At 36.6% G+C, this 288,358-nt stretch overlaps 3 protein-coding genes, 1 long non-coding RNA gene and 2 pseudogenes across 6 annotated transcripts; 3 read left to right on the plus strand and 3 right to left on the minus strand.

Moving 5' to 3' along the window:
• The first annotated feature begins 761 nt into the window (after positions 1-761).
• On the plus strand, positions 762-5,769 carry TFF2 (trefoil factor 2). Of its 2 annotated transcripts, none has more exons than XM_072614881.1 (4): positions 762-1,203; positions 1,943-2,092; positions 2,914-3,060; positions 5,288-5,769. In XM_072614881.1, the coding sequence occupies exons 1-4, from the start codon at positions 1,125-1,127 to the stop codon at positions 5,299-5,301; spliced, it is 390 nt and encodes a 129-aa protein (XP_072470982.1). In that variant the 5' UTR covers positions 762-1,124; the 3' UTR covers positions 5,302-5,769. The 2 variants fall into 2 exon arrangements, with proteins under 2 accessions (XP_072470982.1, XP_072470983.1); XM_072614882.1 differs by lacking the exon at positions 762-1,203 and adding an exon at positions 1,420-1,513.
• A 19,127-nt stretch (positions 5,770-24,896) lies between these two features.
• On the minus strand, positions 24,897-25,884 carry LOC140508000 (aldo-keto reductase family 1 member B1 pseudogene; annotated as a pseudogene).
• Positions 25,885-61,098: 35,214 nt separating this feature from the next.
• On the plus strand, positions 61,099-64,852 carry TFF3 (trefoil factor 3). Its single transcript, XM_072614883.1, has 3 exons — positions 61,099-61,267; positions 62,093-62,239; positions 64,646-64,852. The coding sequence occupies exons 1-3, from the start codon at positions 61,186-61,188 to the stop codon at positions 64,657-64,659; spliced, it is 243 nt and encodes an 80-aa protein (XP_072470984.1). The 5' UTR covers positions 61,099-61,185; the 3' UTR covers positions 64,660-64,852.
• Positions 64,853-106,895: 42,043 nt separating this feature from the next.
• ABCG1 (ATP binding cassette subfamily G member 1) lies at positions 106,896-215,009 on the minus strand. Of its 2 annotated transcripts, XM_072614884.1 has the most exons (15): positions 214,770-215,009; positions 206,810-207,053; positions 169,920-170,037; positions 155,851-155,983; positions 153,254-153,304; positions 146,107-146,252; positions 142,541-142,664; positions 141,880-141,994; positions 135,789-135,937; positions 135,493-135,594; positions 128,030-128,198; positions 125,405-125,505; positions 124,845-125,003; positions 110,873-110,991; positions 106,896-108,045 (listed from the first exon to the last, which is right to left on the minus strand). In XM_072614884.1, exons 1-15 carry the CDS (start codon positions 214,809-214,811, stop codon positions 107,817-107,819), a joined length of 2,001 nt encoding a protein of 666 aa, XP_072470985.1. In that variant the 5' UTR covers positions 214,812-215,009; the 3' UTR covers positions 106,896-107,816. The 2 variants fall into 2 exon arrangements, with proteins under 2 accessions (XP_072470985.1, XP_072470986.1); XM_072614885.1 differs by lacking the exons at positions 106,896-108,045; positions 110,873-110,991 and adding an exon at positions 112,889-113,000.
• Positions 167,568-168,434, minus strand: LOC140507029 (ELMO domain-containing protein 3 pseudogene; annotated as a pseudogene).
• LOC140507030 (uncharacterized) lies at positions 214,788-217,681 on the plus strand. The gene is made up of 2 exons (XR_011968185.1): positions 214,788-214,875; positions 216,909-217,681. It is a non-coding gene; the product is annotated as an uncharacterized lncRNA (long non-coding RNA).
• The last annotated feature ends 70,677 nt before the right edge of the window (positions 217,682-288,358 follow it).

Genomic DNA, 288,358 nt, shown 5'->3' on the forward strand with positions numbered 1-288,358 from the left:
ACAATGGATCTACAGAACAGATCAAGAAGAGAAAACATAAGAGTAGTTGGACTACCTGAAAGTTCTGATAAAAAATATCTTTATACAATAATACAAGAAATAATGAAAGAAAATTGTCCTGAAGCATTAAGACAGGAGGGGAAAGTAGAAATAGAAAAAAAAAATCTTGCATTCATGACCTGGAGGAGATCCTATTGGGAAAACTCACAGAAATATTATTGTTAAATTCTGAAATATTGTATAATGATCTTCTATGAATAACTTAGTTGTTGTCAGTAATACAATGATCCAAGACAATCCTGTAGGATTTAAGATACAAGGTGCTGTCCATCTCCAGAGAAGGAACTTGTAGAACCTGAATGCAAATCAAAGATACCTTTTCTTTATTTTTTGTCCATATTTTCTTTCACAAAATGACTTACAGAGAAATGTGTCTTGCATGACTGCATCTATAACCTATGTCAAATTGCTTGCCTTCTCACTGGGAGGGAGGGGAATGAGGGAGAGAATTTGGAACTGAAAATTAAAAAAAAAAGAATGTTAAAATTGTTTTTAAGTATAATTTGGAAAAAATAAAATATTAAATAAGTTTTTTAAAAAAATGGCTGGCCTTTTCTATTCTCCCCAGCTTGTCTTTTTTAATAAGTGATTTCTCCCCCTACCCCCTTTCAAATTCTATCATTAATGTTTAACTTTTCTTGGCTAGAATCAAACAGCAACCTACACTATGCTTTGAATGTGTGTGTACACAGCACATTTTCTGCCTCTGGATGCTATCTTAATTCTGTTATGTTTTCATTATGCTTGTTTTCTGTTAACTAATTTATGTGCTGCTTAGATGATTGATTGGTGACTTATCACCCTAAATAGGAAATTTCACTTTTACCAAAACTCTTTGATCATAGTTTCTTATTGCCATGTCTTGTTAGACATGCCTATCTGAATTTTATTCTCAAACAAAGAAATTTTAGGTTTAGTGGAGTAGGGCAAAGAAATGAGATTATCTGAGCTTCCTGAGCAAACACAAGTGAGATTATGTATATATTTAAAAAAAAATATGTGCAATAAATTCACAGTCACAGGACCCACTTTCTCCTTTGGTGTGTGAAGACGAAGCACCTAAAATGGAATCTCAAGGTCCTTGGTTCCTGGTGATTCTCTTTATCCTAGGCCTGTGCACTGCGGCTGGAGGGGAAAAGCCATGTAAGTAGAAAGTTGAGTTTATCAAAGATTAACATAGGGCCCAGTACATAGTAACTGTTTAATAAATGCTTGTTAGCTGACTGACCGAAGGTTGGGTTAATATATTTTAATGAGTCCTTTTTAATGGTGCTATTAGTTTGTGTGACCCTCCTGTTTCTCTTTAAAGAGAATGGGAAAATGAACATTAAGAAGTTAACTTAAACTGCCTTGATGCAAAATATCCTGATATGGCTACCTAGCTTCTAGAAGATGTGCTTCTCATGACTCATTCTCATGTAGCTTCTAGCCTCATGTTCTATGATGATTCCAGGTGGGAGGTGATAAAGAAGACCCTAAATAAACTTCTGGTTGACTTGAGTTAGTCCCTCATTCCCTTTCTTCATCTTAATTAAACATTAAAAAAATTTAAATAGCATACAAGGAAGTACAAATAAAGTTGGATCGTGGGGCATCTCAGGACCTTACTGAAGGCAGGCAGTGTCCACTCATTGGACCAGTATAATAGGCAAATCAAGACAAAAATTATAAACAAAAACCCAACAGCCTATGACTATTATGTCAGGATTATGAGTTGCTATAGCAAACATAATAACTCCTAGAGCAATGGATTTTATCTACAAATTTAGTAAGATTTATCAAGATATCAGTCAACCTGCAAATGAAAGTTAGAATTTAATTGTTTCTTATCTATGCAAAAATAGTTCAAAAAGCTGAGGCTAAACTTAATCGTTTCATGCAGCTGCATGCCAGTGTTCAAGACTGGATCCAAAGAACAGAAAGAACTGTGGTTTCCCAGGAATTTCTAGTGAAGAATGTTTTGCTTCTGGATGTTGTTTCGATTCTCAGGTCCCTGAAGTTCCCTGGTGTTACACTCCTCTGCCAAAGGAAGGTAATATAGCGGAGGGAAGTATGACCATCTGTCTTTCTTTTTTTTTTTTTTCTCATTTTTATACTCTTATAGATCTTCACAAAAGAGAATTATGTACTACAGCTAATATCAGATAATTTTGGTTCACTTAATTACGGGTGTGTTTGCCTAATAAGCTACTGCAGTTTGCCCCTTTAAAAAATCTCAAAGTTACTTATTCAACTCTATGAATTCTGAAAACCTCTAAAGGTTAATGTTATCAGGTTACCCAGTATTACTGTTATATAACTTGGCTTTGCTGAATTGAATTCTTAATAATTTTGAAAAATTAGAACTTAGTATTCTTAAAATGTTTTATGATGAAAGCTTATTATTAGTTTATTAATATTATATGTAATATATATTATATGAACAAATGAAATTTATGCCAGTTGTGCATATGGATATTTATGCTTAATGATTATAGTTAGAAGTACTTGCAATTCAGTCATATTCATAGGTCCTCAGTTATAGTCTAAGAGGGAATATAACTATCTATCTATCCTATAAGATATCTGTCCTGGCAATGAAAATCTCTTTATGGATGCCTAACCCAGCTTCAGTTTTCCTCTAGGAATAAGAAAATATGCTTTTTGTCAGGTGGTAACAATAGCCTTCAGAAAGATAAAAATATATTGGAGACAAATTACAATTTGCACAATGTTTTGAAATAAAAGATGGTACTTTAACTATAATGACCTGTTCCCAATTGTATAAGGATCCCAGAAAGGTATGGAATAAAAAGTAAAAGATTCCTAATCTAATTAAGTTTCTTGATCATTCCTTTAATCAAATTTGCAAAGAATCTGAAGAGTGTGTCATGGAAGTAAAAGCAAGAGTCAATTGTGGGTATCCAGGAATTTCCTCGGAGACTTGCAAAGCACGTTCATGCTGCTTTGATGACAAGATCCCTGAAGTACCCTGGTGCTTCAATCCTCTTCCTGTCAAAGGTAAGATATGTATGTATTTATGTATAGAAGCATTTGTGTATAGCTATATCCATCAAGCAAACCTAAAAAAACCTCAGAATTTTAACAAAATGACTTGACTAGATAGGTTGGGGCTGGTGAAGGGTGAAAACAGTGTTGTACTGATACTAATGTCTTCAGTTATACTGAGTATTTGCCTGTTTTCTTATTCATTCATTTCTGTGTTCTTTTTAAAGTCTATGTAAATAGATGCCTGTGGTCAAATTCTGTGAATATTCTTGATGGCTACAAATCATTGTCCTTTGAAGGTTGAGTTGAGTTTTTTTGAAAAACCGAAAAGTCATCCTGAGCCTAGTATCATATAAAGTGGGTGATTTACCTGGGTAATACAATTTACAGAATCCAAAATGAAGCACAGTTAAAGTAAGATAATAAGGACTCATTATAAGACAAAGAACCCAGCTTTGTGTGTGAGTGGCTCATAAGGTATCTCTGCATATAACTCTCAAAGGAAATTCCAAACATCTACTCATCAATGGCAACATCGTTGGAATGAGTATTAGGATGACTTCGCAAAGAGAATTCTTAAAGGAAACCACACATATAGTTAAGATGCAGTGTCAGCTTAAATTTTTGTCCTATTTTATGAGTCCATATTTCAAGTATAAATTATTTATAAATATCAGCATATCATCCAATGCTATTTTCAATGAAATGAATTCTACCTTATGGGCGTTTGACTTACATAACAGTAGGAGGGATGTTTTGATCTTGTCTAATACAAATTACCCTAAATGACCCTGGATATGTGTTTATCATGCTCTGTAGCTTCACTCTTCCAACTCCCACAGGCATATTGGATCCCTAGAGGGTAGCTGATATACATACGCATACATACATACATACACACACATATATATATACATACACACATGCACACGCACACGCACACGCACACACACACACACACACACACACACACACACACACATATATATATATATCATGCTATATTCACCCCCAAATTTCCTTTGTAAGGAAAGGAGTTTGCATATGATCCTATACCCTCCTCAATGTGAATGTTTCTGCCATAAATGCAGATTGTAATCTATCTGATCTTCTGTGAATTGTTCATATCCTCCCATCACTCCTCCATAGGGATGCCACTCAATATTCTAAGGATCTTCTCTTAGATACCTTGGCACATTATGTGTGCCAGTGGAGCATGTATGCTGTCCATCAAATATTCCTTTCTCTCAGTACATGACTCCGCCTCTTGTTCAGTTCTGGGACCAGAGCATTATACATTTGAAGTGTCTGTCCAAGATCGATGTATCGATGGACTAACTCTAAAAATAGTCCACCCAGCTACATATTATATTGTGGACTTTTGGTTTTTCCTGTAATGGATAGAACACTGGACCTAGCAAAAGAAAGACTCAAATTCAAGTCTAGCCTCAGATACTTATTAGCTGTGTGACCTTAGGCAAAACACTTAACTTCAATCTGCCTCATTTCCCTCAACTATCAAATGGGGATAATAAGAGTACATATCTCCCAGGGTTGTTGTGAGGATTAAGTGAAATATTTTTAAACCACTTAGCATGGTACCTGGCACATAGTAGGCACTTAATAAAAACTAGTTGATATTTTAATAGTCAGCATTATCATAATTATTGACTTAGTTAAGCATAACTACTCCCTGTATTATAAAGATATTTCTTTAATAATTTAATAACTTAGTGAAGTGTAGGCATAGTTTTAGATGTGAAGTAATGAAACTGTGTCTGTTGCCCTCTCCTGGATTAATGTTTCCTTCAGTAAATGTTTCTTCTTTGACATAAATTGAAGCGTGTCTATTTCAAATTACTCTCCATCTTACTTTTTACACTCAGAAGCAGCTATTTACTTTTTAAAACAACTTTTTTTGAGGGGTGGAGGGAGGGACTGTGACTATATGGCATTGCAATAGCTACATTCCAGAAATTCTTTAGATGATCCATCTATGGCTAAATTCCGCCTGTGAAATGTATGTCACTAGGCAACTGGTCAGTGAAAGTGAACCCTCCAGATAAAATTTTGATCTAAAATTCTGCTTTATTGCATATAAGAATAATTATAGTCTTCAAAAAGGGGAACTACTTAGAATATTTAAATGGCAATCATATGCCACCTGTGCTCATAGTTTATTATCCTTGATTTATATCTGGCTTTTACTAACCATTTTACTATTCTTTTTAATTTTCAGAATGCCATTATTAAAACTTTTGGCTCCAGAAAATGAATTTTTCTCATTAGATATTCAGAGAAAAGAAGAAAACCAAGCATGTACTCATCTTCCTAAATTTTGCTTTCAGTAATCATAACTTTTGTTATGTACAGATTAGAGATTTTGCCTTTTTATTCTTTTAAATGGTTGAGTACATAACTTCTTCAAATAAAAGGTTTACTTAATATGGTTGACTTCTCTGATTTTAATATTTTTTTTGCAAATTTCTATAATTTCTCTACCCATTCTATTATTTCTCCTCTTACTAGTTAATGGTTGTATGCTTTTAAAAACAGAGCATTTCTCGTTTAATTTTTGTGAGGCTGATATTCTTAGAATATAAGTTCTTCCAGTAAAGCTCTTCACTACAGAAGATACTGTTTCTGAGATGATTAATACAAAATAATATGAAATCTACATGTATTAAATTTGTATATCTAGTAATTGTAATAAATTTGATTCAAGAGTCAGATGAATGAAGATAATTTTTCATAACATCTAATTACTTTCCCCAAAATATTATAGACAATACGCTTTTTAAATAATGTAAGACATTATCAATAAACTATTGTGATGTAACTAAATCATTCAGACTAATTAAGACAGATTAAATGGTATTTGGCTTTACTGTGGCAGTGTGGAATAGTGACTAGAGATTAAATTTATGAGTCAAGAAGTCTAGCCACGCTGGAAATGAATAAAGGGGTGGCCAATTTGTGGCTGCATCATACATAGCAAGAGACATCCTAGGTTCTAGGCTACATATTGGGTAAGGAACAGGAAAAAAATAACGGCAATTGAATGCTGATGTTGGAACAAGGTTCTAGATTTAGTCTTCAGGACAGTCTAAAGTCTGTAGATAAATGAGTAGGAAAGGGAACAGGGAAAGGGAGGAAGTACGGAGGGGAGTTCAGGAGGTAGGGACACCCACTGTTCTATTGTTCTGAATTTGAAGAGCCTTCTGTCTAGCTGACAAGAGTCTTGGTCAGCCATTGTGTACTCAGGTTCGAACAAGGGAAAAGCCTAGAGCTGGGTTACTCAGATACACACTATAGTCAAGAACTTGGAAAGTTCAGACCAGGAGAGCAGTGATCGTTCTCAGCCCTAAATCAGACAGCTTTGGGCAAATGGAAATTTTGCAATGTGGAACTTTCAGGTCATGTGACCAACAAGTTGGAAGACAAGACTTTTTGTCTGATCCTCATAACCTCTCTAATCTCTACAAAACAGAAAGCACAAGAGGTAAAGTGATTTCAGCTTCCTTCATGGTTTAGGGCACTAAGAAATCTAATAAAGTAACAATGTGATGAACTACCAGTAAAGAATGCTAATCTCTAACCCCTAACGTGTTCACTCAGCACCAACCTTAGGCAGAGCTACACAAACTGAACCAGATTTGCAAGAGCATTCATTCCTACCTGCCTGCCTCCTCCCAGTGCCCTGGAAAACCAAAAGACAGAAAGAACTTTGTCTGTTCTATGGTGCAATACAACTCAGCCAGAAAAGTGAGAAAGAGTGAGGACTGGGAAAGGGCACAAGTATGCAGTTGTACAACATTCCACTAAGCTTAAAAGGAGCCCAGAATACCTATGGGGCCAAATCTATCCCCTACTCATTTAGGCCAGTGAAATGTGAATTGCCCAGAGTTGAAAGAAGATTAGGAGAGCTTCCAGGCACAGCCCCCAGAGAAATCCAAAATAAAAAGGTACAAGTCAAAAAATGACCAATAAAAAACACTACCAAAGTTATCAGGAGAGAGAAAAATTAAAGACATTTGGCACAAGTAGATGAGCAAGGAGGATATTAGTAACAGTGGGGAACATGGACTCCAGACCAAGTGAAAATCCAGACATCTATGAATAAATATTGCAAAATAAAGGAAAATGAACCAACACCTGATAAGGCAGAGGAACCTATGGGTTTCCAGGAGAATGTGGAACAGTGGCAAGATGTTCTTGAATCATTTAAAAAAGAATTAAATATTATGAAAGCAGAAGTTATGGCCTACACAACAATAACAAATGGCAGAAAATATTTCCTTTCCAAGCTGGAGATTCTCACCAAGAAAACAAAAGAGAAAATTACTAATTAAGTATGTAAAAAAACAAACAACCCAGAAGTGAAGGATAACCTAGAAGAAGAGAAGTAAAAAGCAATATTCTTTTAGAAGGATAATTTCCATACAAGCAAAGTACATTGATCTCAGAGAAAAGATGCACAGAGACAAAATTAGGATTATAACTTTCCCATAAAAAACCTAAGTCAAAAAAGCTGAACACCATAATTCAAGAAACAATGCAGGAAAATTGTCCAGAACTTCAGAATATAAGCGGTTTTAAAAAACAAATCTAAAGCTCATCTCCAGAAAAAATAACCTTATGCTACAAACTCACAGGAAACTAGTGGTTAAATCTAACAGTTCTACTGACAAAAAGACAAATTCTGGAATTGATCTGAGAAAGCAATTTAAAAATAAAGAAAAAGAAATCCAAATAGCAAAAGACTGTTCTGCATTCACCAGAAATGACAAAGGGGAATGGAATAATGTGTTGCAAAGAGCAAAATAGCTCAAGATGAAACCCAAGGTAAGATACCTGCAAATCTGAGCTTAACCATTATTGCAAAAAAAAAAAATATATATTCAATTAAAAATGAATTCTAATTCATAGAATAAAAATCAGGACAAAACAAATTATTCCTTTTCAAATGCCCCAGAAACAGAAATAGGAAAGATAAACAAATACAGAAATCGAAGAGAACAATAATGAAGTAGCAGCATAATTAAAATATCTCTTTATAAAAGTACACAGGGAGACAAAGGTAAAAGCAGAAAGCTAACAAAGTGTGATGGTGAAGTAACAGAGAGAAAATATCTTGGACCAAATATCACAACACCTTGAAGGTAGGTTTTACTTGGTGGGATTTAATCATAGAAGGCGAGTACATATTAAAGTGGAGACAGAAAGAATCGGATAGAAAGTATAATTAAGTTAAAGGTTAACAATGAAGGAAAAAATTCCTGTAGCCTTTGAGAAAGAAGAAACTTTAATGGAAAGTGATTGAGAAGAAAAGGAAAGGAGAAATCTTGTTTCATTTGTGAGAGAGGTAAAATTGATCAACATTCCATGGAGGAAAAGAGATATTCTTTGAAGGGAGATGAAGAATTTATGAACTTCTGGGATTTAGTACTTAGACAGAAAATCCATCCTACCTCTGGAGAATAGCAATCAGAGGTCCTGGGGCAACTGATATGCAAAAGAGTGGGAGGACATGGACACAGGGAGGAAATTTTATGGTAAATGGGGAAAAAGAAAACCATGACCATGGGAATGAGAGTTAATAATGACCTGAACACGTAGGGAGACAAGAAAGGTGCTATAATGGAGCAATATTTTCTCTTATATATGTAAGAATTGTTATTTCTACAAGAGAGATATAACAGCAAAGGGAAGGTCAGGAGGCAAGATTTATAAGGATGTTGTCTTACAAAGAAACTATTTTCAAGAGGAAACTCAAAGTAGGGACCTTAATAGTTTTAAGTCCATGGGAAATACAGGCTAGAGAAGAACTAATTAAGTAAAGGTCCAGGAATCAAAGAATACAAATGTAGAACAGATAGAAAGAGAAGATAAAAAAAAAAGGAAGGAAAAAATATTTTTAGAAAAAAATGCAGAAAATAATTTTTCAAATTAAAGAAAAAACAATGTGAAGTGAAGATGAGGAGGATTTTACTTGATTATGTAACTGAGAAGGAAAAGAGTAACACTAAATTAGGTCAAAAAGAAGGAATATAAAAGTAATAAGTTAACAAAACTAAAACTAAGGAAAGGAGTGAGAAATTGGTGAGGGGAGGATGATGTAAGGAAGCTAAAAATAAATGAGGTTATAAAACAGTATGTTCACAGAGGAAGAAGGAAAAATTCCCAATTTGGAAAAAATAATTTGAGAAAGCAGAGGAAAATATAACCCAATTCTTATTATTTAGAATTTCAACGGAATAAACGATCAAAATAAAGAACGAAAAAGGCGACAATTTGAATTTTAAAATCTCACAGTGTTTTACTCATAAGAAACACACCTAAAAAACGCACACATAGAATTAAAATGAGGGACTAGAAGAAGACATTTACTATGCATTTAGGTGAATCTAAAAATAAAAGTTGGAATCATGTTATATGAAAGAGCCAAAATATTCACAATATAAAAAGAAAAAGTGCATAGCGTCAAAAGGAATCCTAGAACCAAACCAATATCAGCATCAAGTGTGTATGTTTCAAATGCCATAACTCTTAAGTTTATAAAGAAAAATTTGACTTAAATACAAGAGCACAAAGACGGCAATACAATAATAGACAATGTACATTAATGTACCTTTCTCAACTTTGGACAAATCCAATACAAAGATAAACAAATGGAAAAATAGTAAAGATCAAATTGCTGGAGAAACTAAAACTAAAAGACTTATGACTTCTTTTTTAGGATGAAAATTTCAAAAAATAAACATTTCAGGAACACATAAATATTTTTTTTTCAAAATTTGGCAGTTTATTAAGCCTTAGAGATACTGCAAATAACTGTTACAGTACAAATAGAAAATACATCCATTACACATTATAAAGCAATAAAGCAATCAAGTCAGGGAGTACATACAAAAGACAGACCAAAATGAAGACCTAACAATAAAATTTCAAATGTTGCTGCTCAATCCTAGAAGGGCTAAAAGAACAAATCATAAAAGCAATGATTAATTGAACAAAAATCATATTGAATAATTAACATGCCACAATGTCTGCTAACCGTAATAATAATAATAGCAATAGCTAACAATCTTCAGAGGAAAAAAGCTTATCTTTATAAACATATATTAACAAACTAGAAAAAGTATCAATGAACTAAATATTACTTAAAATTGGAAAGCTTATACATCATTATATGCCTATTAAAAATCTTACACAAAATTACAAAAAAATTATGTGACGAAGTTTTTTGAAAATCATATGCATAAGAACAAACTCCAAGAGGCAACAAATAATAGAAAGGAATATCCTGTTCCAAATAAGAACATTAATAAAGAATTTGGGAATCAAGCTACCAAAGCACATAAAATGTCTCTAAATTTAACTTCAAATAAAGAAAAAGCTGAATACCTTGAGGAATTTTCAGTGCTTTTGAATACAGTAAATAATAATACAGTAAAAATTATAATATTAGCATAGTTAACAATTTTAATGCTATATCAGTCAAATAATCAAATACTCTCCAGAAGTCATTTTAAAAAACACAATTCATTTGGAAAAAGAAAAGATTCAGCTTATCAAGAGAAATAATGAAAAGAGGTAGGGATGAAATAGGAATAGCACTTCCAGATCTAAAACCATGCTATGAAGCAGCAGTCATCAGAACTATTTTGAACAGACTAAATCAGCGAGAAACAAAATAATGGAACTCAATAACCCAAATGGTGGATAAACCAGAAAATGTAAATTACCTGAGAAGGGATTCCCTATGTGATAAAAATTTCTGAGAAAGCTGAAAAGCAGTCACACAGAAAGTAGGTTTAGAACAATCCTTTATGCTGCATTCCATAGTACATTCTAAATGGATCAGTGACCTTAATAGCAAAAATTATACTATTTTTAAAAACTGAAAAGAATTATACACCTCTTGCAACCATGGTAGGAGATTAATTCTTAACCAAACAAAGGATAAATGAAATTGCAGAAGATAAAATGAATAATTTTGATTACATGAAACTGAAAAGCTTCTGCACAAACAAAATTAATGTACCTAAGAAAGAAAATGGTTGAACAGGAAAAGAGGATCTTTATTTAATCGTTCTCTGATAAGGCTTTGGTATTTAATACATACAAGCAACACACATACACATGCCATTTTCCAAAACATTAAGTTGTCAAAGAATATGAATATTTCTCAAAAGAAGAATCACAAATGGCTAAAATCCATATTAAAGAATGCTTCAAATCACTATGAGAAATGCCAATTAAAACAATGCTGAGATTTCAACTTGCACCCTGAAAATTGTTGAAGATGCCAAAAGAAGAGAATAGCCAAAGTTAAAGGATCTGTAGATAGGTAGGCATACTAGGGCATTTTTGTTGGAACTATGAATCAGTTCTACAATATTGTATTTAATTTCAGGAAAACAGTTTCATTGATGCACTTGATGGATCTGTGAATTGGCACATTAGAAAGATGGCTAGAACTATGCCCTTAAACTAACTACATTGTATAATCCCTTTCACTAACAAAATAACTTCTAGACACCTATCCTTAAAGAGATCAGAAAAGAGGACACAGACCCATATTGCCAAAAATGCTTACAGTAGCTTTTTAAAAAAATCCATATAAGCAACATTTTTTAATAGCAGTAAAAATCTGAAAACTTAGGGCTTGCTTATCCATGGGGTAAATGATTGAACAAATAGAATATTAACATGCTGTAAGGAAGGATAAAAAGGATATTTTCAGAGAAACCTGAAAAGACTTGGATGAATTAACATGGAGCGAAGTGAATAAAACCAGAAGAACAATTCATACATCAAAATTTTAAAAGACAAGCTATAAAAAACTTAAGAATTCTTCTTGGTACAATGACCAACATGATTCTAGAAGACTGATGATAAAGTATACTGCTTATTTCCTGAGTGAGAAGTGATGGATTTAGTGTACAGTTACTTTTTCTGGAGAAGGCCAAGGTAAGAATGTTTTTGTCTTCCTATGTATATTTGTTAAAAAAAGGGTTTTATTTACCTTTTAATAGTGAGTTGTTGGGGCCAACTAAAAGAGAAAAATACTTTTTTTTAAGTGAAAAAAATTCATTTCAAATAGTGCTGTGGGCAGTTGTTATAGAAAATGCTTTGCATTAAACCCCACAGTAAGCTCAGTATCTAAAATCCCAGATTAATGGTTACTATAGTTGATGGCTAATTGCTCTGTAAACTAGTTACATTAACTCCATTTCATGCCCACAGAATGCATCCCAAACTTGGTCAGCAGTTTTGTACATACGTTTCATTGACCATAAAGGGTTTGGAGAAGTTGTTAGTCAATTTGCATTGCTATGAGAAAATATCTTATTTCCTACTATTATTCCACATAACTCTAGAAACATCTGTGATAGCGATTAAGTAAGAGAAACAAATTAAAAGCACATACACTGACAAAAGAAGACAATGATATCAATCAAAATATTTTTGATGAAATAAAGATAACTTAAATAACTAAGATATACTAAGTAACTGTATAATATTTTGAAGAAATGACAAAAACAAATAATTTAAATAAATAATTAAAAGAACTAGAATAGCCATTACTAATTGTTGGACTAAAGTAATACTACAATATTTCAATCTGAATTAATTTACAGAGTTATTGCTATACTAATTATAGTACCAAGAGGGTATTTTATAGAGTAAAGAAAATAGCAGGTAAATTTATTTAGAGGAACAACAAGTTTAGTATCTCAGGGAAAAATTACCAAAAAATTAGGAATAAAGGAAGAATATTGCCAGATCAGCAAAATTTTGTTACTAGTTTGTTTTTAAATCTAGAATTTAGATCAGTAGAATGAATTTTCCTCTTGAATACTCATTACATTTATAAAAAAACTTTGATTCTTTTCTTGTTTCATGTCTTCCAGTAATTTTCATTTAACTTATATTCCAGGGATGTGTGTGTGTATTTTGGTTTTGCTCATAAACTATTGTGCTTGTGTCTTAGACCTATCTGTCACCATAATAGGTGTTTATATTTGGATTTTTTTTGCCTGCTTGCAACCTAGTTAGTGACATCAAACTTTGTCTTATGGTGAGGCTCTCTACTCTTCTGGGGAGGAAGTCTAGACTGTGCTTGCATATTCTTATCTCTTGCTGATGCTTTCTTGGGGGTATTGAGTGTTTTTGTTATTTCAGGATCTCAGGGACTATTTATGCTTGAGGCCAGCAAGCTTTTAATGGATTTAATCCAGGTCATTTTTTGCCAACCTGAGCATTATAAGTTCCTAACCAGGGTTTGGGCTTGAACAACTTAATTGTGAGGTTGCCGCAGGTTGGAGATATAGTATATTGCTCTTGTACTCTAGTCACCATTGACAAAGTATGAAATTTCACAAGTAGTGAGTGATAAAATTGTAGCCTGCTCTTAGGTCTGGGATCCATTCCCTGGTTATTCTAAAGATTTCAGAGTGGGCTATAATATGGATCAGCGACCTGGCTATGCTCCCAGGGTCAAAACCACACAGCTTCTACTTGCTTCTGTACTTGTTCCTTGCTCAGTCGATAGTGTAAGCTCTATGAATTCTCTTTGCCCTGGACATCCATATTTAGGTGCAGACTCACTCCTCATTCTGCACTGGATCTATAATGTAGTACTAGGCAGTAAGCAGCAGAGCTGCTAATTGACACTAGTTCCAGTTCCTTACATGGGATTCTCTCTTTCTATCTGGGACCTCTTCTTGCTCTGATTTACAGTGGTTGACAATCTTTGCATTATGTGGTATGCCCCTTGTTACAACTTGCCCACAATTTCTGCCAACCATTCTGTCTATTTCCCTATGTCAAAGTAGGCTGGAAAAATGATTTGTGATTTTTATTGGATTTTCCAGGCAGGATTCAGCATGGCACATTTAAAAAGCCTTTATTATAAGATTTTTTTGGAGAGACCAGGGTTGTACTTCTTTCTATTGCTCAACCTTGGCTGCTCTCTAATGTGTCTTTGGCATATTCTAATTTGTATAATTTGATATCTGTTTGCTATTTGCCTGGCTAAAACAAATAAAAAACCAAACCAACCAACCTCACCACTCAATATTTATGATGATCTTTTAGGTAACTTTTGTAATGAAAAGGAGGTAAGCCAGCAGGTACAAGTTTGGAGTATGCTCCTCCATTAAGAGATAATAAGCAATAAAGCTGCTTTGACCTAAAAATTATGCTCAGCTTTGACAGTGTGCCCAGCAGATACATGTAAGTCTAATCTGATCTCCCCCCCCCCTCTCTCTGTCTCTCTCTCTTTCTCTCTCTGTCTCTCTCTCTGTCTCTGTCTCTCTGTCTCTGTCTCTGTCTCTGTCTCTCTCTCTCTCTCTCTCTGTCTCTGTGTCCCTCTCTCTGTCTCTGTCTCTCTCTCTGTCTGTCTGTCTCTCTCTGTCTCTGTCTCTGTCTCTCTCTCTCTCTCTCACACACACACACACACAGAAGCAGACAAACTCTTGACCTCTTCTCCTTGAATGTGATTCATCAGTGTTTGCCCTCCATTTCAGTATCAAGTAATGTTACTTCAACTTTGATTTTCTCCAGTTATCATGATGATGGAATTTTGAACCATAAGACAGAGGAATCAGTACATTGTCTAAGGAAAGTTATAAGGAACAAGTAATTGAATATTTTCTAGCACACTATCACAGTGAAGAAAGAATAGTACTGTTCACTTTTCACTTTACAACAGTGAGAATGTGTTGCTTTTTAAACAATAAATTGTTATTTCATCATATTGTAGGCAAAAATGTTAATTAATCTGACCATGGGAAAAGTACAGTTACTGTTGTTACTGTCTCTGGCTTACTATTGGTTCACCCACTTCCTTATGCCGGAAGTATCGTCGACCTCAAATGATAAAGATAAACAAGAGCAGCTCTTCCTGTCTTCTTGGGTGGGGATTTTACTTTCCTTTCTTTATGTGCTTTCAGCTTTTCTACAAGGAGATCTAAGACACCACATTCTAGCGTTCTTATATGTGACATCAACAAATTAGATCTTTAAAATATTTACAACTCCTTCCCTTGAGAGCAAAAGGTCTTTAAGGACAGGAATTTTTCAGTTTTGTCTTTATATCCTCAGCACTTGCAGCGCCTGACATGTGTTATGTGCTTTATAAATATTTCTTTATGAATTGAATGCACATATAGGGAAAAATAAAAAAATAATAAACACTTAATATATGAACAATAATGTATCAGGTATTGGGGATACAAATAGAAAAATAAAAGTTTCTTCTTTCAAGGAGCTCACATTCTAATAGGGAGACCACCCATAGGAAATGTTTTATGGAAATAACTCACAGTCCTTAGCATGCAGTGATAAAGAAGATGGTAATGCTTCTGCTTCAGTGTCTTTTTCACTAATAAAAATCACATTGGTTTCTGATATTGATTCATTGGACAATGCCAAGAATTTTGGTCGTAATAATGTTCTTTTTTGGGTCTTCATAACTGACTTCAATGCCTGAAAGAGCAGTTGTTAGGCTACATCTCTACAGGGTTGTGTCTCAGGATATCGGAGTATAATAGACTGAATGCATTGCTGTACTCAAGGTTCTTAGGTTCAAGGATTTCCCATAAATCCTGATTGGTGCTACAGGCTGGTGAAGTGGGTTGGGCTGCAAGAGTGGCGCTTGACTGGTGTTTGGGAATGGCATTTTAAATATTGCATGTGGATTGATTGAAATGACCGAGGAAACAAAAGTTTGAGCTCCTGGGCATATTTATTTATTCACAATTGCACAACAAATTGGAACCAGATAGGTATGTCAGCTAGGCATTGGATCTCAAATGCAGAGTGAGATAGATTTTTACGCAATAAAAGAAAACAATTAACAGGATGTAAAGCAGGATTCAAGATTAGGCAATCTGATTTCTTACTGGAGGAAAGAGTGGGAGTTTTCTTTTTTCTTTCTTTTTTTAAAATTTATTTATTTAACTTTTAACATTCATTTACACAAAATTTTGGGTTCCAAATTTTCTCCCCCCTTGTCCCCTCCCCCCACCCCAAAACACTGAGCATTCCAATTGCCCCCATCACCAATCTGCTCTCTCCTCTATCATCCCTAAGAGTGGGAGTTTTCTGAGTTGGGGAGAGGAGGAGGGAATAAGTGAGTGCTGAGAGTTGGGAAGGGAGTGAGAGAGAAGGTAAACATTTTCAGATGTGAAACAGGATGTCACTCAAGTCCTGCAGTTAGCAAGAAGGTAGAATTTATAGGAAAATGAAGTTTAGGTCTGAAAATGGAGTCAGTTTTATAATATGAAATCATTTTGGTTCCCACAATTGCCACACCTTTCAAGGGGTTTGGAGAGCTGAAGAATCTAGTCTCTAATGTGCTACACTTATCTGAGTTATGGCCATTTCTTCATAAGATCCACCTTACCCATCCCTGGGAAGAGAGTTTTATTTCCCAGTTTCCTCCTTCAGAGAAGGCATGCTCAGTGAAATCAGGTTAAATCTTTATTTTTAGATTAGTGGAGACTTGTAATAAGGATTCCTTATGTGATGACTGTTGGCATTTTGTTAGCTGTTGGCTCTGTTATGTGTGCAGGTGCGTGCTGAATGGGAGAGAGGGATTGTATTTGAATGTCAGTGATTATCCCTTAGGATGGTGATCTGGAAGTTTGGGGACATGACTATAGTTCTATGCATAGAGCTTTCTTTCCTATTTAAAAAAATAGCTTTCAATAAATGAGATAAAGTACATGTATGTGTTTGTGCATGTGTTTGTATGAATGCATACACACATATGTATACATATATACACATATGTATACATATATGTATTGTGTGTGTGGTTAATTAAAGAAATTGTTTTGTATTTCTTTCTGTTTTTGCTGTTCATGGTTCATTTGTCAGTATCATATTTGTATCATAAAAGAAATTTGATAGGATGCCTTCTTTGTCTATTTTTCTAAATAGTTTATATAGCATTGCAGTTAATAGTCCTTTAAATGGTTGGTAGAATACACTTGTGAATCCATCTGGCTCTGGGGATTTTTTCTTAGGTAGCTCATTGATAGTTTGTTCAATTTCGTTTTCTAAGATGGGGTTATTTGGCATTCTATTTCCTCTTCAGTTAATCCTGGCAGTTTATATTTTTGTAAATATTCATCCATTTCACTTAGATCGTAGATTTACTGATATTTAATTGGACAAAATAATTTCTAAAAATTCCTTTAATTTCCTCTTCATTGGTGGTGAAATCACCTTTTTTGATACTGATAATTAGCTTTTTTCTTTCTTTTTAAAAAATCAAGATGGTGGAGTAGAAAAACACACATACAGCAGGGTCTCCCCACACAGCCCATAAAATACCTGTAGAGAGGAACTCTCAAAAAATTGTGGAGCAGCGGAAGTGGAGAACAACAGAGTGGAGGAGATTTCCAGCCCTGGGTGACCTGAAAGGCCCACAGGAAACGTCTGTTGCACCAGACATGGAGTGGAGCCCAGCCCAGCCTTGGCTGCACAGGGTAGCTTGTGAACAGCCCTTGGGGGTGGAATCTCCAGTTGCAGAATCCCTACTCCCAGCAGCAGCAGGTTTGCAGATCCCTCAACCTATAGGTGCCAAAGGTCAGTGATGGGATTTTTTCAGCTGGCCAGGAAGGGAGAAGGGTCTTCCATAGCTCCAGCCTTAGGCAGCTGCCGCAGAGGCCACATAGGCAGGCAGCCACATTTGCAGGCACAGTCTCTGGACCATTATTACAGCATAAAAACCCCTGGGGGCATTGAAGAGCTGAGTCTTGCCTCGGCCCTGTGTGGAGACCCTGGGGGAGTTGATTTTTGTCTCACATTGAATGGCAGCCCTACCCATCCAGCTTATCTGAAAATCAGCCCCCACTGCTGACTTGGCAGAACTAGAGGCCAGGTGGCTGTGGAGAGGCAAATGCTAAGATTCTGGGCACAAAAAACCCTCTCTGCATCCAGACCAGTACATGCGTGATTGTGCCACCAATCTTACAGATTCCCAGAGTATACCCTACTTTTAACAAAGGACCCAAAAGTCAAGTAACTGGTTGGGAAAATGCCCAAAAAAGGGAAAAGAAATAAGACTATAGAAGGTTACTTTCTTGGTAAACAGATATCCTCTCCCATCTTCATTTTTTTTTTATATTTATTTATTTATTTAACTTTTAACATTAATTTTCACAAAATTTTGGGTTCCAAATTTTCTCCCCTTTTGTCCCCTCCCCCACCCCAAAACACCAAGCATTCTAATTGCCCCTATCACCAATCTGCTCTCTCTTCTATCATCCCTCTCTGCCCTTGTCTCCATCTTCTCTTTTGTCTTGTAGGGCCAGATAACTTTCTATACCCCTTTACCTGTATTTCTTATTTCCTAGTGGCAAGAACAGTACTCGACAGTTGTTCCTAAAACTTTGAGTTTCAACTTCTTTTCCTCCCTCCCTCCCCACCCCTTCTCTTTGGAAGGCAAGCAATTCAATACAGACCAAATCTGTGTAGTTTTGCAAATGACTTCCATAATAGTCATGCTGTATAAGACTAACTATATTTCCCTCCATCCTATCCTGTCCCCCATTACTTCTATTCTCTCTTTTGATCCTGTCTCTCCCCATGAGTGTCGACCTCAAATTGCTCCCTCCTCCCCATGTCCTCCCTTCCATCATCCCCCCCACCCTGCTTATCCCCTTATCCCCCACTTTCCTGTATTGTAAGATAGGTTTTCATACCAAAATGAGTGTGCATTTTATTCCTTCCTTTAGTGGAATGTAATGAGGGTAAACTTCATGTTTTTCTCTCACCTCCCCTCTTTATCCCTCCACTAATAAGTCTTTTGCTTGCCTCTTTTATGAGAGATAATTTGCCCCATTCCATTTCTCCCTTTCTCCTCCCAATATATTTCTCTCTCACTGCTTGATTTCACTTTTTTAAGATATGATCCCATCCTCTTCAATTCACTCTATGCACTCTGTCTCTATGTGTGTGTGCGTGTGTGTGCATGTGTGTGTGTGTAATCCCACCCAGTACCCAGATACTGAAAAGTCTCAAGAGTTACAAATATTGTCTTTCCATGTAGGAATGTAAATAGTTCAACTTTAGTAAGTCCCTTATGACTTCTCTTTGCTACTTATCTTTTCATGCTTCTCTTCATTCTTGTGTTTGAAAGTCAAATTTTCTTTTCAGCTCTGGTCTTTTCATCAAGAATGCTTGAAAGTCCTCTATTTCATTGAATGACCATTTTTCCCCCTGAAGTATTATACTCAGTTTTTCTGGGTAGGTGATTCTTGGTTTTAGTCCTAGTTCCTTTGACTTCTGGAATATCCTATTCCAGACCCTTCGATCCCTTAATGTAGAAGCTGCTAGATCTTGTGTTATCCTGATTGTATTTCCACAGTACTTGAATTGTTTCTTTCTAGCTGCTTGCAATATTTTCTCCTTGGCCTGGGAACTCTGGAATTTGGCCACAATGTTCCTAGGAGTTTTTCTTTTTGGATCTCTTTCAGGAGGTGATCTGTGGATTCCTTGAATACTTATTTTTGCCCTCTGGTTCTAGAATCTCAGGGCAGTTTTCCTTGATAATTTCATGAAAGATGATGTCTAGGCTCTTTTTTTGATCATGGCTTTCAGGTAGTCCCATAATTTTTAAATTGTCTCTCCTGGATCTATTTTGCAGGTCAGTTGTTTTTCCAATGAGATATTTCACATTAGCTTCCATTTTTTCATTCTTTTGGTTTTGTTTTGTGATTTCTTGGCTTCTCATAAAGCCATTAGCCTCCATCTGTTCCATTCTAATTTTGAAAGAACTATTTTCTTCAGTGAGCTTTTGAACCTCCTTTTCCATTTGGCTAATTCTGCTTCTGAAAGCATTCTTCTCCTCATTGGTTTTTTGAACCTCTTTTGCCAGTTGAGTTAGCCTATTTTTGAAGGTGTTATTTTCTTCAGCATTTTTTGGGGTCTCCTTTAGCAGGGTGTTTACTTGTTTTTCATGCTTTGCTTGAATGTCTCTCATTTCTCTTCCCAGTTTTTCCTTCACCTCTCTAAGTTGATTTTCAAAATCCTTTTTGAGCTCTTCCATGGCCTGAGCCCATTGAGTGGGCTGGGATACAGAAGCCTTGACTTCTGTGTCTTTCCCTGATGGTATGCATTGTTCTTCCTCATCAGAAGGGAAGGGAGGAAATACCTGTTCACCAAGAAAGTAACCATCTATAGTCTTATTTTTTTTCCCTTTTCTGGGCATTTTCCCAGCCAGTGACTTGACTTCTGAATATTCTCTTCATACCCACTTGGCCTCCAAATCCACCCAGCCAGCACTTGGGGTCTGAGATTCAAATGCTGCTTCCCAGCCTCAAGGCTTTGGCAGGGTCGGGGTTGCTATTCAGTGTGAGATTAAGTTCAGGTGCTCAGGTGGGGGCAGGGCCACCTCATGGGGCTCAGTTCTCTCAGGGGGTTTATGCAGAGACCTTCAACAATGGATCCCAGCTCCTGCATGCTTGGGTTTGCTCCCACCTCTGCTGCTGCCTCCCGAGGGGGCCTGAGTTATGAGGGCACCCCACTCCCCTTTCAGCAAACTGAGAAGACCCTCTCACCAATGTTTGGCTCCTGTGGGTGGAGGGACCTGTGCAGCCACTGGAGATTCTGTCCCTGAAGCCTGCTGGGATCTGCTCCTCTTGGTGCTGCACGGCCAAGGCAGGGCTGGGCTTGGCTCTGGGTCCGCAGCGCAAAGGACCTTTTGTGAGAGGTTTTCAAGTCCCTCTGGAACAGAAATCTCCTCTAATCTGTTGTTCTGTGGCTTCTGCTGCTCCAGAATTTGTTGGGAGTTCTTTTTTACAGATATTTTATGGGCTGTGGGTTCGTAGCTAGTGTATGTGTGTCTTTCTACTCTGCCATCTTGGCTCCGCCAGGATCATTTCTTGAATGAAAAATGGTCAATGAATGTGAATATGACATTTTCAGAAGGAAAAAAACAATAGTTAGAAATAATTATATGAAAAAACCACTAATAGTTTTTTTAAAAATGCAAATTAAGAGAACTCTTAGGTACCACTTCATGCCCAACAGATTGGCTAAGATGATAGAAAAGGAAAATGGTAAATTCTGAAAGGGATGTGGGAAAATTGGTGCATTAATGCACTGTTGGTGGAGCTACAAACTAGTCTAAGCATTCTAGAAAGCAACTTGGAAAAATGCTGCAAAAATCCATAAAATTGTGCATACCCTTTGAACCAGCAATACTGTTACTATGTGTGTACCCCACAGAGATCAAAAATAAAAGAAAGAAAAAAAATCCATATGCACAAAAATATTTATAGAAACTTTTTTGTGGTGGTAAAAATCAGAAACTGAGGAGATGTCCATCAGTTGGGAGTGGCTGAACAAGTTATGGCCTATTAATGTGATGAAGTACTCTGGTACTGTAAGAAATTATGAAGGAGATGATTTCAGAAAAACCTGGGATGTCATACAAACTGATATAAAGTGAAATGAGTAGAACCAGGAGAACAGCATATGCATTTTAACAGAACATTGCAAAATCACTCCCAGACTATTTATCTTATTAGACTCCGTCTTTGATCCCTGATGATTATGGGTTCTTAGGGAATAAGTATATCATCTTCCGTAATAGACTGCAAATGCTTCATTCTTTGTCCATCCCATGTTATTCTTGGCTCATATTTATTTTGCCTTGTTTCTCTTGATTCCTGTGTTTGAATCTCACAATAATTTAAGCGTTCTGGCCTCAGAAATGCTTGAAAGTCTTGTATTTATTTACTTAATTTATTACGGAAGAAGGTACAGAGTGCATATATTAGGGATTAGTTTCTCTGTTGGTGATTCATCACATTATTATCTCATTAGACCTCTTGATGTCTTGGCCTGTTGCAGTATGCACAAAATTATTGTTTTGAGAGTTTAACAGAACGGGAGAAAATGTCTAGCACTCCATCTCATTAGTCATGTTAAAAGATTATTTGTTAATATTTTAAAATCTGCATGGCTGTTTTTTTTTTTTTCAGTGAAGCACCCCAGAGGTCTATAATGAGCAGCTAGGATATCTTTTATTGTTTCTTTATTATTGACATCTGTTCTCTATCAGTCATGTTTGTTTGGTTGATTCTAGTCCAAAGATCATTCTATATTCTATAAGTAGATAGAACAGAAGCAAAACAAGAATATTGTCTCTCCTACATCATAGCATGTACTCTGGAGTAGAGGTCCTGCCCCTATTCCCCCTTAATAGAACTCAAACCCTTCTTTTTCTGGTATTCATTTTTTCTTTGATTTATCAAGACATATAAAGGAATTATATAAATACAACCACAAAACACTCATTAGAGAAAGTAAGGGCAGATCTAAATAACAGGAAATTATTAATTTTTTATGGCCAGGCCATGCCAATATAATAAAAACTATAATGCTATCTAAACTATTTTACTTATTCAGTGGCATGCCAATCAAATTGCCAGTTGATTACAGAGATGAAAAATAATAAATATCATTAAGAAGAACAAAAAGTCAAGAATGCCAAGAAAAGTAATAAAAAAAATGAGAAAGGCTGGGGCCTACTAGTACTAGATCTCAAAGCATACCAAAAAGGAGTAAATCATTAAAACTAGTTGGTAGTATTTTAAAAATCAGTAGAAGAAATTAACTATCCAATATGCAGAAGCAAACAAAAATAACAAATGAACATAAGGATCTCAATAAATAGGATAAGGACTCACTATTTGACAAAAGCTTCTGAGAATGGAGCAGGAGTTTGGCAACACTTAGGTTTAAATAAATATCTTCTGCCAATATTAGCTCCAAATGAATGCATGATATATATATATATATATATATATATATATATATATATATATATATATATATATATACACACAGACAGATAGCTATATACATATATATATATATATACACACACATATACATATAGATAGATAGATAGATAGATAGATAGATAGATAGATAGATGGATAGATAGATAGATGGATAGGTAGATAGCTGTTGTTCTGTCATTTCAATGTCTGATTCTTTGTGATCCCATTTGAGGTTTTCTTGACAAAGACAGGATGACATTTTCTTCTCTAGCTGATTTTGAAGATGAAGAATTGAAGCAAACATGATGTAATGGTAATTTAAATGGGAAGATTTTTCCCTTTCATTAACAGGCCCATGTGACCTGCCTGGGTCACATGGAAGTCTGAGTCACATGGAGCCGGTGGTGGGAGGAGCTTGCTGAATAGGTGGAACAGAAAGAGGTGGAGCTAGAGCAGAGCTGAGAGGAAATTTGGTCATGAGAACAGTCAGAGCTAGGAAGGATGCAGGCTGCTGGCTAGTGTTAGAGAAAGAAATTGTTTGTGATTTTGATTTTTTAATTTTTTGTTTAAGCTTGTGATTTATTTAATAGACTTGGTTTGTGGGAAGCCTGTCAGAGAGAAGTCTTGGGGATGTTGTCCTCTGCATTGTTATTATATATAGAATTTTGTTACTATGTTGGATTTGGCTTTCTGGTGTCTGAAGAAATGTTTTGGTTCTGTCTTGTATGTGGAGAGTGTTGTATTTTGTGATTCAGAATTGTGCTGGGATATTCATGGCTGCTGTAAGTGCTGTGAATATCACATTGGTGCTACACTTGGTTAAGTGACATGTCCAGGGTCACATAGTGAGTCAGTGTTTGAGATCAGATTTGAACTCATCTTGACTTCAGGTCTGATCTCTCTCTACTATGCTGCCTAACTACTCCACAGAGAGATTACAGAAGATAAAATAGAAAATTTTTGTTGTATAAAATCTAAACATTTTTGCATCAACAAATCAATCAGCTAAGATCAGAAGGGAAAGTTAACTTAAAAGTCTTTGTAGTAAGTAATATAGTGTGTCTTAAAAGTTTTTGTGCAGTTTTCAAGCTTTAATAGCTTAAGGAACTGATTCAAACTGTGGAAGAATCATTTTTCCTAATGGATATAATTGATTGAAAGATAATAAGCAAGTAATTGTTAAAGGAAAAAATCTAAATAATTAACAGTCAAGTGAAAAAAAAGATCCAAATTACTAATAATTAGAGAAATGTAAATTTAAAAAACACTAATATTTCATCTCACACCCACCATGTAGTCAAAATGACATTTGTTACAGTTATTGCAGCAAAATGGGTGAAAAATGCACTGTTCATAGAGCTGTGAATTAGTACAACCATTCTACACAACAATTGTAGGAGTATACTAATATCAAAGAACGAAAGAAAAGACCTATATGTACAAAAATATTTATAGCAGTTTTTTGTTATAGAAAAGAAATGAAAATTTAGAGTGTACCTATTAATTGGAGCATAACTGAACAAATATATTATTATATACTAACATAATGGGATATTATTGCACAGTAAGAAATGTCAGGAAGAATAAATAGTTTTAGAAAATGCTAGTAAAATTAGTATGATGCAAATTTGAACTGAATCAAATTGAAGTGAGCTGAACCAGGAGAAAATTTTATATAATTACAGCAACATAGCAAAGAAAAACAACTTTAAAAAACTTCAGAAATGTGATCAGTGAAATGACCAATCATAAATTATTTATTTATTTTTAACATGAAAGTTTTTTTTTTTTAATTTAAAGCAAGAAGGTAGGGTTTCTAATTTCAGGCAGATAAAATCTACTTGTTACTAAAAGAAAGAAAACCATTTGCTGGTGGAATAATTCTTGCTTGTAGGGTCCACATGGGGAAAGGCTGGGCTAGGTAGGAAATAGAGTCCAGAAAATCAGGAGTTACTAAATTAAGCTGAGATCTGATGGCAATATTCAGTGGTTGACTCAGATATTGGAAGCAGAGGACAGGTAGAGTTGGAAGCATCAGGTGACCATCATCAGGACACTGGGCAGCACTAGCCAGAACTTCAAAACCAGGCATTGGAAGGGATAATCTTTAGGAGAAGCAGGATTGGCCAAGGTGCAAGCTCTCCAGTTGCGGTTGAGGTTGAGTATAGTAGATATTTTCTCATCAGTCAACTCAAAATAAAACATCTGAAAGTTCTCTGCAATCCATGATGGGGTGATCGACTTAGGGATCACAATCACTTTTTTTCTGGATATGGAATCTGATCAGAACCTGCAATGTAGTTTTTTGGAGCTTTGTTGCAATGGCTTGGATCCTGGGGTCATTCAAGAGAGAAAGGTCCTCTGGATTGACTCAGGGCCGATCTGGAGAACCAAGGGGACTGAAGGGGGCCATCACAATGCCCTTGGACTGACAATATTCGATCAACTTCTCCTGGGTGAGATATGGGTGGCACTCAATCTGATTAACGGCAGGCTCATACTTCAGTCCTGGTTTGGTCAAGAGCTTCTCATTCTGGTCGTGGTTAAAGTTGGAGATTCTAATGACTTTCACCAGTCCTGCATCCACCAACTCTTCCATGGCTGTTCATGTATCCAAAAAGCTTGCATTACTGGGAATTACATTGCCTTCATCATCCAATGGGAACAAATCCTTTCCAGCCTTAAATTCTTTAGGCTAATGAATAAGGTAGAGATCCAAGTAATCCAGCTTCAGAGTTTTTTGGCAGGCTAACTTGACCAAGCTTTTCTCATGGTATGTGCACCAAAGCTTGCTGACAATGAAGAGGTCTTCCCGTTTGACAACATTCACCTTGATTTTCTCTTGGATGACCTCACCAACTTCATTCTCATTCTGGTAGATGTGGGCACAGTCAATGTGGAGGTATCAAACCTCAATTGGAGCCTTAACTGCATCAGCCACTATGCCTAGAGGGGACTTCCAAGTGCCCAGGCCCGGGATGGACATCTTCACCTGGTTCCTCAGCAGAAGGAAGGTAGCCATGAGGCCCTGGCCTTGGAGGAGACGGTCACTACCACACACGTAGGCTGGCCCTCACAACCCAACCCCACCAACCAATCATAATTTTTTAAAAAAATGATGAAATATTCTATCCAACTCCTGAGAGAAATAATTATCTCAAAATTACCTAATTTGTTTCCAGGCACAACCAAGGTAAGCATTTGTTTTGCTTGATTATAAATATTTGTTTCAAAAGCTTTCTTTCTATTTTTTTTTTTAATTTAGGTATGTAGGTTTAGGAGAAAGATAATATTGCTGAAGAAAAAAGGGGTTTTAGAGTATTTAAAAATGCACAGAAATAAACATAGAAGAGAGATCAGAAGGAAACCGATGAGGAACTGAAAATAACATATAGAATTTATATTAAAAACAAAATAAAATTATGTAATAGAGATTTTTGATTTCCTATATCATAATCTGTTTTTTTTTTTTACATTGAGAAATCCATTTATTTTATTTGGTGTTTGTTAAATTTTAAGAAAATCTAATATATGTGTGTATACATACATACATACATACATATATAAAAGGTCATAGATTTTCAAGGGCATTGTTTTTGGAAATGAAGGTCTGATTACTCCTTGTATTATGAAGATGGAAAGTTACTACATGAAAGAAAATTGGAAAGTCTTCTGTCTGGGACCTGTCCTGAGAATGTCATCACATGAAGAGCAAAGCATTCTTATTCAATTCTTTCCATACTTCCCAATACTAATCCTATGTCTTGAGGGCACTACCATTTTACTGATTACATTTAATTTCCTCTTTCACAACTCAGATTGATTTAGCTCCTTGATCCAATAACCTCATGCTCACTTATCAGAACCCAATTCTAGGTCTGTCTCTTGCCTAAAAGTTTCTATGATAAAGTGATGTGATAGGCACAATCACATAATGTGAAACCATCGTTGTATTTCCCTCAAGGCATATATATTTCGAAATATCGTGTGTTGTCTATTCATCTTCTACATTTGTAATCAACCTGCTTTTATTCATTTTTGGTTTGAGATATTTACGTCATTTGTTATTATGTAATGTGTTTCCTCAAGGATTTTCTTCTTAAGAATAGGAAATATCTCAATTTCTTTTATAACTTTACATTATGTATGACTCTCTGCTTTGTACTACTGGACTCTTAATAAATGTTGACTGACTGAATTCTTTGTTCAGTAATGTTTTTATTATCCACTCATGTGTGTTCAATAAATATTAGCTGGCAATTTGGACAAGCTTCTTAAAACTTCTGAGGTATGATATCATAGAAGCAATTTATGTGTGGGGTTATAAATTACAAAATTAGAAATGTGGCTATATGACCTCTTGTCATCTAGTATGTGCAACAAGGTGATTATAAATATTCCTTTGGAAATCTTTGTAATCAGAAAAAACTTCGTGGAGTTCCTTATGAGGAAACAGTCTTTGCAATTTCATGTGATTGTTCATGATAGAAGTAACTACTTTATTTAGGATTTGTTTTCTCTGATTAACTAACCATTTAACAAGTTAAAGATTTTACTGCAATAATAAAGCATCCTTTGAAATACTGGCCAACTTAGAGAAAGTAGAGGAAAAGCATCAGTGATGATGCAACACATTGTAAAAAATGTTCACACAGGATACAAAGAGTACTCTGTACTTCAATTCAACAGTTATTAAGCACATACTATGGGCAAAGCATTATTGAAAAAGAGATTACAAGTAATATAGTTCCTGGTCTCAAGAAAGTTAACATCTAGTGGGGGGTAGAGGTGGAACAGATAAGATTTGTACTTGTGAACTAATGAATAAAATACAAGTAGAATGTGATAAGGGTAAAGGAAAATGAGATAAAGTGCCACGGAAAATTTGTGAAGGTAGAACGAAATCTTGTGTATGTAGATCAAGTGAGAAAAATGATTCAATAATACAATTCAACAAACATTTCCCAACTTCTTACTGCATGGAAAGCATTGTGGCAGACACCAGTATACAATCTAGAAGAGGAAATAACATATGTTACATAACTAACCAGGGCAGCAGGATGGTGCAGTGGATAGTGTGTCACTCCTGGAGTCAGGAAGAGAGTTTAAATCCAGTCTCAGTCACTTACTAGCTGTATGAGACTGGACAAGTAACTTAACCCTGCTTGCCTTCCTCATCTATAAGTGAGCTGGAGAGGAAAATGGCTAAACTACTCTAGTGTCTTTGTCAAGAAAATCACAAGTAGGGTCATGAGAAGAGTCAAACACAACTGAGACTACTAAACAGTAACAATAATACAACCAGCTGCAATACAGTAGTTGTAGTGTGTGATAGTAGTAGATAGATGTAGTGTGATAAATGCACAAGTGATACAAACAATGCTTTCTGTGGTCTGAGGAATGAAAGATCATTTTGACTGAAAGGAGTTAAAGCAGATTTCATAGAGGACATGGCATTTGATTTGGATGAAGAATAAATAGGATTTTAATTAAGCAACAAGCATGCATTGAGGACTTACTTAGCTTGTTTAGTTTATAAACTAGGTGCTTTTTTAGATGCTGGGGATACAAACATGAAAATTAAAGTCTTTTTCCTCAAAGAGTTTATATTCCATCAGCTTGCACATGCAAGTATAAGCATAGATATATACATACATATAGACTAATACAAAAGAATTTCATTGCAAGGAGTTGGGGGAGGTGCCAGCCACAGAGAGGATCAAGAAAGGCCTCACGTAGAATCTGGCACTTGAATTGGGCTCTGAAGGAAACTAGGGATTTTAAGAAAAAGTGGTGAGCTCCAATTTTGGGAAACATGCAAATTCATGGAAATAGAAGGTAAATGTCAAAGAACATTGTTATTGGAAGTAAAAGCTTAATTATTCCTTGTATATTATAGAGAAAACATTATATGGTGATTACAAGAAGGTCAGTTTGATAAGACCATAGAGAAAAGAAGGGAATGTGGGTTGGTACTAGATTGTGAATAGTTTTAAGTGCAAAATGGAAGTAGTTGTATTTTATTTTAGAGGCCATAGGGAATCATTAGCTCTTCTTGAACAGGATGTGATCAAACAGAGCCTTAGGCACATCATTTTAGCAATTGTGTAATGTATAGATAGGATAAGGAAAGTAGTAGTAGAATGTAGTAGAATGATCATTTAGACATCTATTGAAATACTTGAGGCAAGAAGAAATAATGGCCAAAACTAGAGTGGTGGCCACATGAATAAAAAGGAGGGAATTAATGCAAGAGATGTTATAGAATTAGTATTTATAAGGTTTGAAAACTCATTGCATATTATTGAGTTGGAAAGATAGGAGTAGTTGAATGGTTGGATGATCTAGAAAAGAAGACAGAGCAGGGAGGAGCCAAGATGGCAGAGTAGAAAGATACACAGATGCTTAGTTCCTACCCCACAACCCATAAAATACCTGTAAAGAAGAACTCTCAACAAATTCTAGAGCAGCAGAAGCCACAGAACAATGGAGTGGAGGAGAATTCTTCCCAGAGAGACCTGAGAAACCAATGGGAAAGGTCTGGTGCACACTGGAGGTGGAGCAGAGCCCAGCCCTGCCCTGACCATGCAGCACCAAGAGGAGCTGATCAAAGCAGGCTTCAGGGACAGAATCTCCAGCAGCAGCTCAGGTCCCTCAACCCACAGGTGCCAAAGGTCAGTGAGAGGGTCTTTTTGGCTGGCCAAGAGGGGAGCAGGGTGTCCCCATAACTCAGGCCTCCTCGGGAGGCAGTAGCAGAGGCAGCAGTGCACAAGAGATCCCAAAGCAGGCAGTGGCCTGTGCCCATTATTGAAGGTCTCTGTGTAAACCCCCTGAGGGAACTAAGCCCTATGTGGCTGCCCTGCCCCCACCTGAGCAACTGAACTTAATCTCACACTGAATAGCAGCCCCACCCCCACTGACAGCTTTTAAGGCTTGGGAGCAGCATTTGAATCTTAGCCCCCAAGCACTGGCTGGCCTGAATGGGAGATGAGGTGGTTGTGGAGAGGAAACTCAGAAGTCAAGTAACTGGCTGGGAAAATGCCCAGAAAAGGGGAAAAAAATAAGACCATAGAAGGTTACTTTCTTGGGGAACAGGAGTCCCCCCCATCCTTTTGGATGAGAAAGAACAAGGCATACTGTCAGAGGAAGTCAAGGCCTCTGCCTCCAAAGGGGACTTAAACTTGGCTCAGGCAATAGAAGACCTTAAAAAACAAGTTAGCAGCTTACTAAAGGAGAACCAAAAAAATGCTGAGGAAAATAACAGCTTTAAAAAGAGGATAACTCAATTGGAAAAAGAGGGCCAAAAAGCCAACGAGGAGAAGGAGGTTTTAAAAAGCAGAATTAGCCAAATGGAGGAGAAGGTTCAAAAGCTCGCTGAACAAAATAATTTGTTGAAAGAGAGAATTGAGTCCAGGGAAATGAATGACTATGAGATAAACCAAGAAGTTAGCAAACAAAACCAAAAATTTGAAAAAATAGAACATAAGATGAAACAACTCATTGGAAAAACAATTGACCTGGAAAATAGATCCAGGAGAAATAATTTAAAAATTATTGGACTACCTGAAAACCATGATCAGAAAAAGAGCCTAGACATGATCTTCCATGAAATTATCAAGGAAAACTGCCCTGATGTTATAGAATCAGAGGGCAAAATGGATATTGAAAGAATTCATCGATCACCTCCTGAAAGAAACCCCAACAGAGAAACTCCTACGAATACTGGGGTCAAATTTCAGAGTTTGCAGATCAAGAAGAAAATGCTGCAAGCAGCTAGAAAGAAACAATCTGAGTACTGTGGAAATACAATCAGGATAACACAGGATCTGGCAGCTTCAATATTAAGGGAACGAAGGGCTTGGAGTGGGATCTTTCAGAAGTTAAAGGAACTGGGATTGAAAACAAGAATCACCTACCTAGCAAATCTGAATATAATACTTCAAGGGAAAAAATGATCATTCAGTGATATAGGTGACTTTCAAGATTTCATGTTGAGGAAAAGACCAGATCTGTATTTAAAAATTTGACTTCCCAAGACTAGAATCAAGAGAAGCATGAAAAAGTTAACAGAAATGAAAAACCATAAAAGACTCTCTAAAGCTGAACTGTTTACATTACTGTATGGAAAGAAAATATTTTTAACTCTTGAATCTTTTCTCAGTATTTGGGTAGTTGGAGAGATTGTACATACACACACACAAACACACATACACATAGATAGATAGAGAGTACAGGGTGTGTTACATCAGAAGAGATGATATACACACACACACACACACACAATAAAATAAAATAAAAATTAAGGAGTGAAGGAGGAAAATTCTGGGAAGAGAAAGGGAGAAATGGGATGGGGCAGGCTGTTACTCATAAAAGAGATAAGAAAAATCTTATTCAATGGAGGAGATAAGGGAGAAGGGGAGAGAGGGGAAAAATAAAGCTACTCTCCCCACGTGTGGCTGAAGCAGGGAATAACATGCTCACTAAATTTGATATGAAAATTTATATACACCACAGGAAAGTAGGAGAAGAGGCGACAAGTGGAGCAAAGGGAATGTTAGAAGGGAGGGCAAATGGGAGAAGGGAGTCACAAGAAATAAACAATTTTGAGAAGGGGCAAGGTCAATTATGGGGGGGGGAAATAAGGGAGGATAGGGTAGGTCAGAGGGCAATATAATTAGTATTACACAACATAATTACTATGGAAGTCTTTCGCAAAACAACACATATTTAGTCTGTATTGAATTGCTTCCATCTCAGTGGGGCTGGGGAGGGAAGGGGGGAGGGAGAGAAGTTGGAATTCAAAGTAGTAGAAACAAATGTTGAGAATTTTTACTGCACATAATTGGGAAATAAGAACTACAGTGATAGGGGTATGGAAATTTATCTTGCCCTGCAAGAAAAGAGAGAAGATGGGGATAGGAGAGGGGTGGTGTGTGATGGAGGGGAGGGTACATGGAGGGAAGGAGTAATCAGAATGCAAGATATTAGAAAGTGGGGGGAGGGGGATGATAGGGAGAAAAATTGGACATGTTACAAAGTGAGGTGAAAGCAATTAGTATTAAAACAATAGACTGAATTAATTACTGAGAATAAATCAATGACATCTTTAGTTTGGAGAGAAGAATTTCAGTCTAAATTTCCTAGAGGAAGGTAACCTTAGGTAAAATTTGGCATTGACGGAAAAGTCAGGGTTTTAATGGTAAATTTGATTTTATGATTGCCATTTAATCAGGAACTAGAACATGTATAGAAAGATATGTGAGCCTGTTAAGACTTGCCTCAAAAGATGTTCCTTAGCCAAAGTGAAACTAGAATCATATTTGAAACCTGGTTGACTGTTCTTCTGAGTGTAACTCCAGGTATGGGTAGCAAGAAAGGCAACCTGAGCCTCCAATCCATGATGTCAGTAAGCTGATGAGATGTTGGTATGAACTGCATAGGTGATCTCAAGGGAAGGGTGGGAGAGCGGCTGTTCAGCATGGGCTGAGGTGGGATTCTCCTGACTCAATTTCCCCACAGACACCTGGCAGACTCTAAGCCTGACTGAATGCAAGTGGATAATCTAATCCTGCCTGGAATTGACATGAAGCTGGGGAGATATTGTATCCCTGCAAAGTCCTTACTATTGGTGGCAACTTCCTATAGTCAAAAGGTTTGTAAGCTTAATACCAGATCTATTCAATTATAGATTATGGGTAGGGGAACATCCGAGGTTGTCTAAAATTAAGCTATTAGGTTTAGGACTTTAGACCAACAACAATAAGTTAGGGTCCTTTAGTTCTTAGTAATACTGTGGAGACAATTAGGTCAAGAGCTTGTGAAGTTAGCAACATAAATATTATCTGTGTCTCAGTTGGTTAATGTTTAAAAAAAAATTCTTTTGTGGTCCATATTGTAAATGCTTTAAAAAGATGTATCACCTGACCAAAAGTTTGTATTGCTTTATCTGTTATAAACTGTGTTAAAAATAAATTTAAAAAAAGAAAGAGTGGTAAAGCAATTCAGAGGAGAACCAAGAAATATCAGTGACAAAATCCAAGAGGAGAATTTATCTAAGAGAGAGTGATTCATTAGTGTCAAAGACTGAAGAGAATCAATGACAAGGGCTCAGAAAAGATCACCAGATTTGATAGTTAAATTTCATTAGAGATTGGAAGGAGAACATTTCATGCATAGGGAATAACAAAACTGGAGAGTATGGAACTTGTAGGAAGGATGACAAGAAATTCAGTTTGGCTAGAGCATCAAAATACATGTTAGGTAGGAAATGTTGTGAGATAAGGCTAACTTGCTGAGAAGTTTATATATATAAAATATGTATTTTTTGTAAGTCCAACCACCATTCCAATGACAATCAAATGTTTCTAACTTTATTATTGGCCAGCTTTATTGTTGTTTTCTTATTATGGACCAAACCTTTCATTCCATCAATGAAGAGAACTCTCGATATGGAAAGTCCTCCCATTCAGACAGACTGACAACTCATCTGTGATTTAGAGTCTCAGAGAGTTTTTTGGAGGCACTGAAATGTTAAGTGACATGCCCATGACACTTAGTATGTGCAAGAGTCAGGGATTGAATTCAGTTCATCTTGACTCAAAGGCTATGTTTCTATATGTCATGGTCCTGGCTTACTTTTCATGGCTGAATAAAGCTTGAGTGCCAGTTCAAGACAGTTGATGATTTTATTGTAATAATAATAAAAAAATTCTTACAGCCACAGGAGTTCAACAGGATGATTTTGCTTTTACTGGTTAATTGTTAGCTCCTGGAAGGCAAGGATCATGCTCTAAATTCCTCTGGCATTCCTCTCACCTTCACTCAACCTGATACAAAGAGTGAGTTCAAAAAATTGAAGGCTAATTTAGAAATCTATGACTCAAATTATAGTATAACTTTAAAGTTGATTTTTCTTGGAGATATAACATGATAAAATGGAAAAAGTTAGGGAAGAGATCCAGGTTTTAGCTTCCATTCTGCCACCTACTAAGCTATCTTGTTTAGTTCTCATAACCTCTTTACATTTAGCTACCTTACTGACAAAATGACAGGGTTGGGCTAGATGATTTTCAAGACTCCTTTCAACTCTAATGTTCTGTAAGACTCAATGGCATCGTAATGTAGTTTGAATTTCATTTTATTTTTTAATTATTTATTTCAATTACCAAACATTTATTTTTCTCCTCATCCCCACTCTCACTTGAAAAAGAAAATGAAAATTATGCAATTGATATGCTTAGTCAAACAGAGCAAATTCTCATATGGCGAAGTCCCCAAATGTCTCCTTCATTCTCCATATTTAGTCCTTCATGTTTCCGTTACCCTTAGGGATAATATTTTTGATCCATCCTCTGTAATTGTGGTTGATCATTACATTGATCAGAATTCCCCAAACTTTTAAAGTTATTCAGTCTTACCCTATTGTTGTTACAGTAGACACTGTCCTGCTTTGACTCACTTTACTCTGCAACAATACATGTTCAATACAAGTGTTCCCAAGTTTCTCTGAAAGTATCTCTATCTTTCTTATAGTACCACAAAATTCCATTACATTCACACAACATATTTTGTTCAGGCAATTACCAATTTATGGGTAGCATTTTGGTTTCAAATTCTTTAACGCTGTAATAAGAGCTGCTTTTAATATTTTTGTACATAAGGGACCTTTTCCTCTTTTACATCTTTATCAAATTTTGAGAGTTCCTTTTATTTAACCTTTTCAGTTATCTAAACTGTGTACTCTTATGAATTCCTAGAGTTGACTATTTTAAGAGCATGGATACAGGAACATGCTATTTTTTGTAAACAGATTTAAAGCATTGATGAAAAATATCAAAGACAGAAAAACATCTTTTATTCCATCAGTAAAAGCCTGAAATAATTCTCCATTAATTTTGGTGAAATAACTTACTCTTAATAAAAAAGAATTAATTATTAAGGAGACAGAGTACAAAAACACTTTAGCTCTATGTATTAAATTTGTCGTGCTTTTGAGAAAGCAATGTTGTTAAGACAAAACAGAGTAAAAACATTTTAAATTTTTTGATGGATCTTATTCATCTTTTAAAATAATTCACTTCTCCCCAGATTACAGATTTCTTCAGAGCATACCATGTCCCACATTACTCAGGAACAGAAACAGAAATTCACATTCAAATGTAACTTTTAAGATCTATATTTTAATGTAGCTAGTAAGTTGAGCTTTTACTGAAGATGCTAGATAACATTCTAAATCTGATGAGCAACCAAGAATGAATTAAGGAAAAGAATGGGTCTTCTGACTCTGAAGTTAGAACTCCAGTTGCTAAAGTCATCTGATCGCTTAAAGTTTCCCATCACAAACCATGATCAGCAATTCAGTCACATGAACTACTGCAAGGAAAAGTTCCAAATGTGAGTACATATATAGAGAATGTAATGATGTTTACACCAAGTGAAATTTAATTTTTATAGCGCATATGACATTGTGGGTGTTGACCTGAAAGCTTGTTAAAGAAAAGGCAACAGGCTAAATGCATACATTTTATGATTTAATTAATTAATTGATCAATTCCCTATTAAAGAAAACAGTAACATAATGCATTATGGAGCCGATACAAAGAATTGGGCAGCCTTAAATATGTTTTAGGACAAAGAAGTGTTCTGTGTCCTTCAGATTTATGATCTCCATAAGTGATTAACTGGACCATTAGAAAGGAATTTCTTAATTGCATAGGGTGTAAACACAATAAGATAACAGAGTTTGACAAAGTTTCACATAGAAATTACGACCCAAGATGTCTGTGTTTTCTTTACCATTAACATGCCATAACGTAGTATATGCCTACAAATATTAAGATATGGAAAATGTCCCATTATTCAAGATAGTGTCTTAGGTTAAAGGTCTCTTAAGGAATGTTAAGTCAGCCCTGGCTGGCTTTTGTTGACATAGGAAGAGGCATTCTCTGAGTTTGCTTCAGAGAGAACAAAGAGATTATTACAAAATTTTATATTAAACATTATCATGGGCAAACACTATAATTAATTAATGAATACTTAATCATTAACTACATTGCAAAAGTGACTTTTTCTAGAGATTGGAAGATGCAAATGGTACCACAGGCAATGAAATACATAGTGGATAAGAATTTTGCTCTTAAAACTGTAATTACCCCTCCCTCCAATTCCTCGTTTACATACCATCTCCTAAAAAAAAAAAGATCTTTTTTACTCACCTCAGAATACAATAATGCTGATGTTTGAACTGCTCAATTTAAATTTAAATTTCTAGAAAAACATTTAGGATGCATGTCTTGGGACAGTCCTATATCCTTAGGCTATTCTTGTGTATCCCTATAGTTCAGGAGAATTTGGATGAACAACAGTAGTACTATATAAAACTTCATTATTACTCCTAAAGAAGTAAATATGGTAAAATGAATAGTCTCAGTGCATGACCCCCATTACTCCCAGCTAAAGGTGGCACACAGTGGGGTAGCTTCCAGATAGGGAACCATACACAATTGTTTGCAAGTACTAGATAAAGATTCAGAGGTCCTATGGCATAAACTTAGATGGGGTTTTAGACAGAGAGCCAATCTGCACCAATAGGAGACTGCCCTGTCATCCATAGAGGAAAATAATAATATAGTCAGTGATATGAAAGTATTTTTAAGGACAGCTAAGTGATATAATGGAAAGAGCATGGGGCCTGGAGTCAGGAAGACCTGAGTATTAATTTGACCTCAGCCACTTACTAGATATGTGACCCTGGGCAAGCCACTTAACCGATATCTGCCTCAGTTTCCTCAACTATAAAATGAGGATAATAATAGTATCCACCACAAAGAGTTTTCATGAGAATCAAATGAAATAATTATAAAGCATTTAGTACAGTGCCTGGTACATCCTAGGCACCTCACATATTAGGTGCTTAATAAATGCTTATTCCCTGCTTCCTCTTCTAAATTGACTTATAAAGATTGAGGAATGAGAGGCAGACATTGGGAAATTAACTCTTTAGCATTCAACAAGAGACAGGTAGAGTGGGGACAGTGGGGACCAGTTTCTGGGTTTGTCAAAACAGTTTTCACAGGCTCACAGTCCATCCCCTAATCTCAGTGCTCTTCATTTGAATCAAAATCTCTCCCATCCAGGGCATATATAAAGCAGATGATTAAAGAATTAGTGAGCTGGTGCTGATTGCAGCGAAGCACACAGCAAGCTATCAGGGTTATGACGGTGTCCATCATGTAGAGGACCAGGATTTGGAGGGAACTTCAGAGCTACCTATTAGGTTCCTAGAGTCAGGTGATGGTTTCGTCTTTTGCTGAAGTTAATCACGTGCTATGGCTTGAGTCAGGAAGGGGAAGGAGTTTAGGTGAGGGCCTAGCATTCTCCTCCCCATTAGCCTATACTTTTTCTACTGAGTCTGGTCACTTTCTTTTTCTGCCAGCCTATGGGTGGACTATCCTGTGGACAAAATCCACAATGTCCAACTAGGTCCTTCTCCATTATATTAGCTGAACTTCATTAGTTTCCACTAAGTTTCTCCCCCTACTTCACACTACTTTTGTAATCATAGACCCCCAACCCAGCCCCCAGTGTCATGAAAGAGGTTTCTACATAACCTACTTGTCAAGATTTAGTTAGCTGTAACTAAATTGTCCCTCAGAGGATCTTCATGAGGGGTCCCCTTTTTACATAGCAATAGAGTTGGCAAGAATTCAATTAGTCCTTACTTCCTTGGTTTATTCTTGGGTGAGATGGAGGCCTTTCTTGTGGGCCCAGTTCTGCATAACGTGTTTATTTCTATGGTCATTGTGGGCACTAGTATGAGACTGCACTGTCATTAGATAGTCATGTAGTTGATAACAGTGAAATGGGGGCATATCCTAAATTGGTTAATAAGGACTGAGGAATAAGGGGCAGGGATATAGGAAACTTACTCTTAGCTGTGCCACTTAGCAAGGAGGCTCTGGGGAGACAGGGTCATGCCCCGTTTCGGGGTTGATTAGATTTGCCATACATCCATCTGGGGACTCTGGGACCATACCAGTCAGCTTCACAGACCAATTGAGACCCATAAAGTGTATCACTATATCAGTAGTAAGACTAAATAAAATGTATATGCTATTCACATTTTACAAAATGTTTCCCTCAAAACAGTCCTGTGATGCGACGTAACGCAAGCATGTTTTATTTGGTCGATTCTTTTTCCCACTCACTGTGGTGTCTATTCTAAACCTCTTTATTCTTCAAGCCTACCATGTAAACCCTTCTCCCATCCTTTCAACTGAGGACTTCATCTCAGACTTTACCAAAAAGATTGGGGCCATTTCTTCTAAACTCATTCCTTTTCTTCTTTTCTCCATTTCGGAATCTCTTGACATCATCCTGTACTATTTTCATTCTTCAGTTCTCTTCTACCTTCTTCTCCACCTCCACCTCTTTCTTCTTTTCTGCCTCTTTCTCTTCCTCCTAGTCCTGAAATAACTAGTATTTATACGTCATTTTAAGGTGTGCGAAGTGATTTACTTATTTTATTATTAAGTTTTTATTCTCACAACAGTCTTGGAGACAGTTAAGTCCCTTGGCCAGAGTAACATATTTAATAAGTATCTTAGGCTGAATTTGAAATCAGGTCTTTATGACTACAGGTCCAGTGCTCTATCCACTGTGCCACCAAGCCACTTCTTATTTTAGTCAATGATAATAAAGTGTCTTTCTCTTACAAGGACAACTCCTGCTACGTGAATCCATGATGCCATCTCCTTTCATATTCTGCAACAGATTTCCCACATATAAAATGTGATATCAAATCTTGTCATTTCTACCTCTATAATATATTTTGCACATATGTCCCTTTCCCCCCACACATACATAGACATTGTTCTAAACAAGTACTCTTTTCCTTTTCTTAGGTAACTCCTAAATATTCTCACTGCCTCAAATCTCTCTCTATCCTAATCCGTCTTTCACACAGCCACCAAAGGGGTTTTCCGAAATCACATCTCTGACAACACTCCCCTTCTCCATTATCTTGACTGGTTTCCTATTGCCATAAGCTTTTCTGTCATTTAAAGCTATTCACTATATGATTCCACTCTACCATTCTACCTTTATTATACATTATAGCTCTCCAGGTACCCTATGGCCTTTTCTCCTGTTCCCACACATGACACTCTGTCTGTTGTTTACATGGTTTTTCATTTCATTTCCTGGAATTCACTCCCGATTCCTGCTCTTGGAGTCACTGGTTTACTTTAGTTATTGTTTAGTTATTTTTCAGTCACTTCCAACTCTTCCTTCATGACCCCATTTGGGCTTTTCTTGGCAAAGATACTGGAGTGGTTTGCCATTTCCTTGTCTAGCACATTTTACTCATCTTTGTACATGAAACTTTCTCTACAATCCATCTCTCAACCCCACCCTACCCACTTTTGCAGTTCCCTTCTCCATGTTGCAATGCACCTGTTTTGTATGTGTGTTACATATACATATTTATATGATATCTATTTTGTATGTTCATCATACATACATGTGATATATATGTATATATGAATATATATTGTCTCTCATGTTAGAATGTAATTGTTTTGAAGGCAGGGACTGTTTTTCTGTTGCCCTTGTATCCTAGAATACATTACCTAGTATAGTGCCTGGCACAAAGAAAGTATTTAATAAATATTTACTGATTGATCAGTAAGGAAACTGAGATTCACAGAGAGCAAGTGATTGCCCAGGATCCTACAGTTGATATCAGAACCCTGATTTTTAATGAGTAGTGCAAATTCGTATTCCTATTTTATAGATGAGATTATGGAAGCCTAGAGAATTGAACTGCCTTGTTCATGACCTCATAGCAAGTAAGTGTCAGAATCAGGATTTGAACCAGATCATCTGATTCCAAGTATAAACCCAGAAATGGAAAGACCTGTGCTTTAGTCTTGGCTCTGTCATTTAATGCCTATAAGATATTGAACAAATCATTTAATTTGTCTGGCTCTCAAGCACCTTACTTACAAAAGTAGGTTAATAATAATGGCCCTTCACTGCCCTATAGAGTTTTTTCTAAATATAAAATGGGATGATAAATGGGAAAGTGCTTTGTGGTGCTGTAAAAATATGAGATGGATTTAGAATGTCAGTTAGAAGTCATCTAGTCCATACTATACTTCTTTTGTTGTTTGTGAAGTGTGTGTGTGTGTGTGTGTGTGTGTGTGTGTGTGTGTGCGTGCGTGTTTTGCCCATCTAGGTTATGTGTACATGGATATATGAGTTTGTCTATATGCAGCTTAGAGGGAGGTATGGATAAATATCTCTGAAATATCATGCACCTCTCTCCAAGGGAGATTTGGGTTCTTGATTGGAGAGAAGCAGAAGAAAAGGGTCACAAAGGTAACCCCTCTGCTCTCCTCAGAGGGTATACCAGTCTAGAATTCTGTCTATACCTCTCATCAAACATCTCTGATTCAAGGAAATGATTTATTATTCGTTTCAGGCTGTTCTTCTGGTTGCTGTTCCTTAAGGGGGAAGTATTGAAAATTATGTGGACTCAGTGACCCATAGTTTCCAGTTTTACTTGTAAATAAGTGTGGGGAAGACTCTGTTGAAGGTGTCCCCCAATCTGTAGTTTTTGTATTACTTGTATACCTTACTACCATCATGTAACTCCTATCTGTTAGCCCTCACATAACAGCAGTTGGGGGAGGATGGCCCTCTCATTTTGTCAACTTAGAGCTATCCAAATTGTCTTTGTCTCATTATGAAAATTGTTAATAAAAACTGGTTCCATCTTGAATCTCTCTGATCTCCAGGGATCTGCCCTTCAATGTGTTACTTCCTTGATGTATTTTTAAATAAACTCCTTTTTTGTTCGCTTTATCCCAAGTTTTGCCCAAGTTAATCAGGGTCAAAGCCTGAACAAAGAATTTTTCTTTTAACAGGGGTCCTCCAAACTTATATCCAAAAGGCTTAACTCCCTTCCCTCCCTGCCATTATAAAAAAATGAATGACAAATCAATTCATTTATACAAGCAGATAGCAAACAAAAATCAGAGAAATTACTCAAATTAGATTATGTCAGATAATACACAAAGTGAATGAACTTTCCCTCTAGCTCAACAGACAGAAAGAGAGGGAGAGTCCCCTAGTTTCACCCAAATGGAGAAATTCACCAAACTATCTGGGAAGAAAATCTGGCAATTGTGGAATCACCAGTTCTACAAATCTTGAATCCTAGGTTCCCCAGGAGATTGATTGTAGAGAATTAGAGCTCTATTTAAAAGAAATTATCTGTTGTTTGTTTAACTCAGAGAAAAAGCCTTGCTCCCTTTTCTGTGGTTCAGATTCTACAGGCTCACAAAGAGATCACATTTAAACTTCATAGGGCTCTTGTTAAGAAAAATAGATTTATAACGTGTTTAAATTCCCCAAAAGATAAACTCCCTATTTATGCATATATAAGATCCATATTTATTCCATAAATTCCACTTAAAATGTTTTAGCACCAACTTAGACATATATATTTTTTAAATTTTGATGATAGTGGGGAGATGATTGCTTGGGAGATAATGTGGTATAAGTCAAGTATTCTACCTCTGACCCAAGATGTCCCAGAGATGAGAAATTTACTTTCATTGCTCTAGGTAATCCTTTAAGACTACTAGTTAACAGAGATTTTTGAAGTCTTTCCCCCAAAATGATTTCTTTCCTTATTAACTAGATTATTTAAACATGCATTGATATAATTGCTGGATTGGAATGGGGGGTGTATTGTTACACTAAAAAACAAAACAATTCAAAGGGACTCTAGATGACCTGACTTTTCTATGATTATTGTACATAGAGTGAAAGACCATGTTATGTGTGCCTGATTTATAACATGAAATCTCTCCTCATGACATTTCTTCCATCACCTTACTCTAGCTTTCCCTAGTGTCTGAGGAAGAAGAGACAATATAATAATATCTAGATATTTACCTTTTTGACTTTGAAGTTCAAGGATTTTTTGAATACGGAAAAGTGTAATGTTCTAAAATCCCCCCCAAGCTCCTAAAATAATGTTAACTTAATTTTCTTTAGAGTGGTCTTTCCCAATATGCTTTTGTTAGCCCCTAAATTGTTGAAATCATACCTAGAATATTGGAGTTTCTTTGACAGCTACTAAGAAGGAATCTAGCTCATGGCATAGGAACATCTAGTATTGTAGCCCACAGGAAGTCTTCTGCTCATTTTCATTCGTTGATGAAGTATTCGAAATGACTGGATCCTGAATTCCTTGTAACCCGGAGCCTCACACTACTAAGAACGTTTGAAGTTCATTTGCTTTCTTCAAAACCTCTCTATTGCATGGAACCTAAAGAAGGGAGAACTAGAGGAAGGGAAAGATGAAAACGGGCACAAGGGGAGGGAAAGGAAGCAAAAATTTCAGTTCAACTCAATTCACTGTACATTCATTAAGTGTTCCATTACATGCGGAATATTGTATTAAGTCCTAGTTAAGTTACAATGGCTTAATCCTTCACAAAGTTTATAGAGTAATAAAAGGACATCACATTTTTTTTTCAAAATAACTGTAATATAAATTAATGATGAGTAATGAAAGGTATAAAGTGCTATATAAGGTCTAAGGGATCATCAAAGAACCCATGTAAGAGGTAGCATTTGAGTTGGGATTTATAGGACAGATAGAAATTCAACAAGCAAAAAGAAGGGAACATATTTCAGTCATAGAGAACAATGTGACCAAACTTATGGAGCTGGGAAAGTGCAGGGCATATTCTGACACTAGTAAATAGCTGTCCACCTGGAGCATAAAGTACTAGAGAGAAAACAATAAGAAATGATATCAAATAAGTGGAATGGCACCAATTTGTAGAGGGCTTTAAATTCCAAACTAAGGGAGTTGAAATTAATAGGCAATGGAGAGTCATTGGAGGGATGACATCATTAGCTTCTGTGACATGAAGAAAATTAAGATGGGAAGAGAACAGGAGTGGGAAAATGTTTGGTTTAGAAGTTAATAGAAGTTAAAGGAAACACAGTTAAATACTCCCCCCAAAATACTGCTAAGCAGTTGAATAGTTGATCTTTCTGATGGTTGAAGGTATATTTTCCGTAAGACTGAAAATTTGGAGCTCTATTTTTCTAGGCTTTCACTTGCTACCGCCATTGGATTCCTTGTTATAGTGGTGATGAATTAAATAGTATGCTGGTTTCATTGGCCCACAGAGGTCAACTGATATCTTGCAGGTGGGCAGAAAAGAGAAATTGGTTAACATTTTTCATAGAATTTTCAATGACACCAAGAGCTGAAAAGCATGAATTCACATGGTCTGATTACAAAACAATGAGACTGTGCATATAAATCACTGTCATTGCTTTATGTTCATACTTTATACATGATTAAATTCAACAAATCTTTATTGAATTAAGAAGCATTTAAGTGCTTACTATATAGAAAGCACTGTGCTAAGGCCTTGGAATAAAATTAGAAAAGCAAGAGAGACTCTGCTTTCAAGGAGTCCATATTCTAATGGGGGAGACATCACATAAGGCATGTTTTTAGCTGCAAGTCAGATGAAGTGTCTTAATAATTCTTAGGATGCACTAGCAAAAAACAGATGGTAATGTATATTCTTTAATGCAATTTCCATTGATAAATAATATTCTTTCTTTTAAAAAAAATTCAGAACCATTTGGAAATGTCAAGTAATTTGATGTCAAGAACTTTCTTTTTCTAGGTCTTAAGTAGCTGCCGAGGTGAGAGCTACTCTCATTGCAAAAGCCATGTTGTTAGGCCATGTTTGCACAAAGTTTGTCTCCCTAGACAATGACTGCAAGCAACCTGGCTTAAAAGCAGAGGATCACGTTGCTAATCATGCGTCTCTTGGTCTTGGAGTCCTGGGCTATCTCCACCAGTTTGAGAGGAAGTACCATTCAAGGTGGTGATGGTGGTCTGCCTAATCTAGCATATAACATCTTCCATATCTTTTTTAGGGCACTCAGTCTAGTTTGCCTGATTGTATGCAGGTAACAATTTGTTGGCAGTTGTTATTGGTGGTGATGGGGTTGGGCATCTATTATGAACAAAACACTGTAGTAGGCACTGGAATGGACAGCAAGCTGAATGAGACATCAGTTATTCCTGCACTAAAGGGGATTATAATCCAACAATGAAGATAAATATGTACCTATTAGAACAATAATCATTAATATAACCAGACAGAATTTCTTTTATAACTTTAAACAGTTTTTTCTAATAGTATTGTTATACTTAAGAGTCATTAGTTCACTCTCTTAATTTCACAAATGAGGAATAGTTATTTTAAATAACTTTCTTAAAGTCACACAACTAACAGAACTAGAATTTGAACCCAGGGAAAATCTAATACTCTTTTCACTGTCTCATGCTGTCTTCTATTTATTATCTAGTTTAGGACCTTGACTATGGGCAGTGTATGAGAAAAAAAAGTGTTAATTCTGTCTTACAAGATGAGGAAACTGAGGTTCAGAGAGAGTAAGTGACTTAGATAGCCAAGGTCATAGACCTAGTAAATAATAGTGAAGGAATTCAGATACAGATCCTCTGATTCTAAAGCTAGTGTTCATTTTCTACACTATAATAATGCAATATTATTAGTGTAATAAGAGAAATCTTTAGGCTTTATGTGTGTTTAGGGTGGTCTGGAAAGATTTCATGAAATAGATAGCATTTGAGATTTGCTTTGTCAATAAGCAGAGAACTGGAAGAGAACATTCTGGATAGAGGGAATTTCAGGTTGAGTCAGGTAGAGACAGTATAAGGAACACCATGGAGGCAGAAAAGCATGAAACAGAATCACAGAACCACAGAAATTTAGAGTTAAAAGGGTATCAGTGACTGCCTAGTTTTACCCATGTCCAAAAGAAATTCCAACTCTATGTCCTAGAATGATCAATTATCCAGCTTGGTTAAAACAATGGGAAATAAACATGGAATGGTAAATTTGGGATGAGTTATAGAGATTTCATATATCTGTCTTCCCCCAAAAAGAGCAAAAATGTCAGAAAACAAGATTCTCATTGCACCAGGTAGGGATTTGGGCTCATGATTTCATTCATGAACCAAAAATACAAAGAAGAAAATGGTTCTTGTGGAAAAAAACAACACATCATCTTTATCTTTTATGATCCTGTTCCTTAAATTATCTGGTTGAGATAATTCATAAGCTCTATGTACAGGATAGCATGAAGATGTTTGGTTGCCTGATAAACTAAACCAGTTTGAGTTTAAACATGAGGCTTCTCTGAAGGGGAGTGAAAAGGGTTGGTTGATACACTGCAGTTGCACCTGGCAAAGTTATTTTATAGTAATCTATAAAGCCATTTGTATTCCTTTCAAGATCCTGGTTTCAGGGTGATAACTGAACAGACATAAAGTTTTATTGCTTTAATAGCATATAAACCTGATACTATATTCTACACATCCAATGCCTCTGATATATATATATATATATATGTGTGTGTATATATATATGGAGGTGATACTTTTTGATGTGGCATAGCAAAGGGGCTACAGAATTCACTTCATTGCCAGGATGAAGTGTTCAATCTCACCTCTGAAGCAGATTGGCTGTGACCCTAAGCATATCACTTAACTAGTCAGTGCCCAATAGTGTCAAATAAAAATGGATGCATATTAACAGAAAAATTACACATTAATATTATCTGTATGATATATTATTTTATTCATTTAAAAACTTTTCGTAATTATATTTTATTCTGATTCTGGTCACACTGAAGACCTTTACTGGCTTCAAGTTTGACAGCTCTGCATCTAGTCAACTCTTTACTATTACAAGGTACAGAGAAGATTTTGACATGAATTAATAGAATTTCTTCATCAGAGAATATTCCTTTACCAGTGATATGACAGATCTAGTCTCTATTTCTTACTGTTGATGCAACAAATATTGATGGGAAAAACCATATAAATTCTATCTGGAACAAACACATTTATTCTCATATTTAAATATGCAGCCTAAACAGTTTCTAAGTTTCAGTTTCACCCTACCAACTGCCTGATGGACATTTCCATGTGGACATCCTTTTAGGATTTTGAATTCAAAATTTTCATGATAGAACTTAAGTATTTCCTCTCTAAATCCAACACTCCTTTAAACTTCCCCATTTCTTTTGGTGGTAGTGTCATCCTTCCAATTACCTAGGTTTGCAACATTGTGTCGTCTTTTACTCTTCCCACTATTTCAGTCCCATATTCAGTCATCAGCCAAATATTATCACTGTACCTCTATGGCATCTCTAACATCTCTCATTTTCTTTGTGCTCACAGAGAGCGTTGTTGTCACCTTTTGTTTTAACTATTGCATTACATTCTGAATTGATCTCTCAACTTTCAGGATCTCCTGTCTCCAGACTCTTCACAGATGCCAAATTGATATTTCTTTTTTTTCTTCTAAAATTAATTTGCTTAAAACTTAAATACTAAAACTTGAATACACAATGAGAAAAAAAAAGATGTATTGCAGACTTAAATACTAACATTTAAATACACAATAAGGAAAGAAAAAATAGCATTGCCATGGGTACAGAAGAAGGTGAGAGACAGCAATAAATTTCCACATCAAGAAAGCCTATATAATAAATACTACACATTGTGTTGAGAGATGTTTTCTTTGATTCCTCATAAATTTTCTTTTGCTCTTTGCTTAGCACTTTTTACTTTGTTCTTTTTTACCCCTTTCTTTCCCCACCCCTTCTCCAAGAAGGCTACGATTAAGCATGGATACATACATACATACATACATACATACGTACATACGTATACACACACATGTAATGGCAATTTAAATGGGAAGATCTTTCCCATTCATTAATAGGCCCATGTGATATGCTTCAGTCACATGGATGCCTAAGTCACACGAATTTGAGTTACATGGAGCCTGTGGTGGGAGGAGTTTGCTGAAGAGGTAGAACAGAAAGGGTGGAACAGGAAGAGGTAGAGCTAGAGCAGAGTTGAGAGAAAATTTGTTCAGAGTAGTCAGAACTGAAGATGCAGGTAAGCAGGCAGCTGGCTAGTGAGAGTAAAAAAGCTTGTTTATGGTTGTGTTTAAGGGAGCCTGCTTGTGATTTGTTTAATGGATCTGGTTTGTGGGAAGTCTAGCGGCAGGAAAGTTTGGGAATGGTGTTGTTCTTTGCATTGTTATTGCGGATAGATTTTTGTTACCATGACAGATTTGGCTTTCTGGAGTCTGAATAAATATTTTGGTTCTGTCTTCCATGGGGAGAGTCTGTTGTATTTTGTGATTCAGAATTGTGCTGGGATATTCATGGTTGTTGTAGGCACTTTGAATATCGCATTGGTGCTACAATACACAAAACACAGAAACATATAACACATCTACATATATATATATTTGCACATACATGTACTTAGATATCTATAATCAGACTCATATATAGATATATACATTCATATACATCTATATAATACTGCACTATACTTGTTTGTTCTCTGTTTCAGCTTCCTTCATAAGTCCAAGTCCTTTCATATTTATCTAAGTCCACCAACTCATCATTTCCTATGCCTCAACAGTATTTCAACCTTATACTATCTAGCTGTTTTAAATAGTCTGAAACAATATTGATTAATATGACCCAGATACAGTGTAGTTTCTCTATTTTTCTCTTTTGATTAAATCTGTTTTAGCTTTAACTTTGTCTGAGATCGTGATTATTACCCCTGCTTTTTCCCTAATAAATTATATTCCTGACTTTTTATTTTATGTTTGTGTGTGTCTCATTTCCTCCTGACTCCTCTGCTTCTACCTATTACCTTGCTCTCCTATTACCCTCTATCCAAAGATCCCTCCCTTATTCTCTCCCTCACCTTTTCCCCTTACCCACTTTATCCCATTCCCATTAATCTAGACACACTTCTATATCTTCCTTTATCCTATTCTCTCATCCTTTTATTTCTTTTATAAATTTAGACTTTTATTCCCTTCTGAATGTATATTTTGTTCTCCCAGACCTAATGTGAGTAGAGTTCCTCTAAAAATCCTCCTTTTATTCTCTACTCCCTCTATACCCCCTTAGCCTTTTATTTCTTTCTGAATTTAGAAGTCTTTTATACCCTTCTAGACATATGTGCATCGTTCCCTTTTTAACCCATTCCCAATGAGAACAGAGTTCCAGAACTACCAGTCCTCCTCCTCCATCTAACTTCTCTCTGTCAGTTTTTTCCTCTTGCACCTCATTTGTATAAGATAATTCCTCTTTTTAACTTTTCCTAAATAGTTTTACTTTTTAGAATCACATCATACTCAGGTCAACCCCAATCTTTCTTTCAAACTTCCCAATTACTGATGACAATCTTAGACATACATTTTACATTTCCTCATATAAAAGGTAAACTGTCTGTCCTTATTGAGTCCCTTGTATTTTGTCTTTGATGTATACCTTACATTACTCCTGGATATTGTATGTCAAATTTTCTATTAAGTTCAGGTTTTTTTGCAACAAAATCCTGAAAGCCTCATAATTCTTTTTTTTCCCATTCAGGATTATGCTTAGCTTTGATGGGCATAATATTTTCACCCACAACACCAGTTCTTTTGCTCTTTGTTATAAAGTGTTCCAAGGCCTGAGGTCTTTTAGTGTCACCACTGCTAGGTCTTGTGTGATTCTGTTTGTGACTCTATCACATTTGCTCATAATATTTTCTCCTTCAGATGGGGGTTTCAGAATTTGATTATGTTCATCCTCATATGATCTGTTTCAGATGGTGATCAGTGAATTTTTTCTATTTCTACGTCCCCTCTTTGTTCTAACATTTTAGGATAATTTTCTTTAATTATTTCTTGTATTTTTGAATCAAGATTTTTTTTTGGTCATAGTTTTCAGGTAGTTCAATTATTCTTGTGTTTGTTTTCTTCTTGATCTATTTTCCAGGTCAGTTGCTTCTATTATGAAATGTTTCACATTCTCTTCTATTTTTTCATTCTTTATATTTCATTTTATTATTTCTTCATGTCCTATAACTTTGCTTGCTTCCTCTTGCCCAATTCTAATTTTCAAGGAGTTGTTTTCTTCCTTAAAATTCTAGATCTCTTTTTCCAGTTGGTTGACTTTCTTTTCATAATCTTATTTTTTCTGGATTATTCTTATTTTTTTAAATTCCTCAATCTCTCTCACTTGATTTTTTAAGTTTTTCAAAAAATTCTTTTATGAAGTCTTTGAGCAGGTGACCATTTCACTTTACTCCTTGGGATAAAAGAAGCTTTTTTTGCTTCAGTATCTTCCTCCATAGAGGAACTTGTTCTTCTCTATTCCCATAGTACCTTTCTATATTTGAGTTCTTTGTCCTTTGACTCATCAATTTAAAAAATTTGTAGCAGCTTATTATTGTAATCATCTCTAGTCCTGGGGCATGGGTGTCTCTGGCCTCAGATCCTTCTTCAGTTCTCTCTTCTGGCCTGAAACCAAAACCAAGAACTCCACCCTTCTGTAAGTGCCCACAGCTAGCAGCATCCCTCTCCCATCGTTTCTGCACTCATTGGGGTATGCTGGTTCCTTCTCACTATGGGCCACATCTTGGGAGCACAGCTGGGCCTGGTATTGCTTATCAGCAAAGGTTCCTTCAATCTTCCCCTGCTCAGAGGACCAACTCACCACACTGTTAAAGAGAAGAAAATTCCTGTGGCTAGGGCCAAGGCTACTTCCCAAGCCAGCTAGCCCCAAGCTTGACTCTTCCTGTTTCAGCAGAACTAGACCAGAGGATTTTAGATCTGACAGGGACCAAACCTCAGTTCTTCAGATCTCTGTTTTTCGTCCTAGGAGGACCACTGTTCTGTCCCAATTCTTGTTTATTTTTATCCCTCTACTTCACCCTGAAGTACTATTTAATCCTGTTTGTTCATGAAATCTGGAGTGCTTAGAATTTTCTGATCTACTCTACCATCTTTCCAGAATCCTCTCCACAATTGGTATTTCTAAAATACAAATCTGGCCATATCCCTATCTGACTCAAACATCTCTGATATTATCTATTGACTTTTGGAATAAATACAATATACTTAGCCTTACCTTTAAAACCTTCTACAATCTGGTCCTGTTTTATGATTGTGATTCATAAGCTATGTTCTAATCAAATTGGCCTTTAGGTTGCTCCTGATATCTCACATTTTGTATCTTATTCTGCCTTTCTCCAAGTGGTCCTCCAGGCTTAGAATGTACTTCCTTCTCATTTCTGACTCAGAGCATCTCTAAGTTGCCCTTTAATGAACAGTTTATGGCCTACACAAGACCTGTATTTATTTCTTCTGCTCCCTAGTCATTAGCACTCTCTATTTAAATTAATTCCTATTATTTTGTGTTTCTTTACTTTGTACATGTTATATTCTTCCAGAAGATTGTCAGCTTCTTGAGGGTAGAGAATATTTTATTTTCGTCTTTGTATTCCCAGAACATATCAAAGTCCCTTGTACATATTAGATAATTAATATTTGTTGAATTAATGAAGATGGAGATAGTAAGATCATAATTGTTGCTGACTTCAATGTGCTTCTTTATGACAGACAAATTTTGCACAAGCTCTGCTCTTGACTCTCAATACTTTTCATTTGGGCTATTACAGTAATCTCCTAATTGGTGGCTCTGTTCCCACTTTCATTCCTTTACAACCTTGCTATTTCCTGCTGTCAAGGTGATGTTCTTAAAGTATGAGAATGTGTTTTTAATCATCTAACTGTCACTCTTCTATTCGAAAATATTTAGTAGCTTCCTATTGCCTCTAGAATAAAACATAATACTCATTGTGGCACTTCAAGTCCATCAAAAAGAAATTCCATCTTCCTTTCTGGTCTGAATTCTTAATATCCTTCATGTGCTCTTTATTCCAGTCAAGTCAGATAAGCATGCAAATGACAGAGAAATGTTCAAATAGATTTCTCAAATTTAAGAAGTGCTTTCTCATGCAAAGAAAAGAGATTTATATGACAAAACTAATTGTCCCAGTTGATATCTTTGATATGTTTTTTGGGGAAAGGTAGAAAACTGCTGCTTCCTATGCAAAATGTTCCATCCCCTACAACCATGCTTTTCATATATGGTTCCCTATGTTTGGAACATATTGCTTCCTCTTCTTCTTTTACCTTTCTCAATCTGACCATTTGTTAGGACTCTCACTTGAAATTACTTTGTACGTCTTTATCTATATTTTGTATTTGCTTATGCTTTTGCATTCTGTTCCCACCCCTACTCTCATCTTCCACCTGTGGAATGTAAATTATTTCAGGGTCAATATTGTTTCAATATGTTGTCTTTGTATCCTAAACATCTGGCACATTGCTTTCCACATTGTAGGCACTTAATAAATGTTTGTTGGATTGAAGGAATTGACTTGAATATGCTAAAAAAAAAAATTTCCTATATAATCTCATTTTTCTTGTTCCTTCATGGAAAGAATAAGTCCAGATCACTTAACAGACATGCCAATTGAAGCATGACAGGTTTAAGTGATTTGTCAAAGATTCTAAGTCAATCAGCGGTATGACAGACTGGCATTCCCTTGGTACAAACACTTCTCTGAGTTGTACTTAAGCAATTTAAGCAGCATCCTTGTTTCTTCCACTAAACTCTTGGCTAATATGTTTTTAAAAATGGTAGGCATTCTGCCAACTCATTGTATATTGCTTTGCCAAGGAAAACTATATATTTTTATGTTCTTATCATCTGCAAAGGTTTTGGAAGCCGTTTAGCAGCTGGGATGTAGTCACTGTTTTACAGAAACTTATTGCTGGGTATGGCAGCAACCTTGCAACAGCTGAAAAACATAGCTGCTGATTGGCAGAGAATTGTTCTAACCCAGATTAGCAGATAATTTATAGTTTTCTACTATCTATATCCATAAAATCTTCCATTGGCATGATTGATTAGGAAGTGACTATATTAAGAATGAAAAACAGCATGGTATATTAATATTAACTGTCATATATATCCTGAAAATACGCCTATTTCTCTGTTGGATGGATAATTTATGCATCAATTACTGTATAATTGATATTGACAGATACAGTTACTCTAGTGTGGAATCAATAGCCTGTGACTGGTTAGTGCCAGCTTTATATGGTAGTATGTGCATGTTCTCCCCACTCTCCACCCCCCAAGCCATAGGGACAATCACTTTCTAGGATAATTTACATAGCTAAAGTGATGTCTTAGATGCATTGAAAAGAAATCTAAAACTCATCCTCCACATAATGATCACATTCCCTCCCATTCCCATTGCTCTATCAGTCAGTACTTCTCTTTCACATAGCTTCAACCCCTCTCTTCATTAGCTCCTTCCATTCACCCAATAAACAAACTGTCTACTCTGTCTTTAAAAAGTAAATGAATAAATCTTTTCTTTTATAACTGTGCTTCTACCTCAAAACTATCAATCTCTTTTGCCTTTTATTGACAGCCAAACTCTGAAAGAATTCATATTTGCTTCTTCCACTTCTATATGATCTGTTTACTACTGAACTCTAGTAATCTGGCTGTTACCACAACTCTCCTAAGTCATCAATGATCTTATCACCAAAAATAGTGGTTCCTCCCCACTAAAAAAAATATCCTTCTTTGCCTTTGGCAGCATCTGATATGATCTTTCTTTTTTGAAGACAACTTCAGTACGAAATTTTAAATTTAGAATTTGGTAGTTATAAATAATTATATAAATTTAGTCAATTAACAATCAAATCCATGTCTAAGCTACTGCACACTTACATTGAAACATGGACTTTAAAAATGTTTAGGGTCTTCTTTACTATAAGGAAATAACTAATGATACTAAATTATCTTGTATATTTAACATCAGAAATTAACCATCATATTACTGATTTTATTAACTTTTATGACACAATTATAATTGAACATTGCAACAGAAACAACAGCAAATAGTGAGTATATTAAGACAATTGTATTCTACTCATTTACTATTGCATACAACAGCCAGAATTACAATGAGGAATAATCACTCGCCCTAAGAGGTTTAATATTGAATATCACCGCTGAAATGATACTTTGTTGCAATGATGTCTATTTTTCTTGAGATGGATGAGAATTTTCTACCTGATCCATATCTTTTATCTCTTCTGTTTCTTTTCTTTTAAGTGATAATTTTTCCAACAATGATGAAAGAAAACTATTCTCTGAGTATTTCCCTTAAATTCAATTATTAAACTACCTTTCTCATATGGTCTACTATAAATTGGCATGTCTTCAATCAAAACACATTTTATTTACGTTTGACAATCTAACCTGGGTGAGAGAAGATTGCTACAGATCTATTTTCAAGAACTGATACTGCTTTCTGAAAGCCATCCAGTGCTTCAAGCAACTAGGTGTCCATACACAGTAAAAGTCCCCTATCTCAGGGGCAGCTAGATGGTGCAGTGGATAGAACATTGGCCCTGGAATCAGGAGGATCTGAGTTCAGATCTGATACTTATTAGCTATGTGACCCTGGGCAAGTTATTTAACCCTGATTGCCTTTCACACACACACAAAAGTCCCTCATCTCATTGCGTAAATAAAGCATTGTCTTCATCCAAAATAATTATATCTTCAGGCTCTAATCCTGTCCCTTAAGAGAAGAATAATGTTAAATTCTTTTGCATATTGAACATTAGAAACTTTGATCATCATTTATTATGTGCCTACTACGTACCAGACATTATGCCAAGTGCTGAGAATACAAAAAGAGGCAAAAAAGCATCCCTACCCTCCAGTAACTCACAATCTAATAGGAAAGATAATAAGCAAATAAATATGCACAAACAAGTTATATATATGATAAACAGGAAATCATTAGAAGAGGGAAAACACTAGAATTAAATGAGGTTGAGAAAGGCTTCCTGTAGTAAAAGAGAAATTAACTTGGGACTTAAAGGATATCAGAGAAGCTGGAAGGCAAAAATGAGGCATAAATTCCAGGCTTGGGGACTGCCAAAGAAAATGCCCAGAGTCATAAGATGGAGCATCTTATTCATGGATCAGCAAGGAGATAAGTATCACTGGATTAAAGAGTAGATGACAAGAAGTAAGGTGCAAGAAGGCTAGAGATGTGGGGGTGAGTGGGGTGAGGGTTGGTTGTGAAGAACTTTTTTTTAATATAATCCTGGAGGAAGGTTACAGGGAACCACTTGAATCTATTGAATCACAGAGTGACCTGGTCAGATCTACACTTTAGGAAAATCACTTTGGTGGCTGAATGGAGGATAGATTGAAGAGGAAAAGACCTGAGGCAGGCAATATGCCTGCACTAGAATGGTAGTAGTGTCAGAGAAGAGAACATCTTTATTTGAAAGATGTTGCAAAGGTGGAAAAAATAGTATCTTAAAAATATAAACTGGAGAACACCCTCATTAAATCTCTTTTCTTTTGCATCAGGAAGCACTTCATAAACTTGAGAAATCTATATGAATATTTCTTCTTTATTTTGATGATTGAGTTTTATTTCAAGACAAGTGTCTTATATATACACAAATGTGGGTATTTGTCATAAATGAACACAGGATTATGCTGGTAAACATTTTACAGCATGGTTGGGAGAGGGAGGAGATTGTAAGTACATTTACTCTCAAGTTTAATATGAATTATTAACACTTAAGAGGTGGTAAACTGTAGGGGAGAGAGTGGAAGAAAGGAAAGGATGAGTTCTTCACATAGGCTTCTTGCCTACAAACCTAATCGTTCCTCCCATGTCTTCTTTACTGGCTCTTCCTCTATTTCCAGTCCCTTAAACACAAATTTCTTCAAGCTTTTGTTCTAAGGTCTTTTCTCCTCTCTTCTATCATTTTTATTTCCCATATAAACTATTCAATAGCCTCTGAATTGCTATTATAATCTGTTTGCCTTCCAAGTCAACCCCCATACTACTATCTGATATGATGACCATGTTATTTCTCTATATTTTGTTTTAGGATTACAACCAGAGTGTTTCTAAGAGGAAAGATAGTAGGAAAGATTATCTTTTAGGGCAATCTTTAAAATAACTATCTGGTGATTTGTTGCAAAGATTCATGTGACGGGAAAATAAATCTATGAGGACTTCTTTTCTTCCTTCTGTGTTATTAAGACAGATCAGTAATGACCATATGTAATAGTAATTTCAACGGGAACATCTTTCCCATTCATTAATAGGCCCATGTGACCTACCTGGATCATATGGAAGCCTGAGTCACATGAATCTGAGTCACATGGAGCCTGTGGTGGGAGGCATTTGCCAAACGAATGAAAGAGGAAGAGGTGGAGTGGGAGCAGAGCTGAGAGGAAATTGGTCAGAGCCTAGTCAGAGCTAGGAAGAATGCAGGCAAACAGGCAACTGGCTAGTGTGAGTGAAAGAGCATGTTTGTGACTTTGTTTAAGGGAGTTGGTTTGTGGGACTCCTAGCAGGGGGAAAGCTTGGGGCTGGTGTTGTTCTCTACATGGTTATTATGTATAGATTTTTGTTTCTATGATGGATTTGGCTTTCTGGTATCTAAATAAAGGTTTTGGTTCTGTCTTCCATGTGGAGAATCTGTTGTGTTTTGTGATTCGGAATTGTGCCAAGATATTCATGACCACTGTAGCTGTTGTGAATATCGCATTGGCACTACACCACAATGATAGGTTTACTTTTCTGTCATTTAGTGCCCATCTTTCTCTTGCCAGTGGAGGATAAGTTCATAGAATTTAGAGCTAAAAGAAATCTATTCCAGCACTCTTATTTTATAAAAGAAAAAAAAAACAGGCCTATGAAGGTTTAGTGACTTGCCCCATGTTACTTGTCCTGGGTAAGTAAATAAATCAGAATTCAAACCCAGGTCCTCTGATTCTAAATCCAGTGCACTTTCCATTACTTTGTTAAAGGTTGGGACAGGGATGATGGAATGAAATGGTCCCAAAGGTGTTTCTCTTAACATTTCAAAAATGTGCTATTATAATTTTGGTGTGTATTATCTATTCCTTTTTCCCAAGACCAGGGCAAATAGCTTGATAAGAAAGTGGGAATTGATTATTTTAAAATATCTGAACTTGCCCATTAAGTTAATTTAACTAACCAATGTTTTCATAAGAGATATGTGCATTTCAATTTTTTTAAGATCAAATTATCAAATGCTATTGACTACTGCTCCATTTCCTTTGGGGAATACAAAGGAATTTGACACGAGGACCCTATCTATCTCAATGATTTCTATACTCTTATAAGAGTAAATCATTGTGTAAACAACAATACTCACAATAACATTGTAAGCAACAATGGCTTAAAAGCTCAAACTTTCTATTCAACAACATGGAACACCAGAATATCAGACCTAGAATGGTATGAGGAGAATGCATGGTGAGGAACACCAATAGCTCTGCTATGTTCCTGAATAAGTTACAGGTGGCAGATAACTTATCTAATTCAAGCCATTTATTTTATACTTGTGTCAGAGGCACCCTCCTCACATTCAAAAAAAAAATGACACACTTTGAGAAACTTCACTTCTTTGGCTTATTGCTCTCACCTAGATCTGAATGATTCAGTATCTGACATCAAGGGTAATCTCTGCCTTTCCCTGAAAATCACACTGACTGATAAAGCAGAACAATTCTATTACACTTGAATGGATACAGGGCACATATTTGAGCCCCAGGAAAGGACATATGAATATCTGCATACAAATAAAGAACTGATAAATAGATGCATGCATTGGATGGTTTTATATATATATATATATGTATGCATATATATGTGTGTATGTATATATGCATATGTATGTATATATACACATATACATATTTGTGTTTTGTAGTAGCCATATCCAGGGTGGGGGGGAGGGAAGAAAAAAAGGAAAAAAATTGCATGAAAACTTTATTATATATTTAAATGGAATAGAAAGTAATACGTAATAGATTTGTAGTTTCATGTGCAATCATCCTTTTTTGTATTGTTATGGAGATGCTTGTTTTATTCCACAAATTAAAAATAAAATAAGTAAAAATATGAAAGAGAAAGCAACAGTACTCATTAGTGGGGGACTCTTCCCTTAGAGATGTGTTTTATCTTCCTGCTTATCCTGGGTAAGGCTCTATAGGCAGGCTGGCTGGGTTTACTCTTTCACAATGGAGTTTCTTTTCATAGCTCTTTTGTATGAATGAGCAACACTCCTCACATCAAACCACTCTCAACAGGTGTCCTCATTTGCTGCTCCCTGTCATCTGTTTCTTTGCTTCCTGTGCCCTCTTTTTCTCCCAGCAGATGGTATCTGTAGCATTTGTTTCTCTATTTTCTTCTCAGTATGGCTTGGAAAGGACCTGAGAAGACATCTGGTCCAACTCCATTATTTTAATAGGTGAGAAAACTAAGGTTGAAAGAGGTTAAATGACTTTTCCAAGATCATCCATGTTTCCAAGGTCATTCATCTCATACAAACGAGATTCTCTGATATCAAATGTAGTACTTTCCACAGTTTCGTGATGCCTTTTTGCTCCCTGCAACTATTCACAATTCACCATTTTGCTATTCTTTTCAGGTTTTAACACAATTTATTTTATTTCCCAGGCAAACAACTTTTAATAACTGGTCTATCAAGAAAGAGCACCTTGGTGAGAGAGAAACAGTGAAGCTTACTCTCCTCACTTTTGGCTTGAGGGAATTACATGCACATTCAATTTGATACGAAAATCTATCTTACACTATAGCAAAGTGGGGGAAAAGGGGATAAGTGAGGTGGGAGGGATGATAGAAGACAGAACAAATGGGAGGAGGGAGTAATTAGAAGTAAACACTTGGGGAGGGACAAGGTCAAAAGAGAGAATAGAATAAATGGGGGGCAGGATAGGATGGAGGGAAATATAGTCTTTTACAACATGACTATTATGGAAGTCTTTTGCATAACTACATATGTATAGCCTATATTGAATTGCTTGTCTTCTCAGTGGGGATGAGTGGGGAGGGAAGAAGGAAGAGAAGTTGGAACTCAAAGATTTAGGAACGAATGTTGAGAATTGTTTTTGCATGCAACTGGGAAATAAGAAATACAGGTAATGGGGTATAGAAATCTATCTTGTAAATCTATCTTGTCCTACAAGAAAAGAGAGAAGATTGGGATATGGGAAGGGAGGGGTGTGACAGAAGGGAGGGCAAATTGGGCTAAGGGGTAATCAGAATGCACTCTGTCTTGGGGTGGGTAGAGAGAAGAGATGGGGAGAAAATTTGGAACTCAAAATTTTGTGGAAATAAATGTTGAAAACTAAAAATTAATTAATTAATTAAAAAAGTCAAATAAAAAAGAAAGAGCTCCTTGGGTATGATTCTGTCTCAAAATCACATCTCCAAAACACAGTGCCCATATTGCTTGAAAGCCTTTGTTTGCTTACTGGTCCACTTAGCCCCAGACCTCATATAAGTTTCAGAGGCTGCTGGAAGAAACTGCTGCCTCTTGTGCCTTGCAGTAGTTCTTTTCTTTTCAATTCAAAGAACAATAGATTTCAAGCTAGATTCCACAATGGCTCCTCATGTCTTGCTCCTATTTGAATCTTTTCTTCCTCTTGTTAGCAGGATTTTTACTGAGTCAGTCTCTAACCTCACTCTCTAAGAATAATGCTTGCATTGCAGTGGATAAAGCACCAGTGCAGGAGTCAGGAGGACCTGAGTTCAAATCTCACCTCAGACACTTGACACTCACTAGCTGTGTGACCTTGGGCAAGTCACTTAACCCCAACTGTCTCATCCTGGGTCATCTCCAGTCATTCTGATGAATATCTGGTCACTGGATTCAGATAGCTCTGGAGGAGAAGTGAGGCTGGTGACCTGCACAGCCCTCCCTCACTCAAAACAAAGTCAAGTGCAAGTCATACCACTATTTCTCTGATGGCATGGTCTTCTTCGGCAATGAAGGAAGAACACACAATGCTTGAAGCAGGCCAGTAATCAAGTAATTTCATTAATCAATTTCAGAGTGAGGGAGTGTTCTCTTAGCTGAGGTAAAAGCACAGGCTATATACTTAAATTCCAACTGAGGAAGGAGTGTTGTGCAGAGGTGGATTACAAACAATCATTTAGTGACTTCCCATGAGAAACCTGTAAGTCTCACAATGCAATAATTCTGGAGTCAAACCTTTTGGGGTTGTGACTACCTCCCCTAAAGTACAGAACCAGAGTTCTGTGATGGGAATAGGTTCTACAATCTTTGATTTGCTTCACTTAGGGTCCAATGACTGTGAGAGTTATCAGAGTTTTGATTTATCAGATTAAACTGCATTTTCAGCTCTTACTCCTAAGCCAAAGAGACAGCTCTTGAGAAAATCAAATTATTAGTATATTCATCACCCATATCATATTGATTAATATGAAAACTATAAATTCCTTTCTCACCCTATATACATGGATAATGTATCACCTGCTTAAGTTAGTGCTTCCCTACTGGCTCTAGTTGGCTAGGGGCACACTATACACTCCATGATTTTACCTCTACTTACATTTCCTCTGGGTAACTCGTAGGGTTATTCAATTAGCTATAGGGATACTTACCAAAACAGTTAGGCAAAATAGGAGGGAGTCATGGAGCTCACTTCTTTTGGAGAAAGATCACAATACCCTCTAAACAAAGGTGTGAAATTTGAGGTCTGGAGAATTGATGTTATCTAGTGACATATCAGGAACTAGTTCTCCTGTCTCCTGTCTCCCAATCCAAGTTGCGTTTGTCCTGTGTTTTTGAAGAGAACCATGACATCAGGGAAATGATGACATGAGTTGCAGTTGACTGATTTGAGTGAGAGAGGGCTGAGCAAGGTCACCAGCCTCTCTTTCTCCTCCAGAGCCATCTGGGACCAGTGGTCGGATATTCATCAGGATGACTAGAGAAGGTCCAGGATACAATGGGAGACCCTGGCCCTTTCAGGTTAAGTCCTTTTCAGGTACTTACTTAGAGTGAGGTAACACCCATTAGTGAATAGGCTTCTTTAAGAAGTGAGTCAAGGGATGGCTCCTTTAATTAGAAAAAAGGGAAAAAAAATCAAAGTTGGAGGGGAAGACCCTCAGGGTTGCTGTTCCAAAGAGAAACAGTTACCATTGACATTCTCTCTAAGCCAAGAGATCCCCAAAATGAGTGGAGCTTGGGCAGGGACCTATAGTGGTCCAATCTGTGGCTTCAGAGTGAACTGGGTTTAAGGTTTTGTGAAAGAAGAAAGAAAGAAAAAAAGAAAAAAAGAAAAAAAGGAAGGGAGGAAGGAAAGAAGAAAAGAAAACTAGCCAGTAAACCCCAAGTTAACTGGGCAGCTTCTGACCATCAAAATTTACCTTCCTTTGGAGAAGAGAAGGAGAGGGAGAGAATGAGCTGAGTTACCCAGCTAGCCACTACTCTGCTCTACAACACTGTCTCAAACAAAGTAATTTTTATTGTCATTCAGAGAATACTCTACCCAGTTCAGAAGTCATAGAAATAATGGGTACTGTATTTGATACTTGTACTAGACAGAATATTTGACAGGAAATATAAGGGGAAGGTATACTGAGTATTACAAATTAAAAATTTTCCAATCAGAGCAGAAATGTGAAAGAAATTCCAACTAACTAGCATTCCACATTTATTAGGAAAAAAATTCACCTGCTCCCTATTGATGCAAACCCTTATCCTGTCTTCCCAGTTATCACATACTCACTCAATATCAAATAACAGCAGGAGGTACCAGTTACTCAGTATTGTATCCTCCACTCGATCACCTTAATGGAATTTTGGATCCAGAAGACTATTAAAATCAACGTACAAATAATGATCCAATATCTAATAAAATACTTCTAGGATCACAATTTTGACTCATAAAAAGCATCTCTAAAATTATTGTGACTTAATACCATGAGTCATTTTCTCCTTTCTACTTGATACTGTAAATGACCTAAATGGATTTCCTCAAGGTAATAATTAACTTACTGAACAATTCATCAAATAGTAGCCTCTTTCAACATTACAGAATATTCACCAAAACTTTATTTTTACTACTTGTTCTTTTCTTTTTTTGCTCTTCTGTCATTTTTCAGTTGTGTCCAACTCTTTATGACCCCATTTGGGGTCTCTTGGCAAAGATACTGGAATGGTTTGCCATTTCCTTCTTCAGCTCATTTAGTACAATGTATTCTTACTGAAAATAATAGCTTTGGATGTCTTTTCAGATTCACAGAGGTGGAGCTAGAACACACAGAAGAAAACCCCACCAAGATAAACATCCTGATATATTGTGTAAATCCAAGAGTATAAATGAGGCTCTTATGTGATTTTTATTCATATTTCTGAAGATTTCAGGCTTTAGAAATCTGCAGATTGCAATGGATCTCAAAGGTCTCTACTTCGTGGCATTTATCCTGATGTTAGGGTTCTCCAGTACACTTGGTGGATTTGTTGGCTTATGTGAGTATATTCTCTCATTTTCTTGCAGTACACTGAGGACAGGAATAGAATTGGGAGGAATTACAAGGAACAAAGCAGCTAGGAAACCAAAACAGGGAAGTTAATCAGGAAGGTGCCATGCTATTTTTTTTAAGTACAACAAGAAAATTAAGGTGGTTCTTAATTTCAAAAGTTGGCTAGGAAAAAGAGGATCTAAAAGACAATCATTTTTAAATGACAAACTTTTCTTCTGAAAAAACTTTCCATCAGTGAAATCAGGGAAAATGATATTAACAAATAATGTATCAATCATTTTAGCATATTATTAGTGAAAGAAGCTTGGAGACTGAATATTTAGATGATGAGAAGATGTGCATAGTCAAAAAATGTGAAATAATAAAGGAATGACTAAAAATGTCTCAGCAAAACACATCAGTGTAAAGTTTCATTTGTTAAGCCTGTGAAAAAGCAACTCAGATTGTTATAGGTTGCTGGGCAGATTAATATCCAAAACAGCATTTTAATATTCTTTAATGCATTGTATGAGAAAAACAAGAGGATAAATAACAGCTCTGTCTAAAAACTTTTAAGATTATTCTATGGCACACTTTTGATACTTGACTTATAAACACTCATTATCGTTAAGGATTTATTTTGTTTCTCTTTAGCCATTTACATTGAAAGAAGATAGTTAAAACAAGCTAGTCTTCTTTTTTAAAGTCTGTTTGATGAAAGAAATGTGTCATCATAATTTGAAGTTAGAATGGTGTTGGATACAAATTTCCCAAAGAAAAAGAAAATACTTTCCAAGAAATTTAACTTAATTTTTTTTTTTGTTTGAATCAGCTCCTGATCAATGTGCTGTCCCAGCCAAAGAAAGAGTAGACTGTGGCTACCCTGAAGTCACTGCAGAACAATGCATTAACAGAGGGTGTTGCTTTGATTCCAGCATCCCTCAAGTACCCTGGTGCTTCAAACCTCTCCAAACAGAAGGTAACTGTTAATGGGAAAATCATTTCTTAAACATTTATCAGATTGGAACCATTATGTTAAGTGCTGAGAATACAAATTTAAAAATCTAGAGAGACCTTGACTTGAAGAAACTCACACTTCAATTAGCAGAGAAAAGCACACAAGGAAGTTTAGCTTCATGGGAGATGATAAGGCCAGGAAGTGCTTAGGACTCAGTAAGCAAAGTGGCAGGGCAGATAATAAAGCGTCATAGACCATGGAGGATAAAAAGAGGCCAAACATTCCCTGACCAATGACTATTGGGACTGTGGTAGTTTATGGATTGAAGTGGACTGGGGATGGGAAGTAGGGCCATCATCAACTTGGTCTAGTGTCCTAAGGATAGGAGAGGGGGCATTATCTATTTAAGTCCCAGTGTGAAAGTATGGATTCTTGGATTTGGAAGGGAAATCAGAGGACTCATTCCTGAGCAAGAATCTATCCTACAGTATTCTTAACAAGTAGTCTTCAAGCCTTCATTTGAAAACCTCCATAAATTGAGGATACACTATAACCTGAGGCATCCCATTTCAATTTTGGGGCCCTCTAATTGGAACATCCTCCTAACTGAGACCCAGACATCAGGGCACTTGAGATGAAGTGTCATACTCTTTCATTAGCTTGATTATATCCCTTATGTTTCATCCTAGGAAGTTTTAGATTAAGCAATGATCTTCCTTTCCTTTTGATAAGTACTTTGTGCTTTAAAAAAAACCTAAGTGACAGGTAGATAGAATATTGCCTTCTTGGATGCTCTGAATTAAAAACAAAAGATTCAGAGATTTCTAAACATGAGCAATACCTTTGTGATCATGTAGACCAATGTTCCCATTTTACAGATATGACAAACTAAAGTTTAAAAAAGTTAAATGACTCATCCAAGGTCAGTCAACCACAGGTAGTGACAAAGTCAGGAATTTATATTTAGATTCTATTTGTACAGTGCTCGTTTCACTGGTAAGTTTTGGAATATCTCACCTCTATTAATCAGATCCCTACTTAATTTCCCTATTATAAAATTGATCTTGAGAAGGGCTTTGATATATATTTAAATGAATACTACAGTTCAACATTTCTTTCTGTAAAAATAAAAATAGCATACATTAACATACTACTTTGTACTTGGGGCAGCTAGGTGGTGCAGTAGATGTTTGACACTCACTAGCTGTGTGACCTTGGGCAAGTCACTTAACCCCAGTTGCCTCATCCTGGGTCATCTCCAGTCATCATGATGAATATCTGGTCATTGGATTCAGATGGCTCTGGAGGAGAAGTGAGGCTGGTGACCTCCCTCACTCAAAACAAAGTCAAGTACAAGTCATGTCATTATTTCTCTGAAGGCATGGTCTTCTTCAGCAATGAAGGATGAACACACTTTATGCTTACAAAATATGACTACATATCTTACTTGAGGCTTGTAACAACTTTGGAAAATAGATCTACAAGTATTACTATTCCATTCTACAGGAAACTGAAGCTCAGAGAAGTTAAGAAATTTGACTAAAAGTTAACTACCTAGTAACTGCTAAATCAGAGATTAAAACTCCACAGCTCTTGGCACTGCACAATATTATCTTTCATAACCTAAAGTGGGTTAGTCATTTTCTCAAGTTGTCCAAACCCTCAGCAAGCTATTGTCATTCCTAGTAATTACTGTACAGAAGAGGTACCTTGGGAATTAGTATATGATAGGGCTCCTTGTAAATATAACCTTATTCTTTCTGGTTCAGCCAAAGGTACTAGGCCATGTTGTCCTGATTTCTAACCAGATGTTGATAGATTACATCATTATTTGGTAGGTCAGGCAAATGACCAACTTTTAACGAATTAATACTCAATTTTTTATCTGTCCCCAACTCTTTCCTATCAAAGTTTCCATTACAGCTAATTCTTGTCTCTTCCAGTCTAAGTAGGGGAACATGATTGGTGGCTAACCAAGCTGTCAAATCAGCAAAGCCTAATGATAAAGGGTAGAACAAAGAATAATTGGAGGAATTGGGGGACAGTCTCTATTTCATTTCTAAGCCCTTCTTGAAGAACCCCTTTGTCTTTTATTCAGTGGACACACTCACGTTTCAGGTCCTAGTCCCATATCTCATCTAAGATTCATCATCCTCATTGTCACCAGCCATATGCCATCTGCTGCCTTGCTTAGTTCTCTTATCTTGCTAAATGAGTGTTCTTAAGATTTCAAAATGGGTTTTATTCCAAGGTAGCAAATGTTATATTTCTCAAATAACATTTGCAGACCAAAAAAAGAAAATTACTACTGTGCTTATCATTAAATATGACTGAAAGTTTGTTTTGGTTCCTGACAAGCTTGAAACCTGGTAAGAAGATAGTGATAACACCACTAATTTTACTTATTCATTTTTTTTTAATTTTTAGAATGCAGATTTTAATGGGAAGATGTCTTCTCCTGGATATCATCAGACAAACCAGTAATCAAGTCTTTGTACTTTGTACATGCTCTCAGATGATTAATGCATTTTCTAATCTAATATCAGATTTTTGATCCAGAGAACTTTAAAAGATCCACATCAAATTTGTGAAGAGTATGTCTTAAAAAATTAAAATGACATGCTTAACATGAAACGAATACAGACAATTATTTATTACTTATAGGACTCCTTTCTTAAAAAGCAACTTCAGTCTTTTACTCAGATTTTCAAAAAGAAGTTGTGGGGATTGTGCAATTGTATTTTTGAATAGACTATTACCACTGAAGGTTGATGGCAAAGACCCAATCTACCTGGTTTTTTCCTTTCTTTTTGGCTCCACTAATTCTTGCTTTCATGTCTGACTGGGCATTTAATATGGACTTTAACCTAGTGAGTGGACTAAAATCCTTTTTGGAGGCATAAAAGAATATAAAAAATAAGCAAATCATAATAATGACATAGGCAGCTATATATCAAAATATTCTGAAGAGAAACCTTTCACATCCATATACTTCACCCGTATGGTTAAGAAAATAGTCATTGACTTAAGAGAACCATTTACAGTAAGTAAGGCTATTAAGAAAGTACATCTAATGCTTTAGTTTTCAAAATGATTAATGACAATATATGTATGCACATATGTATCTTCTTATACAGTATGTATTTTTATATTCATATCTAAAAATATAATATTCAGACAATATCTTATATGTATTATACATAGGGGAGGACAAAAAGAATGGAATGTTCTCCTGAACTAGTAACCTGACTTCATTTTTTCAAAGTTAAGTATCTTTGGAATATTTTTAGATGTCCCTTATAGTGAAAAAATATATAACTACAATTGAATGAATAAGCAGATATTATGTTGTATGTTTATGAAGTCTGAGTAATTTCTTAGGTTTACCCACTTTCCAGCTCCTAAATTTTTATCATTATTATTAGAAATTATTATAATTCAGAGAAATAAAAATATATTATTAAATTATTTTAATTTCAGATATTATTCTTGCTAAGTATTGCTTTTAACAATAAAAAATAAGATTCTAATGTAAAATTCATACTAAATGTATCTCACTTAAATGTGTTTATACACTACTCATAAGAAAAGCTGATATATGTGTATGTTACAAAGTCTTTTATCACTTTTGAATTTTATGACATAAACCTACAATTATGAGGTAAACAATTTTAATTATATCTCAATAAAACTGAACTCATCCTCCATTCCATGAGTTGGGAACCTATGGCAAAACAGGGCAGTGTCAGCCAGGTTGAAATACAGTGAGGATTTTCTGTGCTTTAAGGTTGTTTTGGTGACTGTGAAAGCCTAGGAAGAAGCCTACAAGTTGAGCTCTGGTGACACTACTGCTTGGGTTAGCATTCCGGTTGCTGTGATTCAGTCAAAGGAATGGATCATAGTGTTTCAAGGGGGCATCTATCTGACGCCTTACAGCTCACAGGGCTCACTTTGTCCACCCCTTTACACGTACTCCTACCTTTATCACTTTTCTAGTCATCTAGAGAGCTGCCTGAGGCCCTGGGGCAACTCATGTGGTCAATAATAACTCACCTGAACCAATTCCTCGGTGATAAACATATTTCAACCTCATTATACTCACCCTATGGCAATGATTCTGAAGCCCTCATTGTTTGCCATCCTCCACTGACTGCTGCTTTCTTATTCCTATTCCCTTCACCCCAACCTCCCACCCTAAAACTGCCAAATTCTTCCAACTATGCCCTCTGGAATCCCTGCTCCCTAGGTAACAAACCGGATTTCATTTTAGACCTTCTCTTTTCTCACTCCCTCCATTTTCTTGAACTCATTAAGTCCTGGCTGTCTCCTGATGACACATTCTCTCTTACTAACCTTTCCAGTGTTGGCTGCACTTTCTCTCAGACCCCTCCTCCTCCCCCCTTCCCCCAATGTACTGGTCTTAGTTGGAGAGGTGACATTCCTTGTTTTCCAATATCAGTTCCAGGCTCTCCTTCTACCATTAGTAGATAACTTCTTCTCCTTTGAGTTTCATTTAATCCATATTTATCACCTAATCAAGGTTCGGCTAGTTGTTGTTTACAGACCTCCAGGACACTTTCAATAAGTTTAGTGTCTGCCTTTCTCTCTTCCCCAATTCCCACTCTCTAGCAAAATAGTGTCAAACTCAAGGAGAAACCCTCAACTATATGTAAGGATTCTTGCTGTCTCCATATTGACTAAGTTTTAAAATGTGATGTTGTCAATGCCTTATTGCATTTTTTATTTGTTTTGTTAAATGTCTCCCAATTTCAGGACCCACTTGAGAATGTTGTAAGCCAAGTGTGTGTTTGATACCTTTGCTCTAGAGGACTTCAATATAAATATTGATTTCCCTCAGATACTCTGATTTCCCATTTCTTCAACTTACTCAGTAATTTACTCCTTTACCCCAGAACTGCTGGATGTAGAGGGATACCCTTGATTTGCCCATAAATGTTTCATATCCATCTTTGTAAATTCTAAAATTCCTTCATCTAATGATAAACTGTTGTCATTCCACCTTTCCTTCTGCCTTGCAACTCCAAACCCTGTTCTTCATCTTCATTGTGACTTCCAATTCCTCCACTCATTCGTTCTTTCCCAGGCTCTATCATGGCTACATTCTCCTCTCTTCCCCATCTTGACCCCTTGATGAACCAGTTCCACTCTACAACTATCTTCTTTGGTCTAGTTTCTTGGCTTTTCATACACAAACCTTAATTTAAATTATGCCCATCTGATACCTTCATTCATACTCACACGTTGCTGAAGGAAGCTGTAGAAAATTAGGAAACTTATGTTCACTGGGTCCACTACAAATTTATGTTACATAACCATAATTAAGTCCTCAATATGGCAAAGAAATTTCTTTATGCGTCCATAATCAATTCATTATCTCATTCGTTATAACTCCCTTTCTGGACTTTTTCATCCTTCTTCAAACTTCCCATAGTTCCCCTTAACCTAACCCTTCCCATTGAGAACTTTGTCTCATACTATACAGAAAAAAATGAGGTCATTCACCATAAGCTCCTTCTTTTTGTCTCTTCTTGTTATCATACTCAGATGGCTTTTGCCATTATCTTCTCCTTCACCCCTATTTCCCATGAAGAGGTGGCTTTTCTCCTCTACAAACTCATTGACATGTACAAATGATGTTATTCCATTCCATCTTCTCCTATACCTTTACTCCTCTATTATCCTCACTCTCACACTAATCTTCAATCACTCCCTGTCTACTAGCTATTTCCCCACTGCCTACAAAGATGCCCATTTTTTTTAAAATTATTTTTTAATGTTTAACAATCACTGCCATACAATTGAGATTTTATCCCCCCCACATCTATCCCCCACTACCCCCCTCCCTCCCCATGACTGTATACAATTCTGAATAGGTTCTACATATACTTTCCTATTGAGTATATATTCACTATAGTCATGCTATGTAGTCAGACTAAAATAAATGAAAGAAATCATATAACAAATCAAAACATGATACACAAACACATACACATACACAAACATGATCTGCTACATTTTGCGAATGACTTCCATATTTCTTTCTCTGAGTGTGGAAGGCATTTTGCCTTGAGAACCACCATTGGGATTTTTTTTTTTTATAAGAAGTTCTTGCGTTATTACAAAATTCCAAGTCTACCAGAAAAAACTCTTGCACACTGTGGTTGTTGCTGTGCACAAAGTTCTCCTGGTTCTGCTTCTTTCACTCAGCATCAGGTCATATAAGTCCTTCCAGGCCTCTCTGAAGTCTTCTTGTTCATCATTTCTTATGGCACAGTAGTACTCCATTACATTCATATACCATAATTGATTCAGCCATTCCCCAATTGATGGACATCCCCTTGACTTCCAGTTTTTGGCAACTACATAGAGTGCTGCTATAAATATTTTTGTACATGTGGGACCCTTTCCCATTTTTATGATCTCTTGGGGATACAGTCCTAGTAGCGATATTGCTGGGTCATAGGGTATGCACATTTTTGTAGCCCTTTGGGCATAGTTCCAAATTGCTCTCCAGAATGGTTGGATGCGCTCGCAGCTCCACCAACAATGAATTAGTGTTCCAACTCTCCCACATCCTCTCCAGCATTTATCATTTTCTTGTTCTGTCATGTTTGCCAATCTTATAGGTGTGATGTGGTACCTCAGAGTTGTTTTGATTTGCATCTCTCTAATCAATAGTGATTTAGAGCATTTTTTCATATGATTATAGATATCTTTAATTTCTTCCTCTGAAAATTGCCTGTTTATATCCTTTGACCATTTATCAATTGGGGAATGACTTGTATGATTATACATTTGAGTCAGTTCTCTATATATTCTAGAAATGAGGCCTTTATCCCCGAGCTTAGTTGTAAAAATTCTTTCCCAATTTACTACATCCCTCCGGATTTTGGTTGCATTGGGTTTGGTTGTGCAAAAACTTCTCAGTTTAATGTAATCAAAGTTATCCATTTTGCATTTCATAATGCTTTCTATCTCTCCTTTAGTAAAGAATTCTTCCCTTCTCCATAGATCTGATAAATACACTATTCCTTGCTTCTCCAGTTTATTCATGGTATCAATCTTTATACCTAAATCATGTACCCATTTGGACTTTATTCTTGTGTATGGTGTCAGGTATGGGTCTACGCCCAATTTCCACCACACTGTTATCCAGTTTTCCCAGCAATTTTTGTCAAACAATGAGTTCTTATCCCAGAAGCTGGGGTCCTTGGGTTTATCAAACAGAAGGTTGCTATATTCCTTGCCTACTGCCTCTTGAGTGCCAAGTCTATTCCACTTGTATACCTCTCTGATTCTTAGCCAATACCAAGTGGTTTTGATAATTGCTGCTTTATAGTACAATTTGAGGTCTGGTAGTGCTAGGCCACCTTCCCAAGCATTTCTTTTCATTAGTCCCTTTGATATTCTGGACCTTTTGTTTTTCCAAATGAATTTTGATATTATTTTATCCAGCTCTAGAAAATAATTGTCTGGTAGTTTAATTGGTATGGCACTAAATAAGTATATTAATTTAGGTAGAATTGTCATTTTTATTATATTAGCACGGCCTACCCATGAGCAACTAATGTTTTTCCACTTACTTAAATCTGACTTTATTTGTGCAAAAAGTGTCTTGTAATTGTGTTCATATAATCCCTGGGTTTGTTTTGGCAGGTAGACTCCTAAGTATTTTATACTGTCTACCCTAGCTTTAAATGGGATTTCTCTTTCTATCTCTTGCTGTTGGACTTTGTTGCTAATATATAGGAACGCAGAAGATTTGTGTGGGTTTATTTTGTAACCTGCAACTTTGCCAAAGTTGTTTATTAATTCAAATAATTTTTTACTTGAATCTCTGGGATTCTCTAGGTAAATCATCATATCATCCGCAAAGAGTGATAACTTAGTTTCTTCTTTGGCTATTCTTATTCCTTGAATATCTTTATCTTGTCTAATTGCTACAGCTAACATTTCTAGTACCATATTGAATAATAGTGGTGATAATGGACATCCTTGTTTCACCCCTGATCTTATTGGGAATGCATTTAGCTTATCCCCATTGCATATAATGCTTGCTGAGGGTTTTAGATAGGTACTGCTTATTATTTTATGGAAAGTTCCCTTTATTCCTACGTTCTCCAGTGTTTTTAGTAGGAATGGGTGTTGTATTTTGTCAAAAGCTTTTTCTGCATCTATTGAGATAATCATGTGGTTTTTGTTAGCTTTGTTGTTGATGTGATCGATAATGCTAATAGTTTTCCTAACATTGAACCAGCCCTGTAATCCTGGTATGAATCCTACCTGATCATAATGTATTAATCTTGTGATAAGATGCTGTATTCGTTTTGCTAAAATCTTATTTAAAATTTTTGCATCTATATTCATTAGGGAAATTGGTCTATTATTTTCTTTCTCTGTTTTGTCTCTTCCTGGTTTGGGTATCAAAACCATATTTGTATCATAGAAAGAATTTGGGAGGACTCCTTCTTCCCCAATTTTCAAAAATAGTCTATATAGTATTGGAATTAACTGTTCTTTAAATGTTTGATAGAATTCACTTGTGAATCCATCTGGCCCTGGAGATTTTTTCCTAGGAAGTTCATTGATGGCTTGTTCAATTTCTTTTTCTGAGATGGGGTTGTTTAAGTATTCAACTTCCTCTTCTGTTAATCTGGGCAATTTGTATTTTTTAAAATATTCATCCATCTCATTTAGATTATCGAATTTGTGGGCATAAAGTTGGGCAAAGTAGTTTCTAATTATTGTTTTAATTTCCTCCTCATTGGAGGTGAGTTCACTCCTTTCATTTTTAATATTAGTAATTTGATTTTTTTCTTTCTTTTTTTTAATCAGATTGACCAAAGGTTTATCAATTTTATTAGTTTTTTCATAAAACCAACTATTGGTTTTATTTATTAATTCAATAGTTTTCTTAATTTCAATTTTATTAATCTCTCCTTTGGTTTTCAGTACTTCTAATTTGATATTTACTTGGGGATTTTCAATTTGTTCTTTTTCTAGCTTTTTCAACTGCAAGCCTAAGTCATTGATCTCCTGTTTCTCTATTTTATTTATGTAGGCATTCAAAGATATAAAACTTCCCCTAATAACTGCTTTTGCAGTATCCCATAAGATTTGGTATGTTGTCTCACTATTGTCATTCTCTCGAATGAAATTGTTGATTGTTTCTATGATTTCTTCTTTAATCCAACCCTTCTTTAGAATTAGATTATTTAGTTTCCAATTGATTTTTGGTTTCTCTTTCCATGGCCTTTTATTACATGTAATTTTTAATGCATTATGATCTGAAAAGGATGCATTGATTATCTCTACCTTTCTGCACTGGATTGTGAGATTTTTATGTCCTAGTACATGGTCAATTTTTGTAAATGTTTCATGTACCGCTGAGAAAAAGGTATATTCCTTTCTATTCCCATTTAATTTTCTCCAAAGATCTATCATATCTACCTTATCCAGAGTTTTATTTACCTCCTTAACCTCTTTCTTGTTTATTTTGAGGTTAGATTTATCGAGTTCAGAGAGGGGGAGGTTGAGGTCCCCCACTAGTATAGTTTTGCTATCAATTTCTTCCTTCAACTCCCCCAACCTCTTCTCTAAGAATTTGGATGCTATACCACTTGGAGCATACATGTTTAGTAATGATATTGCTTCATTGTCTATGGTGCCTTTTAGCAGGATATAGTTTCCATCCTTATCCCTTTTGATTAGATCTATTTCTGCTTTTGCTTTGTCTGAGATTAGGATTGCTACTCCTACCTTTCTTACATGAGCTGAAGCACAATATATTCTGCTCCATCCTTTGACCTTTATCCTATGTGTATCCCCCCGTTTCAAATGTGTTTCTTGTAAGCAGCATATTGTTGGATTATGGCTTTTAATCCATTCTGCTATCTGTCTCCGTTTTATGGGAGAGTTCATTCCATTCACATTCACAGTTATGATTACAATCTGTGTATTTCCCTCCATCCTCTTTCCCACCATTTGTGCTTTTAGCTCTCCCGTCTCCCTTCCCCTCCTCAATAGTATTCACTTTTCTCCCCCTCCTCCTGCAGCCTTCCCCTCCTTCTTTTAGCCCCCCCTCCCTTTTACTCCCCTTTGCTCTTATTGCTTCTTCCCTCCCTTTTAGCCACCCTCCCCTTTCTTCCCCCTTCCCCTCCTACTACCTGTAGAGCTAGTTAGGATTATCTACTTAAGATTATTGTTCCCTCCTTTAAACAAATCAGATGAGAGTACCTCTCAAACAATGCTCATCTTCCTCCCCTCCTTCCCTGTACTATAGTTTTGTACTTCTTCCTGTGATGTAATTTGCCATTTTCTGCTTCCTCCTTTTCACACCTCCTATTACAATCCCTTCTCATACTTAAATCATATTTTTGACATGACATCATTTACTTTATACCCGTTCCCTCTACATATATCCCTTTTATCATAATAGCTGCACAGTTCTCAAGATTAACAGGTATCATCTTCCCTTATAGGGAGGTAAACAGTTTGCCCTAATTGAGTAGCAAGTTTTTGTTTTTGCTTTTCCCCCCCTGTTTACCTTTTTATGATTCTCTGGAGACCTGCATTTGAAGATCAAATTGTCTATTGAGTTCTGGTGTTTTGGTCAGGAAGCTCTGGAAATCCCTTATTTCGTTGAATGACTTTCTCCTTGCCTGAAATGTTATGCTGAACTTTGCTGGGTAGTTGATCCTTGGTTGAAGTCCCAACTCCTTTGCCTTACGGAATATTGGGTTCCAATTCTTTCGATCTTTTAATGTAGAAGCTGCAAGGTCCTGTGTGATCCTGACTGTGTGTCCTTGATATTTGAATTGTTTCTTTCTGGCTGCTTGTAGTATCTTCTCCTTCACTTGATAGCTCTGGAATTTGGCAACGATATTTCTTGGGGTTTTGAGTTTGGGATCCCTTTTGGGAGGAGAACAGTGGATTCTTTCGATGACTATTTTGCCCTCTGAGTCTAGTACTTCTGGGCAGTTTTCCTTGATGATTTCCTGGAAGATATTGTCCAGACTCTTTTCTGCATCATGGGTTTCTGGCAGGCCAATAATTCTTAAATTTTCTCTCCTGGATCTATTTTCCAGGTCAGTTGTTTTTCCAATTAAATATTTTACATTTTCTTCTATCTTTTCATTCTTTAGATTTTGTTTTACTGATTCTTGTTGCCTCATTGAGTCATTAGTTTCTACTTGCCCAATTCTAATCTTCATAGTATTGTTTTCTTCAGTTAACTTTTGCATCTCCTTTTCCATCTGACCAATTTTTCCCTTTAAGGAGCTATTTTCTCCATTTAATTTTTGTACTTCTTTTTCCATTCGACCAATTTTCCCAGTTAGGTTTTGTGTTTCCTTTTCCATTTGATCAATTTTCCCAATTAGGTTTTGGGTTTCCTTTTCCGTTTGATTAACTCTTCCTTTTAGGGAATTATTCTCTCTAGTTAATTTTTGAACTTCCTTTTCCATTTGTTCAATTTTCCTTTTCAGAGTGATGTTCTCATCAGTGAATTCTTTTTTTATAATTTTAAAATCATTGGCCAGTTTTTCTTTTATTTCTTTCTTCAGCTGTTCCAGGTAATCTAGTTGTGCTTGCGAGAAATTCATAGTCCCTTCTGAAGTTTCAGATGGAAGTACAGTCTCAGCTCTGACCTCTTTGGTGTTTGTGTTTTGGTCCTTATCCCCATAGAAAGATTCTATGGTTTTTTCACTTTTTGTCTGCTTTTTCTGATTCATGATGTTGGCTGAGTGTTGTAGCTTCTGGTTCTTTCAGTCAGAAGGTACAGATCTTTGTGTTGAGCTGATGTGTGTAGAGGCTAAAAGCAGGTTTTTGTTTTTTGTTTCCCAGATCAACCCTGGGGTTAGCTTGTTAGGTGTGTGGGAGGGGTGGTCTGGTCACAGGAGATCTCCTCAGCTGACCTGAGGCAAAGGCAAGGTCAGGGGATGATGATCCCAGCTTCCCTATTGTCTTCCCTTTTCCCCTGAAGGGCTGGGGCATGCCTAGATGCTAATGCATGTTCCCACCCCTCCTGGGGCTTGTCTCCCGGTGCTGAGGCTTGCCTGGGTCTCAGTGCGAATTTTCTCTGCCCTGGGTCCTCTGTCCTTCCAGATCGCCTCCGCCACAGTAGAAAGAATCCCCCTTTGCTATTTTCCTAGCCTCTGGTGTTATGAGACTACTTGCCCCCTTCTGCTGTTCCTGCTGATCCGAGATTTTTCTGGGGAAGTATTTTATGGTTCTTTCACCGTCATCAGGGGGGAGGAGAGAGCATTTACTAATCACTCCTCCATCCTGGCTCCCGGAAGTTCAAGTAGGTGACTTACCAAAGTTTAGTCTTCAGGCTGAAGGTTTCAAGGGCTGCTGCGCTGATATCTGGCGCTCAGCGGCTCTTACCGGCTCGGTTTGGCTTGTCTCCTGCTCCGCTGGTTTTGCCCACCACTCTCGGGCTTCTCAGGTCCCTTCTGCCCTGCTGTGCTGACCACGCTGCCCTGTGCGCTGGGGGCTTACCCCCGCGGGAACAGATCCTTCCCGTGGACCTTTGAGTCTAACCTGGGCTCCGAATCTGTCAAAGTCTGTCACCCACTGGATTCTGCACCTCCAAAGTTTGGTCAGATTCTCCTTTCAGAGATACCCAGAGAAGTTTGTCCAGGAGCTTAGGTGAGTCATTGCTTTCACTCCGCCATCCTGGCTCCGCCCCCGATCAAAGATGCCCATTTTTCCCCCATCCTTAAAAAAGTCACTTGGGGGGAGGGGGGGCTGAGCCAAGATGGCGGAGTAGAAAGACGCACATACACATAGCTCCGAACCCACAGCCCATAGAATATCTGTAAAAAAGAACTCCCGGCGAATTCTGGAGAAGCAGAGGCCACAGAATGTTGGAGCAGAGGATATTTCTGTTCCAGAGAGTCCTGTAAACCTCTCACAAAAGGTCCATCACGCTGTGGACGCAGAGCCAAGCCCAGCCCTGCGTTGGCCATGGCACAGAGAGGAGCAGATCCGAGCAGGCTTCAGGGACGGGATCTCCAGTGGCCGCGTGGGTCCCTCCACCCACAGGTGACAGGGGTCAGTGAGAGGGTCTCTTTGGCAGGTCAAGAAGGGAGTGGGGTGCCCTCATAACTCAGGCTCCCTTGGGAGGCAACAGCGGAGGCGGGAGCAGACCAGGGCTCCCCAAGCACACAGGAGCTGGGATCCCCTGTTGAAGGTCTGTGCATAAACCCCCTGAGGGAACTGAGCCTGTGAGGTGGCCCTGCCCCCACCTGAGCACCTGAACTTGATCTCACATTGAATAGCAGCCCTGCCCCCGCCCAAAGCTCTGAGGCTGGGAAGCAGCATTTGAATCTCAGACCCCAAGCTGGCTGGGAGGATCTGGAGGTGAAGTGGGTGTGAAGAGAATATCCAGAAGTCAAGTCACTGGCGAGGAAAATGGACAGAAAAGGGAAAAGAAATAACACTATAGAAGGTTACTTTCTTGGTGAACAGGCATTTCCTCCCTTCCTTTCTGATGAGGAAGAACAATGCTTACCATCAGAGAAAGACACAGAAGTCAAGGCTTCTGTATCCCAGCCCACTCAATGGGCTCAGGCCATGGAAGAGCTCAAAAAGAATTTTGAAAATCAAGTTAGAGAGGTGGAGGAAAAGCTGGGAAGAGAAATGAGAGACATGAAGGTAAAGCATGAACAGCAGGTCAGCACCCTGCTAAAGGAGACCCAAAAAAATGCTGAAGAAAATAACACCTTGAAAAATAGGCTAACTCAATTGGCAAAAGAAGTTCAAAAAGCCAATGAGGAGAAGAATGCTTTCAAAAGCAGAATTAGCCAAATGGAAAAGGAGGTTCAAAAGCTCACTGAAGAAAAGAGTTCTTTCAAAATTAGAATGGAACAGATGGAGGGTAATGACTTTATGAGAAACCAAGAAATCACAAAACAAAACCAAAAGAATGAAAAAATGGAAGATAATGTGAAATATCTCATTGGAAAAACAACTGACCTGGAAAATAGATCCAGGAGAGATAATTTAAAAATTATGGGCCTACCTGAAAGCCATGATCAAAAAAAGAGCCTAGACATCATCTTTCATGAAATTATCAAGGAAAACTGCCCTGAGATTCTAAAACCAGAGGGCAAAATAAATATTCAAGGAATCCACAGAACACCGCCTGAAAGAGATCCAAAAAGAGAAACTCCTAGGAACATTGTGGCCAAACTCCAGAGTTCCCAGGTCAAGGAGAAAATATTGCAAGCAGCTAGAAAGAAACAATTCAAGTATTGTGGAAATACAATCAGGATAACACAAGATCTAGCAGCTTCTATATTAAGAGATCGAAGGGCATGGAATAGGATATTCCAGAAGTCAAAGGAACTAGGACTAAAAACAAGAATCACCTACCCAGCAAAACTGAGTATAATACTTCAGGGGGAAAAATGGTCATTCAGTGAAATAGAGGACTTTCAAGCATTCTTGATGAAAAGACCAGAGCTGAAAAGAAAATTTGACTTTCAAACACAAGAATGAAAAGAAGCATGAAAAGGTGAACAGCAAAGAGAAGTCATAAGGGACTTACTAAAGTTGAACTGTTTACATTCCTACATGGAAAGACAATATTTGTAACTCTTGAAACTTTTCAGTATCTGGGTACTGCGTGGGATTACACACACACACATGCACACGCACACGCACACACACATAGAGACAGAGTGCATAGAGTGAATTGAAGAGGATGGGATCATATCTTAAAAAAGTGAAATCAAGCAGTGAGAGAGAAATATATTGGGAGGAGAAAGGGAGAAATGGAATGGGGCAAATTATCTCTCATAAAAGAGGCAAGCAAAAGACTTATTAGTGGAGAGATAAAGAGGGAAGGTGAGAGAAAAACATGAAGTTTACCCTCATCACATTCCACTAAAGGAAGGAATAAAATTCACAGTCATTTTGGTATGAAAACCTATCTTACAATACAGGAAAGTGGGGGGAGAAGGGGATAAGCAGGGTGGGGGGGGGTGATGGAAAGGAGGGCATGGGGAGGAGGGAGTAATTTGAGGTTGACACTCATGGGGAGGGACAGGATCAAAAGAGAGAATAGAAGTAATGGGGGACAGGTTAGGTTGGAGGAAAATATAGTTAGTCTTATACAACACGACTATTATGGAAGTCATTTGCAAAACTACACAGATTTGGCCTATATTGAATTGCTTGCCTTCCAAAGTGAAGGGATGGGGAGGGAGGGAGGAAAAGAAGTTGGAACTCAAAGTTTTAGGAACAACTGTAGAGTACTGTTCTTGCCACTAGGAAATAAGAAATATAGGTAAAGGGGTATAGAAAGTTATCTGGCCCTACAGGACAAAAGAGAAGATGGAGACAAGGGCAGAGAGGGATGATAGAAGAGAGAGCAGATTGGTGATAGGGGCAATTAGAATGCTCAGTATTTGGAGGGGGGAGGGGACAAAAGGGGAGAAAATTTGGAACCCAAAATTTTGTTAAAATGAATGTTAAAAGTTAAATTAAAAAAAAAAGTCACTTGATCCTTTCATTGCTGGTAGTTACCATCTATTCTCTCTCCTTCTTTCTGAGACTAAACTCCTTAAGAGGACCACAATAGCCTCTACTTCTTTTTCTCTCACTTGCTTCTTAACTTTTTGCAAACTGGCTTCTGTCTGCATCATTCAACTCACTAAATTACTAATGATCTCTTAATTGCCAAATTTAATGGCCTTTCTACTCAGTCTTCATCCTTCTTGACCTCTCTGCAGCTTTTGACACTGTTGGACACCTTCTTCTGCTTGAGACTCTCTTCCCTCTAAGTTTTCATGACTGATCTTTCTTGGTTTTCCCCCTAACTCTCTTCCCTTTTTCTCTCTCCTTTACTAGATCTTCATTCACATCATTTTGGGTTTCCCTTGAGGCTGTGTCCAAGTCCTTCTCTCTTCTTCCTCTATACTGATTAACTATGCTATGTCTCAAGCTCACATGGTTTCAATTCTCATCTTAATAGATGACTTTCAGATCTGTTTAGCTAGGCTTAACCTGTCTCCCACCCTCCAATTTTCTATTTGAGGCTGGTGACTTTGCACAGCTCACCCTCACTTAAATCCAATTCACTTGCATGCCATAGCAACACCTCTATGATGTGATGGTCTTCTTCGAGAATGAAGGACAAACAACCACCACAACAACAAACCATCTGCCTATTAGACATTTCAAACTGGATGTCCCATAAGAATCTTAAGTTAAAGGTGTCTAAAATTGAATTCATAATCTTTCCCACTAAACCCTTTCTTTAACTTCTGTTATTTTCATGCTACCACTACCTTCCCAGTCGTCCAGACTCAGAACCTAGGTGTCATCTTTAACTCTTCTCTCTCTCTCACCTCTCATATCGAATCAATTGTCAAGTCCTATTATTACTACTTTCACTATATCTTCCCTACACACCTCTTTCTCTCTTTTGACACTGAAACCGCCCTAGTGCAGGCTCTCATAAGCCCATGCTTCTTCCATCCACTATTTCAGTGGACTATTGGTTGGTCTCCTTGCCCTAAATCTCTTCCCACTGCAATCCATCCTCTTCTTGTTGTCAAACTGGTCTTCCTAAAGCATGTCAGACCATATTCCAATTTTTCACCATTCAGTAAAATACAATATTACCTGCAAAATCAATTATAATCTTTTTATCTTTTAAAATTCTTTATAACCTGGCCCCTTCCTATCTCTCCAATCTTATTATACCTTGGTCCCTTCCACATACTCTACAATCAACTGATACTTCCTTTCTATTCCTCTTATTTGACATGAAGAAAGAGCTTAAGCAATGCTAGTTGATCAGTTGACTAAATGGTGTGCCAAAGGGTTATAGGCTGGCCTGGTTGAAACTGCTATCATGCTTTTTCTGAGATGATAGGGACCTTAACTCTCCCTTTACCAAAAAAAAAAAAAATCTGTGTTTTGCATGCATTTAATTCTATTCGAATGTATTTTCTTCATCTCAAAATCTCTTCATATCCTTATCTTTCCCCCTAAACTCTCTCCTCTTCCTAACTTTACTGTAGAGAGAAATGTCATCATTCTAGTCCCTCAGGTTCATCCCTTAGGCATCATCTTTTACTTCTCAATATTTCCCACTTCCCCATATCCAATTTTTTTTGCCAAACCCCATCTATTTCACTTATGAAACATCTTGTTAATATACCTCCCTCATCCTCTGACACTACCATCACTTTACCATCTTACACCTGTACTATTCCAATTGCTGGCTTGGTTGCTGCTGCTTCAATTCTCTCCCAATCTATTCTCTATGAAATTTCTAAAATTATTTTCCTAAAGCACAGGCTCAACCAAATGAGCCCTACTCAATTAACTCCAGCTGGTTTCCTATCCTCAGAACCAAATACAAAATACTCTGTTGACTTTCAAAGCCATTCATAATCTAACCCCATCCTACCTTTCAAGTCTTTTTGCACCTTACTTCTTGCCATGTCCTCTTAGCTCCAATGACCTTCTTGCTGATCTACGAACAGGACACTCTGTCTCTTAGATCTGTGTATTTTCTCTGACTATTCTTCATATCTGAAATTCTCTCCTTACTTATATGCACCTACTTACTTTTCTGTCTTCTTTCAAGCCTCAGCTAAAATCCTATCTGCTACAGGAAGTCTTTCCCAATCTTTCTTAATTCTAGTGCCTTCCCTCTTTTATTTACTTCCCATTTATTCTATAAATAGTTTGTTCATATGTATTTGTTTGATTGTTGTCTTGCCCATTAGATTGTGAACTCCTTGAAGGCAGGGACTATATTTTGCCTCTTTTTGTATCCCTAGCATTTAGCATAGTCCCAGGCACTTAATAACTATTTATTGTCTAACTGACTAACAGATGGACCCGAATGCAATGAAATGATAATGACCAAATTTTCCCTGAAGAATAAATATAGGGAACCATCTTCATCCCTCCTTTGAGGAGGTATGGGACTATGGATATGAAACATTCCAGATAATGCTAGATCATTTGATGTCTTGGCAATGCTTTGTCATAAGGGAAGAGAGGAAGATGACATCTGGCAATGTATGTGATAAGAAAAGAAAAGACATGAATAAAATGGACCTTAAAAAGAGTCAGATGAAAAATGTTAGTTACAGCAATATCAAGTGCCTACTCTATGCCAGGAGCTATGTGAAGCACTGTAAGGGTCCTCCAAAGAAAAATAAATAATAATTCCTACTCTCAAAAATCTACAAAATTTTACATGTTGCCCTCTTTCCAGAGACTTTTTTTCCTTCAGTGACCTGAAAGGAGATTAGCATCACCTATTTTGTTTCTTAAAGTTGAAAGCCAAGAGAAACTAAAGAGACTGAAGAATCCAAAAAAGAGTGAAGAGACTAGATATTGCTTCTCTCCTACTTTGGACAACTCTGCCCACCCCTCAAGAAGACACAAGACATTGATCTCCATCAATGAAGAGAGATTCCCATTGTAACAGGCTTTGGGGTTCATGTTTTGAAAAGAAAAAGAAGTTGAGGGAATAAGCATAGGCAAAGAGGAATTTTTTTTCCAATGATACTATAGTCAATTCAACAATAATATTGCAGAAAATAAAATAAACCTACCCATGTCGTTACCTTTGTTTATATTATCCATAAAAACTAGCAGGAAAAGAGAGAAATTCCATTCCAAATAATGAAAGGCTTTATAAAATATTGGGGAGACTACTTAGACACACAGAAGAATTTTTTAATAAAGCTAAAAAATACTCTAGAGAAATGAAGAGAGGTCTAAATAACTGGAGAGATTCATTGCTCATGGTTGGACTATCATAGTACAAATAGAAATCATGACATCATCAAAATTAATTCACAAATTCAATGTCGTATTAAAAACAAACTACTGAAGTGATGTAGAGCTTTAAGAAGAACTCTATAGAGCTAAAAATAATAATAACAGAATTCACTGGGAGAAACAAAAGATCAAGTTTCAAAAGAAATATGGGGGGAGGGGAAGGAGATGAGGAAGGATAGGAGTACTAGATCTTAAACTATACTACAATGCATCAGTAATTAAAAACCTATTTGATACTGTTATGATACAATATTTAAAGGCATATGGAAATAGCACAGTGTTCATTAAATCCAAAGAATCCAAAAGGATGCAATAGTTGACAAAAAGTGCTATGAAAGTTGGAAAGTAGTTTGGTAGAAGTTGGGTTTAAACTGATGCCTTTTACCATATACTATACTACAATATGCTAGAAATGGACGTGTGATCTAGATAGAAAAATGTCTAAACAAGTTAGAGAAGTATAAACAAATGAATAGTTGGGTATATAATGAATGAATAAATAAATGAAAGAATGAAAAAGTATTTCTTAAGCATTTACTACATGCAGTGCACTGTGCTGAGCACTGGGATACAAATAGGAAAACAATTCAGTCTCTACTTTCAAAGATTTCATCCTGCAGCAAAGGGTCCTTATGATGCAACAGCAAAGTAGATGGTAATGCATATTTTAAAATGTTACTTTAGATGGAAAAGGAATATTCATTTTGGGTATTATACATTTGATAGTGCCAAATGTCTTTCAGGGAGACTTTTAACAACTATAGTGAGTTCTTGTCCAAACAAGAGACTTGTTGTTCAGTCACTTAGTTGTATCTGACTCATGACTCCATGTAGTATTGTCCATGGGTTGTTCTCGGCAAAAATACTGGAGTGGTTTGCCTTTTCCTTCTCAAGAGGATTAAAGCGAACAGTTGAAGTGAGTTGACCAGAGTCACACAACCAGTAAGTACCTGAAGTAGAATTTCAACTTAGTTGTTCTTGACTCCAGGTCCAGTGCTCTATCCACTGAACCATCTAGCTGCCTCAAACAAGAGACCACTAAGATATAAAATAGACAATTTTAATTACACAGAACTGGAAAGCTTTCACACAAATAACAAAAATGTATCTAAAATAAAAATTAGAAATATTTTACTGGAGACAAAATATTTTTGTATTGTCTGATATCTAAAATATATAAGGGGTTGATTCAAATATATAAGAAAAAGTGCCATTCCTCTCAAAGGAAAAAAAAACCTATCAATAGCTATATAAAACAATGCTCCAAACCACTAACACAATAAATACATATCAATAGAATTCTGGAGTTCCATTTCATACTCATTACATTGGCAAATTAAGCAAAACTGGAGAATGGTAACTGGCAGAGGAGTGATAGAACAGGTACTAGATTAATGAAATATTGACAAAGCAATGTGTAACTATACCCCACCCCCAAAGTCACCAAACTAAAAAATAGGGGGAAATGACTCATATTTACAAAGGTATCATAAATATTTTCAGTTGTAGCAAAGAACTAGCAATTGAGAAGATACACCTTAAGAGAATGGTTGAACAAATTATGGCGGATGAATAAAATGGAAGATTATTATAATATAAGAAATGATGAAAGAGTTGGATTAAAAGAAACCTAGAAGGACTTTTATGAGTTGATATATTTCACATGAGCAGGATCCGGAATGATTTATACAATGACAATAGTAAAGAGGAACAACTTTGAGGGACGTAAGAACTCTAATCAATGCATCAAACAACCTCAACTTGAGGACCAAAAATGAATCATGCAAAATGAACCATACATTTTTTGGTCATATGTGTACCTGTTTTTTTAATGTAATAATTCATTACAAGGAGGGTTTTTATATTGGGGAGGGATAAAGGGGTAATAGGTATGAAAAAAGTTTTTAAAAAGAAATGAACAGAAGAGAACAAGAATAAATTTAGAAGAAAATACAGCCTTTGGAACTAATGTGCTAAATTTGTTATACTCTTTATCTTTCCATTGTTCTCATTTTTTTTCAATTAACATTTATTTTCTCCTCTTTTCATTAAAAAATGTTTAAAAGACACTCATGTAAGAAATATGCATAGTCTACTTATTATTTGGCAAGTCAGATCTACTGAGTTAACACCTTAATTGTCAACATAATAAGCAAAAGAATTAGAAGGTGAAGGAAATCAGATGTGTTTCTTATATATTCCATGATTTATGACAGGGATAAGGTTGTTAAAGAATGGAAAAATGGGGCAGCCTTTGTGAATTTCAAATAGCAACTATTACAATGTCTGATCTTGACTTTAGAGAACCTACTACTCTCCATAGGGGAGAGTCACTAGTAAAAATAAAGCAAGTCTGAAATTGCATTAGATTTCTAAATACTAAAATTTATTCTTATTATTAATTACTGATTCTTGTACCCAGAAATATCAGGTTGGAGACATTTGAATCATAGGATTTTGGTATGTCTATGACATTTTTTTCCTTCCAGGATTTCCTTCCGGGAAAACATTTATAATCTTCATATTATTTCATTGATTCAGACAAGCATATTTTACTAAGTGTGAAACTGATTTCCTTTGGAATGCCAGAAAACCAACTATTCACAGCACATAAAAATAAAGACTTTATAGAAACTTAGAAAAAGAAATATGTATAGTTAAGTAAAACAAATTCCCACTTTGACCATGTAGAAATGGATGTCTCATTGTACATCTTAAATCTAATCTCTTCCCCATCAGGAGGTTGGGGATGTTCTCCAACATCCATTTTCTATTTGGTGTTTGCCTTGATCAGAATAATTAGGTCTTTCAATGCTGTGTCTTTTTACAATGTTGTGTTATTGAATGAATTGTTTTCCTGATTTTCTCACTTCAATCTCTATCAGACTGTAATGATTCATATATTGTATCAGATCATAATGTCCAGATTTTTTTGAAACTATCCCTGTTATCATTTCTTATGGTGCAATGATGTGTCATTACATTTTTAGAAGAATTTCTTTCCCCAATTTGTGAACAGCCCTTTAGTTTCTAGGTTTTGCCACTAAAAAATGAAATTCTAAGAATATTTTTGTAAGTATGTGTTCTTTTCATCTTTTTTTAAAAATCTCTTTTGGGTATAGATTAGAGCGGGGGAAGGACTTGACCTTTATCACCAGCTGCAGCAGACCCACCAGCAGTTTATCACAAAATTCCAGGCATGAGGTGATAAAACCCTATACTAGAGTGGTGGTAGTATCAGAGGAGATAAGGGGGCATATTTGAGATATGTTACAAATGTGAAATTCAATAGACCTTGGCAACAGATGGCACATAGGGAGTGGGGGTGGTAAGAGATAGTGAGTAGAGGACAACAAAAAGGTTGTAAGCCTGAAGGACTCGGAAGATGATGTTTCCTTCTAAAGTAATAGGGAAGGTTTGAGGGAGGGGGTTAGGGAAAGATAATGAATTTGGTTTTGGACATGTTTAGCTTAAAATGTCTACTGGACATTTCAAGCTATATGAGGTAAAGTAGGAGATGCAAGATTGGAGGAAAGCAGAAAGTCTAGATTAGGATAGGCAGATTTGGGAATCATCAGCATAGAGATAGTAATCAAATCCATGGGAGCTGATGAAATCACTAAGTGGGAACAGGATACAGTTCAGCAGGAAACTAAAAGAAGACCCAGGATGAACCCTTAAGGAAACCTACAGTCTGAGGGCATGATCTGGAAGAGGATCCAGCAAAAGAGGCAGAGAAAGAGAGGCCAGATAGGCAGGAGAAGGAGAGGGTTGTCCCAAAAACCTAGAGAGAAGAGATTGCTAAGGACGAGAGAGTCAGTCCAACAGTATCAGTCCAATAATCAGATCAACAGTGTCAAAGGCTACAGAGAGATCAAGAAGAATGTGAACTGAGAAAAGGACATTGGATTTGGCAACTAAGAGATCATTAGTTACTTTGGAGAGAACAGTTTCAGTAGAATAATAAAGTCAGAAGACAGATTGTAAGGAGGTTGTAAAGGGTTAAGAAGAATGAGAGAAGAGAAAGTAGGTACCTATTTGTAGACAGTAGATTTTCTTTTCAAGGAATTTACCTACAAAGGTCAGAATAGACACAGGATGGAAGGATCAAGTGAGGGTTTTTTGAGGATGAGGCAGACATGAGTGTGTTCCTAGGCAGTAGGGAATGTAGGGAACAGGCAGGGAAATTGAAAATAAGTTATAGAGTGGGAATGACAAGAGAGGAAAAATCTGTTGGAGGAGATGGGATAAAATGGGATTGCCTGAGGTTAGCCTTAATAAGTAGTAAGGCAAAGTCATCATGTAAGACAGGAGGAAAGGAGTAGAAGGCATATGATAAGAAATGAAGAATTTTACAAAGTTTGCCAAATATCCTCACTTACTTAGTCTTATTAACTTTATAGGACCTTTCTCAAACCACAAACAAAAGAAAGAGCAAAGACAAAACTGGTTTTTGGGTTTTCCAATCTATGTGCAGCTCTCCCACAGGAATTTGGGACCTAGAGTCAACTTGGCATTCCCCCTTTTTCAAATGTGAAATCTGTCCTAGGTGGAATAATTTCCAATGATTCCCTCAGTGAATAAAATGCATAAAATTATCCAACTGAGGTACATAGACAAAGTAGTCCTTTCTACACAGGGCACATCCAAACAAAAAGTTTCCCTTTCTACTCAGGGCATGCTAGAATTCTCTATGGGTTCCTTTAGTATGGGCAATCCATATAGAAGTCTAGGAAATTTTCTCCAGCAACCTTTTCCAAAGGACACCCCAAATTCCCCCATGGATCCTTGAAACTGTCAGGGCAAACCAAAGGGAATTGTAGACTTTCCCATCAGGGCAAGAAGTCAAGTTAGAGACTTAGTAAAGACTATTAGCTACTTGTCAATTTTAGGTAGAAGCATTCTCACCCCAGAAGTTGTAGGGAAATTTGCTTTCACAAAAGACAAGCAGTGGAGCATATCTGAAAAGAACAACGAATATGAACATTTTACTAGACAGTAACAGTCTAGTGATTCCAAATTTCTTACAGTAAACTTAATACAGTACTTATATAGGGCTCAATAATGTAGAACATATCAACATACCAGTCCTTACACAGAATTAATAATACAAAAGTATCAGCATTTAAATAGATAGTTAACAAATGAAATGTTTATAAAAATCAAAACAATGTAACCAACTTATAATGAAATACCTGAAAAAACCAAAAACTTGCAACTGTACATTTACAGCCTAAAAAAAATTGCCAACTTTCACTAGAATCTCATCGTCTCTAGGCAATCTCAAATATTGAAAGACCCAGATAAAGAATCTCTCCAGGGGTACCTGCAAATGCAAAAGACCTAATTTTATCCCAGAGAAGGTCTCACGCATAACAAAAGGAACTTTTACAAAGGAATAATTATTTTAAAAGGTATCATCACAATATAAACTTACTCCCCTCAAAATATGGGAGGCACAATTCCCCTCCTGCTTTGTGCCTTCTCAGTCCCTTGGAAAGGGAAAAGTATTAGGTTCATAGCTTAACTCAATTCCTATAGAGCATAGTTGCTGTTCCAAGACCAAAATCTGCTTGGGCTCAAATTCCAGGCACCCTGACTTCTCAGGGCTGGCTAACTGCTCCACCCTATTTGCCATCCTTGTTCCAAGATTGCCAGGCTCCAACTCCCAGTCCTGTGAGGTTCACCTCTGAAACCTGAAACTGAGAACAAACAACACATAATAGAAACACACATCCCAGACCTACTTCTTGGAGCCAGGATAAAAGAGGAACAGGAGACCAGGGATGGCAAACTATTCCCCTCTCACAGGTTCAGTTCATGGAGTCCATGCTGGGAGTAGCAGTTGAAAGTTGCCAAAAAGAGCGTAGCTGAAAAATTAGCAGAAAAGAGAGAATGACTCAGACACTACCAGTTTTAAAGAGGCAGACATCCCATCGATGGCAGCTATCCTATTCATATGGTGGGTGATACAATGTCCTCCATGTTATGCAAAGTGGGCATACTTTAGAAACCCTCAAGGTACCTCCATGTTACAACTGGGCATGCCCAGAGAAGCTGGAGTTACAGTTAACCTGATAGAAAAATAGACACACACACATCTGATAGAATGCATATGTATAGATATAGATATATATATACACACATATATACAAAATCTGATAGACTATATGTGTAATCTGATAGAATATATGTATATGTGTATGTATATATCATATGCATAATATATGTGTGCATATGAGTATCTATCTCTATCTCTCATCTATGTCTGTCTTTCTATCATCTATCTATCTATCTATCTATCTATCTATCTATCTATCTATCTATCTATCTATCTATCTATCTGTCTATCTATCTATCTATCATCTGTCTGTCAATAATTGTTTCACAGATAACATGCAGGAAGCACTGGAGTTTTTCATCTCCAATCTCCAACAGGTTCACTCTTGATCTGGTCAGACAGACAGACAACTTCAGAGGGGTTAATAATCATCTTTATTCTAGTCTAGTTTCAAATGATTGCTGAGAGAACTATCTCCTCAGCATTCCCTAATCACCCTTCTCACCAGGTCTGGCAAGAAAGGGTGCGAGGGAAACTACCTCTACAACTTGATGGGGTCAATAGAGACAGGCACACTTGTGCACTCCCCTAAATCCCCTCAATCCTCAAAGGGAGCCGGTGAAGGCACTCACAGATTCCCCTACGGGTTCCCCATGGTTTTCCTCCTATCGGTTCCCTGTGATCCCCCCCCCCCCACTGACCAATGACCACCTGTTTTATAGGGCAACAGAAAAGGAAGGCATCTTGACAACATTAACCTCACAGGTTAACTTTAGCAATATTGTCATTCTGCATGAGTGTGGTAAATATTACATTATGTCACCCCTTATCTCATGGCGCAGCCTCAGTAGGACTGTCTGTCATTATGATTCTAGGAAATACTAGCTAGAATCCTTGGAACTATTCTGGGAGTTATTATCTAACACCTGAAAACTAGACATTCCCATGGCCATGGATCCTGAGAAACTTAACTAAAATGGGTGACCAAATCCTCCCTATATACAATAATATATATTATATACATATGTAACCTAAGTACCAAAGTGCTTTGGTATGGGACTCTCTCTTCCTTGATGGAGGTTAATGCCCTGTGCCTGAGTGAGGGTTGGGGTGGACTTGGTGAGAGTGGGAGAGAAGAGAGTTTTTCAGTTTTCTCTGAGTTACTTGAGTCTCTTCAGGCTTTATAATTTCTTGAGGTGCTTTTGGCTTCCGGTTTTGAGAGAAAAGATGGAAGAAGCCAACCCCACTTCAGGTTGCTGAAGGAAAAGACTCTGGGAAGAAATCAGCATGAGAGGAGTTGGTAATCTCTATCCAGCCCTAGATAGTGCTACACTAGAGATCTTGAGGAATTTCCCTTTGGGTGTGATCTCTTTTGGTTGAGTTGTGTTACCCCACTGTCTGCATGTGAATACATCTCTGTTCTCTGTTCTCTGTCTCTGTCTGCCTGTCTGTCTGTCTGTCTTTCTCTTTTTCTTTCTGTCTCTCTTTAAACACACACACACACACACACACACACACACACACACACACACATACTTTTCCTCTAATTTCTGTTTGGCTTTCAAATTGGATAGATTTTTGTTTGTTTGTTTGCTGGTTTGTGTTTTGCTAATTAGTATAGGTTTTCATTGTGAAACTAATATTTTGAGGGAAAAGGGTGAATATAAAGTTTAAGGTTATACATCTCCAGATAAGAACAGTCATCAGAAGGTTAGCTTGAACCTGAAAAATACATCCCTACCAGGGGTGAAGTACCTGTGGCCTTGAGGTCACATGTGGCCTTCTAGGTCCTTGGGTGCAGCCTTTTGACTAAGTCCAAGTTCTCCAAAACAAATCCTTTTACTAAGGGGATTTGTTCTCTGAAGTTTGGATTCAGTTGAAGGGCCACATCTGAGGACTTAGAGGGCCACATGGAGCCTTGAAGCCACAGGTTCTCCACCCCTGATAGACTAATAATATTCAAGGGAGCTGATAGATATAATTCTAGCCTAGTGGCCCCTCTCTCTGAAGAGAGCAGAATGGTGTCTTCTGGCACTAATCTCCTACTTCCCCTCTTAGCAGGTATTAGTCCCCCTCAGAGAAGACTGAGGGGGGGAAGAGAAAGAGAGAGAGAGAGAGAGAGACAGAGAGAGAGACAGAGACAGAGACAGAGACAGAGACAGAGACAGAGACAGAGACTAGAGAAGTTTATTCTACCTTCCTTTAAGTCACACAGCAATTTGGGGGTAACAATTCTCTTTTACTTTCTCTTTGTCTCTCTCTCTCTCTCTCTCTCTCTCTCTCTCTCTCTCTCTCTCTCTCTCTCTCTCTCTCTGTCTATAAGAATGCATGTGTGAGTGTGTGTGTGTGTGTGTGTGTGTGTGTGTGTGTGTGTGTATGCTTCTTCAAAAAAAGTTAATTGCAGTATGCCTTCTTCACTGGGCAGATTATTGCCATAGTTCCCCATAGATGGACTTTAATTTAGCTAATGTTTGTCTCATTTTCTTAACATGCTGGTTTACTCTTGCTACATGCAAATTAATCTTGTAATATCGAGTGAAAGAGTATTGAACTGTGTTTTGTATGGATGCTACAGATAAAAAAAATTGTTCTGCGAGGAACTTGAAAGTCTTGAAACAGTGTTCACTGTGACATATCTAAATTCTAGACTTGTGAAAGTCGATTCTAGATTAAGTGAAAGTAAAAAGGACCCTTAGCCAGGTCCTTAACCCTATGAGAATCACTCACAACCATACTGGGGATTCCTATCCAAGTATTCCAGAATCTCCAAGTAGTAGCCAACACAACTGTTTCTCTCTTATGTCTTACTCTGTGAAACATTTCTTCTTCTTCACTATTTACTATATATACCTTCATGATATTCCTCAACAAAAGAAGATCACAACGAAGGCATACTTTCTTCCCTTAAATCCCATAGGCTAACTATCTCTTCCATTTTTCTGCATTCGGGGACCTTATTTATGACATGAATTTAGAAGGTAAGTTAGGAAAATTTCTACCAATGATAAACCTTCACTATTATGATATGTCAGGTGCATTTACAAAGAGAATCTGCTAATGGCTAATATGGTGCCTGTACATAATGCCATGAACATTTAGAAACAAATTCACGTGATCAATATTTTTAAAAACCCGAAACTAAAAAAAAAATAATAATAATTTTTAAAGTAACATTTGGTGAAGAAATACTGCCTCCCAGTGGATAATAACGAGATAACTTGACATTTTCTCTTAACTGATACAAATTATTATTAAACAGCCCCTGTCTTTGTGCTGCTGGAGCCAGCCACACCAATTTATACAGTCAGTAATCAAACTGTGGATCTCAGTTCCCCCAGAAGAGGATAGAGGGTGAAGGCATGAATATCATGACCTCCGAAATGGTTTTAATAAATTTGTGAATGACAGCTCCATGACGAGTTATGTAAGGTGGAAATTTAGAACCTCTTTATTATGAGGTTCAACCAATAGTAATCACCCAATGTATGCCCATGCATAGATAGTCCATATGGAACTATGATCCTAGCATTTGGGAGATGGGCTTTTATACACAAGGCTAAATAAAGAATCAGGGACTTTCCAGGTGGCTCCAGGCTGTCTTGTGGTTATCAGAAAGGCATACAATTAAAATTGAGGGAGAAGTTGCACCATCTGCTAATAAGAGCTTTGGCTGTTGTGAGAGTCATAGGGTCATAAAAGGGAGTAGGACCATAAATAAGGTCAATAAAGACCAGGGACAAGATGGAGGGACTTTATAAAATGGAATCACTTCGGTTACTTTGTTACCTACGGTTATCCCAGGTTTTCATTCATCCTTTGAACAGCACCATCAACAAAAAATATACATGTGCTAGATCCTCTAAGTGCTGGTGATACAAATGAAAAAGGGAACAGCCCTTGATAATAAAGAACTTATATTCTAATGGGGGAGACAACACATATAAGGAGTATTTTGGTCTAAATGGACCAATAGAGCAGGTGGTGTCTGATTTAATTGTTCTTCTTAAGAATGGGAAGAGCTGGACTGGTTTTGGGCAAGTGAAGCTAGTCAGGGAGGCAGTTACCCAAGGAGGATCCATGACACTGCCTGGTTATTTAGAGGATAGTCCCAGGTCCTCTTTGGGGAACCTCTTCCTTTCCTTGATTATCACCTTTGTGTCTTTTTTTTTCCTTTGCACCATGCTGGCATCTTTAGGAGGAAGAAGATTCTTGCAGCTGAAAGAATAACAGGTTCATCTCTGGGAAAACTACTTAAGAAGAATACTGGTGAATGTTTTATTGCCTTTAGGAAAAACCTCGTCAATTGGTTATTCATGGGGACGTTTATTAAGCTTTTATCACTTAAGTGCCAAGCTGGCTTGTTGCCTTTAAAGACTGCTGAATCTTTTCCTGCCTTCCTGCTTTATACTGTCTCCTGACCACCTCTGCTCTGTGCCGCCATCTTCCCTTTTAGAGATCTGTCATAGGCCAGAACAGGAAAGTTTGCACAAGTCAACCCAGCTGTCTTGGAGGGCAATGGAAATTAGATAAAAAAGCACAAGAGAACATAGACTTTCCCTTGAACCCCAAACCTGATTGGAAAGTGCAGGCATAATGGGGAGACACATTCTCTAAGTGGAAGAGAAGGGAAGAGGCAAAAGGAACTAACTCATTGCAGCTCAAAAAGCAATTGTTCTCACCTGAAGAGAACCTTTGTGTGGGGGGGGTGGGGGAGTGGGAGAGTAGCAGCATGAAGGAACTAAGTTTCCTGGGTTTACAACAAAAGGTCAAAAGAAAGAACAGTACCTTGAATACAGGCTCTTTGAGGGTAGGGACTGTCTTTGCCACTTTTGTATCCCTAACACTTATTAAAGTGCCTGGCACATAGTAGGCATTTAATAAATGTTTATTGATTGAATTCTCTTTCCAGCTTAGTAAATACTAAGGATATACATTTGACATAGGTTCATCTCCATGCAAAGGTAATGCATCAGTGAAATACTTTAGTGGAAGGTTATTATATATTTATCAAAGATTACTGTGAATATATTTTGCCATAGCCTCCTAAAGTCTGACTCTGATATGTATGCGCAGGGTGTTTGAAAAGTCGTAGTGAAGATCTAAGCTTATTAGGGCTTTGGAAATACTCTCTATATATACTGTAGGTGTATAAGATATGATAATGCATGTAGAATATGTGTACTCATATACTCTTGCCAAAAAGACTATTTTATGGAGAACTCACATGGGGCAGGAGATCACATGGTGGTCAGAAGAAGCAATACAAGGACACTCTCAAGGTCCCTCTCAAAAACTTTGGATTTGACTGTGTGACATGGGATACACTGGCACAGGACTGCCCAGAATGGCGTGCCCACATCAGAAAGGATACTGTGCTCTATAAGCAAAGCAGAATTGAGACAGCATAAAGGAAGCGTAGGATGCATAAATTTGGAGTAACCACCCCAAATATTCACACATCTGTGCCCAACCTGTGGTAGAGTATTCTGAGGTCACATTGGTCTGATCAGCCACAGTTGGACACATTGAAACTTCACTTTATCATGGTGATGTCATTTTGGTCCTGTTCAAGAATGAAGGACAATAACTCATATACATATACAAACATATGCCTTATGTGTGTATATGGAGGGGGATCTCTGCTTCCATGATATTCTTTCTAACAATGTAAATCAGAATTAGATGACTTCCACATCAATAATAAATCTCTTCCTGTTTGTTGAAATAGAATTAATTTCATCTTTTTGTAATAATTGGTGCTTGCTATGTCCAAGGCACGCAGATTTTTTTTTCTCAAAGTAAGTATTCTTAATGCAAAGGTGCAAGGTTTTTATCTTGTCTGCAGGGTTTTTTTTTTTTGTCTTTCTTCTTTCTCATTACTAATCCATGTTTTTCAATGTCTTTCACCATCCTCCTGCTATTCCCAGCTTTTAAAATGATGCCACCAAGCATCAAAGTACATATGTAAGTGTAGTGTTTTACCAAGTTTTTTGAAGAATTTCTTTGCCTCTTCAGCCTGGACAACACAGACAACTGACAGGTTACATCAGCTAGGATAGTTTTCATGATGGCCTTTTTACAAATATTCACAAACTGGAGGCTACTTGGCCAGACGTGTGGTTCCTTCTGGACACTATGTGACACAGCCCCACTGGGAATGTTATTGAGGAGTGTCTCTTTGCTTCCAACTTCTGATCTCAGCTCAATTCCTTGGTTACCTTCCCTTATGAGAAAATTGGAGTCCACCAAGCCCATGAAGATAGCAATCCAGAGGTGTGGCTATAGCCCTTTTAAGAAAGCAATTGCTGTTAACCGCAGGACCAGGAAGAAATCTAAACAACGGCAATGACAGTTTTTAGATCATCTGTAAACTTTCATTGACTAACTCTTGGCACTCTCCATGGAAGCTTCTTGTTCAGTGACCGGTCCTCAAAAGGACATTCTGAGGGAGGAACTACATCCTAGCCAATCTTAATATTTTTGTTATAAATAAAACCAGAATAAAGAAGGAAACTGAAGGTAAATGGAAGGATGAGTCACAGATGCTCTTTGGAACACCTGTAAATAAAAGAATTGGCAAAGTTGGTTCTATTTAAAGACCATAAAAAAATCTTATTCCATGCGCCATCTAGCTTCTGTTTATTGCAGTACTGATGACAAGTATTTTTTAAAAGACAGTCACAAACATAATTATATTTGCAGCAGGTACAATGACAACAGTTGCAGAGAATGAAGGAGTAAGGAATTCCGTGAAAAATCTCTCTAAATTTAACTAACATATACTCTGATACTTGATGATTTCTATAAAGTTGGGAAAAGGTGAGAATGTGGAGAAAAAGAAGGGAAGGCATAGTTTAGGGAAAAGGAATGAGGGAGACCAAAGACTTGTGGACTAGACAAAGGTCTCATTACTTTATGTTATGAATAATATTTTCAAGAAAAAAATTGACACTGGGCATACACACACGTACACAGCGTAAAAATAGGTTTTCTTTTGACAAGAAAAATTTATGAATGATGTCTTAGTCATGCTTGAATCAACTGTCTGTATATAGTAGTCAGACAGTCTACTTGTCAGTGTAGAGATGAGAATAGTAAAAAGCAAGGCTGAGAAAAGGATATGGATATGGTGATGTGTAATAGCTCTATCCTGAACCCCAAGTAATCAGTAATGAGGAATGGGAAATAGACAAAAGAAAAATACATCAACAGTGATTACAGTAATTTTATATGCAAGTTAAACTTTGTGTATCTAACCTTAAATAAGAAGGACAAAGAGTCCAGAAATTGTCTCACTCAGTACATATTTGATTTTTTTCTCAAGTCAAGGGAAATGGGAGACAAAAGCAACATCTGTTTTGAATATAAATTCATCTGTAAAATCTTACAAAGAAGCATAATTATAAGCAGTAGTGCTCATAAAGCAGAGGAGAAACAGTGTAGGATAAAACAAATTTGAAGAAAGTCTGCAAAGAGACTCAATTAATCAAAAGGCATTTAAAATTATAAGTAGGCAACAGAATAAAAATGGAAAAAAATCTGTAAAGATTTCTGTGAGAAACTATTTTCAAGTGCAATCTTTACATCATAGTCCTATATGTAGTAAAAGGCAAAATAGATATGATTGTTGTTGTGTTGTGTTTGCCCTTCGTTGCCAAAGAAGACCATGCCATCAGAGAAACGATGACATGACTTGTACTTGACTTTGTTTTGAGTGAGGGAGGGCTGTGCAAGATCACCAGTCTCACTTTCCCTTCCTGAGCTATCTGAACCCAGTGACCTGATATTCATCAGGATGACTGGAGATGACCCAGGATGCAATAGGAGACCTTGGCCCCTTTAGGCCAAGGTCTATGCAGGTACTCATTTAGGGTGAGGTAACACCCATTCATTGAATAGACCTGTTTAATAAGAAGTAGCCAAGGCACAGCCCATTTTGTGAGGCAAAGAAAAAGAAAGACATCAGGCTGGGAGGGAAATGTCAAGATTTACTATTGATAATTGTTCTGAAGCCAGGAGGGTCTAGAAGAGAGCCTTTAGACAGGGGGCAGGGGCCCCATGGTATCTGAGCTTCCAAGTGCAGTAGGCTCAAGGTTCAGGGAAGGGAAGAAAAGGGAGCGGAGGAGAAAAGAAGAGGAGGGAAGAGAAAGAAGGGAAGGGAAGGGGAGGAAAAGGATCTAGCCAGTAAAACCCAAGTTAACTGGGCATCTTCTGGCCATCCAAATTTACCTTCCTTTAGAGAAGAGAAGGAAGGGGAGAGGGAGACACACAGGAGAGGAGGAGCTGAATTACCCAGCTAGCTGGGTCCCCATTCAGCGGGCTATGTCTACTCACTGGGTTGTGTTCATCCTTCGTTGCTGAAGAAGACCATGCGATCAGAGAAAACCGAAGGCAGTTTGGGAGGAAGGACATTAGGAGGTGGAGGAATCTTTGTATCAGATGGAGCGTCAGGGAAGTCTTAGAGAGAAGGACTGAATGTTGGATGGCCAGTAGAAAGGAGAGGAGATAGGAAATGGAACATCTTGTGTAAGGAATAGAGAAAAGGGCTAATTTGGGTGGATGCCAGAGAGCAAGAAAACTGATAGTGTACCAGGCAGTTAGAAGGATAGTTTGCAGCCAGATTCTGTTGGACGTCAAAACCAAAACTGAAGAATCAACATTTTATTCAAGAGGCAATAGGAAGCTACTAGAGTTGATTTAGTGTGAGAGTCACATGGCTAGGTATTCCCTTAAGGAAAATTACCTTGGCAGTTGGGTGACTGATGAACTGGAGTTACAAGTGACTTGAAGTGGGAAGACCAATTAGGGGCTATTGCTATGATCTAGGAGAGATGTGATAAGGTTTAAAATAAGGTGGTAACTATGTGAGGAAAGGGATAAGATGTGAAAGGTTCAAATTCAAAAAAGACATGGCACCAACGAAAACAAGGATGGAAAAATCAGCTAGAGTGGATAAAATGTATGTAGAGGCAATCCATGATGAATGAGATACAATTTCAAGACAACAATAGAAATGCAATACAAGGTATATGAAGAAAGGAAAGATATCAATGGCATAGAAAATATTTGGGAACTTATTAATACCTCCAAAAAGGCAATTGAGAAAACAAGAACTACATTTCTATATGCCTAGTCCCTCACCTGCACAAAATATGTAAGTCATCTATACATGAATCAGGGGCATCCTCAATGAGAGTATTAGTAAGGAATAGGCAGGATGTCACAAATGATTTGCTGCAATGGGTATCTTCAAGATTTTATAATTGAAAAAATGTAAAGAACCATATATGCACATATGTACATATATGTGTATGTACATATAAATATATATCATATACATTTAAGAACCCAGTGCTCATATTGTTTTTTGATTCCCATCTCTCTGACTTACTATGTGTACATACACATTTTTCCTTTCTGGGTCTTAATTTCTTCATCTGTAAAATGAGAGGGCTGTACCATTTAGGGTTGGTTGCTTCCAGTTCATTTGATCCTGTAAACTCTTACGAAGAGTACCCCATTCTAATATCCCTGAAAAGTCATCATCCAGACTCTATTTGAAGACCTCCAGTGAAAGAGAACCTAGAATCTTCTGGAGAAATCCATTCTGATTGTGGACAGCTTTAGTTAATAGGAAAGGTGGGTGATTTTTTATTTTTTGGTTGATTTTGCTATTTTGAGATGAAATTCATTGGGCATTTTAAAAGATGTTTGATGATAAACACTGAAGTATCAGGGTTTTTTTTTTTCAACTTAAATAAAATAAACTGTATTCTGAACCAAGGCCTTTGCTTTAAAAAAACCCCTTAAATATTCAATAGAGTGAGCTAAAGAAAAGCTAAAAATAGGAAGTAAAAATACCTACCCCAGTTCCTAACCAAATTCCCACAGCAGGCTTTATATAATATGTTTATTAGCTTATAGAGAAATAAAAACAGCCATCTGAAAATAATGTTTTATTTGATTTTTGTTATATCATAAATGTCAGAAAACAAAGCCAAAATTTCACATTTTGGAAATGTGGAAAAAGTCACATACAAATCTCCTACAGGAACTATACAGAAATATACAAAGCATTAATCATTGTTTTTAAGAACTAGTTAGAATGCCCCACATTCTACAGTTTTGCTCAGGTACATTGTTCAAGTGAAGTACATTGTTCAAGTTCAAGTGAACTGCGGAGAAGCAAGGAACTGAAAGAAAAATATTTTATAAATGTTAATTTATATATTTTGTATCTAAGTATTATCTACAGTAGTGCAAATATATCACAGCATGCAAGCAGTAGTTCTAAAGAAATCAATCAAAATTATTTATACAGTATCATAAAAATAGGTATTACACCAAAATACAGACTATTCACACCTTTGGACACTGATTTTAAAACATTACTTGCATTGACTCTTGCTTTAGGGAAATGAGGGGAAGGAAAAATATTAAATAATTCCTAATGAAGTGAAGGATTACCTTCCACACTAAGTTCAAATAAAATTATATATTAGAGGCACAGGGGACAGAGTTCTGGCCTTTGAAACCAGGAAGGCCAAGGACAGAGTCCTTCATCTGATACTTCATCATTGTGTGACAACAAGTCATTTTTCCTCTCTGTGCTCTAGGCCAGAGGTGTCAAACACACAGTGCATTTCCACCAGCAACGTTCCACACTATGACTTGAACTTAATTAAAATGTAATTGGGAAACATTTAACCAAATACATAAAATACAACAGTATATTGTTGTTTTTCAGTTGTTTCAAACTTTTTGTGACTCCATTTGGGATTTTCTTGGCAAAGATACTGAAGCAGTTTGCCAGATCATTTTACAGATTAGGAAATTGAGGCAGATTGGGTTAAGTGACTTGCCCAGGGTCACACAGCTAGTAAGTATCTGAGGCCAGATTGGAATTCAGGAAGATGAGTCTTCCTGACTTAAGACTGGACACTCTATCCACTGTGCCATCTAGCTGCCTATACAATAGGTCATAGATAATGTTAAGATCTGATTTTCTAAGTCAACATGCAGCTGGTAGGGAGTATTACGTATGGTTCCTATTTTAACAGGCCACAGCCTTTAACTGAGTTTGACACCAGAGTTCTAGGCAACTTTCTAACACTATAAGATACAATAAAGGTGCCAACTGGCATTGGTGGATAGGCCTTTGTCACCTAGGAGTTCCTTATATATGTATAGGTCCATTTCCTCTCCCTTGGCACCAATCATGATAAATAACATACATAAAGTATTGGATACCTTAAGTTTTTCAACATACAATTTCCTTTTTAAAAAATGAATCATCTCCTTCCCTTTTAGGAGGGAGAAGCAAAATAATACAATCATTTTGCAGTTCTTTTTTTAAAATTTTCATTTATATGATAGAGAATTTAAATCTAAATGCATTGGTGAATAAAACCACGAAGTAAGAAAAATGAGATTCACACAGACTGGCTTTTTGAAGCTAGAGACCATCATAGCGAACATTAACAGATCCCCTTAATGAGAAAACGTAGAGGTTGAAAAATGAGAGAAATTTTGAAGTTCGCTAAAAATATATTACTTTCAGAAGCATCAAGTTGCTTCGTTTGTTTTAAGCAGCGCATTCTAATCCCTAAGATCCAAGGGTTTAGGGTACTTGCCCCATGTACATAAACAAATACCCACACCCATATATGTATGTATATATACACACAAACACATATGTAACCTGTATATTTTATATGTGTATGTATGTCTGTATTACATAAGAAAGAGAATTCTGTGGAAAGATATTCAACATTTGAACCAAGTGCTTATCATTCATGGTGGAGAATGCAGCCGGATGAATATACATCTCTGAAGTATAAAGATTATTTGTCTAAATTCTGATATTGTCCAGTACATCAAAGAAAGTTTAAAACAGGGGCACTAGAAGGGGCAGAATATGTCTAGTGGCTTTCCCTTTGAAGTTAAGGGAACTGGCCTTAGGTGACAACAGAGACCAAAGACCAAACTACCCAAGAAATGGTATTCTCTGTAGCTCACATGTATGATACAGTTCTTGGAGCTATTTAAAACCACACTTTAAAAATCATTACAGAATGACATCATGTGAAAAACAAAACGAAACAAAAATAACATCTTATGTTAGCGAAATGAACAACATTAGTATTTCTAATGAAATATAAAGTGAAATGTGCACGTTAGTGATATACTTGCATTTACATGCAAAGCTTAGTGACACCTTTGAATTTCTTTCATAAAGAGAATCAGCCATATTCTAATTATTCGTTACATATATACACTAAAGAAGAACTAGGAGCCTTATCATCTGATGAAATGTTTGTTGAAGCGTACGATGCTTTGGTGGAGCGAAGGGTATGAAATAGCATGCCTTTCCTTAAGATTTGTCTTAAAGATTAGATGTCCAATAAATGATTTAAAAAAATATATCAGACTGCTGTGAAATAAGCAAGAGCAGAAATTCTGTAGTCTCTAAGTTATAGTAACAGCTGATGGGCCAGATTCAATGCTCTATGTCACAGAAGAATCTCTATTAAATTGTTCACTCAGTGAATAATTAAATTGGAGCAAAACCCAATGATTGAAGACTTGAGCTTTCAGGGTAGATTTCTAGCAAAATGAGATTCTTTTGTATTTTAACTCTTTTTTTATACTTTACAGAAGTTCTTTTGTATTTTAACTCCTTTTTATACTTTACAATAGTTACTACATAGTGAATCTCAGTGCCCTTGTTTTAATAAACATATGACAATTTACCTACGTCACAATTTAATAGCCACTTCTATTTTTTTAATGTATGGAAGATTTTTTTCTTGAAGTATTAAGTTGGAACACTCCCCCTACCCCCAAATGCCCCCAAAGAGGATACAAGTCCCTTCCTCTACCTCTTGTAGCTACCTCAGCCAACCTGTAAAGTCCATCTTTAAGTATTTGAAGTAAATCCTTCTAATGAACTTTTCTGATTGCTATTTCAGGCATTTATTTCTTTGGTTTGAGACAGCACTTGACTGAGAGGACTTTTGCTATTTCACAACCTAGTTTAACCACAAGAATTGGTGGGATTGGATATGGAGGAAATGGGAAGAGAAGGAAAATGAAACAGGTGACATCAAACTTGGTAGTGTTATGGGAGAAATATGTCCTCTTTGAGTTCAGTATGGTAGGGAATGGCTGCTGAAGTAAAACTACCACAGCGCAGAAATTGTGGAGGTAAAACAAACCTAGATTTTATTATACTTAATGATAGGTTGAGATCTGAGGAAAAAGTAAACGTGAACCCCAATTAGGATTCTAACAAGACCTCTTATAGACAAAATTACATTAGTAACAGAGAGATAATTCGTTTACCTACTGCAACCTTGTTAATTTCTTTTAGAAAAAAAAACAGGTTTTTGTTTTTTTTTAAAGGTAGATTCCTATGCTTCCTTCAGTATCATAAAAGTTGAACAAATTTAGTTAAACAGAATCATAATCTCAAACATCCTTTAGGGAAAATTCAACTGATTCTAATGGGAAAACTAAATCTGATGACAAATTAAACACTGAGTTTGCAAAATCCCACATTTACAAAACTAAAAGGCTACATTTGAAACTCACAATGGGCTAATTGAAAAGAAGGAATTTACATGTCATGAAGACTTGGCCTCCCACAAAGGGAAATTCTTCCATAAATAAAATATTTTGAGATGTTTTTAAGTTAAATTGCTGCGTTCCCTTTTTCCTCTTATTTGGTTTCTTATCTCAGGAAGGTCAAGAATTTTCCCTTAATACTATTATTATTTCATGAGTCATGTTAATTATACACAGACACAATTAATATACATAGACATTAAGTAAGATGAGGTTAGTACTAACAAAAGATAGGCTTTCAACCAAAAATTGCAGAAGGAATGGCCCTGAGCTCTGAATAATGAAAATTAATGAAAGGACATTTTTAAAAATTCCCATTACAATAGTACTTCCTGAACATGCCAAAAAAAATGTACCCAATGTTTTTTTTTCCTTTCTCACACAGGGTACTGATTTTAAATAGGACTTGAGAGTCAAGACATAGCAAAGGGAAAATTATATTGAAAAACATGGTGAGACCTAGGCCCTCTGCTTTTGCTGGTAGGAAGATTTCAAAGTAAGTCAGCTCACACTTGATCAGAAGAAAACACAACTAGTGTGGGATGAAGAAAGAGCATAATTTCTATTATCTCGAATGAGCCTCACTAAACTTTGCTTTCTTAACCATTCCAAGTACAATAAATCAAAAGAGTCAGAACTTTTAACCTAGGACAGAAATCCAACTATACAAGGCAGCAGAGAGAGAAATAGAGAATGATTAAAAAGAATGAATGAATTTTCAAGATAATTTCACATGAAAAGTCTGCTTTTGAAGATATGGAGAAAATGGATGGTGAGATTTTCTTTAAACAGGTATATTATCAATTCCCCTGGTAGCATTTAGGCCCAGAACAACTAATTAGATTTTATTTGTTTTGAAAGAAAAAAATAGCCTCAGGAAACTAAGCTAGTGATTTAGGTTAGCACTATGGGTTTTAGATAAAAGATGGGCAGATTTTCTTAGTAGTGATTGGATAATCATCGAAGAACATAGAACATTGAGGATACCCTGGTGCCAGCTCAGTGACATGCCCTCACAAATGGCCAAAAAGGGATAGTTTCCTGACCACAGAGCAACTGAATCTGCAAATATTAAACTAAAAAATTTGTGTCTCTGCATCACCAAAAAAAAAATAAAAATAAAAGCAGGCACTAAATTTGTGGTAGTTAGTGAGGTAGCTGAGGTAACTGGAACTGGAGTGAGTTGGAAGAAGAAAACAGTCTGTGTTTCCTTGTGTTTTTCAAGGTCACCAACAGAAGTTCATAGAGCAGTAAAGCAAGAACGGAGAAAGTGTGTGGTAGGAAGAGAAATACTAAATATTAACATATGTAAACACTAAGTAGGACATTAAGTATTTTACTTAAAGATCATAAAGTTTATGATTTTTTAAGATCTTAAGTAAAAGTAAAATCTTTCTAAAATATACAGCAAAGGATGTTGGAAATAATGTACAAAAAGAATTATCTTTAGGGAATCAGAAATGTAAGAATTTAAGCCTAAACACAAGAAAATAAAGTCTTAAAAATAAAACACATATAAGAATTCCTTATTTGTAACAAAATAAAACTTAATTCTATTTCCATAAGCATTCTACTTTGAAACTTTCTCTAATTCATACTTTGTTAATTTTTTTTGGTCATAGTCCTAATTAAAAAGTAAACCAATAAGCTCTGGAGGCCTCTAAGTGTTCCATTTTTTAACATCATTGGCATGGAATTCGAAATATTTCCCTTTGGTAGAAGACAGTTCTCTGTAGATTTAAAAATTAGTTTTATGATCAGACTGAGCAATCACTACACTATTCTAATTCTAGTAGAAATCTTGGGAATCATCACTACTTGATTTAGAGCAGAGCGCTATGAAGAAGTCAGAGTCTAGGGCAACATGAAAGGAAGTTACATCTGGCAGAACATAAGCAGCTCACAAAGGGCAAGGATGCAATCATTTTGTACTTGTATTTATACTACCTCAACAGGGATGTCAAACTCAAATAAAAATGGATCCCTGCAAGCCACATGTTGACTTAGAAAACCACAAATGAATATTGTCTATATTGTATTTTTATTTTTTTATTTCATTGACCATTTCCCAATTCATTTCCTTCAGGCTGCACATGGGAGTCATGTGAGGCCTCTTATGATCAGTGGGTCTTGACTTTGACGTCTCTGCCTTACACGTACCTAATAAATATTCATTGAATTGAATCAAACTGTTTTGTTGAAGGATTTATCCTAAAGAGTTTAATTGACTCCACTATCAGAGTTAGAAGTAGGCTTAGCAGAATTCTTCCTGTGTCACCTTTAATGACATAGTTACTTCAGTTAGTAACTGAATGAGACCAGAAAGACTTATTATCTCATATAACACCATAGGGCCTTAGCAGTGGAAAGGAGCCGAGAGAATCTGTCTAATGTTGCATGACCACCTTTGAATTTCCTTTGTTCTGGTTTGAGAAAAGATCTGGTTTTTTGGATGAAATAAGAGACTAATCTCTGTTGTTTGGGTTACTATAGTACTTCTAAAAGAGAAGCCACTGTTATGGAGTTTCTTTACTTGGGGGGGTCATCAAACTATTCCCCAGGGTCTAATCTACCAGTTGTCTGCCTTTTAATCACCCATAAGCTAAGACTAACTTTTACATTTTTCAATACAATAAAACTTTATTTAAAAATGTAAAAGAAATTCTTAGATCCCATTCAATAAAAACATGCAAAAAAAAAAAAACCCAAGCAACATTCTGTAGTTTGCCAACCCCTGTTTTAGTGCATATATTTATCATTTTTGACACTTCCAAATGTTACTTCTGAGATTAATTTCTCATTAAAGTCCTGGTCAACCCGGAGCCTTTAATGCCCTAAATATACTCATCAGATACAGAAAAGGGGGCTCAAAAAGTTTTGAATAAAGATGAATTTAAAAGTTCACCAGCCTGAAGTTTTCCAAGCAAAATTTGTAAATGTTACATCATCTATCTTGAAAAGAACCATTAAAAATAAATTACGTACTTTCATTCTTGCCATGTTCCTAGTAACAGACCCCCAGAAAAGGACAAACTAGAACCTGGATAAAAACTTAAGTAGGTAGAAGCTATACAGGTTTCATTCTTTCCCCCAACTGATTTAGTTATATAGGTCAACTTAGACACATGACAGAAGTACTAATTCCCTTTCTCTACACCTCTGAGGAAGGGTGTCTTAGAAGAATTACGTTTTTGATTTTAAAGAAGAAGCAGTACTTTAGACAATATATGGAAGAGTTCCTCTCTAGGAAAAAAAAAATAGACTTCCAAATAATTTCTTTTCCTATTTTCAAAAACTGAGGCAAAGTTGCATTCCCTCCAATGATACAGATCATAATCCACTCATGTTTTCTTATCCTGTATAAGTCTTATTCATGACTTCCTATAAATTCTCCATATGAGTCTCATCTAAACTGCTAGGGGGTCTTTCCCTAGCATATTGATATTGCATAGATAATAGTGGAGCACTTGTTTCTTACCACCCTATAATTCTGATTTTTCAGAGATTGTTATTATTTGCCATGGTCTTCAGTTATAATATCATTACTGAAAAAAAGGGGGTTTTGCTTGAAAGAGAAGGTTGGGATTGCTGAACGTGTCAGTTTGTCAAATGCTATCCAGCCTTGTCTTTTCCTGCTTAATTCTCAGCCTAGCTTTTTATCGATCTACACTGTTTGTGGAGGATATACGTGCTGATGGACCTGGTTAATAGGCTGAGTAACCAATTGTATTTCATCTTCAACAATAGGTATTCCTCATCTGTAATGTCTCGATTCTTGATTTAACCCACAAAATATAGACATAAAAATAAATACCTCTTCTCTTAGAGATTTGCCTTAAAGATTCTCTAAGAAAATAATAAGTATCTTTTGTCTAATATGCAAGTCCCTGTTTATACCTCACTTGATAGTTGTAAGCAGTGATTGTCCAATGGCTACTAGTATCATGCTATCTATAGTTATGGGAGAAAGGGTGCTGAATTTGAAAAACTCCAAATGTGTTATTCATTACCTATACAAACTTGGGCTTAATCTCCCTAGCCCTCAGTTTCCTCATTTGTAAAATGAGGGGGTTCGACTAGATGACCTCCTATGTACTTTCTAGCTCAAAATCTATAGTCCTAACTTTAACCAAAAAGAACGTTTAAGGCTGCATTTTGCTACATCCAAACAAATGCTATACATATGAACATATGTTCACACACATGTAAAATGAATGAGGACTAGACAAAGTGAGACCTTATGGTCTCTGTACCTTTCTTCCAGTTAGTTGTGTAACTATGAAGATGTTATCTGCTATAGAACGTCATTTATGAAAATTTGTTTTTACCTCATATTTCTTCCATATGTGTACAAATTTTCTCTTAGATATTTTGGAGAGGTGAGAAAGCAGGTATATGAGATGGCAGATATCAACATACTGTCTATCCTTTTTTCCCCATAATGATTATCTATAACTTTTTCCCAATTATTTGGTCTCATTCCCCTTTTTTTGATGTCTTGGGAATCTACCTCTCAAAGCCCCCGGTGTCTGAAGTCACAAAGGAAGTTAAAAAATGGGAAAAATAAAACTTCAGAGAAATCATTATGTTGGAAGACTTCTTTGCTTTTGAAATATAAAGAAATCAAATTCTGAATAAAAGAGAACTGTCTTCAGACACTTGGTACAATGAGAGGTGCAGGAATGGATGCAGTAAACAAGACAGAACTGACTTTAAGATAGAAGCAGTACCACCAACAAAACTGGAAATGTTTACATGGCACACCCCTAAGACACGCACATATATGTGTACATATACATACATACATACGTACATCTGCAAATGAAAGTTCCTAGCTTGCTACTGAGCACTAATTCATGAATGAACAGGCTTGCCAAGAAGGGATCTTCAAAAGAAAATCTTCAAATATATTATCCCTAAGGAAGTTATTATGGGAAAAGAAAGAGTCACTTTCACTTTCGCTAATTTGTTTTTTTCAGATTGTTCATGAGGTCTCTATTTTCAGGATTTGCTTCTGCATTATTCCTGCTCATTTCTAAGGCAAATCAGTTCTGCAATTAAACAAAGCCTATAAAGGTCAATTCGACACTTCAAATTATATAACTCCAGGATACTTTCTTAATATTCACAAATACTTTCTTATTAGCCAAGACACATAGCAAAGAACCCAATTCATAAATGCAAATAGATCTCCATGTATTCTCAATTAAATCATTAAGCTTTTCCTTTCAATAAAATTCTGTGGTTTTTTAAAAAAAATCCTTCTTCTCCTTAGGGAAGGAAAAAGTTAGTTTCTAACACTACCAAAATTACAAAATCTGTTTAGCAATATTGATATTTTAATGTTTTAAGGATACATGAAGGTGTCACTAAGAAGTAATAGCAACCTGAGCGTATTAGTTTTTAAAAGCATTGTAAGTTATTGTCTGGCTTCAGAGGAGCCAGAGGCACTAGTTACTAACTGCCACTCAATCAGCAATGTAATTTGCCTAACTGACCAACACACGCTGTTGTGCTACTACACAAAATAACTAAATGAAAAGGCTTCATTGAATTGTTTTTAAAACACTGTTTTAAAGTTGTGAAGTAACCTTGGAAATAATCTAGCTCAAATTCCATATTTTACAAATGAGTATATAGTGAGACTGAAAGAGGTAAAGAAAGACTTGTCTATTAATACAGACTACTTCATTAAAAAGATCTTGATTTACGTTGGAAATGCCTACCACCTTTTAGAATGGTCAGGAAATACATAGATAATATGGAGAGAGTCCTGAATATTGAAATCTAATTTCCCTGGTATTCCTGTAAGATATACTAAAAATTTCTACTCCAAAGGACTTTACATCATTTTCTTACACTGCAAATGAGGGAAAAAACTCCACCATGGGCTCAACTTGGTTAAAGTTTCTGAAGTGAAATGGCGACAGTTAGTGCCACATGTAAGGGGTACAGCGATGTAGCTGAGATCAGTGGAAAAAAAACTGGTTAGTAATCTAACCCAAAAGTACATAGTCTGTTCCAAGAAATACCCTTGTAAATGTCTCAACCACTTCCACACAAATTACAATAATTGCTAATAATATATAGTTAACATATGGTATTTCAACTCTGGAATGTCAGTTTTGCATTCACTGTCTGAGCCGAAAATTCACTTTTAAATTGAACCTTTAATTTTTTTTTCCTTTGTAGTGGTCAGATCCACCTAAGAAGCATGCCATCTATAGAAGTAAAAGGGCTACTAATCTTTACTACTTGAAACATGAAGTATCTGGAAGACAATTTTTTTTTCAGATGAGTTAATCAAGTTTGATGTTTATTTCCCTTGTCTTTTTAAAAAGTTCATCGTAGGCATGCTATGCAAATTTTAAATGTGGTTTAAAGCATATGACTCAACCTGAAACATTTTTTATCCTTTCACAAATTCTGAACCTGAAGTGAGAACAATTTGCTGTTTTGAGACTCCATTAAACAATCAATTACAATTCTTTAATCTAAATTACTTTTCACAAATAATATGTAAAAGACACATTTGCTTGAATGTTAATGAGATTTGTACAATTTTTGGCATGGAAAGTTACTTCTTAAGAAAAATAGTCTTAAGGAGACAAACCTTAGAAAATTGAAACCGATTTTTTTAATAAAGAAAAATAAAGAGAAAGATAACCCTGTGTTCCAGCTTCTTCTCTCCCCATCCTGGTATACATAGTAATCAGTTCCTGAAAAAGTTCTCCATGAAGAAGTTGCTTTATAATTCCATGTCCAGCACCTCAAGTCATCTTGTCATAAAGAAGGATTTTGTAAAGGAAACATCCAGTCACCAGTAATATTTTAGGTACATCATCCTTGAGTATTAAATTCTGCTTTAAAAAAAAACTCATCTATATCTTCTCCCTAGTTAAAATTATAAAGGACAATGGAGAGGTGACCCAACCCAACTGGACTGAGAAGCTGAACACTTGACATCCAGAAATGTAATATAGTTTTTAAGAGTTGGGCGAGATACTGACCTGAAAACACAAGACAAGTGCCTGTAATTGAAACTTCTAATTGTCTCCCTATTGGAATGTTTTACCTCTCTGCTCGGATTTTATATCGGAGGACAAAATAGGCAATGAGGCGAAGGGAGATGAAGAAAATCCCAAGAACTATAAAGTCCAAGTAAAGTTTGGCATTTTCCACATCCAATTCTTTCAGTATGGCTTCTGATTTCTGAAAGTGGCAAGTCTCTTCAATGTCACAATGAAGATCTTCTCTATCCAAACCATAGATGGAGAGGATGACTCCCTCAAATCCATACCTAGGGAGGAAAGCATTGATTATAATCTAAGTATTTCACCATCACACCAAGTCAACAATGGTCACTTTCTTCATTACACTAACCTAAAATTCAAGAATTGTAAAGCTGCAATGATGCTAGAAATCCTTCAGTCTAACCTTCTCATTTTGTAAATGAGAAAATCGAGGCCAAGATCATCAAGTTACTTGTTACAGGTAACTCAATCAAATTGCTTGCACAGCTACTTATAGTGTCTGAATCTTCACTGTAACTTTTTCTGACACCCAATCTAATATTCTTTCTGTTATGCTAGGCTACCTGAGACTCTACACTTTCTCACTTATTAGAAGTCCATACATTTTATCTTCTGGACAGATCTCCTCCTCTTTTCTCCTACCACGAGTACATTTAACATTCCAACATATTCTGTTCTTTTCTATAATATCTCTGTATTATCATTATCTGGGTGTCTTTCTCCATATTTTTCTGCTGCTTCCCTGTCTTTTAAAGACGTCTCCCTTAAAATAGCCACAGCTGATCAGCAATAAAAAACAAATCCGCTTCAACAAATAAATATGCTCTCATAATGAAACATATCAGCACTCTCATCATGGAAAAGAGGCTTATTGTGTACGTTATCAAATGAATTCAGTATGTTCAAAGTAAAGCTTTTAACTGTTTAATTTAATTTAATTTAATTGTTTTAATTGCTTAACTGCTTTTCTCACAAGTGAGGGTTCAATCTAGAGGTAGGGAAGACTTTTTTTTTCTAAAGAGTTCCTGTGATTAAAAGGCAAAAGGCATCAATAAAGTGTACTTTAAAAATACACTCTGGACAATTTACTTGATATTAAGTAACTGTATTAAGATTTGAGGGAGCAACTTATGAAAAACCTAAAGCTTTTTGATCTAAAGGAATTCTCTGCTATGGGACACAGTGTATTGTTTCAGATTATAGATATTTTGTTTTTGTTTTGTTGGTGTTGTCTTTTTGGGAGGCAATCAGAGCTAAGTGACTTGTCCAGGATCACACAGCTGGTAAGTATCTGAATCCAGAATTGAATTGAGGTCCTCCTGACTCCAGGACTGGTGCTCTAGCCACTATGTGACCTATCTGCCCCTAATCATGGACATTTTGAAAAAAAAAAATCTGATTTGTTGGTATTAGAATGTATGCAAATCGCTGAAACCTTGCTATGAATTTTTTTCCATTTTCTTTGATTTTTGGGGGGTGTATTGTAAATTATTTTTTCTGTAGTTTTATCTTTGAAATCTCTCATCCCATAGTAGTTCTTTATTATGTTACTTATTTTCCTTTCTTTGATGATTTCCTTAGTTATCCTATCATCCTTTGCCTCAAACCATGAAATTCAAAATCTTGAATGTGCCCCTCTGAAGGTGGTGAAGATTAATTGAACGGCTATTGGGGGAAGCCTATACCAGGTGTGGAATGTCTGTACCACCTGGACATTAAAAATAATCATTTACTTTCAAAATAATAATAGCCAGCATTTACGTGATGTTCAGTAGGTGCCAGGCACTGTGCTAAGCACTTCATAAAATGATCTCATTTGATCCTCACAATAATTCTTTGAGGTAGGAGCTACTATTATCCCTGTTTTACAGAGAAGGGAACCTGGGCAAACGGAGGTTAATTGACTTACCCAGGGTCTCATAGCTAGTAAGTGTCTAAAGCTGGATTTTAATTTAGCTCTTCCTTACTCTAAGTCCAGTACTCCATCCATTGTTCTACCTGGTTGCCTCTAAAGATATCCTTGATTCAGTAGCCATGGCAGCCACCTCTGTAAGGTAGGAATCCATGGCCTTCTCTTTGGGTTACAGGATAGGGGTGTTTAGCAAAGGAATGCTGTGATGCATCATAAGGTAGACAGTGATGGCTTTAGGTGATTATTCTTTCTCCCTACAGTTAATTTTAAAATTTATTTGACTCAGTAGTCACTGAGTTAGAATCCAGTGCGGGTTAAGAGAAGGAAATAGGTAAAGTGTGAGAAGAATAACACAATTTTTTTCTTCTTCAATTTTCCGTGGAGTTGGTTATCTTGCTGAAAATTTCTCTTTATTCCTTTCCTTCAATCATAGCTACTTTTGCTTTGTTTGATCTCTTTTCTTACTGCTTTTTGAGGAAGAATTGGGAAGATTTTTATCTTGGTCACCTTGGAACACTTCCTAGTAGATGTCTTGGAGTCTTAGCTCTTCTAGGTATGAGATTTTGGAGAACATTTCAGTTTCCTCAATCTCTAAAATGAGAGTAATGAACTAGATCAGAGATTCTTAGCTAGGGATCCCCAAGGAGTCAATGGATAAATTTCATGGGATCTGAGAACTTGGATGGAAAGAAAAAAATTTATTTCAATATAATTGGTGTCGTGTAATTTTATGCATTTTATTTTACAAATTTAAAAACATTATTCTGAAAAGGAGTCCTACCAGACTGTCACAGGGGTTCATGTTAAAAAAAAAGTCAAGAACCCTTAGATTAGATGATCATTAAGAACCCTTCAAAGGTTAACATTCTATAATTCTAATATAAATTTATGTCAGGCTATGTACCAATATATTTCATCTTCCTTATTTTATATGAGAAAAAAATCTCATGCATGCCAAATATTTACTTGTTTCGTCATTTCTTTGGAGTGTGGCAGACTTCATTTTTTCACGTCAAATATTGAATGGGAAAAAGGAATTCCAATATGATATAAGGAAGAGGATTTGGCTAGCTTTAGTGAGCAAATGTTTATAGCGTCAATTACAGAACAGGAGCAATTCTCACCAGTCATGTCATGAGAGTTAAAAATAAAGTCACATCAACTTGCTTCTCATACATTACCTGACATAGGAGATATAGGACATCCACTGTAGATACGCTGGAATGGTATCAAAACTGACAAAGAATCCTGAGAAAAGAAGTACCGGAATAGCTGTCACAGGACCCACAAATGTCGCCACCTAGACAACACAGAAGGACAAAAATAGAAAAAGCTGACTTCCAGTGTATGCAGATAAAAACAGAAGGTATTCTACCTTTTCTCTCAACAATTCAATTCAGCGAACATTTATGAAGTTCATGTTAAGGACAGAAGTCACTATACTAGGCACTAGTTAAGAGAGACAAGAATGAAAAAGTCTTATTTCCCAAAGAGACAATTACATACTATTTGAAAGGTAAAACGTGAGAAAATATAAGTAGTTGAAGGACATTGGGGAAGACTTCTCAGAAAATATGACCTGTGAGCTGTCCCTTGAAGGAAGATAGGAAGTCTAAGAGATGAAGATCAAGAAGAAATACATTCTAAGGAAAAGGGTTACCCGTTACATAAATGTACAGAGGCAGGGAAGCTCCTAAGTTTGGGAAATATGGAGAAATTTGGCTTAGCTGAAGTATAGATTGTGAGAGAGTAATATGAAATGAGAATGAAATGATATTTAAGCACATGTTCTGAATTTACTCTCATAACATCCACAACCACTCGAAGATCGGGTTTCCAGATTATAACTAGCTTCCCTCCCCTTGACTTATCCAGGGTTTTAGGGGACTCCAAAGGACTTGATGAATGGTGTGTTTATAATTCTACATATCATGAATACCCACTGGTACGCTATGCATTGATTATTAAATGATATCCAATAGTCAGCCCAACTTAATTAGCTTTTAGAAACAGGTATTACTAAGGTGATATAATAAGAAGAATTGATATAATCATTCCCCCCCCTCAAAAAAATACAGACTCTCTCACAATTATAAACAGAGTCCAGAGGAAAAGGGGCTCAAACTTAGAGAGCTCATATGGCCAAAAAACAAAATAAACTCACAGCTTCTGGGAAGTCATTTGTTAGCATCCTCCAGGTGTACCCCTTACCGGGGTATGGCTTTCTCCTGGGCTACTTGAGGGGAGAGCCCCACATGCCCAGGATTCTCATCTGGGACCAGGTTTGCCCTCTGAGATACAGGGGTGGATTTTTCTTTTTCTTTTTTTTTTATTGTTTTGGGTTGAAGCAGAGAGCACTAGCAAAGGCTAAAATAGGCAGTGACCTATTGTAAAGTGATTTTTATTAAATTGAATTACTATATATTTGGAAGTATGGAAAAATGTCAATTGCTAGATTTGATAATGAACTTTTCCTGAGACTCTTAAATTTAAGGTATTTAAAAGGATAATAAAGAGGCAGCTGGCAGTATAACAGATAGAGCACTGAGCCTGGTGTCAGGAAGCCCTGAGTTCAAATCCAGCCTCAGACACTAGCTCTGTGACCCTTGGCAAATCACGTACCTCTGTTTGAATTTCTTCAAGTGTAAAAGGGGGACAGTAACAGCTACCTTGAAGGGTTATTGTATGGATCAAGAGGTAATATTTGTTAAAAAGCACTTAGCAGGGTGTCTGGAACATAGATGTTATTTAAATGCTTATCCTATTTTCACCAATCCATTAGCTCCTTCCTTAAGTCATTAGACAGTCATCCAGGATTTGATATTATGGACTTTGCCAAACATACTGAGGACAGCAGTTATTAATCTTGGGAAAAGAGGGTAAAGGTGGGGATTGATTAACTCACTCAATCTCTACCTCCATTTATAGTAAATAACTCTTGCCTTGATACATTATATTAGGTGAGAATACACTATTGAACCATTTAATCAATCCAAGCCATTTAACTATTATATGTCAAGCCCCTCCAGGCTCTGCATGTTTTTTATAAAATAGCTCTGAATTCAACGCTGGTATTCAAGTGTCTGACAAGATAGAGGGAAGAGCCATTCCAGCTAGCCCCTGAGAGGGAATTACTGCGTAGCAGGTTGGGGGAGAGGTAGAGTTTCTCTTCCTCCTCCCTGCTCTGACCAGAAGATGATCTTGTGAGCTTCAGAGAGCTGGAAGAACTGGGCTTTTCATCAGTGTCCTGGCAGCATCCTGGGAGAACAGCCACTGGCAGCAGTGTCTTCATTGTGAACTGAGGACAAACTAGAAACATGGAGGAATGGTAGCTTCAAGACTTTACAAGTAACCCAGAAGAAAACTACATCATACCTAATCATGTCACTCTGTTAAGTGAGATAAGGAAACTGGACTGGCTTTTTCTCCCCTGTAATAACAATGTGCTGTTCAAGTTACTTGTCTTTTGCTTCAGTTTCCTCACTTAAAAATGGGGATAATAATGGACCTACCTTCTTCCAGAGCTGTTGTAAAGACCAAATGAGGTAATAATTGCAAAGTGCTTATCACATTAGCCTGGCACATAGTAGGTACTTAATAAATGCTTGCTTCTGACCCCTCTACTCTGGGCCCAAACACAAAGGTCAGGTTTAATCACTGGCCAACTCAAAAAGGAAAAGAAAATCAAATTTCCTATCTCAGCAGAAAAGCTCAGTCTCTAAGGAGATGCCAGAATATGTGACATTCTTTTCATATGGCTTAAGGACCTGGAATAGACTGCAAGTCATCCCCTCATCCTTTAAGGGAGAAACTCAGCTGTCCAGATGAAAATACTTCCATGATTCCTTCAGTGAATAAGATCATCAAACTAGCCCAGGAAACAAAATTTCTAAAAATCCATTTCTACACAGGGTATGCCAGAATTTTTCCTAGGGATTCTTGTACCAGAGGCAACTCTTTGAGGTCCAGGCTAATTTTCTCTAGGTCTTATACCAGAGGTCACTTAAAGTCTTCCTTGATAGATCCCTACTACTCTAAGGGTGATTCAAATGTAGTTTCTAACTTACCTCTCCCTAGGTCAAGTAGCTTCACTTAGAATAAAAATAATATTCAGAAAAGCTTTCAAAAGATACAGAGCACCCTCAAAGGGATTAAGTCCTAAAGGGCTGATAACTCAGAGTTTCTGGGCCACCTAGTCCATCTTATAGACAGACAAGCTGTCTAGAATCATGAGTAAGACAAGAAAAACCTTGTAAAAATTTTAAAAAGGTATTAGAATATTTTTGAAGTAATATGGTACACTTTAGATGAACTTCTAGGCACTACTATTTTAAGGATGTAAAATAATTGCTTCTCATAATATTTACAATACTCATGTTGGGTAGATTAATATAGTAAGTATTAGTAAATAAACATGTGAACATTTAAAGTCATTTTAAAAAACAAGCTTGACTTATAAGTCAACATACCAGAACCTTACTGTACAATTGCAGTCTAAACAAAAGAGAAAAAAATGCAATTTTTTTTTCTGGTGAATTCTGAAAACTAGAGTTCCAGTTAAAGAATTTCTCTAGGGGGTCCTGCAAGTGCAACGGGCCTCCAATTTATCTGGGACAGGCCCCCTTATGTAATAATGCTCTGGACTTACTCTCTCCCCACCCTGCTTGCACTGGCAGTTCAGGTCCCCAGAGTAGCCAGATTCTTCTCCACTCTGTCAAACTTGTGGTAGGCTGCAAGCAGCCACAAAACCTGCAAGCCATTTCTACTTGAGTTTGACCCCACAGATCTGAGGGACCCTGAAGAGCAGGCATAGAGTGTCTTTATAATTCTATGGTTCATAAGGCATCTGCTGGTGGGCTTCATATTGATTATCACTTGATATTAATTAGGGAATCCCCTGACTTAATTAGCTATGTTAGTAAATGGGTATTTACTATGGTAGTATAGTAAGAAGAGTATGTAGAAAACATTCTCTCAAAAGCCTGTGGCAGACTCTATAATAATGATTTACAGAGATCAGGGGAAAGGGGGTGCAAACTTAGGGTGTTCATATGCCAGAACTCAAAGAGTCTGGAAGTCTTCAAGCTGTTCTCCCCTAATATAGGGTATAGCTTTCTCCTGGGGGTACTTTTAAAATCATGAAGCTGCCTTTCCTCAGTGTTTCTAGTTTGTCCTCAGTTTCTAGTACAGACTTGGCTGCCAAAGCACTAAAAAGTCCCACCCTCTGAGGCTCATAAGGCCACTGGACGAATCAGGGGAGGGAGGAGGAAAGAATGCTCTAAGCAAGGGAAGGGAGAAGAAGACACTCTATTTCTTCCTCCCCAGTCCCAACTATTCCACTCCGGAGCTCAGAGAAAATGGCCCTCTACTATCTTGCTAGACACTTGAATACCTGGTTTTGAGCTTACTACATTAAACAAAAACCACAAGGATTTGGAGTCTATGTTCATTCATTTAATACCTTGGATTGATTGATTTGATTGTTTTCTTATCTGAGAAAGGCTTTAGGGCTAGATACTTTCTTTAGGGAACTTGGGGAGAGAGTAGTCACTTTAAAATTGATTGACTCAGTTCCCACACTTACATTTAAATTAGAACCAGCTTCTGGAAGACCTAAAAAAAGTAAAAACTGAGCAGTTTTGGGTTATCCTTGAGGTAATGGGGAGTCACTGATTTTTTTAATAGGGTAGTAACAGCTATGGAATAAAATGGAATACAAAAGCATTTAATGTGTTCCCTATAGGCTAAGTATTATGCTAAATTCTAGGGATACAAATACAAAATGGAGACAGCCCTTACCCTTAGATAGGTTACATTCTAGTAGGGGGGCAATATCAGGGGCATGGCGGTCAGGGATGGGTATTTTGTCTAGGAAGTTAATAGGATTAGTCATAAGCAGCCATTAGTCTGCCATTTATCATGGTATTACTATTTCCAAAGCAATAGACGGGAAATGAGGTCATAGGTAAATGGTGGCAGCGAAAATGAAAAGATACCAAAGAGGGAATAGGGAAGGGGTGGGGCCAGCTAGAAATCAGATGAATTCACATTGAATCACTAATCACCACCTTGTAGCCACGGCGAAGGAGTTCCAAAGTTGAGTTAACTCTCTCTTGGTCAGACTTGCGTCTCAAGAAAATTATTCTGGCAACTGCGTGGAGGATGAATTAGAAAGGGAAGAGACTCAATGAGGGCCAATATTCCAGGCGAAGAGGGATGTAGGTCTAAAGTAGGGTGCTTACTGATTTGAGTAAAGGGAATGGATGTGAGAGATATTGTGGAGGTAAAATTAAGATTTGGAAACTGGATATAAGGGTGATGGCATGAAATGAGTTAAAGATGATTCAGAGGTCCTGAGCCTTCATTATTAGGAGAAAGTTATGGTTCTTGACAGGAATTGGAAAGTTTGAAGGAAGGTTAGGTTTAGGGGAAATGATGAAGAACATATTAAATTCAAGATGCCTACGGGAAATCATGGTGGAGATGTCCAGTAGGTAGATGAAAATGTCAGACAGTTAACTCTGTTTGCCTCAGTTTCCTCAACTGCAAAATAGGAATAATAACAGTTACCTACTTGTGTTATGTGAGAATCAAATGGAATATTTTAAAGTGTTTAGCACAATATCTGTCACATAGCAAGTATCACACAAATGCTATTTAGCATTATTATTGTTATTCATGAGAAAAAAAGAAATGTTTCTTTCCTATGAAGTTGTTTTAAGAAAGAAAATGGCCTTTTGAAAGAGAAATAAGTCTATATCCCTTAGAACTTAATTATGTATGGTGGGAGTACTGAGAAAGCGGTTACTCGGCATTATTGTCTCACATTTTGAAATAAGAGAACTCAGAGTAACCACATTGCTTTTATGTACAGAGGCTCATTTACCCTTTTGCAGAAGTGAGGGCTAGAAGATTTAAATGTCAGTATCCAGCTGGAATACTTTGTTGTTGAGTCTTGTGAGTTCATTACACATTTTTCAGACCTTCCATCACTCTTACTTATAACAAAATGCTTGAGTCTTCTCCTGGGAACTCAACTCTTTTAGTGACCAGATCCACACAGGAGTTTCTATTTGGGATGAACTTTTATGCCTTGTCTTATAGTTTTCAGAAGGCTGAACTACATCGATGACGTTAGTAATCTCTTGTTAGGTTACCCACTAGACCTTATGCTTAATTATGATTTTTGTTACCAATTTTATTTTGTGGTTGCTGTCCAGTCATTTCAGTCATGTCCAACTCTGTGACTCTATTTGGGGGTTTCTTGCCAAAGGCACTGGAATGGTTTGCCATATTCTTCTCCAGTTTATTTTATAGATGAGGAAACTAAGGCAAACTGAGTTATAGTCATTGAATTCAGGAAGATGAACCTTCCTAACTCAAAGCCTAACACTCTACCCACTGTGCCACCTAACTGTCTAAGGATACAAGTTAGTTTTTAACCCTGCACAAAACAGTCAGATTGTTCTAAAGGACATTGTAAGAGCCTGGCTCATTTATATTTCAATAACACAGAAGTTTATAAGGGACAAAACCGGAAAGCTAAAATGTAAAAGAGAAGGGCTTTTAGACATAGAAGATTCTACATTCAATTACTTATGAAGAGGGCAGTGAGATAATGAACTTTCCTCTACAACTCAAATTGCATCCATTCCTTTTTCCTGAACTACTCATTCTATATTAATCATATCATTAAATTCCCATTCACTATTAAAAATAGGTGCATCAAAAGTACTTGCCTTTATACAACCAAATTATCTTCATCAACTGTAAGACGGTTAAATTTAGCATGAGTTGTATGTACAATCTTTATGGAGAGCTTTAAAAGTACACGTAGCACTATGATGTTACCAAAGAAGAAATATCTAGTAATTACAACAAATACAAAGTGTTTTGTTTTCTACTGTGAACTGGTGATAAAGGGAATTTTAGAATGTCAATCTCTTGGGAGTAATAAGAACTGGAAATGAAAAATCAAGGAAATGGATAGAAAAAAATGACTTTTACAAGCAAAGCCTCAAAAAAAATATGCAGCTTGGACACAAGTCAACAAAAATTGCTAGAGAAATTAAAAACAAGTGTTAAAGAAGGAGCTAACATTTTATTTTGAAAAACCAAATAAGAACACTAGGGGAAAAGATGGCAAAAGAGGCAAGAGGTTAAGAAGATTTGAAAAGAGAATTATTGACTTGGAAAAAGAAGTACAAAACCTTTAACTTCTTGAAAGTTAGAATTGGCCAAATGGAGGCTAATGAATGACTCCATGACACATTAAGAAATAATAAAATAAAGTTGAAAATCTGAAGAAAAATAGAGGAAAATGTGAACTATCTTATAAGAAAAAAAATGATTGACATTGAAAAAGAGATTGAAGAGAGATTATTTAAAAATAACTGATTTTCCTGAAAGCCATGAGCATCAACAAAGAGTCTAGATATCATATTTCAAGAAATCATAAAAGAAAAACTGTCGAGATATCTTAGAACCGGAGAAGAAAGTAGAAATTGAAAGAATCCTTCAGTTACCTCTAGAAAGAAATATCAAAATGAAAAGTCCCAGGAATATTATTGCCAAAATCTAGACCTCCCAGATCAAGGAAAAAAAATACTGCAACAGCCATAAAGAAAGAATTGAATTACTGAGGAGCTACAAACAGGATCACACAAGTGGAGAGTTTAGATTGTGATATTCTAGGAAGAGAAGGAAGCAAAGGACCTAGATTTATAACCAAAAATAACCTACCCAGCAAAACTAAGTATAATCATATGGGGGCTAGGGGGAGGGATGGATATTTATTGAAATTGGGGACTTCCAAGCATTTCTGATGAAAAGGCCAGAGCAGAGTAGAAAATCTGACATGTAACCACAGGAGTCAAGAGACGCATGAAAGGGTAAACATGAATGAGAAGTTATGAGGGAATAAGCAAGGTTATACTGCTTACATTCTTATATAGAGAAATGAAAGATGTAGCTAGTCAGAACTTTATCACCAAGAGGTCATAGAATAAATATAATTAGACAAATGGTCTGGATGTGGTTCTGTTGTGTTTGGATGATCTTAAAAGAAGAATAGAAGAGTGAGGAAGAAAAATGCACTGGGAAAAGGGGAAAAGGAGAAGAAGATTGGAGGAAATTATCTCACATAAATGGTTTGAACAAAGAACAATAAACAAGAAATGGCCAATGAAGGGAGTGAGCAACATTTGAAACTTACTCTCATCTGAACCAGTTAAGGAGGCAAGAATACATATATACACAGGTGAGCACAGAAATATATTTTACTGAACAGAAAAATAGGAAGGAGGTGAGTTAAGGGAAAAAGGGGATAAAAAGAGAAAGGATAAATTAAGAGAGACATTAGTCAGAAGGAAAACAAACTCTTAAAGAGGGGGCAAGGGAAAAAGAAAAGATTAAGTTTAAGAGAATAGGATAGAGGGAAATACAGATTTACCAGTCATAACTGTGAATGTGAATGGGATGAATTCATTCATAAAATGGAAAAGGCTAGTGGAGTGAATTAGAGAACCAGAATCCAACAATATATTGTTTACAAGAAACACCTTTGAAACAGAAAGGCACCCAAAGAGTTAAAATAAAGAGCTGGAGTAGAATCTACTACATTTCAACTAAAGTTAAAAAAAATCAGGAGTAGCATTCATGACCTCAGACAGAGTAAAAGCAAAAATAGACCTACTTAAAAGGGACAATTGGGGAAACTATGTTTTGCTAAAATGTGCCACAGACAATATATTATTATCACTACTAAACATATATGCATGGTTTAGCATCAAATCCTTAAAGGAAAAGTTGAATGAGTTACAGGAAGAAATAGACAGTAAAACTATAACAGCGGAGGAAGCTTATTTTGTTATTTATATATATATATTTTTTATATATTTTTATATATTCTTTGTGTCACTCTGCCATTATAAATTAATATATCTTCCCATGCCTTTCTGAATTTTTACATTTGTCTTTTCTTATGGCCATGTAACTGACCATTACAACCAAACACATTCAAATAAGATGGAAAGAACATTGTGATCTGGAGTCAGAAAAATTACCATTTACCACTTATGCACACTCAGGTAAGCCACTCAGCCTCTCTGGACCTCAATTTCTTTACATGTAAAATGAAGGAGTTAGAATAAATGACTTCTGAGGGACTTCTTCCTCTAAATCTCCTATTCTATGCTACATTTCTTTGCTACTAAGTACTACAATTTGTACTGTCATTCCAAAATCTATAGACATTTTGGGAAAGTCATTTAAATTTTCTGGGTTTCATTTTCTTCAGTTACAAAATGAGGAGGCTCGACTAAATAGAATCCAAGGTTCCTTCCACTTATAAATCTATGATCCTATGATCTACTATGTTTCTTATTCTTTTGTCCCTACCCTTTGCTAAGGCAAAAAAAAAAAATGCTCTTAAGAATTTTTTGATCTATGTGACCTTTCTGTCTTTAACAAGCAGGGGGGTTCATACCTAGTAGTAGGATTTCTGGGAATCAGCCTTATAGTCACTTTGTGTCAGGGGTGGGGGCGGGGAGGGGAGGAGAAGCATAACTCCAATTTGCTTCCTGGAACGGTTAGCCTCATTCATAGAACCACTAATAGTATATTAGTATTCCTGTGTTCCATAGTTCTTACAATATCTTTTGTCATCTTTGTCTTATTTCTTCATGGTGTAAATATTCATGTCATATATTCATTTTTGAGTTTATTGTAGTTTACAGCATAAATTGTTACTCTGTACCTAACTGCTTTCCAATTCTTCCACCAGTTCTTATCAAATAGTTTTTTCCTAAATTGCTTGTGTTCTTGAAGTTCTCAAATACTGGCTTACTGAGTTTTATTGTTTCTTATTTTTCATCATTTCATTTATGCCACAGATTTTTATGTTTTTAGCCATAACCAAATTGTTTTGACAATTACTGTTTTATAATGTAATTTGAAGTCTAAAAGCCCTATTACTCTTTGAGGATTACTTTGTTCATTATTTACCTAAAGATTCCCGATCTTTTGTGCTATGAAATGAATTTTGCTATTATTTTGTCTAATTCTATAAAAAGCTTGGTAGTTTGGTATAATACTAATTCTCTAAATTAATTTAAGTAATGCTGTAATTTTTATTATATTGACAAGTCCCAGCCTTGAGAAATGAAAATCCATTCCATTATTTTAGTCATTCTTTATATCTTTAATGCATTGATCATACTTTATGCCTTGTATATGTTGTGGTAGATTAAGACATTTTTGCATTCTAGTTATTTTCGAGGACTTTCAATATATAAATAACCAAACATTTATTAAGCATTCATTCTATGCCAGACACTGTACTAGGTGCTGGGGATAAAAATACATAAAAATGAAACAATTCCTATGATCAAAAAACTTACAATCTAACATCAGAAACCAAATATGTATATATATATATATAATGGATATTACATATTCATTACATAAAATAAAAATGAAATAAATACAATTAAGCTAGGGACAGAGGCACTAGCAATTAAAGGGGTACAGGGGAGGGCTTTCTGTAGAAGGTTTGTGAGCTATACCTGGAAAGGAAGAGGTATTCTGTGGGGTATAAAGGAGAAGGAAGTTTGGTCCAGACATGGGAGACAGATGATACAAAGTAACAGAAATGAAAGATTGAGTACAATGATATGGAAAAGAGATGAGCCCAGTTTGACTAGTGTATTGGGTGTAGGATTGGGAATAATATATAATGAGACTAGAAATTAGCATGGGACCATTTTAAAGAGCTTTAAAATATAATCCTTATATCCTAGAAGCAATAGGGAGCCATTGATTTTACTAAATAGAGGAGGTGACATAATCAGATATGAAAAGTTCTCCCTCTTTACTGAGTTCTCCCTCTTCTCTCCTCTTCATCTCAGAACTTCTTAACATTGTACCTCATTCATTTTTCTTTGCCTTCTATCTCTGATAATGTTGAAATCATTCTCTTTCCCAAAGCCAACCCTTTTATGTGTGCTTTTAAACCCCATCCCCTTCTGTCTTCTTCAATAAATGGCTTTATCATTCCCTCAGGGCCTGAAAATATTGAGGAGTGAAGGGATTTGAGATTGTGATAAGAATGAAGAATAAATTTGGGAGGGTAAGTCGTAGGAAAAGATGGAAAGGAATGGGAAGGGAACAGCATTTCATATATCATCTACTATATACCAGACCCTGTGCTAAGTGATTTTTACAATTATTTCATTCGACCTTACAACAACCTTGCAAGGTAAGTGCTATTATTTCCATTTTACACTTGAAGAAACTAAGGCAGAGAGAAGATAAGTGACTTGACAAGGTCACATAGCTAGTAAGTGTTTGAGACCAGATTTGAACTCAGATTTTCCAAGCCATAGGAATAATGGCAGATGACAGATGAAAAATAATATTTCTACTATGTATGGGATGATATTGTGGAGCAAAAGGCCAAGGCAACTTGACCTTTGTTTGCCTATCCACTACTCTAAGCTGAGTGAGTGGGGTTCAGGTAGACAGTATGGAAAAGGGCACAGGGTCTATTTCTTCTATCTAAATAGTAAGTCTAGGTGCTGGGTGGTATTTTTCTCTGTTTTAAAAAAATATTCAATTTTTATATTTAATACTATTTTTCTCTATTTCATATACATATTCCAAAAATTTCATTTTTTCTTCTAAGAATTTCATTTGCTGCATTCCAGAAAGTTCCAGTAGTTTCCCTGCATTATTTCCTTCCTCCCATTTTCCCAAAAAATTTCTGCCTCAATTATTTCCCTTTCTACTTTTCAATCTGTCTCTTTCTATTGACTTTTTACCTATCTGCAAACACACCTGAGACTTCTGTCCTTAAAAGATGCTCAGAAGATATATCGCTACACTCGTTGCTTCCATCTATCTTTTCATTCACTTCTCAGTCATTGTAGCAGCTTCTAACATCATTACTCAAGTGCAACTGTGCCCTCCTGAAGTTTCAAATTATTTATTGCTAAATCTAATAGCAATTTTCCTAATCCTCATTTTTCTTCACCTCTCTGCAGCATTTGACATGGATAACCACCCTCTATTTCTGGATACCTTCTCCTTTCTGCATTATTTTGACATTGTTTTCTCCCCTTCCTCCTCCTAGATGTCTGACTTCTTCTCAGTCTCCTTTGCTGCTTTTGCTGCTTTATCATCCATATCCCTCAACTGTGAGTATGTACCAAGGTTCCATCCTGGACCCTCTTCTCTACCTATACATTTTCATTTATTGACCTCTCATTCATTCATTTATTTCATTTATCAACCTCACTTTATTTATGAGATTGCATGTCTCAGAGAAGATAATCACTGGCCAGAAAATATGTCCCCTCCCTGGCTTAGCTTACTATAAGACATGGATGAAATTACGTGGATAGTGTAGAGCCAAGGTGAAATATGAAATGTCTCTTAAGCAGTCCTGAGACTGCATTCAACATCCAACAGAATGTGAGTTCTGTAAATGAGGGACAGTGGTTTTGCTTTTCTTTGCATTTCAAGTACATAGCATAATTTCTAGAACATAGTAAACACTGAATGCTTGCTGATTTACTGATGTCTTGATATTTTAAGTATCAAGCTCTCAGGAGAAGAGAAGAGCAATTTTAAGCTACTTATTCTTATCTATATTTTTATGCCAAAGCACATTTGTGGATCTTTTATATTTTAAGCATTTCTTAGGGTAGAGGTAATCACACACCTGATCTACATTATACACTAAAGTATATACCCCAGTTTGGTAAAACCTTAGATATATGAAGTGTCTTAGGGTTAGACTTAGAGCAAGAAAGATGAACTCAAATCCTGCCTTGAACATCCTCTTGCTGTGTGACCCTAGAAATGTCACTCAACCTCACTCAGCTTCAGTTTCCTCATCTGAAAAATGGGGAAAATAATTCACCTGCCTCACAAGGCCGTTAAGGATCAAATGAAATAACATATAGATGGTGCTTTCCAAATTTAAAGCATTGTATCATTATTGGTTATTAGGATTATTATCAGTGTTATTTCAAGAACCAAACTCTGAGTGCTAAGTAATTTTCTCCAGGAGCATAAAGAGTCAGACACAATAGAATGAGTCAAAACTCCTCCCTTTGGAGGTCAAGTTTCCCCAGGTTTAAGCTCAGTTCATGTGCATGCACAGGTCCGGGCTTCTGGAGTGGGGCCCTTTAGTGGAGAGGGAAGTGCTGAAATCTTCCTCCTGAACCCAGACATGGCTATTGCTACACAATGCTCCCTTTGCTGTGGCTTTCAGTCCAGAAAGACCGGCTTTATTGCTGCTTCTCACATACAACACTTCAGGTCTTGTTTCTGTGCTTTTGTCCAGGCTGTCCCTAAGCCTGAAATGTTCTCCCTCCTCTCTTCCATCTCTTAAAATCCCTTGTGTGTTTTTTTCCAAAACTCAGATCAAATTTCACCTTCTCTTTAAAGTCTTTTTTCATACCTCCAGCCACAAGTTCATCTTCCCCCAATAATCCTGTGGTGTATGTGTGGTGTTTGGGATTTCTTTCCTAAATACACGTACACATTATCTCCTGTGATAAAATGTAAGCTCTTTGATGCAGGAACATGTTATTTTTATTTTTGTATCCCAAACACCTAGTATAGCGCCTGGCACAAAATCAGCATTTAATCAGTGCTTGCTGATTTATTGATAGATTGATTAAAACCAATGAGAACTTTCCACAGGCAACTGAATGAGGAGAATCCAGAAGAAAAAAAGTTGGTTGCAATCAGAAACCAGTAAGGTAGACCGGGTCAAGTCTTAAGACTCTCCCTGGCAGAATAAAATTAATGTGTACATGTGCGGCAGACTGGCAGTGGGGATGAGGAAGTGGATCTCTGTTCTGTGGCACCATATGAAACAGGAACAAATAAATCCAGAAGTGTTTCACTTAAGCTCATAATAGATGCAGTAAGGAAACCCTTTCCATGCTAAAATTCTATGTCTCCGTTCATAATAAACACAGAATATATCTCCTAAAAATGATCTCATGAACTCAATCTTAGGATTTCACTAGAGGTTTAGAAAGACAAGTCAAGATTAACAATCTATTGAAATGATAGCTATCTGAAATACCTAGTTAAAATATCAAAGTCTATAAGTTGTTTTTTTTTTTTTTAACTTTATACCTGTAATGATGTGGAGGCTGCACCAATCAGGAGACCCAATGACTGAGCCACCAGTGATGTCATGGTCCCTAAGGCTGCAAATAGGACAAATCTGAGGGCATCAGATGGCTGAGAAGTCATCCAGTATACAATGCTGCAATAGGCTACTGGAAACATGATCTGACAAAGAAAATAAATTAGTTATTCATATGGAGAATTTTTATGTATATAAAGTGATTAAAAAGCACAATCCAAGCAACACAATTTAATTTCATTACACTTGTATTCCTTATATATTGTGCTCTGTGGAAAACGAGGCTTATTTGTAGAATTAATTGATAAGTAGTGTTCTATCAAATAACTATTTTTGTTCTCCTTGGAAACTAGGTGCCAACTCACACTTTCAGCTCAGACAGGAAATTAAGACAGGAAACAACAGTTCAATGTGAAAGCTAGCTCTTTCTCATCAGGTCTTTTCCTCTAGAAAACCACAATCTAATGAGACTAACAGTTCACCACTCTTTTTCTGTAGAAAAGAGAAAATATTTCCTTTCTCAAATAATACTGTAATATTAATTTACCTGAAAGGGAACATCAGCCATGGTCTTGGCCAGATAGTAGGCCTTTAGACTATACCAATAATTCAGATGTTCTCTAAGAAAAACCCCCATCTCAAGAGGAACTGCAGAGAAAATGGAAAAAAAATTAGTAATGAATATCATACGACATGTAAAATATCGTGGGCTTATAGCTTCTGATCTCCTTCTGTGCTGTGACTCAGTATGGTCTATCAATGTTAATGCAGAAAAAGCTGTTATGATATTTGGACTACTTTGTATCTTATGTCTATCTGGCTTAACTGGTTTAGAAAAAATTCACAACACAAAAAGTATTCCTAGTTTTAAAAAAAATTGCCAATAAATACTATTTACATTTTCAAAATATCTTATTTTTATTGATATCTTCTAGTTTTTTAAATATCATATTCATTTCTGAATGTATACCCTTTCTCTGCTCCAACTTTATGGGTCATCCCTTTTAATAACAATTACACAAGAGGAAAAAAGAGACAATTTATCAAAACTAACCAACATGATGGCCATATCCAATAACGCAATATCCCTTATTCTAACTCTGCAGTGGAAAGAGAGAGCTACATTTAAAAAACTCATCCGTGGGGCCAAACTTCGTCATGATAATTACAGTGCATTCAGTTTTTCCGTCTTTATTTTCTGTTAATGTTGCTATGTACGCTGCATCTATTAGTTTCCTATTTCTGCTTATTTCACCTGTCATAATTTCATTTCAATCTTACGATGTTTCTCTGAATTTTTTATATTCATTGTTTATTATGGTGAAGTCATATTTCATCACAAGTATGTACTATAACTTGTTTATCTGTTCCCTAACTGGTAGGCATCTACTTTGTTTCCAATTCATTGCTAGCAGAAAAAGTGCTATTATGAATAGTTCTGTGTTGTATATGTAAGGATTTGTCTTTCTGGATTTGACTTTCTTGGACAAATATCCAGAGAACAGAATCTTTACGTTAAAATTGTAGGGAAATATTAGTGACTTTCTTAGAAGAATTCCAAATTGAGTTCCAGAAGGTTTGGGTAAATTCATAATTCCACCAATGTTGTGTTAATGGCTCACTTGTCCCACAACCTTCCAACATTACCCGTTTCCACTTTTTGTCATCTTTGCAATTTGTTATAGGTGAGGCAAAACCTCATAGATGCTTTAATTTGCATTTCTTTTTATTAGTGATTTGGGGCAGCTTTGATATGACTGTTAATAGTTTTCAGTTCTTTTTTGAGAATTTTTTTTCATATCCTGTTATCACTAAGCCAGCTAGGAATGGTTTTTGGTCTTTTATATTTGTATTAATTCCATATATATAAGTTGGATATAAAACCCTTATCAGAGATATTTGATGCAAATATATTTCCCCATCAGCAGATTTCTTTCTTATCTTAACTGTTGATTTTGTTAATACACAGGCTTCTCAACTGCACATAACTGAAATGATCCGTTCTATCTTTTGGGATCTCCTCTATTTCCCACATGGTTGTGAATTCTCTCCTGAGCTATAATTGTAGAATATACCTAGTGCCATTCTCTTCTAATTCATTTTATGATTGGGTCTTTTATGTTCAAATCAAATTGTTAAAATATTTCATAATTACCTAAATGCAGTTATCCCTTCCACATCACAACTTTCCCCATTATGGTTTTAATATGTCATTGGTCATCATAAGAAATTAAATAGGAATTTTGAGGAGTTTTGCAGAAGCTACAAACAACACATGAAGACCAGCAGATGACACAAAGCCTATGACCAAATACTTAACCCAAATTTTACAATAAGGAACTGTAAACACCTCATATAAGATAAAGGAAAAAAATCACACTTGCTCTCTGGTACAAAAGGAGGGACAAAAAATACTACACGGATTTTCCAGATTGCATGTGTGTACGTGTGTGTGTGTGCGTGTGTGTGTGTGTGCGTGTGTGTGTGTGTGTGTGCCTAACCCCCACAATGTAAAAAGGATAACTCTAGTAAATCAGACAACAATGACAGTCATATACTAATGCTGAGACATTTTAGATTTTAATTTCAAAGTTTTGTTTTCTCATGCTTGAATTATTTCCAGATTAGCTAAACTTTTCCTTCTTCTCCCCTCCCTCCTCCTAAGGATCTGGAATGGGAACAAAATCACACAATGCTGACTGCTTTCCCAAACTTAAAAAGTACCATTTTCCAAAGACGGTTGTGTTCTCCTGATATTTAATTCTAACAGATATTCTAACCAGATTAGAGTTAAATTAATCTATCAAAACGACCACCAGTCCCCAAAAACTAGTCAACAGAAGCTTCACGGGGTCTAGAACAGTTGTAACATTGTACTTAACATTGTATGATCTGAAGGACTTTCAGAAGTATCTAACTGGTGCTCAAAATTCCATGAGGGATACATTTCTCTTGGTCAAATTAAGCACTGCACTGCCCTGGGGGTCCTTTTATAAAATTCAAAGACTCCAACTTATGAAAAGTGTTCTTTTCAGGAACATATTTTATATTCAAAGTTTTCCAGTGACAACTCCTGAATTTAGTGAAAATGCATACTCGCTGTATTTTCACAAGCACGTTGTTTCTTTCATCTGTCATATAAAATAAAGATGTTTCTGGAACTGCTACTCACATGTGAGGACAGTAGGCATTAGTGCAGCAAACATGAGGAACAACATGGAAAAGAAAAGGAAACCAGAGTTGCTCAAGACTTTCTTTGCCTCATTCCCAATTCCCAAATATAGCAAGCCTATGAGAAGTCCAATCCCGATGTGTGATGTGATCCTTAAATGTGTCAATACCTGCGGGAAAACACATTTTACTCACGTTATTTTTGTTTATTTTTTAAATTAAATTAATTGTACAATAAAAAAAGGTAACAATCAAAATTCATCAATAATTCACTATACCAGAGAACATATTCTTCAACATTCACTTTAGGTACTATTTCCTCTCTGATACTATCTGTTCTGGTCTGAGTTTGACTCAGATCAACATCCTGGGACTTTAAGTTCTATAATGGAACAAAATCATGCATTGTAGGTTGGTCATTCAATTAATAAAATATTAACTTAGTTACTTAGTCATAGCAAAAGAAGGATATTCAACAAGGGTATATTATTTCAAGTTGATTCAAGTTCCTTGTGACTGCTTTATATAGACACTGTGCTAAGAACTGGGAATAGAAAATGATATAAAATACAATCCTACCCTCAAGGAGCTAATGATCTAATAGCAATATGGAGGGCCCAGTTAAAGTTGTGTAACATAAATTTTCAACGGACCCAGAAACTGATGTAAACAGACTGAGCCTTCAGTCCCTGAGTCAACCAACTCTCAATACCTTTTAAGGAAAAACCACCCTAACTTGAATGGGGGCAGAGGTTATAATATTGCTCCTCCAGCACTCCACCTCTTGATGGAGTTCCTTAAGGGTGTTCTGCCCTTATATTAGAGGACTTCAATTTACATATTACTTGTTTCAAATATCCTCTACCCTTTCATTTCCTCACTTACTCCCTTCTCATGGCCTCCTCCACCTGACCTCAGCCACACACAAAGATGAGCATATTCTAGATTTTACCATAACCAATACATGTAACACCCACATATTAAAGATTTCTGAAATCTCCTTATTTGACCATAATATATTGGCTTTCTACCTCTCCCTCGACCTTCCCTTACCTAGCCCTACTCTTTGTTCACCTTGTGACATCTAGTCCCTTTAAACCTCAATTCTCTTCTAGGCCATCCCTGTACACCAGCCATTCTGTCATCTTTTTTTCCATCTTGATCCCTTACTGAGTCCATTCAACTGTACATTATCCCCTTCTCTTGAGTTGCTAGCCCCCTTATATTTCATTACTTTTACCCTGCCAAGTCTCAGTTTTGGATTACTTCCACTCTTTACCACCTTTGATTCAACACACATGCTGCTGAATGAAGGTGGAGAAAATCATGCAGCCATTCTGACTGGATCCACTGCAAATCTATGTTCTACAGCTTCAACTGGACCCTCAATGCTACTATTAGATTATAAGCTCCTTGAGGGTAGGACTGTATTTTGTCTCTTTGTGTTCCCAGTTCTTATTACAGTGCCTGTAACAGAGTATAAGCTAATGCATTTTTACTGGCTGATCATTCTAGAGCAGAGATGTCAGTCACATGGCTCAACATATATGCTGCAACACTCCCTAGCATGTGGCCTTAACTAGCTTAAAATTTAGATGTGAAATGGATATAAATACGATAAAATCACAACGAAACAAAGATAACATTAACATGTGTTTTCTAAGTCAATATATGGCTCAAAGAGACCCTTATGTATGGTTGGTGGCCCTTAGTTTTATTTGAATTTGACACTGTGCTTTTAAAGGTTCTTCCACTAGTTACAATTGACTCTAGGGCTCTTACTGCCCTAATCTGCCTTACTGTCTGATCTCTTAATATCCAAGATGATTGATACAGGTAGTACTAAAGAAGGAAGAGAAAAACTAAGACAGAAAAATATTTTTAAAAAATATTAAAGGTGTAACTATTAACTAAAGAAATGATATGAAAGAACAAAATAAAAAAATTTTAGGCTTCCCACATACATACATATTGTTGCTAAAAAGCAAGTAACCCTTCAGCAATGCTTAGTTCTCTACCCTCTCATAATGACCGCAGTACTTTAAAAGGGTTAATTACATCTAGATTACAGTAAGCAATTATTAACAGTGTGTACAATCTTCTATATTGCTGATGGGCTATCACTACTGTTGGGAGCCACTCTGCTGTACTCTCTGCTTCTGGGTTCCACTGCACTAAAGATATATGGCACAGAATAAAGAGGTTCCAGGGAAGGCAGAAGTATAAGGTGTGGGGGCAGGGGATGGGATGGTGGAGGGAGGCAGGCAGGCTACATAACCGTGGCTCAGAGATGGGAGCACTTTGGCAGCATGGACCCACAGCAGGTTGAGGAGTGCTTGAGCAGGACATGAATTTGGGGCCCCATTTTTGTAGAGATCTGGTGGTGAGGGATAGACTAATTCTTATCCATGCCATACTAAGCAGAGTTCATTAACATATGCACATCACCTCAAAGTTATGAGCAGCACCTTAGAGTCACTTCAATGAGCATAATATTTTTTTCTGAGTGTTTTGCTGCTCTTATGCTAAGAATTCTTATTTGACTACAAGTTGAGCTTATTTGAAGCTTGAAGACCGAGGGCAGTTAGGAGGGCTGGGAGACTGTTCCATTAAGGCCTAGGATGCTTCCCCTAATTTGACATATAGCATCAGGACATAGCTTTACTTAATTTATAAGGCAGTTGCCAGTGTCTTCAATGTTCCTCTAATTTATGAGACAGTTTGCAAGTAACTGTTGTGCTCTGTTAATTTATGAGACAGTTTGTAAGTGACTTCTAGTTTCCCTTGCAGTCTTACTTCCTACTATTAGTATCTTAATGCTATTTATAAAATTATTTACTATACAAGCTTGCGGGGGAGGGGAGAGTCAGAACAAGATACAATTTCAACACAGTGTATTATTAGCATATGATTTTAAAATTCGTATTTCTAGTCCATTTCATGGATATAGCATTGAATAAGGGAGGTTCTCATATAAGGAATAAATGAAGAAGTTGTTCCTAATTTGTAATATTTAGGAGGTATGGTCATTTCCTCATAAAGAGTATTTTGGTCAAGGGGGATGGCAAACAGAAATGGGTTGGGGATATCAGAGTTTCTAGTTTGTGGGTGGCACAGATTCCACTGGAAATGTTCTCTCCAAAGTTACCAACGGTTTCTTAATTGACAAATCCAATGGACTTTTCTCACTCTTCATTCTCCTTGACCTCTGCAGCCTTTGACAATTTTGATCCCTGACACTTTCTTTTTTTTAAGTTTTCTTTAAGTTTTCAGGACACCCCCTTCTCCCAGTTCTCCTCTTACGTATGTGACCACTTTTCAGTCTTTTGCTGGATCCAAATCATACTCTCTAACCACAGATGTCCCTCAGGGTTTTATCCTGGATCCTTTTCTCTTCTTCCCCCCTTAACTTGGTGATCTCATTAGCTCTCATGATTTTAATCACCATCTCTATACTGATAATTCTCAAATCTACTTATTCCTGTCTAACATCTCTGTTGACCTCTAATCTTACATTTCCGTCTGCATTTCATTTATCTCAAACTGGATTCCTAGCAGAGATTTTAAACTCAGTTATGTGCAAAACTAAACCTGTCATTCTCCCTAAATCGTTCCTCCACCTCCTACCTTCCCTACAGAGGGAAACATTATTTTCTCAGTCCTTCAAGTGCACAACATAAGAGTCATCCTTGACTCCTCAGTTTCTCTCACTTCCCATATTCAATCTTTTTCCAAAGTTTGTTGATTCCACCTTTGCAATACCTTTCCAATATACTCTCTTCTCTCCTCTGGCACGGTCACCACTCTAGTTCAGTTCTACTTCTAGTTCTGGTTCATTCCTAGATGACTGTAATAGCCTGCTAGTGGGTCTGCTGCCTCAAGTCTCTCCCCATTACAATACACCCTCCATTCAGTCACCAAAGTGATTTTTCTAAAGCATAGGTCTAACCATGTCATCCCTCCATACTCAATGAACTCCAGTGGCTCCCTATTGTCTCCAGGTCAAACATACAATCTTCTCTTTGGCATTTAAAGCCCTCCATAGCCTAGACCCTTACTACCTTTCCATTCTTCTTACCTTTTATTTTACTACATATTCTTTAATTCAGTGACATAATCTACTGGCTGTTTTATAAACAGGGCACTTCATCTCTTGGCTCTTGGTGCTTTTTCTGGCTGTATTCCATGCCTAGAGTGCTTTCTCTTCACAACTCCACTCTGCTGACTTACTAATTGTCTTTAGATTCCAACTAAAATACCATCTTTTATAGGAAGCCTTTCCTAACATCTCTTATTTCTATGACCTTCTGTGAATCATTTCCTATTTGCTTTATGTATATATTTGTTTTTATGTTTTCTCCCCTGTCACACTGTAAACTCCTTGAGGGCAGCGACTGTCTTTTCCCTTTTTTTGGTATCCCCAGCACTTAGCGCAGTGCCTGGTATATAGTAGAAAATAAATGTTTATTGATTGACTGATTGATCCTGTTACCAGCTACCAAGTTAGAATCAACTTGTCCTCATGAGGTTAGCCCTTTCCCAAAAGGAGAAGAGATTGTTCACTAGCTTCACAGAGATACTCTTTCAGTTATTTAACATGCAAGTGAAAGGAAACATAAAATTGTTCCAACTGCTCTACATCCTCACCATGAACACTTCTGCAATGTCTCTTCTTAGATCATTGTCTGGAACCTGAAGTTGTCAAGGGATGGAATAAGGGATAGGTCATCTGGTACCTAAAGATGGACTGCCCACTCACCACTGACTGGGCTTTCTCACATGGAAAGAACCAAAAACTTTGTTCCTTCTGACTTTAATTTTCTCTCTCCTAGATGCGTCCAAAAACATAGTCCCAGAAATTCAAGTTCCACACACACATTGTCTAAATTGAAAAATTCTGGGATTGTATTATTTGAGATGTTTGTCTCAGTAGCTGCAATATTAAGGTGGACAGCCTTGGAAAACAGGGTTACGTTCAAACTTGTGATTTATCCACATTAATGGTGGGGATTGATATTTTTGATTTGCTCCAATATATCTTGCATTCTTGGAGTATCAAAACATGAAAGGACACTCACTCTATTTGTACTCATGACCATTTTCTCCAGCTTAGAATCCCATGCTACCCCTGTATATATCTTAGATTCATGAGTAGTTTTCATCCCATTGGCTAAAGTGAATCCTAATCAGTGCTATTGCCAGAACCCAACTGGACAGTGCTTCAGATTTCAGGCTTTCACAGTTACTGAAGTGGTATCAGGGCACGCAAAATCCTTGGTGCACATCATCCTGCTACTGACCCCTTATTATTTAGACAATGAATTGACCTTTGAAGACATTATTATCATTATCTCATTATCATCTTTTTTGGTGGAGTTCCAATAGAAACATAAGTAAGAATGGAAACAGAAACTAGAATATGTCTCAATCTTATTATTATTCTTTTCTGCTTAAAATAAAATAACTGCTTTTTGTAATTGAATAAAAACATTGTGATATAAGAACATCTTCTGTAGGCTCACTGACACTACCTTTGGGAACAAGATGCATCCAGGACGATGGGAATGACATGTTCTTCTACTAGTTCCCCCACACAATTTTGATTTGTTCTACAAATGCTCTACATTTAAAAAAAAAAACTTTTTTATTCCATATAGCTTAGAGAATAAGTATTTGGTATGGTGAAATCTCTTAAAATATTGCTATTCCTTTTTTATGGATCAATGTTATTTGGTGATTATGACCAATAGTTTTGTCTGTGATAATGTGACAGTTCTTTGCATTTTATTTGTTGAATTTGCAAGTATATTTGAAAGTCTCTTTTTGTCACATGGAGATTTGTTACCTGTTAGTTTATGAAAGTCAGTGGGCTTCTAAATAATACTTTTATCCACCAAGTTGTTTTATGCTAGGTAATCAGTGAGTGCCAGATGTTTGTGATTTGTGATTTGTAGCAGTTTTTAACTGTAACTATACCCTTGCATGATCTTCTTTAACCAAGAAGTCTGGGTGCATTAAAATGTAATTATTATTACCATAATCATTATTGCATTTGGCAAATTATACAGTGCTCTCAATGCACCATATTAAATGACCCTCATTTTTTCCCTGAAAGAAAAAGCTATCCTTTTAATACCAATATATTTGCATTGCTTTATATAGCTTCAAACTCACAGAATACTGCAATGTTTGAAAAATCAGATCTGTGGGTCACCAAAAAGAGAACAGTATATAAATACATATGTATATATACACATACATACATACACACATGTATATACACATACATAAACACAAGTATATGCATGTATGTATGAGGTGCAAATAGATTGTAACATATTACCAAAGATGATATGCGCAAAAAAATTGGAATTGAAAAATCACCCAAAATAGGTACAACTAGAAAGGAAGGCAGTCTATCATATAGAAGGAATGAATGATAACAGAAAAATAGGCCATGTACTGCCTCCCTATGAAAGATTTATAGGGCATCTTATGAATAGCTGCCCTCAGGGAACCTGCTGCTACAGCTAGGAACCATGCTTGTTCTATGTGTGGCAATTGGTTAGGAGCTGGTGGGGATGGCTAACTCCTTCACAGGAGTTGCCTCCCTAGATGATGGCTGTAAAAGCTGAACTGGAAGCAAGACTGATGATTTGGGGTTGATGCCAAACCCAGAGTTTCTTTGCCCATTTGACTTGTGGTACATTTTGATAAGCAGTTGTTGCTGGTGATGATAGAAAAGGTAGGTCTCCTCTCCCCAGTGATTTCATCTCTCATTAATGGCTTAGCAGATGGAAGCAGGTCTGGTGCTTTTGTGGGAGGGTCTTAAGCACAGGGATCCTGGGCTATCTCCTTTAGGGTCTGATGTTAGATAATGGTCAAAATGTAAGTGGTAGTGGTGGTTTGATTTGCCTGGAAAATGCTTTCCTCCTGTCTCTGCCTCCAAAAATCCTGCTACTTTCCAGAATGGCTAGGCAGAACAGAGTGAGGGAAGACAGGAAGAAGCCTTCCTAGTGAACCACAGTTATTGAGCTCAGGAATCAGTCTCCTTGAGCCTTTTGAAGTTCCCAGCTGCCCTAGTTTAAGAATACAATTATTAGAAACCATAGTACTAGTATAGGGTAGCTAGGAGGCACGATGGATAGAGCACCAGGCTTGGAATCAGGAAGACTCATCTTCATGAGTTCAAATCTGACCTCAGACACTTACTAGCTATGTGACTCTGGGCAAGTCACTTAACCCTGTTTGCCTCAGTTTCCTCATCTGGAAAATGAAAAGAAGAAGGAAATGGCAAATCACTCTAGTATCTTTGCCAAGAAAACTTCAAAATGAGGTCCCGGAGAGTTAGACATGGTTAAACAGCTAGTATGCCTATTCAAAGTATAGGAACATTCTAAAAGACATTATAAAAAAGGTCCAGACAGAATTTTTTCACATAAGAGCAATATAAAGCAGCCTTACCGAATCCCTCATGATGCTCAGAAATGTTCTTTTGAAGAGGATACAGAACTGAGTGAGGCAGCTGGCTGAGAAGCTGTGGCAGCCTTCAGAAGAGATGGAGTTCTGAGGAAGCAGAAGAGAATACAGAAAGTCAAACTCCAAAATGAAGTTCTGGTTTGTTTCTTTGTTTGTATTCGGCTAAGAACCACTGCCACAGGCAACAGAGCACACACTATAGCACAGTTTCCCCTCTTGTTCCCACTTTAAAAAGTTGTCATTTCCCATTGCAACCCCTTTAATCATTTTGTCTGCTTTACCTCTTCAGAGGACCGGTGCCAAAGGAAAGGGTTCAAGTCAGTATCGCCCCCAAATTCTCTCTTGAATTCTGTGTCGCACATGCCCTCCCGTACGGCTCTCACCAGGCGACTATTCTGATCTCCGTATTCCCCAGAAGCAACCTCCATTACTAGATGAAATATTTGGAAATGAAGGTCAGTCCCAGGATGCAAAGGAATATTCATAGATATACTAACGTCATTTGTATGAAGGACATTTCACTATTACAAATAATGAGATTGTTATTGTAGAGGAAGGGAAAAAAGTCACGTGTTTTAAAACAGTTATATAGACTCAACGTTATATTAAAATATCAAAATCATTTTTAAGTAACAGAAGGTAGTGGGAAGGTCGGCAAGAAGAGATGACAATATCCCCCGAGCCAGAGGATCTGTTTAAAAAACCTAAACAACCCCCAACCTTCTTCTTTCTAGGAGCTGTTCTGGGAGCTCACTCCCTTTCAGAGGTGTGGCTTATCCCTTTCCAAGCAAATCATTTCTCTCAAGAGAAAGCATGGCTTTTTTTTTCAAACTGCAGTGCACAAAAACAGCATCCACCAAGGAAAAAGTCTAGCACAGTTTACTTACCAATCAACAATCATTTTAGGTCAAAAAACTGAAAACAAAACTTGCAACCAAAGAAGCATATATTCCAACTTATTCCAGCATAATAAATATTTGGGGGTATATACCCTTGAAGGTTTCATCTACATGAATCATATTGTAAACAGTTATCAGTTCCGTTATGTCATGTGCTATTGAACTTCAGGCAGTAACTTGGACAGTTAATTTGGAGCTTAGACTCTAAATGTCATTTAAAAAAAATACATCTGGCAATACAATGGGACTAAACAACTCCACAAAATAAAAATAATATTAGAATTGTTTGAGTTATAGCCGCTAGTATGCTGATACCTTAATAAGAGGATGAGAAGCAAACCCACAGAGAAAAACAAAAAACAAAAGTGATGCCCAGTTAGATCTACATATCAGGTAAGATAAAAATGACATGAGAATTCAATAGGTAATCTACCAAGGCTGTGGAGTTTAATTCCCTAATAGCTGACTCTTCTTGATAGAGACATGAATTATAGCCCAAATTATTTTTATCTTTCTAGATCAATTGTGAGAAAAATCATTATAGGAAAAATCACTAATATGTTATTCTCAACTCAATAAATAAAGGATTAGCCATTTACTTCTGAGAATATTAGTAATCAGATCCTTTAACATTACGTTAATTTCCAATCAAATGATTTAATTTTGGTTTTGTTATGAAATATAAGTATCTTCTATAGTCTCCAAATAGAGGAATTCTCTATAAACAGTATGTGTATTAGCTATTTACTCAGACCTTCACATCCTAAACAGTTAACACTAAGCTTATTCTGTTAAAAGAAAACATGTGCACTTGGTATGTACATTTGAAATGAATCATTAAGTTCATATGTTCCTAGACATAACTGGAAACTTTTGTGCCTTAGGCAACCAACAGAAATCCTCCCTGGGGCAAACAACCCTTAAAGATGGATTCCATGAATTTGATGGCAGGAGATGGAAACCAGAGACCTCAAGATTCCACAGCCAGCTCTGGGAAAAGCCACTCTACTCCCAAAGGAAATGATCCATTTGGTGACATCAAGCAAAGAACATCTTCCTCTTAGAAAAATGGACAATGATAATTTTAATCACATATCTCTGCAGTGATATCCACAGGTGGCCAAACATGCACCAAAAAGTAGATTAAATTGTTAGTTCCTTGAGAGCAGGGATTGTCTTTTGTCTCACTTTGTATCCCTAACCTTTAGCACAATGCCTAGCACATAGCAGGTCTTTAATAAATGATTACTGATTCACTGATTGAAAATATGCTTGCCAAAAACCCTTCTGATACAATCATACAAAAGGACATTTTCAGCACCAACCGAATATGTACATAACATATGTCGTTAGTCTCATCAGTATGTTGACTTCCAAAGACAATTCTGCTCACAAAATATCTGCTTAACAAAATCCATAGTTAATAGAAAAGTTTACTTTCTTAACTTGAATCCTTATTCCGTATTACTTTCAAGATCTTCACCATATGAAACTAATTTATTCAGGACTTCTATTTGAATGAAAAAACAATAAACACTTATTGTATTGGTGCTAAATTTGCTAACAATGACATAAAATATGCATTTCTTCATTTTTTTCAGTGGGTAGTGCCTGACTTATAACCTTTACAAAAATAACAAATTTGATTGACTTTATCAATGAATTTATTGCTAGTAGTTTCATGCCAAAGGGACAAAAGTTGCAATGTTCTTTCCAAGATTTATACATTTCCAAAATTTAAATATTTTTGTTGCAAGTATAAACAGTTACTAAGGTTTGTGATAATCTTATTGTTTTATTTATAGACAACTGTTTTACTTTCAAAATGAGTTTTTAATGAATGCATGAATTTTATGTTTGTGATCAATATAAAATGTTAGGTCAACAATCATCTATAAACCTTCTACCCAAATGAAGAATACTATGCTGAAAACTTATAATAAGGAATTTATATTCAAAAATTGAATAGTGCCTTAAAAGAGCAACAAATGAGTTAAATGCTCCACACAAAAGATCTACAGTACGTTGGAAAAAGACAAAACACATTATTTGACCATTCAAAAAAAATTAACCAAATCTCTATTTCAGGTATAAGCATAATAGATTTCCCCATTAGTAGAAATAAATTGCAACAACCACAACAATCTCAACAACAATAACCAACATTTCTCTAGTGGCAAGCACAACCCAAAGCACTTTACAAATATTATCTCATTTCATCCTCATAACAACTCTGTGGGGTAAGTGCAAACACTGGCAACTAAACAAATAGAAAAACAGACAAATAAACTAAGTATCTTACACTCCAAAGTGAAATGCTAAAGATAAAGATTATCTTGTTTTTCTTTGTAGTGTGTTTGAATGTATATATTAATACACACATGTGTACGTGTGTATACATGTACACATATGTGCGTGTGTTTACTTAGAAGATATAGAAAATATATATCCCATCATATTTATGTGCACCTATGTATATTTACACCATGTAGATACACATGTATATATTTACACTTATACATGCATCCATCACTTTGCAACTAAACTTCAGGTAATTAAATACAGACAAAATTTTTAATAAATTTTTAAAATTAACAAAAATCTGTTTTCTCTCCCTCCCACCTGACCCTCACTCTCACAGTGAAATAAAGAAATAAAGAAAAACAAAACTCCTGTTATAAACATGATAGTCAAATAAAACAAATTTATGCATTGGTCTTTATCCACCCCCCCAAAAAAAACCCAACCTCAACCTTCACGCTGAGTCCATCACTTCAATAGAGACATGGCTATCATCTTTCAAAAATTATGAGTCTTCTGGAACTGTAGCTGTCCATCACTCTGATCAATTACTAAATCTTTCAAAGTTATTTATAATATTGTTTTCACATTCTGGTTCTACTTAGCCACATTCTGCATCAGTTCATACAAGTCTTCCCAGATTTTTCAAAAACTGTGCTTTTCATTATTTCTTATACCATAATTTCATTCCATCACATTTATAAGTAATATTGGAAACAAACTTGTCTGGCCATTCTCCAAGTAGAGAGTACCTCCTGAGTTTGAGAGTTGCTATAAATAACTATGGCCACTAGGTGGCAGTATGCAACAGGAGTGCTGGGCCTGGAATCAGGAAGGTCTGAATTCAAATTTGATCTCAGACACGTATTAGCTATGTGACTCTGGGCAAGTCACTTGACCCAGTTTGACTCGGGTTCCACATCTGTAAAATTAGCTGGAGAAGGAAATGGTAAACCACTTCAGTATCTGCCAAGAAAACCCAAATGGGATAATAGAAGAATTTAAGGTCAAATAAAAGATAGAAAGCATTAGGAAAGGGAAAATGGATAATTTTGATTATATTAAATTAGCAGGGCATACACAAACAGAACCAAAGCAGCCAAGATTAGAAGGAAAAGCAGAAAAATGGGACAGGGAAAATTATAGCAAGACTCTCTGAAAAAGGCCTAATTTCTCAAATATATAGAAAACTGAGTCAAATTTATAAGAATACAAGTCATTCCCCAATTGATAAATGGTCAAAGGATATGAACAGGCAATTTTCAGATGAAGAAATCAAAGATTCACATGAAAAAATGTCCTAAATCACTACTGATTAAAGAAATGCAAATTAAAATAACTCTTAGGTACCACTTCCCACCTATTATATTGGCTAATATGAAAGAAAAGGAAAATTACAAATGTTGGAGGAAAGGTGGGAAAACTGGGACATGAATGCACTGCTGGTGGAGTTATGAACTGATTCAAACGTTGTGGAAAGCAATTTGGAACTATGACCAAAGGACTATAAAACTGTACTTATCCTTTGACCCAGTACTAGCATTATTAATCCTGAAACTCCAAAAAAAAATTACAAAATAAAGAGAAAAGGATCTGTATGTACAAATATATTTACATCAGTTCTTTTTGTGTCTGGCAAAGAATTAGAAATTGAGGGGATACCTATGAAATTGGGAAATGCCTGAACAAGTTGTGGGATATGATTGTGATGGAATACTGTTTGCTATAAGAAATGGTGAGCAGGTTGCTTTCAGAGAAACCTAGAAAGATTTACATGAACTGACGTGAAGCCCCTGGAGAATGTTGTCAGTACTAACAATACTGTAGGATGATCAGCTGTGAATGACTTAGCTATTCTCGGCAATATAATAACCACAGATGACTAATATGGAAATATGTTTTGTATGACCACCTATAACCTATATAAAACTGCTTGCCTTCTCAGTGAGGGAGGAGGTAAGGGAGAATAGGAGACTATTTGGAATTCAAAATTTTTTAAAATGTTAAAAATTGTTTTTACATGTAATTGGAAAAAAAGATTAACAAAGTGAAAAAATGGGGTTACAAAGAGTAAGACACAACTGAAACAAATGATTAACAACAACAGAGTTGTTCCATATTTCTTCTTTACTTTATGAATTTTGGCTATTGCAACCTTTTGCAATTATGTCTTTTATTTTTTTCTATTTTTTCTGCCATTCCTTGACTTTTCCCAATTGCAGGTTTTTCTTTATGTGAATCTTTTTATTGTGCAAACTCATTTGGAAAATAATTTTTATGATAATATACATACTTATATATAAATATAATAATTTTCTAACAGCTATCTACATTTAGCAACATCAGGCGTACATCTGCATTTGTCTTTTTGTGATGAACAGAGTTTAAGGACCCAAGTGGGTGAGGTCTTTCTAACCTAGGTCTCCTTTGTAGTAAGAGGCAGCAGACTCAGAAAAGTCTCTAGCCATCTCACGAACAGAGGCCTGAACTAAGCACCAATGGCCTGGGGCTTGTTGAAAGAACAATTAATAGGGATGTAAACTAATTATTTTTGATAACCAAGTACTAATGTCTGTTGTTTCTTCACTTGGTGTTAAAAAAAGAAAAAAACCCTGAATGTTTGAAATTAAGAATACGGTGATAACCCTTTGCAAACTGAGGCTTTGAGGGATGAAAGCCATTGCCCCTTCCCTAAAAAAAAACCCAAAAGACCAAAACCCTCAAACTGTTGTGTTAGATCAATAAGGGGCATAAAGTATAGCTTATCTAATTTCTCATTTTGATAGAGGAAAGAAACAGAAACCTCTTTTCATTCACATTGTTGAACTTTGGCCTGTTGCGCAAAAGGGAACACAGGTACCAAATGTTTGGGAGCAGTTGTCCCTAGGGTCTTATGAAAGAGAAAAGGTCATTAAGCTGGAAAGAGGGACCTCTTTACTTCTTCCATATGAACCACAGTCCCAAGTTTATTGGCCTATCCTTGTTCCATTAAAAAGAGTTTATGTGGCTAGCGAGGGCAAACCTTCAAGGATAAGAAAATTCTTTCTTCCAGATTCAGAGTCTTCAAGTAAAAGTACAAAAACCTCAAAAAGTAGAAGCTGCTCTTGCTCTGTCCCTTCTCACTGATAAAAAGTAAAAATGAACAAAAGAGAGGATTAATTTTCATACTTACCAAAATCTGCTGGGTTGTGGTAAGTTGGACAGTTTAGACCTAAATCTCTCAAGTACGGTACTAAATTTGAAACTCTCCCCCGGTATACACATTGTCCTTGACTTAGGACATAAAGCTGTGAGAGAAAAAAAAATGAAAGAGCATATGAGAAAAGAGAAGAAAAGGTGGTATGATGCTCCTTTTCTCTATGTAACAACAGGGATTGAAGGGTCTTTTTTGAACAACTCATCTTTAGATGGACTTTCAATTTTCCATAAAAAGTATCAGTGAAAGCCTACAGGGATAAATGCCTCAAACTAGAAGGCTCAGGAGATCAATTGGTTTTTGATCACTTTAATATAATTTTGCATACATTTTTGGAAGCAGCAATAAGAAACCCCATACAATTTTGCTATGATTTTGCATTTCAATTTGATCCAATTAAACAAATGTGTCAAGTTATTCTGTCTTAAAATTAAAAGATGATAGAGATAAATAAAGTTAAAACTAGAGTTACAAACAAAAATAAAAACAAAGCGCCATTTGCTGTCAATGAAAAAGATAAATACGAATGCAACTTCAGACACACACACATACACACACATATATCTGTATATGTGTATATATACATATATATATATATACACATATACACACACACACAGTGTAAAATAAAGTATACCTGATCAAATAGTTCAAAGAGTTTAGCACTAGGTTGGTGGATTGTACAGATGATGGACCTGCCTCCCTGGGCCAAAGCTTTCATCAGTGACACAACTTGGAAACAGGAGGCGCTGTCCAAACCACTGAAAGAGAAGAGAAAGGGCAAGAAACTTATGTATATCAGTGGCCAGAGAAGCAGAAGACTGAGTTGGATGTTGAGAGGTGAGTTCTTCTATTCTCCTGGCCACAGGAAAGTGCTATGATATTGTTTTACAAGAATCATTTTGTGCCTTATTTTAAGAATGTTGATATATCATATACTCTCTCTACTTTCTTTCTGACATCTTTATTGGCAAACTACCTGATGATTCAGAGAGATCAGCCTAATCAAGGACAGAAAAGCAATCCTAGCATGGGAAGGTAGGGAAGTTCTTTAATGATTTTCCAGGCAGGCAAATCTGCCTCCAAAACTACATTATAAAATGATTTCTATTGTAGTAAGTATATGAGGGTAACACACATTTTAACTTCTAGCTGCGGTCTACCTGCAGATAAGAATTCATTAGATGAGTTTGATGACAAAGGATCACAACACACAAGGTCTGCTGTTTGCTGATGAGACTGGGAAATGCTTGGAAAGCCATTTCTTCAGCTCAGTTCTCAGGCTGCCAACTATTTCCTACTTTCCAAACATCTTTATTTCTATTTGTAGTTCCAGTTCTCTAGTGATGGGCAGTTAGTTGACTGGCAGGTGACTTCAATGAACTTATAGAGGGTATAGTCCAGGATAAGACCTATCCTGGCTTCCCTACCCCAGGGAACCTTCTTTCGTTGCTAGACCCAGGTAGCCCACTCCTGGACAAGGTCTGCCACGTGTCCCCAGATTCCTTGTTCTCCAGAACTTTTTCCAGGGTATATGTAGCACCTCCAATTTCTGACCAGGTTCCCATATCTACTTCTGTTCTATCCTGCTGTGTGGATTTCATAAGATTTCATAAGGCACATCACAACCTGCCATGATATTAGGACTCATGGAAGGACAATTTAATTATCCCTTGATAGACCTCTTTCCAACCATTTTTACTCTACCCAGACTCATTTCTCAATGATCCCACTTCTACCCCACCTTATACTCTTCCCACATCAGATGCTGATGTGCACCCCTAACTGCCTTATCCTATACTCCTATTCACCTCAAAGTAAACATTCCTTAATGTCCCAATCCAGATCTCTCTGACTCTTTGAGATAGGTCCTCTAGAAGGTCTGGTTCATAGGTAACAAACTTCCATTCGTCTTAAACCTCTCCCTTTCTCATTCCTTCTATCTCCTAGCATTCATGAAGACCTGACATGATTCTGAAGACACGATTTCCCACAATACTCTTTCCAGGACAGTTGTACTTTTACTCACTGGTTGCAGTGGAGTAGTTAGAATATGTCTTGTTCCCCATTGCCCTCCAGACTCTCCTTCTACTACCTTCCCTCAGCTACTTCTTCTCTTTTGAGGACCATACTATCTATGTTTATCATCCAATCCAGATACTAGTGGCCTTCATCCATCTATAATGAGGATGTTCTCCTTTCCTCATGACTGACTCAGAGTTCCTCTCTCCATTCTAACTTTTGTCTCATACCAGGGAACTTCAGCATACATACTGATGCTTCCTCAAATACCCTAACACCTCAGTTCTTCCATTGGCTTTATTCCAAAGACTCCTCTCTTCTACCTCAGTTATACACAGAGATGGTTATATCTTTGATTTTGCCAACATATAATTTTTCTACTTCCATGTTCATGAATTCCAAAATTTTTTTTTCTGATCATAATATTTTATCAGTCCTTCTTTCCCTTTGTCTTATAACTGAACATTGTGGTGTGACTTTCGGCTCTACTTCTTCTTTCTCTTTTTTAATCTCTTGGTGAATCAAGTTACCTTTATACTATCCTCTCCTCTCAAATCCCTTGCTCCTTGTCCTATCACTATACCCATCTTACCAAATCCCAACTTTGAATTAATTTTACCATCCTTCTCCTTTTCTCCTATTCAACTATTTAGTGGAGCTAGAATAAATCACGAACCCATGCTTACTGGTTCCACCACAAATTTATGTTCTGTAATTTCAATAGGGTTTTCATTGAAGCATGGCAATCATTCCATTCATCTCTAATTAATTCATTATCCCAGTCTCCATATACACTTTCTAACCTTTCTCATCTCTCCTTTCTCTTTCCTCTTTGCTAAGGACCTTACCTCATACTTTCATTGAAAAAATATGCTATTCTCTGAGAGCTCCCTCTTTTCCTCTTCTCCTCACCTTACATCATTTAGAAATCTATTTCCTCTTTCATTCCTGTATCCAGTGAAAAGGTGGCCCTTTTTCTTGCCAGAGCCAATCCTTTCACATCAGGAGTTCTTAACTTGGGGTCCATAAATTTTAAAAAAATAACAATTTTTTGATAACTACATTTCAATATAATTGTTTTACTCCATAATCCTATATATTTTATTTTATATATGAAAAAGTATTCTAAACAGGGGACTACATTCTTCAGTAGACCGCTAAAGTGGTTCATGACACAAAAAAAGCAAAGTGCTCCCTGCTTTGATTTCAACTTTGGTCCCAACTCCTCCCCTCTTCTCCATTGACCCTCCTATCATTCCCATTCTCTTTATCTTTGATCTCTCACTTATTTTTTTCCCTGATACATTAAGGTCTCCCTAACTTTAAGAAAAGCCATCCCTTGATCCTACTGTACTCTGTAGCTATCATCACATACCTCTCTGCCCCTTACAGACTGAATTCTTTGAGGAAGATATCTAACTAGTTTCCTTCGCTTCTTCAGACAAATGACCTGGATGACCCCTATGCTTCTTTCATGTTGTATATGTGAGGTTCACGTTTTGAACCCAAATGTAAACTTGACATTGATACTATTTAATTTCTCCTGTCATGTTCAGCCTAGAGCTCTAGCCCTTCAAGATCTTTTTGGATTCAGATTCTATCACTCGTATGTTAGCTCTCTCTCTCAGCTTGGTATCACCTTTAAATGTGCTAAGCATACCTTCCTTATGCCTTTAGCCAAATCATTTATAATCATATTAAACAGGCCAGGATCAAGCAGAAATTCTTGTGTCAACTGCACATTGGATTTATCTAATCTAATCTTCTCACAATTGTGACGTGCTTGGCACAGTGAACAGAGCACTGGACCTGGAGTCAGGAAGATCTGAGTTCAAATGCAGTTTTAGTCACTTTCTAACTGTGTGACCCTGGACAGGTCATTTAATCTCAATCTGACTCAGTTTTCTGAACTGTAAGATAGGGATAATAACAGCTCATACCTTACAGGGTCTTTGTGAGGATTAAATGAGATATTTGTGCAGCACTTCTTTTCCCTTCCCTTAATCAAAAAATAATCAATTTTAAAAAAGACAGATTATAAAAAGCAGTTTGCATAAGGATGAATTCATAGAAATCTTAATGTAATATAGCCAAACGAACTTGTACTTGTTTAACTTTAGTGGCATCTTTGCTATATTTCATAAAGAAATTTCTCAGTTGCAACATATTTTTCTAACTTACCTGGTAGGTTCATCAAAGAACATGACGGGTGGATTGTTCACCAATTCCAAGGCAATGGCAAGACGTTTTCTCTGGCCCCCAGAAAGACTTCCTGTTCTTATGTTAGCACAGGACAACAGACCCAAAGCTGTCAGGATCTCCTTCACCTAGGAGATGAATTCAGTAATGAGTGCTAAGAGATCACATTCAAACTACAATATTTATTTTAGTCAAAACATGGGAAGTATGATAACTTACTCAAGCTATTTTATACACTCATGTAAAGAATTATTCATACTCACTGACACAAACTTTAAAAAGCCAATACTATTTTAAAACACCACTGCCTACTCCCTTAATAATCATACACTTCAGCCCCATAAAACAAATATGCCCATTCGACTTTTCCTTATCATCCTGTTATCATCTCTGGGTCCCCTGTTCTGTTGCTAACAAACTGCCCTTCATATTAGGACTGTATCCTTCCCCTGGAAATTACTTTGTATATACCTAAAGATGCACAAATTGTTTCCCTCCCACAGAATAATAACAGAACTGTCTTCTCTTTGTATAGCCAGTACTTAGTTACAGGAGGCACTTAATACATGCTTGTTAAATTGAATTGGAGTGGAATTTACAAAAAGACCTGTCACTTCTCATTTTCATCCACAACAGGGTCACATCTAGGTAAGTTACAACATGCAACCTTAACAAGGCACAAGAAAGTCTGATAGTGCATAGTTTGTCATTTCCTCTATTAACGCAGACCCTTGCAGTCAAGCACTCCAGATATCACTAGAGTTCAATTACTTTATTTTAACTAGGAGATAGTTCAATCACAGAGAAAGAACTCACAAGAAAACACTACTCTTTGGGGTTTCATAATTTTTCACAGTCGCCACAAAGTGTTGCTTCAGTAATGGAATGCAGAAAATATTTCTAAGCTATATCTCACAAATATAGGACAAAATAGGAAAAGGAATGCAAATAAGCCAAATCCTCGTTCTTATCGTTGAGACTTTTTCCTGGGAAGCTATTAACAAAAGTCTATTCCTTTACACTTTCTCTTTTCAGAATTTATTACTTTTAGATGAATTAAATAACTAAATTTTCTTCATTAAGGTGTAGTAGCCGTTATTTTATAGCAATTTATGTTTGTTTCTAATTAGTATGATTAACTTCATGAAGGATGGAATGATTCCTTATTTAAAATTTCTACCTTCCTGACAGATGAATGTATATTGTACATCTGAGACCACAGACACAGTACAAAAACAGCATTTACAGAAACAATAAAATTATTTAATATCAATTAGAAAACATTTATTAATAGAAAGCCCTAATTCATAGGATAGCATAGGGCAGGGGTGGAGAACCTATGCCCTTGAGGCCACAAATTTGTTCTGTGAAGTTTGGATTTAGTCAAAGGGCTGCACTTCAGGGCTAGGAGGGCCACATGTGGCCTTGAGGCTGTAGGTTTCCCACTGTGATTTTACTGGCATAAGAAACTCTTGGATGAGGAAATTTCCTCTACCAACATAGATCAATGCTTTCTTTGCAACTATTAATCTTAGAGAGTTGTCTAGAACCCTAAAAAGTTAAATAACTTATCTGGGATCACAATGCCAGTATATGTCAGAAGCAAGACTTGAACTCAAATCTTTCTGGTTTCGGTATCAACTTCCAATCCAAACTATCTTCTCAAATAATTAAAGAGATATTTCATTTACTCTGTATTCATTCAAGAAACATTCACTAAGCACCTACACATTGCTAGGTGCTGAGGATGCAGCAAACGTAAAAACAAACAGTCCCTGTCCCTTATATTGAGGAGTGGAGGGACAAAGTACATAAAAAAAGAAATGTAAAATGTATACAAAGTAATTAGGAGTAGAGAAAATTGGTTGCTAAAGGAAAGGACCTGCACAACGAGAAGAGAGGAATGGTTGAACAGCACCAGCTATCATCACATTCAAAGACACAGGACGAGTTAGGAGCAGCTCACTTCATCTTCTTCCATCAAACTTCCAAACCCTCAGAGATACCTAATTATAATTTTAATTTCTGAGAGAGGAAGAATTATTCACAAAGACCTACCTCTTCTCTTGACCCCCTCCCTCTATTTTTTTTAATCTTTCCATATCACTTCTTCTCTTCTCTAGGAGAGAAAACCCATAGGTATAAAGGACCATTCTAGTGCAGAAGTATTATTGAATTGTGTTGATCTTTGGGATCATTGTAAACTGGAGCCAGATTCTACCTCTATTCTATTTCTATAGTTCTTTTTCACTTCTTAAATGGACTTCAGCATTCCATCTCCTAATCAAGAATTAGTATCCCATTCTGAGGATGGGTGGGTTGACCCACTCAGAGTTAGATGGAATTTTAGAAATCATCTGGTCTAAAACCTTCATTCAGAAAACTGAGAGTCAGGTAATTTGCATATTTTCCATATTTCTTGGGTCTTGATTGTTTTTTTTTTTCATTAAACTTGGGCTAGTCCCAGATTACAGGCACTGCACTGGAAACATTTTCTGCAGAAATAAGGTTAGATTTATTTCTTGCAAGAATCACAAGAATCATTCCTGTTCCAACACTGAAAACTCTTAAAACCTTTGTAAAATCTCACAATAGCACCCAGCTTAGTTGGAAGATTTTAAGAAATCTCAGGATATTCCAAAATTTACTTCTATCCCACTAAGGAAATTTTTCTATCCATTAATATGAATTAAAAATCAATAAAGGAACATTTTAGGTAAAGAAAAAATGCTTCAAAAGAATTCTATTAATCTTTGCTTTCTAGGAATATTTCAAATGTCTCTTTTTTAAAATTGAATGTCTATCTTTTTTCATCAGTGCTTATGTTCCAACTTGCAGGGTAGGTCATTTTTGTAAAATATGGTTGAATTCTGTTTCCACAGAAATTATACATAAAGAGAAATTATATGAAACATGAGTTGAAACCATACTAGTGACTAATGTAAGAAAACTGCTTGTAGAAGGGAGGGGAGATGAAGGCATCTGAAAATCAGGATATCTATTACTTTTTTTTGTTCTGAAAAGGTCTATTCCTGTATATCAAATGAACTGCCAGGCCAGGTCTCATTCACAAAGGATGAGGAAGAGGTCTCAGATAATGGGACTTTTATCATTGATATCCTGAGTATCTTCAAACTCACAGCTTTTGTCAATTCCCTTAGCAATTGAAATTTCCTCTCATGCTATCTGATATAGACAAATAGAGTAAAATATAAAGAACAAAGTATATGAGAAGTCAGGGAATGAAATGTGGAAATGAGAAGATGTAATCAAGGGGTGGGATTTAGTGAACCCTGGAATGTTGGCCAATGGGAGGCAGGCAGAAAATATGAATTGAAAGCAAGGCATTTAAACCTGGCAGTTGTTTGAAGCAAATGTACTCTCCATTCAGGAGGGACCCATTCACTAGGAATGTAGAATAATTGGCTAAAATAAAATGAGAGCTTTCCTGACTTCACAACAAGTATTGTTCTTTGTTTAGAGTGAGCGTGTATCTCACAATATGGGAGTCTGAGTTCTTTTCATGAGAATGTGTCTATTACATGGATTGTCCTGAGGGCTCACAACCAGGGAAGCAGTGGGCTGCACCAGCACACCCAGGCTTACTCCCTGACCTTGCCTGGAAAGTCCTGTGATTCCCACAAGTGTGTTTCTCACACTTTGTATTACATCTGCAGCTCCTTTGCAATTCTGGAACATACTATTCCGTTTTCTTTTGTGGTTTCAAGTAAGTGCAGAATAATCTTTTGTTATTAAAATTTTTCTCCTTTATTTTTGAAGGTCTTTTTACTGGTTGCTTATAAAAGATGTTGTTTGTCAGTACAGTTCTTAAATGCAACCATTTTGTGTCTTTTTTATTTTTTGAAGGTGATACATTTTTTGATTGGCATTTGTTTTCTGCGTAGAGAAGTTCTGGGCAGTTTTCTTGCATCATTTCTTGTGTATGTTGACTTGTATCCTTCTGGGAGACCTAAAATCCTCAAATTATTTCTACATGTCCTGTCTTCAAGATAATACAAAGCAATGCAATACAATGCACATTTATTAAGTATTATGAACCAGGCACAGTGCTGAGCACTGGGGATACAAATAAGAAAAAGAAAAACAGTACCTGTGCTCCAGGAACTTAGAATTGAATGGGGGAAGATAACACATAAAAGAAAGCTAGAAAACAGTGGGGGAGAAAGGGGACCACTTTGGGTACTCAGCATGGATTTAAAACCTAGCAGAGTTACAGGTTGAAAGTGGAGACTAGATCAACATGGAGATCATGCTCCCTCTTAACGTTACTGCCTTCTGTTTCTTTTCTTTCAGATTGTCCTTCACTTCAACATCTTTGCAATTCCAATGAACTATCTTGCTTCCTTGATGAAAGTTATCATGACAGATCAAATCCTTTTCTTTTTTCCAGTTTGTCAAATATTTCTGTCATACAGACAATAAATTCTACTTCAAATTTCTTATTTCTCCTTTATCCCATTAAGGAATGTTTGCTCTGTTCCATGGTCTCTTCAAAATCCACAGGGTTCTATGCCTCAGAAGGTTTTGATTTGCTTTTGTTAGTCTGTTTTGCAATACTTATTCATAAATGCCTGAAATTTTCCTTCCTCTGTAGGCCATCTTTGCTTGTGTTATTAATACCTTTCCATGTTGATTTATCCGATTATTCTCAAAGTTTTTAATTGAGCTTTGTTTCCTCTGAGATCTTTGAGAATTGCAGTCATTTTTCATTATTTTTCCAAATTCCTCGCTTTCTGACTCCTTCCACTTTGGCAGTTTCCCTGGGATCTCAAAGCTGTCTCAAGCTCCTCCCATAATGGGCAATTCAGGGTTCACCAGTTTATGTCCTTGCTCCAGCACTGATTTCATGGGACAGAACTGGCCCATGCTAGATGCTGGGTTCTGCTCCTCAGGCTTAACAGAGAGCAGAGAGCATTAGACTCCTCATCACCATCCTGCTCTCCTTGATTCTGAGATTTGTCATTTGCAATTCCAAAAGACTCATGATGAAAAATGCTATCCATAGGCAGAGAAAGAACTATGAATAAAGATTGAAGCAAACTATTTTCACTGTGTTGTGTTGTGTTTGTGTGTGTGTGTGTCTTTTCCCCTTCTGTTCTGTATCTTCTTTCACAACATGATTAATGTGGAAATATGCTTACATGATTGCACATGTATAACCTAAATCAGATTGCTTATTTCCGTCTTGGGGAGGAAGAATGGAAGGGAGAGAAGGAGAAAAAATTTGAAACTCAAAATCTTACAAAAATGAATGTTGAAAACTATCTTACATGTACTTGGAAAAAATAAAACGCTATTTAAAATTTGGGGAGGGGGGGTCATTTTATCTGGGAGGTACCGGGGGAAGGAGAGAGCATAGAATTGAGCTCTGTTAAAAAGCCTATGGACTGGCTTGTATAACCCTGCTGCCACAGCATGATAGGTGGTGCCTGCCTCAGTTTTCTCAGTGGTAAAATGGGGAAAGCAACAGCACCTACTTCACAAGATTCATATAAGGATCAAATGGATAAAAACAAATATTTGTAAAGTGCCCAAGGCATAGTAGATGTTTCCCTTCCTCATCCCTCCTCTTCTTGAGTACAGGGAGACAGGTAGAGAAGAGGGAGAGCATTAATAGTGAATTAGAGCAGAAGCAGAAAACAATGTCCTTGCATGTGATCTGAGAAGAGAGTTTGGACCTTCTTCCTGAATCTCAAACTCCTCTGTAAAAAGAAGATTGAATTCCCTAAGCAGCGTGATTCTGGAATCTCATCTTCCAGCCAGAGAAGGCAAATTTCCTATACAGTACCATCTGTAGGAGCTGCCCAAGTTCAAAGGTTCTGATATTTCAGAATTCTGGCACCAGACCTAAATAGATAAAAATACATCCTACTGCATCATGCTCTCTGGAGAAAGAAGAAGACAGTCCTCATAGTTCTTGTATACTATTTGGAAAGTAAAGTCAATGAGTTTTTTTGTCTAGAGCAAGACTAAGAAGGAGTTTGCTTGTTCAGTAGGTGCCACTGTATATTTACCTTTGGGAGCCAACTTATTCTAAAGCAATGGATGGAACAAGCTTTGGGGAAGTTTTTAGGACTCATCAGAATCACAAAGGATTGCCCTGAAACCAATCCCAAGTTTGGTTTCCTTTTGGGAGGAACTAATGTGCTTTGTGTTTCGGTATTTGTTTACTGACTTCTGTGACTTCATAGCATCTCTGTGAAATGAAATAAAAGCTACTCCATACCCAGCATCCACATTCTACACTCAATGCTTGTATGAAGCCTGAAGAATTTGTTACCATAGCTAAGCATGAAGTATATCTAAGCTTTATTTTGTACATGATCCTGTATAAACTCCAGGTGGGGACAATACCCTAGAGATAAAGTGATGCTCTTAGGAGTTAACCCTAAGGATTATATTGTTTATGTGAATACAGTCTTTGGGAATTCAGTCTTTGGAAAATCCAAAATTACTGGTTGCATGTAGCATAATATTGACTAAGTACAGTCATCAGAGTAAGTGTAGGAAAGAAAAAAAGTGAAAGTTCCCCTTGAAGTTAGGAGAAAGGTAATTGAACTGGAGCATTATTCTCTGTCTTCTCCTCCCCACCAATTTCAGTCATTCACATGACATAAGTCTCTGGGAAAATAAGGGATGAGTATTTCTGGAACTAAAATTTAGTTTCTGATAGTTCCAAAAAACTATTCCCATGTAAGTTTCCAGTTTTGTTTAGGAAGCAACTTACGAAGAAGGAAGATAACAGGGCATTTGAGAAAAAGTATTTACTGGCCTTGGTTGTTAGTTTTTTTTAAAATACATGTTCATATGGATCTGCATTTAGTTGGAAAGCTTAAGTTCATAACAGACATACTATTTATGTTGAGTTTGATATCTATTGATCATTTGAACTGAGAAGCAGATACCATTTCCAATTACCTCTTTGTTGCTTTTGGGTTATAAATATTAGGTTACATAAGAAGTCACAATACTCTCCAAACATTGTCCTATCTTCTTTGGGCCCAAGTAGCTACGAGTGCTAGGCAGCAACAAGGCATTTATCATGCTAACAAAAGGCCTAATTTGGTTTAAAATGTTAATAAGATGCATTTCTAAGACTTATACCTACCATCTCCTTTCTACCTTCATCCTTCTCTTGAAGTTTTAGATGAGCAGAAACCTGAAACAGGACAAAAGCAATCCTGAGAAGGTTATCTAAGGAACTTGTAGCTGGAAGAGTCAACTCTAAATAACAAAGCCAAAGCAAACAGAAGGTCCCACTAAAGGCAGCCTGTCTCTCTGTCTCTCTGTCTCTCTGTCTCTCTGTCTCCCTCCCTCCCTCTCCCTCTCCCTCTCCCCCTCCCTCCCTCCCTCCCTCCCTCCCTCCCTCTCTCTCTCTCTCTCTCTCTCTCTCTCTTCTCTCTCTCTCTCTCTCTCTCTCTCTCTCTCTCTCTCTCTCTCTCACACATACACACACACACACACGCACACACAGACACACACACACACACACAAGATTTAAAGGACAACTTGTGTCCCTAGTCAAATCTACTCAGCTGCTTTTGTTGTAATTGAATGACTGGGAGGGGAAATATTTATCTAATGTGCTTCTTTATTAAAGTTTGTTATAAAACAGGAATAAATATCTTGGATTTCCAGATATCTTATTTAAAATATCTTAATTTTTCAGTGAGATAAATGGAAAATAGAAAATTGAAATATAATATTTGAAGCCTGAGTTCTGGTCCCAGCTCTGACGCTATCTTGGGTGACCTTGGCAAGTTATTTAACTTTCTCTCAATCCTCATTCTCTTGAACTCTCTGCAATCTTTGACTCTCTTCTCTCCAGGATTTTGAGATAGCACTCTCTCCTGATTGTCTTTCTACCTGTCTGATCAATCTACCTCTGTCTCCTCTGCTGGATCTTCCTGGAGATCATGCCCTCTAACTGTCAGGGTCCCTCAAGGTTTTCCCTGGGGCCTCTTCTTTTCTCCCTACTTAACTTGGTGATGTGATCAGTTCTCATGGGTTTAATTACCATGTCTAGGCTGATGATTCTCAAATCTACCTATCCTGCCCTAATCTCTCTGCTGACCTCCAATCTCAAAACTCCAACTGGTATCTCCAATTGGATGTCCAAAAGATGTCTTAAATTGAACATGTGTGTGTTTGTCCTTTGTTGCCGAAGAAGACCATGCCATCAGAGAAATAATGACATGACTTGCATTTGACTTTGTTTTGAGTGAGGGAGGGCTGTGCAGGTCACCAGTCTCACTTCTCCTCCAGAGCCTTCTGGATCCAGTGACCAGATATTCATCAGGATGACTGGAGACGACCCAGGGTTAAGTGACTTGCCCAAGATCACACAGCTAAGTGAGTGTCCAGAACATGTCCAAAACTGAACTCGTTATCTTTTCCCTTTCTTAACTTCCCTATTACTCTATAGGACAACACCATCCTTCTAGGCCCTTGGGCTAACAACCTGGAAGTTATCTGTCACTCCTATCTCTCATTCCCTATATCCAATCTTTTGCCAATGCCTGTGAATTTTACCTTTGTAACTGCTCTCCAATACAACCCCTTCCATCCTCTGACACTGCCACCACTCTGTTGTAGGACCTCATCATCTCATCACCAATGCCTGGACCATTGGAATAGCTTGCTGATAGTTCTGCCTATTTCAAGTCTCTCTCCACTCTAACATATTCATCTGCCAAAGTGATTTTCTTAGAACCCAGCTCTGATCACATCACTCCCCTTCTCAGTAAACTCCAGTGGCTCTCTATAACCTCCAGGGTCAAATACAAAATCCTGTCTGGTGTTTACAGTCCTTCATAATCTCTTACCACCACCCCCATATTTCTAGTCTTCTTACACCTTACTCCTTGTCATATACACTTTAATCCAATGACACTTGCCTCCTTGCCTTTTTATGAAGAAGCCTCATCTCTGGGTATTTTTACTGGCCTGGATGCTCTTCCTTCTCATCTCTACCTCCAGGCTTCTGTGAATTCTTTCAAGTCCCAACTGAAATCCCATCTTCCACAGGATGTCTTTTCTAGCCTCTCTTAGCTCTACTGCCTTCCCTCTTTTAATCATTTCTAGCATAAGAAAATTCTAGTGTAGTAACACAAATTACAGCGTTAGCATCCTACACCAAAAATTAAGAATAGCAGAGGAATTATCTTAAAATGACAGAAAAGTCCAGTTTACTATTGAATGCTGCTGTGGTAACCCAGGGAATAATATAAATCCACATCATAAGGCATGGTAAACATTCTACTACTATAGTCCCATTATCTCAGGAAATACCCACCATAATGTATATTATATGAGTACTCTGATATTCTCCCTCTCCATAGGTCATAGACAGTTTTTAATGGTCACTGTCAATATGTACAGATGGGATGTAGGACAGATTTCATATACAGAATTCCTAATATCTCAAAAGATAGGGGCCAGAATCAAAAGTGCTCTGGACCAGGAGTCAGGCAACCTGCCTTCAAGTTCCATCTCTCACTAGCTATGTGACTTTGGGCAAGCTGCTTCTTTTCTCTGTGCCCTCATTTATAAAAGGAGAAGGTTGAACTATATGACTAGACTATATTTCTTGGTATACAAGCCTATACTGTTGTATTCTTGATAAATATTTTCTGATGATGATAATTTAAAAAACACAAACAGTGAGAACATCAAGAGAAGAATCCCAGAGCTAAGAAATCTTACCATCATGGCCTCTTGCACAGTAATATGAGGAAGCAGCATGTCATCTTGCATAATATAACAAGATACCTTACGGAAACAGCGGAGGTCCCGAGGCAGTCCATTGATGAGAACTGACCCTTTCATCCCTGTCTCTCTAAAATGCCAACAAGAAAGAAACAAGTCAGCCAAAATCTAAAATAATTACGACTCTTCCATTCTTTTTTGTCACCTAACACTAGAGAAAGAAGGTAAGGTGTGAGGATCCTTCTAGTTATTTTTTTCCAACTACACCATAAAAAGGAAACTGAATACTTTAAATGACAACTGACACAACTCAATAATCTTCCATATTAGTAAATCAGGAAAATGAATAGCAAAGAAAAGGGAAATCAAGCATATAGTTCACTGTAAGATATAGTCAGTCATAATGAACTTTTCTTTACCCACTAAATAAATCCATTAAACATGCCTTTAAATGTACCCAATGAGGATGAAATAGATACCCTCTGATTTTTATAATACTTTCTGAGAATGACTGAAATGCATGATTCTGTGTTCATGACAAAAATTAGACCCAAAGACTTCTCAGGAGCAGCACATCTAAGCCAGCATGTGAAGATATGGTGAATGTTATTGAACTTAACTCGGACCCAACTTTGAAAGCCCTGGCATGAGCTTCGCTGGTACTTTGATAGCCTAAGAAAACGAATGAAGTAGTGGCTTCTAGGTTTCAAGCTAAGGCAACTAGCAATTCACTATTTAGTATCATCTCCTAAATTCTGAGAACAAGGAGACCAGAAATTCCATGAAATCAATATAATTCTCTTTTTCATTCCTATTTAGTATCTGAGTTATTTAAATGTTCATTTCTCTTGTTATTAGGCATCATTTTTATCTAATTACTGATTTTTAAGAATTTGCTGACACCCATAACCATTTATCTTTAGGAAAATGACAGATTATGGATGCCAGGATTTTCTGAGATGTTTATTGCACCAACTTTTCCTAGTCTGTTTCTTTCCTTATTCTCTATGCTTTTAATTTTTACATAATTAGATCTCTATTTTATCCTTGGATTGGAAGTCAGAGGCCCTCGATTCAAATCCTAACTGCTTCTTCTTACCTGTATGACCTTGAGTAAGGAACTTAACTTTTCTAAGTCTTAGATCATTAAAAGAAAGAAGGAGATGGCCTGGATGCCTAAGGTCCCTTGCTATGATCCCAAAGCTATGATCCTCTGAACCCTGTACAAATAACTTTGCTGTGATAGTTGCATTATTTAGAGTGAGGGATCCTTTGCATCAGGAAATAAATTTAAATCATCTTCTTTCGCATTAGCTCATGGTGAAGTAGAAAAATTTGGGAGCTCTCAGAAGACTGAGGCTACAACCTTGGTTCTTTTAGTAACTATCTGGGTATAGCCTTGGGCAAGTCACCTCTCTGGGACTCAGTTTCTGGATAGATGATTTTGAAGTTTCCTTCCATCTTTCAATGTATGATCCAAGGATCCTATGAATTTTTGTCCAATAAATATCAAAAATGATATTTGAAAATATACACATAACTGTATATAATGTAACTTTATTTTCTCCACTTAGGAAAAAAGACATTTTACCAAAAGAAAAGTTATTATATAGGGTAATAAGTGAAACAAGGTGTCCAAGAAGTCATAGTGTAGTTTTAAGCTATACAAGCTTTAATAGTTTAAATTCTTAAGAGCTTATTCTAATTTGTATATATATAATATATATGATATATGATATGTAATTATATTATACAATCAATGAAAGCTTAAATAGCTCAAAAGTGCACTAAATCTTTTGGGACACTGTATATTATACAGTTGTAAGAACTTCACTTTGATTTTGAAGTATGAATACTATACACAGGAGAACATCCTAAGTGAGAACTTAATAATTATCACCAAGCAATATACAAAGAGGAAAAAGAGCAGGGGGAAGTTATATGAAATTGTGAAGTGTTTGTGTCTTCTCCCACTATGTATATCTTGGTGTTTTTTTATACATAATTAAGTCAATAAATATTTATTAAATGCCTACTATGTACCAGGCACTGGGCTCAGTACTGGAAATAAAAATGTAAGTTTTTAAAAAAATCACCCTTACTCACAAGTAGTTTACAATCTAATGGGGAAAGATAATACACAAAGGGAAACTGAAAAGATGGGGAAGGTTTGGAGAGGAGAAGGAAGATTAACTAGTACAGAGATGATGGAGAAGTCCAAAAGCAATGGAGCTGGTAGAAAATTGGGAGAAGACTATGCCAAGCCCCTTTCTTAAATAGATGTCCTGGAGCCTATAGCCCTACCTTCCAGTTAGAGTCCAATCAGAGGGGCAGAAAATACTGATGACAAGTGACTACCAGGCAGATTCAATCTTGTAGAAAAATGAGATTTCCCAGTGATGAATTTCCTGAAGAAGAAGGGCATGATGAAGAGAGCCAAAGAAGTCTAAAAGTTCAGAATGGTTTGTATTTGAAGTTGTATCATTAGTGATTTGGAATATTTTTGCATATCTTTGGTAGTTTGCCTTTCTCCTGTTGAAAGCAGACTGTTCAGATCATCTGACCAATTGGGAAGTGAGTCTTCCAAGAATTTATTTTATCAGTTCCCTATATATCTTGGACATCAGACTGTGTGATCTTAACTGTGGCACCACAGTATTTGAAAGAGTTCTTTCTAGCTGCTTGGAGTATTTTCTCTTTTACCTTATCTAATCCAGGCCCAATATGCCATGTCTTATTTTTATACCATGATGTCTATATTGCATCCTCCTAGTCTCCCTACATGCAGATGTCAGACTTTTATTCCTGAGACTCTAAGTGCCAATTGATGAAATTTGACCTTATCTTTCCAGACCCAAGTCCTCCAGGTCCAACACACAAGTGGCCCCTTCCATGCTATGCATCCTTTTCAACTACCTAGAAATTAGATTCCAGTCTTTGGGATCTTTATCTGTGATTGGTAAGCTTTCATCTTACCTTGTCTAACTTGGGCACATCGTACCACCTTCTGGATACCTCCATATCACGTTGCTACTTATAGTCAGAAAATCTAACAGTTAGTCAAAAAGCACTTTTGTATTCATAAGTATTCACTATGTTTCAGATACTATGCTAAATGCTGGGAATTCAAACACACTTTTAAACACAACTTTCAAACTCTGACTTTGAGAATAGCAATGAAATTAACACTGCATAACTGGAAAGGAGATGTCAATCAACTGACAGTCATTTCTGGTCACCATTCTCCTATATGTATTGTCATCTATAAGTTCCTAAAAGTCAATGATTGTCTTGATTGTATTTATAATACCAGTGCTTCGAAAAGTTATTGGAATAAAATAAGTACTTAATAGATGTTTCTTTGTTCATCTGTAAATTACTATGGGTAATATTGTTATTTTTATTGTATTGTCAGAGCAACTTGTTGTGTTTGTCCTTCTTTCTCAAAGAGGACCATGACATCAAGATGATGACATGACTTGCAGTTGACTTTGATTTGAGAGAGGGAGGGCTTGTGCAAGGTCACCAACCTCACTTTCTTCTCCTGAGCCATCTGGGTCCAGTGGCTTGATTTTCATCAGGAGGACTAGAGATGGCCCAGGATGCAATATGAGACCCTGACCCTTTCAAGCTAAAGTCATATCACATTCTCACTTTGAATGAGATACACCCATTCAACGAATAGGTTTCTTTCTCAAGGGATGGCCTCTTATGTTTTTACAAGTATCCAGGTCTATCTTTATTTCTGTAAAGTATTTTAGAAATTATAGTCATTAAATCTAGGATGTGTTTTGTTAGCTGGACTTGCAGATATTTTATACAATGCTATTATTTTGATGGGTTTATTTTTCTATTTCTTATTGCCAATGTTGTATATTGAGAATGTACAAAACATCTAATAATTTTTGTAGGTTAATTTTATGTCTTGCTGCTTTACTGAAATTAATAGTTTCAATTAATTTTCAAAATAGATTTTATTGATATATCTTATTTTTACATCACCTTCACCCCTTCAAAATTGGTTTTCTCCTACAGTCATCTCTTATAAGAAAAAAAAATTCTTTAAGAAGAAGAAGAAAATTAAGTGAAACCAATGAACATATCAAAAAATAAATATGATATCATATGCATATCCATCTCTATGAACTCCCCTTCTTTAAAGGAGCAGGGGAAAGTACGCTCTCATTCATCTTCTTTGGAATGAAGTTTGTTCCTTATAATTTCACAGTATTCATTTCTTTTATCATGTTGTGGTAGTTAGTTTTTCCACTTCTGTTGTTATAGTTGCCATGTATATTGCTTTCCTAGCTCTATTCGTATCAGTTCGTATAAATCTTTGCAAGTTATTTTTTACAGTATAGTAACATTTCAATATATTCATCACAATTTATCCAGTCATTTCCCAATCAATGGGCCTTTACTTTGTTTCCAATTCTTTGATAAAACAAAAAAATGGCTGCCATAAACATTTCGGTGCATATGGAACCTATATGTATATTAATTTATTTATTTTTCGTTTTCAACATTCATTTCCACAAGATTTTGTGTTCCAAATTTTCTCTTCACCTCTCCCCTTCCTCTAGCTCAAGACACCATGTATTCTTATTACCCCTTTCCCCAATCTCCCTTCCCTTCTATCACAACCTTCCCTTTTCTAATCTCCATCTCCTCTATTTTCTTGTAGGGCAAAAGAGATATCTATGCCCCATTACCTCAATATCTTATTTTCCAGCTGAATATAAAAACAATTTTTAACAGTTGTTTTTAAAACTTTGAGTTCCAACTTCTCTCCCTTCCTCCCTCCTCACCCATCCTCACTGAGAAGGCAAGCAATTCAATATAGGCTATATATGAATAGTTATGCAAAAGATTTCCACAAAAGTCATGTTGTGAAAGACTAACTGTATTCCACTCCATCCTATCCTGTACCCCATTTATTTTATTCTCTTTAGACCTTGTCCCTCCTCAAAAATGTTTACTTCTAATTACCCCCTCCTCCCATTTGCCCTCCCTTCTATCTTCCCCCTACACACCCCACTTATCCCCTTCTTCCCTACTTTCCTGTAGTGTAAGATAGATTTTCATACCAGTTTGAGTGTGTACGTCCCTCCTTAAGCCAAATATGATGAGAGTAAGTTTCACTTTTTCCCTCTCACCTCCCCCCTTTTCCCCTCCATTGAAAAAGCTTTCTCTTGCCTCTTTTATGAGATAATTTGCCCCATTCTATTTCTCCCTTTCTCCTCCCAATATATTCCTCTCACTCCTTAATTTTATTTTTTTAGATGTCATCCCTTCCCATTCAACTCACCCTGTGCCCTCTGTCTATATGAAGATAATCCCTCCAATTACCCAAATACTGAGAAAGGTCTCATGAGTTACCAATATCAATTTTCCATGTAAGAATGTAAACAGTTCAACTTTAATAAGTCCCTTAAGTTTCTCTTTCCTGTTTACCTTTTCATATTTCTCTTGATTCTTGTGTTTGAAAGTCAAATTTTCTATTCAGCTCTGGTCTTTTCATCAAGAAGGCTCGAAAGTCCTCTATTTCACTGAATGACCATTTCTCCCCATGAAGTATTATACTCAGTTTTGCTAGGTAGCTGATTCTTGGTTTTAATCCTAGCTCCTTTCACTTCTGGAATATGATATTCCTTGTCCTTCGATCCCTTAATGTAGAAGCTGTTAGATCTTGTGTTATCCTGATTGTATTTCCACAATACTCAAATTGTTTCTTTCTGGCTCTGGCAATATTTTTTCCTTGACCTGGGAGCTCTAGAATTTGGCTACAACATCCTTAGGAGTTTTCCTTTTGGGATCTCTTTCAGGAGGCAATCAATGGATTCTTTCAGTATTTATTTTGCCCTCTGGTTCTATCAGGGGCAGTTTTCCTTGATAATGACATCTAGGCTCTTTTTTTGATCATGGCTTTCAGGTAGTCCCATAATTTTTAAATCATCTCTTCTGGATCTATTTTCCAGGTCAGTTGTTTTTCCAATGAGCTATTTCACATTGCCTGTTATTTTTCATTCCTTTGGTTTTGTTTCATTATTTCTTGATTTTTCTTAAAGGAATTATTTTCTTCAGTGAGCTTTTGGATCTCCTTTTCCATCTGACCAATTCTGCTTTTTAGGGCATTCTTCTCCTCATCGGTTTTTTGGATCTCTTTTGTTTTTTGGGTTAATCTATTTTTTAAAGTGTTATTTTCATCAGCATTTTTTTTTTTAGTCGCCTTTAGCAAGCAGTTGAATCGTTTTTCATAATTTTCTTGCATCATTCTCATTTCTCTTCCCAATTTTTGCTCTACTTCTCTTACTTGATTTTCAAAATCCTTTTTGAGCTCTTCCATGGCCTAAGACCAATTCATATTTTTCTTGGAGGCTTTGGATAGAGGAGCTTTGACTTTGTTTTCTTCTGTTTGCATGGTTTGGTCTTCCTTGTAAGATTCTATAATCTGATTCTTTTTCTGTTTTTTGCTTATTTCCCCAGTCATTTACTTGACTTTTGAGCTCCTTGTCAAGGTAGTTCTCTGCCTCCAGTGGGGATGGGGGGTTTACTGTCAACTGCTTGTTCTCCTCACAATCTGTAGGCCTGGAGCTCCAGAAACGGTGGCTGCAGCTGCCCTTGCTGCTGCTGTAGGTTCCTTTGCCCCCTCCCTCCTCTTCACCCTGGAGCTGGGGCCAGACCACTCCACTCTCCCACGCTGGTCCCATAGGCTTTTTCCACTAACCTTCCAATTTGTCCTTGGCATTTTGGGGTCATGAAGTCTGGAAACCACCACAGGTGTGAGAGATTCAGTCCCCCAAGGCCTGCTCAGATCCCCTCTGTGCCAGAGTGGCTGACACTAGACTGGGCTCTGCTCCCAGTGTGGTGTGACAGACACTTCCCAGTGACCTTCCAGGCTGTCTTTGGCTGGAGATTTGCTTCACTCCATCATTCTTTGGGTTCTGCAGCTCCAAAATTTGTTTAGGGCCACTTTTTACAGGTATTTGGCTGGGCTTGGAGGGAATGCTCTAGAAATTCCATGCTGTTACTCCGCCATCTTGACTCTGACTCTGGAACCTATATTTTTGGCAATCACTTTCTTAAGGTGTATGCCAACAGTGGGATCTCTAGTTGAAAGTATATGGACTTTTTAGTTATTTTTCATAATTATGAATTGCTTTGTGGGAAGGTTATATGAATTTACAGCTTTATCAATAAAGCATTAATGTGTCTGTCTTTCAACAGCCCCTCCAATCCTGACCATTCTCATTTTTTATCATTATTGCCATTTTCAATTAATGTTTTTAAGCTGACTTGAGGCTTACCTAAGTAAATTATCATGTCATGTGAAAAAACATTTTTCTCTTCTTTGTCTACCACAGGTGGGGAGCCTTTGATCTGAAGGCCCCATAGTTCCTTGGGTATGGCCTTTTGACTGAGTCCAAGTTTTACAGAATAAATCCTTTTATTAAGGGGATTTGTTCTGTGAAGTCTGAATTCAAAGGGCACTTGAGGACACACCTGAGGATGTTGAGGGCCATACATGGCCTCAGTGTTGCCAGTTCCTAACCACTGGACTCTAAGTTTATTCCCTCAATTCTTTTTCTTGTCTTGCTGCTATATATAGCTTTTTCAAGCACTAAATCAAATAATAATGTTGGCAATGAGCATCATTGTTTTCCAAGCCTCTAGTATTTTTCCATTACAAATAACACTAGTTGTTCATTTTGTATAGATACCATATTACTGACAACATTAAGAGATTGTATGTTTTTTCTTGTGCTTGTTATTGTTTTTAAACATAAGAAGACATCTTTTCTCAAAGGGTTTTTTACATCTATTAATATAATCATATGATTCTCAATTGTTTTGACATGCATGATACTTACAGTTTTCCTAATAAAAAAACCAAGCTTTGCATTTTTGGCATAACTCCAATCTTGGCATAGAGTATAATATTTCAATATATTGTTGCAACCTTACCAATAATAATCTGTTCAATATTCTTTCACTGATATTCAGAAGTATTGGTGTACAGTTTTATTTTTCTGGTTTTCGTATCAGCATACACCACATCTGACTCATAAGAGGTTAGTAAGATATCTTCTTTTTCTATTTTTGCAAATAATTTTATGTAATATTGAATTTTTTTTTCTTTGATTGATAGAACTTAACTTGTAAATCTATCTAATACTGGAGATTTTTTTCCTTGGGAGATCCTTTACGGATTCTTTAACTTATTTTTTTTTCTGAATTAGGTAATCAAAATTTTCTTTCTTATTATTAACCTGGATAGTCTGTATTTTTGTGAATATTCATCCATTTACTTTAGGTTTTCAGTTTTGTTGGCATATATTTGGCACAATAATTTCCAATAAATTGAGCACAATATTTTCTAAAATTCTTCTTTATTCCTTCTTCAATAGTTGTGACTTCTGCATTTCTATATTTGATTTTTTCCTTTATCATCAGAGTAACTATTTGTCTATTTCATTGGGTTTTTAACCAGCTATTTTATTTATTGAATTCAATGGCATTTTATTCCTCTGATTTGGTTTTAAAATTTTCTTAATTTTATTTTGTTTGGGTTTTTGATTTTGTTTTTCTATTTTATTTAATTTATATACTCAATTCATTCATATGTGTTTTCTTCATTTGATGGGAGCATTTCGAAAAATAATTTTTTCCCTAAGGATTGCTTTGGCTACATCCCAAAAGCATTGGTAGGTTGTTTCACTGCTGTTATTTTCTTTAATTAAATCATCTATTGTGTCATTATGTTTTCCTTTTAACCTATCAATTATTTCAGACTAAACCATTTAGTCTCCAGTTGCTTGAATCCTTTCTTTAGTGACCGCCTATTGATTATACATTTTATTAAATTAAAAAGCAAAAGATATGTTAAATATATTGGCTTTTCTTAATTTGTTCATGGGGTTTTTAATGACCTGCACATGGCTAATTTCTGCAATGGTGTGAATATGTATATTTCTGTCTATTCCCATTCAATAACCACCAAAGTTTAATCATACCTAACTATACTAACATTCTGTTCAGGTCTTTAATTTCTTTCTTATTTATCATTTTTGTTAAATTTATGTAAGTATGAAAGGAGTACATTGAGGTCCCCATTAGCTATAACTTTGCTGTCTATTTTACTCTGTAATTCAATTAACTTTTCCTTCATATACTTAGATACTATGTCAGTTGTTGTACATGTAGTTAAGTTTTCATATTATTCCATGACCTATAGTACCTTTAAGAATAATACAGTTTCCTTGCTTATCTATTTTTTACAGTTACCTTATCTCAGACCACGGTTGTCACTTTTACTTTTTTTAAATTCATCTGACAGATGGCCACTCTTTTAACTCTGTATGTAGCTTTATGTTTCAAAAGCATTTGTTGTAAACAAATAGTGCTGCTGCATTCTGTTATCTATTCCATTCTGCTACCTTCATCCTTTTAATGGGAGGGATCATCACCTCATTCATGTTCGCTGCTATGATCATTAATTGTGTAGTTTTCTCATATTTTTTTCCTTTTTCCATCCTTCCCTGCTCTTTATCAGAAAGAAGGGGGTAAGGGGGAGTGGTGGAAATTTTAATTTAATCACTATTATCAATCTATAATTGAACTAGACTCTTCCTACTTTTCCTTATACTCTCTTTTCCCAAAACCCATACCCTAATTTCTGGTTATTATATATTTTTTTCTTTAATCATTCTTTGTGATCAGCCTTCAGATACTGAAATTTGCTTAGTTTGTGATTGCCTTCCCTCTTCTTTCTCTTGTACCCCACTCTCCTCTCCTGTCAATGCTAAATTTTATATCCATGTCTTCAACCCTCCTTGATCCTTTTCAGAAGAGAGTCAGGCGATAAAATGCTTAATGCTCCATTTCCTCCATGTTTATAATACCTATTTGCGTAACCCATTTATGAGACACATTTGTACTTCTTCCTCATTTCGTCTCTAGTACATTCCTTTCCCCTCTCTCTTTTATTTCTTCTGTTAAAATCCTCCTGAGGAAAAAAAAAGTTCACCCATATCTTGTCCTAATTCTTTATTTGACTCTTCAAGATATTAGGATTCTAAAAGGACACGTGTCTCTTCTCCTCCAAATAGAATGTAATTGTTTCATGATTGTTGAACCCCTTCCAAAGGGATCACAGGTTTCTCCTGACTATTCTGTTTGTGTTTCAAAGTTTCTCCATATATCTCATCTTTTCATTAGGAATGCTTAAAATCATGGTATTCTATTAAAAATTCATCTTTTCCCAAGTATGGTTATACTCACTTTAAATAATTCTTGGTGGGAAGCTCATTGTATCTTTTGACTTTTGGAATATTATATTTCAAAATTTTCACTTATTTATTATAATATTTCTGCCAAGTGTTGCACAATTCTGATTCTGGTCCTTGTGTCAAAATCATTTTTTTTCCTACTGAGGCATTACTTGTAGATCTGCTTTGGGGCTATTCTCTTTTTCTGGGCTTACCTTTTCACTTTCTCAACCCATAGTATTTCTTTAGTGTATACAGTTTTTTTCCTTCTTTATTCCTGTTTCCTGCCTCAGCTATTGATTTGGTAAATTGTGTTTGGGCCAATTCCTCCTTGGATCTATCCTCCTTGAATAGATAGAGCTTATTTGTTAAGTCCCCTTGTTAGTCTAGAATCTAGAAGGAATCCCCATAATAAAAGGATTTGTTCTGTAAAGTTTGGATTTAGTCAAAGGGCAAAACTTGAGGACCTAGAGAGCCACATGTGGCCTCAATGCTAGAGGTTGCCCACCCCTGATCTAGATGCTGCTGCTATTACTATTGATTCAGACAAAATTGCTGTTATTAGATATTATTAAATCCTACCACAATCTCCATATTCTGTCTCTTGTTAATCCATTGAGGGTTCTGGCCTAGACTGGACTTTATCTTCTAGTATAATAACTAATCAGGAACTAGTTCCATGCTGGGGGTCCTGACAGACTCCATTAAAATGTTGGAGATCATGCTGGTGCTTGGCTTCCTGCACAGCCCTCCTGCTTATGTATGTTCTTAGACCTAACTTCTGTTAGCTCCTGGTGAGCTAACAGAACTGCATAAATGAGCCAGCCTGGGATTCATGGGGCTGGTTCTGTCTCCTCATTTATCCTGACAGTCCAGGTCATTGAACATTGGAATGCATGGCCTTCAAATCCTCTTGCTGAAAGTGCTAGGGGTTTCAAGTTCATTTTAGAAAGCTCTCCCTACCTCTTCTGACTTCCATAGTCTTTTATCTGCCTCTAGTGACTCCTATATTTACTTGTTCTTGAGCTAGCTCTGCTAAGAAGTCTTCTTTATATGTGTCTCTCTCTCTGTTTCATCTGCCTGTTTTTTGTTTGTTGTGCAACTCCGAATTAGATAGAGAAGTTTACTAGCACTTCTCCTTGGTTTTCTTTTTTTTTCACCTCATGGACTTACTGGGGAGAAAAGATGCACACAAGGATATAAACAAAAAATATGAGAGTGAATGTAAAATAATTGGAGGGTGAGTTTGTTTTTGTTGTGGTTTGGCCTTTGTTTCTGAAGAGGACTTTGATATCAGGAAGGTGATGCCATGACTTGCAAGTGAATTGGATTCCAGTGAGGGAGGCCTGTGCAAAGTCACCAGTCTCCCTCCTCAGGAACAATCTGGGTCCTGTGATCAGATGTAGATCAGGACAACTGCAAATGACCCCCAGGGGGGAGGTGGAAGAAGAAGACCACTGCTGTGGGGACTCAAGAAGACTTCATACACTTTAACTAACTTCTAAAGTCAACCGGGGATTCTGGATGTGGAGCTAGGAAAGTGGGAAAATTTCATGGGCTCACAGAAGGGCCTTTAAGTTTATCACAAGATAGAGTAGATGCAGGAGGACCAGAAAGCCTGCCCCTCAAAGGTCTGTGCCTGGATTTGATCCTTGAAAGCCCAATTCCTCCCAGTGAGTTCCATAGAGGGCACAGTCAAATCTGGAACCCATGAGCTTCCTATAGCTGGTTTGAAGTTCATGGTCATGCATGGAGTCTTCATTATCTAGGCTGACTGGGCAATGGTCAGGATTAAATCCTATTTTTCCTGAGGGCCATCGTGCAGTTGGGAGGGGTCCCCAAAGAGGGAGTGAAAGAGAACAGAGAGCCATCTCTGGAGAACTGCTGACTGAATCTTCCACAAATGGAGAGGTCAGCTGTCTGGAAGTGCTGGAGCACCTCACTGAAGGAAATCAGATGCCCTGGTCTGTTTGGACTTTCCCAGCCTCCTGCTCCTGGCTAAATATTTTCCATTGCTTCTCATTCCTCCTGGGCTCTGAGTACCTCCATACTATCACTGGCTGGATCCAATCTACTGCCTTCCTGGTCAAAGCCTGGAGGACTGTCTGGTACTTCAGGGTAGAAATTGGTACACATCTGATGACTAGAGGGAAATCCTCATAACCTGTCCATCTTCTCTCTCTTTCCCATTGGGGGACAGCAAGCTCTCTCATTCATGTCTCAACAGTGTTCCTTTAGGAAAGCGTTGAGAACTCAGTACAACATGGCTCAGTACAAAATTTCTGGTAAGGCCAGAAATTGAGAAGCCACAGGTGAAAGTTGAAAAATCAAGGCCTCCATCTTTTCATTGGTCATACAGGCTGAGGCTAAAGAAACAGGACTCATAAGAAATCAAAAGGCAACTGGTAACTTCAAGATTTCTGTCCAACCAACTCTGGGGAATTCAGTTCTCCCTTGGAATCTTTGAAAGATGCATTGATGTTGGTGACTTGGATTTGCTAACTTTTCTGTGCTGCAAGGCTAAGATGCTACTGAAGATCAAGTCTCTGCACTCTCAGATCTAAGTGAACTATTGATTCTCCCTCAGTTCTGCCAGCATGAACATCAGGCTATGTTTCCATGTACCAGAAAGTACTCCAAAACCCAGGCCTGGTAAAGAGTTGGTCTTCTTGTGTAGCAAACAAAGCCCTAGGCAGTGGCTGGGGCTATTGTGTTCAACTTTGCCTCAGCCTCCCCTTCCCCCCTTGGTGGTCCCCTTTCCCCGGGAGCCACCTGGGTCTAGCAGCTGCCACCTCAAAACACTCCCCTTGATTTTCTTTAACATTTGCATTCTTGGGGTTATTTCAGATAGTTCCTGTTGTGGCATAGCTTGGCTTCCTTTTGTCCTTAAATATAATTATCTTAACCTGAAGTCTTTTCTAGATTTTCAAATTTTAATATAGGAGAGCAAGGAGGGTTTTTTTGTTATTTTTTAATAATGGGTCAAAGTGATCAAGAGGAAGCTTTACAAATATTATCTCATGTGATACTCAGGACAACTTTAAAAGATAGATACTATTGCTATCCTAATTTTATAGTTGAGGAAATTGAGACAAACAAAGCTTAAATTACTTGCCCAGGGTCACAACGCTGATAAGTGTTGAAGGCCAGATTTGAACTCAGGTCTTCCTGGCTTTCAGGGCCACTGCACTGCCTAGTAGCCCCTAACATGTCTTGTCCTTCAATGTTTCTTTATTTTTGTTCTCACTGGTAACTCTCACCTTCAAAATGGACCCCAACCCTTTATCATAAATTTTACTCATTCTTCAAAGGTTAAGGTCAGGCCAAGTCCTTGTTCCTTAATGGATCACAGATTCAGGATTAGAATCAACTTTACAGATCATTTTGTCCAACCTCTTCATTTTATAGGCAAAGACAACTGCTCACAACAGATAATAAATATCAGAGACTGACATGATGTGAAAACCAGTGTTCTTTCTCCTCCACCACATTCCTCCTTGAAACCTTCTCAATCTACAATGAAATCCCCTTCCCCTGAACTCAGGGCACTTACAGGCATTTAACATTTACCATGTACTTTTCTCTTAATATTACTATTTGACTTTTCATTTATGCAGGTCCTGAAGGTTTCCTTAACTCAAGTGTGAGCTCCCTAAAGTCAGGCTTAGTTCTCTGTATCTCCCATAGCACCTACAATAGCAGGAGGTTCAATCAGTATCTGTTTCACTTAACACTTAATGGCAATAAGTATGCAATTGCAATGGTAAAGCTCTTGTACTCGGTTTCCTTTTTAGTCACCTGTATCCTGCCAGGATGTTCATGAGCGTTGATTTTCCAGCTCCAGAAGGACCCATGATTGCAACAAGTTCTCCACTGCTGAATTTCCCTGAAATTCCTTTCAAAAGAGTCTTGTATCCTGAAAAAAGTACATCGATATTTTATTATCTAAGACATAATGAATACTTACTTTAAACTCCCATATGTGCAAACACACACACAGAGCAAAATTGACACATACCATATGAGATTACATAAATCCAGTAATTAACTGCAGGCATTAAATCAATACTTCTCAAGCCACCTGGCACCATGGTTTCAGCAACAATATGGACCCTATGATTTCTTAAAAGCTATTTTTTTGTCAGTAGAATTTCAGTGGTATATAAGTACCTCTAAAACCCTTTGTTTTTAAGGACTTTATCATGATCCAGTAGAAAATTCCTCTTGGGTGTATGTGAAATTTCAACCCAAAACTATCTTAGAGGAAATATTGGAGGGAGGGGATATAGAGGATCACATCATCTAGGACTGTATTGATTTTGTTAAATAAATAATTTGAAAAAATTGTTTAAAGGTTAAAATGAAAAGCCATAGAATTTAAAGGCAAAACTTTTAGGTTCACAATTTAGAGTACACCATCATATCAGAAAGTATGCTAAAATATCCAAGATTCACAATAATATATTCAACTCTCATGTAAATGAGGTCCATCTAAAAGGTCATAAAAGAAACATGTATATTTTGGGAAACTCAAAAATATTATTCTTCCAATTATATAGTGACAGACTCTCCCAATAATGTTTCCCACTGTTTTTCTGTTTTCCAAAGCCAAAATAAAAAAAAGAAGAAACAAAAAATTCAGATAACCATAACAATAACACATATTTGTACAGTGCTTTAAGGTTTTCAAAGCACTTTCCTCATCATAATCCGGTAAAAGAGGTATTACAAGTATTATAGTATTCCCATTTTACAAATGAGGATACTGAAGGTGACAGAGGTCAAATGACAGGACCAAGGCCACATCACTAGTAAATATTAGCTTTAGAATTAGAACCCAGATCTCTTCTAATTGTAAAGCTGAACAGCTTCCCTCAGGGTCTCTAACCTCAGATTGTTCTTATGTACTCTAGAAGGTGGTCCTTAGTTGTATTTCACAGCCATTTCTTTACATTCCACAATTTTTTCAGGCACAGTCCTATTTTGAACAGAAGTCCCTAGGGTCTTGTTTAAGAGATACTATACGGGCTGGAAATTAAAGACAAAGAACTACTGTGACATTGACTCATTACTGAGACTAAGTGTTACTTGGGGGAACAAAGACCTGTTAGCATTAGGACTTAGAGATAGGAAAAAGTATAAGAAAGAGAGAACATAAAATCACTATGAACTGCTAAGACTAAGTCCAAGTCCCTACTTATTAAAATTATAACCTAATAATGAAACTATGAGTTAGTTTTCTACTTCCTTATTGGTAGGATACAAGTCAGGATTCAAAGCTATGTATACAGGGTTAATCAGATTTAGTGACTCCAGAAGGAAAGTTCCATAAGCAGATTGGTTAACCCAGAGAGCCCACCTTTACAGTCAATAGTTTTTACTAACTAGTTTGAAGTTGTTTTGATAGATCTCCCTACCACTCAGGAGATTAAGCCCTATATTCAGAGCTACAACATATTAGGAAAATCATCTTACCTCTATGGGTCTTAAGAAATCTTATCAATGCTTTGACCAACCATGTTTACAGAGTATCTTTGATGATGCGTATTACCCAACTCCCTAGAGAAAGATGATAGACTCATAGTAAAGAAAGAACCATATATTGTTGGACATGATCATGATTGCTGGGTGGAATCATTTGGCTTGATTATGCTTATTTGTTACAGATTGAGAGGGCATCTAAGAGTAGTAATAGTAACACAAATGAGAGGGTCACTGACATGCTTTTTTTTTCAATTCACAGAAGAGAACAGAGAAATGTTCGTAAGAAAGCATAGAGAAGTGAGGAGATCTGAAAGTAATGCAGGATTTTTTACACACTTTTAGACAAGTAGCATGAAATAGAGATTTATGATCTCATATATAAAGTGCATTTTGTGTTTTGCAGGACACATGAAAATGTTCTTCTTGGGGGGGAGGTATTTAAGTTCAAAATTAAAAAAAATAAATTAAAAAATAAAATTTAAAACTACCCCAACCTATTACAATTAGAGAGTAAAGTGAAAATAGAAAGATCCCACTGGTAACCTCCCAAAAGAAATACCAAATTGAAAACTCCCAGGAACATCACAGCCAAAATCTGGACCTTTAAGGTAGAAAAAAAAATGACTACCCTCAGTCAGAAAGAAAGAGTGTAAGTACCAAGGATTCACAGTCAAGACAGTCATAAAGGAAAGGATAACTTGATATATGATATTCCAGAAGTCAAAAGATAAAGGTTTAAAACCAAGAAAAATCTACCCAGAAAAACTTGAGTATAATCTCAGGGGAAAGGAGGGGGAGGGAAGGAAATGGAAGGGAAGGAGAAAGGACCTTTAATAAAATAGAGTACTTCTAAATAGTCTCCTTGAAGAACTGAATGGATACTTTGAAATGTGAACACAGGAAAGATAGAAAAGTAAAATGCATTTGAGTAACTGGGAATTTACGATGATGAAATGTTTATAACATAGTAGGGAGAAAAAGAAACAAGGCTCTCCTCAGAACCCTGTTTTAAAAGGTCATAGAGGGCCTGGGAACAATTTAGTTATATTTTAATTATTTAAAGAGAATAAAGAAATGAGAAGGGAAAAAAGAATACATTAGAAGACAAAGAGTGAGAAAGTGGATTGAATTATTTCACTTAATCACAGACATGAAAAGAAGACTATATAAACACGCAGGAAGGGACTGGGAAATGGGCTAAACATGAACTTCCTCTTCATGAGAACTAGACAAAAGAGAGTTGACTATATACACACGATAGAATGGTGTAGAAATATATCAAACCCAAGTAGGAAATGGAAAAAGGAATAGGGGATTAAAGAGAATATATTCAAGGAGAAATAAGTCATCAGCAAAACAAAGTCCATCTTCAGAGGGTAAAGGGGAAAATAAAGGAAAGAAAGGGCAAGAATCTGTGACTGACAACTGGGCAGGGTAAAGAGAATTGAAATATTGGAATGGAAGCAGAATGCATAAAATATAGATTACTAGTAGTTAACACATTCTGTAAAGCAAAAAGCAAAAACAAAAACATTTGGGGATGCAACTAAAATAAACTAAAAAAACTCAAATATAAACATAAAAACTTTGACTAGAGATTATTGAAATTGAAAGCAAAAGACTTTTGAATTAATGACACTAGAAGCTAATTTTAAAAATAAAACCAATAAAATAGACAAACCAGTGGCTAGTCTGCCCAAAAGGTGAGGAAGGGGAGTGTGGGAGAGGGCACCAAATTGTCCACATGAAAAATGAAATAAGATGAGTCATACAAAATAAAAACAAAATAAAGGAAATTATTTGAAAAAAATTATTTTGCCCAATTATACATCACTCCAAAAACTCACAATTTTAATAAAAAAGATGAATAGCTACAAAAAATATAAAATATCAGATTAACACAAAAAAGAGATAATTTAAGTAACCCAATCTGAAAAAGAAATATTGAGCAAACTATAAATGAGCTTACAAAAGCAGAAAACAATAACTCTGGAACTACATTACATTATAATAAGTTCTATCAAACATTCAAAGAACATTTGATTCCTATGTTACATAAACTGTTGGCAAAAATAGGAAAAGAAGAAATTCAGTCAATTCCTTCTAAGACCCAAATATATGCTATACCAAGGAGACAAATTAGAGAAAAACCTATACACCAACATCCCTAAGATGTTTTAAATTTTCAAATAAAATATTATTGAAGACACTACAACAACATATAAAAAAATTAACCATATATTATGACAAGGCATAACTTAAACAAGATGGGTTCCATATTAGGAAACTTATAAATATGTATATATATATATATATATATATACACACACACACACACACACACACATACATATACTATATGTAATGTAATATAGTATATAAATTATTAACAAAAAGCAAGAAATCACTCGGTTATATTAATAGATGTTGAAAAAAAGCTTTTGACAAATGTGGGAAACAAAAGAAAAAGTTCTGTTTCCACAGGGTCAAAACTTTCAGTGGTGAAAGTTATCAGAATTATGACCTAGAAGAGTCAGGTAAAGAAGGTCAGAAACTTGTGTGCAGGCTTGACAAACTCTTTGAGGGAAAGCTTATCAGAAAGGAGAACACGAATCATTTTAAGGAGCCATCAAAAAAATTCCAACTGCACTTGTTAATGATATAGAGTGGATGTATCAAAAGACTGTGACCCAAAAGAGAACTGGCCAATCCATCCTCTGATGGGAGGATCTGTCCTGCATTAACTTTATAAAAATGACCTCACTTCCATCTCTCTCTCTCTTTCCCTTTCTGAAGAAGGGTGGAGTTCACCTTAACCAAGGCATTCAATTTCTCTGAACTCTAATAAATTTCCTTGATACATTTTTGTGTGTCAAGTGCGTTTTTAACAACAAATATAACACCTATTTCCATTAAAGACATTAAAAAGCATAGAAATAAATGGACCTTTCCTTCATATACATAGTATCTATCTAAGGTCAAGAGCCTCTTCAAGCTGTACTGCTGACCTATATCCACAGGATTTTCTCAACTATGACATAAAAACAAATCTCTTCATCCTAGATCAATTCAGTCCTGAACTACTCACATTGGTATATCTCTGACTCTTCTCCATGGTATCTTTAAAAAATTTTTTTCTAATTTATTTATTTTTAGTTTTCAACATTCATTTACACAAGATTTTGAGTTCTAAATTTTCTCCCCATCTCTCCCATCCCTCCCCCAAGACACCATGCATTCTGAGTACCCCTTGCCCCTATCTGCCCACCCTTCTATCACACCCTTCCCTTCTCTTATTCCCATCCTCTCTATTTTCTTGGAGGGTAAGATAGATTTCTATGACCCATTGCCTCTATAACTTATTTCCCAATTGCATGTAAAAACAATTTTTAACATTTGTTTTTAAAACTTTGAGTTTCAACTTCTCTGCCTTCCTCCCTCCCCACCCATCTCCATTGAGAAGGCAAGCAATTTGATATGTTTTACATGTGTAGTCAAGCAAAAGACTTCCATAAAAGTCATGCTGTTAAAGACTAACTATATTTCCTTCCATCCTATCCTGCCCCGCATTTATTCTATTCTATCTTTTGACCTTATCCCTCCTCAAAAGTATTTACTTCTAATTACTCCTTCCTCCCATTTGCCCTCCCTTCTATCATCCCCCAACCCTCCATTTATCCCCTTCTCCTCTACTTTCCTGTAGTGTAAGACAGATTTTCATAGCAAATTGAGTATGCATGTTATTCCATCCTTAAGCTAAAAATGATGAGGGTAAGTTTCACTTTTTCCTCTCACCTCCTCTCTCTTCCCTTCCATTGAAAAAGCTTTTTCTTGCCTCTTTTATGTGAGAGATAATTTGCCCTATTCTATTTTTCCCTTCTCCCAATATATTCCTCTCTCACTCCATAATTTTTTTAGATATCATCCCTTCCTATTCAACTCACCCTATGTCCTCAGGCTATATCCCTCCAACTACCCAAACACTGAGAAAAGTCTCAAGAGTTACAAATATCTTTCCATGTAGGAATGTAAACAATTCAACATTAGTAAGTCCTTTATGATTTCTCTTTCCTGTTTACCCTTCCATGCTTCTCATGATTCTTGTGTTTGAAAATCAAATTTTCTATTCAGCTCTGGTCTTTTCTTCAAGAATTCTTGAAAGTCCTCTGTTTCATTGAATTACCACTTTTTCCTCTGAAGTATTATAATCAGTTTTGCTGGGTAGCTGATTCTTGGTTTTAGTCCTAGTTCCTTTTATTTCTGGAATATCATATTCCAAGCCCTTTGATCCCTTCATGTGGAAGCTGCTAGATCTTATGTTATCCTGATTGTATTTCTACAATACTCAAATTGTTTCTTTCTGGTTGCTTGCAATATTTTCTCCTTGACCTGAGAGCTCTGAAATTTGACTTCCTTTTGGGATTTCTTTTAGAAGGTGATCAGTGGATTCTGCCAGTACTTATTTTACCCTCTGGTTCAAGAATATTAGGGCAGCTTTCCTTGATAATTTCTTGAAAGATGATGTCTAGGCTCTTTTTTGATCATGGCTTTCAGGTCATCCCATAATTTTTAAATTGTCTCTCCTGGATCTATTTCCCAGGTCAGTTGCTTTTCCAATGAGATATTTCACATTGCCTGTTATTTTTCATTCCTTTGGTTTTGTTTTATAATTTCTCGATTTTTCTTAAAGTCATTAGCTTCCATCTACTCCATTCTAATCTTTAAGGAATTATTTTCTTCAGTGAGCTTTTGGACCTCCTTTTCTATCTGGTAAATTCTGCTTTTTAGGGGACTTTTCTCTTCATTAGCTTTTTGGATCTCTTTTGTCATTTGTGCTAGTCTATTCTTTACAGTGTTATTTTCTTCAGTATTTTTCTTTGAGTCTCCTTTAGCAAGTAGTTGACTAGTTTTTCATGATTTTCTTGCATCACTCTCATTTCTCTTCCCAATTTTTGCTCTACTTCTCTTACTTGATTTTCAAAATCCTTTTTGAGCTCTTCCATGGCTTGAGACAAATTCATATTTTTCTTGGAGGCTTTGGGTGGACTTTGTTTTCTTCTGTTTGCATGTTTTGGTCTTTCTTGTCACCAAAGTAAGATTCTATAGTCTAATTCTTTTTCTGGTTTTTGCTCATTTCCCAGCCATTTACTTGACTTTTGAGCTCTTTGTCAAGATGGATCTCTGCTTCCAGTGGGGATGGAGGGGTGTACTGTCAATCACTCAATTGCCCCCCACAATCTGTGGGCCTAGAGCTCCAGAAACAGTGGCTGCAGCTGCCCCTGCTGCTGCCATGGCTGCTGCAGGTTCTTCTGCCCCCTCCCCACTCTTCACCCTCGGCCCAGACCACTCCACTTTCTCCTACTGGTCCCACAGGCTTTTTTCACTGACCTTCCAATTTGTCCTTGGCATTTTGGGGTCCTGAAGTCTGGAAACTGTCAGAGGTGAGAGAGATTCAGTCTCCCCTACACCTGCTCAGGTCCTGTTTGTGCCTGCGCAGCCCATGCTGGACTGTGCCCTGCCCCCTCTGTGGGGCAAGAGACACTTCTCAGTCATCTTCCCGGCTGTCTTGGGCTGGAGATTTGCTTCACTCTGTCATTCTGTGGGTTCTGCAGTTCCAGAATTTGTTTAGAGGCATTTTTTACAGGTATTTGGCTGGATTTGGCAGGAACACTCTAGAAAGTCCATGCTGTTACTCTACCATCTTGACTCCGCCCCTCCTCTGCGATATTTTCTCTGACATACCACAGAAATCTCTTCACCCTAGAAGCTCATTCTACCCCTCAATATTTCTTACATTAGAAGTATACTCTCACTTTGAGGAAAATTCCTCCCTTTTATGGTCAATCATGTTTTAATTCCTCCCAAGGCTGCATTGTTAATTCACTAGACTTTCTTTCTTTGCCCGACATACCTATTTGATCAACATATCTATTTAGACCAAGATGTCATATCATGAACCACTTACCTGTTCTGAGTGCCTTCATTCCTCCCCCCTCACTTTTTAGCTACCTTTTGTGTACTGTCTTCCCTGTTAGAATATAAAACTTCTGAACCAGAATTTGAATAGGAAAACATACAGTATTTATAATAGTATACATAAAAAGAATAATAAAATGAAGTCAGGGACGATCTTTTATTCTGCTTGCCTTGTATTCCCAGCACTTAGTACAGTACCTGGAACACAATAACATGCTTAATAAATGCTTGTTGATGATTCAATTTGAAAAGAGTTGGCATTATATGTAATTCAGATGAACTAGAAACCTTTTCAATAAGATTGGGAAGCAAAGCAAGTAGATCTATTATCAACCCTATTATTTAACATGCTAAATGTTAGGCAAAGCAATAAGAAAAAGAAATTGAGGAAATAAAGATAGACAAAGAGGAAACAAAACTATTTTTTAATCAAATATCACAGTCTACATAGAGAACCCCAGAGAGTCAAGTAAAAATTTAATTGAAACAATAATTCTGACAAAGTAAAAAGATACAAAATAAAACCCATACAAATCATTAGCCTTTTTTCATATTAACAGTGCAACCCAGAAAAAGAAATAGAGAAATTTCATTCAAAACAACTTCAGAATAAATGCAACATAACAGGGACAACTTTGAGTATATAAGTTGAAAAAACTTTTGCACAGATCAATGACTTAAAACGAAAAAGGAAATAGTTAATTGTAAAAGTAAAGTTTTTACAGAAAGTTTTTCTCACAAAGCCATGATATCCAAAATATGTAAAGATTCAAATATATAATAATGACTCCCATTCCTCTTTACTGAGACTATATAACATAAATGTGTAATAGACCCAGGAAACATGATCGGGTGACATCTTCCATTTATGTTCAGCAACACGTGGGTAAAATGGAAGAAGGTAGACAATGAAAGTAATCCATAGCTAGGATTTGGAAAAGGATGAACAAAGACAGGACAGGGGGACAAGGGGAAAAATACTCAAGGATAGAAAGCAGTATGTTCCAGCCAACAAGTATTAAATACCTGCCACATGTCAGGCATCTCTTTAAGCACTGAGGACACAAAGCAAAACAAAATTAAACAAACAAAGCTAAAGTCAAGGTGCTCAAGGAACTCACAGTCTAATGGTGGGATGTGTTCAATATGAAGTTGAATTAGTTAACATTTTCAAAAGAAGAATTTCATATTAATAGCAATCACATAGAAGGTTACTCCAATTCATAAGTAAGAGAAATGCAAGACAAAACAAGTTTGAGTTTCTACTCAACCATCTGTGAAATTTATGAAATTCCTAAAGCCCACATATTATGTGTGAATTTAAATGCCTTCCCCCTCTTAGCAAACAGCCCTTTTCTTAATATAATAAAGCATATGTTTCATAGTCACATCTACTGGTTCCACCCTTTAAGCATAAGTTTCATATAGGCAAGCTTAAGGGGCCCTAAGACACTGTCTGAGTTCACGCTGTGTGTGTGCTCTAGATAAAGCTCCAACCCCTTCCCTTGCACGTAACTATATCATTCTAAAAATTGTATTAAAAACCCATAGTTTTTTCCACTGATCCGCGAGTCTTAGAGCAGACCAGTCAGTTTGGGCACTAGGGCTGACTTGCTTGTGGGATTGGGGAACCCACATGACTCTGCCTAAGGGGAACCATGATCCAATAACCTTAGTGATCCTGTATCCCTGTAAGCATGGACAACTGTCAGTTGTCCCATCAGTATTGCCTAGTGCTATCTCTGACCCTAGGCATTTACACCTGCTTTTATAATAAACATCAAGTATTATGCATTAGTCCTGACCAGAGTTATTCATAGCACTAGCACTTTACGTTTTTAACACATCTAATTAGCAAAAAAAGATGCAAATAGTAGATGTCAAAAGGGCTGAGGCAAAAGCACTATTTGGTAGAGCTGTGAACTGGCTCAAGTGTCTTGGAAAGCAATTGAGAATTATAGTTGATCTTCAACATTCACATCTTTAACTTTTTCAACTTCTAGCATTCCTGAGATTTTCTTAGTAACCTCATATTCACTTTTGCATTGGCAACTGTGCACATTTCTGGCTAAATGAAGTAGAGATGGACTGTGGGAGTGTCAGAAATAATTCTGAGACCTCACCAATGTCAACGTCTTCTGACATTAAATAAAATACCATCAACCTCTCCTTTGGTTTTCAGAGGCTTGTCAAGATAAACAGGTTTACAGCAGTACTATACAGTACAACACCATTCTACCACCATCTGATACAGTGGAAGGAAAGAATCAGATTTAAAAATATCTTAGTTTTAAGAATTTAATTTGTTGTACAACAGAGATACTGTAGATTTCATGTGTTATGAAAAGTGAATTTTGTCTGAAATTATTTTTTTAACTGAGATATTAGCATAAAAGATCAAAGAATTCTAGGGAATTACTATCAAGAAAAATGTTTTGCATGTTACCAATTTTATTTTGCTTACTGAATTTTATTGGGTTATTTTTACAGTTACTGCTAGGAAAATGCATATTATTAGAAGTGTATACAGAAAAGCATAATTTCAGAAATGTCTGGTGAAAGATTATAATTTTTGGTGGTTGTAGGCACCTGACCCCCTATTTCTCATAGGTACAATGTATTCACTTTTTTAAACTTTCACTCCATTTTCCGGGAACTTTACCCCTACAAAAGTTGAGGATTGACTATATGTGACTATAATGTCCATTTGCTTTGACCCAGAGATCTCACTATTAGTCACATACTTCAAGGAGGTAAAAAATAAAGAGGTCCCTTAAACACCAAAATATTTAAAGAAACAAACTAATGGAAACCAAAGAGATGTCCATTAAGTGGATACTGGCTTAACAAACTTGTACATGAATGTAATGGAATATTGTTGTGTTATAAAGGATAAGATGATAGAAGCACAGGTTTAGGGTCAGAAGAGACTCCAGAAGCCAATTAGCTCAACCTTCTCATTTAACAGATGGGGAAACTGAAGGTAAGTGATTTTAGGTCACACGGGTAGAGAGCAACACAGATAGGCTTTGAACCCCAGTCTTCTGACTCCAGAGACAGTGTTCTTTTACCTATTCCACACTGCCCCCAAAGGTGCTAAACTTAGACTTCAGAAGGAGTGGGTTCAAATCCTACTTAGACATTTAATAGCTGTCTGACTTTAGGCAAATCATTTAATCTCTGTGAGCCTCAGTTCCTTCATCAATACAACTGGGGAAATAAAAGTACCTACCCCACAGGGTTGTTATGATAACCAAATAAAATAATAATATGCAAAGTACATTTGGTTAATCTGAAGAATTGTGGAATTATGTTGGGGGTGTAAGCTCAGTTCCATGTGGACAGTCTCCGGCGGGTAAAGGTGAGGACTTCTAAACCTTAGAGTTCTCATGAGGCCCCCCAGGGAACAGCAGGGAATTGAGGTGTGAGATCGGGCTATCTCGTGCATTTCCGCCTCTTCCCGTGGGAAAAGTGCTGGGAGAGAGCATCCCCACCCTCGAGATTGGCCCGGGGTCTGAGCACACCTATTGTTATCTAACAGGCACGGTATTCAGGTGCAAACTATGCGACAGGAGAGCTTAAGTAGGGTCAGGAAAGCCTGAAGGCGCTCTGAGTGCTGAGGGGCCCTTAGAGGACAGAAGGCCCCTCTTCCTTCTCTCCTCTCTTCTTTCTTCCCTCTCCCCTCTCTCCCCACTTCCACTTCCATTTCCAATCTCTTACTGTAAGATCTTTGCCTCCTTGAGAGATTCCTCGCTCCCCAGGAAGAGTTCCCCCTGCACATGTAACCAAGACCCTGAATAAAGCCTAACCCTTGTTCGACTCTGGCAAGTCTCTTCTCTCATACTTTTATCCGGTTTGGCCAGCCGAAGACCTGCGATAGGTAAGGTAAGACTCGGGTAGCCCACAGGCCTCTAGGCCTGGCAGAATTACATCTTCTTAATTGGATAAACTGCAGTTTACCTCTGTATTCTGTGCTAGACATGCACACACACATATGTGTTCATAAGCATGTATATAGAAATATATACATGTATATACATATGTGTGCATATATGTATACACATACATATACACAGAATATATACACACACAGAAATTTTTTTTATAAAGAAGTTTGGGGCAAGGTTAGATAGGCAGGAAAAGATACTAAAAAAGATACTTAAGTATCTTAAGATAGTCAGGAAAAGATACTTAAGGACCTTTTTAAGTATCGTGAATAAAGTATTTAAATATTTTAAGTAAAGATACTTAAAAAAAAGAAAGAGGATTCTGGATACTTAAATTGATACAAATATCTTTTAAATATAGCCATTTATACAGGACAAAAGAAAAGAGCTACCTTTTTCCTCACTTAGTTAATCCACATTTGTTAAACTCCTCCTCCAAGAAAGAAAAGGTGAGTTCCTAGAAATATTCAAAGTCCTATAAGTTTTCCTTTGTAATCTTAAAATGACTGGGAGAAAGGTTGTAGTTGCTTGTCCTTCGGAGGACCATGATATCAGAGACTTGATGCCATGATAATGCAAGTAATTGGATTTAAGTGAGGGAGGGCTGTGCAGAGTCACCAGCTACACTTTCTCCTTGAAAGCCTTCAGGGTGTAGCTTTGAGATACGGATCAAGGCAACTAGAGATGGCCCTGGGGAGGCCTTGGCCTTCTTAAACTAAGGTCTTTATCTGGGCTCAGTTTGACTGAGGCAATTCCCATTGAGTGATTAAGGCTAGATAAGAAAAGAGACTGAGAACAGCCTCTTCAACTAGTGAAAAAAAAAAAAACCTCTCAGATGAGAGGGGAAGACCTTCGGGTATTTCTGGCCAAAATAGAAACAATTGCAATTTACATTCACTCTGAGCCAATCAGGGTATAAATAATGACCAAGTTGCACTTGGTCTGGGACCTATTGTTGTCCAATCCATGAGAGCCATGAGTTTAAGGCATGGTCCCTAAGAAAAAAAGTTTTCAGCATGAAAATTTATCCTCCTTTTACATCCCTTTGAGCACAGTGCCTGCAGGGAGAAAGGAAGGTACCGAAGGAAACATTCTGTAACTGTCAAAGAGGCATCATTCCTAAAGACAAAAATATATTAACAGTAAATATAGGACAAAATGGAATTTGTTATGTTTTTTTTCCCAAATCCGTGTTCAAAAGAGTGCTGGTATAACTGTGCACAGAAACCAGGGAACTAGGAGCCTTTCAGCCCCATCCAAGCTTAAGGTATCCATCCCCTCAAGTCCCTGACACATTCTTATCATTTAGAGGAAGGGAAAGGATATTTGGGGTTTAGTATCCCCTCAGGCCTTTTCAGGACCTCTAGGTACGTTATCAAAGGTAGGACTAATTGGAAACCCACAGTTACCCAAACCATCACATGTAGTTAACTCTATACAATGACAGTTCCTCAGGGGAGTAAAAGATATCTCTTCTCTAGTGACAGAAGAAGCTGGGGTACTTCATTATACCAGCTCCTCTTTCAGCAACTCAGTGTTAGTTGTATGTAAGGCAGATGGAATCTGGAAGCTTATTGTGGATTACAGAGAGCTGAACAAAGTCAACATGCGCGGCTGTTTCTTACTTTGTCAATGTTGTAGATCAGGTAGTACAGGTACGGCGTAAGTGGTAAAGGGCCACACCTGAGACTAGGCAGGAGTCCAATACACTTTCTTTAAAAAAAAACAAACACATTCTAATTGATGTCATTTTTTTATACCAACAGTTTCCCTCAATATTTCATCCCATTCTGAGACCCATCTATAAAACAAATAGTACTTTTAAAAACAAAAAGAAAAGGAAGAGGGAAAAATCAACATAACTGATCAGTACAATGAAGAAGTCACTGTGCTATATTTGCGGACTTTCCACCTCTACAAAAAAAATGGGTTGGGAGTGTTTTATCCTATTTTGTATTTTGAGTCATATTTGTTTTGTATAATTTTACAATATTCACTTTTCATTGTGTGTGTGTGTGTGTGTGTGTCTGTTCTTTCCACTTAAATTGTTGTAGTTATTGCATACACCATTGCAATGATCATTTAAATGTGAAAATCTTTCCCATCCATTAATAGGCCAATAGGTGGGCCAATAGGCCAATTAATAGGTGGGTCACATGGAAGTCTGAGTCACATGGAGCCTGTGGTGGGAGGACTTTGGTGAATGGGTGGAACAGTAAAAGGTGAAGCTGGAGCAGAACTGAGAGGAAGTGAGTCAGAGAGCAGAGCTAGGAAGGATGCAGGCAAGTAGGCAACTCAACTTGGCTAGTGTGAGTGAAAGAGCTTGATCTTGATTTAAGCAGGCTGGTTTGTGGGAAGTCTAGTAGTGGGGCTGGGGGATGGTGTTGTCCTCTGCACTGTTACTGTGTATGGATTTTTGTTACTATGATGGATTTGGCTTTCTGGTACCTGAATAAATGTTTTGGTTCATCTTCCATGTGGAAAGGCTGTTGTATTTCACGATTCAGAATTGTGCCAGGATATTCATGGCCCCTATGAATATCGCATTGGCGCTACAGTCATTTTCTTGGCTCAATATCAGTTCACATGACTCTTTCCATTCCTCTATATTTTCAAATGCATTATCTTACAGGGCAATAATATTCCACTACATTCATGTACCATAATTTGTTTAGTAATTCCCTAACTGATGGACATCTACTTCTTGCCACAAAAATTGATACTTCAAATACTCTGGTGTTTATAAGGACTTTGTACTTATCAATGGCTTCTTTGGAATATAATCTCAGGAGTTGCTGTTACTGTTGTTGATGTTTTTGTTTTGGGAGAGTACCAATGACATCACAAGACAATGTCTTGATCCATGTGTGAATTGGACTTAAGTGAGTCAGAGTTGCACAAAGTCATCAGCCATTCTATTTTACAGAGTCATCAAAGTCTAGCAGCAAGACAAAAGTAAAGACAACTAGCTTTGGCCTGGGATGCAGTGGATGACTTTGACATCTTTGATTTTTAACAAGTTCTAAGCCCTCCACAATGCCTGCTTCAGCTGCCTTCATGACCATTGGAACAAACTGTTCTCATTCACCCATTCTGCCAAGAAGTCTTCACATGATTGGGGGTACATAACAGGTTTGGGGCCTGTCAGTTACACTCAACCTGGTTTAGCTCACTGTCTGAGACAGTTTTACCAGGGTGTGGCCACTGTGCATGCTACAGCTTCTTGGAGTCACAGGTGAGAGTTGAGAACCAGGTGGACACCAAAGGTTGAAGAGAGAGTCAAGATAATTATCGGGGATGTGAACCAGAGAATGAGGGTCTAGAGTGAATAGAGAGGTTGGATAATAAAGAGAGAGAAAGAAATTCTTTTTGGAAAAAGGGCACAAAAATGAAATTTAAATAACTAGTAAATAGGATTAGTTAAAGGTGAGGAAAGGAATGAGAAATCTATTCGACTAACAGAGAAACAAGAGGGAGGAGAAAAAATACAACTAGGTAAAAGCAAGAAAGAAAAAGGAACTACTAAACAAAATCCTAAAGAGAAAGAGGTAACAGACAAGAAGAGATCAGGAGTGATGGGTAGAGTTAGTGGTAAAAGGACCACCTGAAAAAAAAACACGAAAATAAAGTAATAGAGCACTAGCAAAAGAGGAAGAAAATAATAACTTGAAAAAATTTTTGAGATGGAGGAGAGTATAAATCCAACTTATACCTTTAAATGTGAATGTATTAAACAATCTAATAAAATGAAAAAGAGACTGGATAAGAAAATAAAATCCTACAACATATTTAGAAAAACATATTTAGAAACCAAAGACACATAAAATAAAACTGCAGCGGGGAAGAGGGCAGGAAGGATTTACTATGCAGCAAGTGAATCTAAAAAAGTAGTTCTTTCATGCTATCTGCCAAAGCAAAACAAACAAATAAATAAATTCCAAAATTAAAAAGGAATAAATGAGGATAGTATATTATGCTGAAAGAAACCGCAGACAGCAAACCAATATCAGTAATTAACATACACCTCAAATGCCTTAGCATCCAAATTCAATTCCATTCAATTACGTAAATATTTATCAAGTTCCTACTATGTGCCAGGGACTGAGCTAAGCACTGAGGGGATAAAAAGAGGCAAAAAAAAGTTCCTCTCCTCAAAGAGTTTATACAATTTAATGGGGAAGTAACATACAAAGAAATATACACAAAGCAAATAGATATATAACAAAGAGGAAATAATTAATGAAGGGAAGGCCCTGGGGTTGAAAGGGTTTTAGCAAGGCTTTTTATAGGAGAACTCTGAAATTCCAGAGTTCTATATTTTAGTTGGGACTAAAGGAATCCAGGGAGGGTAGTGGTCAGATTTGGGGAAGAAAAGTGTTCTGGGTATGTGGTACAGGCAAAAAGAATGCCTAGAACTAAGAGATGGACTGTCTTGTGCATGGAATAGCTAGGAGACCAGTGTCCCTAGATCAAAGTATAAGTGCTGGATTTTAAGGTTTAAGAGTACTGGAATGGTAGGTTGTGGGTAGCTTATGAAGGACTTTGAATGCCAAACAGCATTTTGTATTTGCTCCTGAAAGCATTACGAAAACAATGGAATTTATTGAGTGAGGAGGAGTTCTGGGGAGTGACATGATTAGACTTACATTTTAGGAAAATCACTTTAGCAGCTAAATGGAGAAGGAATTGGAGTGGGGAGAGAGGCAGGTACACCCACCAGCCTATTGTAGTAATCAAGGAATGAGGTAAGGAAGGCCTGCACTATAGTGATGCTAGCATCAAAGGACAGAAGGGAGCGAATCTGCAGGAAACAACCTGGATGTGTGAGGTGAGACATAGTAACGAGTCCAGAATGACTCCAAGGTTGTGAACCTGAGGGACTGGGAAGATGGTACAGTAATAAGGAAGATGAGGGGGGAGGGGATGATGATGATGAATTCTGTTTTGTACATATTGAGCTGAAAATATCTACTGGACACTCAGTTTGAAATATCTAACAGTTAATGAGAAATATGAAGTTAGAGGTCAGCATAGAGACTGGAGCAGGAAAGGTAAATTTGAGCTGATGAGACCACCAAGGGAAGTAGTATAGAGGGAGAAGAGAACAGAGCTCAGGAAGGTTAGAAAATGTGATCTAGAGTAGGATTCAACAAAGGAGACAGAGGAGGAACTGTCAGAGAGGTAGGAGGAAAGCCAGGAGAGAATGGTACCTGAAAACCTGATAAGAAAGAACCAAGGAGGAAAACTGATCACCGGTGTCAAAGGCTACAGAGAAGTCAAGAAGAAAGAAAACTGAGAAAAGGCCTTTAGATTTGGCAACTTAGGAGAGCATTAGTAACTTTGGAGAGAGCAAGTTTCATAGAATTATTGTAAAGGCTTAAGAAAAGAGCAAGAGGGGACAAACTGGAGGTATCTGTTTATTATGAATCACCCTTTCAAGGAGTTTAGCCAGAAAGGGTAGAAGTGTTATGGGATGATGGTGGAGATGGAAGGGGTAAGTGAGGGTTTTTTGAGAATGAGGGAGACATGGGCATTTTTGTCAGCAGTAAAAATGAACTAGTAGAGATTGAAAATAAGAGAGAGTGGAGATGATGATGGAGGGAGCCATTTGTTGAAGGAAATGGGATGTAATGGGATCACTTGAGCAGGTAGAAGGGTTAGTCTTGATAAGGAATAAGGTCACCTTAACATGTGAGACTGGGCTGAAGGAAGAGACAGTGGCAGTAGGCAGAGTGATAGATGAGGAAGAGAGGAGAAGAAGAAATTCACAGGGAACAGCCTCAGTTTTTTTTCTGTAAAATATGAGGCTAGTTTCTCAGCTGAGAAAGTGGGAAGAAGGGGAACCACAGAGAGAAAGGATTAAAAGGTTTGGAAGAGTTGCTGTGGAAACTGGGCTAGTGAGGTGTAGAAAGATGAAGATTGCCTAGCAGCAGTGAGAGCCCAGTTGCAGTTGTGTAAGATAAATTTGCTGTAGTCAAAACAGTTGCATGATTTTTTTCCCCACTTTTATCCAATAACATGTATAGAACAAAAGGTAGCAAATGGTGGGAGTGATTCCAGGCTGAGACTTGACAAGGCACAATTGGCCATACGATATTGTGTTAGGGACCCAAGAGAAGAGGACAGTGTAGAACAGAACTGGTTCACCAAGTGGTTAAAATGGTAAAAAAGAGAGTAAGTAGTGTAGAGGGGATGGCCTTGGAGAGAACTAAGGGGTTGTGGAAGTACAGAAATAGATGAAGAGTACCCTGCTCTTCTCTTTCTTTGGTATAGGAGGGCAGAGGGAGAAGTTGAAAGTCAATAGAGTTTGGTTAGATAAAGGAATTTCAGAGTTCTTGAACCTAGAGATGGCACATTTGTAGGAGACTGCTAGAATAAAGGAACAACTATTTTTTGGGGGGAAAGGCTGAGGTGGGGTAGAGAAATAGGTCATAGGAAATAAATAAGTTAAGGAACTGAGCGGTGAGGGTATTTGAGGAGTATCAGTATGTATGCTGAAATCTCCTACTATAAGGGCAGGAATATGAGGAGAGAAAAATTGTGAGTCAGGTATTGAACTCATTCAGGAAGAAAGGGAAGTGACCTAGAAGTCTGTAAATAACAGCTACCACTATTGTGATTGAGTAGAAGACTGGATTGCATGAACCTCAAAGGAGAAGAGGTTATTATATAAGGGATATAAGGGGAGAAAGCCTGAGAGAAGAGTACAGGATATAGCTAGTACATGCCCAAATTGGAACTTGAACCCAGGTCTCCCTGACTACAAACGTAGCACTCTATCCACATGACACTTTCTCTACTATCTTCTCATAGAGTTCTTATAAGAAAATAACTTTGTAAACTTTAAAGTGCTCCACAAATGCAAGTTATTTTTGTGGCATTAAGTTTACCATCACAGAAAGTTCACACTCTTATTCCAATTTCAGTATAGTGATTTTATACCCAAGATTTTTGTTTCTATTCAGACGTTTCCAACTCTTTTGTGACCCCATTTGGGGTTTTCTTGGCAAAGATACTGGAGTAGTTTGCCATTTCCTTCTCCAGCTCATTTTGCAGATGAGGGAACTGGGGCAAATAGGGTTAAGTGACTTACTCAGGGTCACACAACTCTGAAGTCAAGTCTTCCTGACTTCAGGCCCAGTATTCTATTCACTGTGACATCCAGTTGTGCTTTTATACTTAAGAATTATATGCTCTATAGCAGCATATTTTAAGATGATGGAAAATTAATTTTAAACCACCCCTAAAAGACATAGGACTACCAAGTTGAAACCTATAATAAAAATTGCCTACAGTTTTCACTTGATTTAGTAATTAACTCAAGACACTAAACAGTATTATTATACTATTATATTATATTATTATACTGTATTGTTTTTCACAACATAATGAAATTAAGCCCAAAAGAATCAGTCAAACCAAACCTCTAAAGAACCACATTCTCCACCTTCCCCAGATGTGAATAAATTTCAGCTCTAGGTCCCTTCAAAAGGTTCCAGGGACATAAGCAAAGTTTTAACAAAACAAAACTAGTAGAAATTCTTCTCATGAGAAGAGGAAAATACTAGATGTATTTTGCTTAGGGACCAGTGACAAAAAAAAAAAATTTAATTTAAAAAAAATTTAACAAATGTCACTAGGAATCTTCATTTTATCTAATATTCACATCTTGGAACTGACTTATCAGAGAAATAAGGAAACAATAACCCTGAAACTCAATGTAATTGTCTCAGCTTCTTTAAATATGCTAATCTCATAGATGTCTAGAATTTGCTATGGCCATTTTCAACTTCACTTAGAATGTATCATGATAAGATATTTTCTGTTTAAATTCCTAAAGTCATTTCCCTCTTGTGCCATAAGGCAAACTTTTTCAGCGTTTAATTTTATAATTCACCTTTTTTTAAGTACAAAAAAAATCAATATTTCATAGCAAAAATGTAAAACCTCAAACAATCTCAAATGTTTCACATTAAAAGCTGTTGAAGTACAATGATCTAAAAACTCCAAATTATCACAAAAATTTTTCTGAAAAAGGTAATTCTGACTTTTAGGTGCTATTTACATACTAATGAAAATAACTGCTTTTTTAAACTAAATTTTAAAAAGAAAGCAATTATAAACATAAAAATAATCGTTCTGGATTAAAACTTTTCATCCCATCTATTTTGGTATTAAGAAAAAATTAAGCCAATCAAAATGCTAACAAAGAAACTAAAATATCTAATCTTTATTGGCAAAGAGGCTAAACATTCTTTTTCTTCATAATTACAGATCATAGATTCAGAAACAGTCTTATAAATCATCTATCTAATCTAATTTTTTTTCCATTTTATAGATGAGAAAACTGAGGCTCTTGACTGGAGAAGTGACTTACTCAAGGTCACATTGCTAGTAAGAGACAGCATGAGGATTTGAACTTGGCTCCTGCAACAAGATAAGCCATCACCCTGCCCAGGATCACAGAAATGTATAAGTCCTGGGATCCTGACTAAGTAGTCTATTCAAACTCAAAGCCTATAATATAATCCGTCTACTTTAGAGAAAAGGGAAAAGCCCTGGGTGGAGGAAAAGGAGGGGGGAAGAGGGGAGCGGGAGAGGGAGGGGAGAAAAGCCAGGGAAAGGAGAGAACTCTTATTACTTGGCATCTACTTTTCCTAACTTAGCAACAGTGTGAAGAACAGCCAATTGGAACGTGCTTCCTCTAGATAATGCATCATAACTGAGGTTACTATAGTGCATTGACCGAAAGTAACACCCTACTTAAGGCAGTGAGAGAAATCCTGGTCTGGGCATGCATGCGCAAGCAATCTGCTGCAATGCACCTGATGGTGAAATAACAGACCTTTTGACTAATTTCTGCCTCCAAAAATGATCACAAAATTAAGAAGAAAATTCTACTTCTGATCATGCACAATGCAGATCTCTCAAAGAAGGAAATCTTTCAGGCAGTCCACATCAGAGACACAAGCAAATATACGTCTTGTTTAAATAAAAGTTGCTTGAAAGCATTTGTAACCATATCCTAGCAGAGAATTAGAAGATATTTATCTGTGAAATCCATTTAAACATTCTGACAAATCAAGAAGAAAAAAGAATCCCAGTCATCTCTTTCCTGCTTTTCAAACAAAGGAAAGCAGAGCTATCACAAAGGCAAAGGTAATTTGAAGAAAATAAGAAAAAGGTCATGAGAAAAGGAGAAGGAATTTAGTAAAGCGAGCTATGGGGAAGCTTTCTACTATAAACCCCAGAGGTCAGAAAAAAGGAAAATAAAGACATATGAGAAGAATACAGACCTCCTAGGAGTTATGTAGGATACTTCAACTTACAAGAAGTTTCTTTAAGGAAAGAGAATATTCAGCTAAGTACCTAGGTTTTGTTCAGTTTCTCCAAGTGGCAAATTTTCTAGGTAGGGATGTGATTCTGTTTTTGCTTTGTTTTTAAGAAGCATTTTTTAAAAGTTTTATTTTATTTTTAATTTATGGAATAAAGCATTTCCATAACAATATAATTTTTTAAAAAGATGATTACGCATGAAACTGCAAATCTTTGATGTACCACTTACTATTCCTTTTAAATATATAGTAGTTATCATGTAGATTTCCTTTTTTCTTCCCTCCCCCTTACATGTCTACCATTAGACATAAATTTAGAATAATTAATAAAGAAGCATTTATTAAGCACTTACTATGTGCAGTCATTGTGCTAAGTGCTGTGGATAGGAGGGAAAGAAGATAACACCTGCTCCTGCTTCTAAGGAATTTACATTTAAAAGTGAAAAGCATGAACATGAAATAAAGCTGAAAAGCTGGAGAGCGGTAGGAAAGAGGAAAGGTACCCAAATGGTTGTTGTTCATGCTCAAGGAGGACCAAGTTGACATCACTATGTTGGAGTTCAAGTGTAGTGTGACCAACTGTGGTTGATCAGACCAATACGAGCACAAAAGGCTCTACCATAGGTTGGGCACAAATAGACCATGTGAACTTTTGGAGTGGAGATGTCTCTAAATTTGCACATCTCACGTTTCTTTTGAAATACTATAATTCTGATTCAATCATTAAGCACAGTGCTTTCTTTGATGTGGGCACACCATACTGACCAGTCCTATGCCAGTGTGTCTCATGTCTCACAATCAATTCCAAAGTTCTTCAGAGAAACCTCGAATATGTATTTGCTTCTTCTAACCTTCATTTCATATTTACATTGTGTAAGTTCTAGTTTTTTAGGCTAAAGAACATTTGGCATTCAAACAACATGGCCAGCCCATCAGAGTTGAGCTCTTTGCACTACAGTATGAACGCTTGGCATTTCAGCTAAAGCAAGGACCTCAGTATCCAGTGCCTTATCTTGCCAGATCAGCTTCAGAATCTTCTAAGGCAAATCAAATGGAAGTAATTCTATTTCCTGGCATGGTACTGATATGTTGTTCACGTTTCACAGGCATACAACAATGAGATCAGAACAACTCTGTAGAACTTCAGTTTGGTAAGCAGCCTAATACCTCTTCCCTCCATACTTTCCTTCAGAAAGTTCCAAACACTGAGCTAGCTCTGGCAATATGTACACCAACTTCATCATCTATATGGACATCCTTAGAAAGTACACTGCCTACGTAAGTAAACTTATCCACAGCATTCAAAATGTTTCTATTTGCTGTAATTGATGGTTCCACATTATGGATGGTGTGGTGCTGGCTGGTGGAGAACCTCTGCTTTCTTGGTGTGAATTTTAAGGCCAAAATTAGCACAAGCAGCAGGTAATCAATCCACATTTTGTTGCACTTCAACTTCAGAGGCTGCACTGAGTGCACAAACATCTGTAAATCAAAAAGCTGTATACCAACTTTTCCTCCTCTTTAGTCTTGGCATGTAGCCTTTCCAAGTTAAATAATTTACCATTAGTGCAGCAGCTGACCTTGGTACTGTTTTCATCCTCTTTGAAGGCATCTGACAACACTACTGAAAATGTCATGCTAAAAAGCAAGGGAGCAAGAACGTATCCCTGCCTCACTCCACTGGTGACTGGGAAGGCACGACAGCATTGTCCATTATTCAGAGTCTGTGAAAGCATGGTGTCATGGAACTGGCATGCAATTCTCATAGACTTCGTTCAAAATGCAACCTGGTGAGAAATGAAGAGATGGATGACCTGGACACTCTCACTTACATGGAGTTTCTGTGAGGAATCATTTAATCAGAGAGAGGAACCTAAGAGCTAGAGAGTACTTCCAATGTAGGAATTCCGGGCTGAAGTGATCTTTCAGTATGAAGAGGCTTATTATGTTTTATTAACATTTGAGGTTAACATTGGTCCCCCTTTTTCTCAGTCCTAAACATTCACATCAAGTAAAGGGACTGGATATAATGTAACCTCAGAAAAGAAAGTAGGACCCATGTTTGTGGAAGTGACAGGAAGCCAGATTTCAGGTCAACATAAGCAAGAATTTTCTAACACTTAAAATTAGTCCAAAACAGAAGGGGTTGCTGCATGACATAGTGAGTTTTCCGCCACTTTCAAATAAAACCTAGAGCACTATCTGTCAGGGACCTTGTATTGCAGGGATTTCTACATTGGAGGGAAGGTCGACCTTTGTAGTGCTTTCCAACTCCGCCTCTGATTCCGGTCATGTCTCATTTGAAAGCTGTCACAATCTTCTGAGTCATTTTGGTATGTCAATTTGGAAATTATGTTGCTTACTCAATTGGGCATAGTAGTCAACTATCACCATGTAAGAACCAAGAACCAAAAACATAGCACTTTTCTCTGGAGGCAATGATACTGTTGTGTTGTGTCAAAATAGGAGAATCATATTTTTTAAAACCATAATCTCATTAGACATCAGGCTTTCTTATTCAATTATTTTAATTTAAACATAATAGCACTGATAATAAAGTATTACTAATATTAGCAATAATAATAGCATTAGATAGTGCTTGAAGATTTGTAAAACTCTTTACAAATACTATGTCATTTTACCTTCAAAATGACCCTTTGAGGTAGGGGTTATTATAATCCCATTTGACAGAAGAGGAAACTAAAGCAGACAGAAGTTAAATGACATGCAAAGGATCACACAGGTAATTTGAGGCTGAATTTGAAGTCAAGTTATTCTGACTCCAAGGGCAACACCCTATTCACTGTGACACCCTTACAAACTCAGAGTTAGTAGAGTATATTTTGCCACTACCATACAAGCTTTCTAGCAGAAATGCTCATTTTTGTTCCTTAAATAAGCTAATCTCTATTCTAGAAATAACTGCCTCCCCAGAAGGATTTGGTAAATAATTTGTGCCAATTTATATATAAAAGAAGAGGTTTTATGCTAAATAAAATGTCACTTTTCCTTATGGGCTAAACTTGATGAGTTTAGTTCTGGCATACTAGAAAAACGTAAGATGAAACTGCTGAGTACTGAGCATAGTGTCCTAGACTTAGAGGTTAAAAGACCTTAGATGAAAAGGAATGGGGCAGAGAGAAGATCAGAAGGATAGACAGATATAGATGCAGATATATCTATAGATATAGAGACCCCCTCAAGTTAAATACTATAGAATAGGCTCAAAGAAGGAAGAACAGAAATCTAAGAAAACAGAGTCAGTAGGAAAACCCAAGACCTCAAATATCTCTACAGAAATGCTCAAAGTTTGGCAATAACAAAGAGGCCCTAATGACAGGAGATAAGACTCATGAGTATATTGTGACCAGACCATGGGTCTGGTTGAACGTGCTTAATTTAGAAGAATAGGTCATGGGTGAAGCACCTGCAGCCTTAAGGCCACATATGGCCTTCTAGGTCCTTAAGTGTGGCCTTCTGACAATTCAAATTTTATAGAACAAATCTTTTTAATGTATAAATTTGTACAATTTGGATTCAGTCAAAAGGTCACACTTAAAGACCTGGAAGGTCACATGTGGCCTTAAGGCTGCAGGTTCCCCACCCCTGGCATAGGTAAAAGGGAGGTTGGAGGAAAATTGTACATTAACACTGTGAAGAAGTCCAGCAGAAGAGGAAAGCATGATGAAGAATATTTAGGTGAAGGTCAAAGGAGTTGGAAAAGGAAGTGACTTTGAATCTTTCTTTCAAGGTTACTTGGACAGAAAGAGGAAATTGATGAATTTTTAAAAATCAATCATAAGCCCAGTAAAAGGGGAGAAATTTGATTTGTGGACCTCCTCTTCACTCCTCTCTCTTCTCCTGCCTCCATCAAAATCAGGTCAGCTAATAACTTTATTAACTGCTTTAGTGAAAAATCAATCCTTCAAAAGGAGACAGAAACAGAAAGAGAAAATGCCATTCAGGATCTGATTCTCAGTAACAGGTTGATGGAAAAGAAATGATAGGGGGTTGGTGTATGGGAGGGAGAAAACAATTTTTGTTGTTGTTAATAAAAGTTATTTTCTTAAAGTGATGGGGAAAGATGAAGGAAATGACCACTTTTTCTTCAAGTTTGTTATAGAGGAGAGAAAATCTGGATGGTATGATGATGTTCTCTCGACGTGGGAAAAGCAATAACAAAGGGTTCAAATAAGAGTAAGGTAAAATCCCATAGTGTAAAATGTTTAAGGGAAAATTAATCAGGAAGGTAGAGGGGTACTCAATAATAAAATTCTAAAGAATTTTGTGGAAAAAAAAGTTGAGATTTGTTAGCAGAGACAAGCATTGAGATACACAGGGAACTTACCAGCAAATTTGAAATTTACAAGGAAATATACAGAGGATGGGAGAAACGACAAATAGAGAATGAATATAAGAATTTGTCCCAGTTCCGTAAACAGAGTATGAAGAATGCTACAATTCATAATGAGCCGAGGCTGGTGAGAAAAGCTATAAATAAACAATAATGTTTAAGCTATATTAGAAGAAATGACAAGATTGACAAAGGGCTAGGACCTTCGCAGGCAGTAGGTGAGACTATGATAAAAGAGAGGGAAAGCTGCTTAATTCATGTTTTATTTATTTTCTCTGCAAAGGAAAATTATCTTTATATTGGAAATGATAACAAAAATGAAAAATGAAGTTGATAAGTAAGTCAATGAGTAATAAGGTAATAAGTAAGTGATAGGTAAGTAGAGAGACAATAAGAGAACACCTACCTATCCTGATGAATTGAAATCACCTAGTCTAGGGGGCAGCTAGGTGATGCAGTGGATTGAGTGTTGGGAGTCAGGAAGTCAGAAAGATTCCTTTTTCTGAGTTCAAACCTGGTCTCAGACATTTACTAGCTTTATAACCCTGGGCCAGTCACTTAACCCTGTTTTCTTCAGTTTCCTCATCTGTAAAATGAGCTGGAGAAGGAAAACAAAGCACTTCAGTATCTTTGCTAAGAAAACCCCAAAATGGGATCATGAAGAGTCAGATACAAGTAAACAACAAGAGCTGAGATGTTCTTCATTCTCAGGTTCTGAATGAACTGGAAGATTTGACTGTTAAGAATGCTCAATGATACTTGAAAGAACAGAGAAACAGTAAAAATACTACAGAATGAGAAGAGAAGATGTCTCATTTTTTTAAAAAGTAAGAGAATAAGGTCTGCAAACCATAGTACTGTGAGCTTCACTTCAGTTCATAGGGTGAATTCTTGAATGCGTCATTAAAATATCTAGAACTGGAAAGCTAGCACACTGGATGACAGAATCCAAATGGATCTCGAGGTTCAAATAAGATGAAAATCAATAGGGATAAATGCCAAGTAACACCTGGGTTTAAAAAAATCAACTTTATGATTATAAAATGTGAAAGGAATGGCTAAACAGCAGTTGTTCTGAGTGAAGATCTCCTAGTTTCAAGTTCGATAAGAAATATCAGTGTGATGGAGTAGTCCTTGATGGGCTAAGCCCTTGTAATTTAGGCCTGATCATAGAAAGAAGTGAGTTGTTCACAGGTCATTTGACAGTTGACAAAACAGGTTTGCTTAGCCATAACAAAGGAAGGACAATCAGCCAGGATTCTTGGTGAGGATACCACATTGATTCAGGCAGGAGCACACAGCTTCCTTTATTAGTCATGCTGTGGTTCCATAGTCAGAAACCTCAGAGAGGGACCTGGGGCTCCCAGTGGCCTTTCTTACTCAGGCAAACAGGAAGCCATATCAACAACCTGAGTCAGTCTCCTGAGCCAATTAACTCTCATGATGAGTTTCAATACCTCTTGAAGAAAAGAGTAGCATAACCTGATTGGGGTAGGGCCTCAGAAAAAGCTAGCCATCCTCTCATCACACAGGCAAAAAAGAGCTAACACAAGGAGTAGGGTGGTAATGGCTACACTACTATGTCTTGATTATGCCTTATATAGAATTTTGTGTTCTGTTCTGGGCACCATGGTATAGGAAGGACATTGATAAGTTTCAGATAGCATCCATAGGAAGGCAATCAGAATGGTAAAGAGTCTTGAGTCCATACCATATGAACACTAGTTTAAGGAACTGGGAATATTTAGCCTGGAGAAGAAAAGACAGAAGGATGACTGTCTTCACATATCTGAAGGGACCACCTTGCAACTATCAGAAATTGCTAATGCTTGAGAGTACAAGGAAAAGGAGGTACACTAATAAACTACTGGTAGAGTAGTGAACTGGTCTAACCATTATGGAGAACAATTTGGAACTAGACCCAAACAGCTATAAAACTGTCCATAACAATATCTCTACTGGGTCTGTATCCCAAAGAGGTCAAAGAAAAAGGAAAAAGACCTACATATAAAAATATTTATAGCAGCTCTTTTTGTGGTGGTAAAGAATTGGAAATTGAGGGGATGCTCAGCAATAGGGGAATGTTTGAACAAGTAGTGGCATATAATCATGATGAATGATTGTGCTCTAAGTAATGATGAAGGAGATGGTTTCAGAAAACATGGCAAAAAACCAAAACAAAACCATGAACTGCTACAAAGTGAAGTAAGAAGAACTGGAGATGTCAAAATTTGATATGAAGCGCTAGTGCTATGAATTACTCAGGTCCAGTCAGGAGTGATGCAGAATACATGATGTTTATTGTAAAGGCAGGTGTAAATGCCTAGGGCCAGGAATGGTATTGGGCAAGACTGATGGGAGCTATCTACCAGAAGCTGTCCATGTTTACAGGAGTACAGGATCATCCCATTAAGGCTACTGGATTGTGGCTCTCTTGGGCTCCCAAGTGGGCTCCCCTATCCCACTAGCAAGTTAGTCTTAGTGACCAAGATGACTGTTCTGCTCTGGCTAAGACTGGATGTCCAGTGATTGTTTTTTATACAGTTTTTAGAAGGGTATAGTTAGGTGCAAGGGGAGGAACTGCAGCTTGATCTAGGATACACACACTGTGTGAGCTCAGACAGTGCCTTGGTACCTCCTAAGCTTGTCAGTATGAAACATATGCCTAAAGGGTGAAACCAATGGATATGACTATGAAACTTAAATGCTTCTTTATATTAAGAAATGAATTATTTTGCTGCAGTTACATTCACACATAATATCGGGGCTTTAGGAATTTAATCAACAACTCTTTTTGAGAGAGGAGGATCATCACAAAGGTAATAATAGCAATGTTGTAATGATGATGGATTATGAAAGATTTGGCTACTCTAATCAATACAATGATGCAAGATATTTCCAAAGGACGAATGATAAAAAAATGCTATCCAACCCCAGAGAGAGAACAGATGAACTCTGAGTACAAATTGAAGTATAATTTTCTCACTTTTTAATTTCTCTTGCTTTTTTGGAATAGGCAAATATGGAAACATGTTTTGCATGATTTCACATGTATAATTGATGGAAGGGGGAGAATTTGGAACTCAAAATTTAAAAAGAAAGGAATGTTTAAAATAAATAATAAATTGAAATGTTAATTAAAATATATACAAAGGGCTGTCATATAGAAAAGGGATTAGATTTGTTTTATTTGTAGTAGAGGGCAAAACCAAAATCCAGAGGTGGAAGCTGGATGGAGGCCAATACAAGGTCAATATCGGGGAAAATTTCATAACAATCAGAGTTGTCCAAAAGCAGGATGAGATGACAAGAGCAGTGGTGGTGATGGGTGTTTCCCCTCCTTGGAGGTCTTCAAGCAGAGTTTAAATGACCACTTGTCAAGTATGTTATATTGGGATTCCTTTATGCAAGGGTTGGGCTAGATAGCAGCTGAGGTCCCTTTCACCTCTCAAATTCTGTGATTCTTTTGAGTCAGAAAATTTGAGCTTGAATCCTGTCCCAGGCACTTACTGGCTCTGTGATTCTGACCAAGTGACTTAACCTTTCTGTGTCTGATTTTCCTCATCTGTAAAATGGGTAAAATCAAGGGCTTCTATGGTCCCTTTCAGCTCTAAATCTGTGATTCTCTTAATGGAGCCATATTCTATTATTTTACTACAAACCCTAGTATACTGTTACCAGTGGCTTCAAAGGCATTCAGAAGATACTCAGTCTTCCCAAATTCCTGAGGACCAAGCAAAAGTCTTTGTGTACATGTTCTGAATGGGCTCTGGTACTTTAAAAAAAAGATCTAACTGAATAGGTTGTGATTATACTGTTACTACAAAAATATATGAAAGATGGCCCCAAACAAAGACATTGAATGGTAAGACCAATAATACTATGACACTTTTTTTGAGCAATACTATTCTCCCAAATCTGACCCCAGAATTCTGAAAGGTTGTTTATTCATTAAATCAACCAAGATCCCTTTCAAGCTTCCAAAGCAATTTTATTCTGAAAAATTAATTTACCCCATGACCAGTATTACCAAATTTGAGATACAAATGAATAAAGGCAAACTATTACATAGAATGCCATGATTCAGTTGTGTAATGTACAGTTCTATAGAAATCCTTTTAAAAAATTGCAATGAAGGTTCCTAGGTTCATAGAGACTTCTCAAAGGGGCTAGATTTAATTTCTTCCTAATTTTTTTGACTGATTAAAAACTAAAATAGTACATTGCTGGGAAATGATCTTGTAAGGAAGAGCACAGAATGAATGAAATGAGGAATTGGTAGAAAAATATCTAGAAATGGACAAGTTTATGAAGATGAAATTTTGTTTGATTTGCCACAAACTCTGGAGTTTGATTTTCCTGAGGAAAATGACTGTCCAAAAGGGTTTGATGGGGTCATAATGAATTGGGGTTGAAGGCAAACTTCTTTTCTTGAGGTTCCTAAAACATATTTGTTAATGAACTGCACTCATTTTCACCAGCCTGTTATTACAAGGCTAGTTGTTATCCTATTACTATAAGGCTGGTTAATATCCCTTTGTCTTGTTAGGTAGGTGAAAAGAAAGTAACTTTACCTGAGAAAGATACGCAAAAGCATTTTTACAAATAAAGTGCAATTATTAAAGATAATCTAACAAATATGACTTGGCATTTTTAATTCCTCTATTTTGGGGGTAATAAAGTTGGATTGCAGGATTTTTTTTTCACCTCTTACAATGATAAATTGACTGAAGAATTATATATTTCATATATACGTTACGTAGACTATCCTACTTCATTAGTTTGGTTCTCAAGCTAAATATTGCAACAATATAGTCTTGGTAAATGTATTCTATTTCTAAAAATAATGTCACTTGCTTAAAGGATATCAAGCCATATGTACCCAATTCATATCATAGGTGGATGGATACTTAAGGCACATGTTCTTTATGGTAAAATCAAACTCTCTCTTGCATTGTCCACCTTACTAAATGGATAAGAAAAGCTGCCTTACAGCTAACAGCTAACTTCAAAATAATTAAAAGTTTAGTGAGACAGTATTTGACACATAGAAGGTGCTTAATAAACGTCTTTCGACTAACCAATGAAGTGTCTCCATGTTATTAGTATATCCGTCCTATGAGACAACATAGCTAAGACTGACAAAACTTGCCAAAAGGAGAGTTCCTACAATACTTCCATGATCGTCAATTGAATAAGTAAAATCCTTACAATCTTAGAAGAGATCTAAAACCAATGAAAATATTAAAAAAAAATTAAAGATCAATTTTTAAAAAGCAAAACTTGAAAAACAAACTTCTGTTTGTGAAGTAAAATGATAGTATACTCTTCCAAAGATTCTGTCCCATCAGCATGGGTTAATTCCTTGTGGGAAAGTAATTACTACGTGAGAAGTATGTGAAAGTATCTTTAGGGAGTAGTTTTTTTCTCTTGAGTATATTTCCTTTCAGAATTATGTTCTCTACTGGGAATCCATTACATGATCTAGGTTTCTCTCTAAAGAGATCATTAATCATATGAAAAAAGCATAAATGCAATTGAAAAAGCAATATGCCTCTAAGCTCTTGTATATTTGAACTCAAGAGTTTAACAGAGTTAACGCTTGGACCTCTCCTCCCCATAAAATAACATCTTTGATAAACAGATTTCTCTTTGAAATATTTCAAAGCCATTGGTTCTTTGAACAGTTTTTACAGTAGCTATGATATTATTTTTCTTTGCAGAGCTCTTATTATCACTGGGATCGCTACCAAAGATCTGTGTGTTAGCCGAAATAATAGCGTTATCTTCCTGATATTTTCAATAGCACCTAAGGCAGACTTGAATTTTGCAGCTGAAAGAGTAAGGGAATGAAAGTCACAAGGATTGTAATCTAAGTTGCAGCTCTTCCACAAATGAAGTGTGTGACTTTGGGCAGGTCACTTTATCTCTGTGGGTTTCTGGGTCTTATATGTGAAGTAAGGAAGACTGACTAAATGGCTTTCACAGACTCTTCCAACACTAAAATTTGATGATTTTTCTATGACATTGTGGTCATAGTGTTTTATTGTCAGGCTCCAACATAAAGTGCTAACACCAGCAGTATATTAAATGTGGTGAAAGTTTGTAAACACAGCTCCTAACCCAAGGAGCCTACTTTAAGCTACACTGAAAGCGTGAAAAAACTGAAAATATACTACAATGAGAAAATGAAAATGGATAAGCTCTGCTGATGAGAAGCAACTCAGAAGCATTCACTCAGTAAGAAAATGTTCAAAATTTCTCTTGCTATTGCCTCAGAGTTGAACAAGGGAGCAGAGCTCCAAAATCTAACAAAAATCTAACTAGCTCCAAAAATCTAGCAAAAGTAAGAATGATAGGGTCAAAACTTTAAGGGGAACTTTAGCTCTGAATTCCCTGGAACTATCACCAAAAAAAAGGGTAAGACTGTTGCTCCTCTGATAACTATTTGGATACAGCTGCCAGGATATGTTACACTGGGCTTGAAATTCATTAAGATAACTTCTTATTTTCTCTGACTTCAAAGAAATTTTGTTAACATGTCCATTTTCTACTTTTCCTAACCACAAGTTGATCTTGTGTGATCTTGGCAAGTCCCATAACCCTTTTGGGCCTTGTTTCCTTATCAGTAAAATGATTTTTCACATCAGATCTTACTTTATCAACCTGTGATTCTAGAGAGCTGAGGTGACATGACAAAATCAAGCCTCCTACTCCAAATTCAGTGTTCTGTCTGCTATCCTATACTCCTCTAATAGAGGTAAGAACAAAATTAAGTGAGTAGGAAAACTCTGCTAGAGTATGATAAACTGAAGGAGGAAACGTCACTTTTAGTTCACTTTTAGCTTTGGGTGGAGTCTGGGTATACATAGTACAGAGGACATGGCACCTGAGACTAGCACTGAAAACGAAAAATAAAAGAGATAAACTGTATAGAATGCCCAATTGTCATTGTCAACAATTACAGCCAGTCACTGAGTAGATAAAAATGTAAGTACTTGTTAAAAAAAATGTTTAATGACAAAAATTTATTTTAAAAAATGAACATGCTCAATTGGAAATTAGATTCAAAATGAGATGCTGCCCACAGATTCTAAATATTTAAACTTCTGGGTTGGGGATTATATTCACTTCTATCTTAGGGGGAGTACAAGTTAATTTTCCAGTTCATTGATAATTTTTTTCTAATTTACTAATTTAAAAATGTATTTTGACTCAGATACTTCCAAATTCTCTTATAAAGTATAGTTTCCTCAAAGTGGTTAGTTTATGGATAAGTAAGTTTATTGTACATGGCACTGATCACCTAAACATTTGTAATTATACTAAAACCTGGGCAACAAGCCAAGTTTTTACAGGTACAAATAATAAGCTGACAGAAATACTATCTAGGCCAGGGGTGGGGAACATATGGCCTCAAGGCCATATGTGGCCCTCTAGGTCCTCAAGTGTGGCCCTTTGACTGAACCCAAACTTCACAGAACAAATTCCCTTAATAAAAGGATTTGTTCTATAAAACTTGGACTCAGTCAAAAGGCTGCACCCAAGGCTGTAGAAGAGCACATGTGGCCTCAAGGCCTCAAGTTCCCCACCCCTGATCTAGGCCAAAGGTCTAACAGTCTATTTTAAATACAATATAGAACCAAGTATAGCAAAAGCCTCTTGGCACTTCGAGTGGATTTTTCAATCATCTCCCTTCCTCTCATACAAAACCCTTCCTTCAAATTAAAGGGAAAAAATGTAATTTAATGCTGAAGTTTCAACAAACTCAGTCAAAATCTTAGCCCTGAATGTAAAAGAATCCCTTTCTTTTTTAAAAAAAAAAATTGATTTTTTTTCATTCACAAGTGTAAATGTTAGATAAAGATTCCATTAAGTAGACATTCAAAATATATAGCTCTTCTCCTGGTCACAGAATTTCAAAGCAGTTTTCTAGTCTAACTCACATCCAAAAGGGAAACTTATACCAGCAAGTTTATCCAGTAAGACTAACTTTTTAAACCAAAAGTTCTAACTGCCAAATTCAATGACCTTTTCTCAATACTTATTCTCCCCAACCTTTCTGCAATATATGAAGCTAGCGGCTTCTCTTTCTTTCTTGATACACTCAACTTTCATGGTTTCTTTGACATTACTATCTCCTGAGTGCTTATCCTATCTATACAAACTCCTCAGCACCCTTGGCTGTTTCTACATTCTTCTTTTCCCCAAAGCTTCAGTCCTTTGACCTGCTCTCTTCTATCTCCAACTTCTAATACTTATTCCCATCATTTAAACAAATAACAAACATGATAGATAAAATGAAATAAATGCTAACTGTTAATAGTATTATTTTACATAACTTTGAAGGGGAAAAGAAGAAAGGAAGAGATATTTATATAGTGTCTACCATGCATCAGGCTTTGTGCTAAACAGTTTACAAATATTATCTCATTTGATTCAACAACCTGGCAAATTAGGTGCAAATTATTCTCATTTTGCAGTTAAGGAAACTGAGGCAGATAGAGGTTAAGAGACTGGGCCAGGGTCACACAGATAGAGGTGTCTGAGGCTGGACTTGAATTCAGGTGTTCCTGATTCTAGGCCTTGTGTTCCCCTTGGGTGGTGTTCACTGCTCAACCTAGCTCAAGGGATTTCTAAATCTGCATATGTAGCTAAAACCTTCCCTCACTTGCAGTTCTGAAAAATAATCCCACTTGGATGTTCACTGAACCCTAAAATTCAAAATGCTCAAAATGAAAAGTGTAATCCCATGCACACACACATACACATTCACTCACTTATTTACCAAAATAAATTATTTTGATAGTATTACCATATTCCCTGTTATGCAGCATTATAACCTCAATCATCTTTGGCATTTCTTTATCCTTCACCCACAACACCCATTCAATTGCAAAATTCTATTGATTCTACTTCCAAAATATTTTTCACATTTCCTTCTTCTCCACTCACACAACCACCAGCCTAGTGTACAGATCTTCATTCTCTCTCACCTAAACTGTTGTAATACATTCTTAACTGTTCTCCTTCCTCCTTTCTCCCCTCTCTAATTTATTTTTCACAATGCTGCCAAAATAACTTCCCTCATGCACAATGTTGGCCATTTTACCCTTTGTTCAAAGAATATTTATCCACAGGATAAAATTTTTAAAATACTTAACCTGTCATTCAAGGCCCTTCACAATTTGTTTTCCATCTACTTTTCTTTCCTATTTTTTATTACCCTTTCCCCCAATATGCCCTCCCTTCTATCACCACCTCCCTTCTCTTATTCTCTTCTCCCTCTATTTTCTTGTAGGGCAAGATAGATTTCCATACTCCATTGCCTGTATATCTTATTTCCCATTCGCAAGTAAGAACAATTTTTAACATTCATTTTTAAAACTATGAGTTCCAACTTCTCTCCCTTCCTCCCTTCCCACCCACCCCCACGGAGAAGGCAAGCAGTTCAATATAGGTTATACATGGGTAGTCATGCAATATACTTCCATAACAATTATGCTATGAAAGACTAACTATATTTCCCTCCATCCTATCCTGCCCCCCCATTAATTCTGTTCTCTCTTTTGACCATGTCCCTCCTCAAAAATATTTACTTCTAATTACCCCCTCCTCCCATCAAACTACTTTTCTCATCTTATTTCATGCTATCCCCTTCAAACATCATGGATGTCAGCCTAATCAGACTAATAGCTGCTCCCCCAATGTTGGCGTTTTTTTCTTTTCTCCAAGGCAATCCTACAAGCTACCACTCATGACCAGGACAGGTTCCCTCCACAACTTGCACATCTTTATTTCTCTTCTAGTCCCAGATCAGGTAGCATCTCCTCCAGGAAGCATTTCCTTATCTCTCCATTCTTCTCCCTAGTCAGCTGAAATTGATCTGTCCTTCCACAAAATCCTCAAAACACTGTATTGAGATCTTTTTCCATTTCTCTTAGCACATTTTCCCTTATGTATTTTTTCTCCTCATTACACCTTAGTAAGCTCCTTGAGAGTAAAATTCACAATATTTTTCATCTTTGTATCTTTTGCACAATGCTTTGAAACAAGTATTTACTTAAGTTCAAATTCCTCAAATGCAAAAGTCCTACAAAATTCAGTCCTGCCCTACTTCTTAAGACCAGACAAATTAAATTACGTTAATAAAAAATTAAAACTTAATAATTGTCTTTTCTCACAAAGAAAAAAATAGATGCTGAGATTAAAACTACCTTGCTTTCTTAATGAAAAGTATTTTCCACTGGTGTCTTAATCACTTCTTTTTTTCTTTATAGATTTTCAATTTGTTTAAATTACTAGTAAAGATTCCTATACAACTTTCTTCAACATGTGTTCTAACTTCCACTCAATTAGTTTTCTCTCATCCAGAGGAAAGAGCATCTTTTGGAGACTTTACCAAGAAAGCTACAAATATTTAGCAAAACATATAGGAAAATGAAAGCCGGTTGTCCAAAGAGGTCAGGATGAAGAAAACAAAATGTTAATCCAAGAATATATTTACTTCATGAATCTGGAGATAACAAATGAGGAAGAGACATGGGTAATCACATTTCTGAGAAAATCAAATATTTGCATCTTCAACTTCAAACAAACTTCCACAAATTTATGCACAACTGAACTTCTCAAAGACAAGTGTCAACACTATTTTTTTTGGTTGCTACTTATAAGATTCAATTTAATTCATTAACAGTCTTCTGACATGGAAAAATAAAGCACTTTTAAAAAGATCTCTATCATAAACCAGTGGTTAGTAGAAGTTACTAGCTATTTTAAAAAATTAAAATTTTTTTTGGCCTTCTAGTTGATATTAAAAGTGTTAGAACTTAATTTTAGATAAAAAGGCAATTATAAAATCTATGCATAAAAGTCTTTTTAACCTGATTCAGTCACAATTTTTCTTTGCCATTTTGGTGGGAGTTTTTAAATCTGTATTTCTTCAGTTTTCATTAAAATTCCTAGTCTTCATAATTAATATTTCTTTCATGTACACCAAAAGCTCATATAACCAAATCTCACATATCTGAGCATATTTTGGTGATGACAAAATTCAAATTTGTTTACTTATTTATGGTAAAGGAGAGTGAAATCTTTGGTCAAAAGGAGTTTTTTTTCCTTTAATGTAAAAACTGAATTTACTCTTTTAAAACTAAGTGGGTAATATATTAAGAAACTGCTGGCAAGAAGAAAAAATGAAGGCATATATAAAGAGCTACTTCTAGTTCTTCAGAAAGTACAACTATGCTAAGAACAGATCCCAAGAAGTCTAATAAAGGATAAATGAATATCTTACAACACCAAAGTTTTTTTTTTCACATTACTTGACTATAACCAAAATTTGAAGACATTCTTATCCTTAATATCCCAAGGTTGGAACACTTCACAATAATATATCATAGCATCAGATCTGTTAGAACTTTGGATTATCTAGTTCCACCTTCTTGTTTTACTAATTAGAAAGCAATATACTGAGATATCCAATGCTTTATTCAACACATATACGGAACAAGTACAATTCCTTGCTTTATTCACTATTCTCTGCCTCCCCTATTACTTCTTACTAAATTCCAAAAAATAGGTTTGCCTCACCTTTCTTCCTCCACCATGGTCCTTCTGGGACAGAATAGGAAAGGTCCTTAAATTCAATGTTCACTGCCGCCCTCCGGGGCAAGGAGGAGAAGCGTTGTGCTTCAGTCAGATTGTTGTCCACCTTTTTCATGTGTCCATTCAGCAGGTCAGTCTCTGTACTGTCCATACTGTTTGAAACCACCTCATCCACTGAGACGCACACTGACTTTGGCTCTGTCACACCTGGAGAATAACTGCTGGCATTCTAGGGGGAGAAAAGGAGGCAATGAGATCTTGTAAATTACATAGATGAAAGCAACGTCTTTGCCATTAGCAACTACCAAGATCAAGAAAATTCCAGTGGAACTTGTATCCAATTATAAACAATAATTTATCCGCTTTTATTTTTAAAGGCCTTAAACTGATTTTTTCTATAATATTTAGATTAATTTTTTAAAAAAAAATTGAAATGTGCCAAAAATTTTATAGGGGATCATCAAATAGGGTCATGTTTATGAAAAATCATTTTCTTTGAAGTATAAAACAATGATCATCATCTTGAAAAATATTTATTGACTGAAGTAAATGACAGCTAAGGCAAATAAAGCAAATATAATAATAACCTAAAGAGTATTTCAATTAATTATTTTCTCACCTTTCATGTAATCTCTCATTCAATGACTTAACAGTGATCGTATTATACTTTGTATTTCTCCATTGTCCCATTTTATCTTTACAACACTCCTTCTCTGTACAGATGAGGAAACTATGGTACAGAGAGGCCTAAGATTACACAATCAATCTATTGGTAAATCCATGGATTGAATTGTTATTGTCTTTTAACAAGCATCTGGTACTCCATTTTCTTTTTTTTTTTAAATCTAGTTTTGGTTTTCAAAACTTCCTTTGATAGTTTAATTATAATTTCAGTGGCAAGGACCCAAAGTGTTTTTGTGACAAAGAGCAAAAATAATGTTGCAATGGATTAACAGCCCTAAGGGAATAAATAATATTCTAGGAATTATAAAATACAAAGGAAATTCAAGATGTATACATAATTGATCAAGCAAAGTACCCTTCTTAAAACTTTAGAATACATATAGTAGCTTCAAATGAGCATGTAGACTTTTTTCATACTGCTGAAGATATTATTCTTATACCAGGATGATTGCTTATATAACTCACAAATAGAAATTCATTTTACTATCATACCACTACAACATAGGGCTAGATGTTTGATCAAAACAGACTTCAAATCCCACTGGTTTCATCATAGATTTTTCAAAAGTTTATTCAAAGGAGTTTTTTTTATTTCTGTTGACAGCCAAAAACCCAAAAGGAATACAGAGAAAATATTTTCTAAAACTGACCACAAATTCTACCTAACAGTATGATCAAATAAATGGCGGAGGGAGGGGGGTGCAGAACAGAATGGCCTGAAGCCATCGAACCTCAAATGGTTTCATGTGAATAATCAGCCTCCAGCAATTGTTAAAACCAAAAATTGTTGATCCATTATGGAGATTAATGACCCATTAATATATTTTGCTAAAATTGGAAATTACAAAATTTTGGTCACATTTGCTTTGAAATGGGGGTTAAACTTTGACGAACAAAAAAATTTTCTAAATATTTTTAAAGCAAAAAAAAAGTGAGAAACAAGTATGGACAAAATGCCATGCAGCAGATCTACAACACAAATATGAAAGTGAGAAGAAAAAATAATGTCAAAACTAAGCCTATTGTTGAAGATACCTTTGGCACATTTTGGAACCATCTAAAATGAGACTCACCTACTATGTGCAAGGCATTGTGCTAATCACTGGAGATATAAAAAGAGATCAAAGACAATCCCTACCCTCATGAAGCTTACAGTCTAATGAGCGAGATGACATGTAAACAAATATATACAAAACAAGATAGATAGATACAAGATACATACACACACATACATATACACATATGCATACACATGCATAGAATGGTGAATAGGAGTTTAGTTAAAACATAAAGGAAACCAAAGAAGTTATAGCAGAGGAGACATAGCATTCCAGGCATGGAAGAGAGAAGAGAAAATGCCCAGAGAAGCATGATGGAGTATCTTGTTTAAAGAATAGGCAGGAGACCAGTATCACTGGATCAAAGAGTACATGTTGGACAGTAAGGTGTAAAAGATTGGAAAGGTAGAAGGGCACTGAGTTGTAAAGGGCTTTGAACGCAAAGGAGCATTTCATATTTGCTCCTTGAGGCAATAAAAAGTCACTGAAGATTATGAAGTAGAAGGATGACATGACCAGATCTGCATTTTAAGAAAATCACAGCAAATAAATTGAAAGAGATAATAGTTTTAGGAGAATTGCAAGCTACAAATTTAACCCACAAAATCAAAATTATGTCTGCACAATAATTTTAAAAAAATCCATGCGACAATAATAGGAAGGGATAGTAGTTCCATTCAAAATAACAAAATACATAAAAGATCAGGGAGTCTACCCAGAAAAACACAATACCTATAAAGAAGATACCATATAGAAGCACTCATTAAAGAAATTCAGAACATAAGTAGTTAGAAGTATGTTCAGTGTTCATGGCTGGGCTGTACCAATATAACAAAAATGATGACACTACCAAAGTTAATTACAGATTTTAGTGCCATAAGAAATTACAAAAGGGATACTTGACTTAGACAAGATAATAATCACATTCAAATGAGCCCACATGCAGGAAGGCACACATTCTATTCTTCCTTGATTGATTTGATGTGTCCTCCACAGCTGCCATCCCAAGGCTTCTGTTTTCAAGCCTCTCAGTCTTCCCTATCACACCCTCTCCCTGAGAACCTTGCCTCACACTTCTCTCTCTCTCTCTCTCTCTCTCTCTCTCTCTCTCTCTCTCTCTCTCTCTCTCTCTCTCTCTCTCTCTCTCTCACACACGCACACACACACACTCACACACACACACACACTCACACACACACACACACATCAAGAGTTCCCCCTTCTCATCTCACATCATTTAAATATTTCCCCCTCCCCACTTCAGTCTCAGATTAAGTCCACGTCAACTCCTCTAGATTCATCTTTGATCCTCTCTTTTTGAATCATCTCCATCAAATTGTCCCCTTTACCATCACCACTTTCTTATCTTCAGTTTTTCCTTATCTATTGACTCCTTTCCAGATACAAAAATTCTCATGCTCCCTCCAACAATATGTGTGTGTTTTGATTCTTCCATCTCTGCTAGTTATCATCCTATAGTTCTCCTCCTCTTTCTCACTAAAATCTTAGAGAAGGTCCTTTACATTGTACCACTATTGCTTTTGCTCTCATTCTTTTTGCAACACTCTATGCAATCTACCTTCTGACTTCATCATTCAAACCCAACTGCCATCCATCATGTTACCAATGACCTTTAAATTAAATCAAATAGCCTTTTCTCAATTTTCAACCTTTGAAACTGTTAAGCACTTTTTCTTCCTGAATATTCTCTCTTCTCTAGGTGGCACTGCTCAATCCTATTTCTCCTCCTCTTCCTCCTCAGTCTCCTTTGATATTCTTTCATCCAGATCATGCCTACTATGGGTATCCCATAGGGCTCTAGCCTACACCCTTTTCTCCTTTTGTTCTATATATTTACCTTAGTTCTTCATCTGTAAAATGAGCTGGAGAAAGAAATGCAAAAGATGAAAGTAAGAAGAAAAACTACTCCAGTATCCTTGCCAAGAAATCCCTAATAGGGTCGTGAAGAGTTGGATGAGACCGAAAAGACTCAACTACAAAATTCTCACTTGGTAATCTCAATTATTATCTTTTACCCAGACCTAGCCTCTTACCAGACCTGTAGATTGCAGCTACAATCCTGCACCACCAACTGCTTATGTTGAACTGAATGTCCTGTATGTTCTGCAAGCATCACTTATATCAAGCCTCACACACTCTCACTGAGATGTAAAATTTTTACATCAAGAATATTACGGGATCTAGGATAAAAAGAACAATTTATTGGTGGAAAAAAATCTTAATAGCAAATATCTCTGAAAAGGGCCTGGAATGTAAGATATATATGTGTATAAACACATACATATGTGTGGATATGTATATATACATATATATATGCATTCATATACCTATATCTGTCCAAAAGCCATCCTCTATTTGAGATGTGTATGAATAAACTCAGCATGCCCAAAATAGAACTCATGTTTTTCCCCAGGCCCTCTTACCCCTTCCCAGCTTTCTCACTATTGTCAAAGTCACCACCAATCCCCAGACAGCCAGATTACAATCTTATATACATGTACTACTACAACACACACCCTTCTCTCAAATTACATAGCCACTAACCTAGTTCAGTTGGCTCAGGCCCTCATAGCCTCTTGCCTGGACTATTGCAATAGCCTTCTAATTGGTCTCCTTTTTCTAGGATATAAATTAGATCAAGTCATGCTCCTGCTCAATGAGCTCTGGTGACTCCTTTTTCCCTCCAGGATCAAATATAAGCTCCTCTATTTGTCATTTAAACCTCTTCATAGCCTGGACCTGTTTAACTTTTCTGTTCTCCTTATACTTTCTGTAGAAAATTCCTTCACATTGGTGTTCCTTGAACATGACACCACCTAATAAAATCAAAATGGATATGTGATCTGAATTTTAAAAACTAGAGTAACAGATCATATACTTTTCACAACTCTAGGTAGGTAACAATTTCTTAATCAAATAAGGATAGAGGGAATTACAAAAGAAAAAGTAGGTAAGTTTGATTACATGATATTGAAAAATTTTTACATCAAGAATATTAATGCATCTAGAATAAAAAGAACAATTTATTGGTGGAAAATATTTTAATATCAAATAACTCTGAAAAGGGCCTGGAATCTAAGATATATAATATTTGTGTACATATGTGTATATGAGCCTATATATATATGTATGCATTCATATATGTGTATATGTGCCTATATATGCATTCATATATCTATATCTATCCATATATCTATATCTATTAGCGATGTATATGAATAAACAGAATTGCAAACTATTAAAGAAAACATATGATAAGATACTCCAAAACACTGACAATAAAAGACATGAGAATTAAAATAACCCTGAGGTTTTATCTTATACCTAGCAAACTGGAAAAGTTAACAAAGACAGAAATAGTTAATATGAAAAGACAGGCACATTAACATATTGATGGAAGAAATATCAATTGATAAAACCATTCTGGAAAGCAATCTGGAATATTCATATAAAGTGATTAATAAAATGTAAATACTCATCTATCCAAGACATTCTACTGGAGGTCAGTGACAAAAAGAAAGGCTCCAAATATATCAAAAATACAGCAGCACCCTTTTGTGTGGTAGAAGAGAACTAGAAAAAAGTATATGGCCATTGATTGAACAACGGCTAAAATGTGACATATAAACATAATGCATGTAATCTGAAAATGTAATGTAAAACCTATTACAGTTTTGGAAATTGCATTCTGTAAGAAACAGTGAACATAAATATAGAGAAGTATGGAACAGCTTATAAGAACTGATGAAAAGTGAAATAAGCAGCTGCAGAAAAGTAACGTAGCCAATAATAAAGCAAATGTTAAAACAACCAAACTATTAAAATTGAACATTGTGAAACTCTAATAAATAAACTTGTTTGCAAAGAATAGCTAAGAGAAAGCTTTTCTACTCCTTGCTACAGTAGGAGGCCATGATTGTGGAGCCCTGCATATAACATCAGACTTTTCAATGTGTTGACTGGTTTTGTTAAACTTTTTTCTTCCTCTTTATGTATGTGTATGTATGTAGATACACATATCTATACCTAATAATAATAACAACCTTTAATTCAATATCTTATCATAACTAAATACCAACTTTGGGGGCTGTTAAAAGACCCCCAAGAATTTCTTAATTTAAACATTCTTAAAGCTAATTCTGTAAAAACAAGAAATAAATTACTTGATGCTTCTATTAAATATCTGATTTAGGAATCCACCATTTGAAAAACACAGAGACAAGGAATTTTAAAGGAGTGTTTATCCAAGCATTCACCTAGATAAAACTAAATTTCATGTGACTTGGCTTGAAAGTTTAACTTTGCGGGCTTTTGAACTTCTCACAACAAACTAGAACAACAAAGGCCCAGAGAGAAAGTCAATCATTTAGTAGGCAAACACTTACTAGCCAGGAACTATGCTAAATGCTAGGGATACACATACAAAAACCTAAAGGTAGTCTCAGCCTTCAAGATGTTTATAAGAATAAAGACACCACACAAAAGTAAGCTGGAAATGGAGAAGGGAAGGAGAAGAAAGAGAAAGGTACCCAGAATGGGGGAATGATGAAAAGTCCAAAGTGGTATGGTTGGTGGAACATGGAAATGGATGACCTAGATGCCCTCCTTAAATAGAGGTTTTTGAGAGGAGTTCTCCACTACATCCTCCACTCAGAGGGTATTGATAAGGTGTGAGTACCAAAGCTGAAGTGATTTTGCCAAGAGGATGAGGTTCCTAGGGACATGGTAAAGAATTACAAAAGAAAGCAGCCGGTTGAAAATGAAAAGATGCACCTGTACCTGTCCCTAGAATGCTTTCGATTTCCTTACCAGCTTCTAACCAAATATCTCTGAACTCCATTTCTTCAGCCTTGCCACAAATCTATTCTATGTTGAGCTAGCAACCTTAGGCGTTGCTTCACAGTAAACCTGTCTGGAATCACAGGAGGTAATTGTGCAAAACAGAGCATGCTCAGAAAATAAGCCTTTTTTTTAATCCCCATGAGCTCAGAGTAAAGAGGTAACTGTAGGTCAAATCCTGCAGAGTACAGCTGACTTCAAATTCAGGATGTTATAGATGGAAAAAAAAAAACGTAAGAGAAAAATGGGTGGGTGTAGTCACCATTGGCTAATAAACCTGTATCCATGAAACATTTGTCAACATGTGGTGGGAGGGGAAGAGAGAAGTAATTTATTGAGATGGGGTTATTTCTATATATAATCTGCAAGAGCTGAAATTCAGACCTTGAGAAAATGAAATACTGATGTGTTAATTATACAGACTTTATAAGGGAAGTTTGCCCAGTACAATGCACACACGATTCCCCCCTTAATATGTGTGCATAAAAGAAATGGAGGCGAGGGAAGATGGCTGAGAGGGTGATTTTTAAATCATTGCAATTGGAAAACCTTGAGTACAACTCAGTTTCTTGTCCTTCTATAACCTAGCTCCTCATTAAAATGAAACCCTTCCCATCCTCGCGGAATTCTTTATCTGATATTCTTAGTGAGAAACATAAAGGCTTTCTTCTTTTTAAAATACAGGATGTCCGAAGTTTACCTGCATGAATTAAGGTTTCCCCTGGCTACCCTACCACTGCTTCCCAGTAGACATCACCGCTTTCAGCCCCATCAGGTCTGGAGGGGGAAGATGATCTTAGAATAGCCAGAGGGGAGGAAAAGATTCTGTTCCGTTTTGAAGCGACATTTCCCGGAGCCAAGGGACAATCTGGAGGAAAGTCACTCCCAATAGTCACTATTACTAAAGCCCTACTGGAAAAGTTTCCCATTGATAAACAGAGAAATCGCATGTACCAGCTTCCCCCAAGCCGGCTCCCCTAAGCCAGCTCCCACAAGCGCCTCGCTCCAGATAGAGGGAGTTCATGAGGTTTTGCTCCCCTTTAAAAAGATGAAACATTGAATCACTGAAACAACCCTGCCTTCTTCCCGGATCTTCAGACGATGCCTCAGGCACCGAAACGGGACCTCAGAGGATGCCCGCGTTAGGGATGCACAATTCCTGACTTCATCATCCACCTCCCTACCTCAACTCCTCCTCCCCCCAACACTTCCTCCGCTCCCCCAAAGCAGTGGCTGCCACAGCTGGGGAAAGAGAAGATAGAGGGAGTGGAACAGGGTCTTTTTCTTCCAAGAAAAAAATAAAACAGGCAATGACTCTATTTGCAGAGGATTTCTTCACTTACCAGAGCGGTGCCCACTGAGAAAGCTGCCATCAGATATGCCATGCCCCGGGGGCGGTGGCCAGGGGACAACAGCGCCAGGCTCCCGCTGCAGGCGGTGGTGCAGAAGGTAGAGGCAGCCCCCAGCAGAGGGAAAGAAGAGAGAGGAATGAGGAGGAGGAGAAGGAGGTGGGGAGGGAGGGACGAAAAAGGAGGGGAAGAGGCACCTTTGCTGGCTCGGGCTTATTGTTTACCAGCGCTCCCTCTTCCCTGCCCCCAATGCACCGCTCAGTGCTTCACTGTCTCAAAATAGGCTCCAGTGATTGGACTAACCAAGAGAGGGGGCGGGATTACTTGCAGGTAAACGTGCTCTTGTTTTCCTTCCTTCCCATCTGTGCGATTCACTAGTCGGCCTGTCTGCTATTCCTCATAGAGATTTTTTCCTTATCTTCCTGCCTCTCTCCCTCCTTCTTTCTAGGTCCCTGTCTATCGAGGGGGAAGCATGAAAAGGAGAGTGGGGGAGGGGAGAATGCATGAACAGGACAAGAGATGCCAGTGCTGGGGATGTGGGTGCTTGTTATAGCTGACCCTAATAGAGGGCGTCCTGACAAATCTCCGCTTTCCAAAATTCTGCATGAGATTTAACTGGAGGTAGCAATTAAAGCATTGTGATCAGTTCTAGTTTTTAAAAAAGACATTGATAAGCTAGAGAATGCTCACAGGAGGGCAAATAGGATGATGAAGAGCTTTGCTGTACATGTTATGTGAAGGCAGGTTAAATAAAGAACCTGAGTGTGTTTAATTTGGAGAAAAGAAGACAGGAAAAGAGCATAGTTGTTTTCAAGTATTCGAAGTATTATCATGTGAAAGAGAGATTAGATTTGTTCTTATTGGTCCCAGAGGGCCAAACCAGGAGCAATGGTTCAAAAGAGGCCAATTTAAACTTACTATCAGTAAAATACATACATATATATATACATATATATGTATTTATATATAAAATTTATATATAAAAATAATAGCTGTCCAAAAGTGACATAGACTGAGAGGTGACAGGAACCCATCCTTGAAGATCTTCAAGTACAAGCAATTTGAAGTGTAATAGGGGGACTTCTTTCACGTATGAGTTGAAACAAATGGCCTTTGTGGCAAATTTGATGATCTTTGAAGTGTAAACGTGGATGCTTTTAGACTGAATAATGGTTCGTATTGGTACTATGTTCTTTTTAATAGGATTGTGAAGTAAGGAGTGCAAGTATTTGCTATTAGTCCCATTTCACATATGAGAAAACTAAGTGACTTCTCCAAACTCACTAGGCTAGTTCAGAGTCTGAACTTGAACTTATGTATTGACTCCAAGTTCAACTCTCCTTTCACTATAAAATATATACTTAAGTTGAGTATATTTTCAGATTATAGCCGTTCTCATTTTAGTTTGTAAACTCTTCAAGAAGGAAAACTCAGGGTGTGCATTGAAATTTTTCTTCTTTTTTTTATTGTGAACTTAAATATCAGCAAATGTTTCAATATACAAATAAGAGACAAAAAGGATTATATGAGAAACTGTGAAGTATTGTATCCACTTTGATTATTGAGGTGCATATTAAATTTAACATAATAGAAACAAAACTTCCCTGCCTGTCTGCATGCCCTTCTAAACTTCCTTCTGCTCTATTTTATGACTATTCACACTGCTCGTTTCCTGGTGTGAGGAAGGGGATAGAAAAGGTATTCTAAAAATTAACTGCTTCACCCAACCTAACCCTGGCTTGCTTGCCATGGCAGTAGAGGATACTACTTTACCTTTGAAACACAAAATAGTGTACAAAAACTTTTGCATAAATGTCTTCACTCTCTATTAGTATATTGAATGTACATACCTTAATGGACGACAAGAAACTTAGTAGACTTGAAAGATAAATAGCTCCTATTACTAGAGAACTCAGCAGATATCACATCCAAATAGCAGCCCTGAAACAATGTTAGCAAGTGAAGGCCAGCTTACCAAAGTCAGATAAACATTTCTCTGGAGTGGCCACAGTGGTGGAGAGTGCTATAAAGCTGGCATAGACTTTGCAATCAAAACTAATCTAGTCAACAAGTTTATATGCCTCTTAAAAGGAGTCAGTGACAGGCTCATAACAATGCAATTGCCATTTGCAGGAAAGTGCCACGTCACCATCATCAGTGCATCTGATCCCACCGTGACAGACCCTGATGAAGTCAAAGAAAAATTTGATGAAGACCTGGAAACACTAATCACTGATGTGATGAAAGAGGAGAGGCTTGTAATTCTGAGTGACTTTAATGCCAGAGTTGGCACAGACTATCAGACATGATGGGGAGTCCTTGGAAGAATGGAGTCCGAAACAGTAATAACAATGGTCACTTACTACTTAAGACTTGTGTATTACATGGCCTCATCAATAGCACTATTTTCCATTTACCTTAATAAATAACAATAATAAATAAATATATTTTTATTATAATTATAATGTAACATAACAAAACTTTGTGTATGTGCCCTTGTAATGGTAATTTAATTGAGAAGATCTTTCCCATTCATTAATAGGTCCATGTGACCTGCCTGAGTCACATGTAAGTCTTGTGGTGGAAGGAGTTTGCTGGATGGGTGGAACAGGAAGAGACAGAGCTAGAACAGAGCTGAGAAGGAAATTGGTCAGAGAGCAGTCAGAACTATAAAGGATGCAGGCAAACAGGCAGCTGGCTAGCATGAGTGAGAGGGCTTATTTGTGCTTTTGTTTAAGGGGGACTGCTTGTGATTTTGTTTAATGGAGCTGGTTTGTGGGAAGCCTAGCAAGGGGAAGGCTTGGGGATGGTATTCTCTGCATTGTTTTTGTGTATAGATCTTTGTTTCTATGATGCATTTGGGTTTCTGATGTCTGAATAAATGTTTTGGTTCTGTCTTCCATGTAGAGAATCTGTTGTATTTTGTGATTCAGAACTCTGCCGGCATATTCATGGTTGCTGTAGGAACTATGAATATTGTATTGGTGCTACAACCCTTGCAGCAAACATTGGCATTTCATAGACTATGTCACTGTAAAGAGAAGAGATAGGACATGAGAGTGATGAAGGAAATGTGGGGTGAAGACTGCTGGACCAATCATAGACTTATCCTCTGTCAGCTAAATATTCAACAAAAGGCAGTGGCCCCAAGATAAGACTAAAAGACTTAAAGTCAACAGAAAAGAACACTTCTCTGAGCAGGAACAGTTTGTTAACTTGGAGGGAAAGTTGAGCCAACACACAACTGGCAACAGTGGAGTGGAAAAAGAATGGACAGCTTTCAGAGATTTGATGTATAGTACCACCACATGGAAATAAACTATATGGATTAATGGAAATAATGGGGAAATTCAAAAGCTACTAAGCCAAAAAATTAGAACTCCATAGAATTTACCAATTTAATTCATCCCTCTCTAAGAAGGTAACATTTAACTACGTCAAAAATAAAGTTCAAGTAAAGCTTAGAAAGATATAGGATTCTTGCTTGGCTCAATAAGAAGGTGAATGAAATTCAGTTTTATGCTGATAGTAACAATCCAAAGAACTTTTACGATGTCCTGAAAACTAGTGATCGGCCAAAGACTTGTGGTGCACCTCCACTACATCGATCATTGAGATGGACGTGATCCTGGAGACATGGGCTGAACACTTCCATAATGTTCTCAACAGATCATCATTAATCAATACTGAAGTCACTGACCACATATCTCAGGTTGAATTGAGCTCTCTCTAACTGAACTTCAAACTGAAGAGGTTTTGAATACTCCTCTTATATGACAAATCCCCTAGTATTTATTCTACTTCAGCGGTTATTTACAAGACAGGAGAGTCTACTGCTCGTATAAAAACTAACTGAAATTTTCCATATTATAGGGTAAGAGGAGGTAATCCCCAAGGAATTCAAGGATACCTCCATTTTCTGTCTCTATAAATGAAAAGGAAATAGGTTGTCCTGCAACAATGATGGCAGGATCATTGCTCTTAGTCATTACAGGCAAGATTCTTGCCAATCTTTTTCTTAATAGGTTGTTCCTTCACCTGGAAGATGGTCATCTACCCAAGAGCCAGTGTGGCTTCAGAAAGGGCAGAAGAATAGCTTATATGATTTTTGCTACCCAAGGAATTCTGGTGAAATGCCAGAAGCAGAACAGAGGTCTATACACAGAATTTCTCTATCTAACCAAGACTTTTGATACTGTCAGTCATGAGGGCTTGTGAAAACTCATGGCAAAATTTGGTAACCTGAAGAAGTTCATCAGTATTGTATGCTAATTCCATTACAGCATGCTTCTACCAATTCTGAGTAATAGATGATACTCTTGTGCTTTTCCAGTCACCAATGGAGTGAAGCAGGGCTGTGTGCTTTCTCTCATGCTTTGCGACATGACATTTTCAGCAAATACTATTAGATGCCTTCAGTGAGGACAAAAATGGTATCAAGGTCAACTACTGCTCTGATGGCAAATTATCTAACTTGTAAAGGCTGCAAGTCAAGATGAAAGTGGAAGGAGTGTTGGTGCATGATGTTTTTTTGTTCACAGATGATTTTGCCCTCAAAGTAGTCTCTGAGGCCAAGATGCAACAGAGCATAGCTCAATTTTTCCATCACTTGTGCTACCTTTGGCCTGACAACACCAAGAAAATAAGCTGTATACCAGACTGAAGGTGCACAATGCCATGATGCTGGCCTCATTGTTGCATGCCTGTGAAACCTGAATAGTGCTGTGCCAGGAAACAGAATTACTTCCATTTGAATTGCCTTAGATAAATTCTGAAGATCACCTGGCAAGATAAGGTACCAGACAGTGCCAGGAATTCAAACTCTATTGCAGAGAGTGCAACTCTGATGGGCTGTTTGAATGCTAAATATTTGTTTGCCTAAAAGACTATTTTACAGAGAATTCCACAAGGCAAGCACTCACAGGGAGGTAAGAAGAAGCAATACAAGGACAATTTTCAGGTCTCTCTGAAGAATTTGGAGTCAGTTGTGAGACATGGAAGACATTGGCATAGGATGTCTTGGTGTGCCTGCATGGTTTGCCTGCAACAAAGAAGATGCTGTGTTCTATCAGCAAATCAGAATTATAATAGCTCAAAAGAAATCTGAGATGTGCAGATTTAGAGTCATCTTTATTTCCAAATGTTCACATGGACTTTTTGTGCTCTACTTGTGACGGAGGCTTCTGCGTTCACAGTGATCTGATCAGCCACATTCTGCACTTTGACCTCAACACATTGATGTCAATATGGTCCTCTTCAAACATGAAGGACAACAGTCAATCAACCAACAGAACTATGTTATGTTGTCATTTTCCTTTTTTTCATCTTTGTCAATCTGATGGGATGCAGTGGAACCTCAGAGTTGTCTTAATTTTTATTTCTTAAATCATTAGTGATTTGTACTATTTTTTACATAGTTCTTGACAACTTACATTTTTTCCCTTAAAAAGTGCTCTTCATATTCTTAGTTTGCTCATTTCAGTTTGCTCATTCAGGATCCCATTTGGAGTTTCTTGGCAAATGGAGTAGTTTAACATTTTCTTCTCTAGCTCATTTTGCAGATGAGAAAACTGAGGCAAACAGTTAAATGATTTGCCCAGGTTCACTCAGCTAGTAGTGTCTAAGGTCGAATTTGAACTCAGGTCTTCCTGACTCCAGGTCCAGTGTTCTATCCACTACTTTACCTAATTGCCTTCATGTCCTTTGACTATATATCAATTGGCAAATAGCTCTTATTCTTTCAACATTGAACCAGTTGCTCATATATTTTGGAATTAGGACCCTTGTCAGAGAAACGTGTTGCAAAGATTTTCCCCTCAGTTACCTGCTGCCTGTCTAACTTTAGCTCTGATGATTTTGTTTGTAGAATTTTTTTTAAAATTTCATCAGAAATATCTATTTTATTTCTTATTTGGTCACGAACACTGCCCCTAACCATAGTTAAGTAATTTCTTCCTTGCTCCTCTCATTTGTTTATTTCACCCTAAGTCATGTATCCATTTGGACTTCATCTTAGTATATGGTATGAGCTTCTGGCTTATTTTTAGTTTCTACACTGCTTCCCAGTTTTCCTACAAGTTTTTGTCAAATAATGAGTTATTACTCTAATAGCTAAGGTTTGAGGCTTTATCAAACACTGTATTAATTTGCTTATTTATATTGTATACCTAATCTCTTCCACTAATTGGCTTCTCTATTTCTTAAGCAGTACCAAATCATTTCCATTGTAACCAATTTATAGAATAATTTAAGATTTGCTCCTTTTAGGCCTCCTTCCTACCCAAGTTTTTTTCACTCCTTTCTTGAGAAACTTTACTTTTTGATATTCCAGATTAATTTTGTTATTATTTTTTTTAGCTTTATAATTTTTTGGTACTTTGAATTGTATGGAAATTTAAAAAAATAAAAATGTTTAGGTCACGTTTTAATTTTTTATTACTTGGCCTATCCATCAGCAAAAAAAAAAATATTTCCCCAATTATTTACAACTTCATTTCTGTACTTGTTGTTTTGAAGTTGTACTCATATAGCTTCTTTGTGTGTCTTATTTGGTAAACTCTTAAATGTTCTGTGATTATTTTAAATGAATTTTAATTTTAAATTCTTTCTGCCTCATTTAATTCTAATAGAACTTCTGACATTTTCTCTGATACCCATGACCTTTCAAACCTCTCTAAAACAGAAATTGCTTGCTAAAGATAAAGCAACTTTAGCTGTCTTCATGATCTAGAATAAACAGGATCTAAAAGTAGATTTAAAAAAACAAACAATGAATTGATGCTCACTGACTCTAAACTCACTCAGCATCCCTCCCTCACCTACTGTGTTACTGGTAGTAAGGCTGCATTACCATATCTGAAGACCTGAGACTTAAAACAAATCACGCCCTCCAATTTCAGTTGCCCCTTCCTCTAAGAATGTAGTGATTAGAGCCCAGCTCAGGCTGTGACAGACATTCAGCCCCTTAAGAGCAAAATCTTTTGGAGGCCATAATCCCGGAACACGAGAGATGAAAAGCTCAGAACTGCTTGTAAGAATCAAGGAACAGAGAGAGCAAGACATCAGGACAGGTCCATTACGTATGGGTAGGGTTAGAAGAAGTTATGCAGTACTCTATCAAGTCTGAGGGAAAGAACACAGCATCCAGCTGGAACTAGTTCCGACCACCCAAAAGTCATGTAGAACTAAGCTGGTGAACCATAAATTGTCCAGTGGGGGAGGAGGTTGAAATGCTCTGAGATGCAGGCCCCAAGAAAACCATAATTAGAGTCTGTCTGTGAGTGGAGGAAAGGAGAAGTGATCAACAGGGAAAATAAAGGAGGCAAAAAAACCTTATTTCAAGAAGGAGAAAACTCAAAAGACTTTGAAAATAAACAGATAAATCAATAGAAAAAAAAACAGTAACTGCAGAAGAAAACAGGGCTTCCAGATATAATAAAAGAGTTCAGTCATCTATAAATAAATACTGTCAAACAAAGGAAAATGATCCGACACTTGATGAGAAAAAGGCCCCATGGAATTTGAGAGGAGCATGGAACTACAACATAGTGTTCCTAAATACTTCAAAAGAGAAATGAGAATTATGAGAGCAGAATTTATGACTTGCACAGCAAAAATAATGGACAAAATAGAAAAACTGAATCTGCAATGGCTAGTATCCTAAAGAAATAAAAGAGATGTCAATAGGTTGGGAATGAGAATGTACAGAAGTAGACAATGTAGAAGAACAAAAGCAAAACAATAATAACATTAAAAGAAATATGCTTACAATGCAAGCAAAATATGCTGATCTCAAAGATTTCTGCCTTGACTCCTTTTTTCCTTGTATACATTCCCAAAGAAGTCTCTCACTAGTCTCTCTGCTTCACTCTGTGACAGCTGTTGCTGTCCTTGCCTGTCACATTTATTCACTTCTCTTGCATTTCTGTTATTTACATGTTCAAGGAACAAATAAATTATTTCATTCCTTCCTACATTTTTAGTGGGAAAAGAATAGTATTTTGTTATTTGAATGTCCTTTCCTTTGTATTTGAAGCTTTTTTTCTGATCACTTGCAAAACTTGTTTCTAAATTAAATTGTTAAATTTAACAAATATGTGTCTTGGAGTTTATAGTCATGGATTTTTTCCACAGATCTGTGAATTCTTTCTATTGGAATTTCATTTCTATATTTGGAGCAGCTAGGTGGTGCAGTGGATAGAGCACTAGTGCAGCAGTCAGGAGGACCTGAGTTCAAATCTCACCTCAGACACTCTCACTAGCTGTGTGATCTTGGGCAAGTCACTTAACCCCAATTGCCTCATCCTGGATCATCTCCAGTCATCCTGATGAATATCTGGTCACTGGACTCAGATGGCTCTGGAGGAGAAGTGAGGCTGATGACCTGCACAGCCCTCCCTTACTCAAAACAAAGTCAAGTGCAAGTCATGTCATTATTTCTCTGATAGCATGGTCTTCTTTGGCAACGAAGGATGAACAAACATTTCTATGTTCAGAAATTCTGAGAAATTCTCTTCTATTATTTCCTTCATGCTGTTAAGGATTTTTTTTGTCCTATTGTGTTCTTCTTGGAGACCTATGATCCTTAACTTGTCTCTGCTCTTTATTGAGAAAAGGAAAGTCCTCATATAGTTGCCTAGTGCAAAAATGATGAAGTTTACACCCTTTACTACCAGGAGCTGATTCAATTTGACTACTCTTATAAGGACAGTAGCTTTTCTAATTGTACTAGCTAGTAGTTTCCTTCAAAGTAATTTTGTACATTCCAGACTGAAATTGCAAACAAAACAGTTGGTTTTGTTCCAAAGTGACCAATTTAAATTCACTTTTAGTGGGAAAGACACTTAGGTACTAGTCAAGTCTAGTCAGTTGTGGCAATCAGGTAGCTGAAGTCTAGAGCAGTAACATTATTAGGAAACAAAAAGTTGTAACAGGTAATTTTGCAATTTTTAGTATAGCATTTACTTATCTACTCATTTTTCCAATTTTAGATCCTATAATAAGATAGCATTATGGTCCCATTCTTAGATCACTAGTTAGAGGAACATGTCTCAGTCCTATTAACCTTACAAAATACAGTGGTGTTCTAAAGATCAGAATGCTTTGCAAGGGTAAATATTTGCATGAAAATATGATAGGCATTTCATATACCAGTATGCACATTTAACAAATACCTTAGATAATACATCTCTGGCCACCGAGAAAGAAAGTGACAGAAAAAAGGAACATAACAAAAAATTTATCTTGCTGTTCCATACAATACATTTCACATTCTTAGTTCAACCTTTCACAGTTTTTTTACAGAGAGGTATTGATTAGGTATTAATGTAGAGTATTTCTTCCTGGAAATGATAGATACTCTACCATAAGATACAGTCTCTCTGTCCTGCAGTTGTACATCCTCCTTTCTAGTCATGTTACTAGGAGTCATTAGTAACTCTAGTACTAATTAACTAGTAACACAGTCACTCTCCTAACTCTTTTGCCTCAAGCTCCATAGAAGCACAAATTTATTTAAAGTGTTTTATATGAACTCAGTCTTAAAGAGCCTGACATCCAGCAGTTCTGTAATCTGCTCCCAAAAGTCTTTCAGCAGTTTTCTTTGTGACTACTTTGGTTAAACTTCAATTTATCCTAAAAATGTATACACTGTAACAATAACACATTCATCTTTAAAACTATTTGCAAGTCATTGAATAGAATCTATTTGTAAGATAGCAAGAGAAAAAAAGATCCATCACATATAGTCCTCTGTCCTAATTGTTGTTGTTTAGTTGTTTTTCAGTCATATTCAACTTGTTGTGACTCCTTTTGGGGTATTGTTGGCAAAAATAGTTTGCCATTTCCTTCTCCAGCTCACTTTACAGATGAGGAAACTGAGGCAATCAAGGTTAAGTGACTTGACCAGGGTCACATAGTCAATGCTTGAGGCCAGATTTCAACTCAGGCTTTACACTTCGATATTTTATTGTGGAGTAAATGCTATGATGCAAAGGAGGGTTGAATTTGGTACCAAGACTTAGTTTCAAATTCTGTCTCATCTCTTTACTGCTTGCATTATCTTGGATATGGAATAAAGATTTATGTAGTGCCTACTATTTACCAAGCATGGAGCTTTTTTTAAAAAATAAAATAAGTTAATCTTCACAACAAGGTACTATTTATGTCCCCATTTTCCAGCTGAAACTAAAGCAAACAGGGGTTAAAGGGCTCACCCAGGGTCACACAGCTTGTGTCTGAAGCTGGAAGTAAACTCAAGTCTTCCTAACTCTAGACTCAGTGCTAGATTCAGGGCACCAGCTAGCTGTCTCTTGAGAAAATCTTGGAGAGGCTCTAGGACAACAGACATATCATTGCATTATTGGTGCAGGTGTGAATTGTTAGAGGCATTCTGGAAAGCAATTTGGAATTATTTTCCCCCTAGGGCTATGATACTCCAATGGGACAAAGAAATGCTTTGAGTGCTAGAATTTCGTGAATTGGCTCTGAGCCCCTCATGTTGCTCTCATTTTTCATTGGTAGCTGGAGAGTTCAAGGAATCAAGAAAAGATTCTTCTGACTATGGTCATAGAATTATGACTGGAGAATTTTAGATTAGAAGTACATTATGAGGAGGCATTCACAATACACCTTCCATGCCTCTGCCTCATGAAGCAATTCTGGTCCCTGATTCAGGGACACTGGAAAATTTACATGAGACTAAATATTACATAATGTTGTGTGGGAGTTCAAATCTCCAGGAGAGCCTGTAATAGCTAACAATTGTATAGTGCCTACTTTTATCTAAGAGCAAAATTCATAGCTGTAATAATTTAGAAAGAAGTTTATTAAATTGTCCAGCAGAAGGGGAGAGCTGAAAAAGAGGTGACCCACTTCATCCAAGTGTCTCTATATTACACATTATGTAGGATTCAAACAAAGAAAGAAGGAAACTAGCTGAGCAACTGTTATAAAGACAGTTTTCAGAAAAGACTTGTAAATTACTTGAGCTGTATTAATAGGAGAAAATTCCTTGCATCAGTCTTTGGATCTGCCTGGGTTTTGAGCCAGCATACCCTAGGTCCTGATTTAAGCATTAAATGAATCTGGTCTCTAAGCAACAGGTGTAGTATCCCAGCTAAGAGGGCTAGATTCAAACAATGCAATAAAGTTTTTCCACAATGTCCCCACTTTGGGGCTTTAAGCTCAATATGTATAACAATTACAGAAGCATATAGCAGAAGCAGATAGGTTAAAGTTTAAAATAACTCATCACTGGAGGCATGTCCTTCATTACTCATCTTATCAAGAGCTTGATAGAATTCCTTGAATGACTGATAGGGGTTTTAGATGAGCGACAACTCATAGTCAGATTAAACTGAGTAAGCAGTATGAGCATTAAGTCTAGGGACTTGTACCAGGAAACAAGTGCACTGCACAATATAGGGAGACTTTGAAAGAACATACATGGACACATGTTTCACAAAAAGTCTTTTAAAATGCTAATTCACTGTCTCATGCTTCCATCAATGTCATAAAAGTTGAACAAATTTGCTTAAGCAGAGTCATAATCTCATACATCTCTTAAGGAAACAAACCTAGTTCAATAGACTCTGTAGGTAAACCAAGTCAGATTACAGATTAAACTTCTTTTAATCAATTTATTTCACCTTAAATTTTAGTTGTCTTATGTAACCATCAGACACTTGGAAGTATTTTCTCTTGGGAATGTTTAGAATAAGCCTCATTTCCAAGGGAATTATGGAAGGCTGTTTCTCTTCAGCTTGGTTTTCCAGTTTATGTGGGGAAAACCAGTTCAAACTTTGTGGAGAGGGCTCTTTAATTGTTCATCTGTCATTTTTTTAAATAAAAACATTTGAAAGTCAATATTTGTATTCACACACATATACATGTATACATAGTAACCCCTAAAGAAACCAATCTAACCTGGTTCCTTTTTCTCAGAGTGACGTTTACTGCTACATTAAAATATAAAACTTTTAAACGTTTACCTAATTACATTTTCTCCCAATTGTCCTATCTACCCTCTGAGGGTACATTACCCTCAAATCATGAATGAGATACTTTAAAGACCTAATCATATACATATGAATATGTAACTATTAGTGACCACAAATTGAGGATAGTAAAATTAAAAACAGTAAGATCTTTCTTTGCATTCCATTACAGTAACTCAGAGATACAGAGTATTTCAACAACAGGATTTATCACATATGTAAACTTTTACAGTTTCCCAGCCTCTGTTATAGACATTTAATATGAAAGGAAAAGAAAGAGATATAGAGGGACCTTATATAAACATGAAGCTTCCTTAACTCTGTTTGATTCAAAGTAAGAGTGGAAGAGCCAATCATTCAGTGAAGTTCCACATTATTCACAGAGCACCATAGCAAGTCTCAGATTTGATCAGGAGAGAAAATTTCCTGTTCAGAAAGAAATATCACAATAGAGAAACTGTGTCAAGAGGATCTTACCTTATCCTACAAAAGGTCATCTCTTCAACCTTCCCAGGCACAGACATCCATCTACAGGAGTTCTCAGATTGTAATCCTTTTGAGCAGCATCTCACATTTCCCTTACATGGTGGATTATTGGCTCAATGACAATTCATATAATCATACCTGAAATAAAAACTCTGAACAATATCAAAGTACAGTCATTAGGGATTTTACCTCAAACCCATAATCACAGCTTAGGTACAACTATTATTACTATTGTTATTATTTTTCTCATGTTGTTGCAATAACAGTCTACAATAAATACCTGAGTCTTATACATTTATCTATTTTAAATCCATCTTGAAGCAGAAATCAATCATTAGAAATTAAGAAAATAGTTATGTTCTTTGAGTATATACATAGTGAATATGTGATAGTTCACTCAAAATTCAGAAAAACACTGGATACTGTATGCCTTGAGCCTGACAGATATTCATATCTGAATTGTTGCATATTAATCCCCAAAGCCAAAGAAAATCTTTAAATCTGGGACCTATCAGTACAAAAATTGGTTCAAAGATATAACTTCAATACAAACTGTTCCAGGTGCACCTTCATAATTTATACATCACCACTTACTGGAGTTAAACACAGATTACAGAAACTTGAGATAACTCTTTCAAGTATGAAACTTCAATAATTTTCTCTACCATTCTAAACTCTGTTATAGTTTTTTTTCACAGCAGTTATTTATGAATGGCTGCATTTCCACTTAGACATCTTCTAATGTAGCATAATCTACAAATAATACTAGACATGATACAAAACAAAGATTTTTCTGAGAAGCTTGTAGGGAAGGTAGAAAGGGAGAAAAAAAGTTCTCTTCTATTGGGGTATGAGTGTTTTGGCAGCAAATAGAGCAACCCTAGACAGCAGTTTATTTTGATTAATAGAGGCATGATTTTACTGTTGTTGTTCAGTTGTTTAGTCATGTCCAACTCTTCATGACTCCATGGAGTATAACATGCTGGGTCCTTCTATCCTCTACTATCTCTTGAAGTCTGTCCAAATTTATATGCCTTGTTTTCATGATATTATTATTCTCTGCCACCCCCTTTTGGCCTTCTATCATTCCCAACATCAGAGTCTTTCCCAGTGAGTCTTGTCTTCTCATTATGTAGCCAAAGCATTTAAGCTTCAGCTTCAGTATTTGAACTTCCAGTAAATAGCCTGAATTAATTTATTGATTTATTAATAATTAATTGATTAATTAATTAATTTATTGAACTGATTTGATCTCCTTGCTGTCCAAGGGAATCTCAAAAATCTTCTCTAGTACCTCAATCCAAAAGCATCAGTTCTGCGAATCTCAGCTTTCCTTATAGTCCAACTCTCAAAAATATACAATGGCACTGGAAAAACCACAGCTTTGTCTAAATGAACCTTGTTGGCAAGTGGCAAGGCAGATTTGTCACAGGTTTCCTGCCAAGGACAAACATCTTTTAATTTCATGGCTTCAGTTACTATCTACAGTGATTTTTTGAGCCCAGGCACATAAAATATGAAAATTCCATTTCTTTTCCCTCTATTTTCTGGGAAATTATGGGACCAGTTACCAAGATCTTAGGTGGTTTACTTTTTATATTAAACTTCAATCTAACTTGTATGCTCTCCTCTTGTTTTTTCTTTTTCTTTTTTTATGTTTTCTTCTTTCAAGCATACTTTTACACTCTCTTCTTTCACTCTTGTCAAGAAACTTCTTAACTCCTCTTCACTTTCTACCACCAGAGTGGCATCATCTGCATATCTGAGATTGTTGATATTTCTCCCAGCAATCTTAATTCCAGCTTTTGATTCATCTAGCCTGGCATTTTTCATGATGTTTTGTGTATATGCTAAATAAATAAGATGACAATATACAGTCTTGTTGTACTTCTTTTTCAATTTTAAACCAATCAGTTGTTTCATGTTCAGTTTTATCTGTTGCATCATGGCTCTCATATAGGTTTCTCAGGAGACAAATAAGATGATCTGGTACCCTCATCTCTGAGGATTTGTCATATTTTGTTGTGATCCACATAGTCAAAGACTTTAGTGTTGTCAATAAAACAGAAGTAGATGATTTTCTGGAGCTCTCTTGCTTTCTCCATAATCCAGCAACTGTTGACAATTTGGGCTGTAGTTCTGCCTCTTAAAAAAATCAGCCTGGTCAGCAATTTTCAGAGGAAGAAATTAAAGATCTCTATAGTCATATAAAAAATGCTCTAAATCACTATTTATTAGAGAGATGCAAATCAAAACAACTCTGAGATACCATATCACCCCTATCAGATTGACTAATATGACAAAACAGGAAGATGATAAATGTTGGAGAAGATGTGGGAAAGTAGGAACACTAATTCATTGATGATGGAATTGTGAGCTGATCTAACCAATCTGGAGAGCAATTTGGAACTATGCCCAAAGGACTATAAAAATGTGCATACCCTTTGACCCAGCAATATCACTTCGAGGCCTATATCCCAAAGATATCATAAAAATGAGAAAAGGACCCACATGCACAAAAATATTTATAGGAGCTCTTTTTGTGGTGACCAAAAACCAGAAATTGAGGGAATGCTCATCAATTGGGGATTGATCAAGTTGTGGTATATGAATGCAATGGGATACTATTGTGCTGTAAGAAATGATGAATAAACAGACTTCAGAAAAACCTGGAAAGACTTATATGAACTAATGCTGAGTGAAATGAGAAGAATTAGGAGAACATTATACACAGTAACAGCCACAGTGTGTGAGGACTGTTTCTGACAGACTTAATCCTTCACAGCAATGCAAGGACCTAAAACACTCCTAAAGGACTCTTCATGCAAAATGTCATCCACATCCAGAGAAAAACTATAGAACTGGAACCCAGAATGAAGCAGACTATTTTCTCTTGTTTTATTTTGTTTTTTTCTCATGGTTTCATCCATTCCTCTTAATTCTTCTATGCAACATGATTAATATGAAAATGTGTTTAATAAGAATGTATGTGTAGAACCAATATAAGCTTGCATGCCATCTTGGGAGAGGAGAGGGAAGGGAGGGGGAGAAAATTTAGAACATATGGAAGTGATTGTTGAAAACGAAAAACAAATATATTAATAAAAAACTTCAAAAAAATGAAATTAGCCTGATCTTCCAGTAATTCTCAGTTCACGTATGACTGGAGCCTAGCCTGTAGAATCTTAAGCATAACCTTGCTGGCATGTGAAATGAGCTCAATTGTTTAGTAATTTGAATATTTCTTGGCATTGCCTTTCATTAGGATTGGGACATCTTCTCTAATCTAGTGGTCACTGTTGAGTTTTCCAAATTTGTTGGCATACTGAGTGTAGCACTTTAACAGCATCATCTTTTAGGGTTTTAAATCGCTCATATCAAATTCCAGAAGATCCACTAGCCTTATAGATAGCAATACTTCCTAAGGCCCACTTGCCTTCATTCTCCAAGATGTCTGCCCCTTGATCTGTAACCATACCATTGTGATTATCAGTGATGTTATGATCATTTTTGTATAGTTCTTTGGTGTATTCACGTCATCACTTATTTTCTTCTACTCCTGTTAAATTCCTATCATTTTTGTCTTTTGTCATGCCCATTTTTTCATGAAACATTCCCTTTATATCTCTAATTTTCTTCAAGAGATCTTGTCTTTTCTTCTCTATTGTTTTCTTCTATTTCTTTTCATTGCTCATTTAAGAAAATACTGTCCTTACTATTCACTGTAATTCTGCATTCACATGGATGTATTTTCCCCTTTTTCCTCTACCTTTCACTTTCCTTCTTTCATCATATGTTTGTGAAGTCTCTTCAGACAGCTATTTTGCTTTCTTGTTCTTCTTTTACTTTAGGGATGTTTTTTGTTGCTGTTTCCTGTACAATATTTCAAATATTTCAGAGTTCTTCGGGCACTCTACCTACCAGATCTAATCCCTTAAATCTGTTCATCACATCCACTTCATATTCATAAGGGGTATTATTGAAGTTATACCTATATGATTTTATGGCTTTTCCTATTTTCTCCAATTTTATGTCTAAATATTGCCATGATCTGGCACAAACTTCCCTCATTAATTCAAGGTCTTTCTAAGTGAATGAGTACAGGACTGATGTTAGGCTACCAGCACTTCAGAGTCATTCAATCAACTAAACTGATAAAGATTCCCTCCTTACAAGTTATATGATTCAGCTGACAGTTCTTGTATTTGTGCCACCAGCAGTATATAGTACGTAGCCACAGAATGGCTATCCAATTTCATTCCTAAAAGTCACAAGAGGTCACAGAAGTCATGAGTGAAGTACAGGAAGAGAAAGAGAAGGAGAGACAGTGAGGAGAAAGACCTGCTAGATGAATGGCCAAATTGATCTCCCCAACCAAAGCTCTTGATCTGTCCATGTGGACCAATCCTTTGCCCATAGTGGGGCTAGGCTAGTTCTAGCTCACTCTGAGCTATTGCCCAGGTCAAGATGGTACACAGCTCCTTAGCTTTCTGAACACTCAGAGTGCTCAATCCTAAAATGTAGTCTGGGAGATTTCACTGTGTTTCACTAGAACCACAGAAGCACTTATGCTGTGCACTTACTCCCTGTGCAGAGTGATCTGTCTAGGTCAAATCCCACTTGTTTGATAGACCATCAAAGACCCTATTTCCAATACCAGTTTTTTTAAACTGAGAATGAGATGTATAAGTGATATAATTTATTTACGTTATTATTATACCCTTTAATGTGAGCAGATTAAGCTTATCAATAAAACAGAAGAGAAAAATAGAATGTATTGTTGTTGTCCTTCAGGTCTTTCAGTCATGTCTGATCCTTCATGACCCCATGGATCTCTGTCCATAGGTTTTCTTGGCAAAGATACTGGAGTAGATTGCTGTTTCCTTCTTTCTTTTTTATTAATTTATTTTAAACTTAAATACATATTAAGAAAAGAAACATTATAAACTTAAATACAATTTTCAGATAATATATGTGGATTCTTGAGATAAGAGATTCAGGAGAAAACTCCTTACATTTCTTGCATCAGTCATTGGATCTGTCTGATTTCTGGTATGCATAACCTAGATCCTGAGATAAGCATTAAACAAATCTGGTCTCTAAGCAACAGTTCTAATTTCCCAGCCAAACAGGGCTAGGTTCAAACAATGCAATAAAGTTTTCCTACACTATGTGTCAGGCATGTGCTAAGCACTTTACAAATATTATTTCATTTGATCCTTGTAAGAACTCTGTGAGGTAGTTGATATTATTATGTTCATTTTACAGATAAGGAAATTGAGACAGATTGCCCAAGGTCATACAGTTAGCATGTGTTAAACAATGAATTTGAACTTAGGTCTTCCTGATTACAAGTCTGGTGCTCTATCCACTGCTCCACCTACTGTAGTTGGTTCAGAGTAAGTGCTCCTGAAATAACATGAATAATTTGATAATTGGTTATGAAATAGGGATTTAGTGGACTTTCTGACCTTTACCACCATCCAGAAGCAATGTACACAAAATCTTGAGATGAAGATGTACTCACAGTATTTGATAGAAATTATTGGACTCAATAAATAATAGCATGTATGCTCTCCAGGTAAGAGTAATATTTTATCAGTTTAATGGATTCTGAATATCTATTCTATGATTACTATGGTTTAAAGATATCAGACTACCAGTCAGCTGGCCAGCAGAATAAAGTTCCAATTACCTTGAAGTTGGACCACCTTGATGTCAGGCTACTCTTACGTCGACATCCGCTTTTGGATACTACTTTAAAGAATAAAGAAATGAAAACTCAATCTCATATGACTGCTGGGTTTTGTCTCTACCCGCTGCAATGCTTTGTAATGCCAAATCAATTCAAGGTAATGTTTTGACCCTATTATATCATTTCGGATACTGTTAACAACGTTGAGAATGGTCTTAATCATCGCACTCTTTTGCTCCATTGGAAAAAAGCCAAACACAAAGAACTTCATATTTTGGACCAACTAGAGCAGGGGTGGGGAACCTGCAGCCTTAAGCTCAAATGTGTCCTTAAGGCCGCAGTTTTCCCACCATTACTATAGTAATGTATAGAATCTATAGATTATATCTATATTTAGATTATATCTATATATTAGGAGGTATAAGAGGACTAACATTTTTCTGATGCAGTTTCTCTCCTCCCAATGCTAATGTAGAGAGACTTTACCAGAAAAAAACACATATATGCTCCTGAGACCTGAATGGCTTGTTGTGATTGGCTTTAGCTTCTCTGATATAGCATCTTTCCCCAACCCATACCCCTACCTAACAAGCTATAGTTCTAGGACAAGGCTGTTCCTAGGACTTGGCTAGCCCTGACTTCCCTGACGCAACTTGGTGATCTAAGGGCATAATATGTCTCAGTTACATGGAATTAAAGTCACTTAGAACTGATGGATTTTTGAAGCCCATGTGAGTAACATTACATGAAGTGGGGGTTGGGAGCAGCATCCAAATAAACCAAGTGCTACTGTAACCTTGTTGCATATTCTTCCTGTACTAGGACAAAATAAACTTCCTTGTGTTAAATGGTCAATGACTTACTACTGCCTCATTTCCTTCTAACAAGGAAACTGATCAGAGTGCTGGTGTTAAATTATACCTCTAACATTTGGGATAATTTCAGCAGGTAGTAACAAGATAAGATGGTCTTGTGTCACATCGTGGTTGTTAGGAAAAGAGCTCTCTAAATATTGTGGACAGTGGAGTGATCTGTTGTGGGATACCCACTCAGGTAAAGGGACATTTCAGTAGGTAGTAGAGGAAACTGCCCAAGAGTATAAAAAAGCACCAACTCCCAGCCAGAACCCAACCTGTGGTCATTAACCCAGGGATTCTGATTTCTGCTAATCTCCTATCCTGAAACAAGAGAACAACAGACTTGCAGTAATCTGAGAAAGTTCCAAATTGGGGAGCTCTCACCAGTGTCAAGAAGTGGGAAGTGGATGGACCTTTTCACCCAAAGAACTGGGTTGACTTAAGGATAAATTCAAACAGAAATCTGAGGAGTCTCTGGAAGTCCTGAGAGGTTGGTCTAATGAAGTCAATGCTACAAGAATCTCAGAAGCTGAATTCTACAGCCTGGGAGAACTCTCTGAACATAAACTTTTACCTTCAACTATAATTCAATGTCTTAGAACCTACAGATAGGAAATACTGTTTGGATCCTTTTTAGTGGCTAAGAAGGGCAGTTAATCACATTTAGCATGGTAAAATGAATTCCCATTATAGCCAGCTCTTCAATGGGGAACTTCAAGAGAGAGGGTAAAATTCCCAAAGAAAATGAGTATAACAAACTGGACTGTGATTCCTCCACAGCTTACTATACCTTATGCTCAGCCTGTCTCAGAGGCAATTAGATCCCACTTCCTGGGTAAAACCCTACCCAAATGATTTCAGACTTTAACCATGGGTCTTCCCTACCATATACTTTAAAGGTCCAGGCTGATCAATATATGAAATTTATTCAAGAAATCAGGACAGTAGTGACTTAAGAAAATATCACTGTCAGTTCAAATAGACACGCTGGGAATAGGGTTCCCAGAGCTTAATCCCTGCCAGTGAGGCAGAGAGCAAGGAAGTGGAAGTTATATTGCCCATCCTTATAGCCATTGTTGTAGACCAGTTAGCCCAGGCCCAGAGTGCTTAGTATAGGGACTATTGACCTTGAAAACATTTCCCCCCCTCTATTCTTATAACTAAGATAAGTCAGAATGAGTCTGCTTTCACCTGAGAAAGAGTCATTGCCTTCCCTAGGGCTACCTAAACTTTGCTTCATAATGCCAGATTATGATGGACAGAAACCTGAAAGAGGCTTCCCTTCCTGAGGGTGTTGAAACAAACCACAACATTGATAAAAATAATGCTGACTAAGCCAAATGAGGCCATGGTGGTAGAGCCCTTAGCAGACTATGGTGCACCTGAGGGACAAAGGGTAGGAAATCAATCCTTAGAAAATCTGGGATTCTGTTCTCAGGCCCAAAAAAGAACTCCTAGAAGAGTTCAAAGAGGAATTTAAAAATCAAGTAAGAGAGAGATAGAAGAAAAATTGGGAAAACAAATGAGGTTGATACAAGAGAGGCACATGTGAAAAAAATGGGAAAACATGTACAAAATTTACCAAAGACAACAATTCCCTAAAAAGTAGAATTGGCCAAATGGAAAAGGGGGTAAAAAAAGCTAGCTAAAGAAAATGATTTTTAAAAGTAGAATTGGACAAATGAAATATAATGACTCCATAAGACATCAAGAATCAATCAAATAAAATTAGAAGAGTGAAAAAATAGAAGAAAATGTAAAAACTCTTATTGGAAAAGCAACTGATCTGGAAAATAGATCCAGGAGAGAGAGTTTAAGAATTATTAGACTATCTGAAATCTATGATAAAATAAAAGACCTGGACATAATACTTCAAGAAACTATCAAAGAATGCTACCCTGATATCCTGAAATTCATGGTCAAAACAGACATTTTAAGAATCCACCTATCACTTCTGGAAAGACATCCCAAAACAAAAACTCCCATAATCATTATACCCAAAATCCAGAACTCCCAGATCAAGGAGAAAATATTTCAAGCATCCAGAAAGAAACAATTCAAGTATCAGGGAGGCGCAATCAAGATTACACAGGATTTAGTAGCTTCTTCATTAATGGATTGGAGGGCATGGAATATGATATACTGGAAGGTAAAGGGGTCAGAATTCCAACCAAGAATCATTTATCCAATGAAACAGCATAATCCTTCAGAGTGAAAAATGGTCATTCAGTGAAATAGAAGGCTTCCAAACTTTCCTGATGAAAAGACCAGAACTAAACCAAAAAATTAATTCTAAATATCAAGGCTCAAGAGAAGCATGAAAAGATTAAAAGAAAAGAATGGGAAAATGCAAGGGATTCAGTAAGTCTAAACCATTTATATCCCAACAATGGGAAGATGATACTTATAATTCTTAAGAACTATGTAACTATTAGTACAATCAGAAGGAAAATACATAGACAGAAGGTACAGGTATGAGATGACTTTGAGGGGATGGTATAAAAAAAAATAAGGGGTGAGAAAGATTACAACACAGGGAGAAAAGGAGGGGAGAAATAGAATGTGGTGAATTATCTCACAAAAGACCTATAATAGTGGAGGGAAAGATGGAAGGGGCATTGCTTGAAACTTACTCTCATTGAAATTGGCTCAAAGAGAATAATAAACAGAGGCAGTTGGGTATAAAATCTATGTTACCCTACAAGGAAGTAGGAAGAGAGGGGGTTAATAAAAGCAGAGGGGACTGACAGAAGGGAGGGAAGTTTGGGGAGGCTGTGGTCAGAAGCAAAACACTGGTGAAGAAAAGAGTGAAAGGACAGAGAAGGATAAACTGAAGGAAAAATAGGATGGAAGGCAATACAACTTAGTAATCATAACTGTGAATATGAATAGGATGGAATCATCCATAAAATGGAAGTGAATAGCAGAGTGGGTTAAAGACCACATATTGTTTATAAGAAACATATTTGAAACGGAGACAGAGAGAGTAAAGGTAAAAGCTAGAGCAGAATTGAGTATGTTTCAGTTGAAGTAAACAAAAGTAAAAAGAAAAAGTAACAACCATGATCTTAGAGAAAGCAAAAGCAAAAATAGATTTAATTCAAAGAGATAAGAAAGGAAATTACATATTCTAAAAGGCCCTATGGACAATGAAGTCATATGGGTACTAAACATGTATGCATCAAAAGGCATAACATTCAAATTTCTAAAGGAGAATTTAAACGAGTTACTGGAGGAAATAGACAAAAAAACTATAAAGTGAGGGGCCTCAACTTTCCCCTCTCAGAATTAGATAAATCTAACCAAAAAAACAAGAAAGAAGTAATGGAGGTGAATAGAATTTTATAAAAATTAGACATGACAGACCTCTGGAGAAAACTGAATGGGAACAGAAAGGAATATATCTTTTTCTCAGCGGTATATGGCACCTACACAAAAGTTGCCCATTTATTAGGGCATAAAAACCTCACTACTAAATCCAGAAAGTTATAAATGTTATACATTCTTTTTAGATCATAGTGTAATAAAAAGTCCAGAGCTCTATGAACAAAGCAGGATTGAAATAGCTCAAAAGAGACATGAGATGGGCAAATTTAGAAAATCCACCACAAATGTTCACATGGACTTTTTGTGCTTGACCTGTGTTAGAGCATTCCAAGTTTGTATTGGTCTGAACAACCACAGTCAGACACACTGTAACAACTTTAACACAGTGATGTCATTTTGGTCTCTTTGGGAAGGAAGGAAAGCAATAGCATATGATTATTTCAAATGGAATTTCTCTTTTTATTTCTTTCTACAGGACTTTGTTGGTAATATATAGAAATACTGATCATTTATGTGGAATTATTTTAAAGCCTATGCTTTTACTAAGTTTGTTAATTATTTCAAATAGTTTTTTAATTGATTTCCAGAATTTGTTAAATATGTCAACATATTGTCTGCAAAGAGTGATAGTTTTGTTTCCTTGTTGACTATTCTAATTCCTTCAATTTCTTTTTCTTCTCTTACAACTTTAACTAGCTTTTCTAGTAGAATATTGAATAATAGTGGTGATGATAGACACCCTTGCTTCACCTCTGATCTTATTAAGAAGGCTTCTAGCTTGTCCTCATTATAAATAATGCTTTCTGATGTTTTTAGATAAATATTACTTATCATTTTAAGGAAAGCTCCATTTATTCCTATGCCTTCTATTGTTTTTAATAAAAATGGGTGTTGTATTTTGTCAAAAGCTTTTTGTGCATCTATTGAGATAATCATGTGATTATATTCATCTATTTCAGCTTAGATTGTTAGATTTTTTTGGCATATAATTGGGCAAAATAGTTCCTAATAATTCCTTTAGTTTTCTTTTCATTTGTGGTGAATTGACCCTTTTTATTGTTGATATTGCTATTTTGGTTTTCTTTTTCTTAAGTTAAATTAACCAATGGTTTATCTATGTTGTTGGTTTTCTTCACAAAACAAGCTTCTAGTTTTATTTATTAGTTCATATATTTTTTAGTTTTATTAATTTCTCCTTTGAATTTCAGGATTTCCAATTTGGTGTTTAATTGGGAATTTTGAATTTGTTCTTTTTCTAGTTTTTTTTAGTTGCAAGCTTAATTCACTGATCTGCTCTTTTATTATTTTATTGATGTGAGTATTTAGGGATATAAAATTTCCCGTATATACTGCTTTGGCCTCATTCCATAAATTTTGTTATGTTGTCTCATTGTTGTCATTCTCTTTGATGAAACTATTGTTTCTATGATTTGCTCTTTGTTCCACCCATGCTTTATGATTAGCTTGTTTAATTTCCAAATATTTTTTAATGTTCCCACATCCCCTGATTAAATGATGAGGGCACAGCATGATGGATGGTCCTGTACCAGTGTCTCCCATGTCATACAATTAGTTCTAAAGTTCTTAAGAGACCTGAGAGTGTCCTTGTATCACTTTTTCTGACTACCACGTGAGTGCTTGCCCTGTGTAAGTTCTCCATAAAATAATCTTTTTGTCAAATATACATTTAGCAGTTGAACAAATGAAAAAGTTTTGAATGCTGTGGATAAGTTCATTTACCTTGGCAGTATACTTTCCAGGGCTGTATACACTGAAAATGAGGTTGAAATACACATTGTCAGAGCTAACTCAATGTTTGGGAGGCTCCAAAGGAAAGTGTGAGAGAGGAAAGGTATTAGACTGATTACCAAACTGAAGTGTACAGAGCCATTTTACTGAGCTCATTATTGTATGCTTGTGAAACCTGGACAGTATATCAGTGCCATGCAAGAAACTGAATCACTTCCATTTGAATTACCTTAGGAAGATTCTGAAGATCACCTGGTAGGACAAAATACCAGATACTGAGATTCTTTCTCAAACTAAACTGCCAAGCATTCAAAGAGATGAGTTGGTCACATTGTTCAAATGCCAAATATATGCTTTCCAAAAAAAGAAGCTATTTTAAAATAATTGTAGACAATATAAATTACTTAGGATTATACCTGCCAAGATAAATCCAGGAACTATATGCACAAAATTACAAAATGCTTTTCACACAAATAAAGTCAGATTTAAATTAAAATTATGTTATTCATGGGTAAGCCAAGCCAATATAGTAAAAATGACAATTCTGTCTAAATTAATTAACTTATTCAGAGTCATACTAATTTGGGCAGCTAGGTGGCTTAGTGGAGAGTGCCACACTTAGAATCAGACTCATCTTTCTGAGTTCAAATCTGCCCTGAGACACTTACTAGCTATGTGACCCTGAGCAATTCACTTAAACCCCATTTGCCTCAGTTCCCTCATTTGTAAAATGAGGTAGATGAAGAACTGGCAAGTCACTATAGTGCTTTTGTCAAGAAATCCCCAAACAGGTTCACAAAGAATCAGACATGACTGAAAAATGTCTGAACAACAAGCCATACCATATCTATAGTCATATGAAGAAATATTCTAAATCACTCTTGATTAGAGAAATGCAAATTAAAATTCTGACATACCACTTCACATTTATCACATGGGCAACTATGACAGAAAATGAAAATGACAAATGCTTGAAGACACTTGAAAAAATTAACTCACTAATACTATTGGTGGAATTGTGAAATAATCCAACCATTCTGGAGAGCAATTTGGAAGTGTGCCCAAAGGGCAAGTAAACTCTGCATACACTGTGATATTTCAAAGCTAAACATAGGGATTCTAGGACCCTTGGGTGTTGGCACTCGAGGTGTATGAACCTGGAAATAATATGCTGGTAACTGCTCCTTGTTTAATGCCACACCCAAGAACTTCTAACATTCATATTCTGTAGTTTTATAACAACCCTGGGCCTTTCTTTGTCGAGTCCTCATCTCTTGTTGCTTCTGTACCCAGAGCTGGTATGTGCTACTACTGCTTCCTTTGTTGAGTGGAGGAATTGGCAAGGTCAAGTGTTAGAGGCCTTTTGTTTACATACATGGGCTTTATAGCCCATAATGTTCTAACTGATTCTTTTGTGCATAGTTCTGGGATAGAAAGAAGTTATTTATTCTAGTTTCTCACTGAATTTCTTAATTACATTTGGTCATTGTGAACACATTGATCTAGAAGGTAAATTGTTTAGAGACATCTTAATGATTATAAGTTCCACAGAAGAATATGACAAGCTCCCCACCCCCCAAAAATCTCCAAACCTGAACACCATAAAGAAATATTACAAGAAAAATGCCCAGAAATTCTGAGTGCAGAAAACAATGTACCAATTAAAAGAATTCATAGGTCACCTACAGGAAGAAAAAACCACCCTATGTTGCAAATTGCAAGATACATAATAGTTAAATTTAACAATTTCAATTACTAACAACAAATCCTGTGATCCACTATAAGAAAGATTTTCAAATATGAAAGAAAGGAAATTTGAATAATCCAAGGTTAATCTGTAGCCCCCAAAATTTCAGAAGGTAATGAAATAATATGGTCTGAAAAGCTAAGGAGCTCAAAATGCAACACAAAATGACATACCCTGCAAATATGAGCCTTCTCATCACTGAAAAAGATACCTATTCAATAGAGACAGTTCCTACAAAATAAGATTAGAGAAACAGATTATTCAATTTGCAAATGCCTCAAGCAATAGAAACACAAGAAATAAAAATAAAAACAAAGAAAAGAGCAAGTAATGAAAAAGTTACCCCATTTGTAGAGTCCATAAAAGAGAGAGATATTAGAAAGAGAAAAAATATCCTTTGGGTTAAAAAAAAGACTGCAGAGGGGACCATTAAGAAATTTCTTTATAAAAGTATACAAAAAATGTATCTTTTGAAAGATGAAAGTAGAACTTAAAGCAAGAGGGGAAATAAGAGTGAAAGTACATTCCTCAAACATAATGGACCAGACCTCACAACCCTTCCCACTACAGGTAAATCAGCATATTTTGAGCAGCTAAACTGTAGAATGAGATGGGATATAAAAGGGGAGTGAAAGGTAGAAGATAGAAAGATATGAAGGCTGTGAAAGATATTAAAAGTCAAATAAAGGTTTAAAATAAAGGATTTTTAGTAAATTTAATAATTTATTATTTATTTAACCATTTAATAAAGGATTAAAAGATCAAAATAGAAAATAAAATAAACCAAAAATAAAAAGCCACTGATATTTATTGAGAGGGGTGAGGTGACATGGCCAGAACTGAGCTTTAGGAAGATAGCCTTGATAACTGAAGGGATGAATTGGAGAGGGAAGAAGAAAAATCAGGCAAAAGGTGTATAATGCAGTTGTAAAACAATCAAACTAATGCAATAGACCAGGAATAAAACAATTATTACATTAAACATTAAACATCTACTAAAATGTTTTGAGGATTTGTTACTTCCATTGGGCCTGAAACTTTTATCCCCATTAAGGGAATGATTAACTGTATAGATAGATATAACAGTATGTCTGTATCTCTGTATTTCTCTCCCTCTCTCCCTTTCTCCCTATCTATATGTGTATATATATGTATATATATATGTATATATGTACACACATATATATACACACATATGTTTGTGTCTGTGTGTATGCACACATAATACATATACACATATATACACACATATCCTTGCACATATATGAATATATACATGTGTGTTTTTTAAATAAATTTAAAATTTTTTTTATATTACTATAGTTTTCTGAAGTAGCTCTCCTCCTCACCTTCTCAGAGATCTATCCCACCTACGAAATAGTAGTTTTATTTTTATTTTTTTAATCTCTGCTTCATTTTTATTTTTTAATTAATTTGTTTTTGGTTTTCTAATTACTTCCATATATCTTAGATTTTTTCCCCCCTCCCTTCCCCACTTCCCCTTCTCTCCCTCCTCCCTCCCCGAGGTGGTGGGCAATCTTTTATAAGTTCAACACATACATTCTTATCAAAAACATTTTCACCTTAGTCATGTTGCATAGAAGAATTAAAATGAATGGGAGAAACCATGAAAAAACAAAACATAACACAAGAGAAAATGGTCTGCTTCATTCTGTGATCCAATTCCATAGTTCTTTCTCTGGCTGTGGAAGGCATTTCGCCTCAAGAGTATACTGGGAATTTTTAGGTCCTTGCACTGCTGTCAAGCACTAAATCTACCAGAAAAATTCCTCATACACTGTGGTTGTTGCTGTGTACAAAGTTTTCTTGGTTCTACTCCTTTCACTCAGCATAAGTTCATATAGGTCCTTCCAGGCGTCTCTAAAGTCTTCCTGTTCATCATTTCTTATAACACAATAGTATTCCGTTACATTCATATACCACAATTTCTTCAGCCATTTCCCAATTAATGGGCATCCCCTCAATTTCTAATTCTTGGCCACTACAAAGAGAACTGCTATAAATATTTTTGTACATGTGGGACCCTTTCCCATTTTTATGATCTCCTTGGGATATAGTGCTAGAAGCAATATTCCTGGGTCAAAGGGTATGCACATTTTTTGTAGCCCTTTGGGCATAGTTTCCAATTGCTGTGCAGAATGTTTGGATTAGTTCACAGCTCCACCAAGAAGGAATTAGTGTTGCAACTCTCCCACATCTTCTCCAACATTTATCATCTTCCCAATTTGTCATGTGAGTCAATCTGATAGGTGTAACATGGTGCCTCAGAGTTGTTTTGATTTCCATTTCTCTAATCAATAGTGATTTAGAGAATTTTTACATGTCTATAATTAGCTTTAATTTCTTCCCTTGCACACTCCCTGTTCATATCCTTTGACCATTTATTAATTGGGGAATGACTTGTATTCTTGTACATTTGACATTGCACAGCTCTCCCTCACTTAAATCCAATTCACTTGCAGGTCATGGCATCCTCTGGATACAGTGGCAAGACCTAGATCAGAATAACTGGAGATGGCCCTGCAAGTTAGTTTAAAGGTACAATTAAAAGAAATGTTGTTAGTTTGGACACTGGTTACCCCTGAGATAATTCCAACTCTCACAAGTGACAATCCCCCCAAAATTTGTTGCTTGTCTTTGTGCAAGTATAGGAAATTTTATCTCTTCCAAGGGAAAAGCAAGATTGGTAGAACTGATATCCTAGAAAAGATTACAAGAGGCAGATGGGTCCTATATAACAATTAATATTCCTGAATTGTCAAAGAGGTGCATGATTAGCCTCTCCTGAATGCCATCCTACTTTTTTTTTTTTTTTGGTAAGGCCAATTGTAATGTTCCATAACTAAAAGATTCTCTTCTTTCTCGTATGTCAATAAAGAGTTTCTCCCCCCTCTCATTGGGATTGCTGGATTTATTTTATTTTTAAACTGACGGACTGATTTGTTGATAAGGGAAATGTAGGTATATTAGTAGATGAAGAAAAATATGGAAAGGGAGAGATGGAATATTAAATAATTAAAGAAATTATGATTATAAAGAAATCTTTCAAAGGAGTTGACATGAAGGGCTTGTCTTCAAGAGGAGAAGGGTCATCTTTTCATCATGGACTGGGTGATATTTTGAGATGCATAGGAGAGATGTCATAGCTTAGAGTAAAAAACCTACATTTTCTTAGTGGTCTCTATTTTCTAAGTAAAGTATGAATTGAAAGAACAGGATAAAAGATGCTGTTTGGAAACCTTTAGTAAAGAAAAGAAGATATGGAATAACTGATGTGGGATGGATGGTGGTGGTCAGGGAACCGAGAATGCGTTAGAGAGAAATAAAAGGATTACCTTCTAAAGTGAAGGCCTAGTTCAATTTATATATAGCATTAATTCATAATAGATTCAGTGACTTCAGCATCTCCATTCAGCAGCACATGAGTAGGAGTGGAGACGGTAAACTAGAATCAATTTGACAAAACATGTGAGGCAGTAGGACAAGGGGGCAAGGAATTCTAGAGTAAAGGACTGTTAATGTTAAAACTGAACTTTATGGGAGGAAGGAAAGTGAAATAAGATCAAAGTTAATGAACTGGGAAAATCCAAAGAGAAATTAAGTTATGGTGAGGACAAAGATTATTGTCTAATAGGAGTGAGACATAGGGAGAGATGAATGATATGATGTTATGTAGTTTTATGATTTTCAGAGTTTTTATTCATAGTAGTGAAACATTAATGGATGATGATGAGATCAAGGGTATGACTATTCTTGTATGTGGCTAGAGTAGAATGGAAAAATTGGTCATTGGAGCTGAGGAAAATGAGATGCTAGAGTATTTGAGATTATAGCACTTATGTTGAAATCTCTTAGTATGAGCATAGGTGTTTACATGGAGAAAAAAACTCTTCATGAAGTATTGAATGAGAGAATGGGGAGAATGAATGATGTATGCCAGTAAAGAAACTGATGCTGGAACTGGATTGGATGATATATTTGGATTGCAAGAACATCAAAGAAGGAGAATTTATTGAATGATGTCAACATAGGGACAGCCTGGAATTGGAAATGGGAACATGTTATGTAGGTGGGTATGTGAAAAAGTGCATTCTACCCTGGAAAGGATGGCCAAAGAAATGGTGTCACCTGGGGGAAGCCAGGTCCCTGAATGTAATATTAAGTACTTTTGGGGGAAAGCAGGGAAAGAGATGTCTCTCTCCATCTCCCCCCCACCTCACTCTGTCTCCCTACACCCAAAGGTTTATTCTGCTGTCCTATCAAATGGGAGTCCCGGGAGTAATAGAGTAAACCATGAAAAGTTCATTTTTAATAGATTGATTTTTTTTGACAATCATCAATTATCCTGAGTCAGTCTCAATTACTCAAAATAATCACGGAAGATCCCTGTCCTCTCAGAAAGATGCCAATGGAAATGCTTACATTTATGAGAAGTGTTTCAGCTGTATCCAGATAAAGGTCCAAGCCCTGTAATCTCAGCAAATTGAACTGGGACTACCCTGAACAATCACACACACACATATACACATTTATAAAACACAATTAAATCTGAATTTAAATTGTAACCCATACTCCCTATAAATTTAAAGCACTCAGCCTTAAATACCAACTATAAAAAACCAAGTTATCCATTTGTAAGCAGTTAGTTTCAAATCCTTAGAAATATATACAAAATATTTGGTTTTCCAGCATTGGACCAATTTCTCTAATGAAGTGGTCAGTGGCACAGGATGGGGAGGATAAGTGTAATATGATTTCTAGATTCATTCCACACACTCTACCCATACCTTCTGATAAAGGAGCAAAGATTTTGCTCCACTAAGTGCTTCTGAGCCTGGAATCTTTCATCAATTACTAAAACTTCTCTATGTATTTAAAGTCCCTAGAAGTACTATTTGTTTTGTTAGCTCATCTACTGTTCCCATATAAACCCAATCAAAGAAGTCTACACCTTGTAAAGATCAAAAAGCTTATGTTTTGTCCTTTCAGTTCTGTCCAACTCTTTATGACCTAATTCAGGATTTTCTTGGCAAAGAAACTAAAGTGATTTGACATTTCCTTCTCCAACTTATTTTACAGATGAGGAAATGGAGGCAAACAGGATTGGCCCAGGGTAGTAAGCAATTAGTAAGTGTCTGAAGCCAGATTTGAACTCGGATTTGAATCCTGACTCCAGACTCAGCCCTGTCCACCGGGCCACCAAGATGCTTATAGGTAAGTCTTATTTATACGTTAAAATGTCATCATATGTGACAAGCCTTACACTTGATTCCTGAGCCCTCTTATTGAGTTGAGGGGTCCTCCCCCTCCTCTTCTGCTATAACCTACTTATAATTCCTGTAGCGTCTAGATTATCAGGTTTTGTGTGCTTCCAACCAGCCTCTCCTGGTGGAGTGGTTACTGAAGTAGCAGCAATGATTGGAGAACAATAACAGATCTACTTAGAACAAATACAACTAAGTATTGTCTTTCAACAGATGTATTCTGCATAATCCGCTTAATTCTTGGCCACATCATGGCTCAGATCTGGCAAGACCAATCATGTTTTTGTTTCTGTCTTTGTTCTTTATCAAATAACAAGGAGGCTGTCTTTGGAAACTATTCTCCCTAAACTAGTAGTCAAAGCAGAAAATATCCCTTTTCACATCCCAGTCCCAGTGTGTTATCCTGTATCTATATCTTTAGGATTAAAATTCCCATGCATTTACATAATGTGATGTTTTTTGTAGAAAAACATTTAAGTACTTTACATTTATTCATCTATTTCAAATTTTGTAATGTTTATTGCTCTCTGTTGTTGTTATATCAATTTCACTTTTTTATATATTTTTGTCTACATACTGACCCATTCCTTATGACAAATATTTTTTTTTAATGAGAGGAAAAAACCAAGTCAGCAAAAATAATCATCATTGAATCTGACAGTTGTTGACCTGAAAACTTTGAAAGAAAAGGCAACAGGCTAAATGCATACATTTTATGATTTAATTAATTAATTGATCAATTCCCCATAAAGAAAACAGTTACATAATGCATTATGGAGCCAGAAATGTTCTGGCTACCGATACAAAGAATTGGGCAGCCTTAAATATGTTTTAGGACTAAGAAGCGTTCTGTGTCCTTCAGATTTATGATCTCCATAAGTGACTAACTAGACCATTAGAAAGGAATTTCTTAATTGCATAGGTTGCAAATACAATAAGATAACAGAGTTTGACAAAGTTTCACATAGAAATTATGACCCAAGATGTCTGTGTTTTCTTTACCATTAACATGCCATAACATAGTATATATCTACAAATATTAAGATATGGAAAACATCCCATTATTCAAGATAGTGTCTTAGGTTAAAGGTCTCCTAAGGAATGTAGAGTCAGCCTTGGCTGGCTTTTGTTGACATAGGAAGAGGCATTCTCTGAGTTTGCTTCAGAGAGAACAAAGAGATTATTCCAAAATTTTATATTAAACATTATCACAGTATATGCAACAAACCATATTAATACATTTATTAATGTAATTTAGCCAGGTTCAACAGCACTCTTACATGTGGTAGACTGAATAGAGAACAAGTTTTGGAGTCCGGAAGACCTGGATTCATGTCCTGCCTCTGACACATACTGGTTGTATGATTTGGGGCAAGTCATTGAGGCACCTAAATGACTCCATGGATAGAAAGTCGGGCCTCGAATTAGGAAGACCTGAGTTCCCATATAGTCACACCTAAAGCAAATCACTTAAATTATTTGCCTCAGTTTTCTCAATTGAGAGAAATGAGAATAATACAGGACTGACCTGACAAAGTTGTTGTGGGGAAAATTCAATATTTGTAAAGCCCTTAGTACAATGTCTGGTATAGAGCAGATGATACATAAATGATTATTGCCTTACTCCCTCCCTATTTAACCTCTTAGTGTTCCAGGAAAATTCCTTTAATTATGAGTTACAGACAAATTGCTTATCTGCTTTGGTGGCGGTAGATTACACGCTGGGAGTTCTATATGCAGATGAAATCATAGATTAAGACAAAAAAAATCTAGTGTATTGGTAGATGTAGAGATACTGGGATAAAAAAGTATATGGTCTCTGTCCTCAGGAATCTTACAATCTAATTTGGGCATATGAGGTGTATACACGATGCGCATAGCAGAGATCAAGTAGAGACAGATGAAAAGTTAGGACAGGAAATATCACTTCCAGCTGGCTCTTTGCTGCTCTTTAATAGCCTTCATGTGCTTTTATTTTTCACTTCCTATCTCATTATCCACACTTATTGTTCCAGACCTTTCTATACACCCACCGAATACATATACTTATGGCAACTGCTTTAGCAAAGTATTCCAGAGAAAAGTTTGACAGCATCTTCTCCTCGGACTTGGAAGTCCTCTGCACCATCACAGGTGCTTCTTTTTCCTGGTTATAGAAGATACATTACTCATCCTCTCCACTTAACCTATTTCTCCTTTCAGTGTCCTTATCCTAATCGCTTTAATCACTTCTAGGATCTTCTGAATCCAGGAGAATTGGTCAACTAATGCCTCTACAGAGCAGAATCATAGCACAAGTATGAATGTAACAAATTTTGTCCTCAGGGTTCCCTTTCAAGGTCCCTTTACTCCTCCTCAGTTGTAGTCCTGTCTACTGCCCTCTCTTAGGTGGTCAGAACCTTTCTTCTCAAAACTTGCTCTTAGGCAAAGATCTGATTCATACATATCCTCCTGAGAATTTTAATTAGTATGTTTCTTCTCCCTGAACTGTTTGTATTTTAAACCTTACATATATTTGCAGAATCAGATATTCCCTGTGAAAGGAATTTTGGACATTAGTGAACAAGGAGGAAAGTATTTTGGAGCCTCATCATGGCCCTGAACTCATACTATATTGGGTATTACTGTCATGGCTTAGCCTTGCCAAAGCTTTGGGTTGAAAATATTAAGGCAGAAAAAAAAGAAAATATCAAGGAAGAGACATGAAATAAAAGTAAAGAGAACTAAAATTGGATTCCTGAACAAGGGCAAGTTGAGGGTTTTCATTAAAATTCCTTACCTATAGTGAAGGGGTGAGTCATGGTGTAAAATACTTAAAAAAAAAAGGATCAGATCCAAAATATCAGCCAGGGGATCCATTGGGACCAAGATAGATTCTTATTATTGTGCAAGTAGAATTATAATTTTGGTTGCTCCAGGATTGCTGCAATTCATCTAATTTTGAGCTCACCTTGTTCACACAAAGCAAGATCATACATATCAATTAATAGTGAAATCAGTCAACTTTATAACACCAGTCTTGGCTAACTGTGACAAGAGGTCAGTTGCTTCATTTCTCTAATGGCCAGTGATTGACTCTGACATATAAAAATGCTATTGTAATATTTCTAATCTTAATTTAAGTCTTGAGAGGAGGATTTTACCATTTGTATCACTTAATGGTATATCGTAAACATCATCCTGAATTACAGGAAGCATTAATACATCTCATTTTCTTCATTTATCATGTTGAGAGAGTAAAGGTTTATTGTAGGAATCAATAGAATACTAATTTATTTTCATTGCTGATATGGAAATATAAGTTAGAGAAAATACTACTCCAATCCAATGGAAAGTGTTAGTGGTTTCTAATGAGGAGAGAACCCTAAAAATAATGTCTAAAATAGATATAATTTGGATGGGTTTCATTTGATACCTCTACAAAGCCTTACCATGATGTCTCATTGTGTCATGAAAGTGATCCTTGGATCCTCAGAATCTATGCAAGCAGAAACTTCAAGTTCAGCCTCTATAACAGATCAATTTAGCTTTCTGAGAACCCGAATAACTAAGAATGGAGAAGCTCATCCTTGGTGATGTCAACCTACAAAACAAAGAAAATACAAAATGGCATACTCTGCTTTTGTAGCAATGGGGGTAGTTGGTGGAAAAGAAAGCAGAAAGTTTGAACTATACGGTACCCCTCCAAAATACTTCACCTTTCGTATGTTTAGTGTTGAAAGGAGCAGGAAAAAGTATTTTTATGTAAAGAACTATATCACTTGATAATGCATATAAGATATTACTGTTGTCAAAGATAAATGTTTTGCTGCCTTAAAGGAGCAGAAAAAATAATTTTCATCTAACAAAAAATGCTAATATATGCATATGAAGAAGCAGGTTCTTGGATAAGGCTTGAGCCCTGTTGGACAGTAAATGAACAGTAGAATAAATATGATATAAATAACCTTGTAAAAAATGTAAAGTGATACTTCCTTTGCTTTGTGAATGGTTTGATGGTTTAAAGGTGAAGAGGGAGAAATTTTATTTAATAAAGTTAGAAAATATGAGTGCAAAGAAATTTCAAGGACATAAAATGAGATAGTAAACTGTTTAGGATTTAGAGCCGCAGAGCAATATATTCCCTTGTCTTATTTACATGTAATTGTTTTAAGATTTAGTTGGGTAAAATTTTTAAAGGGAAAGCTTATAACAATTTGGAAAGGGAGATATGATTAAATAGGTTCTGTTGATTTCATAAATGGAATTTAGTTAGTTTTTATCTTTTAAGTGGAAGGTGAATCACTGAGAATGAAGAGGTTCTGTTAGAAACCATTGAAATATATGCGACAGGGCACTGCCACTACTCTAATGCTGACCTTTGTCATCTCATGGATGGACTATTACAAAAGCTTGTTGGTGAATCTACCCACCTTAAGTCTTTTTCCACTCTAGTCCATTCTTCATTCAGTGATTAGAATGATTTTCCTAAAGCACAGGTCTGATCACTTCCCTCCCTGCAAATCCATCCCCATTCTGTGTCCACACACATACTCAACAAATTCCAGTAGCACCCTGTTACCTCCAGGATCAAATATATAAAATGAGGGTGGGTCCCATGGGTGGTTAAGGCTGTCCCCCACCTGTAGAATGGGGTTATTTAAAAGGAGATAGAATAGACATCTCTAGCCTTTTGTCCCTTCACTCTGTGTGGGAAAATATTTTATTACTTATTAGTATTGTTTGAACATAGTTTTATGTGGCTACAAAATTATCTAGCCCAAAGTTTATGGTAGAGGTCAGCTTACTGCAGAGACACTCAGGAAGGCAGATGGGTGCAAGGAATGTTCAGATCCTATCCAGGTCTTGTCTGGGGTGCACTCAAAGTTAGTGTTTTAGTTTCCTGAAATTTGAGTGTTTATAACTACCTGCTGTTACACATCTCAGACTACCCTACTGCCTATACGTGGCCAATCAGGCAAATTTCCTTAGACGTTGTCTGCTCTTTATAATGTAACCCCACAAAAACTCAAAGAGAAAGTTACACCTTTTTCTGGGCAGGACATGGAATCAAATCAGATGTGTTAAGAATCTGGTGAGTCCCCTGGGGGTCAGGTCAAAGACAGTCATGGCCCTAGAGGAGGAGGATTAGTACTGAGGACTCTGGGACTCTAGAAAATTAAGGGACTGTGTTTGACCTTAGTCCTGGCCTCAGGTGGGTTAGAATTAGCTAAGCTGTCCTGACTCATAAATTTGTAATCCCCTTGGAACAGTCACCAGAGAAATCTGGGGGCAACATTGCAATCAGTTAATATTTGGCCTTTGTCAGAATTTATCTCTTTTGTTCTCCCTTCCTATATTTCTCCCCTCAATTTTCCCATGACACCTGGTTCTCAGATTAACAAGGACCTTCCCCCATGTTCTAGTGAACAGTGCACTATGATACAGGACTCTCAAGAAAGGGGTACCATTTGAACCTTCTGACCTTCCAAGAAGGGACTCTTCTATAAGATACATGTGTCTCATCTTGCCTGACACCCATTTACATGATTGAGCAACCTAAATGAACTAGTCAAACTAGTCTCTCCACATCAGTCCTATATTCATTTATTTAGGGCAATCTCAGGTTAATGAGGAAAACTCAAATTTGGCAGGCAGTGATGTGGGCTTTTACTGGGACCTCCACTTCTGAAGTTCTCTAGTGGCAGAAAGTTGTACTTACCTTCCCTTCAGTTCGCATAAAGACTAATGTACATATTACAGAAAAGGATCTTAGAAGGGTGGGGAAGAGTAATGACATCTTATACCTCAACAGCTCTCTTAGCTATCTGTATTATTAAACAGAGATCTTAGACTTTCATTGAGAGATAAGGAGGAAAACGCAAGATTCTTTCTCTCTGCCTTCACAATCTTAGCTGCCCTAGAGATCATCAAGATAATGACAGAGAAGAAAGAAAGGAAATCTATTTCCCAGTTTGTAGAAATTTAGGACACTGTAAACTAATTAAAGATTAAATTTTGACTGAAAAGTAATATCTTTATTGTAAATTTCCAAATTGTGATTTACAGAGTGTTTATTTAGCTGCTGAAAAATCTTGATGGGTTTTGGGGAGCTTTGCAGCTAGAATTAAGATTAAACACAAGGTATATGTCTCTATTGCTCTTTGTCCTACTTGGATGGTGATAGATGCATTGTTTTATTAGAAAGGTGATTCAGGGACCAGGGATAAACAAATCTGAAGCTAGTCTGAAATGGTTCAATAGCCTTTCATTATTTAGATAAATTAATAGTAAAATCATCTAAATTGAAATAGACGATGCAATTGGAGAAGTAAAAGTTTGGCAATTAATTGGTATTGTATAAGAAAATCTGTACAGGAAAGCTTTGATGGAGTGTTAGACTAGGATATGAGTTAAAAAAAGAAATGGGAGAGACTTTAAAAATCTAGTAAAGATAAAGCAAAGTGTTGAATCGAGGTGTGGCAAGAAAGTTGCAGTTTTGAAGTTTATATGGCCTTAAAGTCTACTGAAAGAAAAAAACCGTGAGAGAGAAAATTTAAACATGTAGAGGTAAAAGCAGAATGGGTGGACATTAAAAAAAAAAAGGTGGAGTGCTTTTTCATTGACCTTGGGAACAGATGGAAACTTGAAGTTTGGACTTTTGGAAAAAAGAGATCTGAGAAGTTGTTTTTTTTAAATATCATTGAGATAAGGACATGAAAAACTTTTTGGAGAATGCCTGTTGGCAATTTCAGATAGACAATATTCTATCAAGTTACAATATTTACTGAACAGAAACCATGGAAATAAATTTGCAACATGGAATCATTTGAATACAGCATACTAAAATTCTGTCTTTGAAGGACAATTAGATGTCCTGATATTTAGAGCCTTATGGGTTCCAAAAGAAGAGGATGATAATGTGAGACAGCCAATATAAATCTTGGAAAGTGAGCAAACTGAAAGCGATGATTTCTACAATTTGAGGTTCTATAACTAACAGTCCTTTGGAAAACTGAGGTTTTAAATGTTACCATTTGGGATTGTGAATCCATATTTGATTTGGTTGAAGTTTGTCCTGGAATTAAATTAAAATATGGTCTCACTTAAAGTAAGATGTGTTCTCCAATGGTATAGTTGTGTTAGATGAAAACTTAACACAAAATACATTTGATATTTGCCATTAAGGTGATATGCTTGGAAACTGCATGACTCAGGAAAACCTGAGTTCAGATTCAGTCTCAGACAATATCTATTTGCCTCACTTGCCTCCTCTATAAGATGGAGCTAATAATAGATCAATTTCCTAGGGGTTTGTGAGTATTAAAGTGCTTAGCACAAATGTTAGCTATTGTTATTAAGTGTAATTACTCTATGCTGGTTTGGAATGTGATTAGTAGAGGGTGACTGATAGGTAGACGAGATATTTTTTTTATATACCATGATTCAGAAATGAATGAAATTTGCATAAGAAAATCTGTACAGGAAAGATTTGATGGAGTGTTAGGCTAGAAATGGAGGACAAACAACCATTAATTGAACTGATGTCATTTGATTGGCTGAAGTTTTATGTTTTTAAAAAATCCATAATCCTGTATATGTTATTGATAGCTTGTGATCTTTCCTATATTGTGATTTTTGGAAATCACTGTATGAGAAATGCTGTTAAATTGAAAAATGATGCCCAGAGGGTGAGAGAAGCATATAATTAGAAAATTCACTTCTATTTTATCTGATTGCTGTTAGATTATGAACTGAGCTATTAAAGAATGTGGTCACAATGTTTTAAAACTGTTAAGTGTTTAATTGGTGTATTTTGCTTTAAAATAAAAAATAATAACTACTCATCATTAGGGAGGCCATGCATTTTTCTCAGCTGTTGCTTTCAATGCTGAGAAATCTCCCTTTAATGTAGAAGTTTTTCATTTAACTCCTACTCCTTTTTAAAGGAATTTTATCAAATTCTAGACAAGATAGGTAATTAGGAGGATGTCTCCATTGAGTTGTTATTTTAATGAACCCTTAACCCAGCTCTCTGCTTACAAGAACGTTGGGCTTCAATAAGCCCCAAAGAGGGGAATTGTGGGGAAATATTTTATTTATTGTTTGAATCTGGCTTTATATGGTTAGAAAATTATCTAACCCAAAGCTTAGGATAAAGGTCAGGCTGACCTTGGAGATTCTCAGGAAGCCAGATGGCAGCGGGGAATGCTTAGATTCCACCCAGTCTTGTTTTGAGTCCACAAAGCTTGTGTTTTGGGTTCCCCAAATTTGAATGTTTATAGTCAGCCTTTGGATATACACCCCAAACTGTCCTACTGCCTACCTGTGGTTAATCAGACAAATATCCTTATCCCCTTGTCTGAACTCTATATTATGCAGTCTTGAAAACTTCAGCTATTTTACTGTGAACTTGTTTGATAGACTTTGGTTGGTGAGTGAATAGCTGGTTGGGTTTGTTCCTACAGGGCCCAGATAGGATGTATAGAACATTCAGAGAAGACTAAGATCTTTGATATGAGGGATTGCTGAGTCCTTTTCAGGGATGCTCATCCACCTTTGGGGTCTACCTGGCACTCAGATCTTACTTGTGGCTCCAAGAAGCTTGTAACATATCCAGTGACCACACCCCACTAAAATCATCTTGGCAAATTGACTGAACCAAGTTAAGGGTGATCAAAAAGCTTCAAATCAGATGGTGAGTTAGTGGGGGGAGGGTGATTGTCGGCCCCAAATACGTGAAGACTTCCTATAACAGAATGGACAGATGAGAACAATTTGTTCCAATGGCCATGAAGGCTTCTGAAGCAGGCATTGTGGAGCATTTAGAGCTTTGTCAGACATCAAAGACACCAAAGTCATCCATTGCATCTCAGGCCATTCTTACTTTTGGTTTTCCATTAGACTTCAATGACTCAGGAAGAAAGAATGAGGTTGATGACTTTGTGCAACTGTGCTGAACTTAAATCCAATTCACACACAAGTCAACACATTACCCTGTGCTGTCATTAGTCTTCTTTAAAAAATGGAGGACAAACAACCATATTGCCCAGAGATAGCCAAAAGGATGAATTTTTCAGTTCTCTGATTTAAATTAAATTTTTGAATTACAATAATCTAATTTTTCAGTACCAGTTTAAAATTGATTATAAGTTTAAATAACATGTAAATACAAAATTGATTCAAATGTAGAAGAGAATTTAGCAAGCTAGAAAGTGCGAAGAACTAGAAGACGGCAATAATCAGAGAAGCAGTTTTGTGTGGCATAAATGTGCCTAAACAGATCAACAACCTCTCAGGTCAAAGGACACAGACATGAATTATCTTGAGTCTACGGGTTTTAAGTGCTTCCCTGACATGTTTTTATAAGCATGCACCCATTCTCCACCAACAACATCAAATGCATTATTGAGAATATATGATCCAGGCTTAAGTGTGGATATTATAATGAATTTTATTACTTGTTATGAATATCTATGAATATATGAATCCATGAATATCTGTTGTGTTATTTATTTTGCTTTGGTGCTAATTAAATGTTTGTGTTTAAGATCTAAAAGTGTCATTATTATTGTTAGTGGGTGGTTTGTGTAAATCAAAACACATCAGTGAGAAGCTCAAGAACAAACTGATGAGCAGCATTTCTCCCAACAACGTTATTCCTAAGACCCACATCATGAGTACCATGTGAAACCTATACCTGCCACCGTGAGAACAAGCCAATGCAGAGACAGAGTAGTTGTTCACATACCCACATGAGAAGCGTGAGGTGCTACATAGTGAGTTATGACCCCATACATACTTGACTATTACAGTTCTAAGAATCATACAGTTTTTAGATCATCTATAACCTTTTGTTGGTGCATTAAATATACAACCTCATCCAATGACCAATTAGTGAATATGTTTCTTGAAAAACTGAATCATATCAGTCTTGAAATTCTTGAAGTAAATTAAACCAGAAGGAAAACAGGAATTGCAACTAAAGCAAAGGAAGTGAGAGGCAAAGGAAGATTTTTATTTTATTTTATCATGTGCCCATAGACAATAAGGAAAATGTTTTTATGTCTAGAAAGGCTGCTGATAAAAGTACTTGCCAAAAGACCACCAGCGCCAACAAATTGGTTATCAAGGATAATGAAAGAGAGTAAGTCTTGAAGAACTTGATAAGACCCCTAAATTTACTCAGAGAGGTAGTTTTATAGAGTGTGAAAAATGGTTTTTAATCATTTTCTTGGAGAGTCCAAACTTTCCCCAGTCACTTTCTTCCAAAGTTTAGTTTTTCTTCAGAAGGCCATTACTGATAATGAAGTTGAGTCAATTCTCCTGGTCCTGGTCAAACTGTACCTGAGCTTGCAAGTAATGTAATCTGAGGTAGGGAAGATGTGAGGGAGACATTCTTTTGTCTAGATAGTTCAAGTCCTGGTGGTGATCTGATAGAAGAGGTATTTGCTCTGTCTGGAAATGAAATGGTGAAGAAATGATATCAACTCCTGATGAAAGGGTTTTAAAGCTGTGCACTCTAACCCCCAAAGGAGCCCAGTTTCAAACTGACTCCCATGCATGCGTGTTGCAGAAATAGGTTGTGACAGACACAACCTAATCATATTTGTCTTTCTTATAACAAACTCTGAGGCTGAAAATATTAATTAAATAGTTGGTCTAGAAGTCCCAAAGATTGGGAACTGGGGTTCAAGTGCAAACTGCCAAATCTTGATTGTATGACCTGAGGCAAGTCATTTATCCTTTTGTGCTCCCAAGAAATGGGAACATGCTGGTCTGGGTTGCAGTCTAGGGGTGCTGGAAACCCTGAAATTCAGGGGCAAAAGGTGCCGGTCAGCCTTGAAAGAATTAGGAAACTCAAGCTTTCTTTCAGTCAGAGAGACAAGGTTTATTAAAACATCAGTTGGGGTGGGCAAGATTTTAAAAATCTGTGCCTTTGGTAGGCAAGATTGACCTTTTTTACAATGAAAAAGATTGTGGGAAGATTTGGATGGAATGAAGGAGTGGCTAATAGCCTGGATGAGATCAAGAAGAGTCTAATAGCCTGGGGTGTCCTACAGGTAGTGGAGAAGGGGACTGGATGGGATTAGGGGTAGGAAATAGCCTGGTCTGGTCCAGAGGTAATAGATAATGAAGGGCTGGGCTGGGACTTGTTGTCTTCATCCTTCCTTTTCAAAGAAGACCATGACATCACAGAAATGATGACATGACTTGCACTTGACTTAGTTTTGAGTGAGGGAGGGCTGTGCAGGTCACCAGTCTCACTTTCTCTTCCTGAGTCATCTAGATCCAGTGACCAGATATTCATCAGGATGACTGGAGATGGACCAGGATGCAATGGGAGACCTTAGCCTTTTTTAGACTCAGCCTCTTCACCTACTCACTTAGAGGGACGTAACACTCATTGAGTGGATAGACCTCTTTAAGAAGTAATCAGGGAATGGCCCTTTTAACGAGCTAAAAGAAAAAAAAACAACTAAATCAAACTGGGAGGGAAAGAGAAACTGTTACTATTGATAATCACTCTAAACCAGTCATTAAATGGAGCTTGGGCAGGGACCTATTGTTGTCCAATCTGTGGGCTGCTAGGCTATGGCAGAGGTAGAGAGAATGAAAGGTTGGGCCAGGGTCACAATGAAAGGACAGTTGAAAGGATTATTGCCTGGAATGGGTGATGCCTCAGGGAATGCTAGAGACTGGGTTCAGGGACTTTGGGGTCCAGGTCCCAAAGACATGGTCTTTCCTTTTAGGGGTCCAGCATGAATCCCATCCCCATCATTCCCCTCTCAAACAAGTAGAATCCAAATTCTTTTGGGATAAAAGGCAAAGGTCTCAGTTTTGTAAACTGCTTCCTATTGGCAAGGGGTGTATAATGATGATTTAAATGAGATCTTTCCCATTCATTAATAGGCCCATATGACCTGCTTAAGCCACATGGATGCCTGAGTCATATGAAGCCTGTGGTGGGAGGAATTTACTGAATGGGTGGAACAGGAAGAGGAAGAGCTAGACCAGAGATGAGAGGAAATTGGTCAGAGTGCAGTCAGAGCTAGGAAGGATGTAGGCAAGCAGGCAGCTGGCTAGTGTGAGTGAAAAAGCTTGTCTGTGACTTTAAGAGAGCCTCCTTGTGATTTGTTTAATGGAGCTGATTTGGGGGAGCCTAGTGGGGGAAGGCTTGGGGATGGTGTGGTCCTCTGCCCATTATTGTGCATAGATTTTTGTTGCTATGATGGATTTGGCTGTCTGGTGTCTGAATAAATGTTTTGGTTCTGTCTCCCATGTGGAGAGTCTATTGTATTTTGCTATTCAGAATTGTCCAGGGCATTCATTCCTGCCATGGGCGCTGTGAATATTGCATTGGCACTACAGGGTGTAGTGCTGTCCCTGCCTTGCTGGGGTCCCAGGAAGGAGATTGACTGGCACAGATCACAGGCTGCATCCAAGGGACAATGGGTGAGGTTGGTTGGTACCCACTGTACCAACTGTAGGCAAATGGCCTGTAGTCTGGAAGACACAAATCTGACAAGTCTGCAGGACCTGAATATAGGGAGAAGTAAAACTGCAAGAGCCCCATTAAAATCATTTACATTTGACCTGCAGAATTATCTGATCTTGTTAGTTTCTCAAAAGTTTCCACTCTGATTTCAAATTCCTTTAGGAGGATCAGATGCTATTAGGAAGTAACAACACTTTTGCAGGTATAAGTTTTCCACCCCTGAGTTCAATAGTTACACAAATGAATTTGCAGGAAACTGACTTTTATAACAAAAGACTTGTGAGGATATTTAAGTAGTGATTAGGTCAGATAGTTTATCTCCCTCTAAGAAAATTGATTGCACTGAAATTTTCTTCCCCAAAACCAAACTGAAAATGTTTCTGATTTAAATTCAGTGATTTGGGATATGGAATGACTACATATTCAGGTCAAAGCAGCAAGATCTCACACACTTGCATTGTGCTTATATCTTTCAATGACCATTTGCTCTGATTATAGAAATTTGGAATGAAAGAAAGCAGGGACAAGATTTATGCCAAATATGACAGAATAAAACATCTTTAGAATTCTGATAATTCACATTTTGCCAACCATGTACTATCAATTTTACTTCATAGCTAGACTCAGGAATAGGCAGGTGGGTAATATTCCTTTTCAAAGGAGCACAATGGGGAAATTGAGTCAGGGTGATGCCATATTAGACCGAGGCCAAAATTGTCCTCTCTGCTTTTCCCAGGTGTAGAACTCCACCTGAATCACATTCTCTCTGAATAACTTGTAGCATTTTTCTCAGATGGTAGATTATTGACTATTGATTATGGATGGATTATTATGATCCATTAGACAACTCAAAACAAAATCAGTTATGGTTCCATGACCTTTGACCTCAAACAGAAAGTTTCACTAGTCACAGCTTAGAGAAAAACTTTCCAGGATTTATACTTCAAATTTAAATTTGTCCTGGTGTAAAAGCCAATCTTTAGCGATCATTTCTATATACTTGCAAATTCTCAACAAGTCAAACAAGCTCTTTGGCAAGTTTACAAAATAAAGGGGGATCAGCAGGGACCCCAGAGAAGGGACTTCCTATTCACGCCATCTACCCTTAGCTGCTATGGGCTGTGCCTTTTGACTAGCCCTGAGGACTGCTTTGAATGGGAAGAACCAATCTGGATAAGACTTTTACCTAATCCCCTCCTTTCCACACACATAGTAATAAGTTACCAGCTTTAGGTTTTAGCATTAAAATGATAACTAACAATCTTACAGGTTTCATAAGTGATAGCCAATTTGTTTTACCTGTAACACAACAATAAACTTCAGAAGACATCAATTGCATTTCCAGATCATATAAAAATTATTCATGTAAGGATGGATTTACCAATTGCCAAGGCTGGCTGGCTTATTTACCCTGACCCATCCCCCTTCCCTCTCTCCTCACAGCTACTGGGGGTGGTGAGGGTTGGGGAATGGTGAGCAGAATGCCCTGGGCCGAAGGCCATTACAGGTAGGACCCATGCAGTAGCTGCTGCCCCTCCCTCCTCTTTCCTTTTGTCAGGTGGGGGTAGGTGAATTTGAGGGGTAGAAGAGGAGAATGGTGAAACTCTCTTCTTCTAGTTTGATCTTGGATGAGAGAAGTTAACAGAAAAAACCTGGGGCTGTTTGCAGTCCTTGAATTGAGATACCCTCTTGACTCAAGGTAAGGGAGTGGGGAAAGGGAGTGAACAGGATTGTAAGGCAGTGTTTCAAAACTTCTTAATGATCAATCTCAAAATCTGCTAAGATGTTTTCAGGTGTTCTAACTTTTCAAGGTAGCCTTATCCTGGTCAGAGCTGGGACTACAGGAAGAAGAATCTTAAAAAATATATATTTTTTTAACTTTCACAATTTATCTTGGTCCTCTAGATGGTACTGAGGCCAGACACAAAGCTTTCCTTTTCATGGTCTTGAAGACCAAGCTTTTCTAGTTCTAACACAGTCGTGATGAGTAGGGCTTCGAGGATCTGGTGACCATGAGACCAGAAGAGAAGGAGGATCCTGCAGGCATGGGCATGGGGACAGAGGGTCCTTCCATGAAGGAGGGTCCCAGAGTGTAGAGGGGAGGGAGTAAGTAAGTCTCAGGAAACCAAAAATCACCTGCAGTTTTCCCAGTTCTTTAACATTAGAGAGAACTGAGTATATGCTTCAGAATAGGGTGACTATCCGCTATGTTGTCAACAGTGTGCCCAGATCCATGGGCTTAAACCAAACGTTGGACTGAGAGGCTGACAGCCTCATAACTATCTGTCCCTAATAGAACCTAAGAAGTATCAGTCCTGAAAAGTACCTCTAAGCCTTCTGAGGTGCTTGGAGAGCAACCGCAGTGACAGAGCAAGAAAGGGATAGAGAGAGGATTATATAACTTTTGGTCTTGGTTGAAGAAGAGTTTGAGGGGACTATGCAGTTTCCTGGTCAGAGAACCATATGTTTCAGTCTAGGGGTGCTGAGAATCTCAATATTTAAGCATAAAAGGGTGTGGATCTGCCTCAAAAGAATTTGACCACTCCTTTCCTCTGGTGTTCTGCCCAGGGGAAGGTAAACTCCATGGCCAAAAGCTGCTTTTTTTCCTTTGGGTTTGCAGACTACATTTCTTGCTCAAAGATCAACCTTAAACCCAATTCACTCTGGAGCTCATAGACTGCACAGTAAGTCCCCATCCACCTAGCACAGAGTGAATGTAATAACTAAATAGTAAGGGTTTCTCTTTTACCCAGGAACCCTGAGTGTCTTCCCTTCCAAGTTTGATTTTTTTTTTTTTAGTAAAAGGGCCATCCCTTGAGTAACTTAAAGAAGTCTATTCATTGAATAAGTGTATCTCACTCAAAGCAAGAATGTTTTAAGACAGCCTGAAAGGGCCAGGATCTTACATTGCATCTTGGGCCATCTCCAGTCTGGACTCAGATGACTCAGGAGAAGAAAGTGAAGTTGGTGACTTTGCACAACCCTCCTTTATGCAAATCAAAGTCAACTGCAAGTCATGTCATCATCTTGATGTCATGGTCCTCTTCAAGAAGGAAGGAGAGACAGAACAACCACACGAACAAAAGCCAGAGGTATCCCAACCCTTGGGAACCAGTGCCTTATTAACCAAAGGTGTGGGCCTTCCTACATATCAAACTCCCCTTAATGGGCAGGCCTATTTATGGGTGGGGAAGATCTTTAATCACATTAACAATACAAATACATATACTGTTTCTAGTTAAAGAAACTCGTTTCTACACTTTACTCCTAGTAAAGAGTCTTGATTGATAAAGACAAGATTCAGTCAGAGACATTTGATTATACTAAAACAAAAACAACAAAAGATCCCACTTTGATTGCCATCACAGTCCACCACAGGAACTTTTACTCCTAGTAGAATGAATGGAATTGGGCATCTGACCTGGGGAAAATCTAGGGAACCTCTGCTGACAAGAAATGCTAGACTCAGCTGTGCTGGGGAGAATCATGGGAGTGAGAAGGAACTAGCACATGTCCAGTGAGTGCAGAAGTTGTGGGGCATGGAAGCCACTGGTTGTGGGCACTTACATGAGGCTGGAGGTCTTGATTTGAGTTAAAGTTCAGAAGAAAGAACTGAAGAAGCACCATCCTCCCTACACCCGGACTACAAATTTTAAAAAAATACATAAGCAAAGGAGAAAAAAATTCAACCACAGAGAGTTACTGTGGGAATAGAGAAGACTGGGGTTCATCTTCAGAGGAGGTTGGTGGTTCTTCTTCATTCTTGAAGAGGGCTAAAATGGCATCACTATGCTAGAGTCAAGTTTCAGTATGTCTGACTGTGGCTGATCAGACCACTACAAGCTTGGAATGCTGTACCACGGGTCACATACAAATGGTGTGAACATTTAGGGTGGATACTCTAAATTTGTTCCTCCTGTTTCAATTTAAGCTGCAGTCACAATGCTGTACACAGGTGGCCCAGGCCCTAGGGTCATTTTCTTACTGGAAGTAGCAGTGGGATTCATCAATCCCCTGGCTGTCTGAGCAGCTTGTTAAGGATTAAATTGCTCTCCTCTTCACACAAGGAAGGGGCTAGAAAAGGTGCCCTAAAAACTGCTTATTGCAAAAGACCAGGAATCCCACTGTACAGTCAAATCATACAAAAAATGTACAAAAACGTTTGCAAAGACCGTTTCATTCACAATCAGCACATGGAATGTGTACACACTTATAGACAGCACAAAATCCAGTGGACCTGAAAGATGAATAGTTTTTGTTGCAAGAGAACTCAGCAGATATTGCATCCAAATAGCAGCCCTGAGTGAAACAAGGCTGGCAAATGAAGGCCAGCTTACTGATTTTGGAGCTGGGTACACATTTTTCTGGAGTGGCTGCAGTGAAGGAGAGCACCATGAAATTGGTATAGGTTTTGCAATCAAAACTAATCTAGTCAACAAGGTTGCATGCCTGCCAAAAGGAGTGAATGGCAGGTTCATGACAATGTGATTGGCACTTGCAGGGAAACATCATGCCACCATCATCAGTGCCTATGCACCCACCATAATGAACCCTGCTGAGGTCAAGGAAAAATTTTATGAAGACTTGGAGACCCTTATCATCAATGTGTCAAAAGAAGACAAGCTTATAATTCTGGGTGACTTTAATACTAGAATAGGCTCAGACTTGAGACTGAGACTCAGGATCAGTCTTTGCAGGAAGTCCTAGGGAGGAATGGAATTGGAAACAGCAATAGCAATGGTAACTTGCTACTGAAGATTTGTGCATCTCATGACCTTCTCATCACCAATACTGTCTTCCATTTATCTAAACACAATAAAACTTTATGGATGCACCCTTGCAACAAACACTAGCATTTAACAGACTATGTGATTGTAAGAAGAGACAGACAGGATGTGAGAGTGACAAATGTAATGTGTAGTGCAAAGTGCTGGATTGATCATAGACTTATCCTTTCCAAGCTAAATATTTGCATTCAACAAAAGTGACATCCCCAAAGCAAAATGACTACCAGATGAATTAATGTCAACAAATTAGAGCTCTGCTCTGAGCAGGAACAGCTTGTTGCTAACTTGGAGGGGAAGTTGAGCCAACACACAGCTAGCAACAGTGGAGCAGAAAAGGAGTGGGCTTCTTTCAGAAGCACTTTATTTGCTCCTCTGGGTCAGAACACTTACAAACACCAAAACTGGTTTGATGAAAATGACAGGGATATTCAGAAGTTGCCAAATGAAAAACAGGGTTTACCAGCAGAATAGTTCATCCATCTCAAGGAAGGCAGCATTTAATTCCACCAGAAGGAAAGCACAAGCAAAGTTTAGAGAGATGCAGGATTCTTGGCTCTGTAAGAAGGTAGATGAAATTCAGTTTTATGCTGATAGTAACAATCCAAAGTGCTTTTTTGATGCCCTGAAGGCTATTTATGGGCCAAAGATCTATGGTACGTCTGAACTACTCAGTGTTGACTGAGCCACATTGATTGGTGATAAGCATATGATCCTAGAGAGATGGGCTGAACATTTACATAGTGTTCTCAATAGACCATCATCAGTCAATGCTAAGGCATTGACCTCAGGACGTTTATCTCAGGTTGAAGTCAATCCCTCTTCTAACCCAAAGAGTGCTATCAAATGGTCATCTCAAATAATCCTCAAAGCCCCAAAATAATTCATTAAACAACTTTAAAAAGAACTAAAAAAAAACCTTAGAAAAGACCTTAAAAATCAGATTGGAGTGATTGAGGAAAAATTAAAAAGAAAAATACAAAAAAATACAAAAAAACCCAAGAAAATTATGACAAGAAAGTCAACCAATTAGAACAGGAGATCCAGAATCTTAAGGAAGAAAATGACTTTTTGAAAATCAGAATTGGGCAAGGGGAAGCCAGTGAAGTTATAAGAGATGAAGAAATAAAAAAAATATAAAGAATGAAAAAAATAGAAGAAAATGTGAAACATCTCATAAGAAAAACTACAAACCTAGAGAACAGATTAAGAAGAGGAAACATAAGAATAATTGGACTACCTGAAAGCTCTGATCAGAAAAAGAATCTTGATACAATAACACAAGAAATAATTAAAGAAAATTGTTCTGAAGCATTAGAACAAGAAGTGAAACTAGAAATAGGAAAATATCCAGCAATCTCTACTTAAAAGGAGCTTTTTGTCTTATTTTATGGTTAATTTTATAATGTTTTCTTTTTCTTTTCTTATTATTTGTTTTTAGTATTTGTCCAAAAGTAAAAATTGTATATATTTAAGTGTGATTCTGAGGGAAGGCCAGAATTAAAAGGCTAAGAATTAAATGGAAGACTCCTACTTTTATATCATGAATACTTTCTATAAGAGAAGGATTGGCATTGATTCTCTGGTTCCACTGCCTGCAGGCTATGGGTTTAGCACATTTTGTCCTTCCCTCAGGGTTCTCTCTCCTACATGAGGGACCTTAGTGATCCCTTGTCTCAGCCACTACATCAAACTGATGGTTCCCATACTGATTGCATGCACCCCACCCCTCCCCCCCCCACCCCGATCATAAACATCCCTGTTCCATTGAGTCATTTAGCTTAGCTTTTACTTCAAAAATATAGGAAAAGCAAAATAAAAACATTTTCTCCAACACATCAGGGGCAAAATCTCCCTTGTTCTATGAGGATGGCAGGGGGAATTAGGTTCAAAATTTAGCTCAGTTGCTATACAGCTTTAGTCTCATCAAATCCCAAGTTGAAAGTAGTGCCCCTGACCCCCACCTTTCATTTCTCCCCTACTTGCCTTCTGGTGCCCTGGCTCTTCAGGGAATCCCTGCTGGGCTGGTTGCAACATCTGGCCAGTAATCCTGGGTTCGTAGATTTCCATATTTCAAGATCCCAGGGTCAGAGACTCTACTCCCTGCACCAAGATTTGAAAATGACAAAAAAATATACCTCAAGCCCACATGACCTGGAAGGAGGGGAAGAGTACCCTCAGATCTTTCCCCATTATCGTGTAAGCCTTTAGCCCTTGAATGCCCTTGTATGGCAGTGACTGTGCATTAGTCAAGTAGATTTTAAAATGCAGGCAATTTTGGCTGCACAAAAAATGGAAAGAGACCTCTCTCAGCTACTTGATGGGTTAATACAGAGTATCCATGTACCAGTTCCCCTGGCTTCCAAAAGCAGGTTTCCAGGGTGCCCCAACATCCATCTTAGATTATCTGGTGTTAGAAGTGAGTCTAACAAGCCCCCAACAGTGAGAAACATGCCCACCTTAAACAGAACAATAACGCTGTGAAATCAGGAATCTTTTTATTAATCTTTACATCCATTCCCCTTGAATGGTTGGGTAGCCTCCCCAGTAAGGTTATAGGATGACTACAACATGTTTAGAAAGATGGGGCTTCTTATACTGTTTTCCCAAGCTTTGGATCTCCAGCGATACTGTCCCCTGGTCATGTGACTCCATGCTCCCCTCTCTGATAGGCCCTTCCTCACATGGCACCTTGAGCCTGAGCATTACTTTCTGACCTCTAACCTGTCCTTGCTAGGTCACAACCCTTATCACCTAGGAATGTGGAAAACAGAACTTTCTTGTTTTCCACAACTGGGTAGGTACCTATTACAGTAGACACTGGACATAGCAAGCATGAGATAACATCAGCAAAAATTGAATTTATTCTGTTTTTATCAAACAGGAAAAGATTCTGTTGATGTGGGAATAATCCTCAAATCTGACATCTGTATATAGTTTGACCATTGACTTATCAGACAAAAAGTCAGAAGTAACAAAAAACTAGAATAATTATGATAACATAGTATGACTTGCAATTAAAACAACTCAATCTTGAATTATCTAAAAATAAATATGAAGAGTATTAAATATAGATATAATAATAAAAATGAATAATGGATAACAGAAATTATGACGTCCTGATATCAATAAGTTTAAACACTTTTTTTATTAAAAAAATTGTTAACAATAAGCTCTGCTCAGGTCCTGTCTTGAAAAATTTTCTCCATTATGCTATAACATCCTTCTCACCCTGAAAATTCATTTATTCCCTTTGACTTCTACCTCTTACTGGTTTGTACCTTCCAGGAAGTTCATAAAGCAATTTACCTGATGGTTCAGTGGCTAGCATACCAGGCCTAGAGTAAAGAAGACCTGAGTTTAAATCTGGCCTCAGATGCTTACTTGCTGTATGACCCTGGAGAAGTAACTTCACCCTGTCTGCCTCAGTTTCCTCATCTGCAAAATGAGCTGGAGAAGGAAATGGCAAACTACCAGTATATTTGCCAAGAAAGCCCTAAAGAATCTGACATGATTAAGACAACTGAACAATAAAAACCCATGCCCAACATTTTAACTCCTTCATTCCTTTTTAAGCACTACTTCCTATTATACTGACTTTCTCCACCATATCACAACAGCCTTCTCATCCTTAAAGTTCACTTCTCTCTTGAGGCTTTCTCATTTTGGAAGTACATTTATTCCCTGAAGCCTTCTCCTCCTTGGAATTTCACCTTGCCCACACAACCCCTTTCTCTCACTGCTAGTTCTTCCTAGTATTTCTATATTAAATAAAGTGCCCAGTTCAACAATATTTTCTCCTTGAGACCACTTTGGATCCCATCCCTGACTGAACTTACTTCAACCTGCCATATAGCCTCCTTACCCTTGAGAGAATTTTGAGAACTGTCTGAATGAAACGGTCTCCATCTTGTAAAACTGATTTCATTTGGAAACTTGTTTTATTTTCCTATAAATTCCACCTGCTGGCTAATAATGAGAATTGAGTAACATCCTGTTTCACATTTGGAAAAGTTCCCCTGCTCTTTCTCTTCCTCCCAATTCCTGAAACTCATTTATCTCCCTCCCTCCTTAGAAAGTCCCTAATCTTTCCTCCAATTAGTGATCAGATCATCTAATTTTGTATCCTGGTTTATATCCTGTTGTTTTCTTTTACTTCATAGTCTCCCCCTATCTTTGGGGTCCAATGCCAGCAAAGGGTCTTTGTCCCAATGTGTTATGCAATTGACACGCATTGCTTAATAAATTAATGTGCTCAGAAGCTTAAACCTTTGTTTCCTCAGTTATTTCAGGTTTCATCCATCACACACTGAAAGTTCATTATGAACCTAGACCTTCTCACTTGAACTTCACTCCACAACTGTGGCCTCAAAATAAAAGGAAACTCTGCTCCATCATGATTAGTCTTTTCTCTTAGGATCTTCATCTTAAAGAGAGTTCCTTGGTCAGCCATGTTTACTACTTTATACCTCTCTGGACTCAGCTCCTGGCTAACGAATTTCTTCACCACACCTCAGCAGCTTTCTAATATTGGGCTTTCACTTTGCTCCAGATTTTCCCTTGTATGATTTGTTGATTTCTCTGAACATCTTCATTTTAAGGAAAGTTCCAAGACTAGTTTTGTTCACTCTTAAATTCCTGTCCTGGCTAGGCTTCTTTCCCATCATGCCTTCTGTCTCTGGAAGTGCGCTCTTCCCCTGTCACCTTCTCATCCTGGAAGCTCACTGATCCTATTGCTACTCTCTCTGATTGTTTGGTTCATTGTAGAAATTCCTTTTTCAGTAGAGTGCCTGGACCAGCCTTATTTACTCCTTCATTCCTCTCTTGCTGACTCTAAAGACTGATCATAATGCTACAACAGCATTCTGACCCTGGAAGTTCACACTGCCTATGGGGTCCCTTGCTTTGATTGCTTACTTCTTCTAAGAGATTCCATTTTAAGGGAATAGCCTAGGTTGAACACATTCACTCCTTTTCTCTCCAGGCTGGGACCCTGATTCTGTACCTATTTTCCATCATGTAACTGCAGCCTTCTCACTGGAAGTTTATTGTGAACCTTTGTTGAACTCTCAAATATTTATGGTACAACAAAAAGAGTTTTTCTAAGAACCACTATGCTTTTCATTAGAAAATAAAGAATTTAATCATCTCTTTGCATGTACATACACAGGTATATATATGTATGTAAGTATGTATGTATGTATGTATGTATATATGTGTGTGTGTAGACTTTTTGTCCTGCTTAGTTAACAAAAAGCTGCTAGTGAAGTGACCATAGGCAGTAATCTCTATGTAAAAATCACTGAGAAGTTTACTACACTGTTTACTCAGACAGCTGAAAGGCCTAACAGCAAGCTAATAGAAAGGTTTTAGACTGAGTAGAAGTTGGAATCTGGCTCCTGACCTGTGACCCTGTGGTCCACAAAGGGTGAATGGTCCACATCCACAAAAAAGGTGAAATAATAGTTTATTGAAAAAAGTTTACATTTTTCCAAATTGAGAAGATTACGCTATTGTAATTTTGGTCTAAAAGTCCATTGGTACAGAACTCTCTCCTAGATGGTGGAGATGAATGGTTCTGTCCTACAAGATGGGTGGACAGAATTGGTGAAAAGCAAAGGAGAACTCCTGCCTTTACCCTTTGGGACTCTTCACGACCAGGTCCCCTCTGGAACTCTTCGTGTATCCAGTTGCTTGGCTTTGAGCTTCAAGAAGAAAGATGGAAGAGGCCATTCCCACTTCACATGGCCAAAGGAAAAGACTTTGAGAAAACATGAGAGGAACTAGTAGCCTCCATCATGTCCTTATTCCAAACTAGCTACGCTAGAGACTTTGGGGAGTTTTCCCCTTGGGTGAGATCTAGGATATCTTGTTTAAACTGAGTTATCTTACTCCCAATGGGAGAGCTCCTTCCCTCTGTATTGTCTGGTACAGGGTTGGTGAACCTGCAGTCTCACAGATGTAAAGTTTAGATTCAGTCAAAGAGCCATATGTGAGGACCTAGAGGCCATCATGTGGCCTCGAGGCTACATGTTCCCCACCTTTGGCTCTGAATTCTCTAAGCATACTTTCTTGGGCTTGTGTTTTGCTATGATTTGGATCAATGGATTTCTTTGCTATTCTCTGGGTGCATTGTGGAACTGGTATTTGGTGGGGAAAGGATCAAGCTTGGAGCTCTTTATTCCCTGAAGTGACAAAACAATCAGAAGTCAGATTGAGCCCGTAGGTCATGTCCCCATGACTACTTAAGGAGTAGATAGATATACTTCTAGTCTGATAACCCCTCCCTTTGAGGAGAACAGAGTGGCCTCAGGACCCAACTTTTTGCTTCCTCTCCTGGAAGGAATGAAAGTCTCCTTTGGAGAAGAATGGGGGGAGAAGTTAGAGATGTCTATTCTGCCTCCCTTTGAGCCACACAGTGAAAACCTTCTCCTTACACATGGGAGCCTACTCTTACTACACTATATTTTAAGTACATTAACATAGTTCACCACCTATGTAAATCATAATTAAATGACTACATATTGAATGTTTTGAGGCAAAACATATCAGAGGTATGGGGAAAAACTAAAGGGTAGGAAATCTATTTATAGCTGACAGAATACTCTGAGGGGACATAATTACCAAATTTCTTTTCACTGTAGCTTAGTCTATACAATCTAGTCAGTAAACTACATTTTTTATATTTTTCCCCAGCAAAATAGGAAACCAACTTCTAGTTTATGAAAGTATTTCTACACTACAAGCTATTCAGTGGCAAGAAATCACTCAAATATTTTCAAATGAAATATGTAATTCTAAAGCTTGATTATTCAAAATTCTATGCTGCAAGAATTATATTCAATGCTTTTAGATTTGTTTTCCTTCAGCTTCTTTTTAGAAACTTTCTGCATCTTCTTAATACTTTGAATGACCCAAAGACCAAAAGATGAAATGTTTTTCTTTTTCTTCAATGAGTTTTAATGGCTTCCTCCCTTATTGGTTTAAATAAACAGAATGCTAAAATGTCCTCGATAGTTATCTACCCTGAGGTACAAATCAGTCAAGTAGAACTTAACAACACTTACACAGTCATTGCTGAATGTAAAATTAACTTTTTATACCTAATGTGTTTAAATGACCATTTTTTCTTTTCAATGACCATTTATATTTGTTAAGCTTCTATCCTCTCATCTTTTGCTAATTAAATCTAATAATAATTAATTTCCATATTTTACTTCAATCATTAGCCTTTAATAATTCATTCCTTGTGTTTATATTCAGAGGTTCTTGATTAGACATTCAAATTCTCTGCATTGTTCTGAAGTTGTTTATAGTGTGTAAATTGGATTTTATCTTTTTTTAAGGGGGAAAAGTGGCCCTTTTCTTCCATTAAGAGGAAAAGGGAAGGAAAAAGGGAGGAAAAGGGGAAACAAATGGAAAATCTAACTTCAATGCTATCTTTGCTTCTAACGGAATTATTTTTAGTCTAGTACATCTTAGTAGAGGTACACAGAGTAATAAAAAGAGAGCAAGCCTTGAAGCCAAAGTGATCTGAGTTGAAGTCTTGATTATGACACTGGCAATAAGAACCTGGATAAGTCACATAACCTGGGTGTTTCCTTACCAGGAAACATTTGGTAACATCGAAATCCCAGGTTTAGTATCTATCCTCTATTTTTAAATAAATCTCTCTTCCTAGACATGACAATATGAATATACATTTGGACACAATGTAAAAATGCAGCTTCTTTTCCCATCTGCATTCAAAATATAATTATGGAAAAGGAAATGTGAACAGTGATCTAGTTTGTCAATGCAAATTATTGCAGATGTATAGAAGCAATGATAGATGTGTTTATTTGGGGACATAGAGCATTTATCAAAATAGATTTTTCAAAGAATACAAATAATAATGAACTTATTTTAGTTGAAGTAATTAAGCAAATGCAGGAGAAAGAAACCAAAACAGTGATAAAGGAAAGTGCTTTAAGGATGCCATTTTCTGGTTTCTTTGAATCTATGTTTATTTGTTATATCATCTAGTCATTTCTACCTAGGAAGTGAGTGATTTCTTCAGATGACTCATTGACTCATAGGTTGTTTGTTGTTGAATTTCTTATTAAAATCTTTATTTTTCTCTTATCTATACTTTCCAATATATTCTTTCCATCTCCCTCTCCCAGAGAGCCATCCTTTATAACAAAGAAAATAAACAAGAAAAGAAATTTTTCAACAAAACTAAACAACATGTTGACCAAATTTGACAACACATGCAGTGTTCCGCAATGATGATCACCAAAGGAAGGGAAGGAGATAGTCTCATAACTCCTTTGGGATATAACTTTTTACTATTCATTTTCTGGTTGCCTTTATTCTTCCCATTTACATTGTTATTGTCATTACACCTGTTATATTCCCGGTTCTGCTTATTTAACTTTGCATTAGTTTATATATCTTCCCATACTTCTCTAGTCATCATACTTTTTGCTTATTTTAGCACATTACATTTGTGTACCACAAGTTATTTAGCCATTTCCTGATTCATGGACATTTACTTTGTTCATACTTCTTTGTTATTATAAAAGATGTTGCTACAAATATTTTGGTATACATATAGGTATATGTATATAGCTCATACCACATACATATATATGTGATGCCTTTCTATCTTTGAACTCCTTTAGATATATGTCTAGCATTTGGATCTTTGTGTCAAAGAATGTGGACATTTTCATTATTTTCTTTCATAATTCCCAGGTGAGAATCAACATCATTTAACTGAACAGATACTGAGTGGTTTCAGTACCAGAAGTTTAAGTCTCATCATTAATACTCTGGACAAGTCACTTAACCTCAGAGTACTCTAGGTAATTGCAGAAAAGGTACTAACTTGCGCTGATGAAGGAGATTTCTTCATCTGGGACTTCTGTATACCAAGAAAAATCACAAGTCCAGTTTCTCTTTCTTTCTAATTCCATAACACACTCCAGTGTGGTTGAATCTGTCTACAACTCCACCAATAGTTAAACCTATTCATAGCAATGCTTTATGAGTATGCCTACCTAATACATTCAACATTGATAATCCCCATCTTTTGTCATCTTTGCCAGTTTGTAGAGTGTGAGTTTTTGAATTGCATTTCTCTTACTAGTAATTTTGATCATGTTTTCCTTTAGTTGTTAGTAGTTTCCAATTCTCTTTTTTGTGAATATTGTTCAAATTGTTTGACCATTTATCCAATGGGGAATAGGTCTGTGTGTTATATATTTGCATGAATTGCATATTATCTTGGATATTGGATCTTTATGAGGAATATTAATATAATTCTTTTTCCTAATCATCTGCTTTCTTTCTAGTTGTATTAATATCATTTGTGCAAAATCTTTACATTTCATTTAATCAAAAGTATTATTTTATCTTTTGTCATAAACTTTTATCCACGTTTGGATAAAAATTCTCCCCTTATAACCATAACTATGAAAAGTAACTGATCTAATTTTCTATTTTAGATATAACAAATTCTTAGTCTCATATATATTTCAGAGAAAATATGGTATATATAAGGTAAGGTGTTGGACTAAACTGAATTTCTCCTAAACTGCCTTTTGTTTTTTCCCAATAATTTTTTTCAAATATGGAAGATTTCAATATATTTAATATGTTGGGTCTAATTGTTTCTGTTTCTCCATTCTCTGGTATGTTCTACTAAGCTACTTTTCTAGTTTAAGTCAGTTTCAGACAGCATAATTTGATGTCTGAAAGTGCTTTCATTTCCATCACTACTTTTTATTTCATTTTTCCTTAGGATTCCAGACCTTTTGTTTCTCCAAGTGAATATAATTATTTTGTCTAGGTCTCTCCCTTGGTAGTTTGACTGTTATTTCACTAAATATGCATGTTAATTTATGTAGTATTACATTTTTATTGCATTAACACAGCAAAACTTGAACACTGAATAACTTTCCACTTTTCAAACTCATTCTATACTTTTTAAAAGAGAGTTTAATAGTTGTTTCTATTTAACCATGAATGTGTCCTTGTAAGTTGATGCCCTGATATTTTATGCATTTTATTTTATTTTATGCACTTCCTTAGAATTCTATTACTTCAACTTTGTTTTTATTCTTGTGTAAAAATGATTTATTTGAGTTAAATTTTTTGAATTACTATTTATTCTTTTGGTCTGTAGTTCTTTTTCTTTGCTTTATCCTTTCCTGATTTAGGTAACAGGACTATATTTGTCTCATAATGTAGGAGTTTGTAATTTTATTTCAACAGCATTTATTACTGAAAGGTTAATGGTATCTCCTGAAAGAGACATTAAAACTATAGATATTTCTCAGAATTATGTGGCACTTTACAAAAAGAGACCATGTAGTAGGGAATAGAGAAACTGTAAGTGCAAAAAAATGTAAATTAATAAACACATGCCATATAGACAGTGTTTTTTTTTTTAATTGCAATTAATATAGGGAACACAAGCAAAAAACATAGCTAATTGTAGGCTTAATATTTCAATGACTAGTGGGTCAAAGAATAAGCCAAAGAAACAATCAATAGTCATGTAAAAAAGAATGACAATGATAACATTAAAAATTTTGGGATGCAGATTTTTCCTGGAATGAAGATTTTTGCAGAGGAAAAATTGCATCTCTGAGGGAAAAAAAGATTGATGAAAAGACTGAGGTTTTTTAAAAATCAAAAAGCTGATAAATAAGCATAAAAATATAATTTTGAAAATTGTGAAACAGAAAGAGTTTGTAACTTTATAGAATAATGTGTAGAGCATAGACTATTGTCTTTAAAAGTTTAATAGAATTCTTCTGTAAATCTAACAAGTCTGGGTCTATTTTCTTTTTTCCTTTTTGATGATTAATACAGTTAATTCAATTTCCTTTTCTGAATTTGTATCTCTTTTTTTGTGCTCTTCTAATTTAGGCATTTTAAAATTTTTACATTCCTAGATTTATTTTAAATTCTCAGTTTTGCTGGTATTTAATTGCATATAGTAGGTTCTGATAATTCTTTTTATTTCTTCTCTGTTCTTATTTCAGTGGGTCATTGTTTTTTCATTTTTTAAGTATGAAATTGAGAATTGATTGTCATTTTGAGATTTGTAATTCATAGCTAGACATATTGCCTTCTTAGTCTAAAGAATAGTTTGAGGTTATGTCAAGTTTTGAACTAGAAGAAAGAATTGAGTTCTTAAAGGGACACAAATAGGAAAGAGAGGAAGAAGGGGAGCCTTAACAGCTAAACATGAAAATATTAGTGTCACAGGGGCAATAGGAAAAAGAAGAAAGAAAAGTAAGATTGAATTACTGCATATTAGAAAGAGAGATCAGAGGCTATTGGCTCCTATAAGCATCTTGGAACAGAAGATTTGTGCTGAAGCTAGTGGTTGCATTCATTTCTTCAAGGACTGAGGAAAATTCTAAGAAAATATTTGATCTTCCCTCAGCTTCCCCTCTTGATGCTTGTTCATTAAGAGACACTGCAACAAAATTTACTTTTTTAAACTGAAGTTTCCAGTAACCCTAATTTTTGCTTCAACTATAAAAATACGAAGATTTTAAGTAGAAAACAAGAAAAAAAATAAAATTAGGGCAAAGAATCAAATATCTGCCTAGATGTTAGGAATTTCCTACCTGGGGGGTCTTCAGCTAGTGTGATAGGACTATTGACATTTTATCTAATATAAAATCCATAAAGCAGAAGAGGAAAGAACTAGATGGAACTGAGTGGTCATTATACCTAGGCTGAAAGTGTTTCAATATTGTTAATCTTTTCAAAGAATTCATTTTAGTTCTTTTTATCAATTCTGCAATCTTTCTGTTTCACCATTTCCAAAATTATATTTTCTGCTTATTCATCAATTTTTTTATTTTTAAAAAAATCTCAGTCTTTTCATTAATCCTTTTTTCTCTCAGAGATTTGATTTTTTCCTCTGAAAAATCTTCATCTCAGGAAAAATCTGCATCCCAAAATTTTTAATGTTATCATTGTCATTCTTTTTACATGACTATTGATTGTTTCTATGGCTTATTCTTTGACAGAAGTCATTGAAATATTAAGCTTACACTTAGCTATGTTTTTTGCTCGTGTTCCCTATATTAATTACAATTAAAAAAAAATGTTGTCTATATAGAATGTGTTTAGTATTTTATCTTTTTTTACACTTACAGTGCCCTAATGCATGGTCTCTTTTTGTAAAGTGCCACATAATTCTGAGAAATATCTATAGTTTTAACATCTCTTTCAAGAGACACCATTAGCCTTTCAGTAATAAATGCTGTTGGTGTATTGTTGTTCAGTTAATGAATTTAGCTGCTATCACATTTACTTTATGCTTAATATTGATGTTTTTTCATTATCTATTGCTCCTTTAAATTCATTGTCTATCTCCATTAATAATGTTAATTTTAACTTTTTTTTTTGTCTGGTAACAGGTTTTCACCTTCTGCTTTTTTGTATTCACCAAATACATGATAAATTTTGTTTCTGCCTCTCACTTTTGATTCTGTGTGTGACTACTTTGTGGATAAATTTCTTTAAAATTACTGATTGCTGTTTGGTCTCATCCATTCTGTTGGGCAACTAGGTAGTGCAGTAGATAGAGCACCAGTGCAGGAGTCAGGAGGACCTGAGTTCAAATCTCATCTCAGATACTTGACATTCACTAGCTGTGTAACCTTGGGCAAGTCACTTAACCCTAATTGCCTTATCCTGGGTCATCTCCAGTCATCCTAATAAATATCTGGTCACTGGATTCAGATGGCTCTGGAGGAGAAGTGAGGCTGGTGACCTGAACAGCCCTCCCTTACTCAAAACAAAGTCAAGTGCAAGTCATGTCATTATTTCTCTGATGGCATGGCCTTCTTCAGCAACAAAGGATGAACTCATGCATGCACATCCATTCTGTTACTCTGTTTTTAGAGGAGAAAGTAGCTTTAGGTAAGTCTAAATTCTGAGAGGGAATTCTTTCAGATGGAGAGGAGAGAGAATGTTTTCTCCCTTTACCACAGAATGATCTTATGAACTTTGAATGATGAGAATATTTTGGGCTTCTCATGGACATTCTAGCAGTAGCCCTAACATAGCAGTGACTTACTGACATGTCTCAGTTGGAAGCCCAGGACAAACTAGATACATTCATGAAAGGTAATTAGAATTTTTGCAAGGATTCTGTCAGAAAATTAAGAATACCTTAGCAGAATTTTATTAGAATTCCATGTAGAGAGAAAAGAACTTCTAATAATCCGGAACTGTGAATTTATCCCAATGCCTCATGAACTCTCTAAGGTTGAGCCCACTTTTCCTTAGGTAACTGTAAAAGAGTGTACCCCAGACTTTTAAAAATTGAAATTTAAAAAATCAACTATTCTTACTATAACACCTTAGTAAATATATCTAGCTAAAAGCCATATAACTCTGGCTAACTAATGCATATCAATTAACAATCAATGGAGGGAGCACATAAGAAGCAACATTAGAAAGACACTACTCAAATCTTAAAGTTATCCTTAGAATGCTAGTTTTCCAGTATAAATAAGGTTTTGGGCTAGTAGTTCCAGAGGCACTATTACAAGTATGTAAAGAAATTCAATTCTGATTGTAAATACTCATTTTTTAAACATTTCAAATGTTTATGCATGTTGATGTTTACTAATTTCATAATAAAAAGGAAGTATTTTAAATGAATGGCAACTAAATCTAATTATACATAGTTACTGTTATGTAAAATGCACAACCTGTGAATTTCCTGATTTTGACTCCAAGTACTAATTTATGGTTTATTTTAAAAAATGTTAAAGGTAGAATCTGTTGAGAAAAATATATCTCCAAATCAGAGACCATATAACTCAATCAATGGTTCCCAGGTAGTTTTTGTCCTGCTTCTTTTTAACATATGACTAATTTTCATGAGTCTATTTAGTTTTGACATTCAAGTTTTCCTTCCTTTAATTTCCCACAACACTGCCTTATCTTTTTTTTTTTTTTTTTTACTATTCTCAGTCTTACTTAATAATTCTTCTTTATAAAATCATTCACTACTAACTCATGGTCTCTCCCCAGACTCTTCCGCAATTCCCATTGTTTATCTACTGGCCCCTAATATTTGTCCCCCAAATTTTGTTTGAGATATTTTTGCATTTCCTTGAAAATTTGTATAAATCTTTCCCTTTGAAATGCTTAGAACAAAAGATTATACTCTTAAATTCTTGTTTCGAGTCTTACTATACCCTTGATATTTAACTTTGATAACTTTTTTTCTTCATTTCTTTGCCTTGGTTGTTTCTTTTTTTTATTTGTAAAAGATAATTTACCTGCTGGGCAAAGGTGTATTTTGGCAACAAAAAGAAAATATTCTAAAGTACTTCAGATTATTGGGATGACCATAATCCATAAGTGTGAGGTGTATTTTATATATAAATTATACTATTAATAAAAAGAATAAAACCAACTAATTAATAAAATATAATTATACATGTGTGTGTGTTCATCCTTCAATTGTAGAAGACCATGCCATAAGAGAAATGATGACATGGCTTGTACTTGACTTTGTTTTGAGTGAGGGAGGTCACCAACATCACTTTCTCCTCCAGAGCCATCTGAATCCAGTGACCAGACCAGATATTCATCAAGATGACCCAGGATGAGGCAATTGGGGTTAAGTGACTTGCCCAAGGTCACACAGCTAGTGAGTGTCAAGTGTCTGAGGTGAGATTTGAACTCAGGGGTCTTCCTGACTCTTGTAGTGGTGCTTTATCCTATCTCTAAGATGGAGTGAAAAGCAAATTGTTCATCTCATATTCAGAGGAAGTTTTCTGGTTTATGAGTTTTATACATACTCTTAGTGCCCTCTACTGCTCATCATTAATATGGCAATACCACAAGGTTCACTTAAAAAGAATTCATAGAATCATAGACCTGCAGAAGGTTAGAGCTAGAAGGATGTTTAAAGATTATCTAGTCCAACTCTTGCATTTTTACAGTTAAAAAAAAAAGTTAAATTATTTGCCTGAAGTTATGTAGTGAATCAGTGGTGTAATTAGGGCTAAAAAGATTTCTTGGGTCCTGGACCATGCTACTTCTACTTTTTATATACTTCAAAATTAAATTAATGTATCTGTAATTCCATTTATAGAAATGCCTTTTTCTCTCAGTCAATGAGGAGAGTATTGTGGAAATGTTCCAGCACTGAGTCTGGGCTACATGTAAAATGAAGGGATTGATTGAACATATCTCTTAGTTTCCGTTAAAGTACTTCTTTGTCCAGGGATGCACTGACTAAATGTTTTATAACTGTATCTCTCTGTCTTTTTCTGTCCCTCTCTGTCTCTGTCTCTGTCTCTCTTTCTCTGTCTCTCCACACATATTTTCATATTTGTACAACACTTTTAAACTTAATTTGCATTATTAATACTTTTCCTATTGCTTTAAGTCTAGAAATCAACTAAGCATTAAATCAAATCCCAATTTGTAGCAATTGCCAGTTTCTGAGGTTTAAGTGCTCACACTGAAAATTTAAAAATTGGCTCTTGTGGGGTGGTCTAAGCTTACTTTAGTAGCACAATTCTAGATCAGACTAAATTATACATTAATTTCACAGAACAGCAAAATACATTTGCCCTAAAATCAATAGGATCCTGAAAATTGAAGTATACCTAATTTACATCAGGTACAAGACCTTTGTATAGAAAGAGAAAGCTGAAGAGCCATCTTGCATGTTGATAGCCACTTCTACCAATAAGCTATTGACCACCAGTAATTCCTACACACTACTCCTCCCACTAGTCTTCAGTGTTTCTGGTGTCCCATTCAGAGTCCTACTCTCTCATATTTCTGCTTCAATTGTCTCAATATTTCTAGCAGTTTACATTCAATCCTAACTAGATAGGATGAAAGACATCTGGGTTGCCCAAAGAGCTAAGGGAGAGCCATGCTTGGTGTTGCCACCTGTGTAATAGAGCAATAATGGTAGTAGCACAGAGGGACCTGGCACTAAAGGAAACTATAACAGGTGCCAACTGGCAATTGTGTAAATTATATTTCAGATGTGGGCCATAAATCCAGTGAATACTGAGGAGGGAATCTGTATCAGGGAGTGACAGTCCAGGACAAGAAGTGGTTGTGGACCTGAGGTTATGTCCTGGGCAAAGAGAAGGAGAGAAGCAAGCAGCAACTATGTGCTTCTGATCCTGTGGGCCTTGACCATTCTGAAATCCACAGATGAATGACCAGAGCAGGGAGCTCACATGCACCAAGAGCCTATAATTCTGTCACTCTGAACTTGCCAAACTATCTATCTAGCTGACAGTAACAGATCAAGAGCTACTGAAGCTCCAACCAGGGGCAAGTCCACAGTTGCATTACTCAAATCAAACCCAAGTCTCGCTCTATTGCTCCTGGTGTCCTTAGCTGCTGCATCTATTCACCCGTCCTTCATTTCCATTTGGGATGTTAGGATGTTCTGTTTGGGAACATCTGTTTGGGATGTTCAAGAACTAAAATCTCTCCAGGTCTGGTTTTCTTTCTAAGAAGGTTTCAAATGCCTCTTTATTATTAAACATACACCATATTTTCATTTATGGTTAGGATAAGATTTTCTGAGTAGAGCCACTGAACATCAGCACACATTATTCTGCATTTTCTGCTGGATACAGAAACGTTCCATGTAATTTTCATTTCTTTTCCTTTGTATTTGATTATTTTTCTCCTGGTCACTTGCAGAACTTGTTTCTGAATTGAATTGTTAAATTTAGCCATAGTGTATCTCTGAGTTTTCAGCCTTTTTTGTGCAATTTATGCCTTCTCTTATTCCTTCAATTGGTATTTCACTTTCTCTGTTTAGAAATTCTGGGCACTTCTCTTGTTTTATTTCTTGGACCGTGCTGTTCAAATATTTTGTCTTGTATTATTCTTCTGGAAGACCTGTCATCCTTGAGTTTTCTCTGCACATACTGTCTTCAAGGTTAGTATGTTTTGCTTAGTGAGCATATTTTCTTTCAATGTTACTGTTGTTTCTTGTCCTCCTCATCCTTGTCCTTGTCCTCTTCATCCTCTTTATCCTCCTCCTCCTCCTTGTCCTCATTCTTGTCCTCCTTCTCCTCTCATGATTTTTGTTTCTCTTTTAAACCACTCTAAAACAGTGTGTTGTGTGTCCATGTACATTTCACACTAATAGGGTCATCTGTTTCATGTCACAGTCAATAATTTTCCTTCATTTTATAGTATTTATTCAGAGATGCCTGGATTTATTTACTAGATCTGGAGGCTATATTTCTTTCCGCTTGTTTACTGTTTTTATTGTTGATTTATCTGCTTATGTTCAAGGTCTTTGATTTCTTTCCAAAACTATTTGATAATTTTTGTTTTTTTCCTTTTATTTTCCCCTGTTGTTCATTTTTTACTCCCTTTCCTCTGGTGGTTTTTTCTTTGGGGTCTAAATAGCAATGTATCTTACTTTCCTCCAGTGCTGGGCAATTCACAGTTCGGTAGCCTAGATCTCTTGCCATCAAGTGACTTTTAGAGAGACAGAACTGGCCCCAGCTGGATGCTGGACTCTTTCCCTCAGGTTTAGTGGAGTGCAGCATTCACTCCCACATCCAGTGTCCTCTCCTGCTGTGCTGTTCTGCTTCCTCTGTTTTTCAGTTCTCTGGCCTGGCACCAGCAGTTCAAAGAACCGTCATGCTGTTATGAGGCTGATTTGAGTCTTTGAGGATATGGGATGGGGGGGGTGAAGTAAAGGGTTGAATTAATCTCTATTTCAATCCCATTCCTGCCTGTACTCCTTTCTTGTCTTTTCTTCACTCTCCTGAAGATCATTTGTAACATAGAACACAGCTGCTTCAGTGTTGATAATCTCTCTCAGCCCCAGTAAGCTTTTGTGGCCTGGAGTGCTGCCTCAGTGTTAGCTGTCTGTAGCAGCTTAACTAGACTTTGGCAATCAGGGCTATCACAGGGCTGGCTTTCTGTCAAAGCCCCAGCAAGCTTCTGTACCTCAGGTGCTGTCATGGTGTTGATGAGCTAGTAAAACGTGAATAGACTTTCATAGCTTGTAGCCTAGGTCTCCATGACACTGGAGAAAGGCAGAGGAACTGAGGTGTGGGATTAGGTTTTACTGCAAGGTGATGTGCCTTTAGGTTTTGTTGAAAACCTGTGATCTAGTACTTGAGTTTTGTTGGAAGCCCCTATGTCAGGTGCTTGGGTTAGCTAGTGCAGCCTCACTGCTGGTAGTGTGGGAGGTAGAGGAGGAGTGTTAAGTGAGCTCAAGGTAGATGTTAATTCATTTAAATGAAACTTTTTTTGGATTCCACGTTCCTGGATATGAAGACAGATGAAGTAGCTTTATTTGGAGCATAATTCCAATTTTGGAAAGGTCTGAAAAGCCATGGAGATCATAAAAAAATCTAGTCCTTGATCTTGGAGGTCCCATGACTCAGAAATCTAGAGTCATTATATTCTATTTGGTCCATTTTAATTTTCAGCAACTTTATGGTTTGGGTAAGGCTTTGTATGTGTTAAAAAAAGTTACAGCCAAACTTTCCAATTCTTTCTTTTGTTGCTCTCATTTCTTTGCTCTTTTTCCCCTAGCACTTTCATTTCATTTACTAAAACATTTTAAATTCTTTTGAATTCTTACTTTATCTCTCCCAGGAATTCTAGTTAAATTTGTGTACAAACTATCATTTTTTTTGAGGATTTGCTTGCAGATGTTTGGGAGTCATTATCTTCTTCCCCCCTTTCACACTCTCTCTCTCTCTCTCTCTCTCTCTCTCTCTCTCTCTCTCTCTCTCTCTCTCTCTCTCCTTCCTTCTCTCTCTCTCTCTCTCTCTCTCTCTCTCTCTCTCTCTCTCTCCTTCCTTCTCTCTCTCTCTCTCTCTCTCTCTCTATATATATATATATATATATATACATATTCATATATAACACACATATGTAATGTAGTCACTATGTGTGTGTGTGTGTGTGTGTGTGTGCGTGCGTGCACGATTTTGGATTTGATGTTGGATGCTGGCTCTGTACACTCCTATAGGGAAAAACTGAGTTTATCTTACTGCTTCTTTTTTGGGGGGAGGGGGTGGTATTAAGAATCTCAGGAACCGCTTAGGTCTGGCACCTGCAAGTTTTAATTTCTCACAAAGTGATCTCATTCAGAGCAAAATCTGATTCCTTCCTCCTCCATCTGAGCTCTTTAAATCCCTGATCTAAGTCTGCATCTGAACAACTGTAGAGTGTTGCTGGACCCAATCACTATCAACCAGCTGTGAACCTCTGCTCATTCAAATTGATGGGACTGTAGCGTTTCTTTTGGTTTGAGATTTCTGTCCTGTTATTTGTCTGCAGGCTATAGAATGCACTACAAGCTGAAACTGAGACCCTGTTTTCCTCCTAGTAACTAGATGACACTGCTGTTACTTGATTCTGAACTTACTCCTCTCTCAGTACAGCCCCTGCTGTCATTCCCTCCCTGGCATTTCAACCCAAGATGCAGGTCCCCTCTAGAGTAGGCCCTGGGTCTGTGACTTAGAACTGAACAGTGGGCAACAAAACTGCCTCTTGGAATTTGTTCCCATCATGGTGCCTTGGTATGAGTTTCTTATTTCCTTTTGCATTTCCTTTTGCCCTAGTGCACAGCCTTTCTCTCACACTGGAGTGCTCTATGGAGTCCACCTGGCCAGACCCCTTTCCCCAAAGCCCACACACTCTCTGTCTCCCTATACCAACTTGGACTGGAAAAATGACTCACTGTGATTTTTTTCCCCTAGGATTTCCCCATCAAGCTATGATCTGATAGATTTTCTAGATCTCTTTGGAGGAGTTTTTGTGAAGAGTTCACTGTACCTCTTCCTGTACTCTTATGTCTTGGTACTGACTCTGAGAAAAATATCGTTGAAAGATTTTAGAACTCAGATCAAAGCAAAGATAAACCACAAATTCAAAAAAATTCAACAAAACTTCCACTTACCTCTGGACAGAGAGATGATAAACTTAGACTGTAGAGGAAAACATTTTCAGACACTGTTTTTGTCCGACTATGCAGATATGTATTGAGAGAGGTATTTGTTTATTTTTTAGGGGAAGAAGGGGGGGTGACGACAAATTAATATTAAAAAAACTTGTTACATGAAAAAAAAGAACCATCACCATCAGAATTCTTGAATATTTAAGTTAGCATAAATACCAAAACTGTCAAACCCCAAGGAAACAAAAAACCCAAGATTAGAAGGCTTTATAATGAATTCTATCAAACATTCAAAAAAGAACTGATTCTAATACTATGTTAGTTATTTGAATGAAATAGAAAAGAAGGGGTCATACTAAATTCCTTCTGTTAAAAAAATATATGGGATTCCTTCATAAACCAGGGAGAGACAAAACAAGTAAGCTATGACAACATATCAGAAATCTTATATACATTATGACCAGGTTGAGTTTACACCAAGAATACAAGAAGACTATTAAAAATAATAAACCATGTTAATAACAAGAATAGCCAAAGTCACCTGATTTTTTCAACAGATGCAGAAAAAGCTTTTGACAAGTTACAATATCCATTCTTGTTAAAGATAAAAAAATTAGAAAATCTAAGCATAAATGAGTGTTTTCTTAATATGATAAATAATATCTATCTGAAAGCAAGAATTAGCATCTTATTTAATGGAAAGAAACTACAGGCTTTTCCAAAAAGATCAACAGTAAAGCATAATCCATAAGCATCATTATGATATGATATAGTACTAGGATTGCTAGTTATTGCAATAAGAAGAGAAAAAGAAATTGAGTGAATAAGCAGAAGCAACTAGGAAGCAAAATTAACATTCTTGGAATTGTTGTCATGTTTTTTTTAGAGAATCCTAGCTAGCCAACTAAAAATTAACAGAGAAAAATTAACTAGTAAAGTTGCAGAATTTATAAAATAAATTTCCAAATCATAACATTTCTGTATATTTTCAACAAAGGTCAGGATGAAGAAATAGAAATAGAAATCCCATGTCACATATGGACAGAAAGTATAAAGTATTTGGAAGTCTACCAGCCAAGATACACACAGGAACTAAATGAAGACAGACTTACATCACTGGAGAAATAGTCATTCTTTATGAGCAAACTGAGTCACTGTAATAAAAATGACAATATTTTTGTTTGTTCAGTCATTCAGTCATGTTCATCTCTTCATGATGCTATGTGGGTTTTGCGTTGATTTATTTGTTTTTTGATGGGAGATACTAGAGTGGTTTGCCATCTTCTTCTCCAGTGGAGTAAAATAAATAAAGGTTAAGTAACTTAGCCAGGGTAACACGGCTAGTGAATGTTGAGGCCCAATGCTCTATCTGCTAACCCATCTAGCTGCCTCCAAAAATGAAAAAGACATAGTAATCAAAATCATTTGGTTCTTGTTAAGAAATAGGTCTCTCATTGAGCCAGATTAGGGATTCAACATACAGAGAAACAAAACACAGTAGCTTCATGTTTGATAAAACCAAAGTCCCTCACTACTGGGGTAGAATGGCATTTTCCAGGGAAGGAACATGCTTCCATTATTGGCATTGCAAAACTGCAAAATGTGCAGAGGACACATCATAGACAATTGTACAGTGAAAACACTGAGATATTTTTGTGACTTTTGAAAAATGCTATTTTTGCCAATTGCAAATGACATACAATCTAGGTATATCTTCAGAGAGAACGGAAAGTAATTTTTTCCCCAATATTATTCAGTATCTTGGTGATTGAACTTTGAGTAAAAACTGGGTCAGGAGCATTTCAGATTTATAGCCCTTTCATGATAGCTTTATATTTTTCATGGCAAAACATGCTTCTGAATTTCTAGTCAGTACAAATATTTTCAAATCTATAGAGAGTCTGTAAGACTATCTCTAGCTGCCAAATATAGTCTGCCGCTTTCAGAATTGCTCATCAGATATAATTATTAATTTAACATTACTATTGTTGTGAATAATAAATACTTATATGAATTCCCTGTTCGCAAAATGTTTTACAATAGCATTCATTTGTTATTTGTTACATTATAACATAATTATATGGTGTCTTAGCCAAACCTTACCTGTAATGCTTGGCTTCTTAGGGCTGGGATAACCAACGCCCATTTTCTTTATTAGGTTGGTAAATGTAGCCTCAGTCTTGTGTCAACGTGCCAAAACACCCAACATCTCCAGCTTGACTAGTTTTTGTAATGTGGTAGGTTGACAGAAGATTGGAGGGCAAAGCAAGTCAAAGATAAAATTATGTAAACTGTCTTCACCCCTTAGGAAATAGGTTGAAAAATCAAATTAGGCAGTGGTTTTTCTGGGGTGTTGTTTTTGTTTTGGGTTTGGTTTTTTTTTTTTTGGCTGTTTGCATTTTCTTTCTGCCTTTTTGCAGTATTTTTTCCTTGAGCTGAGAACTCTGAATTTTGACTAAACATTCATGGGAGTTTTCACTTGGGATTTCTATCTGGAGGGGTGAATTCTTTTACTTTCTATTTTGCCTTCTAGTTCTAAGATATCTGAGCAGTTTTCCTTTATAATTTCTTGAAATATTATGTCTAAGCTCTTTTTTTTTATCATGGCTTTCAATAATTCTTAAATTATCTCCCCTTGATTTATTTTCCAGATCATTTGTTTTTAGGAAAAGCAAGATATGTCACATTTTCTTGAATTCTTTTTATTCTTTTGACTGTTACTGTTTTTTTATCTCTCATATGATTATTATTTTCTATTTGACCAGTTCTGATTTTTAAGGAGTTATTTTTCTCAGTATTTTCTTACACACTTGTTCTATCGGACAATTCTTATTTTAAAGGGGGTTATTGTCTTCAATATTTTTTGTACCTCTTTTGCCAAGATATTAATTCTCTTTTCATAGTTTTTTTTGCATAGCTGTCATTTCCTTTTCCAGTGTTTCCTTTACTGGTCTTATTTAATTTTGAAAATAACTTTTTGTTCTTTATTATTTCTTTCTTTAGCTTTTCTAGAAATTCTTGTAGAGTTCATGTCCAAATCTGCATTATTCTTTGAGGCTTTGCTTATAGATGTTTTCAAATTGTTATCTTTTGAGTTTGTGCCTTAAGTTTTCCTGTCACCATAGAAACTTTTAATGGTCAGGTTCTTTTTTTGTGATTTGTTTATTTTTCCAGCCTATATTTTTTACTTTGAACTTTTTGTCGGAGTTAGGCTTTACTCACATGTTGGGGAAGATGACTGGTTTGAGGTTTTTTAACTCAGTCTGGGAACCTGTAACATTTCAGTGCTGCCAAGTAATGTCATCTTGACTATATCCCCTCCCACATTAACCTTTTAATAGCTGTTCTTTGAATTTTACCATCTTAACAGCTATGAATTTATCTAATTATATGATTAATCCACATTTTTTGTTTTTTCCATGAGAATAGTGTGAGATGACATTAAAAGTCTTGGTATTATCTAGTTAACCTATATCAACAATAATCCCTTGATACACTAGCTTAGTAATCCTTTTAAAAATTAAATGAGGCTAATTTGACATGGATAATGTAGCCATAATCTCTTCATAATCACTGTTTCCCTCAGTTCTTTAATGCTACATTCTAGAATTTTCCTAAGAATTAAAGACAGTCTCAATGGCCTATAATTTGTGTTTCTATAATCTTGTGGCATCTCTCCCATTTTCTGTGAGCTTTCAAATATCAGTTACAGAAGTCCATCAGTCCCACCTGCAAATTCTTTTGGTAATGAAAAATGTAGTTCACCTGGCCAGGTGGTTTGAATTCATCAAGAGCAGCTAGATGTTCTCTTAATGGATATTTACCTAAGCACTGCCCTCCTATGAGTAATTTTGTCCTCTTATTTCCTGAGCAAAGGTTATCCTCTTTGTCAGGGAAAACTACAACAAAAGAAGCAATGAGCTGCCCTGACTTCTCTTTGTTGTCATCTACCCTGTTCCCATTCAACTAAGCAAAAATATTTTCCCTTCTTTGATTTTCATTATTCTCTTGAATTCCTAGTAGGTGCCTAAACTTTCCTGTTGTCCTTTGCTTTCCCCAGCTTCAGCTCATTCTGTGTTTTAGCATTCTTGAGACAATCTTTTGAGGACCACATGACACTCTGGTGCTTATCCTCTATTATCTGGCCCTGTTTCCATCTCCTGCACATTTATTATTTTAACTCAATTGGTTGGTGAGCTTTTCATGCATCCATACCAGTCACTTCAGACAAATTCTGGTTTTCTTCACCATTAGTACCACTTTCATTTTGTCATCAGAGTTTCAGTCCAGGGTCTCTCATAGTCACATAGGGATGACTCATCCTGAAGTGGGATGGGGAACAGGGCTGGTGAGCAACTGTGCTCATTAGATGCAATTCCAGTGGCAAAGGGGCTGAAGAGTCTGCTTCTGGAAAAGTGAAGGGTCCTGTTCCACAATCTAGAGCATGAAGACATTCTATAGCTAGTTCTGGTCTACTAACCATAGTGTTAGGAGGATCCTTTTTAACTTACTGTGTAGCAAAATCTGGGCTGCTTTCAAAGGGTATCAACCAACCAAATCACATTTCTTTGTCAGGTTCTTTCCTGTGTGGCTGAGATTTGAGTTTCTATGGATCTCCCCTCCAGAACTAAGGATTCAGGTCCTCTGTCATCAGTAGCTGGCCTAAAGCCAACAATATATGCCTCTGATACTGCTTTTGTCTAAATTTTATTGATTTGCATATGCTTTTAGGTGAAGGAAGTATTGGAATGCTTATAGCTTTGTGCAGTTTGGAAAGTCAGAATAGTGAGCCACCAGAGAGGTCCAGGAGACAGAGTCTCTGCTAGGAGACCCAGAGGCCCCAGAAATTAAGTCCATGCTGAATTTTGCGGTTTGATACTAAGAAACACTGTGACCAGCTAAAATGACTTATTTGATTTAGCACAGATCAAAGTGGCCAAGAGGAAGCTACATTGATTCATCTTTGGATGTGTTCTTGGCAAAATATAGATACTATGTTATATTTCCAAACAACAAGGTGGTAGAGGGGAGATGTTGGGGAGAAATGTTTGTGCTGGTTTTCTTGTTATTTCATCTCAGCACATACTCCTTTGTAAAAAATCTACTTGATATTAATTGCTCAGATGGAACTGGTGCACTAATCACTGGCAATTTACAGTGAGGAAAATACCCCAGAATGGTGATCCAAGCTGATCTGATAGGAGAAAGGTACCCCTAAATTCTCAGTG

Source organism: Notamacropus eugenii, chromosome 5 (assembly GCF_028372415.1).
Source record: "Notamacropus eugenii isolate mMacEug1 chromosome 5, mMacEug1.pri_v2, whole genome shotgun sequence".
Taxonomy (NCBI): Eukaryota; Metazoa; Chordata; class Mammalia; order Diprotodontia; family Macropodidae; genus Notamacropus; species Notamacropus eugenii.

Excerpts from the sequence above, each read along its gene's own strand:
- TFF2 (XM_072614881.1), top strand. The coding sequence starts at position 1,125 with ATGGAATCTCAAGGTCCTTGGTTCCTGGTGATTCTCTTTATCCTAGGC. Across the intron at positions 1,204-1,942 it reads GGCTGGAGGGGAAAAGCCAT|CTGCATGCCAGTGTTCAAGA; the intron begins GTAAGTAGAAAG and ends CGTTTCATGCAG. Across the intron at positions 2,093-2,913 it reads CACTCCTCTGCCAAAGGAAG|AATCTGAAGAGTGTGTCATG; the intron begins GTAATATAGCGG and ends AAATTTGCAAAG.
- TFF3 (XM_072614883.1), top strand. The coding sequence starts at position 61,186 with ATGGATCTCAAAGGTCTCTACTTCGTGGCATTTATCCTGATGTTAGGG. Across the intron at positions 61,268-62,092 it reads TGGTGGATTTGTTGGCTTAT|CTCCTGATCAATGTGCTGTC; the intron begins GTGAGTATATTC and ends TGTTTGAATCAG.
- ABCG1 (XM_072614884.1), bottom strand. The coding sequence starts at position 214,811 with ATGGCATATCTGATGGCAGCTTTCTCAGTGGGCACCGCTCTG. Across the intron at positions 128,199-135,492 it reads TGAGCATCATGAGGGATTCG|GTATTGACACATTTAAGGAT; the intron begins GTAAGGCTGCTT and ends GTTTTCCCGCAG. Across the intron at positions 110,992-124,844 it reads CAGCCTCCACATCATTACAG|GTGGCGACATTTGTGGGTCC; the intron begins GTATAAAGTTAA and ends TGTGTTGTCTAG.